Source organism: Strix uralensis, chromosome 4 (genome assembly GCF_047716275.1).
Source record: "Strix uralensis isolate ZFMK-TIS-50842 chromosome 4, bStrUra1, whole genome shotgun sequence".
Lineage (NCBI taxonomy): Eukaryota > Metazoa > Chordata > Aves > Strigiformes > Strigidae > Strix > Strix uralensis.
The window spans coordinates 96,942,592-97,230,949 of NC_133975.1; the positions used below are offsets into that span (position 1 = coordinate 96,942,592).

The 288,358-nt window shown below is 38.0% G+C and overlaps 3 protein-coding genes across 6 annotated transcripts; 2 read left to right on the top strand and 1 right to left on the bottom strand.

Moving 5' to 3' along the window:
- Positions 1-1,691: 1,691 nt before the first annotated feature.
- On the top strand, positions 1,692-46,912 carry GPR176 (G protein-coupled receptor 176). The gene is made up of 3 exons (XM_074868150.1): positions 1,692-2,787; positions 42,152-42,404; positions 43,996-46,912. The coding sequence occupies exons 1-3, from the start codon at positions 2,559-2,561 to the stop codon at positions 45,101-45,103; spliced, it is 1,590 nt and encodes a 529-aa protein (XP_074724251.1). The 5' UTR covers positions 1,692-2,558; the 3' UTR covers positions 45,104-46,912.
- THBS1 (thrombospondin 1) lies at positions 10,592-158,270 on the bottom strand. Of its 2 annotated transcripts, XM_074868147.1 has the most exons (22): positions 158,154-158,270; positions 157,872-157,964; positions 156,570-157,147; positions 155,940-156,015; positions 155,495-155,691; positions 155,191-155,316; positions 153,557-153,650; positions 153,061-153,234; positions 152,494-152,670; positions 152,016-152,189; positions 151,706-151,833; positions 151,446-151,598; positions 150,694-150,912; positions 150,024-150,131; positions 149,569-149,728; positions 149,062-149,180; positions 147,176-147,410; positions 146,584-146,811; positions 146,173-146,444; positions 145,647-145,744; positions 145,397-145,536; positions 142,483-144,855 (listed from the first exon to the last, which is right to left on the bottom strand). In XM_074868147.1, exons 2-22 carry the CDS (start codon positions 157,939-157,941, stop codon positions 144,848-144,850), a joined length of 3,534 nt encoding a protein of 1,177 aa, XP_074724248.1. In that variant the 5' UTR covers positions 157,942-157,964; positions 158,154-158,270; the 3' UTR covers positions 142,483-144,847. The 2 variants fall into 2 exon arrangements, with proteins under 2 accessions (XP_074724249.1, XP_074724248.1); XM_074868148.1 differs by lacking the exons at positions 142,483-144,855; positions 145,397-145,536; positions 145,647-145,744; positions 146,173-146,444 and adding an exon at positions 10,592-10,602 and having other exon boundaries at positions 146,533-146,811.
- On the top strand, positions 52,577-135,704 carry FSIP1 (fibrous sheath interacting protein 1). Of its 3 annotated transcripts, none has more exons than XM_074865201.1 (13): positions 52,577-53,103; positions 54,317-54,448; positions 55,777-55,912; positions 56,858-56,956; positions 58,331-58,503; positions 59,456-59,540; positions 62,905-63,003; positions 66,013-66,110; positions 66,846-66,953; positions 73,427-73,588; positions 81,180-81,317; positions 131,495-132,041; positions 135,343-135,704. In XM_074865201.1, exons 2-13 carry the CDS (start codon positions 54,323-54,325, stop codon positions 135,363-135,365), a joined length of 1,794 nt encoding a protein of 597 aa, XP_074721302.1. In that variant the 5' UTR covers positions 52,577-53,103; positions 54,317-54,322; the 3' UTR covers positions 135,366-135,704. The 3 variants fall into 3 exon arrangements, with proteins under 3 accessions (XP_074721302.1, XP_074721301.1, XP_074721303.1); XM_074865200.1 differs by having other exon boundaries at positions 52,577-53,058; XM_074865202.1 differs by having other exon boundaries at positions 52,577-53,058; positions 56,876-56,956.
- Positions 158,271-288,358: the final 130,088 nt, after the last annotated feature.

Consider the following 288,358-nt stretch of genomic DNA (forward strand, 5'->3'; position numbering starts at 1 on the left):
TGTTTCCAAGAAGCAAGCCAGAGAAAAATAACATCATAATAAAAACATTCTGAGAATTTCTTCTAAAAAGTCTTGCACCCCAGCAGAAGCATGAAAATTTAATGGGTGAATGGGAAGAGACAACGTTTTTCGGTGCTGTGGCTTTGCTAGCTAGCCTTGTGAAAACCTGCATAAAGTAAACCAAATTATATTGGGGGGGGGGGGGGGGGGAGGGAGGAGGAAGCATTCATATGCTCCGCACAGATTTACTGGAGTATGATGGACATCACTGAAGGGTCCACCTGCCCCGATCATGTGCCTGACTGCATCTGGATGGAAGTTTCCTTTCTATAAGACAAACTTTAAAACTTTCATATCCCACAACATTAGAATTTAATTCTAGTTATTAATGATGTGAAATGTGAGAGCTGCTTTCACTTCCCCCTGCGTGCATTGTGAGGGGAGGTGGGTGTCCCTAGGCGGAGTGCAGGAAGGAGGGGAAGGGTCCCGGAGGGAGGAGCTGAAGAAAGGGGCTGCTGTGTGGAAAAAAGCTGTGTGAAGCGCCTGGCAGGTGGCTGGGAGATGGAGGGGAGGAGGCCAGAGTCTGGCAACAGAGATTGACCAAAATAGCCACAGGAATGTTGGGGGACCAAAAGGAGGAAGAAGTGAAATCGGGAGTCCCAGGAAACAAAGATGAGGGGAATGCAGGGTGGAAGCCACTGACTACTGTCTGGGGAAGGTTGGGAAAAACAGACTGGCTGGACGGGGTGAATGGGTTGGGAGGAGGAGTGAGAGAAAAGGGTGGGAGGGTGAGGGAGCCTGGGGCCAGGCTGGGTGTGGGGAAGAGACATGAATTACTAGAAAAGAGCCTGGAGCAGTGAGCTGGGAGACTCACCGTCCCGGGGGGGGGGGGGGGGGCGCTGTGAAGGGCAAGGCTCAAACACCTGGAGGTACAAGCCGAGGTTTGGCCGCCAGCCTGCAGCGCCTGTGGCGGGGTGGGTGGTGGCAGTCCCCATTTTCCCGGGGTCAGCAAATGCCTTTGCAGCCACGGCAGAGCACCCAGCTCTTTCCTGTGTCATCGGAGTTCACAGGAGACGGGACGTGGACCACAGAAACACGTTTTGTCGGTTTGGGGTCCCTGAAAAAGCCTTGCTGGGCAGGGGGGTACTCGCGGGTACTGGTCTGTGGGGGGCGCTTCCAGATTCGCTAGCCAATGGCTGAAAGCCCTTTTTCTGACTTAACTAGCCATCCTCCTAAAATCTTTATAGTAAAGGCAAATGCACCTGCTATATGGACGCACAATTAAAACCCAAACTTGTGATGTCTATAGAGCTCTCCTGGCAAATTATGTATTAAAAAGTATTTATTTTAAGAAATAACATGTATACCTAGAAGTTAGCGTTGTCTTTTGAAATTCTGTCCTCAGAGTGACGGACCTATTTTAAAATACCGGTTTAGAAATTCCAGCTTCCAGCCAGCAACCTGGGGGCACGGCGCTCCCGGGCAAAATGGCGGCACTGCAGCCCCCGCTGGGTGCCGCGGCCACGTGACGGCGGCGCCCCCCGCCCCTCGGGAGCGCGGCGGAGGCGGGAGCGCGGCGGCCCGGCCCTCCCCGCCCCTCCCCTCCCCTCCCCGGCGGGCCACCGCCTCCCGCGGGCGGCGGGGCTGGGCCGCCGTCCGCAGTGTGGAGTGGCGGGGCCGCGGGCGGCGGTATCGCAGCGCGGCTCGGCGCCCGGGCCGGGATGTCGGCGCACGTACGAGTCAGGGTGTCGCCGCCGGCCGCGCTTGGTGCGGGGCGCCCTCAGGGCGGGTCACGCAGAATCCTGCGGAGGCTTTTTGGTTCATTGGAGGCTCGAGTGCCCCCCGCCTTGGGATTCAAAACCAAATTAATTTTCCCTGAGAATTAGCTGGAGAGCAGTGGAAGCCGTTGAGCAGTCGTTGCCTTCTCTGGACGCGGTGTGAGGGTCGTCTTGGCGCCCAGTGTCGCGCAGAGCAAGGAGGGACGCGGGACGGAGCCACGTCTCCCCACGGGAGGAGTGGGCAGGAGGGGGATGTGCCACGGGGAAGGAGATGTCTTTCCTCTCTCGGGGTTGTGACACAAGCGGACGCCCAGGCTGAGAGTGGAGTGGGAGGACAGAGCTTGTGGTCCATCAACTTTTCCAAAGCGGTTTTAATGTATAGTGGGTCCGTGCGGTGCGAGGTGACCTTCTGGCAGGGTTGGGAAGATGAGCCGCGGCGGGGACTCATTTCCTCCTTCACGGTTATTGCAGTAAAACATGCTGAGGAAACGCTGTGGTACTGTGAAGCCAGAAATATGGGACAGCTAATCGCAAGGAGGAGCCTGCTTTATTTTCTGCTTTTCTTTACTGGCCATCATGATTTACAGGGTAGAAACGTGAAAAGCCAGCCCCACTCTCCGGGACACGGAGCCGTGGTGAAGATGCGTCCAAGTGTCAGAGACGGGGCTTTATCCTCAGAAGCGCCTCTTTGCCAGTGGGCTCCTTTCAGTCTTTAAAGGCAAGGAAGGGCTCGATAACCTGTGGTTATCAGGTGGCAGCAGGGAAGGCACGAACTTCGCCATGGGGTATGACAAAAGCTGGATCTCGAGGAATGAAAGCGAGCACACCTCGTACCAGGCTGTGGCCGGAGCTCTGGGCATGAGGAACGCCTCGGCCGGGCAGGCGGTGTGGCAGGGCGGGAACGGCAGCGAGGCTGGCACTGCCGAGGGCGAGGAGCACGGCGAGGAGCAGACCTACAGGCATTTCACTACCACGGTGCAGGTTGTCATCTTCGTAGGCTCTTTGCTGGGTGAGTGTTGCTGGAGTTTTTTGTTGATGTGGCTTGTTTATCCTCATGGTCAGGGACTGCAGACCAAACAGTAACTAGCATCGTTTGCTGCCTTAGTGACTCTTCCTTTTGCATTTTAGGTCCTCGGGAGTATGATTTCAAGTTCCTCGTGGGTTTTTGATGTGTCAAAGCTATTACTATAAAATGGTATTCATCACAGATGAGGACTGGTACATTATATGTATGTGTTACTTAGAAAACTTTTCTATCAGAATTTAAATGGGTGAAAATTAAATGGGTTGATCACACCCTTAATTTCAACTGTAATGGGATCTGTCCTTTTTGCCATAGAAAAGGCTGTGGAGTGTTTTAAATAATTTTTACTGAATTTCTGTTTCATACTGCAGTGATTTTGTATTTGTGTTCTGCAGATTTCGAATTCATACGTATAACCATGTGCAATCTTGCCTACTTAAAGTAAGAATCATACACTTTAGATATGTGGTAGTAAACTAGTAATATATTGGCCATATAACTTTACAAATGTGTGTAAGTTTGCTTTCTAGGTGCTTACAGTATGTTGTTTTGTTAGGAATACACGTGTACTTCTCACCCCCCCAAAAAAAAAAGGCAAAATAAGCTTTATGGTGAGTCAAGTTATCACTGTTTGGGAGATCGATAAGCTGGATTTCAGTAAAATGCCACTGCTATCTAAGTCATTCAAAGCTGCTTACTGGAAATGAGGCTTTTCACACAAGACTTGACTGAGGAAGTCTCCAGCTCTCTTAGGAGAGATCCGTAGGACCTTTTTGATGGTCATTGGCTCTTGTTATCAAGGATTTGGGTTTGGTTTTCCTGATCTTGAGTAATGCTAAAATCCATTTCTGTGGTCATGGTAATTAATTCTAATATTGATTTCTTCTTGGTAATATTTAATATCACTTAAATAATTTCTGAGATGATTGTAAAGCATAGTCTTGGAACAGTGTTGAGCTCTGCGCTCAGTCAGCAATACACTTACTGTTTATTACTGTAAATCACTGAGTCATTTGGCCTCAATTATGCCTATGTCCAGTGGGGGTAATCCTCATGGTTCTTGCTTTTTTTCTATTTAGTGCATAGGTAGTGTGGGGAAAGGACTCTCTTTTTCCATATGTTGGGTAGTGCCTGGCACAAAATGACAGCCAGTAAATAGTGTCCTAAAAATAACAAGATTGGATATGAAAAGTCAGAATTTTAGTTCTTTATCTTTTGGGTTTTGAGCTTTAAGAGCGTACATTTGGGTCATATGTCCAGACTTACTTTCATGAGCATGGATCCTCCAATTTTATTTGAAGAAGAAAACGAACACTCTCATATAATCATGCCTTCAGCAGATAGGAGTTTTTAAAAATCAACCAACCAAAAAATACCACAGGTATAAATTTTGCAAGATTACTGTAAGTCATGGTTTGACACTCCTGCAGTTTGCTTTCGAGAGGGGAGTCTGTGAAAAGATTTGGACCTGTTATAAGGGGTTTATTTGCAGATTGGATGACTGGGAGGCTGATGAAGCTTCCAGATCAGTAATTTCTCTAGGCCTATCAAAGAGCAAAACAGGAAAGCAAATCATGTTTTTTTTTTTAAATATGAAAATGCAGTAGTCCAATGACAAGTGTTAGCAGCGGGCCTCATGAATTTACAGTGATGGAAGCCAATTTTAACTATTTTTTTTTGTAACTGCCTTCTTTTCCAATCTCCCTGCTGCCCCGAAACACTATTTTAAGAACATTTATGACACACCCTATCGTAACAGCTGAAAACTTGAGTCTTTAAGAACATCTTCTCAAATCATCCCTATGGATGTACTGTTATTCCCTCTTTACTGAATGGAAGCAAAGCCACAAAGAAGCTGAAGCCCCAATCTCCAGAACATCCCAGGGTTTCGGTGTCTGCATGCTCAACCCTCATACGTGCCAGAAGTTTTGCTTGTGCACATGCTGCACACTATCTCTGCATCAGCAGGCGAGAACAGCTTTGATATTTACCTCACACTTGGGCTTGCACAAACATAGTTAATTGAGCTTTCTTCTTCATTTGTTCTCTGCCATGGTCCTTAGAGTGTGGGCGGCATCCAGCTCTTTCCTCCATCAGGTGAGCCCCTCAGTTGAGCTGCAGAATAGCAGTTCTTTAGTCCAGTGAGTCTCAGGTTCCTCTCTGCAGAGGGGAAACCCTTCAAGGGGAATTAGGTCTATCCTTCTCCTAAAGCATGAGATGGGGGACACCCTCCTCGGAGGTAGGATATGTGGGCTTGAACCCTATCTGGGGTGGGTGGATGTGCAACTTGTACATCCGACAATGTCTGTGCGTGCCCAAGTCACGTTGCTGTTGGATAAAATACCACTACCCTTTTAAAAGGAGGAAATTTTTTCTACTTCCAGCTTGAAAGGGAACAAATGTATATGCCTTAGTCTTGATAATGAATACTGGGATCTGACATAAGCAGCAGTCTACAGCACAGAGAGGTCCAGGTCCTACAAGAGGGAAGAATCACAGTCGGGGTTGTGAATTTAATTTGAGTTCCTGCTGTGCAGAAGAATGTGATAGAGTCAGTTGTGAGAGAGATGTACACTGCGTTTTTTCCTTCTGTTTATCACACTTATTTGAGACCTCTGGGGAGACTTGTAACAGTAGGAGAAATTCTTGTGTTAGTTTTTGCTGTATACTGAAAGGACAGTGCTATGGTACATGTTTCATGATACTTGCTGGGGGCAAGAAAGTCAAACTGTTCTTTATGGTTACTTTCCAATACATTGAAAGCACATCCTCAATTTACTTATTTATTTTAGGTAGCAATAACAGTACTAGATTCTAGAATTTTTGTTTGTCTTTAAAAGGGGTTATGTAGTTGTCACAAGCTTGCCAAAGCTTGAACCTGGATGTGACCTTAATGTGACCTTAACCAGTTAGAGGATCTAACTGGTAGGACCGACCGGAAGAAGAGGCTTGCTAATGGGCAGATTTTTTCCCTATTGTTTTTTGTTCTAATTTATAGAAAGCTTTCATTGTTAAAAATTTCTTTTGTCAAGAATCAGATTATTCCATGTGTGGAATGGACAAAACATAATTGTTAGTCTAAAAATCACTTAAAGCAGTTAGAGATGGGAGTTCTTCAGGTAACTGATAGTTCTTCAGATAACAGGTCATGAGTTACTGAGTTAAGGAAGCTATAAAGTGCTTAAATGCTACTGTTTTAAATAGCTGTTAATGTGGCTGAGTCTGTTTGCACAAACTTCCTGCTGTTGCTCTTCCACTGCTTGTGTGGAAGTTCTTGCTTAGCAGGCCTATGATTTTAATATTCAAGGACTGAGGAATAAGATGGGGTAAATCTGCACCTCTGTGCTTTGAACCCAACTGGTACTACCTGGTATGCACTCCTTTGGCACATGACGGGGCACTGGGGGGAAGAATTTGGTCAATTTAGTTATGCTGATCATCAGCTTGGTTTGCCTCTATGAAGGAAGGATTTGCAGTATGTTCAAGACTTGCAAGCCATTTCTGTCTGTGATACTTAGCTGGGTGCACGAACTGGGGAATTCATCTGGGAAGCTTTAAATGTTGATGAACTTACCTACCAAACGCACAAGACGATATACTAGGTATGTATGAGATCAGAAGGCCTTGTTAATGCTGTCTTCCTGGGCAGCTCCATGGCTAGTAATGGCAGTTCTCATAGTAATGGCATTTCCTAGCCTGTAAGCTATCAACTCGGGGCAGGGCTAAAATAAAACAGTGAAAATGCTTGCCACTGGTGTTTCTTGTTCCACTGTTTGAACTGTGCTTGGATCAGGGAATGTGGAACATGTTACAGAAAAAATACAAGCGTGCTGAGCATCAGCAGAAGAACTAGGAAAAGACCCATGCCTCTTATTAGCACTTTCTGATCCACACCTGTACTTGGTACTCCCTGAAACGAAGAGAGTGGTTGGTGCCTCAGGAACTCTGGAGTGACAAGTGCATGTGTAGAGATGTGTTTCTGGTGTGAGGTCAGGTGAGTTGCACTCAGCAGTGTGCTTAGGCCATAGCTGTGCAGGTACAGAATGATTAAATCTGTTGCTTCTAAGAAAAGTTTCTCTAGCAGAATAGAAGCCAAAACAATTATGCTGCTTCTGTCAATGCTCTGATATGAATGACTGTTTTTTGGACCCCTCAATTGCCTCCAATTGTCTTAGCAAAAGGAAAACTAATGTGTTGAATTTCTGTGTGTAATGCAGCAACTTTCATTACCTGAAATATGAGGGAAAGCGAAAGGCACAAATGGGAAGAACTAGCTGATTTTACTGGACACTGGAATGATGCAGACGTGAGCGATGTGACATGAGAAGCAACACATGCTGTCAGTACTGATTCCTTTTGGTTGACTTAATCCTGTGTGGTAAAAGGTGTCAAGAGGTTCAAGCTTTGCATGTCCTAACTTGTTTTGAAAGGATGTAGTAGTCGTCAATGAAAGAACAAGAACGGTAGAGATTTGCTTTGAAATTGATTGCTTCATTTCCACTAATCCTGCACAGATCTATTTGCTCTGTGGTTCCCTGTGTATTCTGCCTGACTCAGGTTAGATAATTTTTTACTGCCTTGTAAGAACTGCAGGAACTGTTTTGTTTTGTCTGACCTGTGTTTCAGTGCAGTTCCTTCCACCTGCTGCCAAATGGATGTGGCTAAGATGATGAAGTCAGGATTACTTGTGGAAGTGAATGATGATTTGCAGTCATGGTAATACTGGCTAGGGTCTTTAGCTGGCAAATCCAAATGGTTATTATCAAAGGGATAGTGTTGTGAAGTTGATAAAAGGAAGGATAAAATAAAATTCATGTTTAGAACTACTGCCTTACCAAATTACTGAAGTTTTGAAGATGGAGACCATATTCTCTGTCCTCATGGTTTTTTTCTGGCATGTCACCCTGTTTGTCTGTCTCTGGGTTCTTGTTTCAGTCTTTCTTCTGAGTCTGTCCGCAATATTCTTCTGCCACCTACTGCCATAGTAGCAGTGTGCCACAGTGATACAGATTCATAATAAAAGCACAGGTTTTCATCCAGTTTCTTAAGCTGCTCCTCATTGACCAGGAGTAAAGTTCTTGTTGGGAATTTTTTCTTCTTTAAATAAAAAAAAGAGATTTGATGAGTTTTTCTGATTGGGTAGGGTTTTATTTGGAAGAGGACTTACAAGTACTATTGGAATGGTAGAGAAGAAAAATCTGTAGCATTCCCATGTCCATGGGAAGTTGGTTCCTCTTGCTGGAGAATAGTTAGACTTCAGCTTTTGTATGATTTGTTGTGATCATAATGGTCAGCACGTCCCAGAGCAATGCAGGCTGCTGGTGGTTGTGCCCGTGACTCTCTTGTGCTAGGTTGTCTGTATCTTTGCCATGTATGAATAGGGCTTGTTCTCACAGGACAAGTGCAGAAACCAGGAAGTTCAGAGCCTTTCAAAGGGAAACCAGTTTTTGTTGCCTGCAACTGCGGTGAAGAGAAGACTCTGATTTGACTGACTGAGATCAGTGGGCCAAGAAAGTGAGACTGCTGGCTTCTCCATTGTGACTAACAGGCTGGGAGCTACATCTGGCTGTGCAGATGTATCTGCGTTGGCTTTACAGATGAGAGCTTGATAAAGCTATGGTAAAGACATTTCTGCCGTTTGAGAAGCATTCTGCACAGGAATTCTGTTAATTGACCTAGGAAAGTGTTTATTGGTTTTTGTTTTCCATTCTTCCCCTTCTGAGATCTGTGTAAACTGGGTACATTCTGGATTTTCTCTTGTTTGTTTTCTCATCATGAAGACCATACAGTGAGATGAAGCCTGTGCAGTGATCTCACTCTTCCATTTTTGGGGGCATATCTCAGGCTCTTTGGGCTTCTAATATACAGAGCATGCTGTGAAGATTAACTACAGCATGGTAGGACTGCAGCTAGCCCTGCAATATGTTTCAGTAATGCACAGCAGAGCAGCCAGGCTGCAAAGGGGGATCACCAGTGCTGTTGGTGTTACTCATCCATTGTACACTCACAGGTAGAAGAAATAGAGGCTTCAGATCTTTCAGTTGGAGGTCAGAGGGGTAGAGCAAAGTTTATAGGTAATTTTTCATTGGATTTAAGAATTTAAATTTGTAACCTGAAATTTATAGTATTTTTTAATTCAGATAATTTCTTCCCTCCATCCCCTCCTCCAGCACGAAAACAGCAAAAAGTTCTAATGTATTCTTGGCTGCTACTCAAAACTGAATAAACAGTTTACGAAAATAGAGTATTTGAACATGGTAACTGTGAAAAAGTATTAGCTGTTTGATTCAGAAGAATATGGAGTTACTGCTTTTACTCTTGTGGCTGTCACTAGTTTGAAAAAGGATACATGTGAACAATGACTTTTAAATAGGTGACAACTGATGAATGGCAAATCAAAGATGCTTTTGTTGTTTTTTTTAAAGCTTGGGATGACATAGGGCTCCTTTTCAAAGTGAGTAAAGTTTTAATAGCTTCCTTTTTATCAAAGATTCTTCAGATCAGATTTACAGTGAATGTAGGAATAGAGCATTATTGCTCTACGAGGGATATTTTTCTCTTGCTATTAGAGATAATCAATTTGCAGAGACTAATTATTACTTGAGTACAGCAACCAAACCTTTGACAGAAGGGAAAGGGGGTGTTACTTCTGAGCTTTGGCGGAGAGAGGTCGCTGGAGGTGGCTGCATCTGCTTTCAGTTGAGTGCAAGCAGTGGCGGGGGGGGGAGGGGGGGGGGTGGGGTGTGTCCTGGAAATCAAGAGGATCTCCAAAGGGCACGTGTAGCCAGTATGCACAGTGAGCTTAGCATGAAAGGGAGATAAAATTGATGGGTGAAATGCAATGGACAATAGCACCTTCAATTATTCTCAGGAGAAGGGAAAGGAAGACCAGGAATAACAGTTTTGAGGGAGATCAGGATATGGGCTCTGTCATTCAACATGGATTTTCCACAGTTCACTTATTTACATACAAATTGACATACCATTAACTGCAGTTAAATGGGGGTGCTTATATGAGTTGTGCTTTTACTGACTGTAGCATGGGTGTAGCTGAATGTTCGTGTCATGTTAGGCTTAGGTGAGATGATATCCCATTATCATGGTTTGTAGTTTCTATTCTTGTCATATTCATAAGAGTCTGCATGTGCTCCTGAGGTTATTTGAGTCTGTTCACAGTTTCCGTGTTAGCCATGTAGATAAAACTGTGTGAATTTCTTCTTTTAAAAAAGCATTATTTTCAGACATTTAGGGGAAAAAACCCCATACTAGACGATTGATGAAAATGATGAGAAGGAGATGTCCTCAGTGCCAATGCCTGCTCCCCAGACTGAATATGCATCTTAGAGTTAGTAAAAAATGCACAGAAAGTATCCCAAATAATCCCAAATCCAGGAAGCTTTCCCAGACCCTGGAGATCAGTGCCTTAATTGGGGTTTGGGGAATGAGGCTCTTTGTTACTTGCTCTTTTGTCTTCCCAAATCTGTCTTGTACAGAAAGAAATTTCACTGGAAAGGCTGAGGATGCTCTGATACAGTTTGAACTCTGTTCTAGTGGTTATAGCACTTTTTGGGAAGCTGTGGGTTAGAACAGTTATCTCCTGGTTTCTAACCATGCTGTGATGATATCAAAGGGAGGTGTCCTTCGAAAGAAAACAGTGGGCTTGAAAACAGATACCAGATTTCCAAGTGAAAAGTGAACCCCTGCTGCCTTCCCAGTGTCCTGCAGGACAAAAAGAGGCAAGGCTTGTCCCTTTTCCTCAGGATTTTCCATGAGCTGTTTGGCTCCAGCCTCTCCCTGCCCCTGAAACTGATTTTCATCTCCCTGTTTTGACATCTGTGCACAGAGATATAAAATGGAATTGTTAAAACACCTGATTTATAAAGGGATAGATCCTCTCTGGGATACCTAGACCGCCAGTTACTTTAGGATTGTAATGTGTTTGTAAAGGCAAATGTATACTAGCATAAGGAATAAATATTTGTATCTTGGAATAGCTACCAGTGAAGTTTGCCACAGGCATCTTCTATAAAGAATGAAGCAGGGAATCTTGCAGTAAAATACACTGCAGGTACATGATTAAAGGGTAGACTGAGAGAATTTTTAAAGAATGAGGGGCATGTCTGCAATAGCTCCAGAAAAAATTGGTAGGCCTGCCCCCAAAAAGGGTAGAACCATCGGGGGTGGGGGGGGGGGGGGGGGAAGTGTGGGGATGGGAAAAATGTTTTGTGTCACTCTTAAAAAAAATTGGAATTGTTTTAGATGAAATTTTCTAAACCAGACACTTTGCATAGATTAACTTTGTTGCTGATTAGCTGGAATAAAGTTTGACAAAGCAAAAAGTGACTGAAAATCAAGTCTAATAAGGAGCATCAGGTGAATGTAATGATATGACTGGTAATATTTTGATGTAATAATGGCATAGTAATAACATGTTACAGTATCATAACATACAGTAATAATTTTCCCCGGCATTTTTGTATAGGTGGTTCTAAGCCTCAGCAATAATAGACCCTGAAGCAGTAAGCCCAGTTCAGGTTGTGCCCTTGATAAAGTCTGTCTGGAATCGGTATTATGCTTTTGCTTTTTATGTGTCTTCAGGTGAACTACTAAGCAGTTCGCTTTGGAAGAAAAATTGAGTTTGGGGAGTGGGTGAAGAAGAGTGGTTGTGAGAGCCTCTGCGGTCCCCGTTGCTATGGAGACCTCTCTTCTTCCTGCTCTTCAGCAGAGGTGCCTTGTCTGGCTCTGGCTGAGGGGCTACTCGGGGAGCACCGCCGCGCTTTCAAAGAGACACGTTGGGAAAACAGTGATTTACCCAGTCTGGAAATGTGTGAGAGGCAATCATTTATACCTGAAATGCAAGTGCCTGGTACTCTGGGGACACTGTATGCTAGAGTGTTCCTCAGACACGTGCTGGGGGGTTAGCCATGTCTTGAAACATTGTGTGTGTCGAGGATGCTAAACTGATCCCTTTTTAGGGTGAAACTGACTGATACCAGTCATTTTACTGTCTGTAGTCCCCGTGTGAACACTTTAATGACAGCTCTGAACCAGAGCTGTTTAACTAAGTGACTGGATGTCATGTTTTGCTTTTCATTGTGAGTTAGGTTTGCTCAAATGCCAGCTGGTGTATATATCACTGACTGTTTTGAACTTCAGTGAAAGTTTAGATACATCAAGATTTTGTATGGGATATTATGGACAGTAAGTTAGTATTTCAGGCATGAATGAACCCAAGCACTTAGGAAGAATTTTAAATGGTGTTAGTTCTGTCGCAGATCTCATTTATTCACTTGCTATCGAGCAGGCACCATGAGCACTTAAATGAGGTTTTTATTCTTTTCTGTTCATCTTTAATAATTAATTTCTTATTTGTGTGGTATTGGAAAAAGTTTGCCACTTATTTGGAACATTTTTCAAGGTATATTTTTTTCCCGCTCACCCCCAGAAAAGATGCTGGTAAGTGTTTAGGTGCTGCTGAATCCCGTAGGCAGATAGAGGTGAGCCTGCTGCAGCTCTGTGTCCTCAGGTCCAGCCATAGCAAGGCTGAGCATTCCAAAGAGGCACATGTGCACACAATACATATGTACGTATATGCACAAGCAGCCACACAGACTGACACAGAAAAAAAATGCAATACTCATGCAAACACAAAGAGCACCAATGGTCTTGTCCTCTTCCCCTCTCTGGCTGCTCAGGATGAAAGCCCATTAGTATAAAATACATAAGTATATACATATATGCACATCTGTATGGATCCCTCTGTAGTAGCTGGTCTTAGACACCCGGTATACCCAGTATCTAGCACAGGATCCTCTGGTCTCGCAGTTGCCTCACACACAGGCACATAGTTGTAGATGGGTCTCTCCAGTTGCTGGCCTGGAACTATGGACCTCACCAGTAGCTGACCTCCAAATCCCAAGGTCTCTCCAGTAGCTGGCTTGGACCTGCTTGTCCTCCACTAGCCAACTTTCAGAGCCCTCTTGTCCCCCCTTGTTATCTGGCCCAGACTTACTGCCACACCAATACTTGCCTCCTGAGCATCTTATCCTACTTTCTGGCTAGTCTGGCTTGGTGTTCAGTCGTGATTACAACTGATGTACACACCCACACAAATGCACACTCTCTGGTCTCTCCAGTCATTGTCACCCTTCGTTCTTAGGCCCTGATGCCCCATGGTCTGACTCCAGTTACTGCACTTGCACCTCCGTATGCACACAGACCCCTCACCCATGAGAAGAGTTGGAAATGGAGTTTAATGAGAAGATGGGATAGACTGTGCTGATCAGGTGCAGGACATGGTCAGACAAGTGTACTGACCAAATGCCAGTTTATAGATGGCTTTTATCGCCTTTTCCCTCTAGTCTCCCACACTTGTTCCTCCCCAAACCAACCTGAACTTTCCCTTTAGCCACCTTTTTCCCCCCACCATAAACATCCTATAAGTTTTGTACAATCCCAAAATGCTCATTCCCTGCATCCCACAATGACTCCCATACGCCTGGGCTAACCCCCCCTCAGTCTGAAAGGAGACCTGGAGAGCCTCTCCCACAGACTCACAGATGGGGACATACCTGGTCCTTGGGGCTGAGGCTCCCCTGTGACAGCCTGGGGACAGGTTGGGGCAGGAGTTCCTTTCTCTGAGCAGGTTAATAAGATTCCCCTGCCCTCCCTTCCTCCCCTGTTATGTCTCTCTGCTCCTTTGTCCTCATGGAGGCAAGCCTGTAAGAACATTTCCTAATATAAGCTACAAACTGCACTTCTTTTTGATAATTTGGGTATGATGAGACTCTGAGATCATACAGTAGATTGTATGTGTACTAGTGGGAATATCAATGTGAAGTGTTTTGCACAGAAAAACAGAAGTGTATTTTATATACACCCTGTATATATTTAAGGAAAAGTTCCCAAACGATCAAGGTAATGTTTTGCTCTTCTGCTGATTTCTTTTGATCCCTGCCCCAGACCCTCCCAGCCCGTCAGAGAATTTGTAAATAGCTGCATTCTTGGGTGTTCAGTATAGGTGGTCACTGGGGCAGCAGCTGAACTGAAAGTCCAATGACTTAGGACTTCTCTGTGTTGTTTCCTATAATTTGCTGTCTCAATATCTAACAAGTAAGGAGTTGTTTGTCTCAAAATGTTCTGAAAGTGGGTTAGGTACTGCTAGAAAGTTTGCAAATGGCAGAAATACCAGTGAAACAATTATTGTATTGTACCTCTCTTCATTTCACTGCTGATTAAATGCTATCCCTGGAGGAAGTACAGCCTCTTGCTTTCTGAACAGTACTGTTACATGTAAGCCTTTTTTATTTTTAGCATCTTTAAATTAGATTTAGCAGCTGGAAGCAGGGACAAGAAGTGGTGCCTTGTAGTCAGCCAGCTTCCACAGAAACATTGCAATGAGAAGAATATCCTGGATTGGAAGGCTGGCTGGGTAAGAAATCACATAACCTCTCATGGTAAGGCATTAGATCAGCTGGACAGTGCAAATGGCAATTATGGTAGTAACAAAAGCAATAGTGAACCTGAAATGGTGGTGGCGGGGAGAGCTCTAATTGTCTTATTCTCCGCTCATGGTCTTTAGCTGTCATTGGGGATTGATGGGAGATTGCTGTGGACTGCTGCCTTTTTAAAAGCTTTGTTAGTTATGATATTCGACACTGTAATTTACATTCTTCTCTATCAAGAATAGTCTGGCTTACTTCCTGACAAATGTGGTCCTTTCTTCTGATCTGCCAATTCTCTTGGGGGGAAAAAAAGCCTGTAATTATTCTGGGGACAGAGACTGATTTTAGTCTGCTTTTTATTTCCACCTTTGACTTACTCTCTTGTGTGTCAAAGCAATTCCATGTAAGAACTCAACAATTTCTTCCATCAGACTGATAAAATACAAAGTGATCTGCTTCTCATGTAACCGCTTGTATCTTTCTCTCCATACCTTGTGTCACTTGGCTTGTGTTCAGGCTTCAGCAGGCCTTACTTTTGTTGTGTGTCTGTATTTCTTATGTCATAACTGAATCATTTCTCTAATACTGTAGAACAAACAACGAAGTCAGTCATACAAGGGACTATAATAGATTTTCTACTGCTATTGCCTGAATTAATTGGAAGAAGTGGAAAATATTGAGGTAGGGTGGTTTTTGTTCTTGTTTCGATTTAGTATCTGTGTTTTTAAGGAGTATCTAGAACAGACAGGGTAGTCTAATTCACCTTTTCTATTTGTTGTATTAGGCTGTTTATTTCTGTTAGCCTTTTCAGAGGAGCATTAGCTACAACCCCTTTGGGACTGTGTCAGTATGAATCAGGTGCTCCTTTGTGCCTTTTGGCTTTCCCTAGCTTTTAGTTTAAATGTTTTCCTGCAATTTTCAGCCTGATTCCAGTTAAGGTACAGACAGCATGTCCTTCTTTTACAGGTCTGTCTTGTCCCGAAAGGTACCCCATTCCTTAACGTATATAAAACCCCCTTCTCAGCATCACCATCTCATTCATGCATTGAGACTCCAGACCTCTGCCTGCCCTTCGCATATAGAGCTCTTAATAAGTCTCTTAGTGAATGTGATTATGAAGGTCCTGGGCTTCAGTATCCTGGTTGATCAACTGAACTGAGCCTCCAGAACATCCTTCCGACACTTCTCTGTGTTACCGGTACTGATACAGACTGACTATTGGCCTTGCTCTTCCTTGTGAGCTATTGGGAGATCCCAGGAGGGCCAGTCCCTTTGCACCTGACAGGCAAGTTACCATGCAGTCCTTACTTCCTCTCCGACATCTCAAAGCCAGCCAGCTCTGTGCCCAGGAAAGCAACTTCCCGCCTTGGAGTCCCTTCTGCTGCAGGCGCGTCCGGTGTGCAAGAGGACACTCTTGCCCAGATGGGTACTGTCCTTCCCCGAGACTCGCATGCCCAGCACAAGAGCTGCAGCAGTGGAGATGAGGTTATGCAGCAGTGTCCCTGTAGGCCTCATCTAGGACCTTTTTATTTCTCTTAGCTGTTCCAGTTTAGCCATTCCCACCCGAAGAGGACGAGGGCCAGGAACTCCTTGTACTGTACGTGTGTACACACACAGACACAGACACACACACAGAAAACCTGCCCCTGCATAGGTAATCACATGTGCTGTGCTCTAGCCAGTAGCACTATCTGTTCCTGGACTTTGACTGAAATGTTGAGCTTAACGGGTTACTTTTTTAAAAGTTTTATTACTTTAGCTTTGTCTTTTGCTTCAGTGATTAAGAATGCAGTCCTCCTACTGTACTGTACCCTTTGTAAGATGCTTAGCAGTGAAGTAAGATGTGGCCTATATGAGATAAACTGAGTGCGTGCATGCCCATGTGGGTGAGCATGTGTGAAGCACCAAGCTCACCTGTACCTTTACCAGTGCAGTCTCCCAGTGCACTCTTCCATCTTGGCTGCCCCTGTTCACTACACTCCTCTGGTTATTTAGCTTCTACCTTTTGTCCTGTTGTTGCCTCTATGATGGGTATGCATCCTTGTCAGGATCAAGGGACCACCTTGCAGACCTCTTCACATCCCACCCTCTCACATCCTCCACAGCAGTCACTTGGCAAATGCTCATGGCAGCCTCAGCAAATTCCCACTTACCCAAGGCACATGACTACGAAAGGAAGCAGGCCAGCCCCAAACCCACCAGTCTTGCTTGCCTTCCCACTGTTCTTGTCTTTTCTGGTCAAAACAGTGGTGCCACCTGCCCTATTGGATTGCCCTTTGTTTGCTATATGTACTCCCACCACAGAGAGATGAGCATTCATCCTATTTTGTCTGGAGTGCACACATGCTCTGTGCTGGCTGGATATAGCATCCATCTGTTTTTGCAGATACATCGTGTCTCCATCTTGTGTAGGTTAAGTCTGGGAGACTACACAGGTGTACAGTGACACTGTGTATATAACTACTAATCATCAGGAAATTATAGTGGGATGCCACCACCTATACTGCTCTTTAACATGTCCGTATTTTTTTGGAGCACATGTTTTAAAAGATACAGTTCTTATTTTGCTCGCTTCACCCAAACATTGATGCATTAATAGAAAAAGGGAACATTGCAAGGAACATCATGTACAGGTCAGCAGAATTACTATAATACTTACAGAAAAAGCTGCAGAACTCAATAGTGTATTACAGAATGTTCTTTTACTTCACTTACAAAAATTTTTATCTATTATCCTTATTTTCATCCAGTACAGTTCTCTAGTGTTCATGCTAGATTTGGCTAAGTTCAGTATTCTATGTCTGCAATTTAATTTGAAAAAAGAAATAAATTGCCACCACACTAAAAATTTTCTGACTGTAACAAGCCTCTGAAATAGGACAGCAAAGACATCCTTTTGTTTTATTCAGTTTTTAAAACACAATCAGCAGAAGAAAAGAATCTGGTTAAAGGAGATACTGAAACACCCATGCAGTTGGCAAAGGCTGATATGGCATGATGTGGTACGAGCCTCTGGAGACTTATTTTGATTATTTTAAGTATTTAAGAAAGTGAATTTGCACTTCCGGTTCCAAAGGAGCTGAAAAATACTGAACTGCTCTTTGGATTCTGTTTCTCCAGTAATTTCTTAGAGCATAACGTGGACTGATTCGAATAAGTAGCTGTCTTGGAATACCTTATATTTGCTGGGGCTAATCCAATGGTCAGAGGTGATTGCTTTGTGACTGAAAACGCATGTTACACACTCAAAGACATTTCTGTGTGATAGGGTTTAAAACAAAGAAGTTGTATGTGGAAATGTCTAGGAAGGGCAAATAAAGCCCTAGAGACTCTGGTGTCTATATACACTGCTAGTAAGTGGTCTTGATTTAATATCATGTGGGGAGCTAACAAAGATGGTAGCTGTTTGCATAGTAGTCTGTTAATAATGTTGCAGTTACAGATATCTTAGCCTCTTTGATGAAGTGTTGTTAACAATCTCTGTCCATACAGTCTACTCTTTTCAGAGAGGAGGTTAACTTCACAGTCCTGAGAATCTGGTATCTGAAAGAGAATGTCTTTGATTTTTTGTATGGAGGGGTGGAGAGAGACCTGGTTCAGGTCTGTCCCTAGGTGAATTAGGGTGAGTTAGGCTGCTTGCAGGCTGTCTGCAAGGCTTCCCTGTGGACTGGGAAACAGGCAGGCCCTGAGTCTGCTTCAGTCTTCGGTCAAGGCCATGTTTATATATTGTATGGACATATCTATCCAATAATACTAGTCTGGAAGAATGAGACCACTCCTTTTTTAAATTGTGAAAACTGACTTTATAGGCTTTCTGTGCTGTATATGCAGCTCTAGTGTGAAAGTAGATTATCCCCAAGACTGGTGTGGCAGCTTGGGGTGAGATGGCTATGTGATGTTGCTGCTGGCTAGAAAGAACATGTAAACCCAAGGAGTAAGAATAGCCTGAACGCGAACTGCTTCTACACATATCATACTGCAAGTAAAAGGCTGTATGCAGTCTGTGTTGGAGCCTCGGGTGGCAAAAACGCTATTGCATTTCCACATATTCTCAGTTGCTAGCATAAAGTACAGCATGATCAATATAAGGTAGCAGCAGCTCTTTAAATAAAAGTATTCTTTGTTTAATTGTTTGCTTTTAAGGAATAGAGTTTCTCAAATATCTTTTATTTTAGACATGGACTTGATGTGTTTGGCTTTACCACAGACTTATTCAACCATGCTGAAGAAGAACCTGCTTTTGCTGTGCAACAAATGAAATCTGTTTATCTAGTGATCTTTTAAACATGTTTTTTCTGGGAGAGATAGCAAATTATCCCCCCCAAAACGCAGTATCCATCCTTGTACACATTTTTGCTTTGCTAAGTAATAGTTAAGATTATTTACCTAAAACATTATCTCTCATATCTAAGAGCAAAGCTTCTATCTAGTGTCTCTTCTTATTCAGACAATATATTAGCTAATTTATATGTTATCATTTGTAAGCTGTGTTTACACACAAGCTTGCATTCATTTACATAAACCTGCTTTAAATGATCACTCTTATTCAGTGTCAGCACCTCTGTTCAGATTAAAATGAAATTAATGTTCAAATGGTCTTTTGCACCTGGTAATGGAGTACCAGCCATTGTGTGCCGGGGTGACGCTTGAACTCTACCACACCCTGGGGACACACATATTGGCATAGTGTGCTGAGGTTTTTTGGTGCCTGGCCTTATTAAGTGACAGGTGCTTTAACCACTTAGTTTAATCTGATAGCACAATCATTTATTTTAAGCTTTGATACTTTTATGATTAAACTTATGTGACATCTTTAATTTCACACACACAAGTGATTGCCACCAACAGAAAAAATCTCCCCTTCTTTCCCCTGCCTTCTCCAACCTCTTGTTTTGTAACCTTTAGTTTAACACTGGGGGAAGAACAAGACCTAGTGAATATCAAAGTAGGTAATAGCTATTTAAATATATGATAAGCATCTCCCAATCATATATGTACACAAAGCTTAGCAATGAGTGATGTGCACCTCTTATACCTGCTGAGGTGTGCTCCAGGCAGTGCTGAGTATCTTAAGAGTGTGTGGGAAACAGGGCATTTGAGTGAGTCCTGATGAAAAGTACTATTCTTACTAGGGAAAAGCATAGCGAAAGTCATCAACAGCCTTGTCATCTTCACCATCACCATCTGCTGCACTGGCAAGGTCACCAAGGGGAGGACATTTGTCTTGAGATCCTATTGCTTCCACTCTCTGTCACCATGGGGCAGAGTTTTTCCTATTTCCCTTCTCTCTCGCTTTCTCTCCTTTGTTTTTTAATGTCTAAATGAACTTTGAAGTCCATGTATGCCATCAGCTATGGACCCCAGGAATAAATTTTGGTGCATTTAAGCCAGAGTCATCATCCTTTGGGCAATGAATGGAAAGTGCTCAGACACCACAAAGTTTCTGAACCTATTTCTGGTCTCTCATTCTAGACAATGGCCAGGCTCAGACTAGTCAAAACTGTGTAACTTTGCTTTTTGCCATAACAATTTACTTCAAGTCTGTAATGCTTCTAATTTCTAGAGTGGTTTCGTTAGCTGTGTCTTGAACTAATTTACTCTTCTTCTTCCCTGACTTAATAATTTTGGTTAAGTTCTAAACTCGAGCTTGTATTGTGCATTATGGATCAATATTTGGAATTGTGCTTCCCCAGCATTTGGAAGCCTTCAACATGCCTGTATAAGTCACTCTTCATTTTGCCTGAAGTTGTCTGAAGAGCTTACAATTTAGATTTCTGGATCCAAAGAGCAAAGGAAACAGTAAAAGAAGATAGGGTATGTCAAGGTAATAGCAGAAGGAACAGTGGTTGTGATGTGCATATGTCCATGCAGCTGAAATTGTCAGAAATTATGAGTGAGTTTTGGCTGTCTGTCAAAACAGTTTTGTTTGTCTGTCAGGTGATGGATGTTCACCATCTCCTGAATATCAGGCTTGAGGTGTCACCCAGCAGAATCATTATCTGCTCCTGCAAAATGGGGTCATAAGTGACTTCCAAAGCTAACATGGCTATCTAAGGAACCCTGTGATCTTATCTCAATACTCCTGTTTCTGGTCTCTCATTCTAGACAGTGGCCAGGCTGTACCTTTGGAAGCTCTAGAAATCAAATTTTCATATGCTTTTGATTTAAAAAAAACAACACATAAAAAACCCCACTTCTATTTTGCTTCAGCTAAGTTATTTTTAAAGTAAATTTTGGTTTTCAAAATGATTCACTACATTGGAAAAGTGTTAATTAGAAAATCCCTGCTGGCTGTTGAGTGCTTTCAGTTATTCTGATTAATCGGATACTACCACTGTGTGGAATAATTCTGCCACGACTTGGGGAGTCTTTTGAACAATTTGCTGCTGCTTAGGGGTTCCCAAAAGATTGATTATAAACTGAGACCATCACAGGAGCATATAATAAAAAAAAAATAAAATTTGTGCTTTTTTTAACTCTGACAGTTGCAAATCCTGTAAAGAACTGGAATAAAGACTGAGATCTGACTGTAGATATGGAGGTGAGTTACAGAAAATTACTTTGGTCTATGGAGAAGACAGCAGTCAGACTGAAGAGTTTCCTCACATCTCCTTTTTCCTGTAACCTTTTGACTCTGTTTTGTCACTAAACCTCCTGAGTGCAATCAGAGGGTTTTTTTTTGAGAATTGTCTTTTTGGCATGGCAACTACTGCAACAGCAGCATGTAGTAGCAGTCACAGATACTAGTAGTGTGTTAGTAGTCAGCAGGGAGTATTAAATTACAGGCCTGTACTGCAGCAATACTTACCCAAGAAACACATGCTAGAAAGTGCCATTTTTTTCAGTGAAGCAGTGGGGAATCTTGGTTTGATCTTAAGTATAAATGAGAGCTTTTGATTTGTTGTATTTAACATTCTTTCATGTTAGGAAACCAGCCACAGAGATAGCTACCCCAGCTGGAATAGGGGGGGAACTTCTCTGGTCAACATAAAAAAAGAAGCTACATACAGTTTAAGAGTAGATCCTGTGTGAGATATCTGCCATCTTTTTAATGTTCTCTTAAGGAGGAGGAAAGTGGCAGTACACAACGTTTAATCTCTTTAATGGGAAAATAAAGTGGCATAGGTCAGAGATCTACCCAAGAGACAGGGCAAGAGACAGGAAACAGGCACACCTGTAGTGTAGCTGATGCCAGGACTCTGTGCCCAGGTCAGAGCTTGCACACAGCTGCCAGAGCCATGGGCTGGGGGTCCCAGGTGAGGCCAGTTGGGGCCACTAAGGCCCTCAATAGTCAGCCTCTGTGAAATTTGCTTTTGTGCATAATTGTAAAAAGCATGCATACAAGATTAACGTTAATACATGACATTGTGCCTGTGTGAAGGTATGTCTGTAACCCTACTTTGAGAGTTAGTGTTCTCTGAACACCTTTCTGGCAGATAGAGCATGGCCTGCTTTCTGTCTTTCTTGCCCGGTCTTGCCCAATCTACGTCCCCACTTTGAAAGCTAAGAGAAGTGATGCGTGTGGTAGCTTGCTGAAAACCCACCAGGTACAACCAGACCTGTAATACGTTTCCCTCTCCCTGCTCTGGTCACTCAGGCACAATAAGGGAAAAAAAGTATACTCTGCTCTCTGCAGCATCTCACCCCCTCTGGTAGGTGGTAAGAGAAAGCGACTGAAATCTCAGTGCGGCTGTTGGCACAAGCTGTGCTGCCGAGCCTGGGGCCGGCACGGCTGGAGAGGCGATGTGGGCGCTGAAGCCCTTGTGCATGGGTGAGGAAACCTGCGCCTGCCACCTGGCATCCTTCCTCACTGTTTGTCACGGTGAGGGCCGAGAGAGATTTCTGTGCTCTGTTACCTAAGAAGCAAAGTCTTACACCAGGTAACAAGTGACACAGAAAGAGCAGTGTTACAGTGAGGTTCAGAGAGAAAGGCTGTTGGAGTGGAAGAGAGGCTCCTTCTGCATAGAAGTATGTGTAGAAGAAAAGCAGATGAGGTTGTTCCTCAGAGCCCCAATGTATTGGTGAAGTTTCACCAGGAAAGAAGGAGATTCCTGTATTCTGTCTGGAAAAGAAACATTTTGCTGATTTACTATCAGCTATTACTGTGAATCACTGGTCTCTACATAAATAAAGTTGCTCCCTCCCTATTTTATGGGATTTAATACCAGGTCATATGCTCTTGCATATGTTTATCTAGTTAATGCTAAAGGTCATTTTCATGAAGGTTTTCATAGGAAGATTTATTAGGGAAGTCAGTCACCAGAGCTAAATGTTTTCAAAACAGAATAGAAAAGGTGCTCAAAAAATAGAAATGTGACTTTATGACTAGCTAAACTTTTATTTGTTTACTGCTTCTAACAAGGACAGCGGCCTGTATTTTTTGTAACATCTGAGTTCAGGAGCTGTTGGCACATCTGAGTTTTCCGTTATGGGTCCAACTTGGACCTCAGAACTGTAACAAAGTATGGGAGTTTGCTTTGGTTTTTCTTGCACAAATGAGTAGGTGTCAGGAAACTCAGTGTCATGCCTGGAGCAATGGGACTGCTCTGTCCCATCTGTGTGGACTGAAGGTAGAGTGGAAGTATGCTGAAGTGTTTATCATCCTTTGCATACAAAAGTGTGAAGTCATGATGTGATTTGTGCCTGAGAAACAAGCATTCAGGCTCTTCATGGCTGTTTCTTGCTAAACAAAATCTTCGTGGCATGTTGCAGTATGGAGAGGGCTCATTTTGTAAGGTTCTTTTGTTCCAGAAGATTAATGAAGTTTGGGATGGCCTAAAGCTTCTAAAAAAAAAAATGAAATGTTGGCCTGCCTTTCTAGTGTTAAAACATTTTTCTGCATTTATATAGGTTTTTCATGAGAAAGGAAATTTTGTTCTTTAGAAAATATTGTTGAAGATGTAAATCTGTAAATTTTCAACTTCTCCAGGGTAAAAAAGAGGTTGTCTTTAATCAAGTTAGTTTATTTTCAGTGTTTTACGCATAATTCAGTTGAGTTAGCATGATTAGAACTGGGCCTCTCTTGGCCCAGTAAATATGGCAAGATTTTATTTTGAAAGGTGCAGAGTAAAGAATACAAGATATTTCCCTAAAATGTTTGATTGTTATATGTTCCCCTGTGTTTTTTAAATGTACTTTTTGCTAAAGTGTAAATCAGTTTTGTCCACAGAAAGCAAAGTAGAGGACTCTGGATGATCCTGCCACTGGTACCAAACAACAACAAAAAAGCAATTACGCGTGAGTTTTACCTCCACCTGCTCTGATTGCGGGCTGTGTGATATGTTGTGGAGCAAGTGTAGTGATATCCAAATAGATAAAATTAAGTTTAAAGGCACATGAGTAAAGTTTTTTAGGTAAATATGCAGGAAAGTGCCTATGAAAATAGCTATTATTCCATCCAAATGAACAGGTGAGCTGTGTACACACTACAGCGTTAATGCAGTCTAAATGACAGCATCATTAGAGTCACAAAACTTAGCTTTGAAGATTACTTAGTATTCGCATTTGTCATAAACTCTGCTTTGTTTTGCATTTTGTTTACTTGCATTTCAGTAAATGTAAGAAATATCCTACCTGGTTTGTGCTAAACCAGATAAAAAAGAGCTCTTGTAAATAATAATACAGATCAAAGACTACTGAACAACTCTCATGTCCAGGAGAGGTCTGTCTGAAGCTGAAAGCTTCTCTTTCTCTTCCCCCCCCAACTGTTGCCGTTGGTTTAATAAAAGGCACTGCCTCCTATACTATCTTTGCCTCTCATTACTTTGCAGAGCTCTGATTCTTGTGGGTGTTGTACTGAAATGGTAGCTTGAGATTGGATTTTTTTTTCTGGCTTCATCCCCTGAAAAGACATAAAGTTCTCACCTATAGAGCAATTCCATGAAATGTACACGACTACTCCAATATAGCTTTAATAACAGGTATTGAAAATGTATTTAAAAAAACCCCATCAACCATGAACAATTCAAATAGGGTAAAAATGGAAAATTAATAAGTAAATTGAATTAATAATGTTCACAGATGTAATACTTGGCATAAAGAGGATACATTCAGAGAAGAAAAATCACCCACTAATATCCATTGTAGTCAACAAACACAGCATGACTTTAATCTTTGTAGATCTTCATGTTTTTAAGTATGATAAAGAATTCTTAGAAACAAAAAATTACCCTAAGAGTATATATGGACAAAGAGGAGGAGGAGGCATGCATTTCTTCTTCAACATTTGTTCTGTTTCCCAGCAACATGAAATTGGTAAAACAAATAATAAGTTAATAAAACAAAAGTTAGAATAGAGGAAAGGGAATAATTTTACTGCCAGTTGCATTGAATTACAGTTTTTATGTATTTTCAGAGCAGTGTGAATCCGGTAATTGTATTATCAGTGTTCATCTAAATGTGACGTTTGAAGGAAATAAGAATTTAACCAGATAATGTCTTCTGGCTCCTCTGGTACGCTGCGGAGAGGAACACTGGGGTACGTTAATGCTGATCACACCAAGGTGACGTTAGGTGATGTGAGGAAGGAACTGTCGTCACAGGAAGGGTCTGCTGGCAGCTTGGTCTAGGTCCGTTGTTGCAAAAAGAATTAAAAATGGTGATCAGATCGATACTGATCAGTCTCTGAGTTTGTGTCTCTGGGAGGCTAAAGCTATTCTTTTATACTCCCTGTGGAATTTGCAATTGGCATGTGTGATATGCATACAGGGGGTAGGCTCTTCCTCTCTTCCTTTTTTCCCCCTTTGTATTTTAGAGAAAAAAACCTGCCTCCCTCTTTTATGGGTGGCATTACTCTTACTTATTAACCCAATGAAAGGGTTTGAAAATGTAGAGGAAAACTGTCCTCCTTCTTCTCTTCATTCAGTTGTCCGTAACAGGGAGAATTTGAGACGACCTGTAAGTCCTGCTTTCCTGTCACTGCTTGTGTCATGATCTTAGCAGGCATGAGAAGGCAGTAAGGCAGCTTTTTGATTGTGTTCATCTAAATAAGTATTGGGACAGCCAAATTCTTTGACAGCGGCCTGCTTGAAGGATGAAAAGTGGCTTCAGGTCTCAGTTTTGCGTTTTGTTTTGGTTTTAGCTTTTCTGCGTAGGTTTATTTATAATGTAAGTCTCCTTGCGTGTCCCACAGAGACTCCATCATCTCAGTAAAGGAAAGCTAGTTATGAAATATTTTACAACTAATTAATAAATCAGGCAGCCTGGGATCAGTGGAATGACCAGAAAAAGGATATCTAAAAATGTTTCCCAATTAAGTCTGCTCATTTCCAAGGAATGGAAATAGTCCTTTGGGTTATTCCACAAATTCTCTTAGTGTATGGCATTATAAAATTTATTTTTAATTTCCATTTTCTTTGCAGAGTATCATTATCAGGTCACATTGAAAACATACAGCCTTGAAAGAGTAGGGCCTTCCACTGCTGTTTGTAAGGGAGCTCTGTGTACACTAGCAGGTACATCTGTGGTGTGTGGCTTCAGAACGTTGCAGAAGATAAATTACATGACTGCCATTAATATTGTAACGAGCCATGTGGCAGAAATCACTGGCCAAGTATTTGGCTTGGAAGAGAGATGCTTTTATTTTTTTAAAAAAAACAAACACAGGCATGGTGCAAAATAATCGATGCATTGTTTATTTTAAGCATTTAAACCCAGAAAATGCTATTGACCTGCTGGTAATATTTGCTGCTCTGTACTGCCAGAATAAGGCTCATAAGTAGGCTATTAAACAGCAGTTCAATAACAGTAATTATTAATGTGTACACAACTCAAACATTAATATTGCATTAATGTTTTTTGCATTTATATATACACTAGATGCTTTATGAAATATTTAACCATCATAGTTGTCAGTTACATCTCTTTATTAGCATACTTTACCAATAAAGCTTGAAATGGTAAATTAACTTTTCCATCCTTGAAATACCAGGAGTTTTTGATTTATTTGCTGTTGGAACATGGGGCATGAATAAAAAATGAATAATCTCCACTAAAAATAATTTTATTTATATAATTTAAAAATTTATATAATATAAAAATAATTTTATAGGAATCAGGGAAGTGCCATGTCATGTAAATTCTGCTTTGGGATACAGGTGGGACACCCTTGCTCTCCTCAGGGTGCAGGTTCTCCTGCAGTCTGTTGAGCTACTCATGCAAGTCATGGTAGAATGAGTCAGGGTTTAACAACATGTCTTTGAGTTCCTATGTAAAGATTTTTTTTGCATCATTATAGTGCTAATTTTTGAAGTTAATTTTTTGTTGAGTAGGCTCCAGAGGCAATTGTAGACTCTTAGTAAAATGCTGTGGTCTTTCTGTTTTTTCTTTCTTTACTTTCAATCTAGAACATCTACTGTTTTAATTCCAAGTCTGTTACTTTACTGATGAAGTCTTCCTCTACTACGCCCTTAGACAAGAGACTTCTCCTGAAGGCGCCTCTCATAAATTAAAGCTTTTAAAGCAGCATCATAGTTTGTGACACTCCTACAGCGTTAGCACAAAGATCCAAATGGATCATGGATATGGAGCATCCACAGGTTTCTCCGTACATAGGAGTGGCTTGGCAGGACAGGGCAGAGCGGTGTCATGCTCCCTGTGCTGAATATTTTTTTTTTTTCTAGGAGTGCACTGGAGTGTTGCGGTCTGTCAGTAATAATTATCTTTTTTATAAAAAAAAAAAAGAGAAAATGGGATCGCCTTGACAGAATCTGAAAGAAGGCCATATGCTAGTTTGCTAAAATGAAGACATCTTAATGAAGGCATTTTGAAACACGAGTGGCTATTTTTCCTGCTTTATTTATATAATTTTCAAAATATAAAAGACAGATTATTACAATTATGCAATTAAAATGACCATCACTGTGAAGTCCTCTGTTCGCTTATATTAAACTTGTCTTTAAAGCTTACAGAGTGATTCTAATGTGGTTTTCCCCAGTGCACATCTGGTAGCAAACTGATTAAAACGATTACTGCTGATGAGCCATCTCCCACTGGAAAATCAGGCAGAGTTGAGGTAACCTTTGACAGTAGATTGTGCTGTTATTTGAGTGCCTCCTCATTAAGCATTGCTTATGCTTGCCTTGGCACTTTAACACCTGAATGGCTTATTACAATGTCTCTTAGAAAAAGAGTTTCTGTAATGCCTTTTTCTTAATTTATTTTTTAATAAAACGCCCTACTCAGATTGAATTGACAGGAGAAAAACAATTCACATACATATTCATTAGTTTGTATTTGAGATTCTTTTATAGTTTATTTTTAGTGTAAGCACACTGATGGTTTGGTTTTGGAACTTTAATGACAGTTTGGTTACATATTTGTGAGTAGTTTTTCTGTTACATGACGTGCACCATGTACAATGCTGTTGTTTGGGTTTTTTTTTACCCAATCCTGTTTGGTTTTTTTCTTCCACAATTCATTTATCATATATTTTTGATGAGATTTGCTTGTTTCCAACACTAGTTTTATGTCTAGTTACTTATTTTAGTAGAACAACCCAAATATGTTCCAAATCCAAACAGTACAACTATGGGGTTTTTAGTTGTGGAATGATTTTGCATTGTATTTGTGAATGTATTTATTAAGTTGTTTTTACAGTCATTGCTGATGCAAATGAGTATAACCAGTGAAATAAAAGCTATCTAAAAATTCAAATAATCTTCCTCATAAATGAATCAAAAATATATGTTTTGAAGCAATTAAAATTTTGTCCATATCAAAGATAATAATGTGTGGTTAAAAAAAGCTAAATCTTCTGATAGCTTCTTAAAGGTTTCTTATGAAAGTTAGCAAAAACACTTAAGTAAGGAAGAATTTAGTTTTTCATGTGCAACAGCTCAACTTGACTAAGACCAGGAATAGATGCAGACCTGGTTTGGACTGCCTCTATCTGATGCAGTATTGTTACTATGGGCTAAGGATACAAACAAGGTAAGGTTTCTGAGGAGAAATAATATATTTTATCCTGCTGAGTGGTGTAGCTGGAAAAGAGCAGCTACATGAGGTGAGAAGCAGACAAAAGAACTGTAAAATTGGGTATTGTGAAATTAAAAAAACCTAGTAACATAATAATGTGGTGCCCTTGGAGCAAAGACCAGTTTTTCTTTTAGGATGCTTTAATTGTAGCCTGGATTCTGCTCTCTGGTTAATTCCTGCTGGCTGCACTGGGCTCAGGGCATGTGTAGCTGCAAACAGTTGCTGAGACTATGTAACTGAGACCTTCTGAGCAGTTCAATATCATTTAAGCCTTTTTTCTTTATTTAAACTCCATCAGTGGGAATTATGTCCAAATTGCAAGGCACTGACATGTTTTAGGGTTGGTATTGGATAATACCAGTATTACTTAGAAGGAGGTTCCTGTTTAACAAAAAAGCAAAACTAAATTTAAACTGGTATTTTAAATTCTACAAGAATTTAGTGTCACAAAAATTGATGTGAAACCTTATGAAAGGGAAATATTTTTTTTATTTTTTAAACAACTCTGATTTCAGCCCTTATTCTCTTGCACATGCTCACAAGCACAAACCCACATGTGTGTGTTCAAGTGATCTAGATTACTTGTGTGGAATGGGGAGGATGGCAACGAAATGGTTTTTGAACAGGTCTTTTAAACTTGTTACGAGTCAACAGTTACTATGGGAGAATCTTCTGCCTCAGAATCCTGCTTACTGTGAGTCTTAATTACCCTCTGTAATTCCTTGGAAAGGTTGCTGCCCCTTGTCTTTGTTCCATCATTCTGGGAATCACAGTTGCATCCTGTCTTCCTGCTGGAACAGGCAGGAGAGCAGTGACTGTACTGCTGTACTACAACCTCCTTGCCACCCTCCTGTACTACAGCACGAGTCCTCTGACAACAGGTCATCTCTGCTGTGGCCGTTTCAGAGCACAGGCCTTCTGGTCTTGATGCAAACAGCATGTTCCCCCCCCGTTTACTGGTTTTACTGCTGTCAGTGGTGTCCTTATTTTATCAATACATGAGATTCTTTTAACCCTTGATTTATTGTTTTTTATGATGCTTTCACACACATCCACTTTCATTCATGTTTTATTCAGACTGATCTTAGTGTTTCTGTTGCAAATGTCTACATGCCTTAGGAAAGGATCCACACATTTTTCATGTATTTATGTCACTAGTTGAAGTATGCTAAACACTTGGAGATAAAGTAACAAGAGCTTTTTTTTTGGCTCTGCTATCTTGGAAGACCTTTTGGATTTGCAATAGCAATTTTCCAGGGACTAGTAAAATATGCAAACTTAATCTTGCTCTTCATACTCACCCTGAAGAGTGAAAAATGTGTCTACATTTGTTTTTAAGGTAATAAGGCTAATTATATAGCTGTTACTTAAAATTGAAAATTCTGCATCCAGGTAATGGAGTTACAAAGCTGAAAGGGTTTCATCTGTAAATGGATGCCTTGTAGTTCCTTTGTGGAAGAGCTGAAATTACTGTAGATTTTTGGCATACATTTTTGTGGCTACTTTGTCTGTGGAAGTCAAGAGAAATTGCTGGATTGTTTTTATTTTCTGTTTGTTTGTTTCCATATGGTGTAGAGAGATCTGAAACATTTTCACCTGCTGACAGTGGATGGATGATTCAGTACAAGAGAGGAGCGATCACAGAAATGTATCATGCAAGCATTCCCAACCATTGTGACATGGTAATTTTTGTAGGAAAGCAAAAGGGAAGAAGTGGATGAGAAATGTAGAAATATGAAAGACAGCTGCTGAAATATAAATAATACATGCCTTGGTTTGTTGTTAATAAGCAGAGGTCAATAATACAGTAACTAACATCTTGGTTCTTTGTGGATTTTGTGCCTGCGTCACAACAAGAAATGTTGTTTTGCAGATGACGACAGAGAACACATGCAAGAATCCTGGAAAGCTTTGCTAATGAGCATGTGTTTGTATATGTCTGTAGGAAAACACAGCAAGCTGTAAGTGATTTGATTACACCCACTTGCTGATTCGCCCCAATCAAACAAATACTGCCTGTGTGCAGTCCTCTTTGGTGGAAGAGGTAGGACATGCATATATGGTTCTTCTCTCTTGTTTCTGATGGCAGCTGCTGTCTTGTAGAGTTAGTTGTTTGCTACCTGTATCTTAAGTTCATTTAATTTTTACATGTGTGTGGCTATTACATGGTAGACCTTATCAGGTTATATATATGTAGCAAGACAATGGAATAATTTTTTAGTTTCAGAAAATAAACTAGAAACTAATTTTAGATTATGTTGTTCCAGCTTTGTATCAAGTTTTTTCATATTGAAAAATCATATTGATATCAGTTCAATTTTAATACACTAATAGACCTAAAAATTCCATATATTAGCAAAAAAGATTCTCTTCAGCTGCATCTATCAGCAAAACACAAGTTTAAAATTTTATACTGCATGTGGATGATTGATGAAGGAGTTTGTGTCATCAACCCATGCTAGGTCATAAGCCCACACTAGGTCATAAGCCCATGCTAGTGCAAGGAAATATATGGCAAAGTTTTGTTAGTGTTAAGGCAGGTTTCAGTGTAGGGTATCTTCTGCTGTGCCCAGCAACTTATGAAGTTCAAATATGGATGGCTAATTGTATTTCTAATGCTAGGGAAGAAAAGGAAACTTACAGTAAAAATGACCATGTTATCTTCCTTTTCCAGTAGAGCAGTCATCTGGATTCTTGGAAGGTTAAAAGAAAACTTAAAAATTCTTTCCACACATCAAGGGTGTATTTGGGGTGAATGTTATGCAGTTTTACGGCTTGTCTTACTGTCAGAACTATTTTGTTGCTAGAGGGTGTCCAGACCTAGAATTTTTAAAACTTTTCTTGCTCTTAATGTCAAGAAACATTTCAGTATTTCTTCATTTTTTGTAACTGAATCTGGTTCCCCTCACTCAATTCTGGGCACTTGCATGTCTCTGGATTTTGCATCATCAATCCTGATTAGACAAGCTACTACCCACGGGCCTTGCTGAGGAGGTATAAAATGTGGATCAAGCTGAATTTCTGGCTATTTTAAATAAAAGGGAAGTGGTAAGCCATAATACTAATTTTTCATAGTGTTTTTTGTGAAGGCATTTGAAGGATGAATGTCTGTGGCCCGTTTCACTAAGCCCAATGCTATTCTGTGTTTAACAGTGCTGTCTTGCAGAGAATGGACCTGGGAACAGCAGTGTCTCTTGCTGTGAGGATTTTGAGCAAAGAAAAGGGAACTCAGTTATTAAAAGAGTGAAAGAAAGCAGACTGGAGAGTGGACACTACAGAAATCTTACAGTGGAGTTCTGTTATAGATGGGGGACTGTAGAAAAATGAGAGAGGGGAAATTTGGAGAGTCTCAAGAATAGTTTTTGTAAATGAAATGTTTGATCAACAAAAATTTTACTTCAGGGGTCTATATGTTTTAAGGAAAAACCCCCAACAAACCAAACACCACCCCACCCCCCCCCCACCCCACCCCGCACTCAGTCAGGCCAGAAATGTCACCGTGATCTTGACAGTGAAGCACCTTGCCTGTCCTGAGGTATCCCATGGGAACACATCTCTTCCCTTTGGCAAGTTGGAATAAATCTGATTTGGCTCTGTAAATTCGTATTCAGTGAAATGCCTCACTCTGATAACTAGACAAAATATTTTTCCATGTGATTTTTTTTTTAATAGTATTTGGTTTAGCGTCATACTGATTTTTTCAGTTTATTACTCATGGTGTTTCAGACATGTGTGTCAGTCCCCAGCTTGACTTTATTCTTCCCAGCGAGTATTGTTTGAGTCCATTCATGGGGCTAGGAGGAGTGGAGAGAACCATTTATTATGGAGTCAGCTGTGGAGGGAGGAAAAAAAGCTTGTTTCTAAATATAACGTAAATTAATCCCACTGTGCAGGACGTATTAAGCATATGTAATTTCTGTTTGAAGACATCTGTGTATAAAGAATCAAGAGCAAATATGCCCAGCTGGTGACCTGGTGAATGGCTGCATGGCAAAACTATATAAAGAGTAAAATTTTGTTTCTGATAACCTGGCACTTTGGAGAAATGGAAGCACAGTCAAACTAATGCAGAAATGACATCAGATCTTTCTTAGTTGTATAAAGCAAAAAGAAGAGTCACAAGACTGTGGGGCAGGCCAGAAAATAATTTATGCTCTATGAAATAGCTGTTACTATGGTGTCTTTCAGCTACAAACTCTGTAATTTCAGCTGCAATGGAGGATGAAAATTGATCCTAATGGGTAGGAATTATTTTTTTTTAATCAAGAGTGCAAGATAGCCTCAATTACCAAGGAAAATACAAAGTCAGTCTTCCAACTACTAGTAATTACCACAGGCTTTTTAAATTGCGCTCCTCTGTTAAATATCATTCGTTTTAAATTGTGTGTATTTCTGCTTTTTTCCTCAATAAATAAGGCAGGGAAAATCAGCTAACCAGTAATTCAGTCAAGTTGTCCAGTTGGTTGTATACTATTAGGCAGTATACATCTCACATATCCACTAAACTACAGTATGGTGCAGCAACTAATGTTTTTGGTAAGTTTTGTCTTAGTATCTTGAGTGAATTAATACTGGAAAAGTATTAGATACAGGAAAAATAATTTTGCATAAGCACAATGTTGTTGGACCACGTCTGTGTTGTGTTCTGGCCTGGTAGCATTTTGTACAGACGTGAGGGTAAAGGCAGGAGAGAGTAAGACTCTGAACAGCACAGGAGGTCGTCAGCTCCAGAGTGGAAGGTGGAAAGTTGTTCCTGTCTGCTGTGGATTCTGGAGCAGCTTACAGCCCAGGCCAGATGCTGGAGTTGCTCTAAACGACGTGAGTTTTGCCACAGCCTCACAAGTGCAAAACTGTCAGTCTCCCCTGGATCTGACCTTGGCATGTCTTACAGAGAGAACAGGGGCCCTACAGGTTTCTCCTGGAGGAGCCTCGTAGGGACTGAGGCTGGCCCTGTAAATGAAGCAAAGTTGAGCTGAATCTGTGATGTGAAAAGTCGCATCTTAGTGATCACATCTCTGTAATGGCACCAGCATGCCTGCACATGAATTGCAGGTGCACATGGGCGAAGTCAGACAAAAAAAGAGCATCTGAAGAGATGTGTCTGGACCTACAGAGGTGGCTACAGGCTTTCTACAAACAAAGAGGTACCGGCAGATAGCATTGTTATTTAAAAACAAATCTTAAACATACTTGGTCCCTGTGTTAACACTGCTATTTACAATTAGATTCAGCACAGTGGTCAGGGGAGTTCAAGTAAATCTCTGCGTTCTTGACATCCCGTTGCACAAGAAGTGCTACTATTGCATCCCCTCAGTCATTTCATGACATACAGGTTCAAAATTGCCCTTTTCTGAGTTTTTTATAAAACAAAGGGACAAAAGGTATTCCTCTTGTGCCAAGGATGATGAAGAACAGACAGATTGGCCGTTCAGAAAAATTACCTGCTTCACTTGCAGCCCAGGCCTTGTAGTGTTTTAGTAATATCAGACTTGCTCTCTGAGGATGACTGGCACAAAGCCTGGTGTAAGAAAGGCCAGATGGTTCACTAGATGTGAGATGTGATACTTGGTTGGCAAACAAGATGTAGGATCTTCAGCTAATGGTTTCATGTACATTGATGATGTGGACATCCAATATTTTTACCTCTTCTATATCTCTTTCCTTTATTTCTATTTCCTTCCTCCATGGAAGAGGTAAAAACATTGGTTCCCATGTCATGAGGAACTCTCATGGGGGTCATGTAAAGTCCTTGGCTTTAAAAATTTTTGGTTATATTTTTGCTGTAAGTAAAACAAGCTGGTCCCTTAAGCACTGTGATTCAAAAAGTTAATAACTTTGAAAAGATTTATGTTCCTGTTATGGTTACAGCAGTAAATCTGGACATTCTTTTTTCAGATTTTAAATTTCCTAGCTTAGGTTTCAAAGGTAATGCAATACATTTGTCATATTTTCTTGACATGGGAACAATCTAAGGTCCTGAAGTTGCAGACACAATATTCTTTAAACCTCTTTCCTTCCTTCCTTCCAAGGAGCTTGAAGAGTTTCAGGTTCTTTGAGGACGACATCAGTTTTAAAATAGAGGGAGGCAAGGAATTCAGACAAGTCAAGTGTACTTGACAAAATAAGCGGGTTTGGTTATTTCCTTGATCGGCTGAAATGATTGTGGCGGCTGTTGAAGGACTGTAGTTTATTGAAAGGGAGAAAATGATTGTTCCTGCCCAGAAATTCTGTCCATTTAATGCGACAGTGGGTATGAAGAACCGGAGAATTATCAGTGCAGAGATACTTCTTATCTCCCTTCAGATAGGTATATCTGAAAGAAATACAAGTGGGTATCCAAGACCTTTAGCATGACGCAGTTACTTTAGAATCTCCCTGCAGACAATTTTATGAAATACTAAGGACAACAGAAAAATTCACAAATGGAATTATATTAATGATCATTTCCCTTAGCCATTTTGACATTACAAATACCATCATATCACACAAGTTATACTTGCTGTAAGAACAATTTTAAATTTCTTCATGTATGTTTTCTGACTTTACTCCATCTTCACAAGTGACAGTAGCTGCTGCCAGTGGATTGTGTAGGTAGGTGTTGGCCTTGGACTAGTCCTAGGCAATGCTGTAACAAAAGTCAATGACTTACCTGTTCCTGCAAGGGAATCTTCTGGTCACTTTCTTTTCTACCTTGTAATTATACACTTTCTTGGGAATGGAAGCTATGTAGACAACTATCACACGCTAAATGAAAAGGCTTCCAAGATAATTTACATCTGTGCTGAAACACTCTGCGGGTAACTACTCTGTACTGGGGAAATTCGTGCTTGATGTAGTTCAGTTGAACTGAGTTTGGTGACCAGAGCTCCATGCTGACAAATCTCTTAAGTAGTTATACTTCTAAGTCAATATTGATAATGTAAGTAGGAATATGTGAATGAGAATTCTAAGAATATGAGTGAGAAACATTATCCTAAAAATAAGGAGATCACCTGTTTTATGAAGGAAGGAAAATATTTGGTATACAGCAAACCTTGTTCCAGGATAGTTCTTTTGTAGCAGACACTTCGTCTTGGATATAAAACATTTGGTTGCACATGTACACAAACTAAAAATGGAAGAACTATGTTAAAAAACAAATTAAGTTATTGCCCACTCTTTTTAACTGGAGTGCAACTGTTATTTTATCACTGAATTTTGAATTTGATAGCTAGAATGTTAAAAAGGTTTGGATTTGGTTTCAGGAAGTTTGCTTTTTGTTTTTGTTTCATGTTTTTTTTCATCTATAAAGGCAACTCTGTCAGTCTGATGACTATATTTTTTTAAACTAAAATATACAAGAATTATAAAGAATTACAAGAATTTGGTCCTGCTTGAGCAGGGGTTTGGTCCAGATGATCTTCAGAGGTCCCTTCCAGCCTCAACTATTCTGTGATTCTGTGATAAAATTATGCATTTCTTCAAGCTATGGAAGCCAGCATGTATCTTGATACATCCCTGTTCCCTCTGGAGGTGAATAAGTAAACAACATGTGTTTTAACATAAGAAGGGTTGCCAAAAATGTTTCCAGTGAACCGCTTTTTGAGTGAGGTTTGTCTTTTAACAGAGTAAGTTCTGCAGAAAACACCTTCCTCAAAATACCTCAGAAAATAATAAAAAAGAGTTTGAGGGTTGGGAATGTAATTGTCCTGGTGTTTCAACAAGAGAAGATTTTCACATTCATCATGTTGACAGAACCTGTGACTTTTTCAGTGAGTTGTTTTTAATGGAAGGTTTCAATGGGTAAAGCCCAGTTTCTAACCTCTTCCATTGTTTCCTGCCTTGTTTTCTTATGAAGAGGGCTGCCAGCTCCTTCCCAGTGACACTGCAGGGAGTGTGAGTGGGGTACGCAGAGGCTCTCTGCTGGGAAGGATGTCTGGATCCCCAGAACCCTGCTCTGGATGGGAGGGAAATCAGCAAGCAGAAGGCGGCAAGCTGTGAGAAGGAGGATTTTACTAGAGTGTGGACTTTGTTTTGATTCAATTACGCACTGATTAATGTTAACAAAAATGTAAGATGAACGTCATACCCAGCTAATGGATTGGGTTCCATGAGTTAATCGACAAAAAGCAATATTTCTTCTTTTTTTTGGATGACTGCATGGCAAATGCATTTGTTTTAGATAACAGTCTCTGGTTTCCATGGGGATCGTCCTTCTACTTGTTAAAGGTATTATTAAGAATCTTTCGCATTATTTGAATTATTGCTAAGAGCTAGTATTTCAAAACTATCTCAGCTCTTGATGCCTGCATCAACATTTTGTGTCTGGCAGTGAAATCCGAGGAGGGTACAACTTGGAAAAGGAGCAAAAATATTTTTTGCTGCTTTGAATCAGACTAATGCACTCTGATAACATTTCATACTCAGAAGAATGTTATTTCTTGCAGATACAATGAACTTGAAACACTGTAAAGGCTAGAAGGATGTCTGGGCAGCATGCTGTGTTGGATCCTCGTGTTTACTTTCTCAGTGCACTTCTGTGCAGCTTCATGTACTGTGTAGCTGCTTATCTGTGGTATTTCCCAATTAAAAAACTGTGGGGGATGACTGGAAACAACCATCCTTTTAATGTGAATGCAGTGGAATTTGTATGTAGTACATGGAGGTTTTATTGAATGTTGATAGTTATGATATATAAGAGGATAAAATGAACTCAGACCTTGTTTGCCAGGCTTTAAATGTGTTTTTGTTTCTAATGTGAAAAGAGCTGCTTATCATGCACTGGTTACTTTTAATATTTTCTATTCTTCTTTTTACTTGGAGAAATTTTCAAAGGCATAGACAAGCTGGATACTTACCTCCTGCTCATTTGGTCTGTGTACTGACAAGGTTGTCAACTAACGTTAGGTGTAGGAAGGGTTTTATCTAGACATAGCTCATTCTCTGAGAAGACCAAAGATACACTTTTCCTTTTTAAATTAAAAACACTTCATCTTTTTCTTTCAGTGGTGGAATTCTGTGCAACCAGTATGGGATTTGCTTTGTAATGTGATTTTTATAAGTGACACTCGTGTCCCAGACAGTATTGATTTACAGGAAATAGCAAGATGTTACATTTTCCTGCTGCTTGTTCACTCCATGTACATAACCAGTACAATCCCATTATGAAGTTTGAATCCCAAAGTTGTGTAGCCCTAGACCAGTTATCCAGCAGAAACACCTCAGAAACTAACCCATGATAGAAAATGACAGCTTTGCCCACTGTGAGGATGTGCAACAGCCCAGTACAGTTGTAAGGCAGGGAGAATACTGATGTTAGACTAGTGTCTTTCATGGGTTCAACAGTGAATGACTAATACACACAGAACAGAAGAGTGCCTCTAGACATCGTGAAAAGATTCAGAGCACGATTGCTGTAATGCTTGTTCAATTGCCTTGTTGCCTGGAACATTGTTATTCCATGGAAAGGAGTTGCTGGGGAAAGATGAAGAGCAATGAAATGGGAAATGCATGCAGTTTCATTCTGAAGCTTCTTAATATTTAATGCTGTGCAAAGTTTCTGGTGTAATTTTTTTTCCTGAGTGGGAGGCTTTGAGGTGCATGAAGGGAAATACTTGATTTGAAGGCCTCAGCAGAAAGATCTACTGGTCTATACTGAAGCTGATCTGATTCATCAGAGGAGCTTATTAATATATAAATTACTCATAGTTGCATGTGGAAAAAGAATATTTCTTTGAGGGATATTCACTCATTAATTTTCCAGCGTCCCAAGTGGACAATTCTGTCTGCTTATTCTTTCTTCCCCTTTCAGGCTCTGACTTTATTTTGTCTGTCTGAAGAGTTCTTCCTCACCTTAGAACCAGTATTTTTTTTTATGCTTTATTATTTCCACTTCCATTTAGGATCAATCAACACCAGAGCTCATTTCATTTCGTTGTGACTCTCTGATGTGTAAATGACAATATGACACAATTTGTAGAAGTAATTCAACAGTTGATAATCTGGAGTCTTGAATGAAGCTCCTTTGTAGAACCCTGAAGAATAGTTGAGGAGTTCTGTAGCAGCTTCTGAACTATTAGTGAAAAACTCTCTGATTTCTTTTATTTTTCTATTCTTCATTTATATTCATTCTAATAGAGGTGAAGCTTGCTGTGGAAGTAAGGTTATAAAATCAATGCAATTCAAACTAGATGAAAGATTTAAATAAAAAAACCTGCAAACAACAAAAAACCCCCAGCTTCCCTCCTACTCCAGGGCATTGTAATAATAAATTATTACTATGTGAGAAGTACTTCTTCAATAACTTGAGAGTTAGAGATATTTTTGAAAGTGAGTGGTTTGATTGACTGAATATCTCCTAGCAATTTAGGAAGCTTTAAGTACAACTGATTGAATACTGCCTGTGGAATATATTGTCAAACCCAAAGCACCTGACAAAACCAGATGATGATTCCATTCTTTAAAACACATCAGATGGTAAATACATAACTCAATATTTTGTCAGCTACCAAAAAGGAATTTGCATAAGACACATGACACAATATATAGTAAATTGAATTCCAAATGACATTCAAGTATTGCAGACCTAAATGGTATGCCTGTGAGGAAGATTTTAAAGTTAATACCACATGCTTCTATTGAAATGGTGCACTGTTTTATCAAGAAGTTTTCTGGTATTTCTTGTTACTTGCCACTTAGTATACACATTGGCCATGTGAATAAGAGTATGATCTTGCTTGGATTTTATGTGGGGAACCATAGGAAAACTCTACTCAGCAAATAAAAGCTTGGGGTTTTTTTATTGGTCAGAGGAAAAATCAAGCCAAAGAACGGTAGTGTCAACAGAGAGAAGTGTAGGGGGCTGCAGCTGCTTTTTCATGTCTCAATCAGCAGCTTAAGATGCTGTTTTCATGTATATTTGTAGGTACCCTACAAAAACACTAACAAATCTGACTGCCTCATAAATCAATTACGCTTCAACTCAAAAGAGCTTCTGGTAAGTGTCTACAATATATAGTATCAGCAACATGTGATGTCTGCAGTAAGAAAAATTTAACTTTTCTTGGAGGTAGGAAGCTGAACTCAACTCTGCATGCTGTCCAGCAGCAGCAGGGTAAATGGAGTTGTGTTAGCAAGCAGTATTTTTATGCTGGTAGATAGCTTTGGTTGATCTGGTGGTACTGCACAGTACATCTCCAGGAGAAATAAAATAAAGGAGAATCACATTTTATTAAGATGATACTGGCCTTTACCATGTAGTTACTGCTAGTGGAAAACAACTAGCTCACACGTGAGCTATGCACTGAGCACAGCTGCATAATTTGGCCAGTGCTGAGAATTTTACTAATTCACTAATATCTGTCATTCAGGAGATTTTTTTCTGGTGTGCAGTAAACTGGATAACAAAGAATGATTGCAGTATTTTTTCAGTATGAAAATTTGAACATAGTTTAATCAGTCTTGTGCACTGAGCTATTACATTATATTTTTGTCTTGGATTTGCTGTCTGGTAAGATGATTTAACGACTGTCTGTTGCTTAGTGTCTTACAGATAGAGAGGTATTTAATAAACTACATTAGAATTGATTAGCTAGGGGATAGTATCATCAAGCGATATGAATCTATGATATCAATCTCACTAGAGATTTTTCTCCATTAAAACCACTGCGAAGAATTACTAGGGGGAGTTGTATAAAGTATATTTGCTTCCATTTCTTTGTCAGATCATTTCATAAAAGGGTGAAAGCTTTCTGAAAATAACTCTGATGCCTTGTAAGTTTACAAAAACTACTTGTGAAACTTCCAAGAAAACTTTGCATATGTTTTTGTGCTGTTCTTATGATGTTTGTGTGACAAACTTTTAGCTGAGACATTAGGCACCTTTCAGTTTCAATTGGACAGCTTGCTTAGAAATATATGATCTGCATGTATCTTTTAAAATGTGTGCTTCTAACTTGCTCTGGTCACCTTGCACATTCACCTGCTCCCTTTCAGTTTTAACACACTCTGAAAGTTTGTATTTCCTGTTGCTGTCAGTGAGTCTTTGAATGCTCTGTCTGAAGATGGCACTAAAATGTCCAGGTGTTAGGTGCTGGAGCCTGAGCCAAAACGGTGTCTGTGCAGGCATGGGTGGAAAGCTGGGACCAGGTTACGAGATGTAGAATGTGTATGCCCCGCTCAGCTGTGCTAGCAGAGATCCTCCTGCCTCCTTAGCTCTGCACTAGTACATCTCCATCTGCTTGGGTACCACAGAAGGTGCCTGCCACGGTGTTTGATCAGTGTAAGGGTTTGCTGCCTCTTATGGGTCACCTGTCCTGAGAGGGGAATGCCAGAGTGAAAAAGACAGGGAGCAGGGAAGCCTGAACAGGACTGTCTGCTTCTCAGCACCTCTCCCTCCTTAAGATCACTGCCCTCTGCCCCTATAAACACAGGGGAAAGGGACTTCTCAGTCTGACCAGACCAAGGAAGAGCTATTGCTGAGACAACATGTGGTGTAGTTCCATGTATGTTGGGTCCGCGGAGCTGAGTGCACTCTAGGCAGTTTGCAGCAAGTAGTTAAGTACCGGTGTGTGTGATTTTCACTGCCAGCCATTGTGGGCTGACCTGTCTTTGGGAGTTTTTCTGCACGCATAAAATGCACTTTGGGCAAGTAAACATTTCTGTGGTCATATAGTGGTTGTCTGCATTTCCTTCACCTATAGTATTGTCCTTAACTTGTATTAATTGGAAGCGGCAAAAGCTTTGAGAATTGTGGGTGTTCTGTGGCATTCAAGATAAGACTTTAATATTAAATTCATCTCCATTTTTGCACAGTTCTATTAAACCTTTTTTTTCCTGGTAGCACTCTTTTCTTTCATTTTAATTAAAAAAAAAGCAAACATCTTGCTAAAGTCAGGTTTTTAAAGGAGAGATAAAATCCTGGATTCTGAGTGTGAGTTTGCTGGCATCTTGGTATGCATTAGATGGGGCCAAGAGCTGCACGCAGTAAGAACACATTGCTTCATTTACTCTTGTACTGTTGTTGTGTGAGTTAGAATCATAGGGAAATTTACGATGGAAAATTTGTTAATTTGTTTCTATGATACGATATATCTTTCTGAGATCTGGATAGAGTAAGATACCATCATAAGGGAAAAATACTGTTTTAGCTAATGCTGGTTTCTCTCTGCACTTCTGCTTCACTGCCATCTATTCACCCTATTTGAAACAAATGTGTAGGGCTTGAATATCCAAAACAGTGGGTTGCATTCTGTGTGTACTTTTGTGAAGTTATGTGCATCAAGTCTTTCTGGTTTTTTGCCTGTCCCATTTGTTTAATTACATGTTACTATGTTTATATAGAAACAAAAAAGACATTTCTTCTGGATGTAGCTTCACATAGGCCTGTCTGTGCCATTGAAGTGGCCAGTGGAAAGAAAAGCAAGCTGCTGTGATCCACTTACACACAGAGGCAAACAGATTAAAACCATACATTTATATTTATATTTTAAATATGTTTATATTTACTTACAGTGTATTTTTATATTTAAAAAAGAATTATGCACTGATTACTAAAATATAAACACTTCAGCAAATTTCTATATTTGAATATTCAGGATGGCTCATTTATTGCAGGAGTCAATATAAGCATCTAAAAAACATGGTTTGGATATCCTACTTAGGCATTTGCCTCTGAAATTCCCTAATTCATTCATTACTAGAAGCTGGGAGGAGATAGCTGGAGAGTAATTGTTTCCAGTCACCCAATTTATAAAGCCACTAGCCATTACAGACTTTTTAGTTTGAGCAGTGTGATGGTTCAAATCAGTGACTCCTGGCAAACTCCAAACAAGTATTTTTATTTGTGGTAGTAAGGAACATTCAAATCTGTTAAAATTATTGTTGTTGGGTTTTGAGGGTGGTTGGTGTTTGTTTTTTTTTTCTTTTTTAATCCTTCCTGTCTCTGCTCGCAGGTAACATCATGGTGCTGTGGTCAACTTGCAGAACATCGGTACTTAAATCTGTAACAAACCGATTCATTAAGAATTTGGCCTGCTCGGGGATCTGTGCCAGCCTAGTCTGCGTGCCTTTTGACATTGCTCTTAGTGCCAGTCCACACTGCTGCTGGTGGATCTATACGATGCTCTTCTGTAGAATTGCCAAATTTCTGCACAAAGTCTTCTGCTCAGTGACCATCCTTAGTTTTCCAGCCATTGCTCTTGACAGGTAAGAGAGCAAATTTGCCAGGATCCTTGATCTTTCATTCTTTTTTCTCCCTTTGAAACCCTTTTCTCCCTTTCATATTGGTCTTGCTCTTGTTCCAGTGCTTTGCTCACAGTGTACAGCTTCTTTCTAGAATGTATTGGGATAAATGTTCTTCTCTGTAACATTGAAAACCTTTCTTTTCCGTTTACTCTGATGTCTCTGGACATTTATAAAGGACTTTGAGTCTACAGATTTGTCTTCAGAGAAGTTTTTATCGTTTCTTTCTTTCTGTTAATGGCTGTTGTTCAGTAATGGAACTTGAAAGCAGACAACTGCAGACTATAGACAAGGTGCACATTGTTAACTGTGGAAGTTGAAAGACATTGCCTATTAGAAGAATTTACCAATGCCTGAGGTAGACTGTCCATCAATTTCAAATTTCAAATGTAGATTTGTTTAAAAAAAACCCCAAACAATATTAATACAACCAAAATTAATTCAGAGAGGTTTTGTATGTAGAAGATCAGGCTAAAAGAAAAGTGGCCCTTTGGACTGTCTAATTTTCTGGATTCCATTCATCTTGCTTATTATTATTAGCAGTCACTGATACCACCTAAATGAACAGCTCTATCATCTTGACAGTGACTGGAAGTTAGATATTTTTGGGAAGGATAGATACTGGTTTAATACAGGTTACATTACTAAAACTGTGGATTTATACATGTTAGGTAAATTTATTGTTAATCTGTTATCGTGTCTCACCACAGAATATGTTAGCTCTACAAAAACAAACTGTATACCTAATAGAGTGATATGTCTCTTACTTTAATGTTAATGTCTTGACAAATGTATTTTTGTGATCTTCCTCACAAAAAGCACAAACTGCTACCACTTATAACAATAAGAGTAAAAGGATAGGTCTCTCATGAAAATTCTGTGAGCTTAGAAGTGCACAGTAGTAAGCAAACAATGAATCAGTGCCTGAAATTTGAAGTGCATGTCAGAGATGCACTTTTTTATTTTTTTTTAATGCACAGATGTTTAGTGTTTGACTACTCTTTTGCTCAGGGCCTTGCCAACCAGAGCTTGTGCAAAACAAAACGCCGTTGTACTTCCAGTAGATGGGTACATGTAATTTGTGACCAACAGCTTTTTCCAAATATCCAGAGAAAAAAATCTGTCATAAAGCAGCTTTTCAAATTAACTGTGAGTCTGGCCTTTTACTGCAACATATCTATGCCTCCATCATGTTTTCTGAAATTTTGTGCTGTATGCGATATACTGTCCAGTTTACAAGTAAGTAAATGATGAAATCTTCAAAATAATGTTAATACACATTAGCCAAAGTGATATAGTCCCAATTATTGAAAGAATTTTTCACCACCGATAATGTGATCTTGAAGGTTTTTTTTTTTAACAGACAGACCTGCAAAGGCAGACCCTTGTGGTTTTTTTATCTTTCTCATAAGCAGGTAGTCAGTTGGCAACCCAGTTAGGGATTTGGGGCATTATGCTCAGACAGCTCCTGAGAGGCTTCTCATAAGCAGTATGCTCGTTATAGACTTCAGCCTTTGCATTGTATCAGTTGTATTTTTTTTTTTTTTTCCAACAGGTACTACTCTGTTTTATACCCTCTGGAAAGAAAAATATCTGATGCAAAATCCCGAGACCTGGTTATCTATATCTGGGCCCATGCAATAGTGGCCAGCATTCCAGTATTTGCTGTGGCCAATGTGTCTGATATTTATGCCATGTCCACCTGTTCTGAATCTTGGAGTTACTCCCTTGGCCACCTGATATACGTCATCATCTATAACATCACCACTGTGATTATACCAGTGGCGGTGGTATTTCTCTTTATGATCCTTATTCGCAGGGCACTGAGTGCCAGCCAGAAGAAAAAAGTCATCATAGCTGCCTTAAGGACCCCTCAGAATACAATTTCTATCCCTTATGCCTCCCAGCGAGAAGCTGAGCTTCATGCTATGCTACTTTCCATGGTTATGATATTTATTTTCTGCAGCGTCCCCTATGTGACTTTGGTGATTTACCGCACCATACTCAATATTTCAGATATTTCAGTTTTCTTGCTCCTCACTGCCATTTGGTTGCCCAAGGTCTCTTTGCTGGCCAATCCTTTGTTATTTTTAACTGTAAACAAATCAGTACGGAAGTGCTTAGTGGGGACATTAGTACAGCTGCACCGAAGGTATAGCAGGAGAAACATTGTCAGCTTGGGTGGTGTTGCAGATGCTAATCTGGAGCCCAGTGTCCGTTCGGGGAGCCAGCTTCTGGAGATGTTTCATATTGGGCAACAGCAAATCTTCAAGCCAACGGAAGATGAGGAGACTGAGACCAAATCCATTGGCTCTGGTGACTTTCAACAGAAAGAAATTCCTACCACCAGTTTAGAGGTAGGAGTGACTTCGGTTCACAAATTTATACCACAGACAATTGCAGACTCTGCAGCTCAGGTGGCACCAGCTGTGCCCACAGAAGCTGATATGGTAAATGACAAGTATTCCATGCAGTTTGGTTTTGGACCCTTTGAGCTGCCTCCACAGTGGCTTTCAGAAAACCGAAACAGTAAGAAGCGACTCCTGCCTCCTTTGGGGAATACCCCTGAAGAGCTAATCCAGACAAAACAGCCTAAGTGTAAAGCAGAAAGAAAAATCAGCAGAAACAATAAAGTCAGTATCTTTCCCAAGGTGGATTCTTAGTAAGAGCAGGAGCTTTAAGTGACAGAGAAAGGTCACCTTCTATTATATGTGTGATCCCATGGATCTTTGTTATGCTGAAATTTGTTACAGGCTGATTTTTTTGGTGCCAAATATAATTTAAACAAACAAACAAAAGGGAAATGTATATACAAGTGTTCCTTATTATTATGTTTTCATGAAAATAATATATCAAAAGATGATGATTCTTAGTTTTATCTGTGAAGTCCCTACAATGATACCTGCCTGATTAACTTTGAAAAAGTACATATGGCTTTGGGAACACTGTATGGCTGAAGTATGGAAATACAGCAGTCAGTTTGCTGGGAAACCTCATGTTGTATTAAAATGGACTGAGTATCAAAGTAACTTAATAGTAAAGGCTGTAGGGAGCAGAAGACAGATGCAAAATGGATAAGTAAGTCCTAACCTCCGGTAAAGAGACACAGCAAGGTTCTGCACATTTCATTAATGAAGTAAGATGGACTATTAAGTATATCTATTTTCTGTTAAGCCCATTTCTTTAGATCAGTGTTAAAAATAAAACTTGCTGGACTTTTTGCACAAATTAGTTACCCATTATCTGCCAAACATCTAAACGTTTTTAAGACCTAAACCATTATTTTTTGGCTTAAAACTTCAGCAAAGTCAAGGATACCCAAATTGTCATGTGTGTCAAACCTGAGAAAGACTTTTTTTTTAAAAAAACCCCCATATATTCTTGTAGTTTTAAGTAAAAACTGGATTGGAGACCATGCAGGACAAATCCTGACTGCAGTAAACAAGTATGTATGTGCCAAGGGCATAAATAGAACACTTTGATCCTGTGATAAAGGGCATATACAAATGTCCCAATAGTGTAATGTATGTATTGTGTAAGTAACCACGGGGTCAACCTGAAAACAGACTCATCTGCTGGTGCACACTGCCATTTTCTTACGGGAAAGCTAGCAAATGAAAGAAATGGGTCAGAAATGCTATTAGCCTTGTACTGAACTGCTGAGTGAGGAAGCTGATAACAGACCCCAAAAAGCAAGGTTTATTAGTGCCGTTGCTCACTATTGTCAGAGGTAGGGAGGTTTTCCTTCTACCTTCACAGATACAGATACCAATCATCCTACTCCACTTGTCTCACAGAGTAGACCACCCAGTGTATGAACACGAGACTTTCAAATCTGGTGCCTAATTCCTGAGTGAATCAGAGTCATGTCATCCCTAATATCAGCACACCAGCCTTTCTATGAGAGTTCAGGCATTGTGCTGCAGCTTGCCCCCCTGCATCATCACAGGCATGTTGTCTCGTTTATACTAAGTGTGAATTTTAAACTGTATCAGTCTGTTAGATGACCTGAAAGTATTGTAACCCTGGCATTTTAATCCTTGTTCAGTTGCAAGTAGTCTTTCCTTCTTCCTTATCTGCATTCACTGTTGTCTTTGTGGGTAGTTTCTTAAAAGCACAATCTAGTAACATCTGTGTATTCCTTGTGGTTTTCCTGTACTTTAGCCCTTTGGTGCATGCTGAACCTTTATCTGTAGTTACTGCCTGTTTATGAAAGTAGTTTTCTTTAAAGCATACTTTTAAAAGGACAAGGTGAAGAATCTTGCCAAGTTCACAGTAACATACTAAATCCAACCGGTTAATGTTAAAAGTGAGAAAAAATTCTGCCGAAGCAGAATTTGGAGATGTACCTGTTCTTCCTTTGACATGTTTGAAGAAAGTCAGCAGCTTATGATGGCTCCAAGGTGGTGGATTTCTACAAGGCATTAAAAGCAAATGTTTTAATAAAAATGTATTTAAAAAAAGCTTATAAATTACTGTGTAAATGATGTCTTTCTGCATTTCCTCTTTGGTTTCAGTGCACTTCACTTCTTGCTAGTTCAGGAATGTCTCAGCTTGGGAGTGAGAAGCAGTCTTCAATGGGTCCAGATGGGTGGTGGGAACCCCAGCTGCCCTGCTTCTTAGATACAGAGATGAGAAGGCAGACATAGCTTGCCTGAAATCAGACAGAAGAAATATTCCAGGAAAAGGTGTTCCTTCTGTGGCAGAGGTAGAGAAGTACCATATCAGGCATTTTAAGTGTTGATAAAAAGTAATTTAATGGAGTGTTTGTTTTTCCAGAGTTAGTGAAAGAAGAGATGCCATTCAAAAAATCCTAAAAACCTCAAAAGCAAAGAATGAGTTATAGTTTCCATATGAATTTTGGTTCATTTAATATTTATGGCCCACTTACATATAGATACTGGCAAAGTCTCTGTGATGAATGAATGTGGATAAATGATTCCTCAACTCCTTTGAGGAAAGCAAACTTAGTCTTAGTTTTGTCCTTTTCAGCTCTCATGTTGCATGAAATGCCAATGATAAATTCAAAGAGCCAAACTGCGTAGAATTTAGTTTTATCATATCTGAAAAGCAAGGGGTCTGTGGTGGTTTTTGACTGTTAAGACAAAACCATCTTTTTCTTTCAGTGAGGACACATGTAAAAACTTGCTTGTATTTTTTTAGCAGATTGTATCTGAAGACATTGAAACCCTTCACCAAGGAATTAACTAAGGTGGTTTAAAGAATTATTTGGGAATGTTTTGGTTTAGTCCTTCTTTCAACAGTTTGTCCATGTGAATGTTTAAGGGAAGTGGAAAAAAATACACAAAAGCACATCTTTGCATAGAAAAAATAATCTCTGTAAAATTCATAATACAGTCTCTGAGCTAGAATTGTCTTCAGAAAACAGTAATACAGGCAACTCTTTATGCAAGATGGAGTATTTGACTTGTAGAGTTTGATTTTTAACTTAATCTAAGACAGGGTAAAATGTTCTGCAGCATCCAATATGAAAAAAAAAAATCAAGACTTGTTTTCTTCTTTATCATCACATTAAAGATAAGCAAAAGTGGAGGGTGTTTTTTTTTTTGCTATGGTGGTTGTTTTTAACTGCCACAGGTGTTGGTAAAATAAATTTTTCTCTCCAGATTACTGATGAAAGAAAGTGAAGTGCAAGGCAAAGCTGTGGAAATTGAAGAAGTGAAAGCCTAGGGTAATTTGGCCTGTGCAGATAGATTTAAAGGCTAAATCTTGCTACTGGAGAATAAACTTGAAGGAAGGAAAGTTAAAACTCATTATTATAGCACTTAGGGGGGGAAAAATAGAAAATGGAGCTCATATTAAAGGAAGAAATCCTTTCAAAAGTATGAAAAGACTATGGGGACAATGTCAATTTACTGTTTCTAGATATTCCCAAGAAATATAGTTGAATTCAGACAAACATCATGTAAAAATTAAAAAAAGAAGAAACCCACACAGTCCTTGAGGGCCAAATAATGCTATATTGGTTGGCTACTTGGCAACAGTGTATTTTGCACAATGGGTAGACTTCCAGAGAAAAGCAGTTGTTTTCCAGAAACTCTGTATCTACTTCATTGGTAACAGATACAACCCTATATCTCTTCTATTCTGCTCCCTGATTCTGGGGATATAGCCAGTGGACTGTATCTTGAAGAACGGAGAGGTTAGCCAGGTGGTGGTTCCAGATCAGTAGGACTGGCTCTTAGCAGCTCGTTCCAGCTAAACAGGAACTGTCCCATAAGCTGCCTTGACGGTAACCAGCTCTGGGGGTGATTACATGTCCCACAGAACTCAGGTAGTTCCTCTCATTCATGTCACCTGACCTTGCACTGCATAATTTGATAAAGAAAGTAAACATCAAAAAAGCAAAATCTCTGCCTTCTAATCTTATTTAAGTTACTGTGTAATTGTGCTTTAACCTACATAGGAGCCAGTATGAGATAATCAAGGGGTCGAGGTTTCTTTTTTTTTTTTTTTTGAGTTTAAAGGACTCACCCTCCCCCAAAAGATATGGCTGAAGTTGTTGCTTGCAAACTTAAACATTCTTACCTCTTCAAAAGACTGCTTCTTATTTTGATTAAAGTGACTTTCTCTGTGCAAAGTAGGGATATTAGCAGGATTTCTAAACGAATTATAATGATGTCTTTAACTATCAAACTGGGACCACAGGGTTAGTCACTGCAATCTTCAGTAATTCGTAATTCAAGGACAGTTTAGGAATACATAACACAACAAAACAAAACACATCTTGTAGAAAATTGCAGAACTTCAGATGCAGATGCTTGCACTCATGAGCAAGTTCATTCCTCCTCTCCCCCGGAGGACACAGAGGGGAAACAGCAGGCACCAGCCCAGTATCATCTTTGTTCCCTGTCTATTTTTAAGCTGCTAAAGCAGCCAAAGGTGATGAAGAATATACAGAGGCTGATTTTTCTGATTGCTTTCTTCAGGGACAGCAATACAAGAGTGGGATGCAGAAGCATTCTCCATCTCAGTGAAAGCCTCTCTGTACATGCATAGGAGCAGTTCTTTCTGTGAGGAGAAAGTGGACTATTTTTTAAAGAAAGCATAAGAAATATCAAGTTAGATCCAATTCCTGAATACACATTTGTTAGCACAAACCAGGGTTTCTCTACACAGCTGTTCTGCATCCTGAGGTTCCCTTGGCTAAACATAATGCACTGAGATGGTGATTTACTCCAGAAAACTCCTTTGTGCACAGTACTTACCTAAGCAGTAGTCTATCTTCTTTGCCTCCATTTTCTGTAAAAATAAGCCCTCTACTTTTGCCTGGAGGAAGGTCCTCAGACACTTGTAGGATCTCATTCTTCTGCTCCCCTTGCACCTGTCCAGTAGCAAACCCCAACACACTGCACCCTGCAGCACTGAGGCATTTCAGCACAACACAATTTGTTTCGATCTCCTGCTTCCTAAACTCCGCTGTTTTCCAGCAGAAGAGGATGTGGCAGCATGGAAGACAGTCTTGTCAAGGCAGGACCTTTCCCAATGCAAGTCAAAGAATGAAAACCTGGATTTATTAAGAACAATGGAAGTTCTACCATTGACTCTGGACTTAGCATTTTAGTTTAGCCTCTCCTCCTCAGCTGACAGCTTACTGTGCTGTATCACTATTGCTGATGGAGCACACTGCGGAATTCTACTCATCCTCACTAAGGGCTTCTGGAAAAGTTGGAATAGGGCCCAAAATTCCTGCCTTTTTGCCCTTGACTTGGCCAATCAAAAGATATTAATACATCATCTACTTGTCTTTTTCAAGAAAAGGGTCTGTTTATTCCCCTAACATTTAGGGGAACTAATATAATGAAAATTACCTGTGCTTCTCCTGATCTGAGTACTAGAACTGTTACAGTGTACCTTACAAATACTGCCTGTAGTAAAGTAAAGGTAGTTCAGATGAGTACACAAAAGAATATTAAAAATATCAAAGACAAATAACTACGAAGCATTAAACAAAGTCTTGATAATTTGCTCTCCAACCTGTATGAGACAATGAAAATGTTCTGGCTACCTATTTATGTATTAAAATGCTGTTCAGCAGAGGAGTATGAAGGTAAGAGTTCCCTATATTTTCCCCCTCATTTGTGTTTCTTCTTGATTGGTTTAGGGAGAAAAAGATAAATGAATTCTGTTACTATGGTGACTGTGTTCTGAGTATCAAGACAGCTTGTCTAAATGCGTCTTCATCATGTTGTAACCTATCTTTTAGAATGAAAAGCACATCTTGGAGTGTTGTGCCCTTCCTAGACACAGAAGTTTTTTTCCAATTCAGCCCCCCCCTTTTTTTTTTTTTAAATCATCATACCCTTTGTTCTTTCTAGTTCAAACTTCATTATAAATACACCTGTAACAGTTTTGAGATTCTGTAATATTTAATGTTTACAAAGTTCAGTCCTCTTATTGAAGATGAATGGCCCGATATGTAGGATTTGAGGAGAACTCTGTGAACCTGTGCTTTTCCTCTGTGGGTCTTCTAGGACACATAACACTCACAGATCATAAGATCAACTGTGGTTTGAGATATTCCTGCTAAGCCATTATTCTCAGGTGTGACCGCCTCATTGAAAACCTTCACTGATTCTGTGTGGACAAGCAGCAGTAAGGAGCCTATTCCTGCACTACTTTCAAAGGAGTTCTATGTCTGTTTGTTACCAAATGCAGAGCTGGACACTCCTTTCATGGGCTCTTCTGAGGTTGTAGGCAGTCTGTAATATGGGAAGGTGATAGCAAGTCAAACTCTGTCAGCTGTTAAGCATATATACTCTACTGTGGAAATAAATAAATATTGGGTAGTTATACCTAGCTGATTTCATACCTCATTATGCATAGCTGATATCATTCCTAATACAGCAGAAGCCAGAGTTTAGTTTAGCTAGTTCTAAACTAGATTGTCCATTCTGCTCTTTTCTCCTTGTCATTACTGGCCTTAGATACTCAACTTGTGGATGTAAACAATCAGTCTTCTATTCTTGCTTCAAATCATGACCTGCACCATCTGGAAATCACCACACATTCCAAAGACCACTATGGTATTGCATGAGCAATTGCAGGATTTACGTTAGAATTCTAACATACCTGGAGCTCGACGTGCTTAGGAAGGAGGCTAAAATACACGTGGTTCACCACTGTTATTTTCTGTATTTGTCTTCAGCTCTTAACTGTAAACCACATTGCATCATTACTACACCAAATAATGAGAAAAATTGTTCTTCTCTTACTGGCACTTCCAGGAGTGTGACAGTAAAATGCCATACACTGTAGGCATCAGTAAAGACTCTACTGCAGACAGTGAATACATGCCCTCAAGAAAGTAAGGTTTTGGCAGAATAATTTGTCAGTCAAAACCTTACTTTGAACAAGATGCAGTTTGTTTCTTCAAACCGTTTCTTGTAAATTTTTGCCACCAGTGAAAACTTGATTTTAACATACATGGGTATCAAAGGAAGTTGTAGGGGCCAGTAACTGTGTCCAGTTTTTACAAGCTAATCAGAACACAGGAATTAATCCTCACATCCTATTTAAACGTAGAAAAGGCGTAAAAAGGGATGGGATTAGAAAGGTACTTACGCTCCCCTTATTAATTAAATTCCTTATTAACAGTGAATATTCAGGTAAAAAACTGATCACAGTTTTAATGAGTTTATTTAAAAGTCATTCAACTATCGTTTACAAGTAAACATGACACAATTTATGCAGGAGACTAGACAAACAGACTACCAAAAGAAATAATTCACAGCATTGATCTATCGTTTAAAAGGCTCAATACAGTAACTTTTTTTTTTCCTGTTGGATTAAACACTGGATCAAAAATTGTTCTTTTACTGAAGCGGGAAAGACAGCAGCTATGAGAATTATGCCACCACGAGGAGGGTTTCAGGCCAGGGCTACAACACGCTGGCCACCGGGCTGTAACGGTGACCCCACAGGGCAACCCCCGCCCCCGCCCCCGCCTGGGGCCCCGCGGGACAAGCGCCGCGCGAGGGGCGGGCGGCAGCGCCCCCTGCCGGGGACACCGGCCCCGCCGCTTCTCCCGGGGCCCTGGGAGAGGCGGGCTGAGGCTCCGTGCCCGCACGCCCTGAGGCCGACCCGTCCTTCAGGGCATTATTTCCGGGCCCAGGCTGCTGCGGGCCGCGGCGTCCGCCAGGCACCGGCGCCAGGGAAGGACGAGCCCCCCCCAACACACCGACGCCCGGCGGGAGGACGCTCGCCGCCGCCGCCGCCGCTCTACGTCCCGGCGACAGCCTGAGCCGGGCTCGGAGACCGGCTCCCCCTTTCCCACGGCCCGGCCCCGCCACACAGACAAGGCCACGCCGGCAGCGGCGCCGCGATCCCGCCGGCCCGGCACCGGGCCCGGCACAGCCTAGCTGTCTGGGCGGGGAAGGGAGGCCAAGGGCGCTCTCCATGCAGCACTTCTCTCTGCCAGGACGGAGAAGACGGGCTCCGGGGGCTAGCAGCGGCTCAGGCTCCGCGAGCAACTGACAGCTCGATTTTGTGTTCATCCCTGGGACCAGGCTAAGAACAACCCCTCCACCATCACCCCCGCCCGGCGATGGTACCGCCCTAATTGCAGGCGGAATCCTGCACTTCTCGCGAGAGTTCGGTGAGTCGGTCGTCATGGGAACGGCTGCGCTGCCGCCCTCCCGCGGTAAGGACGGGGCTGCCGGGGGTGCCGGGCTCTGCCGGGATGCGGGCACGGGAAAGGGCTTCCTGCCTGCCTGCTGAGACCTCCCGGGAGGTTATTTTTTGTTTGTTTGTTTGTTTGTATGCTTATTTTTTTGTTCTGGAATCCCTTGGGTCTCAGCTGTTGCTTATTTTCGGCTTCTTCGCTTGTGTTATTTTGGGTCTTTTGCACTTGCCTCAACACCCGCCCCGGGAAAATGAAAGAAGCGCTTAAAAAAGTCCTCAGACGTTGGGGAACAGCCGCCGGTGGCGGAGGCCTAGAGATGGCCAGAGCTCGCCCGGGGCCAGGGGGTTTCCGGGCGGGGCGGCGGGGCCTCCCCGTCCCCCCCAGTCCCGCCCCGCCCCGTGGGCGCCCGTGAGCGCCTGCCGCCGCGACCGGCATCGGTCCTGGGGCAAGTGGTCAGCGGTGTGGAGGGGCCTCTTCAGTGAAGGAGTGAGATCCATGAGTTGAAGTGAATGAATGAATATAAACTACTCCTGTTCTTCTCTGCCCGCTTCTTTATACTGTGTCATGGTATGGACCTGTATACGTGACTCTGCCTTGTTTCTTTGTACTGAAACATGAAGTTGTATTCATGCGGGTCTTCTGAAAATTACTGGTGCGTGTCACATACTCAGATAGCCAATTCCTGTGAATTCACGCAGTTTTTGCAGAGAACCATGCACTTCTGTTGTTTAAACTCAAAATTGTGTTGGGACTGGGAATGTAATTTGTTTGCGTTTGGGAACTCCCTCTCTTTAGAACTACTGAATATAAAAAGCTTTTGGCTGCTTTATTTGATAGGTTCAAGATGTCTATAAAATACCCTCATTCTTTTGTTGATGCTAACTTTGCTAGTCCCATGTTTTTTAAAAAAAAGAAAAAGAGCCATGACATTTCCTTTGTTGTGAGATTACTTTTAAGATTTAAGCCATTTGAAGTTTTTTTGACAGTAAGCACATTTGAATACTTGAGTTGGCTTGATAATATAAATATATATTTGTACATATATTTAAAAATGTATATCTGAGTGGCAAACTAGTCTGTATTAGAAAGGTCTCTCAAGATTGAATTGCTAGAAGGGATTTGAAACTTGATTAATCTACATCTGAAATATGACCGGGCTTGTGTTGCTTTGTTGCTTTATTATGAAACTGATAGTTTGGAAGGTTGTTTCTGGGTTTTTTTCCAATTTTAGGTCACAATGGATATTACAAGGGGGAGCTTGGATAAAATTTCAAGGCCTGCATCTAGCTCAAGAGCTCATCCTAACTGTAGATCTTTAAATACATCTATGGAGTTATTAACACCAGAGCCATGTTTGCCAAAGGTAATTCTTTTCACTTTCAGCAGGTTAGGGAAACTATGCCTAATTCTTCTTAGTCAATTGCCAAAGAAATAAGATTCTGCTTTTTTAGCTTCGTATGGATTTCTGGGCTCTGCAGGTGTGCTAAGGTGTTATGTGAAAGTTCATGAATGTGGGCTGCTGCTTATGCATGCATGGAATGATGCTTAATTTCATTTTTCTGAAAATCTCTTACTTTTATATTTGCCACAGAAAAGGCTATTCAGCACTACAGCCTGGAAAACTTGGTTGTCTTCCTCTGTATGTTTAATCAGATTATTAAATAAATTATATTTTAAGGAAAAACATTTGAAATTCTGGCAATGATGTGTAGATACGCAGCCATAGACCGTTGGTGCATGAGCCAGTATGTGCAGAATTTCACCTCCATTCCACTTGTGCTTTAAAGTTGGAATAAAAATTATTTTGCTTATTAAAAAAAAGCATTTGAGCAATCCTCACAAGTTAAATTTTTGAATGTTTGAATGTTTGATATGTTTGAATCAAGTTTTAAAAAATTTTTTGTAGTATTCCAAGAAACATGTCAGCTCCAGGGATTCAGCAAAGTCTGTTGGAAGTAGGTGTTCATCCATCCTCTGAGAAAATTAGTATCAGGGATTAACTTAATTTTGGTAATGGGATATGTGATATGGTTGTTGGGAGGTATGAAAAAGGACTTGGGGATTAGATATTTAGATTGATTTACTTAGATTAGTCCAATTGTATTGTATCTCTGTTCACCTGTCTGTAGAATGGGATCATACCTAGAGGCTTCACAGAAGTATTAAAATATTTTTTTACAGGTTCACAGTTGGGAGTAAAGGTTAACATCAGATCTCTCTGAATCCAGGTTTTGACCTAAACATCATAGGCTATTGCATGAAAATTGTAATCTCTTGAAAGTGATGAATTAAGCATAATCTTTTCAGCCCTTCAAAGACTATAAAAAACTCCATAGTATGAGCAAGAGATTGGGATGCTACCTGGTGCACAGGCTGTTGTACACACAGACTCTTAACTGGTTGGTGGTACCCTCTGCTGCAGCAGAAATGGCATAAACCTTTGGAATCATTTCCTAACCTGGCATTCCCAATTCTGGCAGTCTGTGGAATGATAACGTTGAGAATCAAAATGATACCTAAGAAGCAGAACTCTGTAGCAGATCTGAAAATGGTTCTTCTGTTTAAGAAGTACTCTGCAGTCTTGTACAGAATTCTTGTTAGCCTTTGTGATAGTATGTGATTATTATGATTATCTTTTGCTTCCCCCCAAAGATTTCTATTTTTATGGAGTAATTAATTTGCATTTCATAGGTTGATTCACCTGTCAGTTTGGCTGGTAGTCATCAAAGAGGCAGTCTAGAAGACTGCTGTGCAGAAGAAGACAAAGGTGATAGAGAGAAATCTGATGTCAAGGACGTAAGAACAGATCAGCAAACCACAGTGGAGAGTAAGACCTTCTTTCTTCAGAAGTGTACTGAATCCCAACGAGTTTTCAGGCGTGGGAATGACAAACACTGTCTTGTGTTGTGACTAGACCAAATACCATGCTTGTGTAGTTTGGGTAAAATTCTACTGGTGGAGGGAAAAGAGGATGCAAATAGGTAAAATTCTAGAAGAGGAGGTGTCAAAATTCATACTGTCACTTCTCTTTACTATTTTGAATCCATCTTTGAAAGAAATATGTTATTACTGTCATTACCACTACAGCATATGTCTTTTGGCATCTAATCTGTGACCTGCGCCTTGGTGATGACCTTAAAAGATCAGGAGAAACCATCTTCATGTGTTCCATGGAACCATGTTAGAAAGTGTTTTCAGTAAGGTGTTTTTTTTCACAGAGATCATGATAATTTCTTAGAAACTTTTTATCCTATTAATGGTCCACCAGTCCAAAAAATTGGAAATTGTCGTGGTAAGTTATAGTATTTAACAACTGAACAATGCTAACACTAGTAACATACTTTAAATATAAATATGCAATATCTCATTTTAATGAAAGCACTTGTAGAAATGCTTCAGATGTCATTCTTTTGGCATTCTATATATGGTAATAAATTAACTTTCTAGAGCTTCTGAATATTTAAAAATAGAGAAGCAAAGGCCAGTATGTGAAGCAGAAAGTTTGGATCCCTTCTTCAAGTTTAGAAAAGATTTTGTGACAGAATTGGTGTCAAAAGAAATCCCTTGATTCTTGCTCCTCTGTTTAACGTGAGTCCTGGTGTACTAGTAGATACCATTTTTTAAAACAATAATCCACTGCAGAGGCTCTGTGGTGATCCCTAACTGACAAAAATGTATTTTAGTCTCTTAATTGTTAACATCTCAAACAGTATCTTTAAAAGTTTATTTCACATCTGTTTTATTGTGAAAGGGTTTTTCACGTGTTTTTCAGGATGTCTCTCTAATTCAGATTCTGGAGGTGATAGCACTGAAACACATGCTTTGAAATTCTGTGAATCTTCCGAGGGAAAACTGAGTGATGCAAAAGCAGGTATTACTTTTCAGGTGTGACCAGTGCAATATAACCAGTGACTAGTGCAATAAAACTTTTTTTCCCCCTTTTCTTGTTAGTGCTTCTAGGAGAGTTTGGGACCATAGTGTATTTGTGTGTATATTATATCATTATAAAGAAATATTACAAATTGAAAATGTATATGCATTGTGATATTCAAAAGGTGTTGGATGAATTATTTATTTAAAGATTATTTTATTAAAGGATATTAATTTTCTTTAGTGATATGGTAGTATTTGAATTTTACATAGATTCGGTCAATCTAATAATGCAGAATCCAGTGGTGATTCTATCTAGTGCCACAGTGCTGGTCATCTGACATCATAATCATTTCTTCAGAACAGAAATTGAATAGAACTCAACTTCAAAGCTTCACTCAGTAGTTTTAAGTTCAAATCCATCTGTTGGGTTCAGGCCAGTTGAAATAAATGCTCTTCTTTTATCTTCTCTCCTTGGGGCTTCCCTGGAGCTCAGTTAGATTTTTATAGCTCTCCCCTTGTTGTATCACTCAGCAATTTTTATGGCATAGACTAATGCGTGACAGTAAATGCTTGGGATCAACGGGTGTGAAAAGCATTTGACCTCAAAAGATTAAAAAATGAAAAAGTATTGCAGGACTCCAAAACTTGCAAGTCTGTGGCATAGGGACAGTGCTACAAGTGTTTCCTCTACTCTTGCTATGGAAGCTAAATTTAACCAGGAAAGAGGGCAGAGCATGAAGGGGAAGAGCTAAAAGTGATCAGAAATTGTAATGTGCATGTTTAGGAAAAATAGAGACAATACAGAAATCTATTTTAATTAAATAATGGTAGTTACCGTAATGTTTCACCATTTCTATTTTTCCGAACAACATTTTTCTAGAACCAGTATCAGAATCTAGTTTGGCTGAGATAAGTCAAGACTGAAACTTCTATAACATTTAGAAGTAGAGATATTACAGAGTCTCTCTTAACCCCAGAATTACTCAGTTTAATGAATGACATTTCAATATGTATTCTAGTCAGGCTGAAGAAATTATTTTTTATTTTTAAGCTTATTTTGTCTGTGATTTTTGCTGATACTGTGGAGATTTGTCACACTTCTATTACAAATTTGAATTGAATCACTTGCCCAAAATGGGGGGGTCATCTTCCCCCATGCCCCCATATCCAACTGCTACAGCTCAGAGTTTGATTCAGCATTCTGTTACAAAGACTTTTATATTTTTCCCTGCTACAAACAGGTTTAGAAATGAACACGCTTGAGAATAATTGTACTCTTGTCTGTGGTGGTTATCAAATTGCTTGTACTGCTTTTTAGTTTTGTTTTTTTTAGGTTGAAATGCTTCAAGCTAACATTAAATATATTCTACAGCAAACTCTTCCAACTTGGAATATTCCGAAGAAACAGATGTAGATCCTCAGATTGAAGCAGCTATAAAGAAAATGAATAAACTTGACACAATACTGGCAAAACAGCATTTTAAGGAGAAAGCAATTAAAAAACAAGGTGAAGAAATGAGGGCAAAGCTCTGGGAAGAACTTCAGGTTAGAACAAAATATGTTCTGCATATTTTGTAAATAGTATATCTTGGACTACTGTCTTACAGAATTATTTCACAGATGCGTTGTTTTATTAAATAACGGTTGGCTAGTTAAAGAAATGGATCTTAAAAAGTAACTTTGAATAGATTTTAATATATATTGGCTAGACAGGCTTTGAAAGAAGGCCATCGTCCTTAGAAATTGATATGACCAATAGCCAAATACACAGCTGTCTAGGTGTGGTTTACTAGCATAGTCTTATGCTTGAGCTCGCTACTTGCAGGTACGGATAAGGCGTGACAAGAGCTAATGTCTGTGAACCCAGACCTAAAAGCCTTCATTCTGCTCTAGCGTGACCGTTCTTAGGCCCATTTATTTCATACTGTCTATTACTGAAGAAATTAGAGATGCCCCCTGAAGAAGGTATAAGAATGCTGCAGAACAAATTCCTTCACATTATTCCTGTGCTGGTCCCTAGTAGTTAAATGTCACTTTAAGCCTTGAAACATGAGAGTTAGTATTTCCTCTGAGCTTAAGTTTTCTATAATTTACAGGAATACAAATGTCAGTTGCTGAAAAGACATGATTGCAGTTGGTTTGACTGCATCTCATAATTTCAGTGGGTTTGGATTCAGAGCCATATATACCTTACAGAACTTATTTGTCTTGTGAAATGTGTCTTCATGTAAGAGACAATATATAACAGAGGCTTTAAAGTTCCACCATGCCTTTGTCATAACTTTAGGAGATGATCAGATAGCCTTAAGAAGAAAATAAAGCTCTAAGTAAATGTTGCCACTGAACAAGGAATTTCTCATAGTGTCTGAAGTTCATTAGACCTGATAAGCAGACAACATATTTTGCTTTAGAGTATTTACTTTAAAGCAAATAGTATTTCCTTTAAAGAATACATATGCCTTTATCTGTATATTTATGCTTTATTTCTTTTGACTAGTCTATCAGAACCACTGGAAGCCATGAGGAGATAGAAAACACAAAACTTTTTTTAGCTTTGATCTCATCATGGCAGGATACAGCTGGTAAGTAAGAAAGAGTAAATACTCTGATATAATTATCCTGTATTTTGATTAATATTCATATTTTTGTTGGATACTGTAAAAATAAAACTTTCAAACCTATACAATAAAATAATATTTGCATGTAAAAGTACATCAAGGGAATATTTGAAAAATTAACTGAAACAATTTTTGCATTATCACAAATGTAGAAGTTGTACTTTAACATTAATTTTGTTTATATAAACTACATTTTTTCAAAGAACTGGCTACTCTAGAAGGGTAGAAATCCAGGATAAGTAAAGTTTGCATTTTTTCAAGTTGATGGCAAACACAGATGATTTCAGAAAGGATGCACGACTGATAACACTGGTAAAGTAATGACAACAGGTACAGGGAAAACAGAGTGGAAACCTGCTGAAGAACTTGGATGTCTTTACCGTTTTGGGATATCTGGGCAATAAGCAAGGAATTCAAAATCGCTTTGGTAAACAAACAAAATATGAAGTTACTGATGTATGGTTACTGGTGATCTTGGAGAGTTCGCCAGTCTGGAGTACTTGGTGTAGAAAGGGCAGGCAGTTAAAAAATACTGGGCCTAAAAATGTTACTTAGAGCCCTAGGGATGTGAGCCCTGCCACACACATATCTTGGAGAAAGTTTTCATGTGGGAGTGGGGGAGAGAGTGAGAAGGAAGCAATGGCAGTGCCATGGTAAGGATCTCATAATATGACAGGTCCCCAGGGAGGGAAATCCTGAGCCTTTTGATGAATTGTTAACAGAAGAACCAAAAGAGTGGGGGACCAAATTGTGGTACTGAGTTATGTGTTGGAAAACAATACAGGAAGATTTATGCACAGCCCAGGTCTTGGAACTTAGTCCAAAAGGGAGTATGGGTCATTTACATGAAATTTGATACTGATTATGTTACATTTAATTCACTTCTAAAAGAATTTAAGATTCTAATGTGAGAGAGAATTTCAGTAAAAGGGATCATCAAAAGAGTGTGATTCTAAGGAAAAGGCATGAATATGAAACATGAACTTAGTTTTTTTAATCTGCTTTTTTCCTGAGAATTCTAGGGAAGAAAATACAGGCTAGATGGAAGTTTTAAAAAGTGAAACTATGTTACAGATATGCCAGCAAACTATTCTCAGGAAGAAAAAACTGAAGTCTGACAAGATAATTTCTGACTTTCATCATCATATGACAATGAAGACAAAAATGTTCAAAGTAGAAATGAACACACCGATAAGAATAAATGTTTGCATTTTAGTCTTTTAGTATATTTAAGTTAACATTTAAAACACCAAATTCTATAGCTGCATTAGAAGTAGACAAATGACTAATGAAAGACTGAGTTCTTTAAAGGTAAACAAATAGTTAATGATACAGAGAAATGCGGAATGTGATACATAACAAGATGATCAAAATTACAGTGAATACCAATAATGTAAAACTACAGTTAGAATAGGGAAAGAAAAATTAAAAAACTATTTAGAAGTGTTTTCTCTACTGAGTCAGAAGGACACAATTCTGTTGGAGTTCTAAAGCAAGTGGCTGAAGCATGTTCTGAAGTATTGGTAGTTTTCTTCAAGAACGCACAGAAGATGTGGGCGCTTGCAGGGAGCTGGAAAAAGAAAATATGGGTATTTTAAAATGTCGTTTTTCTTTCTGTAGCTAGACTCTTACTGGGAGAGATGCTGGAACAAACTGTAGGCATTCTGCTCACAATGTCTCTGTTGAGAGGGGCAGGGGGAACAAAACCAGACTGAATTTGTCAATATGCCATGTCAAAACTGCTCAAGAGTGGTTTTAAGAAATTTGCTGTCTGAATACTCAGTCTCGGTGCTGGAGTTCTCAGAGATGTATCAATCATAAGCACATTTGCACCCTGTACTTCATCTGTATACCTTGGTTGAAAGGAAGTGGTGCGTCCTGTCTTTTCTTGGGGAGAGAACGAGGATTTGAAGTCTGAATGGTTATGCTGAGCAAAAATCTCAGCTGGAATGTTGGAAGTACGTGCATAATAATGGTAGCAGTGTGTGTGGTTAAAAACTTATTATTACAAGGTAACCTGCTTTTATTTCTGTACTAAAGTTTGGGTTATTAGGGGAAGAACACAGAATTTGATACAGGTGATATTTGAAAAGTCTCCAGTAGATGTCAGGGTATAGTAAAAAACGAGTAGGCAAATAAGACTATGGTTGTTATGAATGAACTCCATGCTTCAATTCCTCTTCTATTTCAAAGGTAACTCCTTGCTGTAGAGATCATGTACATCATATGGGTTCTGGTGTATCCTATGGACAAAACCCTCCATAGTTTAGATTCTTCCTCCAGCTTGATCTTTATCTTGAGTTTTCTGTGACATGCTAGTGCCTTACTTTTCAGGTCTTATTTATTTATTTAAATGCATGTCCTGATAGCTGCCCTGGTTGATACTGGAATGGAATGCAATTCATATATTTTGCTTTTCAGAGCTTGAATGTGATAAGGAGCTTTATTAAAGAAATTATGTAGGGGAGCTGTTTAATTTTAGCATTTAATGGGGCTGTGAAATCAAACATAAGTTCCAGGTACAAAATCATTAATAACTTATGTGTCCCAGCCTCTCAAACACAAAAAAACCCTCTGACACACTCACGGCAGAAATGTAAATCAGAAATTAATTAAACGGCCTTAAATTCATTCCCCTGTGCTCTGTGTAACAAAATCATACTTTCAGTTGAGTTCATTAAACATTACAGGATGTTGGTTGGGTTTTTTTTCATTGTGGAAAACACGTTTTTCATATGTGATAGATATGGTTCTTTGCAATACGAGTCCTTTTTTGTAAGTGCTAAGTGTATAGACTGCAAGTTAGTGCTGTAACTTATACTTCCAGTTGATACGTGTCAATACCACGATGGAATTTTTTTCTTTGAGTAACTGAAACAACTCTTGCATGCTAGGATGTTTGAACCCTTTTTTTCTATACCCTTGACCTAAGCCACTTGAAAGTCTAATAATTCACGCACAGGCAGACACCAGCTGGGGAGACCTGGTTACTTTATTTTCATTGAGAGTTCTAGATGACTTGCCACGTGGTGTCTGCAGAGGCATTTGAGCTTTAGGGCCTTGGGCTGTGTCTTCTAGAATGTAATAATTTGTCCTGTATGGGCAGTAGTTAAAAACAAAACCAGCCATATAAACCAGCATAATTATTCATGAGACACACCTTACACTTTTCCCCCTTCTTTATTTATTGAGAAATATGGTGGTTATGTAATTTATCCAGCTAAATTTCTTTAACTTTCATGTGTGAGGTCTTATAGTATGATACATGTGAAACTAGATCTTCTTCAAATACATTTCAATTAAATTTTACTGAAAAAATTCCTTGCAGATCCCTCCCATGCTAAAGAAGATGAAATAGGTACTTCAGTGTTTCACACACAAATTAATCCAGAAGATTATGATTGCTGTAAAACCCAACCTAATCATGGTAAGCTTTATTAATTGTATAGTTTGTATTTCTAGATATGGCAAAACAACATGTACAATGGGTGGGTAATGAAGACTTGGCACTTGTGGCTAGACCAATGAAATCAGAAGAAGCAAGGTTGCTTACTGGAATGGCAACAGTTACTATTTTTTTACAAATAATAAAAAGGAATAATTTGTGACTTACCTAAAACATTTTACTCAACATGCTAAGAAAATTTTTACTTTCGGGTTTACAAAACTCTTTTTTTCTTTCATTGCAAAATGATGAGGTGTAACTGATTTGTTGTAAAATGTATCATTGGTTCTTCATGGAAATTATTTAAAAACTTATCTTTGCTGTTATTCTATGGTACTGTAACTTTCATTAATAGGCTTATATTCAAGAAACCATCTAAAAATGAAGAGTGGTGCTGTATACAGTTTCTGTCATTTTTTTTGTCTTCAGGAGAAATTGTATAGATGTGACAAACCTAAATCTTCAGACAACTCATTTTATATTTTGTTATGCTGATTATTGTAAAGGCTGCATTGCTTTTATGGATCAAGTACTTTCTGGCAAAACCCAAACATCTGGGCTGATTCTTTTAGACATCATTTGTTTACGTGCACTGTATAGAGGTTTCAAATGCTGGTAGTAGTGTAGTGTGTCCAACACTTCAAAATAAATGGAATTGTGCTTTTGTGCCTCTGTTCTCTCCCTATTTGAAATTCAAATTTGTGTGGTTGAGTAACTTCTCACATGTGTTGTGACATGAGAAGAATAGCTTCAGCTGCCATTGCTATCAGCTGCAATTGTTTATTTCTTTGTCATCTACCATTCTATGTAAACAGAAGGAATCTGTCTTCCTGGTGACTCCTAAGATGACAAGGACATAATAAATGAGGGTTCCTCAAGGTTAAACCACTGACAGCAGCAGAATCTGCACTTTTTAGAATGTGACTGTATGTTTTAATTTTTAAACCTAGACCTCAGGTCCCTTATCATTTTATCACTTGTCCTAGTCTACCAGTATCTGGCCGTAACTTCTTGTTATTAAATGTTTCTTCACACTGGGTTGGATCAGTGCTGTGCTTTTGATTTCTCTGTCTTCCTACTGCATGTCTTCATTCCTCCCTTAAAATGAAGCTTGACCCTCAGCTTCCACCTTCGCAATTTCTGAGTTGTGCTGGAGCATCCTTGCATGGCAATGGCAGGTTTCGTTACCAGTATTCAGGACAGCAATGGCTTCTGAAGCTCCCAGTCCAAGTGTGGTTTGGAGTTGCTGTTGCTCATGCTATTCTGAGATGTTCTACATCCTTCTAGTTTGTGAATGCATGAAATAGAGATCCCATACAACTTATGAGCAATAAATTACTTTTATTATTTCTGCTGGAGGCTTTTGATATGGTTTCTGAATAGCTAAGACTTACAGTTTTGGTTGCTTTTTGGATTTCTGTGTAACAGTTGTTGTAAAGGCATACCCTGAACAAGAGGGGCTTAACTTGTGAAGAAGAATATATGTATTAGTTTTATATTACTTTAATATTACTTTAGCAGTCTCATCAAGATTTGTTCCAAATCTTTGAAATTTGTACCAGATCTACCAAAATGCATACGCAAACTTTGTTGAGCTGCAGCCTCTCTTTTACTTACCTGTGGCAATCTTCAGTGTATTCTTTGTCCCAGTGATCCATGTCTGTCCTTTCTTTACTTGAATGTTTTGAGATGTTCTGTATGGTAGCTCCCTCTCAGACATCATTATTTTACAGTTAGAGAAAGATCTAGCTTAAAAGTAATGCTTGATATATGTTCCATGTTATGTTGGTGTTTGGTGTGTTTTGCTCATTTCAGGATACAACTTGTCATGTTTGTACTGATTGGTAGATTCTTAGATGATCCAGTTTCTTGACAGATTCAGGATGTTACCTGGTAATGTTAAATATAGTTTGGGATGCTTTCAGTAGAGTTGTGCATTTGAACTGTGACAGGGTTTTCTTGGTCAGATCCAACACCTCAGTCCATTAAGATTTACTTGCAATTTGAGAGTAAGTCTGATTGGTGAGAATGTTACACAGTTTTTGTCCATAGTGTGTGAAAGGATGCAGGGAATTTATTTCATATCTTTGGGAGTTTGCTTTCAATCTACTCACTGGGAAAAAGAGTCACTTCCATGTAAACTTCCATAGTCTACCTTCTATGATCTAATATGTTAAATTGGTTTTTTTCTTGTAGGCAAATAGCCCACCCATTTTTCAAATCTCTACTTTCCAAAAAAGCAAAAACTACCATGTCTACTTTTGAAGTAACTTTTGAGACTGAGAAATTGGTTTTATTTGCTTAGACTTGTTATTTAATGTGATAAAGATTTGGTGTTCATAAAGGAATTGCTGTTTTAAAACTGGTAAAAGTCTCTAAAAAACAGAATATGTGCCTATTTTGGTACAATGGGTAGAAACCCACTGATGAAAAAAACATACGTGTGATGTTGTCAGAATATCATGTGGCTGTTTAATAGCTTTACAGCTCTATGACGAGTTTTCTTTTTAAACAAAATTTGTTTTATAAGCTGTGTTATAATAATATCAACGATATCATCTGTTCTTCAGCTGTTTTATTTTAAAAAATGTACTTGATATGTCTCCAAATAGTTCTGTGGTTTTCAAAAAAATTATTGTCTGGTTTTGTACTGATGATAATACTGAAACAATGATAGGGTTCGAAGGAATGCCGTGGCTTTTAAAGCCGCCATGTTTAACATTTTTGAGGTCAGAAATCCAAAAGTATTTTAGCCTTCTCAACATTGATCTCGTATAATAAAAGCTTGAAAATGAGATTAGATTTTGACAATAGTTACATTTTAAATATAACAATATAGTTTATATAAATAATGAAAATGGCATATAAAAAGTTAGTCTATCCACTTTACAAGTTTGTTAAAGATTTAAATGGGATTGCTGTTATTACCGCTCTCACTGAATCAGAAAAGGAATGATCATAATTTAGCAGCTTTTCTTCCTCAAACTTCAGATTATCCAAGAGAATTAGAAACAAATGAATTTCCTAATCAAGCAGAAAAAACATATAGCAAGAGTAAAAATCAGGATTTCATTAAAAAGAACATTGAGGTAAGCATTAAAGCATAAAATCATTTACATTTTGTTAAATGTTAAATAAAAAAATAGTATCGAAGTACTGCTGGAGACAGATGGGTTTTTTAGTCAGAAACATTACATTATGCTAATTAGGCATAAATGAAATACTCTTGATGTTAAAAAGTGTTGTTTATGGCAGAGTACTGTTAGTACAGTAGAACAAGATAGTTCTCATCTTGGATGCTCATATTGGTGGGCATAGTACTGCTCTATGTATTTGCTAAAGAGCACTGGAAACGGTTGTTCGGTTTGTGCCTGGACATAGCTTGTTTTGAGGGCAAACATTTCCTAAGACTTTCTTAAATGTATTTGCTGTTAAGTTAAAGGAAGATGTTCTTATGCATAGGTAAGGAATTGCTATGCAGGTTACTCATGTGTAGCCTGCATGGGACCCTTATTTACAGAAGACTTCCTTCTGTCAGAAAACAGATTTTTCATGCTTTTTTTTTCTGTGAAGACCTAGTAGTTATAATGATTTTTTCATCCAGAGAAAAATATCTGCCCCCCCACTATGTCAAAGACTGTTACAAGATTATCAATTTATTATATGTAGGCTGCTAGGTTTTTCTGTCAGAGTGCTAATTTGTATTATGGCAATAAGCAAGATTTAGATGTTAATTTCACAGGGTTTAGAAACTTTGTTTTGGTCCTGTTTGAGTTAATGGAGTTCTAAAGTTTGTTTATTTTTACTTTTTGTAAATATTTCAGTTAGCAAAGGATTCAGGAAACCAGATTGTTATGCTTGAGGGAGAAAGGAAAAGGCTAATTGAACTATTGAAAGATACAGAAGATGGAATTGAATTGCAAGGTTTTGAGGTATGGCAACTTTAATTTGTACTGTCCTGTTGTATTTGGCTTATTTTTATGGTAAATCTAAATTTGATTTGGTTTTAGTCCTACCATGAAGTAACCTACTGAGATATGAGAGAAAAGCTGGTCAAATCCAATTGGCTTTGTCTCCAAGAAGGAATTTTCTTTGGTTTCTTTGTTCATTTTACTCACACTTGGACATGGCTGGCCTCAGAAAAACAGCAGAACTTAAAAGAAAAGTTTGACATGGAAGGAGCCTTAGAAGCACACTTGGAGAAGAAGATGACCTATTTTCTCTGCAGAATATGTGAAGTTGCAGCCTATCAGTATGAGTGGCTAGTGCTGCAGTCTCAGGTAGAAGGGTCAGCAACTACCTAAAAAAAAACTCCCAAGAGTTTTTTGAGGACATGAACTTCAGCATGCAGCGATTGGGGAAATATACATTGATGGAGCTTATGTGTCCATTTAGAAAGCTAACAGGACATCTTTGTGTGGCTTTCAACTTGCTCTGTCTTAAAGGTATACAGAGGAGCCAAAGTCTGTTTAAGTATTAGACATTTATGTTTGAACATAATATTGTTAAGGAGCATACAGTCTGCATACTGCAGTGGACAGCAAGAGCTGAAGTAGACAGAAATACCTTTCCTCATGGAGAGTAAAAAAAGCGTGTTTGATTGTCCTATCAATCACTGCTTCTAGGAGAGTCTGTGCCACAAAATGACTCCCAGTAATGTGAGGACATCGAATAGTCTTTTGATCTCCCAGTTACAAGGAGATGGCCTTTCTTTCTTACTGCTTTGAGGGGAATGTCACAGTGGAGGAGTTCTCGGGAGCTCAGTTGTTTTACAGAAGTAATCATAAGGCTTCTAGGATGGGAAGATAAAATTTGGCTTGAAAAATGAATTGTGCTAGAAACTTACAGTACTTCTAAACTATATATGGTATTAAACATGCTAAAGATACGTGTTTTCATAGAATGAACATCCTCAAACTGTGCAAACTTGAGGTAATGCTTCAAGAAACCTGGATTTTAATAAATATGAAGAAATACTGGGGAAGATGCTTGCTTTGTGTAAAGAAATTAGGTGACCTTCCTAATTTGTTTTACATTAAAATGTACATTATGTTAAGTCTATAGTAATGTTATGAACTTTTTCACAATATTTGCAAGTATACACTGAATCACAGCACCTAAGAAGAAAGATGTGAACTCTGTGTAGAATGAACAAAATATATCCAAGGTCTGCTTTCTGGTTTAATTTATACAGCTAAAAATGATCTGGAGTAAGTTATTTTTCAATAGATTAAATAACAACTTAGGTGTGAGAGAAAGAAACAAAAGAAAATGCATTTTTTTTTTTAAATTATCTCTTCCCATATTTTATTTCAAGTTATTTTCTAATAAGGTGATGAAGACATCCAAGAGGTGATGCTCTTCATTAATCTTTTCTAAAATGTGTCTAAAATCCATCTTTATAAATGGGGTAAGGAGCTGAGCTCAGGATTTTCTTCATCTGAATCCAGACTGGTTATGGAAACAGAGAACTAACCAACCCATGGTTTGTGACATTAAACAGATTTGTAATTTACCCAACTTCAGTGTGAATTCTAGATTGAAACTCATTCAGTTTGCGGTCCAAAACTTTCCTCTGTACTCTAGGGAAACTAGTAAATATACACTATGTTTTGGCATTCTCAGAGCTTTGTGGGGCAAATATAAGTGGAGTCCATATCAGTCAGGAAAACCTGATGGACAAATGACTAAGACTGTATAAATATACATTTTAACAGTATTTTAACAGTAACTGTTCTTTCATAGTTAGTAAGCTACAGTAGAAGCACAGAAAGCATAACCTTTGGTGATTGTTGGTATGCAAAGGTTTAAAACTATCAGCCACACTCAGTGCTTGTGGTCATGAGACTTGAAAACTTTGACTACTGTAAAATTGCACCAGTCTTCCTGTTGTGACCTGGCATTTGTTCCCTCACTTTACATAGAAAGCTTATTTAATTTTTTTTGGACATGAACACTGAGCTTGCAGATTGACTTATTTATCTGTGTAAAATACTTGTCAGTTCATGACGTTGCAAAGAGATGTTTGACTTAGCTGACATAGTTTAGCATTAAAAAAATGCAGTGGAAGGCTTTTTGGTCTAATGTTGATCTACTGGTTAGGACAGTTGATTTTTATTGTACTTTTAATTTTTGCATATTAGAAGAACAAAGTTAAAGCTCACTGGATCATTATTTAATTAAGCTTTTGTCTGTGCATTTAGGAAAATGTTCAAGGTATGCTATTAGATCTGCTTGCAACAGGCTTGACATTATAGTCTCACATAAGGGTGACAAAATGTTCATCTGAAAGAGTACTTCATCCAGCCTTTGAATAGGAAGAAACTGTAGGGAGAGGGTTGTGGTGGTTTGTTTGTTTTTTGTTTCTCTCTTGTTGGAAAAGTAGGTGTTTGATTAAAAATACATCTTTTCTGATCAAGGACGTGTTTCAGTTTGAGGAGATGGTCCTTCATTTGATAAATGTCAGCATTTAAAGATCTGAAGATGTTTTAAACAGCGTTCTGTTAGTAAACATTGTAGCTTTGTGACCTAGAGAATAGTGGCTTTTAAAAATACTATTTTACTGATTGCAAAAGCCTTCTCTCACAATATGTAAATGGGCTTTCTTTTTCTTCAAGCTAGTCTTCTTCATAAAATGTAGAGGCTTTTATGCAGAATAGCTAATGCAAATTCTGACTATCAAGGTGTACCTTTTTTTCACCAATTCTGAAGACATCAAGACAATGGAAAAGTATAACATTTATCCAAATTTTGTATTTGGCACATGTTGCTATCATGTGGGCATGTATCTACAGAGATTTTACTATTTATATCAGATATTAAATAGGTCGCTACATAGCACATGTGTGTTCCTATATGTTCTTGATACAATGGACAAGAATGTGAATGATAATTTGTGTGTTAGTCTAGTCTGTACTAGATAATCTCTTTAAAGAAAACAGCTCCTAAATCTACTGCCAAAGTAGAATAAAATAAAGGATAATACTTAGTTACTTAAATCTGTCTAGTCTGGAGATGGATTCTTCCTCTCCCACATTTGAATTATATTACGGGTGAGGCATTTCCTGTAGCTGCTTTATAACAAAGATCATGAAGAAATTATCAGCTAAGGGGTAATCTAGACTGCTTCAAGCTGGCCCAGGTAACTGTCCAGTTGATGGCCCCTTTCATCTTATTTCATTCTGACTTTTAAAAAGCTGGTGCAACCACATCGGCTAAAGTAATGTTTTGGAGGTTATCAACCAAGGCAGAGCTGGATATACTGTATGAATTCCTCTGTATAACGTAATGTGGATTAGATAATTTCATTTGACTCGTACTACTAAATATGTCAAATATCCAAACAGTACTTATCACTTTTTAAAAAAAGTGTTTTTTGAGTATTTAAAATATTTTAGAAGTACATATTCATGCTAATCTAATTGTCAAAGCTGCAGGGGTATAATTTGTTTCAGATGTTCCACAATAATAAGCACTGACTATGCTGTTATAAAAGTGTTGTTCTGAGTTAACACACAGGAAACATTGACAGGACAGAAGCTTATTTTCCAAGCAAGCCCATCTTGAAAATACAAAAGAGAATGTGTGAGTCAATTTAACCCGAGAGTAAAGTGACTATTGGAGTAATTTGGATACTTGGAACATGGGATATGAGAGTTATAGACACTGAGCTGTAGCTAATGAGCCCGGTTGCAGCTTAACTGACTCCTGTAGAGTCATTTCTGTGTGTTTGCACTGTGCTCTTCAGTGTCAGGTTTAGGGGGTGGTTAACATGGCACAAGTGTAGTACCACATTTGATACTTATGTTGTGAAGGTCATGGTCTCACCTGAACAGATGCTTCCACAAAGCTGGCAAGCTTCTAGAGACATTTCTGAGTGGCTCTTCTGGAGTCAGGTCATGTCCGGGCAGGCTTACTAGTTGTGTCATCGTACTTGTATGAGAAAGCATTAGAAGAACTGATTTTGTTTCACAAAAGAGATGACTCTCTCTCTTTTTTTTTTTTTTTTTTTTTTAATTTAGTATGGAGGTAATTTATGACAGGTGTTTGGGGTATGCTTTTTTCTTTTGCAGCCAGTGTGCTTTAGGGTAATGGGGATGAACCAGGGATGACCTCATAGCAGTGGTATTGTAATTGGAAGCTGGTATTTCCTCCTCTTGTGTGGATGTGGCTGCTTGAATAGCCAGAGGACTAATCTGGAAGCTGTAAAGGAGTGGTGGACATGAATCCCTTGCAAGACAGATGTTGAAATCTTAGGGCAAGGTGCTGACCCTCTTCTGTTAGGAAAAAGAAAGGAAACCAGCAATGTACTCAAGTCCTCCCACACATCCCTGTCGTGCCCTTCTAAGGTAATACCTGGTGTTTCTTTGTGGTCAGGACAGAGATGTAGTCTGCTAGTGTCATTCCCAGTGAATGGTGGTTGGGCAGACCTGCTCCCCTGAGTGGGAGGCAGGAGTGCCAGGTTGCTGTGGAGAACCTGTGTCTGTTTGTGAATATGAGCTCATTTGTCTGGGTTAAGTGGGGCAGGCTCACTCACAATATGCAACTGTCTGTACTAGGAGCACATACTCATATTGGTTAGTCAGGTGTTACTGCTATCAAGAGGAAAAATTCATGTAAATCATGATCAGAAAAATAACTCTGTGCTCTCTGTCTCTCCCAGTGTTTCTGTGATAACATGCTGGGGCTCTAGAAAGGCGGCAGCTACTCACCTCAGAGCAGTTCCCTCGCTTTCTTGTGGCTGTCTTGTTTTCTTCTCTGGAGATACACTGCAAGTGTTGTGACACATGTCTCATACCCTAATTTTGAGATTTGGTTCCAGGTGGTTTCTGTCATAGCATCAATTTCTGCAGTTTCATTCCAAGCCTGGTTTTGGCCAGGCTTTCTCTCTTTTTGACTCCTTATGAGATGGAAAGCGGTTGTCTTGTTAGACATAGCTGCTGATTGTATTCCCTTCTTTGACAGGCACAGGAGTCTTGCTTCCACTTTCTTCAGAGGAAAATAGAGAGTAGTGGGTTATAGTCCACTTTATTTGGACTTCTAATGTGCTGCTGTGCAGGTGTGATTGCATGTGTACCAGAATAGATGTGTGTCTGCATTTGCTGCCAGACTTTGAGATGCAAGTTCATTGTGGGAGTTTGACAAGATGTGTTCAGTGTAGTTGAGAATGTCTCATTTTTACGCCTGTTGACTTGCATTTGTCTTTTTTGAAAGCAAAAAATATTTTGCTGTCTCGAGTTTGCTATATGGTCAACTCTCTGTACAGTTCCTTGGGCTTAAGCTGTAATATGGTGTCTCCAGAATAAGTTTGCAAGCAAGGAGTGCTGAGATGCAAGTTGTAACAGAAGCGATTTAGGATGGTGTTGAGGACAGTTCTAGTGCAGTTTGAGGGCTGTGCTTTTCCACTTCAATATTAGCATTGAAAATGTGAGCTTATAGCAGGTTCTTTATGGTTTTTGTCTTAGGACTGGTGGATCTACGTCTGCCAGATGCTTTCCTCTTTGTCTCTATACTCTGCACTATCTTGCAAAGGAGCACAACACTCCTAAATTGATTTTCTTGTCAGTGGCATCACAAAGTGGTGCTTACTGTGCAGCACTGGACAGCAAGATGTATATGCAAGTTATGCCATGACAAGCAATTATTCCTTCAAAAGGGAGCTGAGACTGGCATGTAGAACAAATACAGAAACTGCAACAAGGGAAGAGTTTGCATCCATGGGAGGGAGCTGCGATAGGCATGGCACGGTATGGCATGAGAGTGTTTTAAAGCTTTGACTTGGCTAAGGGGCTATAAAGTGAGATGCATCGTTAAGAAAAAGGGATTAGCTATCCAAATTGCTTCTCTTGGGTGTAAGAGAACTTCATCCAAGGGAGTTGTATAACCTTCAGAAGAATGGATGGGGAACTTGGGAGCTGTCTGATTGCTCTTTGGCCAGCTGGCATGGAGGCAAAGCAACTGGCTTTAAGCAATTTTATTTCAGGACTTCTGAGTGGATAGTCAGTAAGGACACAGGCTTTGGACTTTTATAGAAGTAAAACAATAGCAGGAGTCTGTTTAGGTTAACACAACACCTTTTTTACTATTATATTTTAACAAAGCATGTAGATTCATGTATTTTCTAAAAATAAAATAAATGTATTTTTAAAGTGCATTTAAGTTGCTGCTTGGTTATATTTAAAAAGTGAAAAATTTATGCCTCTAATTGTTCTGTCATATCTGCTTTTGACTGTGCTAGGTACATGAATATTTGGCAGCTTTCAGCTATATATTGAGATGGATGAAAACTTACATTTTATTCTTAAGTATGGTGTATTTGAAAAATAAATACCCTTGATGTGTAACTGCCTTTACAGTCTGTTTCCTTTGGGAATGAGGGTTAAATATTTTCTGTATCTTTCAATAGGAGGATGTATCTGGCTGGCTAGCACCAGAAGCGTACACACCTGAACCAATGGAATATCATCACCTAAAGGAGATAGACGTTAAGCTTCAAGTACTACGATCTGATGGAGATTTTTCTGTGATTTCCAGCTCTTGCTCAAAATCTCCAAGACAGGTTTATCAGGTTGTGCAGACTTCTTGTTTGAAGGGTGTGTGTTGAGTTCTGATGTAAATGAAAATACAACATGGGTCTGTGTTTGTATTTTTTTCATTTTTCTTTAGTATCTTCTATTTGTTATCAAAGTATATGTGTTAAAGAATGAAGTGAAATCTTTGGCTATAGAAATCATATGGAAAAATAATATGTTGCTATTTTGAGTGGTATATAATTCAAGGACTGTCTTGTTTTTAATATTTGTTGATTCCACACTTTCAACAAGACATTTCATACACAGGAATTGGTAACCTCAATGTTTCTAACTGTGTGAAGGCCTCAGTGGTTTTGTCAGCGTAGTAACACATTACCCATGGTAATTCATCTTTGGGAATTAGAATTAGGTTTCTTTTTATCTCGGGATTCCAAAAGTCCCTCTTCACTTATGATCTGAAAGATAAAGCAGTTACTGATAAACAATGTTAAAGACTGTGGAAAATCAGCTGAAATTGTATGTCCCTTGTTTTTAATGGCCTTTGTCTTTTTCCCTTGCCAGCAGTATTAAGAACCTTTGGGGCCTCAGCCCTGAGAAACGATTGTTTGAATTTTGTACATAGAAGACTCCAATTTATCCCATGCCCCAGTAATGTTGCCCGTGACATTACGGGGGAAATACAACATAAAGTACCATAAATCCCATTTTGCACTAATTTGCACAAAACTTGTTTACTTCTGTAAAATTTACAGTTTATAGCCAGAACATATTGGAGAACATACATTATACTGGAGGCTCTGTAAGAGCGTATGTTGGCAAAACTGTTTTCAGTTACCAGTGTATGAGAAACATCTCTATGAATGGCTAAAATACCTGTGTGGTGTTTTTTTTCTTTTTCTAAAGGCACTTTAATGTATTTTTTTGTACTGACTTCCTTCTGAACTTCACGTTTTGTTTTACTTATAGTAGTATTTTCAGGTGCTCCGACAGAGGAGTCACTTTTTGATGTTGATCATTTACCAACTGGGATTTAATGTGTGAAACAGCAACTCCCTCTAGTGGGTAATCACTTAAGCAAATGCAGTTGGTGCCCAGTCACTTCAGGGGCATGGGCCTGAGCTTGCCACTGATTGCTGGATCTTGTGTTTGCTGTTAGGGGACATCAGCTTGAAGTTAGTGTGATTGCTTATGATAATGAACACTCTGGGAACGTTTATCCAAGAGGTTGTTGTTGCTTCCTTTTCAGGTAAAAGCTCAGAAGTATTCAGGAACTTGCATTTACGTGTATGCTTATCGAAGAGTAATGCATTATCTTTTTGAATAATATTAAACTTAGCCAAAAAGAGAGCGTTAATTCCATAAATTGTCCTTCATTAGTGAAAAGCAGTTGCCCTTCAACTTAGTTTGCAGCATAGAAAAAGTTTTCAGACATTGTAGTTCTGGGAAACACAGGATTCCATTTGTCATGTTTTGTTTTGTTCAGATAAACTTAAATATGTGAGTCACTTTAATGAAAGCTACCAAAGAATAGGACTATTTAAAGGTGGTTTATAAATTTAGAGAAAGAGCTAAACAGAATAAATATAAGTTGACGTGAGTAGGAGGCTTTAGTTATTTAAAATTGGATTTAGGACACTAATTTAAAAAAATAAACAATGAAAAGCAAACCCTCCTACTCGGCAGCTGTCTAATTTTAGAAGTGTCTTGATTTCCAAGTGCCTTCCTGGCTGACTCCCAAAATCCCATAGGTGCCTTCATTCCTGCTTCTCTGTGTGTCCAGAGCTGCTTCTCTCAGCAGCAGACAGGGTGTGTAGTGGTTGCCTTAGTTTCATTGTGATCCAGACTTTAGGCAAGTCAGTATTAAGTTCTTCATGGACCCTGATTTGGTAGGTGCAATCTACCAAATCTATCACCACTGTGACATGACTGGGCTTGTTTATATTTACATAGAATTTCAGTTGCTGATTTTTTTTAAAAATGATGAGTGGAGGAGAAAGTAGTAGTCTCAACTTTCAGGAACTTGACTGCTTAGTGTGGAAGCTTTGTACGAGGTCTAGCCTTTAGTCCTATGTTCTTGGTTATGGTTATTTTTGTTTTGGTAGGTAAAAAAATCACTCTTCAATTCATACATAGCAATAACAACAGGTCAAGTTCTGAATTGGGTTATGCAAGTTCATTCTCAACACTTTGTTTTCAAATTCCTTTAATGGTTGCTTTTTCAAAAACATAGGAAGTAATGTGCAGCGGTAGCTGAGAAATTAGTGACTATTTTGAGTTTAGAGAGGTTCCTGTCAAAAGGCAAGAAAAATTTATTTTGACAAGTAGTTTTTCTAACTTAATTGCTGCTCATGGTCTTTTTAAAAGAGCCTTGTTTATCATGATCAATATCCCCTAATATTGTTATAAACTGGAAGTTTTAATGAAATTTCTTTTTAAAAAACTTTTTATTATTCTTGAAGCGTCAGTTCTGATACCAGAAAACAGGTGGGTCACAGGGAAATATCAGAATTCTTTGTATAGAATGTCTCTTAGAGCTTGGTTGAAGGCAACTGATACCTACCCAAAAAGGGTCTGAAGAAATTAGTTGAATGATATTTTTGCTAAAAGAAGATCTTGTTTTGTGGTATGTTAGCATGAATACCACATGCAAGACAAAGTCAGTAAGACTTCTGGTTGTCTGCCCCTTGCTGGATTTAATTTCAGCTGTTTAATGACAAGATTGTCAATTGCTTCTTCAGCTGACCACACCAACTAAATGAGGAAGTAAACTAGCTATCAGCCCTGGAAGGCTGTTATTCTCTGTAAAACCAGTTAGAAGTGGGACACATTTAACTTACTAATAGGGTGAATTAAATATGAAGGAATTACTTTATTCACCCTCACACATATTCTCTAAATATTGTGAGACACAAAATATTTGTTGGTGAGACTGGGGATCTGTAGTATTCAAAACCAACAGGGATAATCTGGTATCGTTGAAGTCTCTATTGATTTCTTTTATTCAGAGTTTCAGTTTAGATTGTATCACTACTTCTTTCATAACTGAGGTAAATTCTGTGAACTTAATTGCTAGATAAAGATGTTGGCGCAGATGCTTTGAAATGCGAACTTGAATGCACTGCAATATTTGTTTCTTAGGAATTTGGTTTTTTAAAGTTTGGTTTTTTTAGATTAAGATACTAGGAGAGGGCTAAAAATATACCCTGCATGTACAGAATTTATTTTGAATGCGTCTAGTTGCTACAGGATACAGGTCTGATGGATGTCCTTTCCTTTGGAGAAGAGGCTAATTTCAGTGATATTAATCTTTCTTCTAAAAATCAGTGCTGAAATTCTTTCTGATTTCTGTGAGACAAATGTGGATTTCATCTGTTGTGGTTGAGTAGGGTACAGTGCATTAGTGATGGGAAACATTGGGAGAAATTGTTAGTGTGTAAATCATCTGCTTGGATTTTCATTTAGAATTTTAGAAGTAATTAAAGCAAAATTAGTTTAGAATTGCATATCGTAAAGCTGCACGTTCTCTTCTTCCAAGAACTGCGTTAGATATAACTTTCAAAATGCAAACTCTGGCTCAATGGGAGAGCTGCCTTCTGCCACTGGAAGATACTTGGCAGGATATAAGATCTATACTCTGACTGTGAAGTCTGTAACAACTGGCTTTAATTATCCTATGGTACCATAGCTGAGCTGTTCCAGAGGAGCATTCAGATTCATGTTTTTGTGCAATGAGTCCAGCTGGATTCAGAATGCTTTTCCATGACTAATGTTCTTTTTTACATGGAAATGTTTCTCATCAGAACTGTATTTATCTCTGAAACATTTCCTTGTTCTGGTGCCAATTTTATTAAATATTTAAAAATGCTTCTGTCTTACTTAATTTGTTCTTCCCCCAAAATATTAAGTTGAATATAATCCTGGTACAGGAAAATGGTAGGATGAAGAATAGGAAGTGTAAGACTCTGTGTGATGAGTACAGTTACCAGCTTGAAAAACTGGAAAACTACCTGAAAATAAAAGGAAATGGAGACAGTGTTTAAAGAAACAATAATATCTGTCTGTTTGATTGTCTTATAAAGAGAATTATTTTAATGTTATTACCTTGATGAGTTCTTTTTTACCTGATTGGGTTTCTGTTATGAAAAAAAAATCAATTTTTAAATTATAACAGTAGACTATAGTGAACAGTTTAAAACTAAATAAATACTCAAAATGAAAAAAATTCTGAAGAAACTAATGTTTCAGTTAATGAACTCTTTGATAGCCTATACTCTATGGTTGTACTTCACCAAATCAGATGATTTTGACACGTATCTCTATTTCAGGGCATGGTTAGAAGCAGGTTAATAAGCTGATCAGCCAGTTCTGTGGCTCAAGAAGATTGTGTGATACTAATGTCTTTCATTAGGTGGGATTTTGTTTTTATTGATTTATAGAATTTTGGAGAAAAGGGAATGCAACAAATAATTTTAGCCATTTCAAATACTGGCTATTTCCATTTTGCATTATGGTCATTACAGCTTTCGCTGTTGCGAAGTACTTATATCTTCCCTTGTGTAATATATCTATCAATTTTATTTTCTACCTCATCTTTAAGATTTTTAGATCTTTATTAATCTCAATTGACTTTTACTACCTACACATGCTGTATAATTGAAACTGAGTATGTTTTGAAGCATCTGAAACATTGACAATGAAATGTTTTCTGTGATATAATACTTCCTATGTTTATTTCATGATGTATTGAGAAACGTATTAAAAAATCAGTAAGTGGGGAAAAGTCTTAACTTTGCTGATATGGTGTGAGTTCTGATCAGTTACTATTCAGGGATGAGAGAAATGAGACTGTAAGAACTACTTCTGTGAAAGCAGCAGCTTAATGCTCCATAGTGGTCAGATATAAAATAGATTATTAGGAACAATTATGAAAGGAATACAGAATGAAACAGAAAATGTCACTGTGCTGCTGTACACATCTGTAGCGCACCATATAGCTTGAGTATTGTGCAGTTGTGGTCCCTGGATCTCATAATCAGTACCAAAAAACCGGAAAACTGGTTACCAGAATGCTCAGAAGTGTAGAATGGCTTCTATGCAAGGGGTGACTTACACAGAGACATTCCTCAGTTTGGAAAAAAGGAGTCAGAGGGAATGTGATTTGAAGTGTGCAAAATCATGCTGAACGGAGAGAGTAAATGGTAACAATTTTTTTACCATCTCATCTAAATAGAATTATATCAGCTGTGGATGTTGATGGAGAAATGTTGAAACAAGTACTTTTTACTTCTGTTTTCTGGTAAATGTTCATAGTTCGAGTTTTATCCACCGCACTCTGATAAGACTTGGTTAAGTATCTTGGCAGAAATCAATGTTCAAGAAAAATTTATGGAGAATAAAGTTGTCATGTTTATCCCAGTTAAGAATTTCTTTTGATAGAACAATATTGTCTTCCTAGAGAAGCAGCCAGGCTTAAAATCATCCTAAGTGTAATAAAAGGAAAAATAACTTATGATACGTTTTCTGAAGTTTGAAGAGGTTGCTCGTAAGTGTTTGCAGTCGCTGAACTGTCTGTAAAATGAAACATGTACACCTGAAACTATTTGAAAGATTAGGACAGAGGTCTGCATAAAGCTTTGCTTCAGAAATGTGTGTTGAGAAGAAAGTAAAAAATGTGAGGGTAGTAACTTTTTTATGACCCCTCTCACTGTCACCTTTTAAAATCTAGCTGGTATTGCAGCAATAATGTTTTGAGATGATGGTTGCAGTTTGATCTCTATTCTTCATTGAGGCAGAGTTCACATAAAACTATCAAGTAGTCCATGCATACAACCCCCAAAATAAAATACTGGGAAGTATAGTATAGTATTTAGTGATTTCTCAGTACTACTAGTTGCATATTTTTGTAGGTGTATTCATAACATTGCTTATTAAACCCTACCTGCAGCTCTGATCCATGCTGAGCACCAACTACTCACATGGCAATGCCTTTATATATGCACAGATCGAAAGATTGGATTTAGAAATGTAATTGCAGAAATAGCTATAACTTTTTTTTTTCCCCCAAAGAAAAAGAAATATGATGCCATCATGTTGCTCCCTGCTCTTCCATGAACAATTTCACTCGTATTAAAATCACTGGAAGAACGAAGCCATGTAAAAGCAATTCCTCTTATTAGAGGGAGCTTCAGTTGTTATACTTAGAGCTGCTTGGCCAACTCTATATTTATACTGCAGATACAAAGGTCATATCCTTGTTTCATGTATTAATAAACACAAGTTTAAGTAAGTCCTTTTTTTTTATGTTCTGTGTAGATGTCAGTCATGCAGATTTCTTGCCATTGGGCATCATATTTAATTAAAAACCTCTCACTGTATTTAGAAGCATAGCTTGAGACACTCAATATTAAGAATTTGGCTTTAAGTGGCCCACATTAAACTTCAGTCCTGTTTGGAGAGATTCTAGTCATTAACAGATGGTGCTGTTTATATCTCTGTTATAGGAAAATTTACTAGTATTGTGGTACTGCCAGCTATTGCTGATTGTAAATATATATTCAAAGATTTGTACTGTGTTAAAATAGGTTTATTTTCAGGCAACTAATAGTTTGGTTTAAATGTCAGAACTCATAGATTTGTTCGATGTTTAGAAAAACTTGTTTACAAATGTCCGCAGTTTTTTATATATTGTAGTTGAGAAATTTTCTGTTGAATGTTAAATTGCAAAGGTTGTTTTTCTTTCCAGTTAGACACACTACTTGAAATTCTTTTCCTTGTGTGTGTTTGTTAAGATTGCTTGAGCTGATTCTGAAAATAAGAATGAATAGAGTATGTTTTTATTAAATGGTTACTTATGTTCCTTTGGGTTGAGTTGACTAACAGAGGTTTTTTTTTTTGGTTGGTTTTTTTTTTTTTTTCCCTCTACCATTATTTGAATTCCTTGAATTCTTCTATAGGATCTTCTCGCAAGAGAAAGCCCTGTTTTTTTCCAATTGCAACATAACTTCGCTGTTTTGCCAATAGTTGTTGTTCTTAATGATCTAAATTACATGTAATATTGAACCTTGAATGTATTCAGGACTGATACAAACTTCAGGATCTGATCCAAAGCTACTGAAGAATGTGAGAAAGTGTAACCCAAAAGGTCAATAAAAGTTGTGCATCTAACTCCAACTTACAGAGAGAAGGTTATTTCTCATTTACCACGATATCTAGTAAACAAAACCTACAGTCATTTCAGTTCAGTTCTTCCTTTCCCTTTTGGCCTAATTCTGATTCTGGTGTGGTTAATAGGAGCAAGCTTTAAACCCCTCATTCAGTCTCCCCGATTCTCAGTGCATTTTTATTGTTGTAGTAAAATTTAAGCATCAAAGGGTTAGCTCTGGAGACTAAGAAATTCCTCTTAAAATGCAAAGGGGAAGAATTCTTTTACTGAAATAAGTCCAGCCTGATGTTTAGCTGTTGTATTTCAAAATGTGTGATGAAAGTTAAGCATTTGCCAAATTAGAAATGGAGACATTATTCTAAACTTTTCAATGTTTTCCTAATAGGAGTCAAAAGAACACTCGTCTGGCTTTGAAGCAATATAAAGTCATATATTTAATTTCTGCCTATCCTTCCTTTTGTCAGGAGTGTCTGGTTTATGCAAACAGAAGTCTAGAAGCAGTTCCAGGTGAAAAGGTTCTGCGAGACAATAAGGAACAACGTGATCAACAAAATCGTCTGAAAGAAATAGATCATCAGCTGAAATCCCTAGAGAGAAATCTTGTAAGTCTCCTAGTTTTGTCGTATTCTTTTTTTCCTCTCAGTTTGAAAACTTTGGAGTTTATCATTCCATGTGTCTTAAAATAACATAAAATTCTGCAACCTTGTGTAAATTCCTAAAGGAATCCCCAAAGAAATATACTCGCAAAAGTCTCAAATAATTTTTCTTAATCTGGGAAATATTTTTCAGTCGTAATGCATGTTTCCCGTTAACGTAGTGTCTTTCATAGTGAAAGAAATTATTCTCCTCTCTTCCTCCCCAGAGGGGAGATAGCATAAACAATCATATATAAATATATCCTAAAAGGATTTTTTTATGGCTCATATAATTCAGCGTTCTTTGAAGGACTGGGTCTGGTTGGGAATGTTGTATACACTAAGTTGTTGTGTGATTTAGTTTTGATGAATTAATTTAGTGTATTTTTGTAACTTAGTTTTAATTTAATACATGAATATCATAGGTGCAAGGACCTTTAAAATAGGAGCATGTGAGTAAAATGGTAGTAAAAAGTCATAACTGTTTTAGAATAAGTACATCACATCTCATCCTTACTACTACTTTGAGTAAAAGCAAGTAGGGAAAAGGCAATTTAAAATCCAAGAGAATAATTTTGTTAAGCTAGTAGGCAGAAATTATGTTTATTTCTAAGTCCTAGAGCCAGGATTGACAAACCAAAACTTATGTACCTCTCTCAAGGAATATATTACTATTCTTTTATCTTTCAGTGATTATAATTGATTACATTACTCTCCAGTTACAATAAGGAAATTTAACTAAAAACTAGTGACAGGGGTACTCAAGGACTTCAGAAATCTTTTTACACATTTTTAAAGATACATTGTAAATGTGCTGTTTGATCTGTGCTGAAAGAGCTACAAAGCAGCCTATACAGAAGAGAATTAGGGAGAAAACATATAAAACATTAAAAAGCAGATGAATTCTAAAGGAGTGCTGTCATTTGTTTGACCTTAAAGCTGATGTTGGTGTTTGTTTTTGTGTTGGATCTCTCATGAATCTTCTTAAGAGCACAGGAAGAAAATATCTTTCCTTTTTTTTTTTTTTTTTAATAATTTTGTACAAAACTTTGAAGTTTTGCCTTGCTTAGGTGAAGTCAGGAATTAAACTGCTGAAAATTCAAAGGAACATTACTGCATTACTGAGCTGGCAGTAGTGGTTAAAACCTGGATATATGTGCCTATTTTTAAGATTTTAACATCTTTGTTTAGTCTTATTTTTATGCTTTGAGATGAGAAAGCTTTTGTTTCTCCATAGAATGTGCTGTGCGGAGAAGATGAGCTAGTATAGTAGTGTATGAGACTGAGGTGAGCTGACAGCTGGCATGGGTACGAAGATGGATTTTTTTCTAGTAAACCCCCAGTATTTTGGTACATTAGCAAGAGTCATCAGTATAGGTAACTGACATAAAAGATGTGTGCAAATGAAGAAGGTGGTGGTTGGGAATAGTGAGTATGGATTTGCCGAGGGCATATCATGCTTGACCAGCCTGATTGCTGCCACTCATTGGGAGTTATGGTGGAGGACTGGGCTGACAGGTACCGTATGATACTTGTCAAGGACAAAGGCAGAGCTCAGCATTAGAGAGGAACACCTTGCACTCTTAACAGTGCAAGGTGGAGCGTGGCTGGGCAGGGAGCAGCCCTGCTGAAAAGGACCTGGCATCGTTGTGGACAACAGACTACAGGTGAGCCAGCAGCGTGCCCTGCAGCCTGCAGTGATGAAGGTTAACAGCCTACTTGGCTGTATCAACATGAGCATAGCCAGTAGATAGGAGAAGAGATTGCTCAGGCAGACCTAACAGTAGCTTTCCAATAAAAAAGAGGATGTTACAGAGAAGACAGTTGTAGTATCTTTACTGAGTTACATGGTGGGAGAAAAAGAGATGATATTCGTAAATTGAAATGGGGGGGTTCCAACTGTATTTAAAGAAAAAAACCCTCTGAGGGTAGTTAAGAATGAGAAGCTAGTTGCATGGAGAGGCTCTGAAATCTCCATCCTTGAAAATTTTGCAGACCTGGCTGGACAAAACCATAAGACATTTGATCTGATCTCATAGCTGATGCTACTTTGAACAACAGGTTGGACTAGAGACCTCCTGACACTCCCCCGCCCTCCCCAATCTGATGATTTTTTAAATCTATAAGGAAAAGCATCAAGAATTTTTATGCATTTCTCAGGTGGTAATCTTTATTATTACTACATTGAAGGAAAAATAGTAATTTTTCATGGCTGTGCAAGAAATTGGTCTTGTGTGTAGCTGATTTCAGTGTTTTTCATGTAGTCATAAAAACATTAATATATGAGTTTGTGTTGGACCAAAAATTCAAGTAGTCTACCTTTGGCTTGTGGAGGTCTTTATGCAGCAGTAGGCTTACCTTCTGCTGTTCCAGTTATCTTTTATCACCCTCAAAAAGGGATTTCCAGTGCAGATCAGATAGCAGCATAACTGCAGTGGTATAATCTCAATTACCAATAACACTGTCGCTACAGTTGCAAAAACTTCAGCCACTATCACATATCCAGGATTTATGCTGGCAGGGCTGGAACTGCACAGCCAGTATACTTCTAGCAGGTTTAAAGCTAATTTGGATACAACTACATGCAGTCCAGGCTTTGATTTGGAGGAACAAAAAAAAGCTAATTGACACATTCTTCCTGACATCAGTTAGTTTTACATACTTACAGAGTGTGGGAACAAAGACTTCAGACAAGGAGACAGTGATTGCTTTAGAAGCTATTCACTTGTGCATGTGGGTCACTACGGTAGGGCAGCATATTTAGCTCTTATCTGTTCACAGTACCAAAACAATAGTAGACCTTCATTTTAATATGCTGCTCTATTATGTTAGTCAGTTAAAAGATAGGAGGCAAATAACTGGAGGAATTCTGTGGAACTTCAGTATATTGAATAAGTTAATGGGTAAACAGATAAAATAAGTCTGCGCATTGTCATCTTTTCCTAGTCATTGACCTTTATAGTGCTTTTTGTCACTACTGACCTTGTTCATGAGGCAAACACAATCTGAGGAAGTGCGTCTGGGAACTGTATGATAGTCTACAGCAGGCCTGGGAAATGCAGTGGGCTGCTGACTCATTTAAATATTTTGTATGTAAATGGGTCAGTTCCAAGTCTTGGTTGGGTTATAGCAGTATTGTTTGGTGTCACATTACATGCAGACTCTTGCAACATACCACGCATTTTTCCTTGGCTAGATTGTGTGTATTTCGAATGCTAAATCGATAAGACTGTAATGTTAATTTGCAGTGTTTATAAATGTAGAATATGTCATCTGTACCAATGCGTAACTCATGGCCAGAGTAGCATTGCTGCGTGCTGTGCAGCACCTGGTAAGGCTTCTTCAGGGGGACATACTGTTGTTCTTATCAGCTGCTGCTCTGTAGCATGACTCTGAGATCACAGCATATGGATATGAAATATTTGTGTATTAGGTCCTCTGTGAGATACTTTGGTTGCCAGTGTAAATAAAGTCAACTCTGAATGAAAGTAGGTTTTTCCTTCTAACAGTAAAGCAAAATATATAGAGAATGTACACTTTTTTGTGTGAATAAAGAACAGCCTTCAGAAAATACTGCTTTTTTCTTAGTTTCAAGTCCTTGATACCTTCTAATCTTATTTCTGGAAGACACAGTTATTGCTAGAGAAGACTGGACAAAACAGCATGTATCACCTTCTGATGCAACATACATGATTGAATAAAATTTGTCTAGTTGGTGTGGGAATGTATAACAATCAGATAGCTCTTATGCAGTGTGGTTTGGGTGCCTTGTTTCTATACCAAAGTAATATTTTGGCCATCAATTCTGTAACAATGTTAGCAGCAAAACTGCTTTCTGCCAAGAAACTGCATGATGAAAAGCTAAACTGAATGCTTGGGTTGAGGGTGCGTGTACATAGATGGCATATTTCCAGAATAATTTAATTATTAATTAATTTCTGGAAATGCTGTTTGTTATTCAATAGGTGGCACTCTTCACTGTATGTCAGAGGAAGAATGCTCAGGCATGGTTCTAGGGGATATGATTACTGGTGAAAATGTCATTTCTGTGGTATAGAATACAGGTTGTGAGAGATTGCCTCTCACTTTTGGCAAGATTCCAGGAGTGCAGCTTTTAATGTTCAGTTATTTTTCTAGCTTAGCTAATTAAATTGTCTATTTAAAATTCCCATTGCATTTAAATTTCTCCTTTATTCTTTCCTAAACCACTGTAATTTGCTGTGTAAAATTGGAAATATATTCTCTGCTCTGAGTAGAGGAGGTGATTTGTCAGCAGTTAGGAATGTTATTTCTGAATGCGTGGTTATACTGGGCTTTATAATTTTAAAATTTAATGTCCGAGAGATGACTTTTTAAAATGCATTTTAAAAATCCCTCAGATAAAATCTCTTGTTTGTTTTGTTTTGTTTCCTAGGTGGAAATTATGGGTAGTTTGACTAAGCAGAAATTAGGTCTATGTGTAAGGGAGTAACTTACAGTAGGTATGAAGGTAACTTTATTTTTTTTGTGTGTGTATGGTAGAATGCTGTATTTCTTCCACTACTGCAAAATGAATTATTCAAATGGATTTGGATAATGGTAGCTTTACTCTGACCTTCTCTTCAAGGGGGAGGAATACATTCATCATATTTCTGGAGCAGGCTATTTAGTAGGTGCTGGCTGCTGAAATATTAACATGTATGGGTTCCTCCACTACACCTTACCTGATGTGTGCTGTGAGACTTCATGGTTTCAGCTAAGTCTGGAACTGAGCACACAAAACAAGGTTGGAAGATAAAACTTTTACCTACTTTGCAATCGATATAAAAACCAGAAAATCTGCTCAGTGCTATGCTTGAAGTAATGAAACTAAGGGCTTTGGAATCTGAGTTCCTCCTTTATTTTGAAAAAATTGTCCCCAGTGAATTAATATACCAAAGAATGTATTGTATGCATTGTTGAAATGCATTGTGAAATTTCAATCCAACTGAAATGTATCTGTACCCTGGTTTCTGGGCCCTTGCTGAATTTCTTTCGGGTTTTAGTTTGACCTTAGTTCACTTGTTCTTCATTTGAAACCATGGCTGACTCTCTCCACATTCTTTCATCTTTCAGTTTCCTGGAAACCATTGAGCTTATCTTTGTTTTGTGAATTGCATTGTTAACTGCTGCTTCAAAAAAAATGTTCAGCTGTTAAATGCGTGTTGCTGAGCATTAATGAAAAGAATTTTATATAGGAAGAATAATAAATGTAGTTATTTTTCAATTGTGGCTTCTACTAGTTGGCCATTTGTGACAATCCAGTAGCATATTTGATGATGTGTTGAATTTCTTCATGGCAGTAGGTTTAAATGCACATCCAAGCAAGCTGTTAAGTAGGAGTTTCACCTTTCCTGGCTATATGTGTGTTTAATTCAAATGTCTTACACTGGAAGCCGATTCTTTCCTTGCAAAATCTGATCACAGATGCCTGTTTTGGGCTTTTGGTTAGATATATAAATAAAAAATATTTCAAATGCATATTGAATATATATGCATACACACATATATGTATTAATAGTGTTACCTCTTAGCATGAGTGAGGAACTGATACCTACTTTTTAAAAAAAAAAAAAAGTTTCCTTACTTGCAGTAAGTACTTTTAAAACCCAAGGTAAATCTACTTTACCTAGTCTTAAATTTATCATCAGATAGCTGTACATTTCTAGGAAGTATTTTTTGACAAGTTTTTAATTATTTATAATAAATAATTTAAAAGCTATAAATCACTATAAATTTTTTGTACAAATGTTAAAATTTTAATACTAAATTATATTAAAATACTAATCAGTTAAAATTGTAGTGATGCTTCTATTTTATATGGAAAATTATTAAGATAATATTTATGTAGATGCTGGAGCCAGTTAAATTGGACTACATCCATATGATAGTAAGTAACATTGCCAACTTGCATCATAGGTGTTAGTTGTGCATTGATACTGTGTGGAGAAATCATTGCTGGAATTTGAGACCCGCAATGATACCTGTTTTAAACATAATGGGTTTCTAGATGAGAATGATCAAATTCTCTGTCAATGCAATGTACTGATTCTCCTTCTCCCAAAACATAGTTTCCAGTTAAGATGACAACTCTGCAACTCTGCTAATCGTTTGCCCCAGAATGCATAGGAGAAAACTGAGAAGCGTCTCCCTTCTTGTACTTCTCTCAGCTAATTTTGAAGAAAAGAAGCCTTTTGTCTGTCGTCCCCTACCCCATATTTGTTCGCATTCTATTTCCCAATATCTTGTGTGGGATCTCATTTTCTTCTGTAGAGTTGAGCTTTCTTGTCTTTTTTCTCCTATTTATTATGATGTTTGCCATCTTAAAAGAACAAACAAACCGTCTTTGACTACCCACCCATCTCTAAATTCATGTAGCGCTATTTATAGTAATTGTTTGATCTCCTTTAGTTTTGTGTCTCTTAACATGATTTAAATTTAACTGTAACTGCACTGCTTTCTTAATTGTCTTTATTTATAAATGTCATTCGACACCATAAAACAGATTCTTATTGGAAATGTGTTTTGTCGTAGATGATGACAAAATTCATGAAAACTGATTAGCTTCTATGCTCTTATTATTCTTTCAGTATATCCTTTGTCACACCCTCTGTTCTCTCTGACTTCAACAGATATAAGTGTTCTTGTATTTGCTTATTACTGTTTTTACTGTGCCATCCATTTATCTGCCCCCTGACCTCTCCCACCATCATGTTTAAACCAAGATGCATGTATCCACTTGCAAGGCCCTTTTTCATTCCTTAACCCCCCTTTCTCTCAACCTGTCATCTTTAGTTCATGGTTGAGATAAATACATGGCTTCAAAGTGCCTTTCATCAGCCAGTTATATTTTCAAACAATTGTATATTGCTCTGCTTCCCTCATGCCTAAAGCCTTTTCAAAACACTTTTCAGTGAATTGGTGAGGATTGTATTTCTGGTTTAAGACAAGCATATTGATCAGTGGAGTTTCAGTGTTTTCCAGGTACTTGACTACCTGTGTATATGCAGCTTTTGCATGGATATACTTACAAGTTTGTTTGGCATTTTCTTTTCTCCTTTCTTTTCCTGTGTTCCTATAACATCTAGCATCACAGTTCAATGCAATTACTATGTTTTCTAGCTGTGGTGGTATTAAAGTAATGACTAACAATTTCTCTGGTTAGTACAGGTGTCCACAGCATAAAATTTTCATCATTGAAGTGTACATGTCCTTTTGAGGCAAGGAGAAGGTGTTTACTTGTTGTTACATATCTCTATTGGCAAATTTAGGAATTCCTCATTCCTTGCTGCCAGTTAGCACTGTTCTTTAATCTCTGTAGGAAAAAGCCTTGTTTTTCTTGGCCTGCTTGCACCCTGTGCACTAAAGAGAAATAGTCAGGAAAAAGCCTCTGTTTCTCTTGAAGTGTTATAGGGTAAGGCTGTTGTTTATACTTTGCCCTAAGATGTCACGTTCAAAATGAGAGAAGAAAAACAATAGGGCTGCTGTAGAGGAAACCTTCTGCAACATGTACTTACGTGTAGTTTATCCTTTTATGGGTGAGTATTAACATCTTGATCTTTTGATAAGTAGCTTATAAGTGCATCTGTCCATCTTAGGGTTGACAATTATGTAATTTAGAGTCTGTGATAAATGTCAACATAGAAATTTTTTGGCTGTAAATTTTACTTATACATGTGTGTCTATGTCTGCATATACAAACTATGTAGTAGAGCTTTAATCTTTTCTTGAGACACTTTAACTTGTTAGGCCCGGATGGATGTGTAATCAAACAGCATCTCTGAAAGTGGAGGATGTAAAGCACAGGGTGCTGGTAAAACTATTTGACAGCCACATGGGGCTCCTAAGCCAGAAATGTCTTAAATGTCCTAGCAGGATGTGACTTTTATTATAAATATTTGTAATATTGGTGTTGACATGTATTTCAATTTAAGCTATATAATTGTGTATGTATGTTCACCTATAAAAGGCGACAGTATTAAAGAAAAAAGTTATTTTCAGTACCATTCCTAAGAGTATACAAATTCCATTAAATCTATAGATAAGGTGGATATTACAATTAGTATTGTAACACAAACTGATGGCATACTGTGGTAAATCTGATAATCAGAGGTTTATGACAAAGCTTAGTTGAAAGCTAGAAGTATTTCTGATGGATTTTTGGCTTCTAGAAACAGTTTCCTGAGGTGACAACAGCAGTGTTTCTAGCATGAATGCAATAATTTTCTTTTCAGAAACACTGTAATCCTGTTTACAGAGTCAAAGTTGGTTTGAGAAAAGCTTTGAAAGTTTTGTCTCATGGATCTAAATAGTCTAATTAAGCAGCATATTTTTTAGTTATGCTGCACAGTGTAGGCCAGTATCAAAAAACATTTAGGAAGTTGGGATGTCCCTTTTCCAGAAAATCTTCCCTTAAAACATTCCCTCTCATTAGAATCGGAAGAGCTGAGGTCATAGAAACTTTTGACGGAAAAGTTCTGTAGATACCTAGCATTCTGCTACTGAGTATTCATACCGGTTGCCAGTTTGGCAGAGTTGGACATCTCGTGGCCTATCTCATGCCTAAGTCTATTTTTTAATTCCCAGACTGAGCATTCCTTTGTCTATGGGCTCTGTTTGCTAGACATGCTCAGAGTGTGCCAATACACCCAAGAGCCATAAGTACAAAGCATGTTACCAATCATGATCAAGATTATGCCCATTTTCTTTTAGAAACACAACCTAGGAAGTTAGCATCTGTCTTGGAGTACTCCTCCACTTTCTTCAACCTCAACAATTTAATCTCATTAGCTTTGTCTCCATTTTTCTTCACACAAGAGTGACTCAACCCCTACCTATTTTTTTTTTTTTGTAAATTTGAAAGGAGGAAGGACTTCATCTCTCCAGTGGTGAAATTAAGATATTCATCCAGGAACACAAAATTCAGGGCAAAACCAGCATAAATTAGAAGGGAAATATTTCTGTAGCACAGTGATGGGCTGGAAGAAAGTGGTTGTCTTCATTTTCTGACATGCAGGGGGTCCCCATCCCTTTCTGGTGAGATCTAATTGTTGTTCATATCTTGGTCATATAGTCTTTTCAGCCTGGACTATTTGATAGTCTTTGCTTAGAGGGTATACGTTTTTTCTTCTGAGTGAATTTATCTTCTCTAATGCTTTATTGCAAAGCAGTGTCATTCCACTGTGGTGTGTATATATATAGGTATGTATTGAACACTAAACAATATTTGTTGCTAAGAAGAGTATTTAAATGTTCTGAATGCTTTCACTTTCTGGGAAGTTCATGGAAAAAAAGATTAAAACTGGATAACTGCTTATGCAAGCATGAACATGTGGTTGTAGCAGACCTTTTTTCTTCCCGTAAATGAAAGCTTTCCTTCAATGAAATCTCGAGGAAAAGTGGTGTCTCTCAGCAGGGAGTCTTCATTCTACGGGAAACAAACATTTTGTGCCTGTCCTCTGCTATTGGCTTAAGTGTAATAGAAGCTTATTAAGAGAATGCTGGAAGCTCCTGGTTTGTGAGGAGCCGTCTACAGGACTTTGCCCTTTTTGTTGAAGTCATGTGTATTACTTTCTCAATTTCATAGAATCTTCTTATTGAAGAAACTCTTGCCAGTACAGGCTTTTGCAGTTAGTGCTCTTTCTATTAAAAAAAAAAAATCCAAAGATTCGTATATGAGGATAAGAAGATTTGCATATAAATATAGCACATTTTAAAAGTTTTTGGATCTATCATATATTTAACAGATATACCTGTGTAATTGGGAAAGTAATTAGAGTTGTTTATTGCTAGAATATGCAATATTTTTTACTAATTTTTCATTTAAGACATTTGATTGGGGAAATAAAATCAAATGTAAATACTGACAAGTGTTTTAATTACTGACAAATCTAGAAAGCAGTGACGAGGAAAGTGACTTCAAAGTGATAGTAACAAGGAGCTAAGAGTTTTTAGTGTAATAAGGCAGCAAAAGAACAGTGACCGTTTTGGCATTGTATAGAAAGGAAGGCATTGTGGCCTATGTTTGTAAGAGTAATTTCAAGTACAATGTGGTAATGGCTTCAGGGTACTTTCTCAGAAAGGCATGTCTTTAACTTGAACTTATATAATAATAATAATAACTTGAATTATGTGAATTCAAGAAATGGCAAAAGTAAGTTTTGTATAGAATGGAGAGAGTATGGACTGATTTGTGGAGAAAGAGTAGAAATAATAATTATGCATATATTAGTTAAACTCTCTATGAATGATACACAGAGTATAACCTGTAAATAGATCAGGAGTATAGATATGAAGTGTGGAGAGAAACAAGTGATGCATAATGAATTCATGCAAACAAATGTCCTTCCAGTTGTAAATAGTAAGAAAACTGAATTCTCAGTGTTTGAAATTATTGTATGAATAACTTTGATAGCTGGTTTATTCTCTGTCTCATTACCACATGACTTTCAATGACTATCTAGTTTCTGAAGGTGAAACAGTGTTGCTTGTTTTTGAATGGATACACCTATCAAATAATTTTTGATAGGAGGAGGGAGGATTTGTGCTGTGTGAATTAAACTTTTAGTGTAAGATCCAATACAGAAATGGCCTTTTAACTTTTCTTTGTATTCTTTATTTTTCAATTACCCATACTTCCTTATCTGACAATTTGCTTTTTAAACCTTTATAATAGAATGTTTCTAGTTTGTTTATGAAGTTTTGGTACTGAAGCTAAGAGTTTCACATGCAATATATTAAAGCTAAAAAAATAAAGCATAATATTGGAAACTGAGTTGATAATATCAACAGAAAAATCGGCTGCAAATTTAGATTCCTGATGTTAATGATATGTTTTTATTCTCATAAAAATTAACAGAAGATAAATTACATTGAACTTGCTGTATTGTTAGATGCCATAGGAATTGCATTTTATTTTTTTTAATTCAAGCGTTGCTTAATAAGAGGATGTTCTTAGTAAGAAAAGTAATATCTGTATCTTGCTTGTTTTAATACCAGGGGTTCACAACAGCATTTAGCTACAGAGAAAAGTGAGTGAGCGAATCTTTTAATTAACCTCCGTGATTATGCATTATGCCCTCTTCATTAAATAGATCTAACAGGGAGAAAAGCCAGTTGTTTCTAATAATTTTCTAGTGCTTTTGTGGTTTGTATACTTCAGTGTTCTGAAGGTCGGATAGAACTACCAGACCATAAAATCCAGCCAGCGAGAGATCTGGAGCTAAGAGAGCTCAAGGATTTATTAAGTGATGTGAAACTCTATTGTTTTGTGCATGTGTTACATAATTGCTGTCAATGCAAGGCTGTTAAAATTCCCTGCTAGTAATAACACGAATACCATTTTATAGCTTCAAGAGGAGATAAAAGAAGTTTCTTAGTCAGCACTTCAACAATATCACAGCACATGTCAGTTTTATTATTCTGGGGCCTTCAGTTTTGGCAGATGCTCTCCATTCTGGCTGTGGTGTGGTAATTACCATATAAATTAAGCAGTGAAATAAGCTGAGTGCAGCCTTATCCTTACTGCCTGTAACCAGGTTGCAAGTACCGCAGTGTGAAACAGGCATAATTCAGGCTGATTATATTTAGAAGGCCACATTTTGAAATGCTGGGCCTTTATCTCTATTCAAGTCAATTTTAAAAGTAAATTGAAGCTGTTTAGTTGCTGTGCAAACAGAAGGATCATTCTTTCTCCACAAGGTACTCTCCATAATAGCATTCCAGGAATTAGTTTAATCCACCCAGGTTTGATTCATAGCCACTAATTATATTTCAGCATACGTTCTAATGCTTCAAATTATATGTGTCCTTACTTTAATGAGTTGTAACTAGTCCTTAAATTGGGAGCTTTGCACTTTTCTTTTATATCTAACAGGCTTTACTTTGGATTTTATGGGATTAAACTACTAAAGAAAGTCTAGGAAAGTGATCTGAAATGAGTGGATTTTTCTTTTGCTTTGTGTTTTTTTTCCTAATTCATTTAATTCTGCTCACTTGGGAAGCCTTGAAAATTCTAAAATCAAGATTCCAGATGCAAATTCCTCAGATAATAGTGATAAACCAGACATTTTCCCCCATGTTATTAGTAATTGCATGTGTCAAAAGTGGGCAAAGAAAATAAAGATGATGTGAGCTTTTTAAAATCAGAAAAATTGTGTTGGAAAATAAAAGCCTCAAAGGAAAAATAGTGTATTACATAATATTTTTTTTTTCTGGTATTGCATTACAGAAGTCAAATTATTTTACAGAACTGGATATGATATGAATGGTGTAATGGACATAAAGAAACATGACCAGGGTCTTGGTGAGCTGGTGACAAAGCTGATGATGTAACCGCAATCTTTTGATTTAAATTCTTCTTTTAAATTTGGTGTTATGGAAAGAACTAGAGCAGAAACTCGTGCCATCAGTGTTAGGCTACAGTTAATTATATTTTGCTCTACTGGACTGTTCTCTACAGGTACAATGTGAATCTGCAAAACTGTTTGCTGCTTCAGAGGTAACTTCTGATCTTTTAATAACATGGAAAGCAAAATTAGGGATTTTGATTCTTGTGCTTACTTTTCACCTCTGAGGGATAAGTTACAGGATATTATTTGAAGTTATTACATTTATAAGAAATATCTTTATTCAAAACAGAATCAAATTAGAGTTCCTGTCTTCTCAATTGTCAAGGTACTTTTGGAATAAAACCTGTTTTCCCTGTTTTGGTGATTCTTTTCAAGTAGAGCATTTGGATTTCCTTTAACATTCTTGACGTGGAACTGGCAGTGTAAACAGTGAAACAGAACTGAAATAATAGGATTTTTAATCTTTAAATATCAGAATTGTATTTAACTATAGTAGAAATAAGCACCAATGCCAGAACCAATTCCAGCTCGGCTAATTTTATTTCTACTTAAACTCCTCTTTGTTGTCAGGTATTTTTTTTTCTGACTGTTGTATGTTGTTTGGTTGGTGGTTTTTAATTTTCTTTCTTTCTAATGATATGCATTGCTCAACAGTTGACTTATTTTTCTAACTGACTTCAGGTGATTTCATGCAGCATGTCAATGGCCTTTAGAAACAAAGGTGCTACATAAAAATAAGCTGTTATTTGAATACCTTGATTTTGAATTGTTAAATATTTAAATTGTTAAATATTAGGGTAATCTTTATGTGAGTTTATTGAATACATTTTGATACAGTTAAACAAGGAGAATAGGTACCTCCAATCTACCAGACAGATGGCACATGACATTTAAATGACTTTTTCTGTTTTGGAGAATACTGCCTTTTCCTCATTTTGGTAAGTCTTTTCTGAGGAAAAGATAAAATTAAATAAACCATTTAAATAAGTATTTTCTGTATGTGTATCTGCTGCTCTATGCATTGTTATTAATTCTTACTATATAATTAACTTCATTGGGGCTCTTTTGTATTTGCATTTTCTTAGAGATTAAATCAATTAAGACATGCTGTAATCTCACAGAATCTTTAGAGAATTCACAGAGGACTATGAGTGGTCATAGAGATCTACCTGGGCAGAGTAATTTTAAAATTTAATGCTGAAGTTACTTCTTTGTTTTGATACTCAGACCTTTCAGTAAATGCTTAGTTTAGCAGCCATGCTTGGAATGTCTGATTTGGTAAGACCTTAATGAAATTATTTTCTGTGCTTGACAGAAATCATCTGAGAACATAGCTAACAGTGGATAAAAACAGTGACTTCTGAGAATATGGGAAGGAAAGACCTTGGTTAACCATTAGAGATGTGTTATGGTTAAAGTTTGATATGCTGCTGAGCTTGCTTCACAAGCAAATACATACAGCAAAACAACCCCAAGCTACTAATTATATTATACTACTTGACTTACTATCTGGATTTTTGCCAGGTGGAAAATGATTAGGCTAAATCTTACCTGTATTTTCACAGTTGGCCTCCCTATAATCCCATGGAGGAGGAAAAAAAAAAGGTGCTTTTAACAGCTTTAGCTGTTGCTTTTCCTTCTCTACTGTCTCTTGCGCTTTCTTCTTGTATTTTATTTATTACTATTTGTCGTGCTTCTCTTTGCATTTCATAGTGTGAAAGTGGACTAACCATACTAAGCAAGGCAATGGTAAATCTCAGCCCCTACTTGTAGAGTTAGGGTGCTACCACCTATGGTTCTGTGCTGTTTCTTTTATGTTTAGTCAGTCTTATATATGGAGTAATATTGCTTACTTTTATAAATTCCATTGAGCACACACATAACTGAAAACAAATATCGCTGTGAGGACAACAGATTTTAGTGTGCAATTTTAATCCTGATTTATTTTTCCCTCATTTTGTTTCTAGAACACAGCATGCAGCAAACACTTTATAATTCAATTTGTTCTTAATCTTCTCCATTTTAAATAATTTCTGTGTTTTACATAGTAATAACTTATTTGAAACTATAAGCTGCCAGGTGATGTGCAAATTCACTAACTATATATATATATATTTAAGATTAGGTAAATTAAGTAGAGTTGATACACACTTTTGGTACAAGATACCAGAATCTCATGTGGAAATACAGTGAACTTATTTATGTTTTGATGAAAGCTAGAGAGAACAGTCAAGTTATGTGTTAATTCATCTTCATACATCTTTAGGCCTTACTACATCATTTTTCACTAAAAAAGAAAAATTGTTGCCTTAAAAAAGCCTACACTCCTCTTCTAAACATGGCCAAATGTGATGTAGACAAAAGGAAACAAACTGTATGAAGTAAAGATGGGAATGACTTTGAGCTCTTTAATACAATGAAACTGCTAATGTCTTTAATAAAAGTTGCAAAAGAGGGTAGAAGCAAGTAAACCAATATAGTATAAGAACAATATAAAATGTGAGATTAAAAAATGCCCATTCTTGTGAGTTTTATGGTATGGTGAGCTGAATTTTTAGAGATTTTAACAGTTGATCTGGCTGAACTAGCTAAACAGTCTACAGGACAGCATTTCAAGTGCAGTCTAATTAATCATTATCACAACTTTGTGAAATAAATACCCCCTGCAATGAGTTTGCTTCATCTACACAATGGCCTGTTGTCAGCCACAACTAAAGATTGTAGGTAGTTTCTGCTTTGAAGCAAAACTTTCAATTCTCGGTTACTCGTTATTGCAAGAAAAAATGTTATTTGAATCATTCTTGCATAGCCATCTAGTGTAAAATGCTTTAAACATGCTTATTTTAACTTGGTGAACTAGTATTACATTGGCACAAAAAAATGCAGTCTGCAAATAATTAAACAATAATTAAAACAAGAATAAACTAGTTTTCTTCTAGTACTGAGATCATACTGTTGAAAGCTGATGTTCTCTCAGCCTTTTGAGTTTCTTTTTATCAAGGAAGGGGAAGTCTGCCCAAAGTTCTCTGTACTGCCAGATCCTTCACATAATGCCTATGTACAGAAAGCAAAGTGGCTTACGCATATTGCTTTACTCTGAAAGTTTTATCTGTAGATGCAGAGAGTTAGGCAGGTGTCAGATAAGTTCAGAGAAGGCGATTCCTTGCATAAGATCATTTATAAGTCCATATATTCATTTTTTTACATAGGTAATTAAGATTTTTTTTTTCCCTGAATAATCTGGTAATTCATATTCTATTGAAACACTACATCTGTTTCAGATAAGATACATACAAGTGCTTAAATCATCACGAGAATGATCACTTTAGAAAATCTTGATGTTATATAAATGAGTGCACAGTGCAAGAAAGTGGAATTCATTTAGTTTAATGTAGCTGTAGTCCTGCATGTGCATTCATGTGCTGTCTGTGAATGCTGTTTGTACTTGGGCATCAGGCTGCCTAAAAGGTATAAAAACCTCTCATGCACTTTCATAGTTTGTACTTGAAATGTTTAAGGGACCTCTTGAAGTCTAAATCACTTTAAGGTTTTAAGCTAAAGCTAGTCATAATCTATGCTCATGACTGCCATTAGTAACATTAAAAAGCGTGTTAGACTGATTTTTACTAATTTACCTTCTGAAGAACTAGAAAGTAGAGAGCTGTCCTTTCAGTTTAAACAGAATACTGTTATTCTATATTTTGAGTTCAGCATGAGTATTATTGCTTGGATAAAATAACAACTCTTTCATTCTCAGGCCCATCTAGTTTCAAGGAATGCCATTTATGTGGTAATTTCCTTCAGCATTTATTGCCTGTCTAAATCTTGAATGAATCAAATGGAATATATTACCTATGGCATAGATTTTAAAATATGTCTTGGGAGGGGAGGAGGGGGGAAGGACAGACAGATACTCTGCTGCTTCTTATGCTTTCTTAAAATTTTGTAAATTAGTCATTCAGAATTACTGCTTCTTTTGAAAACCAAGAATTTTATTTAGCTATAAACATGCATGCAAATAATCTTTACAGGTAAACTAGCTAATTGTTTAATGAGTTATAATCTTCATGGGTTTTGGAACACAGTTTATCATAAATGAATGTTCAAGCTGGAAAATCAAGAGCCTTATTCTTTATGTTTTTGTTGTGACAGAAAGAGCAGAATATCTATTTGAAAAAGATGATTTCAAAGCAAATTAATTTTCTTGAAAACATTTATGTTTCTTTTTGTAGATATTTTGTATTTGAGCACAGTAGTCTTCACAATGAATTCTGGAATAGAAAACTAGTGATAATAGAAACAGTGGCCTTGTGCTTTGGACTTCTCTAGTGAGCTGTTAATGTGCAAGTTGTTCAAAACATTCATCTAAACATCACGTTTTAGTTCAGCATTGAAAGTATCAGATACATAGTTTTGAAATAAATGGAAATAAATTAAAAAAAAATTATTCTTCCATGTGGTATAGTTTTGACTAAGAAGGTTTTAATAGAATCGTTTAGGTTGGACAAGACCCTTGAGATCATCGAGTCCAACCATAAACCTACCACTGCCAAGTCCACCAGTAAACCGTGTTCCTAAGTGCCACATCTACACGTCTTTTAAATACATCCAGGGGTGGTGACTCAATCACTTCCCTGGGCAGCTTGTTCCAATGCTTGACAACCCTTTCAGCGAAGAAATTTTTCCTTATATCCAATCTAAACCTTCCCTGGCACAACTTGAGGCTATTTTCTCTTGTCCTATCACTTGTTACTTGGGAGAAGAAACTGACACCCACCTTGCTACAACCTCCTTTCAGGTAGTTGTAGACAGCTATAAGATCTCCCCTCAGCCTCCTTTTCTCCAGGCTAAACAACCCCAGTTCCTTCAGCCAGTCCTCATAAGACTTGCGCTCTACACCCTTCACCAGCTTTGTTGCTCTTATTTGATTCTGAATGACTCTCTCTTACATAGTAAAGTTATCAATAAAATAAAATACTGTGATAAGTCAAACAGCATATGTTGTGTTTGAACATTAGTAATAACCTCAGTTGTGCAAAGCAGTAAGGAAAAAGAACTAGCCATTCAAAATATAATACTTAGGCTGAAACAGCAATACAATGCAGAACACAATGAATGACCATCTGTTTAGCTCAGTACACTGTCTATATTGTTTCTTTTCATTTTTTCACAGTTAATACTTAGGTTACTGGTTTTGTTGGAAAAAAAGAATATTGCTCACAAAACCATTAAAGCTATTATTATATAGAAGATGTTAGAAACAGTTTTCCTCTCGAGTTACCATAATTCTCTTTTCATTCTGACAGACTTATCAGGACCATTCATATAAAAACTAAAGTAGTAGGAAATGTCCTAGACTTATTTTCTGTGGAAGAGAGAACAATGTATACACGTCACAAGCGTGTTGCTCTTATGTGATTGTTTATAAAAGCAGGATGGTAGTTTGGCTCAGTGTGTCTGTAATGTCAATAGTTCATCTGTAGCTTTTGGCATCCTTTAATTATGACTATGGTTTATTGACATATACCTGCACAACAGTCTTTAATAAAATAGGAAACCTTGCTATAAGTGAGGTTTTGTTAGTGTGACAAGTAGACTAAACAGTGAAAGTGACTGAGTGTTAAGAATTCATATTAGATTTCAAAGTGTTCTGCTTTAGAGAAATGTTATTGAGTTCTCTTTCATATCATATATGAAAGACATATAATAATATATAATGGTATTTCTCGACGTAACTTTTTTTCTCACTTTTGTTTTCAATTGTTTTCCTTCTCCAGAACAAACATAATAGATCTGTTTAAAATATGTGGTCAGTATTTGTGTATTTGGATGCTTCTGTGGTATAGATTAAGTTTCATAGATGTTTCCATGATGTACTTGCATTTACTGTGAAGCAGTAAAACAAGTGGTTTTGTTTGTCATAATTATGTGCACATGCTTAAGATTGTTCAAGTACACAAAGAAAGCTTTACTTATTTCATGTTTTAAGGGTTTGTCATTCTGTCTTCACTGCTTAAATTGATGATATAAAGCCTGATCCTGTAGGTCCATGCTTGTAATATAAACTCAAAGAAATATCTCCTGTATGTATTTAGGATTAGGCCTGTAATTTGCATTACTGGAAATCAGAAAAGTGACAGAAAAGTAACATAATTTGTTATTGTGGCCTGTGCATAGGAGAAAATTTTAAAAAATAATTCAACAAAAGGTTTAGACCATTTCAGAGATTTCTTAACATAGCAAAAATGGATACTTCTAGGAGAAAAGTGCAATTTTCTGGTTCATATAGTAAGTGGAATATTTTGATTTTTTCATTTTCTTTATGAAAGTAACTTATGATCTCGCTCCTGTTACACTAAAAACTGGACAGAAATATTATGGTGATCATATGTGTGAAGTTTGAGTTTTGTGTGATTTTCAAATTATCATTAGATGAGCTTTGTACACATAGGTGTGTATTTAAATGTGTATGCTTGCTTAGAATGCTGTCTTGCCTAGTCAGGCAAGAGAAACCAGGGCTAAATTATCAAAACACCATCATGTCACTAAACTGTGCATAGCGCACATATGCTGTGTGCAGTCATTTTCTCATGCAAATTAAGGTTTATATATGTAGTTACTGCTTTTAACATAGTAATGTGGAGACTTGCGATCATGATAAGAAAGTGCCCATTCTGTATACATAATAAATTAGAGACATAGCTCTAATCATGTGAGAAGAGTTTTTGCATGACCAGATGAGATGTTGCAAGGTAGCTATAGCCCCTTGAGATGGCTGGCTGTGAAAACAGTGAAGAAGACCGTGAAAACAGAATAGATGTTTCTTTGTTTCCATTTTGATAGTTGTCTGTTACATTCAGGCCTTCCATAAATCTGACTCTAAAAAGTTTGTTATCTCTTTATCTGTCAAGCAATATCACTCTTCTGATATCTCGGTCATATCACTGCTTAAACAATGGTTCATGTGCATGAATTTTGCATAAAGGAATAAAAAATTTTTTTGCTATAGGTGTATTGTTTGGCTGGATGTGGTTTCTACCTACACTATGTAGATGTACTGTTACTGATCTACTTTAAGACCAACTATTTTCTACTTTTATGGGAAACAGACGGAATGTCTGGAATTCCACTTACAAAAAGGAATCTGTATCCTGCTGAGTAATAGCAAGACGGTTGTCTTTTTTTTTTTTTCCCCCTAACTGCAGATGTAAAATTCAATACCAAAGGCATGCAAAATATTGAAGGTGATTTACTGCTAAGATTTAATATTGTTTCTTAAATTACATAGCTATAAGGAGTATATCTGGCTGCAGGATTAATTTCAAGAGATGTAGCTTAATCTTTTGATGGAGAAATTCATTTCTAAAAGGAAGAAATAAAAGTAATAAATTTAAATTTTCAATTGCTCATATTATTAGCATTTTTGATTTTGTGTGTTTGTTGCTGTTCATAAACATTTGTTGCATGCACGTGTACTTCCCATGGCTTTTCCAAGTTTAGTTACATAGTACAAATAAAACTGCAACACATTGCTTATTATGTTTTGCTTATGTTGATGACAGTGGAAACTGGAGATGCTCAGAAGCTTGTTGAAAGATGCAGGCTTATCATATCCTTAAGAAATCTAAATACATTGTTCTTAAGTCTTAAATATCAGGCACTTATGAAAACAGCAAAGAGCCAAAAATGTAGGTCCACTTGCATCAGTAACTGTAATATAGGTAAGCAGTGCACATATGACCTCTTCTTATGAACTAGACATGTATCATTATTTTAAGGAGATGATAGTTTATATTTACCCAGCAAAATCCCTGACATCCTTTTAATTGATAGCATTTTGTTGGTATTATTTCTGGTTTTCAGCCTTCTTTCAGAGGAAAAATATGGTAGTAAGATGAAGATGTTGGAAATAATACATTAAAAGAACTTCAAGCCATTATTCAGTGTGAAGCAGATATGCTGTGGTGAAACAGCAATTACCCTGTAGATAACACTTGCTCATATTTTCAAAGTCATGTGGATTTTGAATAAAATTAATATGAACTCTGACTACATCCCCTGGATTTGAGAATCTTAGCAAAACATTGTTAATTTTATAATGAACTTAACTCTTAATTTTCTTCTTTAATAAGGCAGGTGGAGAGATGACCAGTTTTTATGTTACTAACATTAAAAATACCTAATTGAACACCATTTTTATATTAGCAGATACCGACTTTAAATTTGAAGTCCTATATAAAAACTTTGGAGCACTTCTTTATTTTTTTTAAATATTAATGACAAATAGAAGAAAAAAAAATAAGATGGATGTTAGGTTGTTGACTACCGTTCAAAAGTACACCATATAAATACACAGTACATAAAGATATTTTTGAAATTCAGAAGTATCTTCAGAATACTTCAAAAGTAGTTTAAGTTTTGGATAAGCACAGGAATACTCCCTTTCATTTTTTCTACAACCCTCTGGTTGTAGAAATCGTGGTGATAATCTGTTAAGGATATCTAGCAGTTCGAAAAATCCCAGGTCTCTATAAAATAGAGTTAGCAAATACATTTTTTTCATGTTGGGAGAACTTTCAAATTTACAGTATTATTACTTGTAAACTCTGGGTACAAAGTACTAGTACAGGATCATGATACACTGCAATGCATATTGTGTCAGATTTCTAATAACATTTGAGTACATAAAACTTCTGTCTTCTATTGTTTATATTTTTAGGAATTCTTTTAATAACATCTGGAATTTTTACAAACATCAGGCGTAAAAGTGTGGGGAACAAAACTTATGCCAATTATCTGTCTAAAGTCAAACACTTCATGACTCTGAAGAAGTAACAATGAGATGTATGCACTGTTTCAAAGCAGGAAGTACGATTACTGGGGCTGGAGATTTTTTTTGAGTAATTAAAAGACACATCTTATGTTGAAATCATTGGAATTTGGTTGCCTAATTAGTTTTTATAAATCTCATTGAATAGGGTTAAAATACTTGGTTTCTAGACCTGTTTGGTAACCATGATTCTATTAGGACTGACTTACTGAGTTATTTAAGACCCCGATACTCAGGTCAGATTATGGGTACTTAACTGGTTACCAGTTTGACTCCTTTTTGTAGTTTGATTTATCCTTCTTTGATTGTTTCCATAGATTATGGGTTTGGGCTTTTTAGACTACTTCAGGGAAATGAGTTTAATTTACTACTTCATTTCTGTCTTTAAACCATGAGTATGTTACCGTTTTAGTAGATGATGCTCTATAAATTCATGTGGTTAAGTCCAGAAGGAGGAGTACTGTGTAGGTGCCCTTAAAGAATGAGACTTTTAGGAGAGAATGCTATCATTCTGAGAGAGAAAAACAAAACAAAACAACAAACAACCCACCACATTTTCTCTTGACTAGTTCTCTGTGGTTGAGGACACACTCTTACTGAACATTTTAGAAGTCATTCTAGGTGTGAAATGTCTGAGAAGTTTGTGATTGGAAGTCATCCAAGAAACACTGTGCCATAAAGGAAGCCATAATAAATATAGTTATATTACTGACTCTGATTACTAAATATAACATTATCATGTTAAAACCATTGTAATACTAGCCAGAGTGAAAGGGGATGCAAATACGTCTCTATCCATTTGTCATATTGTTTCTTATCCTATGGAGACCACATGAATAACAAGAGGCTCAAAGCATTTGTTTGGTGTAGATGACACTGTTATAGGGAACATTCAGCATTCATACTGTTTTCTGAAAGTTTGTTTCTTGCTGCTTGTTATTAGCATGACTTGCCTTTTTTTTTTAGTGCAGGGTTACCTCTTGCGCTTTGTCTTTTTTCCCACAGGTGGTTTCAGGTGGTAAAGTAGCAGGGCAGTTGGTAAGGTCAGCAGAGCTGTGGCTTCTGATTCATGTCTTTTGATAGAATTTTGAGGCAAATCAACTGTTTTGATGAAGTGGAAGATAGTTTTTGGGGGTTTTTTCCCCCTCTCTTGTTTCTCAAATTTGAGTTGTGTTTTATTTCCCACATGAACTTCTGTTTACCAGTTCTGGTATCATATTCTTTTCCTCTTCCCCTCTTTCTCTGTTTTCCCCACAATACTGGTGGTCTCTTTTGAGTTGTTATCAAACTGTTATGATGGTTGCAACCCACTCATCCCTTAATTTCTTACTATATCTTTCCATCATTAGCACTGTTTCATGCTTTGTGTTGTCTCCTTTAGTTTATGAAGCTTTTCTCCTTGATCCTTGCATGCTCCTTCTCTTCCATGTCTCCTGCAAGGAATTTCTGATTTTTAGTCACAGTGGAAACTAGTCTTTGTAGAGAAGATGATAGAGAGGGAAGTGTAAGAATTAGATGAGCAAAGTATAGAATCTCCTTCAAGCTCTCTTTCTCCCCTTGTTTCAGAGAAGGAGGTAGAATCAGGATGGGAAACTCTTTCCCTGCTCTCAGTACCTTCTCAGAAGCACTTTTTCCCTAGTGGGGAAACACTTGACAATCTGTACCCAGACCAAATGAGCAGGCCTGATTATCTTTTCCAAGCCATTAAAAAAAGTTAGAATTCTGTTTCAAAGATTTGGATCTTCAAATCAGCATCCAGATTACTTACAAATCAGGAATAAAAGATCATAATCTATTTTATGAAAAAAAATTGCTTTGTGCAATGATTTTTATAAATATTGCTCTCAAAATTTCTTACTGCCCTTCAACTGGATGATTTTCTTAATTGTCATTGACATCAGATATCTTTATATTTACTTGAAATTATAAATGACAACATATTTGTGGGTGTGGTAAAAAGGGGAAGAGTTAACTGAAGACTTGAAATAAAAAAGCATGTTTAAAAATAGAAGTTATGATTACTGAATCCTTCAACAAGCTATTAAAGTGTTCATATCTAATAAATCAGAGCCATTATCACAACTGTATTTTACATAATTGATTTGCTACTGAGTTTCTGAGAATAGTAGAATAGTCTTTTTGCAATCCTTGAAATTTAAAATCCTCACTTCAGGTCAATCCAAGCATGCCGCTTTCCATGCTTCTTTAAAACACAGCACAAATCCCTGTTTGGCTAAAGCTCCACTGAGTCTGTATACATTTATTCCATTTGTAGTCTGTAAAGCTTTTAAATTCAAGAAGCTTTTAGTTGCCATTAGTGAGACTGGATTCAAAACCAGGTGGCAGAGATGAATAGACAATGTCTGTGAACAATGCTTTATTGAATTCCACATCACAATACCTACCCTGATGAGATTCTTTTCTTCATACTGAAATAAGAATTAAATAGCACACAGTGGACCACTGAATAATGCTTTAAGAAATATTAAAAAAAATATGTGAAGTTATTCTTTTCGTATCTTTGTCAGTCTTCTTTGTTGTCTAAACTCAAACTGTTTTTAATCCTTCAACCCCTGTTGTTACTTGCATTATTGGTCTCAATGCACCACACATTGTTATTTCTGCCCAAGTTCCCTTCAATGAGAAAGGCTTGGTCCATTGTCACTTCTGACTTCGTATTGTGGGGAAGTATTGTGAGTATGAACTACAGAGATTTTTTTTTTTAATCTGGAGTACTACTGTGATTATTAATATAGCTGTGGGTTTTTTCTTGCTTTTCTTCAGTCTTTATTGGCATGAACCTGCATTTGGGTACTGAATTTGGTATTTGTCCTGAATGCTCATCACTCTAGAATATGTGACTCCGGGGGAGGAAAATTCCTCTACTGTGACATCAATTAATGGTATTGTGTTGTATAGTAAGCATGAATGGCAGAAATCCAGCCAGGCAGAGGAGGCATGTAACTTCAGGTTCTTTTGTTGTAACAGTGAGAGTTGGTTTAAGCTGAATATAAAGCTTTGGTTGGTGTATAAAATTCCATCACTTTAGAAAATTAAATATGATTTAGCTACTAATTGGAGATGGGAGGGGATATGGATACTTACTTGAGTCTAGATTTTAGTTAGTCGTGGACTTCTTAGCTTGGATAATGTATTTCCAGACAATAGGATGAAACTGTGAAGCATTATTTACATAGGTGACCGACTTTTGTTCATAGTGATTATAAAGTACAGTATAAAAAGTGTTTTCGTCAAGTTTTAAAGTGATACCAAATTGGGGAGGGGGTGAGAAGCGACACCAGTCACTCCAAACACTTGAGGGCAGGGCTGCCATTCAGAGAAACTTCAGCAAGCTAGAGGAATGGGCCAACAGAATCATTATGAAATTCAGCAAGGGTAAAAGCAAAGTCCTCCATCTGGGAAAGAAGAACTGCTGACAACAGTACAGGCTGGGGACCTACAGGCTGAGAAGCAGCTCCACTGAAAAGGACCTGGGGGTCCTGGTGGGCAGGGGGGTCAAGCTGCATGGGAGCCAGCAGTGTGCCTTGGCAGCAAAGGCGGCCAGTAGCATCCTGCACTGTATTCACAGAAGCAGAGCCAGGAGAGTGAGGGAAGTGATTAACACCTCAGCTCAACACTTGTTGGACCGCATCTAGATTTTCTATACAGTTCTGGACACCTCAGGAAAGAGAGGCTGAGGTAACTGGTCTTGTTAAGCCTGGAGAAGAGGTGGCTACTGATAGCAACATTCCAACACCTATGAGAATCCAGGCTCTTCATGGCGGTAGCACAAGAGACCATGGGTGTAATGTGAAACAAGAGATTCAGACTGGATGAAGGAAAGAGCTTTTTCATAATAAGATCAGTCAGGTGGTGGAACAGGCTGCCCAGAGAGGTTGTTCCATCTCCATCCCTGGAGGTTTTCAAGACCCGGCTGGATAAAATCCTGACTAATCTAGTCATAGTTTTAATTTAAGCAAGAGTAAAGAATAAAGATGGTTCTGGTTATCCTGAGGAGTAACTGAGGGCTAACAGATCATCTCAGCTAGCTAGATGAAGATCAAATTAAATTGAGACCTTCTCTAATATGACAAGCTAAAATCAGAAGCAAGAGGTTAGGACTCCGAGTATATATTAAATGCCAACTGAGGAACTGAATAGCCGCTTCTGTAATTATATTGGATTTGCCTTTTGAAGTATTCATTCATTAAGAACATTGGATGTTCTTAAACTTGTTTCTGAAATGAAAGTTCATTTCTTTATCTGCTTATTCGAAGGTTTAATTTGTTAATGAAAGTAATTTTAACAGCAGGTTTGTTTACAATAATTGTTAAATTTTCTGCATATCATTACTTAATATTTTCTTGTTTAAAATGATTTATCTTAATTTTTCTATCTTGTTTTTGTGTTTGTAAACGCTGAGAGCTTTTTCTACTACCATTTATGTAACTGTCCACTTTACAGATTTTTACTTCTTCAATTTTGGGCAAATTTTCTTCTTTTTTGAGGACAAACTTGTATATGTATGAAATGTATTGCTGCATTTCAGCATGTTCACTGGAAGTTGGGAATACTTCACATGCAATTATTGCTTTTCTTCCAGAAATAATTCCTATTATTCTAAATTTCTACATCTTAAGGGAAGATGTATTTACAATGTGTCAGTCCACTATGGTACTTAATTTTGTGATTTGCAAAGAAAAAACTTCATGTTTGAATGCTTACCCATTTATCTCTCAATAAGTAGTTGCTGAAGAATGCTGCAAGGCTCTACAGGTGCTTTTTAAAAAAGTAAAAGATTGTACAGGTATTCGAAACCTGTATTGGGTTCAATTCAATTAACCTGCAATTATAATAAACTCTTACCTTATTTAAATTCAAATCAAACTTGCTAGTTGATTTAAACTCAAATCAAATTTGCTAGTTACCCTGCCAGTGACTGTCAGCCTAGGGCGTTATGAAGGTGAAAACATATCTAGCAAGTGAGAGACATTGGATAGGAATGGCTTTCCTCACATTACTGCATTCATATGTTTATCTGTGTTTTTTATATATAAAGATTTACCCCCTCCCTCCAATTTATAATACTTCCAAGACCTACTGGCCTCTATTTTGCTTACGCTTAATGCCTGGCACTTTTAAATCACTTTTACTGTCTCTTACCACGTTTAACAAAAAACCAAACTAACGACTAAATGTAACCCTCCACAGATGTTACCAGGGTTATAGCACAGTTGTTTTAATAGAGCACAGCAACAGCTTTGTTGCAGGAAATGAGAGCAAATATCTCTTCCAGTGGAAACTATGGGAAGAATTTAAATAGAAAGAATATTACCCAAACTAGAATTTGGTTTTTTAGGTGGTAAACCTAAAACCTGTATGCTGAAAGGGCCAAGGGGTCCCTCTAGCACAGTTGTTAAAAACCCCAATTTTAGATCTCATTCCAAGTAAGGCTGGTTGTATTATAGAACCTCCATATGTTTCTGTAAGACAAAGATGCATTATTTAATAAAAAAGTCGGCTGAGTCATGAACTAGGAGTTAATCATATCCCTCTTGTACAAATTCTGAGCTGAAGCTGATTCCGCTTATAGCATGCAAGATTACACAGGTGGTAGATTTATTTTCTGATGTATTTATGTCAATTGATATTAAATCTTTGAATTTGAATATTCCCTCTGATGGTATCCTCAGGTTTGTGATATCCATCTTTAACTTCCTTCAAGAAAAAAATTCCAGTAAAATTTACTATTACTTCAATCATTTAGTATTTCTAACCATTTTGGCATCTTTCTCATTAGTAACAGGTGATGTGACTGTTAGGCAGAAAAAGCTAAGGTATGGCTGATGTTTTAAAAAAAAGTTTAAAATAAACTACCAAATTTTAAGCCATCTTGAACATGACAAAGTGGTACGTTTGTTAAATATTAATTCTGATTTATTATTCTGTATTGCTACTAATTAATGAGTTACAAGGGGAATTAGTCAGGTTACAATATATACATGAGTATCTCCAATGGCACAGTATATTCAAAGAACAAAGATTCCTACTGGTTAGAAATGTTTGTAATATCAGCATTAACAGGAGAAACTAGCCACTGCAATTTCTGGTATCATCAAAAGGCAGATTGTATTCCATCTCAAACCACCTTTAAGATTGGTTGAGATTAAGAATAGGTATGCTGTTCAGGCAGGAAGTGAAGATGAAAACCCACCATTTGAGAAAGAGGAGTTATACCTCGGCAAACACTGTGAGGATCTTGGATCTGCATTGCAGAGGCACCAAAAGTTGATGGTTCCATCCTGAGAGGAGTTAGGAGACTCACCAACCTACAGTACTTGTCTGGCAGATGAACTGCTTCTTTCTGGGATTCTTTATGTGAGGTATTGCTGAAAGGCTGTTGAGAGCCGTCAGATGGCCCCTACTCTGTGCTTATCCATATAGGTTGCTGTTGCCAAAAGTGCTTGTAATTTTTGACCTTAGGATGATGTTTCACAAGCTATACATAAAGTAGTGAGGAGCAGAATGAGCAATGGAAGTCCGCAGGTAAGCAGAAATGGCAACTTGGGGACTGGTCTAGAAACTAGAGTGGATATGTATCTTGAGAACTGTTGGGGTGGAGGAGTGCAGGAGCAATACATAGATAGTTAGGTGGATGTTAGAGAAGTGTACTGTTGCAAGAATTATGCTGAATATATCATATAATTGGAAGTCTTAATATATGATTAAGGTATGTGACACAACTGACGTGATTTAGTGAGAACTCATATGAGTGGAATATTACTATAATGGGGTATAGTCTTTTCAAAGACAGGCCAAAGAATCAGGAGGAAAAAACATATGTATTGAAAATTTAGAGGAACCTAGAGTTATTGAATGATCTGGTAAACACTGAAGGGAAAATAAGGTAAAGTCAAAGTGAGTAAATGACCATAGAAGATGGAGGCAACATTTTGTGAACAGTTAGCAAAACCATCTAGAATTTGGTGGCATGAAGAAATATTTAATTACCCAGATATCCTTTGAGAAATGTATGATAGAGTAAATTTAACAAACATTCACTGGTGGCTTTTTGTTTTATTTTAGTAATGTCATAGTTCTTTTTTTTTTTTTTTTGATACGGGGAAAGAAAGCAACTTGCTGGGAAGTTCCTATAGATGTAATTTTAAATAGTGAGTAACCAGCTAGGAATGGGTAAGTGAAAGTCAACTTGATTGATGTGACAGTGAAATGATGGTACTCACAATGTTTAGCAAAGAAAACAAAATAGAAACAGTGGATGTCAAGAAGACGACTATGAGAACTAATGGAACTAAAGATCTCAGGGAAACAAGGATTGAAAGGAAAGCTTTTTAAAAACAGCAACCCTCCCCCCTGCCCCCAACTTTCAAACTCATTTGAAAATGGAAAGGTCACTAAGTGAAGGTAATCCAATTGCAAAGGAAGGAATGAGACTCGTTGATTTCAAACACACTAAGATAGCATATAAAAAGGGCTAATAATGTTGCATTAATAAAGTAATAAGGGTGAATATAAAAGAAAAACATCAATTTAGAGAGATAATTTCAAAAAGGCTAAGGCTCATTTGAGCTAAAATGAGCAAGATATGTCAAGGGAGGCAACATTTATGTTAGAAATTCCTTGTACTAAAAGGAGGACCAAAACCCACCATTCAGTAAAGATCTCTTAAGTCATGCTAAGGACAAAGTTTGTAATACTTTTTTCTTACATCAGTCTTTGCTAAAAAATTTGTTTACAAGTGCTAACCTTGCTTTTTCTAGTATCAGTAGACTAGCATCTCTATCCATAACTAAAAAAAACAGGGTAGGTTCTGTACTTAGACTGGGTGTTTTCAGATTATCTGTTTGATGGACCTCATCAAACTTAAATTACTGTGTGAAGAAATCTCAGAAATATTAATAGTCAAAATTAAAGATGGCCACAAGAGTGGTGCTATGATTAGAAACAACAGCACAAAGGAGAATAACTGTTTAGGTGGAAGGTTTCTTAGATCGTGAACTGCATGAGTTGCAAAAAAGGTGAAACATCATACTGTGGTGTATAGAAATTAAGATATATTTCTGCTCTGTGCGGGTTTGTTAGGTCTCAGTTAGAATCCCACATTCTGTTATGTGAACCTTAATAAAAGAGCTGTGAATCATTTGGCGAGAGTGCAGAAGAGATCGTCAAACAATGTCTAGATGCCTAAATCACAGACCTAGAAAATACCTAAATCAATATAGAAAGAATTGGGGTGAGTTGAAATGAATGAGAGAACTCTTGGGAGTATTAGATACTAAGAAAACAATAAATAGCTAGGGATTTTTTGTAACCTCCATCCACTAGGGGCCTGAAAAGAGATTAGACAGAAGTTGTATTGGAAATGGCATGAGGATAGTTAAATGGAATAGGTGATCTCTTGCAGTGTCTTCTAGGTGATTTTTCATTTGTTTTCAAAAAGTCTAAATTTCTATATGAGCAAAAGGAGATGTCAGAATTTCTTGCAAGTTAGAGCTAGATGCACTTACAACATGACAGACAGTAGTAATAGGGAAACTGCAACCCTCAAAAGAATTAGTTATTACAAGACCTGGACTGGATTTTCTGCATAAGACATTATGGGGAGGCTACAGTTAGATTGTCAGTACATATGTACCTGTAAAATACCGAATATGAACTATTGTACATCTGAAGGCAATCCAATAACAGTCATCTGTGAAGTGCATGTGAAACATCCTCAGGTAGTAAAGAAGAGAATTCTTTCACTAAAAGAAGATAGATCAGCATGTACTGTGTAATGTAATTTATTTTTCATGGTATGTTAACAGTCTGTGTAACATTGCCAAGTAAATGTTTTCTTTGATGTATTTTATGTTTTATTCCATTTCTAATTCTGTTGCATTTGAAATCATTAAGCATGGATTTGTTTCTTTGAGCAGTCATGAAGCCTCAATAAAAGTTAAAAATGTTTTGCATATCAGGATATGCAGTATTAACCTGAGACCTGGAACTGGTTTTATAATGTGAATACCTTATTGTTACATAATGAATCACTTAGGAAAAAATGTAACCCTGGTACAGAACAGTGTTTCCCCACCCTGGTACAGAACAGTATTTCCCCATTCATTAACTAGAATTGTTGGTCTAGTAAGGCACATCTAGTAAACTTCTCACTGTCAAAGAAAATTCACATAATTAGTAATCATTGAGACAAACTTGTCATTTTTGTACGAATATTTTAAAAAGGAGATAGGGAGAAAAGCAATAGGGACAATGACTTTGAAGAAGTTGATTGAGTGTTAGTATTATTTTATAGTTTTGTGAATAAAATAAGAGCTTTCAGCCAAGGCTGAGAGGCTTAAAATAATCTTGGAGCTCGATGATTCACTTGGATTTTATGATGGGCTATAGCAAGCATCAATTTAGTTTTATTGTGCAGATGTCATATGTCTAGACATATACTAGAAATCTCTGGAGGTTTTCCTAACTTGCAATCTGGGCCTTGTTCTTTGTGGTTGCAAAAAGAAACACTGTGAACTGGAGGAGGTTGTGGCTCTTAAGTCACTTGCCTGTCCACTGTGGGAACAGACATAATATTTAGCACAAATCCCCTAAGTGCTTGGTAAATCAGCAACCCTTAAAACCATCTGGAGGGGGAAAAAAAAAAAAGTATATTTGAGGGTAGCGATTAGCAAGACTGTCAGAGAGCACTCATTGTCCTGAGAGGGTTGGGAGATAAAGCAGAAGTATGTAATTTCTGTATGGTTTAATGCAGCATTAAGAATATGAGTGTTGTATCACTCTGTGCCATCTCTCACTCTAGAGTCCAGAAGTATGACTGCAGCAGTGGTCCTAGTACTGATAATGGAGCTGTCGTTAGAATGGATTCACCATGGACTGCAAATGCTGTCCGGGAGATCCTGAGTAGATTCCATAATAGCTGGCCCAGGTTGAGTTCTCTGTTGCCAAGGTTTTTCTGCTAACAGCTGTTTTCAAGATCGTTTATGTATGGCTTGACAGACAGCAGCCATCCTGTCGGATAGCAATCCAGACACAACTTCAGACTTGCGTATGCATTTGATACGTTTGACACAGCAGTTTTGCACCAGGAAGTTTTTAGTAAATGTTTAACTTGACAACAAATTGCAGTGTAAAATTCAGATGAATTTCATCTATTCTTTCATATACTTAGAATTTAAGATGTCTGGAGTTTTTGAAGCTTTGTTTTGCTAGCCATCTTATGTAACCCAACAATTGGCTAATGATTTTGGGTTTTTAGAGTAGTCAAGTAAATAGTAACTTTAGCAAGCCCAGAAAAGGATGTAAATGTTTGTGAACAATGTGTTGTTAAACTGTTATGATGATTTACCAAGGCTGTTAAAGGAAAATTAATTAACTTGGTGTTAAAAGATGAAATGTGAGATAGAGAGTCTTCCTTGTGCTTATTGGTGGTGGCACATATTGTTTTAGTCTTTTAAGAAAGAGCTTTAAAATCTTGTGTTGGTTAGGAGTATTAAATTCCTGGCATTGTGTGAATTTTTTTCAGACACGCCTTTGTATTTCAAGTTTATTGTAGTTTAAGTAGAATCAGAATGCAATTGGTGGAAACTAGCTCACAAATCATGCTTCACAAGCATTATTTTCATATCTTTTCCTGCAGAAAAAAAGAGATGGGTGCAAATTGAAATACAAGACATTCCTTTTAAACATAAGCGGAAAAAAAAGTCCCTGTACAAGTGATTGAAACACTGGAACAGGTGGCTAAGAGGTTGTGGAGTCTCTGTCCTCCAAGAGAGTCAGAACCTGACTAGACATAGTCCTGAGCAACCTACTCTGGTTGACTCTGCTTTGAGCAGGGTGTTTGGACTAGGCAATCTCCAGAGGTCCCTTCTAACCTCAACTAGGCTATAATTCTGTGATTCTGTATCTGATAAAATGTGTTCATGTCTTTGAAGAAATCTGACTAAATATTTGTTATCTCTTACATTAGCTTCTTTGAAAGAAATGATTTTTGTATTTTTTAAAGCTTTTTAATTAATTTATTGTACATACTATATGAGTTGACTGTTTCATGCTGAATAAAAACAGATGAGCCCAGTATTATTAATGTTTATCAGGAAAGGAGGAAATGCTTTAAAAGCATGAATATGAGGCTTTTGCTTACCATGCGTATGAACAGCATGCCTCACATCTTATGTCTACAAATTACATCATGGTAGTGTCTAATGATAGTAATCCTTGACGTTTGGCAAGGTTGGGATAAGGTGCATGTGTGAAAATTTTAAGAGTGGAATTTTGTCTAGATACGTTTATCTTTTTTTGGGAAAATACCCTAGGTAAAAGTGCTAGAGGATATATAGGAACCCTAGAGATCTTGTGTTTTACAGGAGAAAAAAAAAAAAAAAATCCTCTCAAGCAGGGAATAAAAGTAAGCATCTAATACTGCTTTACAGGAATTTCTCTTATACCTAGATGTCAAGGGAAGTGATGAGCAGCCCCTTAAACAAGCCAAAATTAGAAAGGAATATGAGTTTTTTAAAACTTTTTGCCCTTTACCTTCCATAGGCTGTGATGGACCTCTTAAAAGGTCCATCACAGAATCTCACATCTGGATATTGTCTGTGGCTCTGCTCAAGCTCCTTGTAGTTATATGACAAGAATACTGAAATACACAGGTGCAAAGAGCATATCAATATGCATTACCTCGTGGTATTTTATATCATCTGAAATGTTCACATGGTCAAAATGTAATGTTCTCTTCAGATAGTACTGAAAAATGTGCAAGCTAATTGCATTCAGAAAGCTACCTTTGGCACTTATCTTTAGAAATAATTTTAGTATGTTTATTAATGCTGTATTTTTGATTACAGTTCTGTACTTTTATGGTGTCAGACATACTGTGCAATAGGGGCTGTGTAGATAGTTGGCAATTGTAGGATATATAGCAGTCAGGATTAAATAGCAATAAAGGATTCACTGAACTGCACTAACGAATCAGACGTGATTACAGTCTGTGTCAGTGCATATGCAGAGATTAGAAGATGTGTGCTGATGAATAGACTGTAGTCCATTTGCTTACGTTATTTTTCTTTGTGTGAGGTAAGTGAAGAGAAAATGATAGTATAAGTATATGGTCCTAAATGATATGTAATATTTTATGAAGGCAGTAATAATTGAGGAAGTTGGATTAAACATTCTTTCATCTTTATGATGTATGTCACCTCTCATTTTTAGCTCTGTTCATCAATATGTTTTCTTCTTTGCGTTATTTTTTAGTAATCTTACCATTATATAGTTCTCAATAAAATATTCTGCTTTAATGTTCAAATAATGTAACATTTGATCACTTGCGGTGTCCTGCTGTTTCTGATTTCTGTTTTCAGAAGAAATATGGAAGGCAGTTTTCATTTGACTTTTTTTGTGCTGACCTTTCTCAAACTATTTTTTTTTTTTTTGCTGTAATCTCAGTTTTGCAATCGCTTGTAGGAATAAAAACACAGCATTGTGCAAAGTGATTTGTAGGTCTGAGTTCTCATTCTGAGATATACAATATTGCATAGCTTGCCCATATTAGTAGTATTTCTTGCCATGATATAATATTATTTATTCAAGGAACTCAGAGCTCTCCAGTTAAGCTTTTTGACTGTTCCATAAATGACAATTTTTTTCAGATAGATAAACTGAGATACAGTACATGACAGTACAGAAAAACTTCAGCAGAAAAGCCAGGAATAGAAATTGAATGATAAATGTAATTTAGCCTTTTATGAGTCCAGTGTCTTTGGTCTTTATTTCATGCATGGTAGAAACTCTGTATAGAACTTTTTGTAGCAATTGAAGTTCAGCAGACTAAACTCCTCTTGTTTAATTTGCAGCAGCTTCAGAATAGCCATAGATGCTTTTTAAATTTAGGATCAGGTTCACTTTTGTGTTAGGACAAGAGATTGAATAAGATGGATCGTTAGTTCTCTGACTCTTAGACTGTTCTTGTCCCCAGATATGTTGGCACCTTTTATGTAGTGCTCTAATAGGCATGGTTTTATACTGTAGCTATAACCAGATGTAGGTGCTCAGAGCAGGGCAAGGCTTTTCTCTCCCCACTTTGTTACAGTATGCCCCTTTTTGCATAGGCCGTAGAGTACTTGGTCCTTGGGGCTGTCCAAAATCCAGAAAATTCCTTCCTGGTAGAACTCTCAACCAAGTACTGCTCATTGGAAATAAAGAGGCTTCATTTGGAGAAGGGAAGCTGTCCTTTTAGTTCTTACCTCATTATATTTGTTGTATTAACAAACATCCACCACTCTTTTTTTTTTTTTTTTTTTCTCCCCAGAGTAACCTTGTAAAGTTTTCAGCATGAACTTCTTTCCTGTGTGATGTGAAAAATAAATCTTAAGTTCCTCATTATAGAAATTATTAGAATTCTTTGATGAGTCTTGTTATTATTCTTGGATATTTTTAAAAGATGGATTTTTTCCCATATGGTTCATTTCATGAGCATATGGGTCTGTTTTGTGGTTTTGGGAGATAACAATGATCCAGATTTTCTCTGCATGTCCTGGTGTTAAAAAAAAAATTATATAATAGACTACCTAGTACTGCAGAATAGAATAGGAATTTGCATTATATGCATCCACTTCACTTACCAACTTAATACTTTATTATTTTGTACTGTTTTAATCTGCAGCCTCTTCTGGTGCCCATTCTAATATTTCTTGTTTTGTGAATAAGCCAGTAAATTATTAAATTAATTGATTAGTGTGTGTGGTGGGTATATGCATACACACTTGCATACCCTCAGCCCCACTCCACATACATAGATATAAATCAAGTGAATGAGAGAGACTTAAATCACTGATTCCTTTTCATTAGTGAGACTTTTTTTGTTTGTTTTTTAAAACAAGATGTGAATTTCTACCAAGTAGGTCCTAGGAACATCATGGGAGAAAGGTGGGTACAGTAGCACAGCTAACTCTCTGCCCTCCCACCTTGGCCAAGTAATTTAAAGCTGTATTGAGTGAATGTATGTTAATTCCTGGGCTTTCTCTGCAGTTCAGGGTGAGGATTATGTGGGTTTAGAATAATATTCAGAGCAGTCAGTTTACTGAGATGGAAGCAGCCTAAGGCTAACTTACAAGAGAAAAAACACCCCCAAAAGCCAAACCTGACAGGACTCTCACCCTTTCTGGAGCTGAGGTATTTTAGGTGGGCTCCAGTCAGGTGCCTTTGTCTTTTTAAGATCTAAAACCTAGAGGAACTTCGTAAAGCTAGGCACATTAAAAACATTTTTGTTTCAAACAAGGAAGAGCTCTTCTAATTACTTCATATATCTGATGCTTCAAATATTTGCCTAGCAATGGTAGAACTAAATTTAGTTCTTTGGAAACCTGCTGTTTCGAACTACATCTATGATCATCTAAGAGAAAACTATCCATCCTCAATAAGCTATAGAATAGATTCAGTGCAGTACTATTCATGGCTGTCGTTGAAACTGGACTCTGTTATGTGAGGAAAGCCAAGTCCAAAGGGAGCATGCCTGAAAAGATGCAAGATGTTATGGCCTAGTGCTTAGCACATCCAGCTCTGAGCAGGGAGGGTGCCTTAGTCCCTGTTCCCAAGACTGACTTGAGGATAAAATAGAAATATACCTATTTCATGTCCCTCCCCTTGTTATTCTCTCTGTACTCCATTTTATGGCTTTTTATTATGGGGACCTACAGCTTACTACTGCCACTAGCCAATATTAAATTGGCTCACATAACACTACAATGAATGACCCATGTAAAGGATAACTTCTGATAATGCTTAAAGTAAAACATAGACTGCATCAGGTTCATTGAAAGAATTCCTGTATCACGTGGTGCTCAGCACCATAAGGGGATACATGCGTGAACAGATTCCACAAGGCAAGAACAAGTTTTTTATGCCTCCTGCCAGGCAGACCAGTGAGATCCACAACAATTCATTCTTAAAATTCCAGAAGGAATGGATTTCTCATGTCTCTGAGAAGGATAGAATATCATTGTGTGGCTCAGAACCATGACGTGTCTTTCTTAATTAAAACTCATTAATTTTAGCAATTAGATGTAGCTCTCAAATTGTGCCAGCGAGGCTGGTATACACACACATAATGACACTGTAGAGGCTATACAGCATAATCCTTCGATTGCAGCTGTATCCAATCTTGGTGTTTATATAGATTTTTATGTCTCTAGCAACATGTTAGATATTTATGTATGTTTTTATTATTGTCATTCTCATAAAAAAATTCAGATACTTAGAACTTCCATCTCTTCTAGTATGGTCTTATTGCATCTTATGCAGTATAATAATGCTAGAAAACTGCTGCTAAACTATGTGTTTTCAGAGGTGTATATCTTTCTATAAACATCTGTTATGCTTGTCTTAGCTTGATATATGAACTCTGTTTCAATCAGGTCCTTGGTACATTTAACTTGGATGATTTGCCCATCTATCCTGAAACTCCTTTAAAAGTTTGAGATATTAATAAGCTTAATGGAAAAACATGTTAACCTAAGCAGTAAGTGTCCTTGATTAAAGAAGTTATGACTTTAAATATTTATCATCCACCCTAAGCTTCTACTTTTTGTTTCAAAAAATATGACCTGTTCTGTTCTCAATGTATTTCAACAGGAACGAACTCTCTGAAGTAGCCTAATGAATAAGTAGCTTTCTGCTAACTGCCCAGAAGAAACACACAAAACACTTGACTGTGTCATTGCCTACTGATTCAGTAGCTGTGATTCCACATAACTGAGAGTAGTGTAGTGTCCTCTAAAACCAACAATGTCATCATTAATTCATCAGAAACACAGCTGTGAACTTTGGTTGTTTTTTTTACCAAAGCAACTGGGCAAAAACATTCCAACGTGTGGTAAAGAAAGTTCCAAGCAACTGGGGTGCACAGTGCTTTGTGTTTAAGCCATTGACCTTGTAATGTGATCACACAGACTTTTTGTAAATTAATCTTTCAGATCTTATGAGTGACATGTGAACTTTGACTTCATGAGCAAAAGGCAGACTCCGACTCCAGTGGAGTCACCTGTATCCCAAATGCATGATAAATTTACATAACTTTCTTTTGAAAAACATGAGTCTTTTGGTGCTTTCATGATTTTACTAGGGGAAATATTCGACTTTTTTTCCTTTTTGTGCAGTGGCATACATCATTGAGTACAAATGGGATTGCCCCAAGCTTCATTAAAAAAAATATATTTTAGCTATTCCTATAGCAATTATACGTTTCAAAACTGCAGAACATCAACTGTCCTGTGAGCTACATGCAGCTGTACCATTTTACATTTTGGTAATTTGTTTGTTGTTTCTAGAATTGTATTAATTTCCCTAAAAGCAAAATTTCTTAGAATCAGTGTTTACACAGCTGATTTGAATTAAATTTTATATATGAGCATGTTCTGCAGAAGATGGGTGAAAAATTCAAACACTGAAATAATCCTATATCATCAAGACATTATTTTTTAAACTGTGAGTCTTTTTACTATAAAGTCTTTAGATTTCTACATGAGCATAATTATTTTTTTGACCCTGGTGCAGGAAAGCTGGTATGCTTATGCTTAGTATATGCTATTTGGGCCATCTCGTTTCCTGTACATCTGTCACTTGGCTTGTGGCATTCTCTTTGGTGATGAGGAGGAGGAAGTACAGGAGCCTGCCCAGCGTGGTTATGTGACCTGTCAAATGCCATCGTTGCTTCTAGTTATAAACATGTAGCCATCTCTTATTTAGCAGGCGTGGGTTTACCAGGAAATGAGTAAGTGGAGAGAAGAAAATGTGTGCTACGACATAATGTTATGTACCTATTGGCCTATAGCTTCCATAGTCACTGCAACCTGCCGTCTCTGTAAAGTGAGTAAAGGGTTTCTTGCTTTTTATCTGTATGCAGATACCTGTACTTCTGATTATATGAACCAGGATAATAACAATAAGGAACTGCAACACTTTGAATGCAAGTACTTTTCTAGGTGTCTTTTGTTCTGGGACATGAGAAAGGATCTGTGACTAAGAAAAACAACAACAGAAGATGGTGAAAGGGGTTTTTATTTCTAACGCCTAGAGAATTAAAAACTGTTATAAACTTAGTGGCATAAAGTAACTGTGAGGCTTTTCCTTGTCGGCTCTCCTACCTGGTTTTATAATGTTTATGCTGTTTCTAGTTGGGCAAGGACATAAAATACATGAATTGTGGTTATAATAATATAGGAAATTTATCATGCCAGCAGGAATATGGTCATTGGTATTGTTGCACATTTACTATATGTGTTAGACAAGCCTGAGAAAAAAATGTAAGGGTTTTAATAAATTATCAAAACTATGGTTTACTTTAACAACTAGACTTTCTGAAGAGTGACGTTTGTAGTTAGACAAAAAATGAATAATATTAACATTTTGCATTTCTAATTTTTTTAAAAAACAGCTGTCAAACATCAAGTAATACTAAGAGATTAGCACTTGTTTTATCTCAGTCTTAGCTTCTTTATTGTTATGGGGTAAATGTAAATTTTCTAGTAATGTATATTTGAATGCTTCAAGATTCAACTCCTATTCTTGTACTTACTGAAAGGTCCTGCCCCACCCCTTCCTCAAGATCAAGAACGGGTGCAGGCAGGCTTGAAACTGCAAATAAAATGTTTTCCCTGGGGCAATACTGTTCATCACATTCTTCCTAAAGGCCTTTGGGTTTTCGTTTTGAATGGAAATAGAAGAGCCAGATGCAGGTATCTAATTTCAAAATACCCTTCCATTCTTTAGAAAAGAAAAAGATTCTTCATTATTCTCTTTCTCTTTTAAAAACTTTTTTTCAGCACTCCATAAAATATATGCCCACATTGACAAGAACAGCTGCAACCTGATGTTCCCTATAGAACCTTTGCACTTGCCCTGTGGCAGCAAGCCCCACCAAACACACACAAAAAAATCAAATTCTTTATTAGTTATTTCTCTGACCTCTCATAAGCAGAGACTGAGATGTGGCAAAACTATCCCTACCCTTACTCATTTATCTATACTCAGGTACAGTGATTTTTCTCTTAAATGCAATGATCACTTCATAGATTTTAGATAGGATGTTCCTTAGTGAGTGTAATTATTCATGCCGGGAATTGAAAAGGTCAGAAACATTTCATGAACAGTAAATGGGAACTTGATTTTTTTCTTTTTTGAGAGACTTAATAGTCCTGCCAATGTGACGTAGGATTCTGTATTTGCAATTCACAGAACGACAAATATTTCCAACTTCTTTTTCCCACAAGTTGTGTAACTTTTACTATTAAAGCTCTAGATTTTTGTAGTGCATAATTGCACTAAAATCTATTAAAGAAGAGACAAAACCAAGTCTTCCTTTAAAATGGTAACAATTAAAAAATCAAAAACTGAAAAAATTATAGTTTCAGGTGTACTAGACTGATACTTTTGGAGAGTTGTCCTGGCTCTCGGTGTTTGAGTGTTTGCATTTGCCAATACGTTGGCAATACTGTACACGCTTTTTTATTGAGTTTGTGGGATGAACTACAACAAGACAATGAGAGCTAAGCCAGTGTTATACATTATGGATCTTGTTATTTAAAAATAGGTGTCTTTACAATTCTGTATTTTAACATATTTCTCAGAAATAAGTTTCTGAAAAGTGTCTTATATACCTTTTTCTAATCCTCTGTGATTTACCAAATTTCTGTTGTAATATTGATCTCTCCTTCTTCCCATTTATTCTCTTTTTGCTCAGTATCCTTTGAATTGTATTGTCAGAAAAGCTTCAGTTTTAAACCAGTAATTTGTAAGCAAAATTCTAAGTGTTCTTTCTTTAGATTTTTGTCTGAGTTGAATTACAATCTGAGGTGTTGGTGTCTCTCTGCCGACTGGGAAATACCTTGGGGAACTACAGTTGACATGAGCACTCATCTCAGGCTCTTGATTTAGGTGCCGTGGATGTGAAACAAAGAAATACTATCATCTGTATTTAATGCAGAGTCAAAAACTCTGTAAGAAAACCAGATTTATAAAAGAAACTGCATGCTTTTTTCCTTAACTTCGATAATTGAGATTGTATACTACCTATATTACTTCATTGGAGAACACTGCAGGTTTCTGTATCTTGTTATTCCACATATAGCAGAACTTCCTTCATATCATCCTTCTGCTATTGGGACAGAATATTTCCATCTCCAAAATACATATCACAGGTTAGGTTTACTGTATACATGTATATGTTATATAGAAAAAGTCAGTATTCAGAACTCCCTGTTGCAATTGATACCCAGGGCCAATTAAGAAGAGTGACTTTAAAAGATATCCCTAAAGAATATTAGGAAATACGATCTGAACTCCTAGAATACATATACTATTATTTTGTTATTTTTTTAAGCTTCTGTCTATAGTTGCTTTTGATGAGCCTTTATGGCTTTACTGTTCCTTGGGTAAGTCCTCCTTGTTCTTAGTGAGAATAAACTACACCTAACTACATGGGTCATCTAGATCATGTGGTTGTGGCTTCCCTGTTTTCCCTCTTACTGGATGGAGGCATTTTGTTAGTTTTATTGGTGTTTAGCACTTGCAGTGAGGTTCCTTATGTTATGAAGAAACAAATTCCATGCCCTTAGTTTTACTGCTATCTATATTTTCTGTTCCCCCAATGGATTATAGACCTGTAAGTGTTTTTATAAACTCAAGATACTTCAGATTTTGCTACAATAAGATACTGTGGTGCCATTATGCTACACTGTATCTATTTATTGGAAAAAATAAAAGTCAACATGACCAAAAAAAGAAAAATAAGTGGGTTTTTGTAACAGAAAACAGCTGCAACCACATCAAGGCATTTTTGTCTACTCTACTGGCTTTGCTGAAAATTAAAGCCACAACTTAATAATATTCAAGGAAGATATTTCTATGGAATGAAATCTGTTAAATGCTTAATAATAAACAGTTAAAAACACAAAACGGGATGTTTAAAAAACTGTTTTTGAATGCTAAATAGCCTAGATTGCAGAAGTTCTGCTTCTTCAATAGAGGCTAGAAAATGAAAGTCTTATTCAGAATGATGGATTGTAAATACCAGTTCAGGAATTTGTGTCTTACATTTTTTGCACACGTTCAGTGTGTTCAATTAAAACCAGCTTGCTTTCTAACTTAAGAGTACTTGAAAGTATATGAAATCAAGTGCTCTAAAACCAGGGAGCTATCCATTTGTTGAGAAAAATTTTAGAAGTGAGAGAAAAAATTATACAGTGACTCATATGTAGTACAATGCTTAGTTTTTTCTGTCTACAAATGCAGTAGATTAGATGAGCTAATATTGAACTAATCTGAAGTTAGAAGAAATGAATTCTTGCAAAACATCTGTTGACAACCTTGGATTAGATGGATTTTAAACTCAAAGAGATTTAAATCAGAGACTTATCATAGTTTAGTATTTAAATCAAGGGAGGGTTGCATCATGATTTATGCAGCTTTTGAAATTCTTAAACTTTTAAATTATTTTTCTAAAGAATGCTTGACTCATATTGTTTAGTGAATATTAGGATATGTTGATGTTCAATTAAATACGCCCATTACATTAAGTCAGTACCTCTTTGCCCTAGCCGGGAAAATATAGTCTATGCAGATGTAATTACACAGTTTAATGTATATCTACTTAGAATTGTAGTTCTTACCTTTTGTTCTATTAAAGATACTGAATAAAATTCCTTTCTTTGTCGATTCCCACTTATTAGAAATTTGTGTCCTGCTGCTTATGATGGAAGATGGAGTATAATTAAGTAGCAAGGCAACAGTGTTTAAAAACTATTGAAACTTAACTAATGAAATTTTTTATTATACAATATATACAAAAGTCAAATATGCTGTACAATTACAGCCAGGATTTGGATCTCAGGGCAAGAGGTATGAGGACACTACAGACACTGGTTGCAGTTAGGGAGGAGAATAATATAATATTATAACATTTTAGGGTATCTCTTGGACAGAACCAAATTTCATTATGATGTTGGAAATGTTTAAAAAGCCCCAAACCAACCTCTGTTTAAAGCTACTTGCTTTCTTCTTAAAAGGAAGTATTACCTGCAGTTAGTGGATTGACCCTATTGCTTGAAAAGTCTCTGTGATTTTAGAATACTAGATCTCTTCTTGCATTTCTTTTTATTCATCATCAGAGGATCAAAACTAGTTCCTTGCTTTTCCAGCTCCTGTTTGGTTTCTCAAATTCACATGAAACAGAATTGAACTAAAGAAAACAGAGTAAATTCAAATGCATAAAATGTCTCTTAGTACCTCTGAAAGAGACTATAATTATCAAAATTTGTCTTATCAATTCGTTTAACTCAGCAGACTCAGCTGCTTAGGTAGTAATAATTCCCAGCCACTAATAAACCACTGTTTATAACTTGCTTTTGCATATAATTTTTTCTTTGATGTACAATAGTTTATGTTTTAGGAAAGTCAGACTTTACCAGATTTAGCCATAGTTTCACACTCACCAATATTTTAGGAAAGATTAGTATAATAGGAAAAATATTTCTAATTTAATATGAAATAATTTCTATTACCCTTTATTTGCTTTTGTATTTAGGTATTATATAAAATATATTCAGAATTTCCTTTGATATTCCTTTGCCAACCATTTGCTTTGTGGTATGAAACCTACTATTCAGAAGTTAATTGGGTAATAAAATATAGGAGTTTTTGTAATAGTTTTACTGTTTTGTAACAGTAAATAAAAATTCACTTAGCTTTCCTTTATAACATAATGCATAAGTCTTATGTTATATTAGATCTTAAAATGACAGGAAAAGCCAGCATGCTAATGGAAATACAGATTTTAATGAGTTATATTTGATATTTTAACTGTTTAGGTATGAATCCAGTACTGTTTAGGGTCTAAAGGTTACAAATACCATATTTGGTTCAGTTAATGAAAATGGAGCTTCAAAGTCATAGTCTTCCCGTAATGCATATATAGGCAGTTGGAAAAAAAAAAAAAAAGTAGAGTAACTTTCAGTTACTTAAAAATACTAATTTTTTATTAATAAATACATGCCTGATAGGAATGTTAGAAACTTTAAACCTGTGTGACATTTTCAAATTTTGTTTCCTAAAGTTAACTTCTTAAAGCTTTGGTAAGGACATACAAATTTAGATTTCGGTCTCCATGGGTGAAAATTTCATTGCTAATATTCAGGCACCTAGAAAATGTTATACAACCTGTAGATAAAAAGCTACTATGAAATGAAGCTAAAATTGAAAGTAAGCTTCAGAAAGTACAACTTGTAGCAGTTCAGAAAGAAATCTTTTTGGGTCTTTAAAAGTTATAAAATTATTTCCATATGCTTCCAAGAAGAAATTCACACTTAACAACCACTGAATTTCTTTCATTATATGCTAGTATAGTACCACACAAACTGCAGCTGTGAGTAATGTAGCTTAGTGCCTGTGGTATCAAATGAGAAGAAAATGATTGTAAAAGATATTTTAGCTTCCTTTTTTTTCTACTTCTGTCACCTCTGGCAACCCGTTGCTTTCTCTTTCTAAAGTCTACAGGGTGTGGCATAGCTGATGAAGCACAGTTTTTCATTATTTGCACTTTCAAACCACAAGCAATTGACTGGATATTTTTTTAGAAAGTTAAAATAAAAAGAAGTATTATACGTCTTTGTAATGACTAAAATATGCATGTTTAAATTAGTTTTGCCTGCAAGAACTTGTCATAATTATTTTTACTTGTATAACCTGTAGGCTATCTTAAAAATCAAAAAGAAATTAACTGCTGCAAATACCGTGTCTCTTCTTCACAATTTTCACCTACTTTGCTACTCTAAATAAGAGCAAAATTATATAAACTCATGTCCCCTTTTGATTTCTGTTAAGATTTGTCTTTGTCAGAGAAAGGGGAAAAAGTCCTTTAGGGTTTTTATTTCCAATTTATTAATGAAGTTAATTTTATCTTCTGAAATTTTATACTGTTTTTAATTTTTTGTTTTAAATGGAGATTTTATAGGTTTCCATGAGGCTGATTTGATAATGACTTTGATGTTGGGGTTCTGATGGCTCATGATGTTACATGCTGAATTGTCTTTTCAAACAGTGATGTTACCAGTTGCCCACTAATCTCCTCCTCTTTTTTTCTGGTGTTCCTGTTTTCTTGCCTAGATACTTCCATCCTTTCTGCTTTCTGGCTCTTAGCAGCAGCAGCTACAGAACATTGACTACCAGACCTTTTCATTCCGCCATTACACAAACAGAAACAGTGAAAAAAATAAGAGAAAGGAAAATGTAACTAACAGAAGGAAAGATAGCAGAAGGAGGAAAAGAGCAAAATCAGGATTTTCTCCTGTGGCTCAGGAATCTTGTTCATTCTTAAAGATTTATGTCTTTCCTGAAACAGTACAGAAGTCCCCAAACTACACGTAAGCACAGGACTACCAGATGGTGAATTATGTTTGTAGCGCAAGGAGCTCTTAATTTCTGAATCCGTTATTCAGCTTCCAGTCTTAATTTTTAACACCATCAAATCGATACACATTACTGTCCTCTCCAGAAACATGCTCACTGGGATGTGTGGTTTTGATGTACTCTAGTTAGATTTTCTCTCATTACATTCTGAAATAACCCTTCTGAAATAACCTTATAGAGGAAAGGTTAACTTTTTTCTTTTATGTTTGTTAAGGTCTTTCTCATAATGTAGTGTTTTTAAAACAAACAAGAAAGCACTAAAAGCCATAACATGACATGCTGGATGGACACTTAAGAATTTCTTTGTAAAAGTGGATGTACGGGTCTCTGTACTGGATCTGCCTGGGATGGAGTTAATTTTCTTCATAGTAGCTGGTATGGTGCTGTGTTTTAGATTTGTGACAAAAACAATGTTGATAACACACCCATGTTTGCACAGCATCAAGGCCTTCTCTTTCTCACTCTGCCCTTCCGAGATGCGCAATGGTCTGGGAAGGGACACAATGTGGCAGATGACTTGAACTAACTGAAGAGATGTTCCATGCCATATAACATCATGCACATCAATAAAGAGGGAAAAGAGGGGGCTCTAGAATGTTACCCATCTTTTGCTCAGGAACTGTCTGAGCATTGGTCTACCCATGGGAGATGGTGAGTGATTGCCTTCGCATCACTTGTTTTCTCTCTCTCTTCTTTCCCTTCTCCTTTGCTTTATTAAACAATTTTTATCTTGATCCACAAGTTATGTTGCTTTTCCTTTCCTCTTCCCCTGTCCTACTGGGGCAAGGGAGTGGGGAGTGAGCAAGCAGCTGTGTGGTGCTTAGCTGACTATTGGGGTTAACCCACAACAGTCTCATAAGGACATATTCCCATAATTAAATGGGTTTACAAGTTATGGACACCAATCCTGACTTCTGTGGTGCAAAAGAACTTTGGGCTTTTAGCATTCCTGGAAATTATAAGAAGCTCTTCCACAATGACATGATGTTTTGTATGCAGCATATTAATAATATTCCACAGTAACACTGACCAGTACTCTTCATAGACAAGTGCATGGTTCTTCAGTGTGATGCATAAAGGTGAGACCTTGGAGTTGATGGTGGATGTTGAGTTGAGTAGCGTGGAGAATATAAGGCAGGGATTGACTTTTCAGAGGAGAATAGAGCTGTTTGAGAAACTATTAATAAGTCATAAAATAACTAAAATTTACAAAACCTTCCTGTGCTGATATGTCAAAAATCTGAATGTTGTCTCAGTAGATCAGTATACTCTTAAAATAGAGTTTATCGGGAAGAGAGCAGTCACTTTAGAATTTGCTGTTGCAGTCCTACACAGCAGTAAAAATGTAAGTAAATTAGAGCATCAAAGTAAGTTGTTTCAAGCAAATAAATTATCAAGAGAACTGTTTGCAATACTTTCAGATTAAGCAACAAAATATACATGTTTATAGACATGCCAGCTACATGAGTCCTTAAACAGGCCTGGCTTTCCAGTGCTTATTCATTTACTGTGCATCATTTTATGTTTATTTACTATAATTAGAAATAATCCTGCCATATTAGCTTTCTCCCGTGCTAAAATCTGATAACACCTTTCAGACTGTTTCTGTTACTGTGTAGATGTGGAAAACACGCCTAAATCTTTGAACTTGCAAGCCCGTAGTCACAGCAGGTCTGTCCACAGCAATCTACAAGTTTGCATTCCTACCACATGCAGTAAGGTTTTCTCTATAGACCCATGTCACCGAGGAATTCAGCAAGGAACAAGAAATCTTCAGTCAGAGGAGGGCCACAAGTGTGTGAAAAACTAGCCACACATAAACAGTCAAGGTCATTAGCAGGCTCCTAAACTCCTGCCTAGGAATTAGTTTTTTGGATCATTAACGGTAAAAAGCCTAGGAAATGAATAGGACTCAGTGTCTCCTATTAAAAATTAGCCAGAACAATTAAAAGGTTTTCCAATTTCTAATGAGAACCAGACCTAATAGCTTCTTTTCCCTTGTCTAGTGGTCTGTTTCCACATTTTGAATTACATTAATTTTATGCCCTTGTATTTTTAAAGAAATATCTTGAAGTATTTTTACTGTATAGGAGTTGTAAATTATTTACAGTGAGGGCAGTGAGAGCTTGGGAGAGGTAGAATCTAGTGTCTCCCTAAGACTGTGTTACTGATTCCAAGTCTTGTGACTCTAAACTAGTACAGTTAGCTGTCACAGGATTTATTCTGGTGTGTGTGAATTTGTTTTGCAGACTCCTAATACAGTTGCTGTATTATGTGATCCAATGAGTTAAAATGCTCATTTGGTTGCAAATACACAGCGTTTTTTGGTGTGAGGTGTCTCTTCTTAGGGATTTCCCTAAACTTATTTTTCTGATTTCAACAGCAACCTTTCTGCTTTCTTTTCAATGTAAGTTTCTGGCTACTGAGTGGATGACTGATGGCTGTTTAACAGCTATCTTCTCCCCTACTGTATATTTTTCCTTAACCCTCAAATGACTTCGGCACAACAAAATTGCAGTGAGCTTTTAGTATTTTAAAATGTAATTTTTGGAGAGGTGTGTTAAATACTTTCTCTTTCCTTATCTTTGCATCCTTGCAAGCATGTCTTACAAAACAATCCAAAGGGAGGAAGAGATAAAAAGAGAACAGAAATAAGTAATGTTTTACACTGTCTGCTTTGCCTACAGGGCTGCCACTCTGGAGGAAAACAAGCCCACAAGTTACCAAACTTTTTCACTCTATAGCTGTTATACTCATTTCCCTCCCCATTTGCCTTAGGCTCTGAATCTCCCCACCCAGCCCTCTGGTAATAATCAAGGTAATCTATGAACTAGTTGTCAATACAAGCCATATGATTTTCCTGAAAGGAAAAATAGAAAAAATTAAATTTGGACAAAGAAAATTAGACTGTAGGTAAATGGGGTGGGGATGGGGGGAATAAAAAGACAAAAGAAATGCAGGATAAGATGATCTTCCTCTCTATGTTCAATTTGTACTCAGTCATTCATTTACTCCAGATGCAGAATTCCTTTCTGCAGGGAGTGAATTGCCCTGTCATTAACATAAAATTAGCTCCAAATGATCTTGGCCAAGAGCTTTGAAATATGTTAGTATAGAACCACACACTCAAAAACATGTGGGAATCCATGTGGGTTTCCAGATGTGAGAATCTGCTGTGATACAAATATAGTTATGTTTATGCAGCATAATAATCTGCTCTGTGGATATACTCTCGATGCAGCTGTGCTTCAAGTAGTGGTATAACTCTGTTACTGTGGTGCTCTGCCTGAGTGAATGCATCTGGTTTCTTATAGTGACTCCATTCTGATAATGACTACTTGTAAACATTGTCCTGCAAGTTAAAATACTCCTTCAAGAAATGTAAGGAATTTGGCGTGGGTTAGTAGATTAGATCGAGAGTGAAAATTTGAAAAATTCCATGTTTCATTTTTGATTTGTCATGTGTTTTGCTACTAACTGTTTTTCCCTGTCTGACTTATTTTTCATCAGTGAGTATTTCTGCACTAGGATTAAAATTTAAAAGCCCAAGAAAAGTTTGAAGAGGTCATAATTTTTTCTTTGTTATCTAAGTAAGTGCTTGAGGTTGATTTCAGTTATATTATCAAAAGTACATTGATTGATACCAAGATTATCTGAATTTCAATATAATTACCTGATTTTATATTCATCTAAATAAAGCTTTCTACATATGAAGATAGTCTGTAGAAGCTTTTTTTTTTAAAAAAAAAAAACCCTTAGCTTCTCAATTTCTTTAATGCAGTTGTCTTCTTTTGTATGTGCAGGAAGTGAACTCAAAGTGTCTTTGAGAAGGAAGTTGGTCTGTGCAGGAAAAGACTAGTGGGTTGAATAAATCTATAAAAGTGAGTTTAAGTTCATCAGCTAGTGTCTGAACTGTAATCAGTCTATAGCAGCAGTTATTAGCTATTATTAATGTTTGAACATGTAAATACAGAATGATGACTGAAAGTAACCTAAAACATCTGTCTTGTTCACTTTCTAGTGTCACCTTGTAATTTTTAATAGCCACAACAAGTTTTACAAAGAAATAAGATTTCCTTCCTGACTGAAAACTGTCCCCATCCATGAACATGAATAATCAGTTTTTAGGCATAATCCTCCTATAATCCTCCCATAATATCACTCCTGTAGTTGGATAAGAGACCTTCAGGGAAAAAAAACAAGAAGTCAGCTAGACATCTGATACTGATCTTTCCTCTGAAATGACCTCTGAGATGACAGTAGCCCCATGCTCTAGCACAATGTAAATTCTGTATAATAATCATTACAGAGTGAATAAAATCACTGTTTGACATAAATCACTGCAGCCTTAGGGAGTTCATCAGATTCTCAACTAATCCTTTGTCTCTTGGACAAACAGAGGTTTTGACTGTAGAAAGCATCCTTTTCCATTAAATGTTGCATAGTATCTATAACATGTATATATTATTATAATATCTTCTATATCTTATTTTTCATGGGCAGATATATTATACATATCTAAAATATGTCTTGTACTTTTCCTTATAATCTTTAAATTGTCAGGGAGTATTGTGCTTCTCTATTACCAAGGAGCATTCAGGATTGTAAAGGCTAAAAGTAACTCCTCATTGCAAACCTCTCTAAGCAAAACATCCTTTGCTATTCTTTACCATTAACAGCTAATATCAGTCATTATCTTTAATATCAAATTTTAATAAATGTCCAGTAAAGGAAACCTGTATGATAAAAATGATTGGAGTGTGCCACTGGCTGAGTAAGAAATTGACTGAAAAGATACATCTGTGAGCTATCCAAGCAGTGACAGCTTGCAGAAAGCAGTAAAACTGATGTACAGAAGATGGGGCTTTCTCCTGTCATATGCCGTGGGACATACTTGATGTGGTAGGTCCTGAAGATGGGTAACTGATGTGCTTTTTGTCATATGGTTGAAAGAGGCTGTGTTGCATTTCTACAGTCAGAGGCTGGGAATACTTCAGTCAATATGTGACAATCTTTGTGGGCTGGTGCTGTCCCCAAGCCATTTTTGACCCCAGTTGCATCACCCCAATAGCTGAAAGTCTTTTAGCAATGTGCTCTTTTGTTTTCAGTAACTAAAATCTTAGTGTGTGTGTCTGTATGTACACACAGCAAACCAAGATATGTGAAAAAGTATGTGCTTTGCTAATTAAAAACCAGTGATACCTAGTAGTAGACAAAGGCCTCTCAGTGCCTTGTGGACATCAGACTTCTTTCCTAACTTTCAGCATCTAATCTATCTAGAACCTAGTGAAGATGTTACATAAATAATGTAATTATGCAAATATGTACTTAAATTCAGTTTGAATTGAAAAAGCATTGATATCGTTTTAAGAGTTCTGCCAGTGCTTTTGTATCTCTCAAATTGTTTTTGGCGTTGCTTTTCATTAATTATATTTTGACAGAATAAATTCTTGCCTCTTTTTTTTCAGACTGAAAAACAAACGGGCCTCTCTGAAGAGCAGCTTAAGACCCTTCTGGAAGAATGTATGCAGCCTCAGAGAACAATAAGCAACGTTACCATGCCAAAGTCTCAGGAATCTCTTTCTTTTGGATTAAGTCCCCCTTGTTACACAAGTCAAGACTCTACTCCTCACTCCACATCTACTCTTTCCAAAATGTTAGTTGAAGACCATATTGTAGGGATGTTAACAGCTCACGAAAAGGCTGGACTTGAAGACAAAAGCTTATGTGTTAATGCAGAGAGTGAAATCCCTGGCTACTATATCACCAAAGCATTGGCTGATAGTCACTTATCAAAGGATTCACTGGCCCAAACAGAGGAACCTGATGACCTAGAAGGTTTACAGAAGATGGGAGATAAGAGTATTACTGAAGGTTACTTTATGTCAAGAGCACTCAACACAAAAAGGTTGAAGAAACCTTCTTTCTTGGGTGAACCATTATATTGCATCAGTGCGAACAATGAGCCATCCACGGAGGCTGACATTCTCGGCATACCACTGCAAACCAAAGGAGGTGAGACTCTTAACAACCCTTTAGAATAGGCTTTTGATTATGATGAAAAAAACTAAGCAGGTTCTCACCAAAGGTATGCACACACTGATTATTATGGCAGAGCAAGGATATACTTTTATAAAACATAAAACTGTGCCAAAAGTAATACACACAAAATAACAGAATGTTTATTAAAATTCTGCCCTGACATAACTGGCTATAAGACTCGGACTCTTATGAAATGTATTATTGATGTTGATTAATTCTGTCAACTGGAAAACAGTGTTGACAACACATACGGATTAAGGTTTTGGTAGTAGAAAGTCATTTCACCATTCTGTGGAGAGCAAATATTCTCCCAGTAGTTGGTAGAACAATTCAGTCAAAAATCCAAGTATTTCTTGAATGTTTTTAATAAATTAAACTTGGTAGTATAGAAACAAACATGACCTAGCTATACTAAAAATAACAAATTGCTTTCAGGGAGTTCAAATTTACACATAGAAGAAACCAGAATGAATAAATACTGCATAATTTCTATAAATCACTTTTAGTTCAGTAAAAGAAAGAATAGACTTTAACTAGCACAATATTAAATTCAATCTATCTGGTATTATAAAAAGATTTTGGAAATGTCTCTATTTTTTATAGTCCTTTTTAAAGTCCTTTACTTAAATGCAATTATATAGTGATATTGTAATCCAAATCTACATTTAGATTTTTAACCTAAGATCACTTCTCTTCCTGAAAAGCAAGCTGTTCTAGTAAGCCACATTTTAGCCAGATACATCTACATCTCATTTTTTTGCATAAAATAAATGTTGTGACAGTGTGAAGTTATTTGTGATTAAATTGCTCTAGTTTAATTGTTTTAAAAATCAATAAGTTTTCCTAGGTTTGCAAGATAGATCTTTCCTTATACTGGTAATCTATTCTGAATTTGGAGAAACATTTTTTCACATTCATTCACATCCTAATACCTCTTTACTATGTTATAATTTCTTAATTATGATCACAACTGTTTCTTTGATTGTTTGTACTTAACCTTTCTACAGTGAAAGGAATGTTAATATTTTTTCGGAGTGCTTCCACCTATCAGAAAGCCAGAAGGCTCGTTATTGCTGTTTTTACACTGCCAGACAAACTTGGTATCCAGACTCACCTGCTATATTTGCCCAGTATGAGATTTAGGCCATAAACGTGATAGGAAGAAAATAGAAATACAGTAGCTCTAGAAAAGGTTGGAGTTTGGTGTGGGGTTTTTTTCCGCTAGGTTAGTTTTCAGCTAACTTCACATGCCAGCTTTGATCTTCATGTAGGTGCAAGGCATCAGAAGAGTGGAGCAAGGGTGTGCCCCAGAGGAGAGCTGGGTGACACTGGTGGTGATGGGGAACACCACAGAGAACGATCTCTGCCAGGGGCAACCTGATCACACGCAGGAGTAACATGACTATATACTACACCACCAGTCGTCTTTAGCAACCAACAGGGAGAAAAACTCAAGTTTAAATTACTGCCTTCACATGAATTCAAGTTCTTTAGTCTGAATAGATGTAATACAGTCAGAGTCAAGTGTGACTCAGCCCCAACTACCATCTCCCATTATTAGTGTGTTTTAAGTTGGGATGTGTTAAGTCAAGCAAAACACCAAGCACTGTAGCCACTATGTAGTGAAGTGAGCAGGTAACTGTTTATACCTGTTGCGGTAGGCATAGTCACTATGAGGTAATTTTATTGCACAAGAGAGAAAGGAGATTTCAGCTATTAAGTAAATTTCCATGTCGGATATCTCATGGTAAAAGTCTTTAAAGTGAACGTGTTAACATTTATCACATAATAATTTAAAAATCTTTGAGTCATAATCATGCATTGTGTCAGAGCAGTGCAATGGGCTGTTTTGATTATCTGTTTTCAGTAGTGGCTGAGTAATGTTCAACCATATAGACCTCAAGTCTGTATGGTTAATAAACATCTTGGTTTTACGGTCATTTTGCTTAAAAAATTTTTTTTTGATAAAAAAAACCTGTTATGAATTTTCAAAGCCTCTAAATCTTTTCATTTTTATTAAAAACGTAAAAACAAAACCAAGGATATAATTAGAGGTATCGTAACCTCATCAGGCTTTGATTCTTTATGTCAGTGTCTGCTTTTTAAAAATGGTGCAAATAGGTAATCTTTAGGCACAATAAAAGTAAGTGCAAAATAAAACCCATTTCAGAGGTTTGTAATTGTTTTTACATCAGTGCTAAATATTTTGCAGTTAGCCATAAGTTTAAGTTCAAATGAATTATATTCCAGTTTATTGCATTCCATTAATATTACTCTAATGCTAAACCATACATCTAAAATTAGCATTTAAATAGCAGTCCATTCTTACTATTTTTGTCAATGTACTGCTTGCGAGAAAGTGTACAGCATAAAGCAGAAAACCCTGATACCTTTCCATGGATTTAATTTGTTTCCCGCAAAGGTGACTCAGTTCTGTCTTAAGCAATTATTCCTGGCCATAAGCAAAAGGTTGTGATGTTTATCAAATTTGTAAAGTTGCCTAGTGTATTCTATAGGTAAGCTTGTTGTTAGTTCAGACATGATTAGATGTGCTTATTTTATTGAGGAATGGAGATCCCCGTGGAGTCCAGTTTAAGGCAAATACATCTGCAGATGAAGGTGTGAGAAGTGTCAGGTGTTATTTTTATTTTTAAGAGACATTTACATAGTTGAGCTTTGTTATGGTCTTAATTCTAAAGGACATTTAAACATGTATGCATAATCTTCTGTAAATAGTTTGATTTTCTGGCCTGCTACATGTGGTTTAAACTCTGTGTAGTGCTGTGTAAGCAAACAAAACTGTGTTTGTGTGAAACTGGTTTAGCAGAATTTTGTTTTTGCAGTCAGTATAATACTGTAGTCTGTGATATAGATTTACTGTAATACATTAAATTATATATATTTTAAGGAAAGCATAATTATTAACATAATCATATACATATATCCGAAGGAAACTCTCATGTGCCTTCAGAGATAAGTAATTCCTGTTTCTTGAAAGAAGCAGTAATCTACATCAGGGTCATATGCATGTAAATATAGGTGATGTTTATTGAGATAAACAGAAGCCAGACTTACCCACATACGGATATGAAAAGGCTGTTATTTCTCAGTTATATGAGCCAATTAGTAATTATTTCCAGCTCTTTTTTTGGGGGCCATGTTGCGTTTTAAGTAGACATCACAAACTGTATCACAAACTGTTGTTGATTTTTTCCTCTTGAAAATAATATTGTGCAAGCAGCAGTTCAGCGTATGATTCTTTTCTTTTTTACAGATGATATGAAGATTGAAAGTTGAGGGGAGAGTGATTATATGCTGCTTTACACAACTGTTTTTCTGAAAGTGTGGTTAAACCTCCATCAGTTATTATACTGACACGGTATCATTTCAGACAACCTCAAGGGAATGAATTATCATAACTGAAAACTGTTCCATGAACGGATATATTCTTAAGAGATAATTATTATTGTCATTATCATATATTGTTGCAGGTTGACTTGAAAATAAACTCTGCATTTCATTAAATTTCCTGGGAGTGTTCTATTTAATAAATAAACGTACGTTTATGTAGCTATGTGTCTGATAGACATGGATGTCTTTGTTCATGAAAAATATAAATAAAACTTGCAAAGTTCGCTTTCTGCTGATGAGATGTTATTAAAGCGGATATGAAATGTATATAATAATTTTATTTTTCTTCCTTTACACACAATCTACTTTTTTAATGAAGTTAGCTAAAGCCTGACCTCCGTTACCCCAGGGCAGTTTACTGGAGCTTGCAGCCTGTCCGACTGCTGCGCCCCGACTCAGTGAAGGACCTAAATACATCCTCGAGTTTCTTCCCCGTGGCTGTCTGCTGGACTGCTGGTTTGATTGAAGGTAAAGGCTTGCAGAAGTCCTCTGCTGGATCAGAACATCAGCACCAGTCTGCTCAGCTGTGTCCAATTCGTGATCCTGTGAAGAGTGTAACGGTATAGCAAAGAGTCATATCCTCTAGTTCAGAAATGTAACTAAGTGATGAAAGATCGCAGTCCCTTATGAAGGCTTGGTGTGGATAAAAGTGAAGGAGTTCAGAAGTTTGCCCTAGCAGTTACTAGATTGTGAAACCTTATAGTAATGGCTAGCTGGGGGGACGGTAATACAGCTGTTTTGTGTTTGAGATAGTAAGAAAAATTCATTACAAGTTTTTGCTTGTCTACTCTTTAACTACTATTTTCCCTGAATTTTCTACTTATTTACAGAGCTGATGATTAGTTTTTCATCTCACTGTAGTGTCAGAATAGGACGACATTATTAAAAAAACATGGTTCTCTTTTAAAAGGGGTTTTTTTTTGAGAGGGGAGAGATATTCTTAGCAAAGAAAACTCAATATATTTTCCCCTTGACAAGCTCTCATTTGACACAAACTAAAAGGACAAATTCTCTCTCAGATACTATGCTAGCTGTTTAACATTCAACAAGAAAAGATGTATGGCTAGAATGTTAATTATACAATGGCTGTGTCATGGCATAGGGTTTACTTGAACTAGTCTGAATGTTTAAATCAATGCACATATTGGCCCAGATTTTAATCTCATTTACAGAGTTGCCAGTCTGAGTGGATGTACACTCCTGAGGAAGTGGTAAGTGTGTGGATATAACAGAGACCAGAATCTAATCTACTTTCTTTTAATTAAAAATGTAAATGGGACATTATATTTGTGACAAGCAAGTGCTATTTATTGTTTTATTTTCTGATATTTTCACTTGTTCTGCAACAGCAGTAACAAACCCATGGATACTGGGTGTTCTGCACAGTCCCACTGCTCTGCATAGGATTGCTGTAAGCACATTTCATGGAGCTTTGCAAATCTCGCCTAGAAGTATTTCTTATCTTCCTTAAAAATTTTAAGCCTGTGTCATAATTTCTTTACCATAAATATAATCAAAGCAATGCCAACAACTTTTTTGAAGAGTATTTTCTGTGCCTGTATGATATTCATGCAGGTCTGTCCACTGGCTGTAATCTCTCCACAATCCAGTTAATTTCACACGGAATTTGAGTCCTTCTCAAAAACTGTTAAAGTGCTCCGATAGTTTTTGGGGAGAACTAGGTTCTGTTTCAAGTTTATATGCAGAATATAATGTATATTAAGAGAAATACTAATTAATTGTTTTCTGGTGTATTTTGGTATCTTCAATCTCTTACTGTTATGAAAAAGCTTTTCTTAGCACCCTCAAGGAAGAGCCTGTTGCTGACTAAGCCGTACAACATTCCTGAAGCCATGAATACAGCTTTTTATTAAAATCTGGCATTTCAGGGATGAGGAGGTAAGTTTGAATGACTAGTGACTTGAGGTGTATATTCCAACAGGAACTCTGTTACTTCTCTTCAGGCCTCGGGAAGTGCCGAGCACCCTGCACCAGTTGTAGTCACTGCACACCACAGGGACCTAGCGCTCACGAAATGCTATTCCAAAGGCACATAGGGTCAGTACCCAAACTCAGAGACTCAAAAATTAGTGACCTAATATTTATCCGTGCTTGGTTTTTACTGCATTATATTAAATAACAGGTTCTTTGGGAAGATTTTATTTCTTGCTTGATGTTACAGGTGAAATATCAATTCAGGCCCTCTATTTTCAGCTTTAAGTAAAACTGTAGGAAATAAAATTACTTGGTAAAACATGGTTAGTGGTTTGAGGTACAGAATAATGGCGATATGTAAAATTTAGCGACAAGGTAATTTTCTGAAACATCACCAATATCAGAGTAAAAGAAAAGTTGAGCCCAGGAGGATTCATGGGTTTTTCTTTGTTTTTCCAGTGTCTCTCCATTGTGACCTGCAATAACCCCTCTGTTGGGGCTGCACTGGAATGTGGTGGCTTCTCCTCAGGGAGTGATGCAGCACTGATGATTAAGATATTTAAATGATTTTTTTTCATTTGCAGCCTAACTCAGGATTTGGAAACAGGTTTTCCAAAATACATACCTTCATTCAGGGTAAGTTGGTTTTGGTAAAAAGATTCTGATAATTAACTTCTTTACAGTCTTTCCTAGCTCCATGCATCCCAACCACAGCAGAGCACAGGAGACTGATTTTTAATGTTATCCTTCTGGCTTTTGGGCTTTGAGATCTTTTATATTGAGGAATAAGAAATTTCATGTGTGCACATAGGTTTGTGCTGTTTTGTGCTCTTTCCTTATTGCCCACTGTGATGTTACAGCACAAGATAGATAATTTTGTTCCAAAAATTTAATATTGGTGAAAGCAACATACCCATGGAGAGAAGATTTTGATGTGCTTGCATCTATGTGTGAGCAATATATGACAAAACCATTCTGCCATTGCCACTGAGACTCCTCAGTAACATACATACAGTGCTGGTGTTCATGGTGGCCAGCACTCAGCTGTTGATACTGTTTCACTCTAGTGGGTATGTTTCCATGGTGCATGGTTTGCTCTTTTAAATTACAAACTCCATGGTGTTTATCTTTGAATGAGGAAAATAAGGGTGATTCAATAATTTTCATGAACCATATGTGTATATATAAAAGTGTATATATATGTATTAATTTAATATATACTATATATAATATAAATACATATATTTGAATAGGATGATTTAAAGAACTATAGTGTTGATTTCAGTATTCTGTAATGGTATGAGAAGTTCAGTCCAGCTTTACAGTTATTATGCAGATTTAGAGCGGTTGAGGGTCTTTTCTGTTTCAAAGAGAAGTGAGAGACTAAATATCCTGCTTAAAAAAAAAAAGTTTGTTGGCTATAGGCAACAATGATAAAAGGAGTGAAGTTATCCTTATATATCCAGAATTCAAGTTTAAATTGAAGTAATTCTACCAAGGAGTGAAAAAACTTCCAGCTTCATCATAAAAAAAAAAAAGGAGGAAAATACCCCACAAAGATTCTCAGCTAAATGTTTTTTTTTTTCCAGGCCAGACGATGGCTGGTATCTACTTTGTGGATCTGTAGTGCATGCTTTCCCTCTCACTTCCCCAGCAGAACTCCTGCAGAGTCAGTGGACATGCTGAGCACAGAGTGAAAACAGGCTGTGCAAAAATTATCTGCTGCATAGATCAGAGAGGAAAGGGCTGCTTAAACATGTCGTCAGAGTAGCAAGGACTAGTCTAGAAGTGCGAAAAAGTATGCCAGTAATTCATGTGCTAGAAAGGCTGCAATTTTACCTCAAAATCAGGGAAGGATAGGTGAGAGGCTGTTGTTTGCAGCTCAATTTCTCTAATTTCAATAATAATTTTTATATTTTATGAAAACCCCCTATTTTCTAGATAAAACTTCAGTAATTAATATGAGAATGTATCTCTTCTCTTTGTTATGCTTCTGAGAAAGGCTTTCTAACCACAGCTTTAAATGAGATATCTCTCTCTTGCTTTTTATGCGCAAAATCTGCTACACTGTTTACCCTTCCAAAGAGCATTTCCTCCCCCGTTACAGAAAAAGAGCCTCACCTCTGGGAATCTCACAGTTTGAAGGGCAGACACAGATGACAAGGTTGTTTGGCAGATGGTTAGGAAGTTGTTAAATTAGGAAGGTTTTTGAAATCTAGGAAAAATAGTAACTGGGTTTTTTTTCTTAAATTTTCAACACATGTATTTATTGAGAAATAATTGCTCTTTTATTTGTAGCAAGATTTAAAGGTCAGGAAAACTGTTTCCTTTTTAAATAGAATAGAGGTGCTTGAATACTACTAATGCTATAACCTGCAGTTATCCAATTATACATTTCATTGAGGGATTGGCTGGAATCCAGGTGCAGTAGTTAGAATAAAAGGCTCCCTGTCATTTAAGTCTATGTGAAATAGTTCACCACTTGCAATTGAATCTGCTGTACCTTATCTATTATGCATTAAAAAAACCCCAACAAACTGGAATACTCACAAGGGTGTATTAATTTAGAGTGTTAAAGTTCATGAATAATTTTGATTTATAAGCAGGTATTCTGTATTTAGAACTTTTTTCCCCCACTTAAAAATTTGTTCTCTCCTTGTGGAAATACTGTTCCATGTCATTATTTTCCTATTGTTTTTTTGTGTATTTGGTATGCATAGTTTTGGTGGGAAGGGTATTGCCAGAGGCATTCTACCCTGATTTTTACAATAACACTAAAATGGTCTCTCCATATGCATTTTGTTAGTGGAGTCATTAAGGGAGACTGACACAGTATCTAAGCAGCACTCCGTTTAGCTCTTGTATGTGTTGCCTAGGCTAGCGGTTCTTGAATTTGAAAACAGTTGAAAAATTAAAGATAAATGATGGCTGAGCTTCCTAGGATTTGCCTAAATCTGAAACCCCAAGTTACCCTGTGATACATGCCTAATTTTATGGATTTCCTATGTAAGATTTTATCTTTGAGACTTTTGCTTGCCAAACACTTTCTCTAATGAGTTCTTTTCCTCTTGTCGTAACTCTGCTTAAATATTCATACAACTCCGAGCACCTGTTTTTTCTCACTTAGAAATGATGAGAAATAAGAGCTAGAACTCACCTTGTGGATAAATTAAGATGCTCTGTTCTATAATCTTAGCAATCCTTTCCAAAATGAATTTATGTTGAAAATCAGCCAATTACCATACTATGGACTTCAGTACGAAATCATTGCAATATTGGCAAAAAGTGCACTGTTTTCATTAAGATGCAGATCTTACCACAGTTATCTCAGTTTTTATCTCCATAGGTTATCAATATCTGCAGGTGAAACTACTATGCCTCTTGAACATAAGCTTGATGCAGATGACCACTCCAAAACTTAAGCTATTGTACTTGCATGGGCTGTGAGAAGAGCGTGGTATGGTAAGAAAACACTGCACTCTGCAACAGCATGAAATCCAAAGATTCTTTATGCAAAAAGTGTTGGCCAAATACCCAGTATCACTAGAAGTGGCATGCGTTAGTTGGTACACTTAGTTGGTCGCACTGGTGCTGTTCCCAGCTCCCTGGAGACTCATGCTTCCCACAGGCTTCACCTACGGAGATTTTGCCCTGTGAAGCACGGCCGTTTTCCATGCTCTTCCTGTCTAGTTGTTCTTCGACAGTCGTTTCTTTGGGCAAATACAAGCCTAACTTACCTCAATTTACCTCTTTCTTGTGTCCGACTGTATTCACACTTCCCAAGCAACAAGTGGGTGGACTTAATCTATGAGTTAACACAAGACATATGACTTGCCTTTATTATTCTAAGGCATGTATCATCAGATACTACACCAATATAAGCTACATAAATGCATGCAATAAATTAGCGTGAAAGGTTGGCTTGGGCTTAAACAAGGTCATTGGAATGGGCTGCCAAGTCTATCTTCCCCCCACATCCACAGCAGTTCTCTTTTTTAAACTTCTGATTGGACCTACATATACCCATATATAGATACATCTGTTCATACAACTGATTGTCCTTCTAATTCCAGAGCATATCATTCTTCCTGCAAGTATGGTAAAGAGATTTCTCCAGGTGGGATTTTTTGGGGTTTTTTTTGTAGTTCATGCTCTTCCTGGTGCCCCTGGGAGGCAAGAAGAGATTTTTGAGACCAGAACTGCGGGACCTTTGGTACAGCAGGCCCAGGTGAGATCAGATGGGTTATACTGATGGTGCATTCCCACAAGAGCCTACCACATCTCACTCCAGAGAAATGAACCAGACAATCCTGTAACTGGTGAGGGCAGAAATTCAGCAGCCACCCATATTTTGGAAGCAACAGGTCAGGAGTTCTTTGTCTTTTTTCTCCTTCTTCTCAGTGGAATAAAATAAAATATACAGGATTGTCCTCAAAAGTTTAGTGACAGAAAAATGGGAAAAAACATAGAATAGGACTCTTCATCCTCAGGAAAAGGAGATGTAAAGATTAATTTTGTATACCTGCAGGACCCCCAAAATACACTTTTCATGTGGATATCTAGCACTCATAATATAGCACCTGACTTTGCTAAAGGGCTCATGAGACAAACTGCAGCCGTAAGGACTGAGCAACTAGTCTTAACTGCTTTTATTTTTAGCAGCATGTTCCAGCAGTTGCACTAGCCATCTCATCTGCCCCTGGAGATGTCCATCATGCTGCCTCTTGTCATGTGAAAGAGAGAAATAGAAGGTAGGCCTGGCTGGGGATGATTGAAATCCCTGAGTGTTATGCTGTGTGGCTGCATCAAGGGCAGCATGGCTGTGTCTACACTTACAGAAGTCTTTGCTGAACCCTTCAGAATCGACTTTGCCTGCTGTCCATGCTACCTAACTGTTTAGTGCCTTCAGGTGGACAAAATGTTATGCTGGGCTGGATGCTGCAGCCCCTGTCATAGTTTTAATGTAGAATATAGAGATGTCCTGCTTTGAAGCCCATTTGACATGAATAACATATCAGTAATCTACAGAAGTATTATAAAGCATGAATAAAACTAGAGCACAAAGGTATAAATGTGTGTCCTTGTTGGTTTATTGTTCTTTGTATGTAAGAAGCTTTATTGTACAACTTACACAACTTTAAAATGGAAAATGGTTAAAAATGTTTACAAAAAAGCATGTTCTTAGAAAATTATGCTAGCAAAAACATCGGGAGGAGGGAAGCAAAAAATCTTCAGTTCAGTGTGCAAACATTTTATAAAAATAGAAATACTAACTCTACAGGTAGCATTTCATGATAAATTATTTAAATAGCGTATCTACACAATTATGTGATTAACTATTACAATGGCAATGAGAAAAATAATTTATAAAAATACAAGCACTGGTATACAAGATGACAGGAAAAAATATAACACAACATTAGAAATTGTATTTGACATTTTTTTTTCCAATGCCATTTCCTTACTGGGAATACATTTTCTGCAAAGAAATTTTGACTATGTACAGCATTAACTTTTTAGTACTACAGTAGCTTTAAAGTTTGTTAGACATTTGAACTCTGCTTAATCCAAAGGTTTTTCTCAGTCACACAACAATGAGGTAATATTTGTACGTAAAACTTTCACTGTGTTCATTTCTCTTCCTTTTTTGAAAAGACAAGGAAATACTATAGGTAAAAGGATGCTGCCCCTTCTGTTGGGGAAAACAATCATCTTTTAATGTACATCAAGCCCTCTCCCTCTTTTGCAAGGAGCTCCTGAAATTCTATGTATTCCGTGAAGAATTCCTTCTTTTATAGCTGCACATCATTAGTTACAATAATTAGTGTGCAGCAGCACACATAGCTGGCTTGAATGGTTACTGACTGCTGTCATTGTGCCCCCTCTGCAATCTCCTTAGGGCAGGTATTCTGGTTTTGTGTCAGGCCCACTGACCAGTGGTAAAACACTGTAGACCTTTCCCAGTACTAAGTAACTGCTGAAGATGGTAAATAGCATTCCCTCATCTCTAGCACTATGGCTGGGACAGGAACTGCTACCATCTAAAGGGACTTGTGTTTTAGCACTGCAGAACAGTTGCCTGCCAGGCTACCAACTGCCCTGCACAAAGAAAGGAAAAGCCAACATTGAGCTCAGACTGAGAAAAACAAACATCCCATTCCCCACCCTGCCACTTTTCCCTGCGCCTCAAAGCCTTTATGGGAAAATTGCTCTTTGTAACAAATACATCACCACTATCTGCTCCAGACAAGATTTTTTTCTCAACTAAAACCCCTCTAGTTTCAATATAGAACAGAGTTAATAAATAATCTGTATTTACAATCTTACAGTCATGAAGACTTGTAACAATGATTAGGTGGATAGTCTTGACGCATTTCTTGTTGTTTTAATCAATAATCCCTCAGTCATTAACATCAAGGATAGGAAAAAATAAATATTTTACAATTTCAGTATTTTATCTACAGGCCCCTTCCCCTCCTCTCCAAAGAAGCAAGGGTTTTAAAGCATCTATGGCATGTAGAAAAGGAATGTTTTCATTACTATTATTTTTGTGCCTTTTTAACCATAAAAAGTGAAGCACATGCTGGTTTCCTGAAGGGCAGCGCAGTGCTAGCTGAGATGGCGGTGCTTTCTGGCACCATATCTGAAAGAAGACTTTTAAAGGTAAGAAAGATCTGCATCTAATCAGGAAAAAACAGAATCTAATTGTAAGTCCCAGTTTTCCCAAAGCTGGTGTGATCCAGTGTGCCAGTTTTTATCTTCTTTACCCCTCCCACTATGGAAATCAGTTTTAGGATATCTGTTTTGTCCTGTGTAATAGAGCAGCTGATCTAGCTCACCACATATAGAGTAAAAGGCTGTGATTTCATCTGAAAGATATGACATATAAAATGATAATCATGTCTCCAAGTTAAATGGATGTAAACCAAGGTAGCGCAGCCCTCATTTAAAAAATTCCTCTCCCCCATAAAGAAAAAAGACTTAAGAGTTCACCCTCCCACCCAAAACCCCTTTTCCCCACACAATGAAAGGTCTTCAGTTTAAGTAGTCCACAGCACATCCAAAGATGTTCTTTTTACAAAATGCTACTCCATGGGACCTCCAGTTAGAGAGGCAGTGACACTGCACTGTGATAAACAGCAAACAAATGTCTTTCCTACTGAAAGAAGTGTGCTTGTTCAGTGAAGACAATTCTCAGTTGCAAGACACATTTGTTTCCTTCCACTTCAGCAGAGGTCAGATACCAAGTATGTTCTCACTTTCATTCTCTCAAAAGCATTCTCTTGAGGCAGATCATGTGTTTTGAGTCCACATTTACGCAGAAAGAAGAAAGGAAGGAATAATATAATGGTCCCAGGATTTGTAAGGCTAAACGTTTCAGAAGGTGCAATACCAGCATTTTAAAATAGTCTCTTGATCCAATAACCTTGTGATTATGGATCTGTGAAAGAAAAAAAATGAGCTATTTAATATTTCTGTGTATTATGCATGATTATGTGTCAGACATTAGTCCCTAGAGACATTTGTAAAGAATATATTGGTAAAGAAAACAGGGAGTTCTTAGGTACATTCTTGAGTTAGACTTCAGAATCTGTTTTACATAACCATTACATAATAAGGTCACAATTTCAGAAGACTGGGATGCCTGGAACTAGTCAGATCCACTTACCTTCACTGAACTGCAAGAGTGCAATATATGGACAGCCTTCTACTTTGCTTGCTTAACTTAACATAGATTTCTGATACTATGAAATAACAGAATATAAATATACTTAGATTTTATAAACTTCTAACTGTGAAGAGTTTAGCAAGCAGGTGTCCTGTTTCTGCCTGCAGAACTTGCTTGAGATCAAGCCATGAAAGATCATGGGTGAGCTTTGCCTCTTAGCTCTTATTTCTTGATCCATTCTATTTTTCTTGAGAAGAGCTTTCTTGAACCAATTCATTTATATAGGATCTCTTAAAGACAATGTCTTCCTTACCTCTGCATTCATATTTAAGATCTGAGAAGAACACCATTTCTTGAGAGAAGACAAATAATCCTAGCCGACCACCAGCATAGGTTTTATCATAAATTGGTCCTGAGTCTGCCATGATTTTCTTCCCTTCATACATTACAACCCTACAAAGAGAGAATAGGTCAGCCATCTTTGACAAGCTTCTGTTAGGTTCTTCTTTACAGATATCCACTTTCCTTGTGATAATTACTTAAGATAAAAGGACGAGGCTCACCTGATGTAACCAGTCTTTGGTCTATGGCTAAGACGCCATCTGTATGCAGTGAAGTCTTTCCAGCCTATGTGACGAGGGTCATGCCACAAAGTTCTCACCTACGAATGAAGATTTTTTGTATTAACCAGAGGCCTGAGATAACATAGCCATTATTTTGACGTGAATGTGCCTTGATGATCATCATTATGAGTAGTAAAGGCTTAAAATAAGTCATTAGGCTTGTTAATGGGGTCTTTTGAAGTCAGCTGCATTTCAATTTACTTTTAAATATGTAAATAGGAAACTACTACACAATTCCAGAAACAACCGATTCACTGCTGCTGGAAAGCCTGTCTGCAGCATGCAATCCTGTTGATTTTGTACAATATTATGCATGATTAGGGATGATTACCAAGTTCCTGTTCTTTTCCAAGACAACTATGCAATTATGATCAGCATGTGCAGACCCCCTGTAAGCATCTAACTTGTTGGAAGAACAGCCTGCCTTACAGTGCAGAGGAATAGGTTATCAAAGTGCCACTCTTACCTGGCCAGGAGTGTTTCCTGTGTGCCACAGAGCATTACGAAGGTGTTCTCCTGGACCAGTGGTCGAATTCACAACTTTGATGGAGAGACCCGAGTAGCCTTGAGCTTTGGTTGGTGTGGAGTCCCAGTAAGACTGGGTGATCTGCTTCCACATGACAACATAGAAACGACTGCTAGATTGGTAGCCAAATACAAAGCCAGCATAATCATCATCCCTTTCTGTATTGATGAAGAAGGTGCCACTGAAGTCCACAGCATTGAATTCATCAAAACCTATGGGGGCATTAAAGGAGAAAGTTCTAGGCACTGCTCTTTTGTGATTCTTAAACAACTGTTCAATAGTTTCTCATGTTCTCCCCACCCCCCCATCAAACACTGTAATGCCTGTTAGGAGTTAAAATTTTCCCCTTACCAACTGCAAGGCCAGGGTCACAGTTGACTGTCTGAACCAGTTCTTTACCCTGGTGGCGAACAACCCAGTTTGGATCATTTTGGGATGTTCCTTTGGGATCCAGGGGAATCATCTGAAATCTTCGGAAATCAGTCTCACTAATGTCCACATTTTCAGGGCAGATATCATCAATGTCTGGCACGCTGTCTTGGTCAAAGTCGTCTTTGCAAGCATCTCCACGTCCATCACCTGCAGGGCAAGCAATTTTACTGTTATATCACCATTGTTTGCTTCTGAGTCTTACAACTTGGAGTTAAAATCTTAATTCAGATCTCTGACTGCCCAGGTACTGCTGGCAGAGACACTACAGAAGCCGTAACAGCTACTGTATGAATCCCATTTCATTCCAGCCTGATAAGTGACTTAGGAATACGATGTATATGTGATCATTTTTTACATTGCTCCTTATTCCTAAGGGGCATTATAAAAACAGTACAGACATTCTATCTTTGTTACTTGGAAATTTTGTCCAACCCTAAATAGTGTTAAAAAAAAAAGCTTCAAACTATTGGAAGATACTCTTAAAATGTTACAATGATACTGGCCATCTTACCATCAGAATCAGCTTGATCTGGATTGGCAACCAATCTGCAGTTATCTTTGTCGTCAGGGATACCATCATTGTCATCGTCATGGTCACAGGCATCACCTTTTCCATCCTTATCATGGTCAGCTTGATTGGCATTGGGCACATAGGGGCAGTTATCAAGATTATTTTGATGGCCATCTTCATCTATGTCCTGGTTATTGTCGCACTGATCACCTATACGGTCAGAATCAGTGTCTTCCTAAGAAAGGGAAGAAAATAAAGAACATTTTAAAAAGCCACTTTAAAAAAGTCTGAAATAGGAGTCTTAATAGCTAGAATTAATTGGGATTTCTGCTTGCTTTAGCAAGAGCTAAAGTGAATGTTGTAAGGTATTAGGATTAATACACGCTTGCTTAAAGCTGCTTGTGCTAACTGCTTTTGGGCTGCTTTAGTGTTGCCCTGGTTTTAATTTGAATCCACATCAGCAGAAAGCAGTGTGGTCATCAGCTTCTCTTCTCCCTTCTGCCATGGGACTCTTCTGTCACTAGTTTACCATACTGCACACAGGGTACTTTACCTCTCACCTTCTCTGACAGCTCCCTGATTCCAAGGGACAGATAAGGGTAGGACTACTCTGTACCTAGCCAGTAGAGACTGTAACATTAAAACATAGTCTACCAAGTCTTGGTTTTACAGCTTCCACACCATATCATAATTTTCTTTATCATAAAAGCCTATAATGCTCTTCATGCCCCTGATTCAGTCAAGCCAATTCCCATAGTGGTCAAAGACTGCATGAACTGCCTTGCTGATCACATATTTTAGCCAGTCATTTGCTTGGTCAGCTTCTGAAGTAAGAAGAACAATCCAGTCATCCCTGAGGCTGCCTCAAGGTTTAGTCTAGTGGTCTTGTCAACACTAGTGGATGACCCTGGTGTTGGTGTAGACAGAAAGCATACCACACTGTTTGAATAGCTACTAATTCTGCCATTTGAAATTTAGTATCACTGCTTCTAGAACTTGATTAGAAAAGTGGTTGCAAAACAATTAGAGTCTTATATTAACATTTCAAAGTATTAAGAGAATACTTTGATTTACAAAGAATTAAGAGAAAGTGCCTGAAAGGATCTTCTGGCACTTTCCACCCTTAGGCGGCGAAGTAGTAAAGTGACAAAGACTCAGAAGTTTTATATTATCTGTTTAAATCCTTCAAGTAATGCTGCTTTTAGGCTACATGACCATACTCTAGATTCCACTGATTTGCAACAGCTTTTCTAACCCTTCAAACATTCCAGTTATATCCCTGAAGCTATTAAAATTACAGCCTAGTACTTGACAGGGTGGCACAGGCTTTATCTACTTCTGCCTTCAAACATTTTTGAACCAGTGCAACAGGCTGGATCCGCCTAGATTTTTATGAAGGGGAATTTTAGCAGTGTCAGAATAGACTTAGAGAAAAGCAACCTGTGGTGCCTTCAACTTACTGGTAGAAAAGTTATCTTTTGAAATGCAGCTGTTTTGAACTTAGGGACAAAGACTGAAGGCAACTTTGGCCCTAAGGAAACACAGAACTACAGGGTGGTTCCTATCTACCTAGATTGCATACGGTGCTCCCAGAAATTTCATATCTTCACTATGAGAATCACCACAACTGACAAACCTAAGAAGTGTTTAGGAGACAAGTACACACAGTAGTCTCAGATCTTCACTAGACTTACTTTTCAGAAAATACCTAGCAGCTTTTTGAACTGTGAGAGCAACTGTTATTTGATGAAAGCACCATTTGTCAAATTAATAAGAATGATTTGTGACAAGTCAAATTTAAGCTGTAACTTGTTCAAATTTACTACAATACACAACACGCTATATTTTTTATAATACCAGTCTTCTAAGTAATGCAAATTTCCTACCTGGTCAGGATTGTGTTCCAGTGGACAGTTATCACACTGATCTCCAACACCATCCAAGTCTGTATCCCTCTGGTCTACATTGTAGACATATTGGCAGTTGTCCCTTTCATTAAGGACCCCTGCAAAATTAAGGAGAGTTTATGAATGAAAGTCAGACTTCTAAATGCAGCAAAGAACTGTATAAAGCCACCACACACTTCCTGATACATTTTTGAAAGCATTGAAACTAGACGTCTCACTAGCTCTGCCACACACTTCTATTCCTACCATGAGAGTAGAGCTAGAATTTAACTGTGCCAAAGTGTGTATATTTCAAAACAAATTTCCATTAGCTATAGCTACTAGCTATAACTGTTAGTTCAGTAGTCTTTGTGCCCCGAAGCCACCAGAGGAGAACTTTTGTGTGTTCAGGGATGAAATTCTGATAGGAAGTCAGTGGTACATTGGGTACATTTGGTCAACCTGCAATTAGAAAACCATCTAAAGGAGTGATTAGAGGCCACCTACCATCTCCATCAATATCCACAGCACATGCATCTCCTTCTCCATTGTTGTCAGTGTCAGTCTGATCAGGATTGTGATTGTAGGGGCAGTTATCACAGCGGTCACCAACATCATCCCTGTCATAGTCATACTGCTGTGGGTTGTAGATGAATGGACAGTTGTCCTACAAGAGCGAGAAAGAAGTCAGGCTTTAAAAAGAGTCAAATTAAAGCTTTAACCAGATTTTGCTTATGCTTGTAGTGCTATACAAAAGAAGAAATGAAAGGCAGAAGCATTCCAGTTTTAACTCTTTCCCCTATCTGCATAGTTAATGCATATTTAAAGGTTTCTAGGACAGCTGTCAATGTCAGTAGTTTCCTATGGTCCTCTCAAGATGAAGGTCAGAAGCTAGACCCAGGCCTTAGGAAGGGGAATGAGAAAGCTACATTCTCAAAGGTTGTTCTTTTCTGTTGTCTTACCCGGTCATCAGGAATACCATCATCGTCATCATCATTGTCACAGGCATCACCAATCCCATCCTTATCATAGTCTTCCTGCCCAGAGTTGGGCAGATTAGGGCAGTTATCCTAGAAAGGAGAAAGTACGCCGATGTGTTTACTGCTGGCATGATTACAATAGGGATTTTAGCAGGTAAGATCTAGTCATTAGGCAAAATCATAATACCTCAATCAGGTACGTGTTATCTTACTGTAATTCTCTCAATTTTAGGTAGTCATTTCTGGGAGGATAAGTCTTAAAAAGCCATAGTTCAAATAATTTTTAAAACAAAGGTTTGGCTGCTTTTGAGAATCTTACTCTCTTTTTCTTTCCCTGGGGATAGATGTCTGTCAGAGCAAAGCTGGTATAGATATAGCCTAAACTAGAGTATTCCTAGAATATTTATAACATAATTGTGTCAGGCTTAATTTTTTTTTCCATATTGCAGGAATATCTAAAGCAACAGGAAAAGGCTCTTAATACCTTGACAGTGGTGTCCCTACACAGAGGGGTATTTTACCAGTTTTATTTGCAGAGAGGATAGTTTAAGAGCTCTAACTAAAGACTTGCTTATACCTCAAACCTAAGATATTTTGTATATTTCTCAGATAGACTGTTATAATGGTAGATGGGAAAACAGGGTAAACTTACTTTTTTACAGTGGTAAGTGGCATTGGCAACACAAACAAGGTTCTCATTTGGCCATCCATCCAAGTCAGTATCTTCTCCACAGATGATGCCATTGCCAGCATAGCCTGGTTTACATTCACAGCGATACATGGGATCACTGAAGTGGCCAAGGTAATTGCATTTAGCATTCTTGTTGCAGTCATGTGTTCCATCTGTGCATGGATTACGTGGCTTGCAGACCTAGGAGACCACACAGAAGTTAAATCCACTGGAAACATTTTTTTATTCCTCATTTTTCCCCAAAGATTCAAATAAAACATGGAGAATACATGCTTATTTTGACCAGAGATCCTTCAATCAGGAAGGCAAAAAAAAAAAAAAAAAAAGCCTCATATATTACTTTCTTCCACCCCCCAACTCCAGTAGCAGTCTTAACACTAATTATTTTTCTTGTTCAAAACTTATTTATTTTCAAATGGAACAAAGCCCTAAAATATCTCCAAGGCACATCTTGTTGGATCATAAGTGAATACTGATTAAATTACTCTCCTAAAATTACGTATGACGTCTGAACCCTCCATGACTGAGGAAGACAATGATTTTTAAAACTCATTTTAAGCTCCAGTAGAAACTGCTTAATGGTCCTCCTGAATCACAGAGGATGGTGTTTTATTAAGCGTACCAAGTCCTTCTTCCCTGAAATGCGTACATCCTTTCTGTTTAGAAACTTTGTGAGATTTCATAACCCAGAACAGTTCTCACGTTGACAATACCTGTTTGTTAGCCATGGCATCCTCAACACTGCGACCAAATGGCTGTGTCCCAGTGAAACGTGGTGGACAAGGCAGACAGTTGTACCCAGGTTCAGTATTCTCACACCTGTGCACTCCATTGAAGACAAAGCAGGCATCAGGAACCTCTTTGCACTGAAATATAAGTTTGAGACAACAACAGTTAGCATTATAAAACACTGGGATTTTATTCTCCCATTTTCTTTCACTCCCTTTCAAGGAGCAAACTCTAGTCTTCTTACCTCATCAATATCTTGGCAGTGGACACCATCACCATGGTAACCAGCAGGACAGGCACCACACTTCCAGGAACCATCAGGGGAGCTGGTACATGTCGTCCCCGCAAAGCAGGGATTAGACAGACACCCATCTGAGAAACAAATGAGAAAGTGTCATGATGAGGAACACTTACCATATTGCTACAATATTTGGCCAATATGCTGGTCTAAAATTCTAGTACTTGTGTTTTACAATCTTATGTCAAATTTTTTTAATCAGTATTTTCAAGATTGTCCACAACCTTCAGATGTTTATGGGAAAATGGATACTCACCAACTGGACAGTCCTGTTTGTTGCAGACCTGAGTCCCTCTAGCTTCACCTACGCAAGTCTTCCCACCATACTGAGGCTCGGGATTATTGCAGAGACGGCTACGTTTTTGAAGTCCTCCTCCACATGTCACTGTACAAGCATCCCATGGAGACCATGGTCCCCAGTTGCCATTAACTAAAGGGAGACAGAAGACAGGTCTAGCTTCAAATTCAGTGGTACAACAAGTTTCTACTTGACTAAGGACTATTACTTCTGTAGTGAGAGCACTTTAGACATTGTTCAGTCATAAGTGACAGAAGTAATGGACTCTGTGGAAGAGCCACAGAAAACAGTTTAGTTTCATCTGAAACTAACCTGTGAGGTTTTACCTAGCCCACCTCTAAGGAGAGAAGATGACTAGACCTAGATTATATAGCAACTACTCAGGAAGTTCACCATTTAAGCTACTGAATAGTAGTTACCACCTGGACACACTTACTTGGGCAAGGATCTTTCTGGCAGGATTTGTTTTCTCTTGCGTCACCCTCACAAGGTTTGCCATTCAGCTGTGGTACTGGAGAGTTGCAGAGACGAATTCTAGTAATGATGCCCGTACCACAAGTGACAGAACATGATGACCATGGTGACCAGTGACTCCAGCCACCATCCTGTTTAACTACAAGAGAGAGAGATATCTGTTATTAACACAGTTTCTGAAGAACAGACTTCAGCTGCACAGCACCTAGGACACAGCCAGTACCAGAACTGTATCAAAGACTCCATGTATATTGGATAGCCTCAGCGCCATCACGGATCAAGTTGTTCTGTCACTAGAGAAATTGCATACGTAAACTGGCCTCAAATTTGGTCCTGGGAGCAGTGCCCAAACATGCCTATTTACTGCATTAACTATCTGCGCCATTTTACCTGATTAATAGAAGTCCTTAAAGTTAGAAGCCAATGCTCCATCCCAGTGACAGAGCTACATGGTAATCTTTGCTGTTAGCATTAAGCTAATGAAAGCAGCCTGTGTTTTATTACTGGTGTGAGGAGAATATGTACTTACATCTCTTATCGCACTCCTGAAGGTGGCAAGTTCGAGTCTGTACAGAAGACCCTTCACAGCGGTTATTGAGACTGTCACAGGATCGCCCTCTCTGCTGAATCCCATTCCCACAGGTCACAGAACATGAAGTCCATTCAGACCAAGGAGACCATCCATCATCTGCATAGTCGCTAGCTGCAAGGGGACACAGCTCTGAATAAGACTCCAGGTACATGTTTTTCCATAGTCTTTTCTCCCACCCCTCTCTCCACAAAAAAAGAACACAACTGTCCTCAAAAGCCACGTGCGTGTTCCTCTCTTGTACAAGATAAAGGCCATGAACTCAGACGTTTTAGTGCTCACATGCGTCACTTAAGCAATTAACCTCAAAGAAGCATCAGGCTAACCTTACTCCAGTGGTGCAAGGTTATATCCAGCTGTGATATACTTTAGAGCAGCCTGTGTCTAGCTAGATAGAGCCAACTGCTATAGAAGCGTGAAGGTATTGAATACTTACGCCAGCATCGGGGGCAGCACTCCCCATCAGGCACAGTGGCATTGGAACAAGGCATGAGCGGACAGGACACTTTCCGGCATATAGTGGCAGAGTTCTATAAAGAATTGTGAGAACTGCCATAAGCAAGTGGAACATAAACAATGTCTGGAGTCTGGTTAAATGATAAAGAGATCTTTTCTGCAACGCTTAAAGACTCAATAGCGCATCTAAAGCGGAGACCCTTGTATTTAGGGCTAATGCAACCTACGGGTATTCCCAGGTATTTTTAGTCAAACGTTCTCATTTCCATTCTCGCCCATTATTTTTCAGTCAAGAGTGGAAGTATTTTGGTTTTGCAGAAGTTGATCAAGAGTAGCCACCAGATGCTGGCTAGAGTAAAAGACTATCACGTGATACCCAAAGTATAAGGTCAGACTTCAAGGGAATGAAACAAGAATGAGAAGCCAACTTTCTTTTCAGTTAATATGGATTTAAGCTGATTATATGGTAAAGATAAAATGAGTTTAGTGGACTCTGCTCAAGACCCATGAAATCTATAACTTATACTTAGAGGTCTTTGATCTTTAAGCCAAGCAGGCAGGGTAAAAACACCCACCTCCAATCTCAATGAGAGCTAAAGGGCAGCCTGTAGTTTTGCTTCTTGAAGGTAGCAGCATGGTCAGAAGAATGCTCTCATGATTACTATTTTAATCTCCCCAAGCAAATGACTACATTAAGGCAATTACAGCTAACACTGAGTAAGAGGATTGGTAGGAAAGAGACAAATGCAGAAGGCACAGTATCATTTGCTGACTACAAGACAAAAGAGGTAGAGACCTATAGAAGCAGATGCAGAACTTGGTGAGGCACCTTGGATTGCACATGTACAAATACCCCGACTTTAGTTTCTAAACAGCAGCAGGCTAGTTAACCCACTCTTTGGTAGACTGGTATTCCAAGATGCTTTTACTAAGATATACTTACGGTTAAAGGGAACAAGCAAAGAGTTTAAAGAAACTCTGAAACTGTATGTTTTGGTGTATTTTTACAACATTCCGCAGAAAGCGGAACACAAAGCATGAGTATCTTGCCAGGTGATCCTGGGATTTAAACAGCTAAACTGAAATCTGGAAGGGATTGCTGTTCCGTATAATCTGTAACAGCTAATGGGACACAGCTAGAAACATTTGTTAGATAACAAACTTACAGGGTTTTTCTGTAAGAGCCTTTACTGAGTACTAGAATGTCTTTTCCTACTAAGCCAGCAGGAGGTTCAGTGAAGACAGAAAGTGGAGCAAAGCTGATACAGTACTATAAATTTGTTTGACTTGATGCTGACTTTTAGTTTACTCATGGATTTATGTAAAGAATACAAGCATTCCCCAAATTAAGGAACTAAAAGTGTGTTAACAGCTGTATCAGAGTGAGGTTTTGTATAATTTTCTAAAATACTGCTGTTGTAACACTGGATGAAAGCTGCCTTTATACCAGAGATCTAGTAGGGTGAAATAAACTGAGTAATTCTCTGGCTGCTGTAGCATGCCCAGTTCTGTGTAGGATTCACTCTTTCTAACAAAGAATGTAATTTAGAAATACCTGTTATTTTCAACTCATGAATTTATATACAGAGGACTTATGAATGTGAGGAATCTTACCTGGCAGGTACATTCAGTGCAGCTGTCAATAGTCCACTCTTCTTTATTTTTGTGCAAGATTCCATTATGAATGCATACTCCAGGAGTGATCTGGACCACTTTGGCAATGAGTTCATTTTCTTCGGTCTTGGCAGAGGAGCAAAGCAGAGAGAAGATATTTAGAAGTTAACACAGAAAACACCCTTTTCCACAAAAGTCACAGAGTGAGGTTATTACTGTTTATCCAGGCTCTCAAAGGGCATGTTATAATTCATTCACTAAGTGCCAGTTAATGAAAGGTACCATGAATTTAACCAACACTCACCACTTTGCGAACTCTGTCTTGAAGTGTTGTAACCATGGACCGGAGCCCTTGCAGTTCCACAAACATGTTTGTTAGTTCATCACAGGAAAAACCACAGACTGCTTGGATGTCCTTTGTTTTATGGCCAATGTAATTAGTGCGGATAGCTGGGCTGGAACCATTTATGGGGTTGTCCAAAGTAATGATGGCACTAGTGGCTAGGAGACAAAACACACACGTAAAGTAAATTTGTTTTTCACCACGTGCATTTATCATTCCAGGGTAACACCTGCTAAACAGCTGCCACCAGATTCATTGGGGTGCCTGCAGAAATATAAACTTATTTCTTATGCAACGTGGATTTGCACATCAGCATACTTCTGAGTTCTGTTTCAACTTGTCTTTCCAATGTAATGAGGAATCTTATTTTTAATAGGTCATTGGATTCAGAATATTGCAAACTTACAGCTGGAGCAGCCTTTGTTCCTCAGGATAGTTTCCAGAGTTGTTCCAAACACAAACCGCACATTCTGCAGCAGTCCCTGTGGACAGAGGAAGAATTACAGCTACTTGCGACTGTAAGGGAAAGAAGTACAACTGGCATGGAGAGAGCTTGTAGGCACTTAAGTTCACATAAGATCATTAAGAGTAATTTCATGACAGACAGATGGCAAAGTGAAACAGGTTGCTTAATTCTCTTTAATGACAAAAAGCCGTGCTTCCTAACATTCTCATCCTTGACCACAAGGACCTGGTAACTCTCTAGGCAGGAAGGAATAAACCTGTGAATTTCTGAATCTTGTACAAGAAGCTGAGAAATGAAGCTACAACTACCTGTTTGGAAGCTTCAGTGCATTCTTATTGCTGCCAAAAGTTCTATCCCTGCAAACCTAATACTTCACCCTTCAAACTCCATTATTAAAGTTTAGCAGATTTAGAGGTGGTCATTATCAGATATACACAAACTAGTCAGTGGTGGAACCCTTTCTCCCTGTTACCCATGTCTTTGTAGTTATTTTAGGCTGGCTGAGTAGCTAATTGCACCTTCAAGGCAGATGACTGAAAATACTGGCAAAAACTTAAGTGAAAGTCTTACCTGGAAGTTGTCATTGACTCCCCCTTTGGCAATACGGAGCCTGGCACTGCTGGCCAGGTCCCTAGTGAAGATGTTCTGGATGGGGATGTCCAGTTCAGCATTCTCCATTTTCTCACACCCCACGTAGAGCTGAGCCCGGTCCTCCTGCACAAACAGGGTGATATTCTTCCAATGTCCTGTGGCTAGCAAGGCATCCTCTACTGACACTACTTGCTGCTTGCCATCACCAGAAAGGCTCAGGTCCAGGGTGCCTGCCTTGCCGTTTGATACTAGACTGAAGACATGACCAGAGCCATCTTTCTGTTCCACGGACAGCAGTGTGCCTCTACTCTTCTTGGCTTGCCGGAGGGTGGCCAGGAGGATGAAGCCCTTCTCAGCATGGATGGCATCTAATAAGTCTTGGAACTTGGAGTCAGGGACAGCAGGGATGCGACTGGCATCTTCAATGCGGTAAGCAGGGCTGGAGGATTCGGGTCCCTTCACCAGGTGTACCCCGGGTGCCCGGCGCCCAGCTCCCTTCCGAATAAAGCCGATGAGTTCAAAGAGATCAAAGACACTGTTATCATCACTCCCGGACTCTGCAGAGAGATCAGAACAAGCATTATGAGCAAGGGACAAGAAGAGGCTGAGTAGGTGTCTATCTCCCAGGATTGCCCAACACACTGGCTCGTGGTGCCTATTGTGCAAGGTACAGCATCTCCCGTTAGAGCACCGGCATAGCTCTGATGGCACAGCAGTCCCTCCGGGAGCACTACATGTGCCGTCTTGTACAGCAGTGCCACGTACCTGCTGACTGACATACAAAGGTAGCAGCCGTTCTGGCACCTCATTAGACTCTAGCAGAGGAGAAATGGACAGCAGAAGCCCAGGTGGCAATATTCCTATGCTAGGATACAGCAAAGGGAGCTTGCTTAGTCCAGCTGGGCGACCGCAAGCACAGTAGCAGCTTCTCTGTAGCACCATGACAGCAGCCTACTGCCCAGTTCCCTCTTCAGCCAGTTGCTACATCATGTTCCCCCTTTCCTCTACCCAATGCAGGGGTGGACAAGCTACATGCTCAAGTCCTGGAGACTTTGCGTTTCCACTTCTGAAGGTTACACAAATTCCACACCAGAGAAAGTTTCCTGTTCCCAGCTAGCTGATGCTCAGGTTAAAAAGTTTTTGTTCATTGAAAGCTTTGGGAGCTCTTCACCATCGAGCACAATTTCGGCTGTCTACACAGACACCAAGAAGTGTTTTCTTTCCCCTCCCCCCCCGCCCCTTCCCGGACTGCTCCCAGTACCGGCACAGAGCTGCTCTTACCTGCAGTGCGCTTGGCCTCGGGGACGCCGAGCGTGAGGAGGAGGAGGAGGAGAACAGCCGTTGGCCCCATGGCAAAGGTCTCTCTGAACCAACCTGGGGACAGGCACAAGGAAGGAGGTCACCGCGCTGCCGTCGCGCCCAGGACCCGTCGCCCAGCGCGGCGGCACCGGCGGCTCCCGGGAGGCAGGCAGGGCAGGCAGGCAGCGCGGCGGGGATGGGCAGGTGCCCCCCGCCGCCCTCGGCGGGGACAGCGAGCGCGGCGGGAGCCGCTTCAGCACTTACCTCCGGGGAGAGCGATCCGGGAAGGCAGCGCCGGCCTCCCGCTCCTCCGCGTCCCGGCGCTAATATCCTGGGGCTGTCCCGAAGGGCGGCGGGTGCCGGGGGCGGTGGGAGCGGCGCTGCCGGGACACTGCGGGCGCCGGGCGCCGCGCGCGCCTTTAAAGGGTGGCTCGCATTCCTCGGCGCGCGGCGGGCCAATCAGCGGCGGCGGGCCAGGAAGCGGGAGGCGGGAGCCGGGCGGCTCCGCGCCTAGAGACAACTTTCCACAGGGGCCGGGGGCGGGGACGGTCCCGCCGCCGCCGTCGCCGCCGCCGTGCCCCGCCGGCCGGGGGAGCGGGAGGCCGCCGCGCCGCGCCCGGCCGCGCCACTTGGGGGCGCCCCGCGAGCTCCTACGGCACCGCTCCCCCGCCGCCGCCGCGGGCGGCTGCCTGTCGCCTCCCCCGCCGGCAGCGTCGGGGGCCCTCGTCCCCCCCGAACCCGCGGGGAGCCGCGCCCGGCACCCGCGAACGGCCGCTCCGCGCCTGTCCCCGGCGTCCCAGCCCTGCCCGCCGGCCCCGCGGCTCCCGGCCGCTCGCGCTGGCCTCGGCCGCGCGCTGAGGGGAAGGCGGCCCCGGCCTCGCCGTTGTCCGCCCGCCCGCCGGGCCCCCGCGGCCGGCGGGCCCCCCGCGAGGAGCGGCCGAGCGGGCGCACCCCGCCGCAGGTGCCGGCCGGGAGGCGGAGGAGAGGTGTGCCCAAACGGCCTGACCGGCGGCTGTCTTCGGCCAGTTAACGAAAGCAGCCTTCACTTAATTAACTTAATTCGCTCAATGAGAAGCTGCTCTTCCTGCCCACCGGTCGCAATACACAGCACATGGGACGTGGGGTCCGCAAAAAGGGGAATAATGTGAATTCTCGATAGCACTTTCTGTCCACCCTCGGAAAGGGCGCGGGCCGGGTTGTGTGGGGAAGAGAGGGGAAGGCAGGCTGGAGGAGCCGGGGAGCCTGGCGCCTTCTCCTTCCCACTCCGCTTCTCCTTGCCACTGAAGGGGGGATGTACATTATGTATCCCACTGTGCGTGGGGATGACCCTCGGTTAACAACTTTGTGTAGGGAATGAAATAACTAACGCTGTGCTGCAGCTGAGAATCTCCGGTAGTGGCTTTGTTTAAAGAACAAAATGACTAACGCCACTTCAGCCAGGAATTTCCCATGTAACCCCGATTTCAGGTAAGAGGAAAGCTTTTAAAGGTTAAAAAGGTAGGTTCTATACGTCACGTCATACTCTGTATGACCAAGAGTGACTTAGGTGTGTGAAAGGGCTTTGAAGTAATCAAATTCCAAAAATGGTTAATTCCTCTGCATTCCCCAGCCTTTGTATGCTTGGCATGTGCTCCTGTGGAAAGCTGAGTGTCAGTGGACAAGAAGGATCTCATCAGGCTATTGCGTGTGTGGTGAGGGAAAATTGGAGTGAGCTTGGCAGCCCTGAGCGGTGACTGAGTTGGACCCTAAACTGAACTGTGTAAAACGCATCAGGCAATCGGACTGGCTAACATCTGAGGAGGCATTACTGCTCTACAGATTATCCCAGGAAATGCCTTGGGAAATTCTTGACCCAAAGATTGAGATAGCTGCAGAACTGTGTATATTAGGGTAAAGCCAAAATGATTGTCTGCCCTTTTAACTTAAGAGATAGAGTATACCATCTGAAGTAGGCCCCTTTATTGTATAAAGATTCATAGAAGGAAAACCTCAAGTGTCTCAAGATAAAAAACTGAGAGAGAAGAGAGATGATGGTGACCATGAAAGCCCTGCCAGGGGAAAAAAAAACAAACAGCAAGAGAGAGAGCAAGAAAGAGACACTGACTGCTCTGACCTGCACAGGTTTAGTTGACAGGTAGTTGTAATTCTTAGTGGTCAACCCACTACACCCTTTATATACCAGTGAGTTTCTCTGACAGATAGTCTCATGGAAGCCAAAGGGGCTGCTGCTCATGTTAGCTTGTGTCTTAGAGCCTGGGGTGTTATGATCAAGCTTTTTTTCATGTGGTAGTAAGTCAAGCCAAGGTCAGATTTGGAAGTGAGTGAGAGAACCTCAAAAGTGTTTTTATATTGAGGAGACTGGGGCCCACAACCAGGAACCGTCCACTTCAAAATGAAAAATAATGTCCAAAATTTATCTCTTATTTCGTCCAAAGGTATGTGGATGAATCAGCAATCTTTTGAATACTCCTGCTTGATGGGTATTGTGAGATTTTGTAATTTGGACCCATCTTTAAATTTTAAAGAATGCCTTTGAAACATGAATTCAACTTTGAACTACCAGATTACACCAGAAATACACCACAATGACTGAGGTCAAAATCTGACCCATAATTTCAGCACGGCCTACACTTCTAGGTTCAAATTCGTACCACAGTGTGTAAACCTAGCTTTGTTGCCTTCTGGGAAGCTGGTACCAATTTACACCCTTATACCAACTGACACTTAGCTCTGTTCTAGTAGGCAAGAGATGACTGACTTGTTGAAACATTTTTAGTGGAATTTACCTGTTGTCATTTGGATGTGTTCAATAATATGAGCTCTGTTAAAACTGGTAGCCAGGTCTTGGGAGCGCCTGAATGTTTTATGTGATTAATCCATCATATACTCTCTTGCCACGAATCCTGGAGTTACATCCTTTCCCTTACTTTCTCTTGAGTTCAGGGTCCTTTTATATTTTCATTGAATATTCATTGCAGAATATATTTACAAGTCCAAAGCTTCTTAGTATTGCTTCATTTGAGACTGTAAAAAAAGTAGTTGGAAAAAAGTACTGGATATACAGTAAGTATTTGGGAGAATATTGATAACAGTTTCACTTCTGTGAGTGTAAATGTAGTCTCACTCCATTGTAGTCATTGGCTCAGACTTAGTCAGTATGTTCATGATACCCTCAGAATTTGAATAATTAATTTCCATTGCAGTACCATTGATTTAATTGGTGATATGCATGGAATTAATCTGGACTTTTGCAGTTATTGTACACAGAATAATTTTGCTTACTGCATAAAGCCTTCAGTGAAAAATGTCAGAGCTTTTTATAAGCCCTTTATTGACTTGAACAAACAATAATTTTCAGTGGGAGGGGTTGGACTGAGGTATTGATAAGAGCGTGGTTTTGAAGTGCCGATGTTGGAAACAAAAACCGAGGAAATGCAGAGCTGGATCTTCAGCTTATCTGAGCTCTGTAATAGCTCACATTTTATACTAGTTGAGATTATTTTGCTCCCTTTTTGCAGTCAGTATCCTCCTTCTCAGCAGAAAGCTGAAGAGCAAAGTGAATGCAATACCACACCACACCACACCACACCACACCATACCACAGTGTTTCACGTCCATAAACATGATGGTAAAGTACAAGAAAGAATACCAGATCTGCTATGATAACAATATGCAAATTTTTTAAAAAAGAATCAATCAGTGTGGTTTCAAGTATGGTTTGATTCTAGGGCAAACCACAAAGAAATATAAAGTTGTTATAAGAGAAGAGGTGAACTTTTCTCTAGGTAAGACCCTCTGTCTAGAATCTCATTATAATATCCCCTAGCACGCAGAAAGAGGATTTTTTTTCTTTGACGTTACATAAATAGAAAAAGGAATCTTAATAACCTATGCTGAAACTGTAATTTAGGGGTAACAAGACAGACAGTGAACGTTGACATGATGCTACTGAAATGCATGGTATTAAAACAGTTCACACCAGTTTATCTGACATGTTTTTATAAAGGTGTAAAGTATATGAATATAAATGTATAAATATATAAAATATCAACTTCATGGCACAGCATTGAAGATACAGAGAGCTGGGTTATTTATTGTTGTTATCATTTTATAATTTAGCAAAGATCTAGAAAGTTTTTATGATGCACAAAACTCTTTTGTCTTGTTTTTGGTGGAATTTGTTTTGCCTACCATCTGAAAGGTAGACTTTTAGTCCAGGTGTGCTGCTTAGGTCCTTCCTCTGTTAAATAGAGTCTTCAGAAGATCTCATTTATTTTAGGATGATGTGAATCCTGTCCTAGAGGTGGTCTGTGTTTCCTAAAGAAACAGCTAACTAATTTAGTTTTAGTGGCTAAGGTCAGTTGAGACTTTCTGTGGCGTATCCTCTGTTGGCATTTATTGTACTATCAGTAAGGAAGCTAATGGTTAGATCCCAGAGGAGATAGATGCCTGTTGGAGGAGGGCATATTTGAGTGCAGGGCATAATCCTTCCCCTCAGGTGTGTAATTGTTGTTTGGCAAATCTCTGTCATGTCTATGAAAGAGTCACTCTACATAAACTACAGTTAAAAAATGTCGGTGCATATGTGCTTGACAAGGACACCCTGCTTATCAGTGTTCTGGTTTTGCAGGCATAGTCCTTACGCAAACCACAGCTGTAAGCTGCCTGCATACTCACATCAGGTTGGGTACTTTTTGTCTTTGAAGTTCTTGCATCAAATGCAGACGTGTTCCCATATCAAAAAATGTGTGGGAAATTGCAATGTCTGATTAATGGATAGCTAGTTTATTGGGCTGAGCCTTAACCCCTTAATAAGCAGAGATATTTGTAGCTCCATTTCTTCTGAATTATAATGGGAGTGCAGCTCATTTGTTTCCTATTAGTCAGATTTTGGGGTTGGCAAAAGGTACTCCAGTTTGATGAGAAGAATATGTTTTAAAGGAATTAACTGCAGTGATAGGGTTTTCTTACAGGAGCCGCATACAGTTTCGTACTACTGTAATACTAGAGAAAAAGTGAAGCCATTCAATAATTTTTAAGCCTTGTTTCTCTAGAAGGAAAAAATATTTGTTTTTAAGAAATAGCTAGAATTTGCAGTATGAAGGAAAAGACACCCCGCCCCACCCCTCTATTTCTGAAACTAAAATTGTTTACTGTACTTCAAAGTTCAAGTAGGTTTCCTTTGTCTATGGAGGAATAAAGAGGAAAAACCCTAGTATTCCCTATCAAAAGGCTTTTTCATGTACTTCCTTTGTCAGCAGTGGATCAAAGGTAACCTTAGATATAGGCACCTAGTTTCTGCCTCAGTAAGGTATTTCTAGTCAGCGAATCATTAGAGCATGTATTCAAATTCAAGCTCATGGCAGAGTTTCCTTGGTTTTCATTAGAATTCAGAGCATACTTGTGGACATGCGTTTTCAAATGTTTTACTCAGCAGAGGTAAGCATAAGTACATATGTTTGTACATTTATATACTGGGACCTTTGATCCCATGAAGTGAATGAAAGCTGCTCATTTGCATCCGTTAGCAGTCTGTGTCCCAGTGTGTTTTTGAGTGTTGTAAACAAGCAGCTGCAGAGCTTATATTCCTCTCAAGATAATCACAGATGAAGTAAAAAAGAGCCTTAAATTTATGTTCACCTATCAAACAGAGCATCTCTCGTCTCCAGCATTAACTTCATATTACACAATTAGGCAAGACTTGATTATACGCAAGACAGAACATATACATTTTACCACAACATGAAACCACATTTGAACAAAATGCCATGTCATATACAAACCTTTACTCTGTTATTTTCTTCTTTTAATTAGGCAGAAGCAATCTATTATTCATGGGCCCAATAGAGCACTCCTAATACTGCCATTACTTAATATTGCATAATATCTTTTAAGCATCAGGGAAAAAGGCATTGAAAGATCTGTGCAATACATGGCTGGGTGTTGCTGGCAGTCACGTGGTAGAGAAAGTGAATAACATGTATATTAAAAAAGGACTGTGCTGTCATTACACAACTTGAAAGATATGCGTTTAAAATAACTAAGAGTAGTAATGAATAAACAGTAATGTGCTCCTGAGAAGGAAGATTAACTTTGTGCTAGGAAGTGATGTGCCTGGGAGCTTCTTAAAGGCCAGTTGCTTAAAATGTAGTGTCTAGAATGGACTGAAATATAAAAAATAGAAAGCCTGTTTTGTAATTTCCAAAGTCCTCTCCATGTTATCACAACATATGTAGCTGCCCACTTTTTTCTCCTTCCATGAAAACTGATAGAGCATCCTATATTGCAGTTTATCTGTGTTATGAGCTCGGATAAGGCAAATGCTGAACTTCACTGTTGAGCTGTAAAATAAAAAGTACTGGCATTTAGTCATTCCATTATTCTGCACAAGTATCTGCAGCAGTTTGATGCAGCAACTGTTGCACAATGTGCACATACAGAGCAACAGTAGACACTTTAGGAAGAACACAGACTGGAAGAGATTCTGTTTCATGTTGAGGAAGGAGACTGAATAACAAAATTGCCTGGTATAGTTATTTGCAGGCTTTTATTACAAACAATGCCTTGGGGGCAGGGAAGTTAGATGTCTTGCCAAGAGATTATTTTGAGCAAATAAAATGATCTATGAAGTTTATGACTAAGAATCCTTGACACACCCCAGCTGAAACTCCCATGCAGTCTGCTACGTAATGGAACTGCAAGCTGCATAATGTACATACATGAGATGAAAATTACATAGAAAATATGGGCACATTTCTTGCAATTTCAGACTGTGTCTAGGCTTTTCTTTATCCCAGAGCTCGTAACAGCAGTATTGAATCCTGCAAGGCCTTTCTCATTCCTGTTATTTTTAGATACATCATTAGCCCCATTGCCTTGCTTACATGAATAAGGACTACTGGCGAGAATAAAAATTCTTCAGGATCAGGTTCTCACACTGCTTTATTAGAAATGCAGCCTGCTGTCACTGATGCCTTCTAAATTCAGATCACATATAGCATAATACCTGTAGCAATTACAGTCATCTCCCAAACTGTGTCATATCAATTACTATTGGGAATGGGAGGAAATTCTGAGAAAGCTGTCTTTGCAGTTTCTTTGAAACCATAGTGCTGCCTAGTGGCCCAGCATGTGGAGTAGAGTAAGCTCTTCTGGAGAGAGTCATCCAGGAGATAAACAGGTGTGATGTGTAGCACATACCTCCCTTTCTCCCCTGAAAAAATAAAACTAATCTTTCCCACTATCCAGCTATCTCTATATTCACTGAAGCAAAACTTCTTAGAATATCTGAAATAGGACAATCTGGCAATTCCCAGTAACTTTAGGGAAATCAAATCATTTGATCTTTACTGAGGAAAACTTTGTATGGCCCTTTTGAGGCTAATGGCTTGGTCTACAAAAAAGAACTAAAGCACAAGCACTGCTCTACAACAGTTCTGCCTAGGGACGATTTCACTCAGTATTAGGGAACTCCTCTAGGAAATGACTATGGGACACGTGGTCCTTTCAGTTCACAGCCTAGCATATTCTTTTGTAGCCTCCCTTTGTTAGCAAGCACCTCAGTCTAACAAACACTGCAGTGGAAATAGTTGCTAGGACCTGAGAACATAGACATCCAAACCACTTTGATTTCAATGAAGTGGAGTTAGTAGGGGCAGATTTTTTTTGCCTAATTTTGTAAGGAAATGGGGCATATGTGATCATGCTCTATGTCTCGCTATATCTGTGTAACAGACCGTGCTGTCCCTCCCCACCTGATAACTTTAAATCTGTTTTCAAATACATTCAAAAAAATTTGAAAGAGGAGCAGAAATCTTAAGGAAGTTCTAACAAGTCACATAAACATTGACAGCTGGGTAAAGAAAGACAACCAAAATTAGACAGGTAAAGGTGTCAGTCAGCTGCATCTATGAACCAGTCAGCCGCTGTGTGGCCAGTCAGCTGCTCCATCCATGCTTTTCATTTGCAAGCACTCTTAACCAGCCTCTATGTTTGCTTCTTCATTCCCAGACAATGTGCAGATGAAGTAAGCAGGGAACTGAGGACATAAAGTAGACAGATGAGGCTGTCAATATGAGAAAGAACTAGGGCTGTCAACTGACATCTCAGAGCAGAGAGTGCTAGGTGAGATGAGAAGATAGACAACATGGCATACAGGTACAAAGGAACCCAAACTACTACTTGTTTTTGTAAAAATTCTGTGCTGTAGACAGTATTCTAGAATGATAGCAACACTATGAGGGAAAAGAATAGAAAAATGGCATTGAGATCTCAGATGATTGTCTGTCTAATCCAGTCTTCTACAATAAACCAGGATCAAGTAGAGCAGACCATCCCAAAGGAAGAATTGCCCAACCTCATTTTGTAAACATTTTGTTCAATAAAATTCCAGTTTCCCCATGCAGTTTGCTTACACCTCTCTACTTGGAGAGGTGCTTTCATAATACAGTTTCTTTTATTGTAAATTGCTCTGATTTCTTCTTGTCCTTCCTTCAGTGGACATAGAGAGAGAGATTGGTTACTGTCCCTTTACAAGCCATCTTTCATGCGTGAAAGCCTGCTATCATGACTCCCCTCTGCTTTCTAGACTAAACAAACCAAATTTCTTCAATCTTTCTTCATAGGTCATATTTTCTGAACCTCTTCTTCTCCACTTTGGACTTTATCCAGTTTTTCTTTAGCTTTTTGAAAAGCATGGTAACCAAAACTTATGCAATGTAATGTCACAGCTGAAGCCTCAGTAAGACTTAGTGATGAAAAATAATTACTGTCTTTTATATAGAATATTCCTGGTAGCATATGCTGGCATGTCAGTGGTCTACTTTTTCTTTAATTTTAGTTTTGCAAGTGTCATATCATTAATCTGTATTCTGCCTGTGGTTTAATACAGGCCTCAAGTTCTGTCAGTGTTTTTTGTTGTCTTGCCAGTTATTTTCGCATTGTATTTGATTTCTGCTTCCTAAGTACAGGACTTGGTCTTCACTGTGATGAATTTCACCCTAGCTATTTTGCATACAAGACTGTTTACAGGGTAGAGCTCTTTGTATGTGAACATGGTTTTACCCAACTTTGCCAAGGTGAGTGAAGACCAAGAATCTGATATACCTGCACTGAGCAAGCCAGAAAAGCTTATCTTCTGTTTGGATATTATTATCAGTATTACAGCATTAATTACAGAAGTATTCAAGAATATTCTTTAAATATTTGTAGAGAGTTATATTATTCAGTTCCAGGGGTGGAAATTAGAGGCATGAGGGTTTTGACAGTAACATTTTCAAAAACAGCCAGTGCAAGTTCTGTGTTCCCGCAAAACAGCCTTAGATGTATCAGCCAAATGTAAGCAGTTTGCTTCCTAAGAATAAGCCCGATTTCCCGCAGTGGTGAAGGCATCCAAACTTAAAGGCTGTTTGGAAAATTTTGACCAAAGGAACCTATCTAAAAACATCAAGCCAAGGCAGAAATTGGAATGTAATTTGAGTGTCTGTATCTACAAGTACATGCTATCTTATGTCTTATGTCTTGGCAAAGGTCTGAAGTAAAATATACAGCCTTGCAGCTATGCTTATTAACTCAGGCACGGCACTAACCGGCAGTGTCTCTATACCACAGCTGGTGCATGTCTAGCTGGCTCAGTCTATGAGCGGAGTTAACACAAGACTATCTCCATTGTCCATTTACGCAAACACTGCATCTTTGTTTTCAGTCTTACTCTCAGTGGGTAGATGAAGCACTGTACTGCCTCACACTGGCAGCCTAGCATTTTTCACAAGCAATAAATGTCAAGATTTGAGAATACCAACTGCAATTTTCTCCTAGGAGCTTTTACTTACCTGAAGTCTCCCTGTGCAGAGTGGTGCTAAATTTACTTATTAAAAGAGCTGATTCATCAATGCAGAGATCCTCCTATAGATTGCTAACCGATGCATGCATGTGTGCACATCCAGTATACTTGCTCACATTCTCAGGAATGTACAGATATAAAAGACATCGCTCTTGATCCAAAGTGCCTATCCTTTTTGGACATGTTTAATTCTATCTTTCTGCTTTTCTCTCTTGTCACTAAATTTACATATTGAGAAACAACTGTAGGCACTGTGTAAATTCCAGTATATGTATTTTCCTCTTATGGCCCTTCTGACAAATGTACTCTATATACTAAGAGTCCGAACAAAATCAAATGCTGGTTTTGTGGCTGTGAACAACTTTTTTTGCCATGCTAAACAGAATATTATTTAACATACAGATGCAAGAAAACCAGAACTTCTAAAACATATATCAGAACATGAACAACAATCACAAGCCAGGGATAAAATACGGCCTCCAATTTCAGTGCAGAAACATAAGTAGATAAAGTATGTATACATTGCATTTAATAAAGTATATATCCTCAGGGTGAGATAAACACAGTATTTCTTCTTTTAAATAAAAACAGACAAAAAAAGATTAAAATCAGGAAGACATTTAGTTTCTGGGGTTAATACATCTGTGTGTAGCTTTTCAGTTCATCATATACTAGAAACTGCCCCTGTATTGCTGAATAAATCAGTCTGTGTTGCTTTGTCTTTGACAAGATGTTTATTTCTGAGCCAGTGATACTCCATACAAAATAACTACTCTATGAACAAGTAGGAAGTCATGTTTAATCAGAGCGTTCAGGAGACAGAAACTAAAAAGGCAGTGGAATGTGTGATTGGCATGAAAAAGTAGGCATTTTCCTTCACGCCTTCTTTATTTCTCTGCTGGAAGATGTTATCTGAGGTCAGGTAGCCATGTAGACTGAAGGAAAAAGAAAAACATAAATCCAAACCCTGTTGCCTATGGTACGTTAAGGAAAGACATGTTTGTGGAGAAATTCTCTGAGCAGCTCAGGTCTCTGGATTTTGGAAACAAGCAACTAAATATACGAAATTAAACTGGAAACAGGGAATTCTGCACACCTTTTTGCACCCCAACATGCATGAACATAAGGTTGTGAGAGAGGATTAGCTTTAACATATTAGAATGTGATAGTATTCAGATGTTGCTGTACCAATTATGGCCATGATTTTGGGACCTGACCCTGAATGAGCAGAATGCTGTTGACTACATCATGATCTGTGTGTTTCTCATGCATACTAGATTGTGAGTCAAAACACTCTTTTTCTTCTTTAATGACATCCTTATTAAGGGGAACAGATTGCTAGCCACATTCTGATGGAAAGGAAACATGAGAAATTTTCTTCATTCAAAAAAGACATTCTGTATCTTGAACTTCTTCATATATAAACAAGATACTGAGTATTTTAATAGGTTAAAGAAGACTGTATAACTGAATGCATACAACTGAAATGCAGAAAGTATGTATATAAAGGTTATGGGGTTTTTAATTGGCATACCACTTGTAACCACAAAAGGGAAATTTTGACAGTATTTATAATGCATGCATTGAGACATTTATGGGGGAATGCTAACTCGTGTATGGTAATTCATCTGCTTTTAGAGCCTGTTGGTTTATTACTTTCTCCCTGTAAATGATGCTTTAAGAACACTAGTTTGTAGTTGTTTCATCATGCAAGGATGTTAGTGACACCAAGAGTATTTTAATTTATTTCCTTTTCATAGTTAAAGCATTTTTATAATTGCAAAATTCCTCTTTAATTACCATTGTTATTTCTACAGTTGGAAGCTCACCCTGTTTTGGAATGTCGGTTTTGTACTTAATTCTTTCCTTTCCCAGCTTGTGTAATTCTGCATAGGCAATTATTAAAACTTAAATTTGTCTAGCAGCAAAACAACCACAGAGTTTCCACGTAAAGATGAGTAACTGTAGAGTCAGGTAGGAAGTGAAAAATCTGAACTTGAGTGGGAAAAAGAAAGACAAGAGAACATTTATGGAAACATTTGGTGAGAGTACAAAGGATGAACAGCCTACACATTTGGACCTTGCCATACACTTGCCTTGCCTGCTGTGTGGCAAGCCAAATCACTTCTCCATACCTCCAATCACTCATCTCTTCAGTAAGGATGATAGCACAAACAGTAGGATAATCATGAAATGCATATAACATATCAAAGATATGATGCTGTTATGAATTCAGAGATTTTGAAAAAATTATATCTGTCAAATAATACACACTTTTACAGATTCCACAAGACTTCTATTTACCCATTTCAGCCAAAAGCCAGCAGGAAAAAGAGGGTAACAAGTTGTACTAGGTCTTTACAAAGCTGCTTTAAAAACCAATTTAAAAAGCAATGCTGTTGGTGTTGGAAGGGGTGAGTAGGCTTCAGCTGAACTGCATTAGCAAAGTTTAAACCTTATGCAGGTGTCTGGAGTGAGCTAACAAGACATGGCCAAGAACTGAAGGCTCAGGGAGGTTTGTGGAGGGTGGGATAGTTGAAGATGACTCTCAGAGAGCAGGACTAGGTAGAAGAGGGCTGGGCCTTTTTTTTTCATTTTTAAATTATTTGTATGTAAGCTCTTTTGTGCTTTGAAGTGCTTTATATCTCTTGCACAAAAACCTTGCAAAGGGAAATACTTTTGTTTAAGGATTTGATGATGATAAGGGGCCTGCTGCTTTTAACAAACTTTATAGTTTTAAGGCAGAAATTAGTTGCTATCCTCGATCCAGAATTTAACTGGGTCTTTTGCAGGCTTCTGATTCTGTATTTTCTGCTCAGCATCTTGCCGGGGTCCATTTAAACAGTATTACCTAGCTCTAACTGCCAGGCTACTAACTGTGCCCTTCCAGAGGTATATCTTCAGGGGTATAGGGAGTTATCAGTGAGGACAGGAATAACAAGCTGTTACCAGCAGCCTGGGCTCTGATTCTGAATGACAATCTGAATCACACTTACAGGGCCTCTTTGTTATCATCTCCTCCTTTCTGGGTGTTCATCTAGGATGTGATGCTAAGAAAATCACAGGGAATTATACTGGAGTGTTAATCTAGTAAAATCACAAAGTTGATATGTGTGGGTATAGTGAACTTCTTTGGCCTGATAATCAAGTGATAAAATTCACTTTTTTTTCCTGTCACTTGTATTTTGCTTTGCGTTATGTTCTCTTTCCAAGTTTTAAGTGAGAAAAGCATTTGTTCCTCAGAGCTAAGTTTTTGTCTGGAGATGGAACTCATTATTGAAGTTCTAGCAAAGGGTATGGCTAGATGTATGATGTGGAACTATAATCATTGGCGTGACCAATTTATCTGAAAAACCTACCACAGAACAGTAAGTGATGTACAGTGGGGTCTGGAGTGAGACACTGTACACCCTAAACTCATAAAATGCTGTAATATTCTCATAAACATACTGGTCATCAGGTAAACAAGAGTATCTACAGCCATATGGTATAGGATTATATAAGTTTATTATGTAAAGAAATGCACAAGGAAAATGTGGTAATCTTTTTCTGAAGGATAAGTTTTGCAGCTACTGTTAGAGCTATATTGTTGCTCTCTTTTGGTCCATTCATGCCTACAGTCATAGGCTCCATTTAATTTATTGAAGCTATGAGCAAATACACAGGTTTTCTCAGGATTTGCAACCAAGCTGAATGCATTCCCAAGAGTTCCCAAGAGGTTTCATGTCTAAAATGTTCAGATAAATCTCCAGTCATAAGAACGCTTAACCAAAATACTGTAAAGGCCATTTTACTAAGGAAAAAAACCAAAGTAAACTCCTTTTGTGTACTGCAGATTCCTTGCAGTGATGAGAGTTTGCACATGCAATGGTGGTAGGAAAGGAAAACAAGCATGCACAATATAAAGCATTTAGAATGACTAGGCTTTTCATTTTGTTTATCATTTCAAGATTAGCTAATCTCCATATAGAGAGAAAAAAAAAAAAAAAAGAAAAGCCATAGTTTTGTTATAAAATTATTTTGGGAAAAACAACAACATTAAAGTTTCTTCCTTTCTGTGCCCGAGTACAAATAAATGCCTGGCTGTATAGGTAGTCTGTACTCTACCATTGTACGAGTACAGCATGTGCTCATAGGGTGTGCATGGTAGAAATGCACTTTAAGAACTGTCTATAGACACAGTATTAATTTAATGAATACTGTCAGCTAGAGCGTTAAGTGCAGTCTGCTTACTGAAACATTTAGAATCTGCGCTGCTGAGAATGTGACCCAAAAAAGTTGCCTTTAGACTTTTATATAACCTCATCTTGACCTGGCTGCATTTCAGCTAAAGTTTTCAACAGTCAGTAACTTACACTCTTTCATGTGAGCAGCAGGGAAGACTTCAGACTGAGGGACAGCAAGTAGAAAAATTAATTGTCTAAAAAAGGGATGAGGATAAGGATGGAATGAGGAAAACATGAGAACAGAATCGCTGTGAAACTTGGTGACGATGACAGTAAGATTATTCTTATTGTTTGGTTTTACTCTGGGCCCCATAAAACTTTAATCCAGTCATGTGGGGAAAGGAAAGTAGATTACTGTAGAAATTATTCATACAAAAGAACATACACTAGAACATGCTTTCCTAGCAAAAGTGTTTGGGGTCAGCACTCAGGATGTGCAGAATGGGAACAAATATTTGTTTTTGAAAAGACCTCAGAAAGAAATACAAAATAATCCTCTTGAGATGGGAGGAGTATCACTGACAGTATGAGTGTGTCATATCATATGAAGAGTAGAGCGGTTACTTGTGTGTTGCAATGGCCAGAATAACGAACAGTTGCTATGTTGCTGGAGAACAATATGGGTTATTTTTCCTCTGGTGGTGGTGGTCTTTTTTATTTTCCTTTTTTTTATTTTCTGTCAGGTTTAGAATCTGATACTATCTCTGATAATTTGTTTGAGGGGTAAATGTGGTTGCAAAGAGCAAGATTCTTTGCAGTTGTATGAAATCCTTAACAGGTTTTCCTACAAAAAACCTCAACCAACTCAGCTTTTCATTTTGGCACAGATTCAATCATTAATTGGGTTTTGTTGCTGTTAGTAAATTGAGCAAGATAGTATTATGCTTTTTGAGGCAAGGTTATTGTTCCAAATAAAAGTCTGTTCTGAAGTTCCGTTTGGGTCAGAAGTTGGTATCCATTCAAAGGAGACGGGAACACATAAAATGAAGAAAGATAGTAAGAGTAAAATTCTTTAAAATGCTTGAAGCATCTTAGGCTCACAAAGGGTTTGTGTAAGTAAAACCTCATCTAATTTTTTCACCTGTACATTTTGGTATAAGAAAACTTCAAACATTGCTTGACCTTGCTTTTTGGTGGCATTTTGCTGGAGCATTGATGGTCTAATGTGACTTACAGCTTTAATCCAGTGACTTGAAAAAGCATGCAGAAACTGAAGGTCAAAATATTTTTTGGAGATGGAAATTTTGGCTCTGAAGTCCTTCTAGGTAGTTTTGGCAAATGTTCCCTGTGGTATAGAGTGCCATACTTACTTATGTGTTATTTGTGTGTCCTGGATATAAATGATCAGACTTGTACATTGTCCCCCAGGGGAGGCCTTTGCCATGTCTTTTACATTGTCATTGACCTTGCTTAGCTAGAAATGACAAATACACACTGACACTCATATTTATTTCAAATGATATGACTTATCATTCAATGTGGCAAAGAGAAATAGTCTTTTAATTTTTTCTCCAGCCATGTACTTTTCGATAACTTTGTGATGGGATAGTCAGTAGTCAAAATGCCATCCTTCAGTTCAGTCGTATTATTGCCACTGGAAGATATCCTTGCGGTAAAGGACTCTTCCTAACTGCTGCTCACTAAGAAATTTCTGAATGTGTTAACAGCAGCAAGTGCTCCTTGTAAGTTTCTTCTGTAGGTGAGTTGACAAGACGTTTTAATCTCCTTCCTAGACCAGGTTTTAGAGAAGTGGCCCCTATGACACTCTGAACCATCTGAACATTTATGCTTTAAGTGCCTGAAAATTACATGCAGCTTCTGTCATTGGCCAGCAAAGAAACTTGGCTTTTATCCCTGTTAAAGGAAGTGATATATTCTGATGATAGACTCAAAAGAAATATGACCTCAGCTAGATGTTTGCTATTTACATAGACAGGGAAGACTGATGCAGGATCTTACACTGGTTAAAATTAGGTTTAAAGAATTATGATCAGAAAATACTATGCATGAAGTGAGGTGCCAAAGATGTCATAGCTGAGATTTCCAGGAAAAGGTGAAATTCAGTCCTGTGGCATTTTGTTCTGTTTTCAGTGTATACAGATTTTATGGTGAAATTTCTGGGGACATAAAGTTTCTGCATTCCAGAATTCTTCAGGGTGTGTGAATTCTCTCACACACACATACACACACATGCATGCCCTTACCCTCCAGAAGAATCAACACAGCATGTCACATCAATCTGGCAGGATTGCATTCATTAGATGTTCATTTTTGGTCCTGACCTCTACTCACCCCCTCTACTTTAATTTTCACTGTGAAGAAACAACTCTAATAGCAAGGCTATTCCCAAATTAGTTGAGCTCTTTAGCTTATTGTCTATGGCCTTGCTTACCTTGAAAGAATCATTGAGCCTGAGGTGAGTTCTATAGCAGTGTCACAGAGCACAATGGCCTGGCATGAGCAGTAGGCACAAAAACTCAGGACTATTAGCCTGGCATAGGGAATGGCAATGGTGAAATGCTGCTGGCAGGTTATTTGAGCTGTCAAGAGATTGAGAGCTGCTGCTAAAAAACCAGCAGAGACCAATTTCTGCAAAAGATCAGAATGGCCTGCCTGAGGAAACTACTGTGTCCATCTACGCTGTGATAGATACTGGGAGTGGTCTCAAAGTCTAGTCCAATTGGTTTTGAAGAGCAGAAGAAAATAGCTCTTCAAGTTGCACTGTCCAGCTATGAACCTGGATAATGGGGGAAATGCACAACAGAGATCAATGTCAAGCTCTTTACTTAGGTGAACCGCCTCATGTTCTGCCAGTTCCCAGCTCCTGGGCCTGGAGGACATCACTGAGAATTTAGATCATGGGTAGTTTTCATGTGGAGACCTCAGTATGGAGTGAGGTTTATGTTTTAAGTTCCGATAGCCACTGCAGAAATACAAATGTCTATTTGGCACATTTATCCCATTTCTCTTCTGGGCTGCAGTATAAATTTATCCTTGGGCTGAATCATTGCCTGTACTTGTAGTGTGGTTCTTGATCCTTTTTTTTTTTTTTTAACTTTTTTTACTTTTTTTCTTTACTGGGAACTGTACAAAAAGCCTACAGTTCAGAGTCAGGAACTTGCATTTTCCCTCCCTAATGTCCTTGAATGCTTACTCTGAGAGTTGTGATTTGTAGGCTAATTTAAAGTTACATTTTAGTGTTTAAATTCACAGCCAACCTCCCCCTCAAAATAGCTACTTGCAGTCATGAGTAAGAGCCTTATATCAACCTATTGTTTTTTATCTTGGGAAGTGAAAATACCAATTCCTAGCATGGCAGATGGCAATAGCTAGTTATGCAGTGAATAGTGAGAACTATTATGCACTGAGAACAGTCAGTATTAGGTTAATGGTTGGACTAGATGATCTTCAAGGTCTTTTCCAACCTAGATGATTCTGTGATTCTGTGAATTTTCTTTCGCTATTCTCCCTCCAAATGTCATAGAAACCAAACTTATTTCATTTTGTCCCAATGCGGATTTTTTTCTGAGAGGCTATTTGGATTTGACTGTGACCACAGTACTCTTGGCAGGCTTATAATAGACCTATAAACTCCCCAGTTGTGAGTGGCTGTTGGATGAAAGTGTTAGTTTAAAGAATAGATTCAGGGTATTCGTAGAAAATTCAGAAAGTCATCTTACCCAGCAGATTTTCATGCAGTGGGATTTGAATCACTGTCACAGTTTCCCCCGTGATTTCCCCATTTAATCCATTTGAGTATGAATCACATTAATGTATCTTTATTTATAATTGTCTTCAAGGCAAAAATGTGGAAGAATTGCAGTTCCAGTATGTTTTAAATCCAAATAACATGACCAAAGAAAAGTCTGGAAAACAAAGGGGAGAATCAACACCGAGGGAAAAAAAAGGCAGCTGCTAGCAAGGTGAGGAAGGGGACTGGAGTCTTTAGTGCTTTCGCTGAGCCCTACCAGTCCCAGCCTGCTCCTCTGGGCTTCTCCAGCATGTCTCTTTGCTGATATGCAAGTCTGGAGGGAGGGTGAGGAATAACTGAAGCATGGAGAGGAATTTATCTGGATTCAAAACCATTCACAACTACTGGAAATCTCCCACTGGCTTCGATGAGCTTTTAATCAGGACCTTGCCCTACTGCAGGCTCCTGAGTGAACCTCCACTTCCAAACAGAATAGATGGCTTTGTTTTAGGCCAGCATGTTGTAGTGAATCACTCATCCATTTGTTACAGTGTGCACAGCAGAACTGTTTGTTCCAGAAATGAGCCTAAACCCTAAATGCCAGATCCAGATTCAGTCTTTCCTGAAGTTCAGGGGTGTTCCTGTCTGACGGCTGCACGAAATCCCTTCCCTTTTGCCGTAACCAGTATCTGTCCCGCTCTTTCTCTGGAGGAGAAATGCTATTGACTAGCACTGCCATTGTGCATATCACAGGAAAAGCTAACAAAGTCAGAAGCCAATTTTTAAAAAGTCTTCCTTTTGCCCAGGAAAATGAAACCGAAAACCACACTTTACCCCTTCCTTCTCTGGCCAAAAAGTGGACTGCTGACTCAAATTGATTTCAGTCCTGTGAGTGACTTTACCAGGCAGGACTTTGGGGCGTTTTCAGTTTGCAGGCTAGTTGTTTACTAAATCTTGCCTTTTCTTTGGGAACAAGCTAAAGCTGGGAGTGTGAGTGAGCTGGGAGATTTAGTGCATCTGGCAGCTGCAAAATAATGCTTCTCAGCCAATGTGTTTATGAAAGAACAAGGCAAAGTTACTAAGTATATAGTAATAACAGTGTGGTTCCAGTGTTGTCCTTTTCCAAGCAACTGCTACAGTATGTGGCATCTGTGAACAAACCTTAGATTGGTATTAAACATTCACAAAAGATTTGATAGAGCTCTGTCTCTTCTTGCACTCTTCTGACCTTACGTGTAACTGGCTTGATTCATGTCTTGCTCATTTGCGATTTCTCTCTGTGAGAGCAACATTTTTTATCATCAGCAACTAGCTCACATATTTTATTTCAGTGAACTCTGCTAATTTTGCTTCTTGGCAAAGTAACAGAAAACTGGCCTCAGAATTTGTGAAGAGCTGGAAGAGATACAGTTTTTGTGTGACACAATTAAGGGCACATTGTACCTTTGCGCTAAGTCGTTCAGTGGCGGAAGTATAGGCTGGCCCATCTGCACCAACACGTCTCCTGTGCCAATTTTGTATGCAGGTACCAAAGTTAAAGCAAAAGCTTGGTTTCCAAACACCATCAAAGAAAACTTTCTACAGACAGCATCTTGTAAACTTCCAGTGAGCTATCAGCATCTTTCAGGCACTTCAGTCGGTCTCTGAAGGGAACCAGGTCCTCCTGGCTTCAGGCATTTCGCTCTTCCCCACAGCTTCCCTTTCCTTGCTCATCAGCTGGACAGACTTCCCTGAGTCAAATTCACACACCCCTAGGAGGAGGGGCTGGGAGAATGCATTTGCACATGATGGTCCATTGGTAATTTAGTCACTGAGGTGGTATAGGGACAAGAAGTGGTGCTATTGACAATAGCAGGTGATAGAATTTATTTTTTCATTTGCTTTTCATTTATGCAAGGTAGCCAGATGTAGCTACAACAGGTCCTTTGCAGATCATCAGTAAGCTAGTGTCTACACCAAGCACTGGCTGAAGGTTTAAATAATCTAGAGCACACTGCTCTGAAATGTTGCTTATCATGGTTTTCTTTCACAGCTTTTGTGGTCCCCTTCAAGTTAGATTACTCAGGATATTTTTTGTGTTTCCCAGTCTATGGTATGTGTCTGCTTACTTTTAAATAAGTGCTAAAGCTGTTAATGATCAGTCAGACATCAGTGCAAAAGCTTAAGTCCTGAAATGTCCATTCCTTTCTCTCTGACTATTGTCACTTTAAGTGGAATGAGGAAGTCTGTAGTTTGTTACTGCTGTTTCTCAGTGAGACTTTAAAAGCCTAAATGCATTCAGATGTGTTGAGTGAGGCTCAGAAGAAATGTTGTCCCGACAGTATTTTAGATGGAAGCTATTTTAAACTTAATTTCCTTTCACTATCAGGCTCTTTGGCTTGTTAAGGTTAAATGTGGATATATTGACATATATAAATGGGACTGTTGTATTCCTGTGGTCTCCTCCAGAACTGAAATAACCATATGTTTCAGCTGTAACATTATGCCCGAATGTTAGCTAGGTACTTTGGTACAGAGAGGATTCTTGGGAAATGATGAACTCATTGCAAAATCTCTGCAGGTATAAGAAGTAAAAGAAATCTATGAAAGATTAATTAATATTATTCCATTCTGATATATATAATTTAACTAACATTGTTTTATATCCTGGAGGCAAAAATGTTTTCCTTTTCGTGTCATATAAAAGACCTTCCAGAATGGATTAATGCAAGTCTTCAGTACATATTCATGAATCCTTGCTTCCCAAAGAGCTAATAAACTTATTTCTGGATTACATTCTCTCTGTATGACATCAACATTTGAACTACATCACATTGAATATGCAAGAGTCATAGAAATGACAGATGGAAATGACTTAACTAGATCTCTGAGTTCTTCCATTAGCATGGCACAAGATCATCCTTCAACATGTCACCGTAATGCTGAGATCATTCATTTTCTCCCCATTAGGACACTACATTATATATAAAAAAATCAGACAATGAATTCCCTAGAGCTCAACAGGTGTCACTGAAGTCAGGTACTCCCTTGAGGAGGAACAAGCCTTTGGAAAACCAAAAGAACACAACAAAACTAAGCCTTCCTAAAACAGGAGGTTTTCAACAAGTCTGACTAAAAGAAGCTTCCTTAAATCCCCAAAGATCCTTCTGCCTGCCAAAAATCCTCCCACCTCAGCTGCCCACAAAGTTAAAATAGCAAATAATTTAAGAATTGTTTTCCATAAGAAACTTTTCTGATTTACATAAATGTTGCAGAACCAAATACTCTTCCAGTTGAAGTATCTTTTGAAGGGACATGTGAAAATGTTTTCTGTTAAAGGTCCATGCTAAATGGATTGTTATGCCTACTTCCCAGCATGATGCAAAGTCTTACCTGCTTCTCTTGTTACTTTTAAAATTCCTTATTCTATAAAATGTGAAAATTTAAGACCATTTTTTATCATATGCCTGGGACTGAAAATACATAGGCATCACTTCATCTTTGAATACAGTATGGTTTAAAGCAAATGTTCTAAAAACAATTTAACTTTGCCCTCTGAAAATCGTTAATGACCTTCAATTCCAGATGAGTGATTCAGTTAGCAATGTTGGAGACCACAGGTATGAAACCAAAATGGAGTAGGAATCCAGTGGGTGCTGCCCTACCCATTGACAATGCCTTATAACTGTGCCTCTTGTAGGGCTAACACATGTTTCTCCCTCAGTGCTAAAACAAATTTTCTTCTGATTTTAAACAAAAGCATGATCTCAATTATTTGGCAAGGCCTTAAGGATATTATACTGTACTTAATAAGGAGAGGGTAATAATTCTGGTGTTTTTTTTTTTTTTCCACAGTTTACCATGGCTAACTTCTGAGCATAATCCCTGCATGAAATGTTAAGGCTCAGTAGAATGCATTATTTTTCAATACTACTGTGTCATGGAAAATGCTGTTGCTGTGCACTGTTCGGCAGTGCTGTTATCTTCCATACTGTCTTGTCTGCCTCTCGTGGCTTAATGAATCAATTCCTGAATGATTTAAAGATACTTTATAGAACAGCCTGTGCCATCTTAGAAGAAATGTAAATTGACAGTATCAAGAGAGTTATTTTGTCATAATTGGTTGATAGGCTCAAAATTACTTTTAGAAAATTGAAAAAACTATCTGTAGATCTTCCTCACTACTCAGCTCAGATATAATTTCAGAAACATTTTCTAAAAGTGATCCAGAATAATTTTGAACAAGTGAAGAATCACTGAAATAGGCATGATAAATGCTATTGGAAAACTAAGATGTTTTTAGCTAAACTAGATTCACCTCCCCCCCCACCCGCCGAAGGACAGAAAAACACAATGCAAGAAAACGAGGCTGTTTGCCTGCTTAGCATTCCATCGTCTGTAGAGCGCGACAGTAATCTGATATACAGCTGACCTAGTCCCATGCTACTGTATAGGGCTTGGTGGAACTGCAGTTCAAGGCTCTGCTCTTTGCTCCCAGGCTGGCTTTGTGCTTGGTCTCTTGGTGCTCTGCGTTACATCCTTAGCCAATTCAGCAGCAGTATTACACATGCTCACGAGGGAATCTCTGTGCAGCCTTTCTTGCTAGGAAGGATAGGCTGCCTCATATGAGACCTTGCATGTGGGAGGAGTACACAAAAGAATAGGATGATTCAGAGTCCTTAGAGAAGCAAAATGTAGCAGCAGACTGATTGTTGGCACTCTGTCTGGGCAAACTGGGTTTGATTCCCAATATGGCAGTGCAAAACCAAAGCCAGCTTGTTGATGGTCTTCCCATCAGACCTGCATTTGACTTTCAGCCTTTACAGTGCTAAGAGGCTGTAGGGCTGTCTTTGTTGGAGGGCAGAAGATGAAAACAAAGAAGCCAATTCCAAGTTTTGGTTCAATCCAATTGCCATAGTAGCTGCTTGTTTTTATGTTAAAAGGTTTGGCTTGGTAGTGTCTTTTTTTTCTTTCTTTTTTTTTTTTTTTTTTTTTTTTTAAATAAGTATTAATAGGGCATATAAATATTTCCATGTACTGCTTTGGCATTTGCAGTTCAACCTCAGCCCTTGTGTCAGCTTACACTTCCAAGACATGAATATCTGCACTATCATAAAAAAAGGAGGTGAGTTGCAGATTTCCTTGAGGACATTCAACATCAGGAGGCTCATGAAAATTTCCCACAGGAATTTCAAGAAATCTCAACCCTTTTCTGGCTCAGTAAATTCCTACTTGTGCTTGAGTCAACCCAATATTTTGTAAGGCCTCATATTTCTGGAAAAGCTATCAGTGAACAACATCTGCTTGCACCATCGCCCATTTTCTGTAAAGAACTTCTGATTGTTGTTTTATGGCTTCCCCATATGTATCCAATGTCTAAAGCAGAAGGATGACTGGAGATATCCCACTGTCTGTCATGCCGTATAACACCAGCAAGCTACATGATTTCAACAGAGGAGATATAGGAACTTCAGATCAACTTGTATGACTGGAGTAACCATTTTAGATGATGTAATTGTTTTCATAGGTGTATAGAAGAATTAAGCGCAGATATATTTTTCTATATTTCTCACCGTTTGCTCCATTTAATCAGGCTATAGCATCAGGTGAGTCAATATTTTCATCATTATTTTAATCAGAAAATGTTCATATAAATAAGCCAAGATACTTTTTCCCTTATATATAGGGATATAGGTTCCTGCAATTTCCACTGACACTCCAGTTGAGTCAGGTGAGAGTAAAACATATACCACCAGTCCTACAGTTTTGCATATGGATTTCATTTTGAGGCTTAATTTAGAGAGTGAGTGATGTAACTATTCAGTCTTTTTTGAGTTGGTAACTTATTTAAGGCAGGAGATGCTTTTTGTGTTCCTTGCAGTAGTAATTGTGGGGCCAACCAGTGCACTGTGATTCTCCAATTTTTAAAAGATTAAGGTAATTCAAAATCTTATGCTAGATAATATTGGAGCCTCTTAGTTTTATCTTCATTTTCTTTGAATATTCCTTATAGTGATGCTAGATGTTTTAGGGGGTCCAATCAGATCCAGTGGTCTGGATCTACATTAATTAAATACTCCCACCCACAAACTAAAAACTGTGAAAAAGCTGTACAAGGAATTTAAAAAATAAGAGAGTGACAACCTAGACAATGGTAGAAGCAACATTGGTTTTAGCACGTGAGTACATATTTGCTGAAGAAAAATTCCCCTGCATTTGTTTTGAGCCAAAGACTTAGAGTCCAGTAGCTCTGATGTTTGCTGTATTACAGGCCTTGGTGTTACTAATTCCTTGATGCCATGGGAAAGTACCTGCCTGTCAGAGGTGGAATTTTACCTTCTGGTGTGAGAGTCTCCAGGGTACGTTCTGGGCTCCCTCAGGTATCCTGTCTTAGCTCTTTTCCTTGTCCTAAGGTAAACAGTTGATGCCAGAAGAGAAAACATCAGGAGAAACACAAAACTTTTAACTCAGAAGTCTTCTAGTATATCAGCTTTCTTCCAAGACAGTCTTTGGGGATCTCACATATGGAACCTCTGAATAAGCGCAAGTAAATTTTAATAAAGGAAGACATTTAATGACTGTATGGTATGAATAATGTTTTTTCACTTGGGGTAGATCTATTATCACCAAATGGCAGAAATGAGACTAGTCACCAATCTCTAAAGATGGCTGCACAAGCTCTCATTTGAACGGACAATGTGCTGGGAGGTGATGTAATTCTGAACTGTGCGAAGTTGTTGCAGATGCATTGAATAGGAGGCTGAACAGGCCAATACAAATCCTTTTCCCCTCCCAAGGTTCAAAGAGTAACTGAAGAAAAATACAACTGTAGCCAATGACTGGCTGGCTGGAGGAGGAGCCCTCAGAGTCTGTAACATCAGCACCATCACACCATCAGCAGCCAGAACTCCAGTTTGAGAATCAGGTGTAGCACAAGGTCAAGAAGGCAAAGTTTAGGGCAGAAGCAGTGCATAGAGTGGTGCCCATGAGTTGATCTGTCAACTCAATGGATAGCTATAGAGTTCTACAGGAAGGTCTGCCTGTTTTTGCCTTCTACCCCAGAGATTTACTTGCAAGGAGTACAGTCAGCTTTGTATTTTCTTAGAGACATTATGGACTTGGAGAGACATGACGATAGTGAATTCGAACTCAGTGGCATTGTTGTGTTTTTCTGGCAAGTCTTTTCTTAATCAGTATAAATGATTTCCATCTACAGCAGAATTGAATCCAGACCAGAACAGAGGATCTCAGTCTGCTCATTCTGTGGGAGGGCTCAGATTGGGATGTGGCTCCAGCCTTTTTGGCATAAAACCATTTCTTGTCTGTGTTGTGGTTTTATGAGTTGATATAGCAAATATGTGACATTTGCTCTCCTTTTTCTTCTCTTGGAGTTTTTACAGAGATGAGAGTTCCTGCTGTAGTATAAGGCAGAAAACAACAGAAGAAGAAGTCTGAATAATAACAGGCATTCTGTGCAGAAATCTCCATGCCTGGAGAACAACAATAATTTGCAGCCTCCTAAAGGTTAAGGATGTGGTAGATGTTAATGCATAGACATTTGTGGTTGTTCATGAAACAGTCCCTTTTGGGGAAGAGCAGAGGCACAAACATCATTTTCTCCAGTGGGTGTTACCAACCTAAGAAGTCCCTTTATATATCCCAGGAGTTTCTAAAGGGACAGCATTACTAGCACAAAGCACTCTTACTAAAGAATCTCAGTACAGTAATATGAAAGATCAGATTGAGTTCAGACAAGTTCTTTCTGGTAGTTATTTGGAAACACGAAAACGTCATCTTAAAAGGAAGTTTAAAGATCATTTATTGGACGTACAATCCTGGTGTTTTTAGTCAGATGGAGATCTGACTTTGATATTATGAGTTTAGTGCTTAGAGACCACTGATATGATCCCTCCATCTGGGACAGCACGGTCTCTTTAAAAATACATTTGCTAGCCAATGTATCCATCTGCTCACAACCGCAGAGAGGAAATAGTTTGGATTCTGGTGAAAAGCTTCAAATACAAAAAAAAATAACAGGTAGTCTACTGGTGTGTTAAGAAATGGTCAGAATTGCATTGTAAGTGGGATTCATCACATCTAGTTTTAGGCAACTGAAAGTTAGGCATCTAATCTAGTTGCCTGAGCATCTCTTCTATACAGTAGAGAGAGATGGACACTCCCAGCAAGTGACTCATCTCTTTGAAAGAATAGTGCATAAGATAGCTGGACAGATTCACTTTCTGGGTGGTCCTGTCTCTTTCCAGTGGTTATAGAGGTAACATGGAAAACTAATATGGACTAGACACCTAGATTTCAGATGAACTGAATCCCTCCCTATATTTCTTCCCCTTGTGGTGTGGAGAGGCAGTGCCTCAGTTGATACAGATGCTGTAGAAGGTATGAAGTTGAACCAAGCTAGTCAGAAGGAGTGGTCTAAATGTGTGCATCAAAGTCTGCAACACCGTATTTTTCACTTGAAAAAGTCAGAACAGGTAAGCAAACAGTGCCATACTAAAGTATGAAACACATTCCTGTCTGAGCAACAGGAACATTATCTGACGATTTAAAATTCCTCAGAGCCGTGCAGCTGTTACAAGTGTAATAGTTAAAAGCAGCCCAATGTCATTTAAGACTAACAGTTTTAGATACCGTGATTTCAAAAACTATCTACAATACTTTTGTGTTATGCTTTTGATGGGTTTTTTGTTTGTTGAGCTTGTAATATTGTAATATTGTCCCTTGGTGGACACTGTCATAAGTCACCAACTTCAGGGTCTGTCCACAACTTTGTGTCAATAAACAGGGCATTTATGCAGAGCTCAGGCCTTGTGCTGGGGCCTTGTGCAGCTTTGGAGTGTAAGGAACAAGAAAAGATGGATACTGAAGAGACTGATTTTCTTGTAATAAGCTGTATTTCTTAGTAATAAGCAATAGGTGAAAATTCATCCCTCCCTTTCTCCCCAGAGTATTTGAAATATAAACAAAATATTTTTTTTTTTTTTCCAGAATGCTTTTCTCTGTTTTATTTCCTTCATGAGATGTCAGAAGCAATTAAAAAGAAGAGACGTTGGAACAGTTCCCTTTTGGCCAGAGCCAACTTCACTCATGCTACAGTGACCTCGCTCTAATTGATACTTTCTTTGCTGCCAAATATTCCAGATAGCCATCTAAATTCAGCAAAAAAGTTCTACAGTGTGTGTACAGGCCTCTTACATGCTTCTGGTGCATCTGGTCTGTTATACCTGCCTAAAAATGACAGCAGCATTGAACTGCTGCAGTTGAAAGGCTTATCAACACTGTAGCACTCAGAACCTGTCTTATGAAGATATTATGCAAAATGCTAAGAGATAATGCTCAGCTACGTATTGCAACCTTCAAACCGCTACCAGTCTACATACATGTGCATATATCTCCTTGGTCCACAGTCATGTTCAGAGAGTGGAGCTGAGCTGTGTTGCATATTTTATGTTCTGTTTAAGCTAAGGAAACCATTTCTCCCTCATTTTGATTGCTTGTATTCTTAGAACAGTGTTTGAAAGGCAGTGGATAAATATGGACTGATAATTTTGCACTTAGATTTCTGTGTGTACAGAATCCTGTCTACACATCCTGCTGCCACTGGCATACATGATTTAAACACTATCTGCTATGCTTAGGCAAGTATAGTTTCCTGCTGTTAAAGTCAGGAGTTTGAGATAGAAAGTAAAATTTCTCAGGTAAAACTAAGGGTAATTTTGGTGAGTGCTTTGAAGTCCCTTTGCAAGCACTGCAGGAGGTATCACACAAACATGCAGAGTTTGTAACATCTGGATCATTAAAACTGAGAAATAAATATACTGCAATTTAAAAGGAATAGGTGATTTTAAATGCAATTAGATAGCTCACCACTGTCAAGGGAAAACTTTCCAATACAAAATATCCAGCTGGGAAAGATAGAAAATAACAGTGATGCATTGTCATGTTACCAGATTTTTCCCCTGAAAAATACTTTGCATTTCCTTCGATGAAGTTGATAATATAGCTTGGCTTTCACCAAGGAGATTGCTTTTAGACACCACTTTTGTCTGTATGGAGAAAATACTGATGTGACAGATCTATCAGACTGAATCTAAGCAAAGTTTCCTCTATGAATATCAGCATGCTTTAGCTGACCTCAGCAGAACAGTATGGATTCATACCAACAGCAGGCATGGCCCATTCTTGAGAATATCCTTTAGTTCAACTTGTGTTTATCCAGAAGCCTAAATGCTGGATCATTTTGCTGGAAGCCATCTAAAGAGATCGTACATCTTCAGGTACTATACAGAGCTCTCTGTTTATTATGCAGCACACTTAATATAGACTAGCCAAAAGAAAGGCAAGCTTGTACTAGTTTTGTGTACTTCCTCCTCAACTCATTTCTTAATGTTTTTTTCTGTGAAGATCAGGCCTTGGTAAATACCTAGTGTGGCATGTTCTGCATCTGGATCTGAACTGGCACCTCTGCGGTACAGCTCCATGGTGCATGCCTCAACTGTTATATCTTAGCTAGGTGGTAGCTAGGCAGAATTTCAAGGCAGAAGGAATTACATGCAGATGTCTGAGGAAAGATGGTAATGCACTGCTTGCTGGCACTGGAGAGTTCTCAGTCTTACATATTTCAGAGGTAGGTACTTCCCTTTAGAGAATTTCCAGCAGGGAAGAAACAACAAGCCTACAATTATTTCTGTTTTGATTTATTATTTAAACAAGTGTTTCTGATGCAGATATAATTTCTCAGTTTGCGATTTATTATTTCACCTGTCTTTAAATAATAATGCTAGCACATTGCCACTGTGAGCAGTGAGGTTTCTTGTTTCATTTAAGCATGCTAGCTTTGGTAGTCTCCACTGAAAGTCTTTTGGCTTTTCACAGTAGTGTTTTGCTGTAACTACCAGGCACACCTATGTCTCCTATAGGAGCTGGAATTTAGGAATAGCAGTACTTTTCCCCTTCTGTAATGGCACAGATGGTACAGGCAGCTATTTTGTCCTATACTGAATTTTTACATTTGGTGCTGAAACTGAGCACCTCTTCATGCCCACTTGCCCCTTAAAATAAGGCTTATGGTAAAGATTTACATGATGGATAAGTGAGGACATTCTGAAAGTGGTTTATTTTCATGCTTGAGAGAACATGACACATCCACAGGTTAGCTACTGATCTACCGATTTTTATGCATAACTCCCTCTTGTCCATATGTCAACACTGCTGGAGTTACAAAGTTGGATACCTATTAGGAAACACAAGAGCTTAGGTTGCCTCTTCAGTCTTAAGGCTTTTTTTTTGCATATGGATTTCCAAAGTTTTTCATAATTGCTAATTATCCTTCAATTTTACTGCTAACAGAGTAATAAATAAAAAGTACTTGAATAACACTGCAGGGAATAAAATATCCAATGCTGTTTCTGAAACAAATGTGAATAGATATTATCTTAGCTCAGGGTATACTTTTCCAGTAGCTGATAAAGAAAGGAATTTTCCTCCTTTACATAATGGAAAACATCGTTGTTAGTTCTGAATTTGGTCAGAGCTGGTTTTTATTATTAAAATGCTCATTAAATATAATTTTATAAAACTATAAATTCTGATTTTGATTCTTTTTCAATTTCAATTAGTACTTTTTAGCTTTCACACAGAAAATATTTCCTTAGTTTCTCACATAATTTTGAGGAAAATTATCTTTTCCAGACAGATGTTTTGAGGGCTCTGAAGAGATCAAAAAATGACCAAAACGACCATTAAAGTGTTTGGATTCCAGAATGGTGCTACACAATTACTACGCTTTATAAAAGTGCTCCTATGTAGCATTTTAAGCCACCAGATCTGAGGATTTATTATAAAATAAAGGATGTACCTACATATTTTTTTTATACAGGGGATTAACCGAGTAACACAAGTATATGAAAAAGTAAGAATAGCATGTGAAGTAGCTTAAAAAAAAGAGATAAGTGACTTGTCCAACCTTTCACTTTAAAGTATGACAGCCAGAGGATAGCAACACAGTAAAATAATATTTATATGTCAAAACTACTTTTGGCATCTGTTCTTTATTGATGAGAATAATATTTATTGCCATCTGGATTTCCTAATTCATTCTTCTGATATTGCTTATCTGGGGTTGCCATAGGACACAAACAGCTGGATTAAATTCCATCATGTTGTGTCACTGTGACTCATTTATTTTTTCTTATCTATGAAAATTTCTTGTTGTAAATAACATCTCACTTTTTCCCTTTCTGAAGTACTTTGCTCTCTTGCAGAAGTAGTGTGGTCTGTCTTTCTGTCTTTCTCTCTTTCTCCTTTCTCTGTTCCTCCTTTTCATTATTTTCCTCTCTCTTTCAGATTCCCTGTCCCTTTTCCTCTTTTTCTTTCCTGTTTCTTACTCAACAAATGCTAAGTAGCTTTATAGATATGTTTTAGCCTCATCTATGGGATCTAAATATATGTTTAATATTGCCCAAATACAATAATAATAATAATAATAATTATTATAATAATAATAAAAAGAAATATTTTTTATAATGTGAGAGGTTAGTTAAACTACATTTAAGCTTCACAACTGAGATTTAAGTCCACTTAATTCAGAAATTTTGACCTGATGACACTGAGACAGGGCTTTATGGCTGATTCCCTGGAACTGTATAGCTACATGAACACATAAGGCATGGAACATTTTATGGTTATTAGGATGCCTAAGGTATTGGCAGTCTTCAAGCTTTTGTAGAGTGTCTGAAGCCCAATAGTCCTGTATAAGATTGTAGTACCTACATGCAAAAGAAATAATTGCAGAAATATGATTTATTAGTCAAATATGAAAAGTCATAATGAGTGCTATCTTGACTATATTTCTTTTCTACTAGGCCAACATCAATAACTGCTGTTTAAAAAACTGTTTTATTCTAGAACTATATCATACACACAGCACTTCCTTTGAAACTGTGGTAGTTTTTTTCCCAAACTGGATATTTTAAGAGTATCAATTCAGATGTAGCTGGAATTCTTTCAAAAATGTAGATTCAAATCTGCCTTGGATTTTGGGTCAGACCACAGTGTGGCCATTTTGTGCATATTTATTTGAAAAATGCTATTTTTCAGTGCCAATGGCAAAAGCTAAAAGGAGATTCCTTGTTTGTTTCATGAGAGGGGACTTCTGACAATGAAAATGGTTATTGTTCCACTACAGAATCTTAGTGTTGTGCAGATATTTTGCTTTCAAAGGTTTTACTCAAATTTTGTAGATTTTTAATCTTTCAAAGTGTCATGCAACATATTGCTGCAAACACAATAGATACTATTCTAACCACTCAGGACTAATTTTTCAATGTAAGATTGAGTAAAGAGACATTCCTTTAGGTCAGCTGCTACAAAACAGGGGGGAAGACTGAATTTGGGGCAGAAATCATTGACCACAGTTTGACTCTCATCCACACCTGAAGAGGTCCAGGTCTTCTGTGGTGCTCTAAAATCCATCTAAATCTCATCTAACCTTCCCTGTACCTGTCCCAAAGGTATATCTCTGGAAATGACCCATATAGGCATAAGTGAACCTATTGCAAAGGAACAGATCCAGTAGCTCTGCAAGGTGCTCCTCTATGGGCTGTGATGGGAGCTGGGTGTTACCACAGCATCATAAGGGCATCAAGTTAAATATGTAAACACAGAGGGGGAGCAGAATGCAGGACCAGCTGTGTTACTGTTCATGGAGGTCAAAGCTGAGGCACAGAGGATATGAACATATTCTGGGCAAAGCCAGCATGACTGTCTAAGTGTCTGGGGAGGAGATGGAGGAACTGACTAGGGAGACAAACAGATCTAGGGAGATACACCTTGTTAGTATGCCAACAGGAACAAACTGGCATTACCTAGGTCATTGTAAAGGGATCAACAACCTTATATTGGGTGAGAGAACAGTTGCTGCATTCTAGGTGCAAGCCAGGAAGGATTTCTTTGGGAATAAATACATGTAAGCATGGATGCAGGAGCTGGTATTAGTGTAGTCTACTGCATGTATGGAAAATGGGTATTAAAGATGCAAACTAAATTCTGTCATCAACTGTGGAACAGGAAAGGCAAACAAGAGGACTTATGAAAATCCATGCACACAGCATGCTGCTTCTTAAGCTAGCACTAGCACTACAGTGTTTTCAGAAGCAGCCAACAACGCTAAAAAATATCACTGGCCTAGAAAATATTTTCTGCATGGGTTGTGACAGTATTTATTCCAGAGAACTTGCAAAGCCTGTTGAAAATATGGGTCCAGCATATGTGTAACATGGATGGAAAAGGGGAAGGAGTATTGCAAAGGCACATCAATGGTGGTTCTATGCAGCTTCATCCTAGTTCAGCATCCTGTTTACACTGACCTGAATGTTACTCCACTCCTCAGTAATGATGCTAGAGAACATCTCATGAAGCAGGAACTTGGATCACTCTGTCAGGTTTCTCAGCAGTGTATACTTCCCCTTTGTCATGCTCTCACTGGTTACTTACTATCCTGTTCAGTCGTTAATTCCTTCATAATTCATGAGATGATGAAGTAGCTCCTTGCAGAATGATTCTTCCATATTGGCCATTTTGTTATGCTTGGCTCTCTGACAGGTGATGTCACATGAGGAGAATCTGCAACTGGAAAATCTAAATAAAATTCATAATAGTGCTTCATTAGAAAAACATAACTGTATTGAGGTCAGGTTGCTAAATGTTATAAACTGAGCTACAATCTACAGTATACAGTCTTCTTCTGTGTACACAGTCTACAGTATACAAGACCTTTTTTGTTTTGCTGCTCCACTCAGATGTTAAGGATACTTCTGCCATTGACCATAGACATGCACGCATTTGAGAACCTGGGAACCATGCTGATTTGATGTTTTTCTAAGTTGGGGTTTTTTTGTCTGTTGACGTTTGGGGTTTTTTAGAGTGGTGTTGTGCTAATTGAAAGAGCAGATATTTCTTCTAACTGAAATCTATTAACTTCTGAGACTAGAAGAAAACATCTACTGACAGTCAGTCAGACATGGGGCTGCTCAGGTTCTTTCAAAAAAGAATCCTCTTTTCCCAAAAGATATATGCATATAAACAGTAAAAGGAGCAGTGACTGGCCAACCCAGGTGCACGTACAGATTTTATCTTTATGGTATATTCTAAGAGGTACTGAAATATGTGTTTATCACTGTGGTTACGAAGATGAGGAGAGGTTGTTTATTGGTTAGGGTTACTTTTGGCTATTTCTGAGAGTCAGCAAAGTAAACGGAATGATTAATATGCTCCCATAACAAGTTTACTGCTAAGGCCATGGCAAGGATTCACAGTCACTTCTCAGGACAGATGTACATTGTAAGCATTGTAAGCCAAGCAATGGCTACTCAATATTTTATTCAGTGATATATGTTCTTTGTATTTCTCTGACATCCCTCCCTGCCAACTTATTTTTTAACCCTGCCACTGATTGTTCTTACTTGTATTGATTTTTTTTTGAGATCCAAGGGGTTTTTAATGTGTTTGTACTGATCCTAATATTTTTGGTGCTGCTTAGTGAACTCCTCTATGACGAATGAAAAATATTGCAAAGAAAGAAAGGAAGGACTTTTTTTACTGGGGAATTATTACAGGAGCAGTCATAGAGGCCAGTCTCCCTGCAGCCTCTTCTGAAGCCTGGGACAAGGCTGTTGAGAGGATCCCAGAGTAGAGGCAGAGCTGGGATGCTGAGGGGAACACTCTGCTGTCATTGCAGTGTGTCATGCTTGACATTAGAACAAACATAGCAAGGGGTAATAATTTTACTCAGGAGCTGCAGAGATTTGTAGTTAACATGAGCGTTTGTATGTACTGAGGAGTACCTATCTGCATAAGGGATAGAAACAGGCACCTCAGCATTTATTCAGTTTGGCAGCCAACAGAAGTAAACATAATGTCTTATATCTTTGATTTCAAAAAGAGAGAAATATATTCTGGAGGTTTTAAGCTCTACATTCTGCTACATTTAAGGTCTGCATTCAGTTTTAAATGATACTTATCTTTATAATCTGAGCACAACCCTTAAACTATGCTTGAAGACATCCTTCTCTGAGCACCAGGTGCACTGGTCCCTACCTGTGCAATGACTGGAAGAGCAGGCAGCACAAACAGGGGGAAATGCCACTGAGCAGACTGGTATAATATTTCTTTTAAGCCTTACTTAATGAGAAAACTTGTCTCACAAATTTAGCTTTGAGGAAAAGCAAGAATTAAGCCTTTCTATTAGCTGTATGACATATCAGTAAAACAAGCACAAAAGCAAGTGTTCAGTTGTTTTCAGAATTTCTTTTACTACTTGTAAAGGTATAATTTTCCATCCTGTATCATGTCACAAAACAAAGCCAGATTCAGATGATGAGTTATTAAACACTGAATTTTCCTCTTATTAATATCTGAGCAGAATGAATTACAAGGGGCTTTCCATAATGACAGGCTAAGGACATGCTCTCAACTCATTGCGTGGGATCTTGGCAGAGACTTCCCAGGAGTACTTCTGTGAACAAATTCTGTCCTTCCATTAGAGTATGTAGGATCAGGAAAGGAAATGTATAGGAGTCAGTTGTGTGCAAAAATAGCAGCAGAGGCTGTTGCAAATAAGATTTCTTCCCTACCCCCTTCCGGTATTACACCCGATGTGCCAGATTTATTCCTGCTGGAACTTAATTGGAGTATTTTGGCAGATCGTTTTAGTGTCAAGTCACACATGGATTTTAATTTCAAATCCTAAAGAGCTTGAAGACTTTAGGAAGAAAGGTACTGTATTTTCTAAATACCGAACAGTTGTACTATTTTGAGTTTATTTCAGAAGTTCTTGTTAAAGCCTTAGTTAGTAAAACCTCACCTTGATACCAGGTTCTACTTCCATGATAACACCAGGGCAACAACACCAGCAGTACCTTCTGATGGATGAGCAGGATCAGATAAAATAGCATCCAACATAAGAACTGACACCCCTCCCACCCCCGCAAAAAAACCCCAAACCAAAATCCTTGCTGCTTTTTTCCTAGGCTTTCAAAAGCGTGATCAACTGTTCTTTGTTGTTTTCTTTTCAAATGGAACTATGAGATGTGCTGAGCTAGCATGAAAACATTGCTTCTAACATTATTTCTAGGTTGGCTTTGCAAGGTTCCTATTTCAAGAAAGGGCATTATTATCACATTGGTTTTGTTAGGGTCTGCTTGGAACTCCTGGTCATGAACCAAACACAAAGATCTTGCAACGTAGTTCAGACATCAACAAATAGAAGAAGACAAAAATGACCCTAGCTTTGGGTAGCAAAAATTACTTCTGGAGTTCAAAGCTTCACTATGATTTTCTGTTTGCTTATTGCAGTTCAGACATTCCCCTTCTGCCAGTGTATCTGCAATGTGTGCTTGTGACCATACTGTTGCTCCCGCTTGCCCTGTGTCTGCTTGTTTTGGCAGTTTTGACGGCAGAGATCGCCGGGCCTCTTTCATGTGGTTTGTGTCACATGTGCTGCTGTGCGAGACACGCGCGGATCTTCGGGAGCGTTCGCTGCTTGCTGCTTCGCATGCTCTCTTGTACACTTCCTCTGCAGATGGCTTTCCTGGCTCTCAAAGACCATATGTTTTTTCAGTTTCTTTGAATGTGTATACACCCACCCCATGCAGTTCCAATGAAATATGTGTTGTTTATTTCTTCTGCTGTCCAGCTCTGAAGGTTTAGATCTAGGGAGGCAGTCACTGACACTAAATTCAAGGACAATCCTTAACACAACCTTCTCTTTTCCTGGGATGCTTATTCTTCTCCCTCTTGGAAGTGTGGTAGTCTCCACTTGTTCTGTTTTTAACCCTGTAGTGAGTAATTTTAGCTATCTTACCACCAGGCATCCATTGTCTGTGGAGGGAGTTGGATGAGATATCCTCTTAAGGCTGACGTCTAAGATAGATGGACAGATTTGCCTCTCTCAGATGACTTTGGTTTCTCTCCCCATTGACACAGAGGAAGCCTAGATGACAAAGCTAGGCTAATTGGCCCACTTTGAGATAGATAGCAATATCTAGGTGAGATATATCCCTCTCCAGGGACCCAGCCTTCATGGTGGTATGCACAAATGCTATATGCTTGCAAACTGCTGGCTGGGATTTTTTTTCATCAGTTAATCCTCTTATCAGCACTTTCCATACTGCCTTACCCATGAGGACTGAGCGGAGAGCTGAGTGTCAGCAGAGGGGCATGCGAATATAAAAGATAAGGACTAAGAGCTTCCTTACAAGTGGGTCAGTTGCAGACTCAGGCGAGGTACTTCTTCACTATATGAAACAGAATAACAGACTGGCCTAGGTAAAAAAGGTAGGGTATTGGCGAGAAATTAGGGCAAAAAACCCCAAACCTGATAAAGAGAAAAACCCTGGAACAGGAGGAGGACAAACCTCTGATGCAGAATATTTCAAAGGCAGGCAGGGAGATTTAACAAATCCCTATAGTCAGGACTAGAAGTGGAAGCTGAGAAAGGTCAGGCTTTTCATAACGTTAGTGGTCCCCTTGACTTACTTCCTGAAAAAGCTGAATGTGTGCCATATGCTTTATTTATACCAAGAGCTATTCATTCCCCATCAAGACTGATGTTTTTATTAACAACTCTGATGTTTTCGTTCAAGAGCAAAACTATCAGAACCCGGATACCAATGGTAAATTTAAAGCATTTCTGCTGATTCATGAGATTTCTCCACAATTTGTTTTCAGAATTTGTACCACTTCTATAATTAGAGGTGTGCATTAGGTAAACTAACCAGCCACATCTGTGAGAAAGAAGGCTTCCTCACATCAGAAGCAAAAACTTACTTTTGGTAGAGCTGTTAAAATATTCCAGATTTTTATATCCTGAAATAGTATTGAATAGATCAAATAAAACAGTAGCAGTAGCAAGATTTTTATTTTGGCTGTTGTCCAGCAGTAGAAATCATGTAGAGACAGACTACTTCTCATTTTCATCAGGATTAGCAAGTTGATCCTGTGTATAAACTGTGTGTGATAGTCCCTGTGATGCAATGGGAGCTCTGCACATGGACCAACTGCACAATCTGTTCCCACATGTAGGATGCAAGGGCTATAGTGAAGGAGATTTTAAAGCAGCAAGGTTATTACGGGGAAAAAAACTGGCATTGCCCTAACTCAGCAAATCCGTGACTGTTGCAACAAAAGACAAAGAGCACGAGGCAATAAAAGTGGATCTGTGAGATGTGGGAGAAATTACAGGCTCGGAAAGGTGTTTTCTATCGTTGCTCTGGTAAGAGAGCAACAAAAGTAAGAGAAGTATGATATGTAAGGGCAGACATACTGCTTCATTGTCAGTTTGGTCTGTATCCATCTCTGAGGAGTTTTCTGTATGAAATTGTTGAAAAAAGAATCCTGCATAGTGTGAATTGCATGTAAGGATCCAGTCCTATCCTCATGCAGCATCCTGTTGCAGTCACTGGAAGTCAAGCCTGTAAAAAAGGCAAGACTGGGCACGTAATCTCCCTTTAAAAAGTGCTCTTTCTTTCCCTGAAACTTGATTAAAAATAAAATAAAATCTAGTGTTCTTTGCCACTGGCACCAGCTCTACAGGGCATCAAAGCAACTGACTGCTCGTAATCTCTAGACATTTCCTGACTGACTGCAAAGGTCATCTTGGAGTGAGCTGGGGAAACTGAAAAAGAGTTATCTGAAGGCCAAATAAGGTGAAAGTTGCTGTGGCTAAAGTTCAAGTTTATTTACACAGAATATAAAAGAGAAGTGAAAAGTTTGCTGACTTATTTACTTTTATTTTAGAAAGCTGTGGAGAAGTTTGTGTAAAACAGAATGAAAGGTGAAAAAAAAAAGAAAGTAGAATGTGCAGTGATATAGTAGAAATAACAATTAATGATTGTCACTGGCAATCTTTACTTTTTTGTTTATCTCATTCTAACCCAGACAGTGATATCTGTGATGTTGCTGTTATCTTCTAGTTTAGGAAATCTTTGAGGTTGGGACCTTCTCTTTTTTACTCTTGGAGAAATTGCTTAACAGTCTTGCCACTATGGAAGGAATATAAAAGTTCTATACAAACAGTGAAATTAAGGAAGTACAATTTCACCTAGGTTTATGTTCTAGTTTACATTTATAACCTAATCCTTGTCACCAAAATAATCTTATATTCTCCTGCATTCCTTACAGCATCCCACAGACTAGTGACAGGACGTGTGCTGAATATTTCAGTCTCAAACCCTCTGCTGAATGGCTCATTATCTGCTGCCAACCAGAATACAAAACAGCTGAATTCTGCTTGCCAGTCTCTCCCAGGGCTCTAATTTGAGTCTCCCTCTTCTACCCCATTTAATGAGTTTTGCAAAAATGAATCTGTCTTTAAGATATCTGCTCCATGTTCAAACTTGGCTGAAGATGGCCAGAAGGACCAAAAGTTCCTGGGGCAAGTGCAAACAGACAGTGAAATATCTTGATCGCTTAGTTGTCCCTTCTCTAGAAAACCAGACCAAAGATAATGTCATGTTATTTTTCACTCTGGAGATTATTAGTTAGCTGTGGCTATTGATAGAAAACAATTCATAAGCATTCATCAACCTGTCATAAGCACTAAGCAAGATTAAACAAATAGATTGGTTTAAATCTCAGAATTATAAATTTTATTCTTGATAAATAGCATTAAACCATATGCTTGCTTCCACGGATGCCCAACAATTCCCTTGCTAATAGCTTGTTAATCACGTCTCGGTCCATGTTTGTTGGAAGCAACATGTTCTAGTGAACAAGATGCTGGAAGGGACCCAAGAGCTCTGGATTAGATTTCCAACTCTGTCTTCTATGATCACTCTTGGTGTGTTTTCCTTCTCCTGACTGCTAAAATCACCATGCTTGTGTCATACGTAGGGACCCCCAGTCTCACCTCGAACCTACCTGTATCACACTTACATTGCAAGTTCGCAGGTGATCTTGACTATGGGTTACAGGGAATTTCAATAGATACTGCTAACGAGCTTGAATATTCTGGCAATCATTCCTGGTCCACAAATCAATCCAGTCTTTCTGTGCAGAGACTCTTGTTCTCTGCAGTGTTATAATTGGCAATATATGAAAAAAAAGGATGAAGTTTTGATTTTTAAAAGTTAATGTCCCAGGATGATACTAAAATGAATAAACACAAATATAACCAAAACATTCCGGTTTGTACACTTTCACTGGAATATAGCCTTGTCATTCTGTTTTAATGGATGATAAATAATGAAAGGGTCCTTACATTGAAACATGTATGAGAATGATAAAATTTCTGTATTTTATCGACTATTTATTTTTTAACATGGATCAGCCATAAAGGAAAACAGGACTCCAGTGTTCCTGCATATTTGTTTTGACTACTGTGATAACTACAATTGAAACCGCCACCTTAGGAGAAAACCTGTTTTGAGTCTTCAGGGAGGCAAAGTTCAGCAGTTTGTTTTCACACAGGAAATTACTGTTTTAAGGGATATTTTTAGGTATCAAGAACCCTAATTGCTGGATAATTTCTTATTTCATTATGATTTACTTTGTATATTTTGGGATTCTGTCTGGAAATAATCCTCAGATTTGATGGGGATTTTGAGCCAGAACTGATAAAAAGGGACACCAAAGATAGTTCAGATAAGGTATGCTGGTGAAAACAGTTTCCTCTGTAGTGCAGCAAAGCTTCCATTGGCATAATCATGAATACTAAAAAACCACCTGTTTGTAGTGTAGGTTTGACACCTTATTATCTTAAGACTGAACATATAGCACCAGATATTTGAAACTCTTGTTCACTTTATTTTAATTGATTGATGCTGCACTCTTATAACAGCGTTCAAGAAAAAACGGTAATAGAGGTGCATGAAACTGATTGCAACAAATAATCTAACACACTATATGCTACAGGCTTCACAAAACTGCTAAAATCTGACACAACGTGGGCCCCTGCTTTATTAAATGTTTTACAAATGCCGAGAAATTAAATAGTCCATGTCTTAAGAACCTTCTAATCTAAGCAGTTATGCTGGCATGGATGACATTCTTCCTGGAGTGTGACATGGCTTGATTGCACAAGTGTGTAACATAGCCCTTTCTTACATGTATGCTCGTGCTCCATTGACACACCTGTGTTGGCAGAAAAAAAAGTGTCAGGGACACAAGAGACAAATTTTCTTGCCAGACATTCTTACTTTGTCTCCTACTGTTTCCAACCATGTGTCTGTTAACTGAGATAAAACAGTGGTAAATGATATCTTTGCACAAATGTAATAGGTGACTGGATATTGTTAAGAACTAAAACTCTACTAGTCAAAAGCAACCAGTACTACAGAGGAGCGTAGAAGGGACCTTGCTCTGCTGACTGTGATTTCGTCCTGTGAACAGCGAGCCTTACATAGGTTCTTCATGTAGTGATTTTAGTCCTGTTTCCTGCTTGCCAGCTTGCTATGAACAGTCTGATTTTTCTGAACTTGTGAACTGCTGGCAGCTGTTGAACAAAGACTGCATCCAGTATTAGAGACTCCAGCTGAGTATTCACCTACTTAGGTGACACCCATAGCTGGTGGGTTGTTTAGAAGTTGTTTACAGCAGCTATTCATTCACTATTTACCACACAAGGTGCAGGTTTGGCTGACAAAGCTGTGAAGTGTGGTAATGGAACTACAGCATTTACAGCATATGTCTTGCCCTTACCCTGTTGACCAAAGAAGTGAAGAGAAATATGAAGGAGGAGTGACAGCGCTTTCATTTAAGTTTATTCATGTCAGATCATGCCAGTCACAGCTGCCAGACTGTTCTGAAAACATTAAGGAAGAGAGAGACTCAAAATGAGTTATCTATGTTGTTGCATCATTGCATGTCTAGGAATGGCAAGCTTTTGAATTCCAGGAAACCATGTTATGTTACATCAAAATAGCAGTGTCTACAGAGTTGAACAAAAGGGTTGGGGTTTTTTTATTTATTTTGGTTTGGTTTTTTTACTCTTTATAAAAAGAATGCAAAATATCTGGGCTAAGGTGAAGGAAGGTGTTGAGAATATGCTTCAGGAGGAAATACAAATGGAGGGAAATCTGTGATCTTATTTCTGTTGATAGAAAGCGGGACTGAATTTGAACCTGAATTATCTGAATTGTATAAATGTGAAGAAAAAACTGGTAGTAAGCACAAAGAATGAATGAGTTGGTCTACTGAGATTGTTAAGATCTAGTGTTTCTTCAAAGTTAGACAATTTGTAGCAAGAACAGCAGTGGGGATTTTTCTTTCTGTGTAGTTCAATGAATTAACAAGACCAGGATCAAAGATGCCTCTGTCATCCAGGATTCCCATCTTGTGTCACTTTTCACTGGCAAACAGCTGTAGAAAAGGGAAGGCTATGAGAAACCAGTGAACAAGAGAATGGAGAAAGAAGTAAGTAGAAAGGCTAGAAAAAGAGAGGAGGTGATTAAAAGATAGATGGAAAAGGGGAAAAAGATGGATCAAATGGAAAAAGACTAACAGATAGAACAGATAGAACTCCAGCAACACTGGTACTTTCTAAGCTATTTTCATCAGTGTGCTGAGCTTGCATCTTGTCTTGTGTGGTCCTAACAGCTTTTTGAATTGTTTTTTGGGGACTCAGAAGATTTCTATAGAGCTCTGTGGAGCCACGGAGATGCACACTAGCTGAAGACCCCTCCCATGAATTCTTAAACATCTGATCATGAGGATTTCATTCTGAGAGGTCATTACAACACGAAAGTGTGTTTCAGAGTCCTCTGGTTCCTTACAGGAACCTTACTATAATATTATGATCATGGACAGAACTCAAGACAGAAACAGGTCATATCTGTAGGAGATATTTATTTCTATATGTCCTTGCTTAAGCTTGTAGTATGCTGTTGCAAAACTGCATATAGCCTGATAAGAATATCTCATTTCACTGTAGTGCGCATAGTAACAGCAGGCCAACAAATGGTATAAGTAATCCAGGTGGCAAAGCCCTACCCTAGTTAGTATTAAAGATACACAGAGCCCCAAGAGCAGAATTGCTGTACCAAATGTCAGTATCTATGACATATTAAGTCATTTTGGGGAAACAAAAGAATATGTCTCTAACAGCTACAAATGCAAACACATGCAAAAATCCCTCTTAGATCTAACAATCCTCTGAGCCCTCCCCTCACTCTACTTCAGGGCCCCTATGTCCTCCAGACTGGTGAAAATGTTTTTTTCCCTTGGTTTAATAGAATGAATGCAGAATAGATGGCAATCATTAGCCCAGTCATGGGCCTTGATTGCTACTGATCTCTACTTTTTATCCTTTGTCTATTTTACATTCATGAGGGGCTTGCACAGATTTTGGCCAAGTATTCTTTTTATTCTATAAAAAGATAAGTAAGGACAAACCACAGCAGGGAGAAAATTTTGCCTGATTTAAGGCTAATTTTCTATACCAAAGACAGAAATAGCAGAATTTAATAAATACTGGTGATTTCACATGTAGTCATATGACTACATTTTTGTGACTGGCTGTTGCACAGGTGTTGTGTATGCAGTGAGTGGTAGGGAAGGGGCTAAGTGGTGAGCCCTGAGGGTCCCCAGCTGGCTACTGTGATTTCTGGGGGTGGGAGGGCACTGAGCCTGGTGCTGTGCTTAGAGGGATGAGTTACTGTTTTCTCCAGTAGTGAGGCAGTCAGTGCTTAGGAGAGCCTCTTGCTGGGTGAGCTGAAGTGACACTGTGTTTCTGGGGGAAAGAGGAAGCTTAGCTACACCTGGAAGTCTCTAAGAGTACCTGTGTCTTCTGAAGCCCTACCCCACAGCACAGGGTGAGTGGAAAAATTGCAGCAATACTTTCACTGAGGTGTATGTGGACTGGAGTAGCTTTGTTTATCCCTCACATTCCCTGGTTGTGGAAAGATGAAATTTGTTATGTGGCTTTCATGGTAGGAGAGAGGTGGACTTGTGTGCAGAAGTGGAGGAATCCAAGCAGTTGCTGTCAGCCTAAGTCACTGAACAGAGCCCAGCTTTTATGGAAACTTGTGGGACTTATGTGAGGTAGTGCTGGAGCTGGGCTGCAGTAACTGGAGGCTACGTGTCACACAACTATAGTAATCAGGGAGTGGCTGTCTGACCTGTTACTGCTTGCAGGTACAACTAATTCAGGCTCTGACACACCCTGTTAAGAGCTCAGCAGGGCTGAAAACAACTGGTGTCTGTTTTCAGGTAGGCATATGGGGCAAGAAGTCCCAGTTCTGGTTTGAAGTTGGACTCTGGGAGCGGGAAGGGACCGCAAACTATTTCAGAAGAAAAAGGTAAAATTCTGGTAATAAACTTTGGGGCCTGTTGTTGTTTGAGGGTGGACCTGTGCACATTTGGCTGTGAATCCACAGGTGTATAGCAGGGTGTTAGGAGTAGGTACTTGGAATACAAAGAATGTTTGTGGCCCTCTGTAGGACCGATGTTAATCTTATTTTTAATTGCTGATGGCTTTTTGCTTTGGAGTTTTTATCACGAGTCTTTATCAGCTTGATTTCACAGTGACCAAGTTGAGCTATATTTTCAAGACACTCTTGTATGATTTGCTGTCTTGGATACCCCACCCCAGTCATATATCAGAGTGCAGAATGGCTGCTGTATAGCAGAGAAGCATGGAGAGGTCATGGTTCTCACATATACTCTAAGCGTTTACGTACAAATATGTTGGTAGCTAATAGCACTTCTTACTCCATCTTTCTCCCCCTGGCAGTCTGCTGTTTGGTGCTCCCAAAGCCTTTTTTTTTTTTTTTTGTTTCAGGCTGAACAAGGCTGGCTACCTCAGCCTCTCCTCAGAGAGCAAGTGCTCCAGTCCCCAACCATCTTGGTGGCTCTCAGCTGAACTCACTGCAGTTTGTTGATGTCTTTCATATAATGGGGGGCCCAGAACTGGATGCAGGATCAAGATATAGTTTAACAGGTGCTCTGAGTAGAGGGGGTGATCATTTCCTTTGCTCTTCTGGCTCTGCCCCTGTGAATACAGCCTAGGGGGCTGTTGGCCACCTCTGCCGGCAGGGCAATAGTTGCAGTGGCAGGAAGCCTGAAAATTCAAGGTAGAATTTTTTAGTGCAAATTGCCTTTATTTTTCTTGTTAACACCTCTTTAAGTCAAAATACAGGATTAGGTAGAACTCCACAATAGAACCTGCCAGTCATCAGTGGCTGAGTGTTATCTACAGATAGGTATAAACTTTTGACAAATAAAATGATTTTAAACCAAAATGAAAGTCCACTCCCTCTTTCTTTAAAAAATGAACTCTGAAAACTTTTCATGATTTGATTGATATTTTCATTATTTTAAAAATGTTTTAATTGCCAAAAAATGGAAAAGCTTTGATCTTGGATTATGTTATGAAAAACAACAAGGAAAAAAATTGTTGTGAATGATTGACTTTTTATTATTGGCTTTCCTAAAAATCACCAAACCTGTCTCTATAAAATCAGCCAAAGAGGTACATTGTAGATTTGAAGACAAAGAAGGTCCTGGCTTTGGTTCCCTACTACTTATATCTGAAGGTACTAGTGAGAGCCCAAACAGTGTGGATGCATTGCTGTTGGAATGCTTCACTCATTAGGACTGGGTGAGACTCTATCTTGAATATAGACTAGATGTAAATAATGAGTCATAATGTTGTTCAGACAGGCTTAAGATGAGTAAAAAAATTGCAATCAAGAATTAATTTTAGATATTTACCTGCTTTTCTACTCCACAGCTTGTTACCTCTTGTTTTCGAGTTCATTTGTAGTCAGGTTTTTTTTCCACATTATGGCATTCAGATCTAAGATTTGTTTAATTTTAAGAGTGAAATTTTATATGATTTAATTACAGAAGCTTCAGTAAACAAAATTTATACCTTATTACTTTTTTCTCCTTGATCTCCTACTCTTGTAATAGTATTAGTTTATTTGTTTTTAAAATCTATCCTTATAAGTAATAAGGCCAGAGCTCTGTGAAATGGTGGTGGCAGTATTATTAGGTTAAATTTGTAACAGCTGTTTTGTTTCTATGTGAAGTTATGGGGTAAGCTGAACTAGCCTTCACCCTGAGATTCTTTCACCTCTGAAATGCAACTAGCAACAGAGGCACTGAGGACAGAAAGAACAGTGACAATAAGTAATAACTATTTATTATTACTTGATAATTATTACTTAACAAGCAATAGTTACATTTGCAGTAAAACAGTATATATTTTGATACTTTGAGTTGCTTTTCTTTCATTGCATCTGAAAAATGACTGAGGATCAAATAGAGAGATAGATTGGTTTGTTGCATTGATTAGTGTGTCTCTCACTCTCAGGAAAAAAGCCAAAGCTGTATTTTCTTCCGTCTTTCACCTGTTTGTAATTGTGGAGACTGTCCTCCTCTGATCTGCTTAATGAAGCTGCAGTAGACTTGCAGAAGTAATTATTGGGCGGTATGTTTTCGCAGTTCATTCTCAGCACTTGAGAGGCTGTAGTAGTTAACTCTTTTTAGAATGACAATATGAAACTTTATGTGCTGTTTTGTCTTGCTAATGTAGAATAAAGTAACAAGTAGAAGTCATAGGAGAAAAAAAAAAACAGGTTACAGAACACTGATTTAACAAAATATGTAAACCAAAAAGCTGAATTGTGAAAGATTGTTTGTTTGACCTATTAGTTTGAGAACTGCCAGTACCCTGCACTATGATTTAAATAAAACCTGTAGTCTGGACAGGGTAGTCTGGAAAGGAAAACAGATAATTAGGAGACATAAGGAGAATTGGTAAGAATCCTGTCTGGAGAGGAAACAAACTGGGGAGGAAGGGGATATCCTTGGGTATTGATCTCAGAGGCTTATGGTTTGAACAACTGGTGATGATTTTTTGTGTGTGTGTGTTCTATTGTCTAATTCAGTAATGGAATTTGTCATAGCTTGTTTCTCATATGTGACTTTTTCACAGGTTCAGACTTCCAGTATGATTTTAACTAGTGTAGTAAAATTCCAGTGAGGTTGCACAGTTTTGGAATCCAGCACTTCTCAGTATTGTTCACCTCTGCTGTGTTGAATAGCTTAGGTATCATACTGTAATAGTGTTATGGGGTTTACTTATTTAATTTCTTTGTCTTTTGAAGTAAATAACATTTCCACAGTAGATGAATATTCAGCATGTGGTGACTGTTCCTGCATATTGTATTAAAACAGCAACCCATTGAAATATATTATTAGAATGTCCTTAATGTTTATCAAAGCAGAATATGATGAAATACTGCATTTTTATGATAATGAGCGAGGAGTGAGAATTATATGCTGTATTATAGACTCTTTGTTACAAATTGCAAGCTCTTGATTTTATTTTCGAAGGTTTCTGTCATTTATTCCCTTCTGGAATATTTTTATCATCATAATAGACACATCCTGATCTTCCTTGCTTTGTTGTTTAAGTGTAACGTAGTCAAGAAGAAGCCTTCAGAGACACATACTCTGGGACAGCATATTTAAAGATGTCATTAAGACATCAGCTCTTTAAAAAAAAAAATATATAATTTTTTTCTTCTGGCCTAAATCCATGACAATCTTTACCCTGCAGTACACATTGAAGTGTTAGCCTTTGTAGGTGTGAAATTTGGTGAGGTATCAGCACTGGAATGAATTAGTGTAGTATGCATAGGGACATTCCTTACATCAGAGAGTGGGTAGCAGCCTGGAGAACTCGATGAGTTAAAGGGAAAGCATGTATGGTAGCACATTGCACGTCATAGGAAGTTACAGCCCATGTTTCTACATATAAGGCCACAGTTCTGGTGGAAGCAGAGTAGCTGCAGAAAAACATCACAAAAAAATAACCCATCGTTGAATCTTTGAGCATTCCCAGATTACATCTGTACATTTTCCAACAAACAACTGGCCTACACATTTCCCTGAAATATGGAGATTCTTTGGTTGTGCAGTCATGCCTTGGCTGATAGGCGGCTTCCTGTGAAATCTGTAAATCATCAGTACTGAGATAACAAAAAGAAAACTTAAAAAGATTATTTAAATTAACTATGTAAAAATACGTGTTCTCCCAAACAGGACATCACTCTAGAGCATTAATGCTTTTATATACAATATTACAGCTGTTGTACTGGATCGGAAATGGTTAGTGACTGAGGAACTGGCAAGAATAAACAGCGAACAGTAATGGTTTGATGACTGCTTGTCATTTATAAGTAGCAGCTGCATTTCCTTTTTCTTCATTTATATGTGTTGTTTTCCAAATGAACTAGTTAAATCCCACCTTACGGCTGTCTGATTGTCTTAGTTTCTTTTCTTAGAGCTGAGATAATGATGATCTCTGTCCAGCTCTCAGTCTGTTCTCAGCTGGAAGTAATTGCTGTTCTTCATGTCAGGCTCAGAAGAAGGGGATGACCAAACAGTTGTTGAACTCTGATTTTACCCCAGAGGCGAAACCTCTCTGCTTAGAGATGATAAATGTAAGGAGATGCCACAGGGAAAACTGTTGTGGCTTGCTATGCTGCCTCTGGAGAGGACTTCAGTCTGCAGCGCTGGTATTCTAGAACCTTTAATTAACAATCAATTAAGTAAGAGATTACTCATTTAAAACAGAACAAAATATTAGTTGTGGAGTCCCTTGACTAAGTGTTTTAGCTGAAGCCAAGTGAATGGACTAGCAGTGGAAATAGACTGTGGTAAATTCTTGGTCACCACATCTGTCACCCCAAATGTCACAGGAATAAGTGTGTTGACAGATGAGCTGCAGAAAATCTTGCTTGGTGGTTTGAAAAATTAAAACCCTGGTGCTCCAATTGCCTGCTGGAAGTTGCTGTTTCCATAATAGGGTCAGTGGGAGAGAGTGATCTCGTTCTGCAGCTTGGAGGAAACAGCCAGACTTTGTACTGGAAAGGCTGAAGTGTGTGCTCATGTTCTGTCCCACTCTGCTGTGGAAAGAGTACTGCCATGAGGCTGGAGCTCTGTTTGACAGAGCTCACCTGTTTGTGTATTAAGACTAAGAAACCCTTACTGTGGTTACTTGGATGTTTGTCATTCTGTGTTAAGGTCTGATTCAGAAAAGCATTCCTAATTAAAATGATGCTCCAGCTAGTACCCAATTCTCTTTGAATCCATTTGCGTGGTATTGTATATTTAATCGAAGTCAGGCTTAATTGCTTTTCTGACACAGAGCCTAAAATTGACCATTGTATGTCAGTAATACTAAATGAAGTCAAATTCTTCTCTGGGTAGCACAGCTGCATTGTTTAATGGTTTCATGGATGTTTTACAATGCAACTTTGATGGGAAATTACCCTCTTGAAATAGAAGTCTTACCAAACATCCTAAAATAGAATTCAGCTGGTAAATTGAACGTGACTTCAAAGAACTAAAGTGTACAAGTGTATAGCAGCTCAAGATGTAGCGTGACCTTAAGTGTTAAAACTTTTGACTGCTTGAAGTTTTAAAATATCTCTCTATAACAACCTTGATTTGAGCAAAACGTGCTGCTGTGATATAGTTGAGATGAAGAGCTATTTTTCTACTGAAAATTAGAATCTTCAGACTACATTTATCTTTTGTTCTCTAATATCTGATTACTACGATTTCTGTATTTCATGGCGATCAGAATCTATTAATTTGTTCACCAGGTATCTTTGCATGATGCTAATGTGGAGCTGCTTGATGAAAAGATTCATAGCAGTACATTAAAATATGGCTTAATTGTAGTAAAATGCTGTGATAAATCAGGTGTTTTTGCTTGCAGCTTTCTTCAGTAGGATATTCTTTTTATTTAAGTGATAGGTATGATAATGTGACTTAGTGAATTGCAGAGTCTGGATTATTACGGCTGTGATTTTAAAGAAACAGAAAGCAAAACCTTAAGAAGTCCTGTTGTGCAGACAGCACGAACTCAAGAAACCTTTATTTAATAAATAAATAAATAGACAAGGCAGTGAATTGTCACAAACATTTTTTTCCTTTGGTGCTGCTTATTAGGGCTGACTAATATTTGTCATTAATAAACAGGAAGAACTTTTCCCATACATCGTTTAAGCTGAATATGTTGACTCATCTGTGTTGAATGCATCATGCCATGACTTATCCATGTTATATATAGATGAATATTTGGGATTCCTGATGCATGAATAATCATTGATGAACTTGTAACTGAAGGTTGTAGCTGTGGAAAGGAAAGCTTCCAATTACTGTCTGTAGGACCTGGACTTCACCTGTGGATGACCACATCATAAAAATTTGGGTATAAATAACAAGCGGAATATTATTTTGGGAAAGTTTACTTCTTTTTATTCATCAAAAGAATCCATTTCACACAAACGTTCTCAGAGCCATTTATTTTCTTCCACTGTTTCCTTGCTCCAGGATGGCTTAGTGCTATTGTATAATGAGTAAAGGCAGCAGCTACCTTTTATTATGCTAGTGAGGTTAGCTGCTAGCAGTGTACATGAGACTCCAAGATCACCATCTTCCTGCATAAGAAAAGCATTTGTGAGACTTTTTGAAGTTACTAGTTTGGTTTTTGCACTTCAGAATGCCTTGTGTGGTAATATGAGTATTAAAAATGGCTGAGTTGGTCTGCAGCCAGCTATGTCTATATGTCTTCTACTTTATGATGTAACAGATGCTGTGTTCAGTTCCCTTCTCTGAAGTAACTCACATGCTGACTTACAGCACACAGCTTGGTTACTGCTAACTTCTCCCTCCTCTAACTATCCCAGTCTTGTTTGGCTTGACATCATGACAGAGGCTTGTGACAACATCTGAGGTTACTTTAGCCTTTGAATGGCTATTCTTGCCTTTGCCCAAACATGTTTGATCTTAATCTGTTGATTAATTTTCTGTCAGTAAGATTTACTGAAAGAACTTCTGAAGGTATAGACAAATGCCAAAATTCTTACAAGAATTTTGGCATACTGGAAATTCTTTTTTATCACATGGGAAATTAGGCTTTCTAACCAGGTGGGGGATGGTTAAAACCACTCATTGTTCTGTCTATGACCTGTAGTAAACTGAGGCTATGATAAATAGGTCAAGCTCTTTCTGGTATCCAACTCCTTCTTTCTTGCCCAACCAAAGAGTAAAATAGCTATTTCCCAGAAGTGAAATATTCTTTAATCCAGTTGTGTGAATGACGTTATGATTCCATTGCTTTGTTTAAAAAATATAAATTCCAGGAGCAACTCATTAAAGAAGGTCATCAGAGGAACAGTGCCTTAGCATACTCACTGGAGAACTTGTAGTCCTTCCCTGTTTGTGGTTCGGCATGGTTGGAGGAGTCTGGCATGCAGATGGCGTGGCACAGAGCTTTGTCAGAGATATCGAGGAGGCCAAGAGAGTCTAGGAAGAATGACAAAGCAGGATGAGCGGATCAAACATCTTAAAGATGTGTTACATATGCTCTTACCATATGAGATTGTCAGATGTTCTCTCGTGTGCCTTTACAAATAATTTGGTGAAATGAATTATTCAGAGAGGCTTTAGGGGAAAGGTTTTACTCTATAAAAGGATTCTGGAACTTTGATCTTCACTCCTTTCTTTTTCTGTGAGTTTAGTTCTTGTGTGTTAAGAGCTTTGACTAAAGGTGATGTAAATACTATTCTTGTGAAAGAGTCCAGTTTTTTGAAAAGAGTAATGAAAGTCATATTTGCTTTGGTGGCAACAGGCCCGAGTTGTGTTTAGTTGAAGTGCTTCTCATTTTGTAGTGTGAGAGAGAAGTCTTCATTTTGTCAGGACTGTTACTAAAACTACATTGATATTCAGGATATATGTTGCCTACTATCTAAGGGGCCTTGAAAAATTGATAAAAATGTTGGGCTGGTCGAAAACCACTGTAGTCTGTTTTTGTATAAGCCTATGAATTTTATGAAACTGGTGTTTGAAAAGCATAAAACTGGAAGAAGGAGGATTCAGATATCTGAGGAAAGCAGAAAAGTATCTTTTGTGTTGTACTGCATTTTGTATTTAGAAGAAATGACAATATATATCTTTAAATTCTCTAGTCAGCTAGCAGGACTTATTTAGTGCTTGTTTGCATTCTTGACAGTTGTGTAAAAAAAAAAAGACAGGATAGTTGGTACAAAATTTTATTTTTGCATTCATTCCTTGAAAGGAATTAAACATCTCACAATAGGTGTCTTTCAAATTTGACCATCTTACTACCCAATAAAAACAAACAATTTGCCAAAATTGTTAATATAAGTGAATATAAACTTTGAATAGTATTTGTGCAGAAGGCGCTGGGACTCCTGTAGGTAGACAGGGTACTAGTGCTGTCAGATGAAGATGAAAAAATACTGTCTAATTTAAATATCTTAAGAACTGTGCTGTGACTTAAGATGGCCAGATAGCCAGAGTTGTCAGCATTTCATTGCCTTCAGTGATTGTATGCCAGTTTATACCATGGGACAATCTCTTCCAACTATCTCTGTCTATGCTGTAACTCACTAAAACAGTAAGTATGTTACTTGTAAATCTTAATACAGAAGAAAAGGTGAAAGGAAACAGCTTAACACAGATGCAATTTATATTGTATTTAATCAGATGTCAAAGCATTTTCATCAAATAAATGATCTATGGCTTCTGTTTACTCAGTACTTTGTAGTATGCAGTGAGCTTTTGGAGTGGCTGAGTGCTACAAAGAACATTCCTCAAATAAACAACCTAAGAGGAACTCCAGCATTTTTAAGTAACAGCAGTAGCCAGCTCCAATGGATATAAAGTCAAGCATCTCACTAGTCTTTTTAGCTTTCCTTGGTGTTACAAATCTGAGATCACTTTACAACAGTCCATATCAGGTAGATTGCTGGTTTTGTTTCTATCCTACAAATTGTACATGGCACAGATACTAACTTGCACCAGGTCATATATTAAAAGCCCAATTGTGCTAATTTCTAGTGTGAGTGGTCCCATTATGATAGTGTTCTTCAAGTTCTGTAAGGTGAATATGATTTTTGGCAAACCCTACAGCAATTTCAGAACTGGATACTATTGGCCTAATTTTCTAGAAATGTAAATCAGTACAGCCTGACTGAGGCCTTAGCTGGTGTTTCTCCTTTAGTCTGATAACTTCACTTATATGTTCAAGGTCACATTATGCCCTGACATTAAAAGGAAATGAATGGAGTTGATAAGCCCTCTCCCTTGTTTGTTCCTTGCAAAATTAACAGACATACTTTATGCATAGCATCTAGCTGCTTAATCTGTTTTGTAGGGTCTGGCTACTTGCTCTGTTTTGAGGAATTTCAGAGGAAAGAAGCCCTGACAGGGGATCCGAAATAAAGAAAGAAGAAAAATCTAGAGCTTTTTTAATATTTTCCTTCTGGAACCTGGCCAATTAACATTCCTATCAAATTATTATTTTTAAACCTGTGGTTTCTTGTATGCATCCCCTCTGCAAAAGGAATTTAACCTGTCTACATCCTGCATAATTTTAGAGACATGAATCTCAACCACCTACTACTTTTTTTTTTTCTTCCCTCCTTTTTTTTTTGGCAGTGAGATTGCAAATAGATTGTCTTTCTCATATCAAGCCCTCTACAGAGGGTCAAACCAAAACTGCTCAAGTGTGTGGGTGGATGGGAGGAAATGTTCTGAAGGAAGTTGCAGTGCAGTACGGGAGTCAGGCAAGTGGGCTAGATGATCATTTACCCTTTATCTTCTCATCTTGAGGGAATTTTGAATCCCCTATCTAGAGCTGAAGCTTTGGCCATTCTCTTGTTTTGCTACCATTTACTGGTTATTTGTTGCTGAGGGTAAATATCTTACTAATTAATGCATTTATTCAGAAGAAGTCTGGGAAGGGAAGTTCTGATGTGAAGGGTAGCTGATGGGAGAGAAAAAAAGTCTCCTGTTCTGCTTGCCTAATTTGTTTCACTTTTCCTACATTAGTATCCGAAATCAGTTGCTGTCATAGGTCAAACGGGAAATTTGACTCAATTTCACATTTTTGCTGCTTGAGTTCCATCCACGTGATCAAGAGTATTTTGTCAGGCAAAGTGTGGGGTGGTGAGAAGCCTGGGGACATAACTTGGGAGAAGCAGCAAATGCTGGGGTAAAAAAAACCCTAAACAAGCAAACAACCCCCCTGAACAGGATGAAGACTGTTTTGTCTTTTTTCATGAAAAGAAGTTTCAGTCTTTTGGAGGACTAGTAGTTAGAGGGAACATTTGAATCTAGGTTGAGTAGCAATGTAAGAGGTAGCTACTATGTAGATTTGGAAAGATGTCAGAAAAAATAGTCCTCATAAAATAATTATTTTGGGGGGATTAGATATAAAACTGTAACAGTAATATAGAATATTTGAATAATGTAAGAATACTTATTATTTTTAGATATTTGTATAAGCATAATCTTCTTAGAATTTCCTTCTACAGTATGGATAGCTATGTTGTATAGTATAGATGTTCAATGTTTAATCATACACAGTAAATTTAAAATGTGTAGTAGTGCAGTCTTGTGTTGTAAGGACATGAGGGAAAATTCAGGTTGCAAAGGAAGTCAGGAAGTCTCTAGTCCAATTTTTTGCTCAAAGCAAAGTCAGTTATTAGGTCAGTAACCAGGTAGCTCAGGGCTTTATCCATTCTCACCTTGAAAACATCTGGGACTAGAGATGACACAGCCTCTCTGGGCAACCTGCTCCACTGCCCAACTGTCTTCATGAAGATGATCTTCCTTGTATCCAGTCTGGACCTTGTTTCAAATGATGTTTTTTCTCTTGTCCTCCCTCCACGTACCACTATGAAGAGACAGGCTCTGTCTTCTCTATACCTGGCTTCCCCCTGTAGGTACTGTCAGACTGCTGTTGGGTCCCCCCCCAAAGCCATCTCTTATGTGGGCTGAACAAGCCTCATTTCCTCAGCCTCTCCTCACAGGACAAGTGCTCCAACCCTCAGCCAACTTGGTGGCTCTCTGCTGAACTCGCTGTGGTTTATCGGTGTCTTTCCTGTATTGGGAAGCGTGAAAGGTATTACCATAAGGAGAACAGAAAATGAGACTGTACTTTACCAGTTTCTTCTTTATGTTGAATTTCTTCTTCCTTCTTATTCTCTACTGATGCAGGGCATCAATTGTTCCTCTTTTTTTTTTTTTTTTTAAAGCTTTCTTTGGTTTAATGCTTATTTAGGTCCTTGCTTCTTCGTTGTTTGGTTTTCGCCAACAAATTGGCTGATGATAAAGCTTTTAAAATTTGAGGTGATGTGCTCTCTTTTCCCCTCTACAGTGGATGTACGAAGAGGAGGGCTGGCCATGAGATCTATTATTACCCGATATTTGGTTTACAGATACCAATGTTCCGTAAGAATGTACGTGACGATAAGTAGACAACTCTACTCATTTCAGCATTCTCCCATGTCAGAAATAGTTTTAGGGCATTCCAGAAAGATTTCATTTCTGTCTTTCAGTCTGAAGGATCCATATGAGTGATCTGTCCTTTGCTTATAACTTTTTAACAGTAAGGGAATCTTACTGATACTGTGCATGTCTTGCGTTCTTAACTGACCAGCAGTAATGGGAAAACCTTTGTGCAAACTGAATAATCTCTCACCTTTGTCGGCCTGTGAATCCTTAGTTTCTTCATGTGGATCATGCATGTGATGGCATATAATAAAGCCTAACTGTGGAACTTGGACCAGCTTTTTGATCCTGCTTGAAGTAGAAAGCAGCCAATTGACCCTGGTTCATCAAGTGTGTTTGCACTCTAGAGAAGGTTCCTCTAAAGTCTAGAGTGAGCTTCCTTGGGAACCCAAATGCTTGATTCCAAAGATATCACGGCGACACATCTCCCCACGCTCACTTTTTTTCACCTTTCTTCATGTCACATCTACATCCAGGTCCAGCTCATTTCTGTTTTGATACATTTGCTCAGCTCTATCTCATTTTGCCAAAGTCAGCACTTCTACACTAGAAAGGTACTCCAATGACAGAAATACTGTGAAAATCTGGGCTAGGGGGAAAACCCCACCATATGCCAGCTGTGGTATCCCAGTTTTTTGGGGTCTCTGTGAATGTTCTTTTCTCAGAACGACTGTGTGTTCATAGCTGGAGTTGACAAGTTAGCAGTGCTGCTTCACTCTTAAAGTTTTCATGATTTTGGCAGTGTTACATGATGTCATGTGGAGCTCACCAGAACTCTGGAGAACACAGAGGATAAACTCCAGAGTCATAAGGTAAGGAGTTCCATTGCTACTCCTGTGGCTGCCCTATGTAATGCTGGGTGAATCCTTGTTCCTACAAATTGTCCTTCACGCAACAAGAGCTTTGTTTAATGAGTAAGTGAGTTTGCTTAACTGCTATTAGAAGACTTAAATTTACTGTAACAGTAAACTTTTTACCTTTGCTGAAAAAAATTGAAGTGTCTAGAAACTGAAAAAGATTTAAGAGCCAAAAAAGTATAGTATATTCATATAAAAGTATACATACAAAATCATGCAGGCTCAGGTTTCATAAGACACTTGGACTGGAATGAGTTGGTTTTTCATACTAAATGTAAGCTAATAATGGAGTATTTTGCTGCTGCTGTGACCTTGTTTGACTTGATCTAATATACTATATTTTAGCTGGGGTTTTTTTGTGATGTAAAAATGGGTATGCATATTTCAGTAATGCTGTCATTCAGAAACCTCATGCCTTTATAAGCTATTCCCTATTTTTGGTTAAGGGTTGTGTGGAGGGTGGGTGACACACCAGAACTTGATGATCTACCCGGTACATTCTGTACTTTGAAGAAAAACTACAAAAACCCTTTCTCTGAGATCAGCTTGAACTATTTCAAGCAGCTATCAACGTAGATTAAATAGTACTGTGGATAGTACCTTCTGAACCATCTACATGTGTTACACTTTGAACTAATGTATTTTAAACAAGCATTGCACAATGCAGAAGATATGGGAAGGCTTTTGACTTGGGATCCCCAAAAGTTCAACATATCTTTGTTCATGAATGCCACCTTTAAGATTCTGGAAGTATTCCTTAGTGTGCTCCATTTATTTTTTTGGTATGTGGCAGATGTTGACTTCAAACTGAGTGGCTGAAATGATTAAGTTGATACTCTCTGCCCAGTCTTCATGTACCATGCTCTACAAAACTAAGTTCCAACATTTTGGCTGGCATTGTTAAACTTTGTGGGCAAGAACATAGACTATAGATTGCTTTCCGTTGGAGAACATCTTTCTACGCTTTGCACCAGCACTGAAAAGGACCTAGTCCACTAGGAGGTAGGTTATGGCTTGTCATACTAGTCATGTGGTAGCTTATGGAGGCTTGCTTTTCTACTGCCTGCAAAACATAGTTTTGTGGAAAATGGGTTTTCTACACACTTCCTTTTTTTTTTTTTAACTGTGTATTAACATGTTTCTTTAGGAGGTCTAATAGCATTTGTGATTTGACTGTACTTCAACATTACAGCATGAATGTTGCCCTTTAGAGACAAATGCAAGAGAAGCAGTTCCTGGCTGCTCTCCAGCATAAAACCAAAGCTATTTCTGAGAAACTGTTGTTGCTATCAGCTAGACTGTCTGGAGCGCTTTCACTCTCAGCTACTGAGGGTAAAATACAGGAAATTTGGTCCAGGTACTGCAGAGAAAAAAAGGATTGTGTGCCCAAGAACTGAAGCAAAGTGAAGTTTTTTTGTGGGTCTTATCTTTATGTGCTGAAAAATGAGACTCACCATTTCCTCATTGAACTAATGGACATTTGGTTCTGTATCAGCAGCAGGTTCCCATGACTTGTGCAAAGGCCTCTGAGACTTCAGTTCTCCTTTCTGAGAACCTGTTATTGATCATCCAGTAAAAAGATGAAAACAACACTAACAAACTGGAAAAGGAGGATACTGATAGTAAAAAGGAGACAAAAATATAATTTACATGGAGGTCTTGTGATTCCTTGCAAAATACATACACATTATGAACTTATAAATTTAAGACTTTCCTTTTCCATTTCTGATCGAGCAATACTATAGATGACTTTTAGTCTGTATTTGACTAAATCCCTAAATCACAGCTTCTGAATACACAGTATCACACTGTAAAATGTAAAAAAAATTAAGACATGTTCAAAGAGATGTAAACAAAAGGCTAAAAAGAGCTGGTTAAAGACATCTGGCTCCTTCTTGAGATAGAGAGCTAACCCTAAGCATGCAATAAGAGAATAATTTGTGATTACCTACCTATACCAGTTGTGAAATGGGGTAAAGAAAAAGATACTCCACCAAGATAGTATAAATTACTACAAAGTACAAAGACATATGAACAAATTGGTTTGGGAAAGTTAAGGAGCTGCTCAAATTTTCCTTTTCAACTTAATCTCTTGAGCTAAGGAGAACTAAATGATTTTTTTTTGTCTTACTCCAGGTTCCTCCTTTCCAGGAATGCCCTATACTACAGAATCTAACAGGAAAGAGATCAACTTTTTTTCAGAGAATTTGGGCAAGTCTGTATGGAAACTATTTTAAATATTTGAAAAATAGTGGACATTAATATTATTCTTTATGTAAATGATAAATCTCTGAATAATGCAATTTCACTTAAACCTTCTGAAGAAATGTCTCATTTAAAAAATAAGGACTTCTAGGCCTTTCCTTTAAGAGCTGATTTTTCATAAAAATTCAAATAAATATGACGAATGGCTGAAACACTGAGAAAGGCTTTGCTTGAATCACTGATGAAGACAAAAAACTAATCCAAAACCTTTTACAGAGATCTCTATAGAAAGTTGAATTTTCTAACAGTTTTTCTAGGCCTGGGTAATTCTAATAACTACTTGCTTGCAAAGAGTGGAAACTTTTTGAAACACTTTACTCATGGGGATTTTTGTACAGTCCAAGGTGATTGAACTGAATGAGGAGAGCATGAATAATGCAGTTTTATACAGATCTCTTAAATCCATGTTCAACGGCTTCAGAATACATTAATGCATTTCTAATAACCACTCTATAAACTTCTGAAAACATCTGTTCATTTCAATCCTTCTTGCAAATGATGATCAGTACATTTGTCACTGCCCACCTTCTCTTTCATGTAATGTTTTAAATTATTCAGATTCCATCTTTAGACTATTCTCGCTTCCTTTGCTTTAAAACTGTCCTGTGCTTGTAAGTGCTCGTGGAAATAGGTACTATTTTTTTGTCATTTTGGCTTTTGTATTTGACAGATGACCTCCATTGTTTTCGAATACAGCTCATGTGGCTGTCTAACACTGTATTGAACTTACTATGATGTGTGATCACGAAAAACATTGTTATTAATTTTACAGCATCATCAGATACAGCTACACTTTTCCATAACTGTTCATGAATTAATTTTGTAGGTCTTGCTTATTGAACCCAAGGCACTGTTTTACACTGTGTGTCTTATGTAGTGTAAAATAAAACCTCTGAGCAAAATGATGGGCTTAAGAACAAAAGGTTTTCAGGTTTCAACATAATCGTCTGTGTGGGACTAAATGTACCCTCACGTCAAGGTGAAGACTGTGCAAGCACTGCATTGTGCTTTGAACCTTTGGTTCTTGCATGACTTTTGGGGGATGCTCATCTACAACTTGTATTTCTGACTTTAAGAAATGTTTTAGAAAAATCCAACAGAAATGCAGTACAAGATTTTTTTCAGGTGATTGTGGCGGACAAATATTTCTGAAATTGTATAAAATCCACTTGAACTCACTATCAACATTGTATATTTTGCCTGTTTCTTGTCAGGATTAATTCAAGATGAATTCCAGAGGTGTTGCTTGGTCTCCTAGTATATTTAAATTGTATTTACAATTTATTTGAAGTTTTGCTTATGCTAAGCCCTAGTGTTTCAGTAGAAAACCAATTACAGTGAATTTGGAGTACTTTACGAGTTCTTACTAGGCTATGAGTCAAATGAGCAGAAAACTTTTAAACTGCTGAGCCATGGTCTAGGCCTTATAGAAATTTTAGCAAGCAAAAAATGGAAACTAAGTGAGAAAATGGGGAATAACACTTGGTTATTTTAAAAAATTGCATTGATAGAAAAGGGCAAAGCATTAGACATACAGACATTTCTTTGGAGCCAATACATCTCTTCAGGTCTCATGCTTAAAAGCTTTGCAGGAACGGAAATGTAATGCTGGGAGAAGTCCTGGCTGAGAATCTGTGTGTGGACCCAGCAAAAACTTGATTCAATTATCATACTATTTAAGCCTTAGAAACCCCCATCTCAGAACTACTTTATACTTTATGTATCATGGAAATGGATATAATGACTTTGCTGCTTCACTCAGAAAAGGCAAGAATACTATTGCATAAAAAAAAAGTGAAAGGTTAGGATAAAAGTTCCAGAACTGTTAAAAAATGCATAACCTTTTTGAAATGTTACACTGCATGTAAAATGATACTGCTTACCAGTGTAAGTCCTTCTGCACTTAGAGTGACATTAAATCTTTAATGAGTAGGATACTGGAAAAATGGAAGGCAACTATAAACTAAATATAGATCACTGATCTTCAGTGGTGGAAACAGCATCAGACATGTTTTTCCTGGAATCATATTAAATATGATTCTGTTTTTTCCCCAATAAGTAAATGTATCTGTGACCCAACTGGACATATCCAAGTCAGGATTAAATGTCTAGTGATACTGTACAAGGATTTTTCAGGAATTACTTTTGTAAAGGATACATTGGGCTTATTTTTCTTCCCACAGATGGAAAACATGGCTTTCCTCTTTAAGAGGACATAACTTTTATTTCCCTTGTGAATTATGGTTTTGGAACTATCTGAGTTACCTCGGTCTTCAACATTGCTTTGTAAAGGATTTCTCTCTGCATTTGAGAAAATGAGAGCTAAATATCTCCCTAAAGATTGCTATTTGAATGGAGGGAACGCCTGATGGATAGGACGCTAGTTATCTGGGCTTGTTAGTTTATTATTAACATTTAAGAATGTTTCATTCAGTCTGGCATGGGTTCTGTTGATGAAAGGCAGACATCACAAAGCGTGCTAGAATTAAGAATATCCTATGAACTTTCCACTTCAGATCTCAAATTTGTGTGTAAATCATGGTTCAAGAATGATAAATTGTTTCTGGAGAGCACAAATTTAGGCATTTTCCTATTTTTTTTTTCATTGTTTGCTGAAATTTTAGTTGTACCAGGATTACCTGTTAATGGTTAAGGTGTACATGGGACTTGTTCTTTTTTTTTGCTGAGAATCTTTAAAGCAATGAAGAAATTTGTTGTTGAGTGTATGTCTAATGTCATTCCCACCTGCTTCCCCAAACTCTCTGACACAAGTTGTAGCTATTCAGCGTCACAGTTTAACCTAAGCTGTTCCCAGCCTGTGTTACCTCTTCACTATGCTTGCTTAGCAATTTGTACGTATGTGTGGAGTGCCAGATCATCAAACTGATGCAGGTTGAAATAACCTTGGGTAATAGGTTAGTACAGGAGAGGTTGGTTCTCACCCAGAAAACCAATAGGTGAAGTAATCTAGATGTCCATACTCATGCCAAGGAAGTGATTCATATGTGGAACAGAGTGGCAAGAACTGCTAGAATCAGCTGCAGCTAGTTGTAGAATGGCTTGAAGCTTGTGGAAACCTGATGTCCAATGTTTCTATGCATTCTTCCACTTGACATTGGACACAGGAGTATTTTCCTCAATCTCTTAAAAGAAGTTTAGTTCAACTAGAATTATTCTCCAAGCGGTCCTTAGCTTTGGGGTGTAATGGGGCCCCTGGTGTAACTGCCAGATTAGGAGTAGAGAGTATTTTGATAAAGTTAAAAGCTACAGTAAAAGAAAGTCCAGCCCATAGGCTGAAACTCAGGCCATGGACACCATGAACTACCAGGACATCCAGCACAGAAACTATTCAGACTCTGAAGCGATGAGACAGAGGAATATGTAAATATAGTTGAACACTGACAATAGTGGAAAAAAAATAAATTGCAAAACAAAAGAATGTGTGTGAAGCTGAATGTATGTCAAGAAATTATGTTAAATTACAACTGACAGCAGGGAACAAATGAAAAAATTCTCCACAGATAATGAAATTTGGAGTTATTAGTGTAAACTGGTACAGTTCCACTGACTTTGCTAAACTTACTCCATGTTATGCTAGCTGGCTTTCCAAACAACTGGGTTAAAATATTAATAGCATAATTAAAATTGAAGCACACTGCCAAGGGAAAATCTTAACAACTTTTTTGTTGTCCCCTCTCTCTCTTCTTCAAAAATACTAGAATCTAAAGTAATCTTGTTCTGATGAAACATTGAGTACCATGTTTAATTTTAGCTCTGTCTGTGGACAAGGTTTGATTAAAAACCATGAACTGAATGTGTACAGCCCTGCAGAGCCCCTGAGATCAATAGCAGTCAGGGACTGCAGCTTCAGAGATGGAGCTGCTGAGGAGCTCTTCAGCCCTCTGTCTTCAGAGATGGCAGTTTCTATATGCATCAGCAGTTTGTTGTAAATACTGGCATACACCTCACTGCTCTGAGCAGTCTTCAGTTCTCAGAGTTGAAGCAGTCACAAAAACATTGCTTCAAGTATAAAGAGATCACATAGTGTATTAAGTGTTCTTGGATGTGTCTGTATTCTCAACCTTTCAGTGACTTGCAAGTATGTTATACCCAAATGAGGCATGGCGCCTGTATAGTCCTTGAAAAAGGACACTGGAGAAGCTCCTGATAATGATTTTTGGAGGGATTTTATTGAAATGTTTTCATAACTTCTTTGTAAAATTATTATAAGTAAAATCAAATTTAAAGCAGTCTTTCCTTACCACTTAAAAACCCCCCCTGTTTCCCTGTTTCTGGAAATGGTACAATAGGATTAGGGCAGTTCAGGTAGTAGTACTTTCTCCAAGCAATAATTTTTTTTATAAGCAAGGGTGCTTTCCCAGTGTTTACAGACATGGAGAACTAAAAGTAAAGAGCCCTTGTTTCATTACCCTTAAATGCAACAGACTGTAACCTGACTCTTTCTTATTTCACAGATAAATTTAATCTAAATGAAGCAAATAAAAAAAAAAGCATATAGAATATTTAATAAACCAACCAGTGAAATTAACATAGAAAAATTCCAGATAGCCAAACAGCAGTTAGCAGGTAATAATACTATTGCTAAAATGGTATTGAGACCCCCTGCCTTTTTTGAAAGTTCATGCCTGATTGAATAATAGAGTATACTATGAGAAGCATAGCGTGTGCACATTAAACCGCTGTGATCAGATGTAAAGATTTGCAGGACAAAATGGTGTTGATTGACGTTTTATGAATAGGATAGCCCTAAGCCCTGATTCAAACACACGTGCCTGCAAAAATGGTAGTCTTTCCTTGGTTTTGAGGGCTGTCAAGTGTGATTTATACAGTTGCAAGATAAGCAACCATATACACGAGAGCTCAGTCATTCCCTAATGCACCCAGTACATGACTGGACCTGTATTCCTGGATGCACTTCAGGGTAAAAGGATCACTGACAAATCAAGACAAGCAACATTTCCTTGTTATCTTTTCCAGGTGACAAACTGAGTGGGCTGTGCATATCACAGATTTGCTGAATGCTCAGAAGACACCTCTAAAACTGAAAGTAGCCCAGAGTCACAACAATTCTTTCTCCCCACTCCAAAAATATTTTTGTTACCTGTTAGTATAATGGAGATCTGCTCTACTATTCTTGACTAGCTGCTATTGATACTGAATTTTTTTTTTTAAACAGATTTTTCTAATTCCTGTGTTGAGCAGGGTGGCTAACAGTAATAAAATAATAAGTATCTGAGGAACTCAACATGTATTTTTATATACAATTCAGAGTGATCCAAAGGTTCTCTCCAAGGGAGCCTGAGAAGCCTTATCCTTTGGGAGTTGCTTTGTTCATTAGAATTTAACAAGAATCAACATAACAGCATCCATGCTACTGGTAAATATAATTTAACTTTTGGAAGGAGTAATTTAAAACATTTTAGGGAAGTAGAAACTGGAAATCCCAATGCAGAGTGTTCTATTTTTTGTGGTCAAGAAGTCATTTATGCCAGTAGTCTTTGAATTAAGTATCACCATCTTCTTATTCAAGACTTCTGGAGGATCATTTTCTTTTGAAAACATGGACCGAAAAAATCTAGACACCACCTATGGTGGGTAGTAGCAAGCAAAAAAATTAGTTGGGAGCCACTGAACCAGTAAATGGAGTATTTTATTTTGGATATTGGGCTCACCAGCTGTAAAAATGATTGAACTCAGCTATAATACTCTTCATGGTTTATTTTCCTCTTTCTATGAAAGCACTGAAAGCAAAGTATACATCCAAATGATCGTTCAGACCCTGCAAAAGGAGTTAGATGTTTTCCTGGAAATAGAAATCTCCTAATGTGGCTGTTACAGGTGACTTTTCCCCCCACAACCCAAAAGGTTGTCTCAAAGACCCCTTTATAGAGGAGACCACAAGTAATACTGTGAAACATTCCTGCTCTCCTGCTTTACAGTCTCTGTAAACAAACATTAGCTTAGATCAGAGAGTGTGGACACAAGATAACCCCTTCTGCAAACAGTGTATGACTTCTAAAGCTAACACAGCAAGTATGTTGTCTCTCTCCCTGGACCCCTTGCTCAGGAGAAGGGAGTCTCCTTATAACTCGGCAGTCAAAGGATTCTTTGATGTGTTTGAGTCTCTGTGCTGAGATCCTTGTTCAGTGACATGGGAACATTTAGAAGCTCCAACTTTGTGAGGCTGAAGTGTTGGGTCAGGCTGAGACATGACTTGCAAAGTTTGCCAAGACTGTGTCTGATTGCAGAGTGCCTGTGGAACAACCGAAGTAGTGCATCTGATGTACTGACGTGCATATAACACTGGAAGAGTGAGTGTCTTTGATTGCATAAAGGGGTACTTCGCAGACTCCTGTGTCTGTGACTCAGAGCAGACACTTTCCAAATGTCTGGGGCCTATTCTTTTAGAACAGAAAAATGCAAAGCATTTTCCTTTTATAAGTCCAAAGGAACATTTCACAATAAAAAATATTTTTTTAAAACCAACTCACACTGGTATTTTTGATGTGGATCTGAGCTCCTGATTAAGAGCCTTAATCCAACTCTAACTGAAGTAAAGGGAATCTTTGACTGTATTGAACAGAAATAGGTATAGTTCAGAAAATGCAAAATTCTTGAATGGGTTATATTGTTAAAAGGACCCTTGTGCTTTATTTATGTATATCCCTCTTGCATTTTGCTTCATGGTAGTTCTTTTTGCTTGTCTCTTTTACGAGAATCCTTTGGGTGTTGGTTCTTTTCTCTTTACTACTTTCATTGCTAACTAGGGTTTTAAATTGAGTGGATTATGCAAAACTGAGTCTTAAGGTAGGAATCTAAAGTTTGGTACCTTTATCCATGTATAAGCTACTTAAATAAGACAGGTATGTCCTGATTTTTCCCTCTAGTGCTAGCACTGCAGAAAACAACTGAAATTTTGTGGTAAAATGGAGATTTAACCCAATTTAAAAAATAATCTATTTGTTTAAGTAGACAGCTAGGCAACAGTTATTCTTGGGTGAAGCTTTCTAAAACCACTGTAAAGAATGGATAATGTGGCGTAACAGAAGAAGATATTTAAGTTGCTAGTGGTATCATCAGAGTCCTCTATCTCTGAGTTAGTACAGTCAGTAGAGCCAAGGCTCCATCACCATTTTTTGCTTCCTCATACTTTAAGTTTGTCAGAGTTTGGGAACTCCAGAGTTCAGAGCCTCCATCATCTAATGTTGATGACTTTGAAGGGGAAAATGAATGAGTTATTTCGTCTTTTAAATTGAGTGCAAGTGGTTTGATGTCTGTGAAACTGTTATGTCGAAGTTTATTTTGCCCTTACATAACCACATAGTCTTTCCATGAGATAGTTCTCTGATATTCCATCCCAAGTATTCCAAGTTTATTTTCATTAAATAATGAGTTTTTGATAAAAACAGAAAGATATAGTCTATCCTAAATCTCTTCATAAGAAGGGTCCATGAATTTGCAGGGTTAAAATTTGAGCATGCCATACATAAAAACCCTATGTGGCTGGAGGCGAGCCTTCATGGACTTAGAATTCCTAAACCTGTGTTAATGCAATTCTTGCAGTACATTGCTTTGGAGTATATTTCCATGTGATCTTCATTAGCTTGTCCCTGGCCTGTAATTTTCATTAGCCTGTCCCTTTTGATGTAGCTACAAGCTACAACTCAGAGCAGCATTGAAAAAGTCAAGGCTTCATGCTGCAAAAGCAGGCAGTCCTGTGAATGTGTAATTGTATTTAGTAGGAGGTATTGTCTTTCTCAGAGCCAACAATAATCTTAACCTTCAAATCATATCAAATCTGAGATTAAATCTATGCAATCTACCCACAAAAGTTCTTTCAAATACACCAGGCCACAGCATCCTAGTTGTTCTGCAAATTACTGAAACTAGTTATGCGGCTGTGATTTTATTTTATTTTATTTTTTTAATTTAGAAAACTGCGTGTAGCTTTTTTTCACTTGGCAACTCTTCCTGGTGAGCTGGGCTCATTTGCTTCAGCTCTGTGCAGTAGGTAAGAGAATGCCCTGCATAATCATCTTGGGAATTGATATATACATTTTTTTATCTTTGTTTCCTTTATCTCACTTCAGTAAAAAGACAAATGTAAGAAGCTATGCGCAAGGCCAATTTCAGGATATATCCCCAAAAGCTACTGTTATTTCAGCAGAATCGTTTAGTTAAGGACAATATTGATTAGACAAAAAAAAAGTCAGTTTGCTCTTTCTTTAAACAAAAATAAACTCTAAAAATTTAAAAAACATTATGGGGTCTGGCTGAAACTAACAAAAGCTAAGTAATTCTGAGATAAGGACGATTGAATTGGAGCAACTTTACTCAATTCATGCTGCTCAGAAGTACACAAGTGTATCATTAGGCAGCCAGAATTAACTTTGACTTGAAAGGTAGAGCTTTGCTTTTCACTTAAGGTCTCCTTTTTATTTTTCTTTTAATACCCTTGCTATCTTGAGCTCCAGAACTTTTGATATTTTGGGGTAATGGGGTTATGACTACTGGGAGGTAGTTCACATACAATTAGCTGCAGCAATAAGAGTTAGCTTCAGTGGTTCTAAAGGCTGGTGAGGTCTGTATTTGTACATATCCATCATTAAGTATTTCATATGTCTTCAGTAGCTATTTATAAGTACTCTATAATGATATGACTCAAATTTGATAAGATGCCACCAAATATTTACAAAACTCTGTTATTTTCTGTTCAGTTCTATTGAATTTTTCCATTGGACCCATGCACTGCAGGGAGTTAAAAAAAGGGGGACCGTATTTTAATTATGGAAAAAAAAAAAAAAGAAAAGAAAGTAGAAATGCATAATTAAACCCTAGGGCACTAGGCAACAATTTCAGTGTCACAAAAACATTAATGTTAAAGAGCATAATACCTGTTTATATCTGAAAAGTTTTTAGTGTGTACCAGTAGTGACTTTGTTAGCTTCTGACCAAAACTAGCATGTTGAATGTAGAGGATTTGGCTCCAGTATTAGCTTAACATAGTTTTTGGCCAGTTTTCTTTAGCTGGGTATGCTCTCTGAACAGTTTATAAGGCTGACCCACAAAAAAGTTACATCAATTTTTGCAGGTTGTGGTGTGGGAATCCTCTTAAGACTGAAATGTTCTTCAGACAGAAACACTACATCCAGCTCTCATATAATGAAAGTACAGCCTCAGCATCAGTATAAGCTTTTTTTACCCAGGGGTGCTCTCACTGTGGAGTTGACTGTGATTATGACCCAAAGATTTCCTCTAGTATTAGCTTTGTCCTTATGCAACCACTCATCAGTGCAACCACTGCATCTGACAGGAATAGGCTGGTCATTTGAGAACAAGGGTATTAGCTGGTCAGGCTCTAAGATCGCATTAGAACAGTTTGTCAGCAGTAATACCATCATGCAGTGTACCTCTAGTGAAATTTTGCAGTATGGCTTCTCTTACCTAGTTTATGTCAGTAGTTAAATTGAGTCATATTTGCAAGGAAGAAATACATGCATCTTTCCAGATTAACATTTATCTAGGTTTCCCCTTCACCCAGTTCTCATTCACAGGGGAACAGCCCTCTTCCACAAACACAGTGGTGCTTTAAACTTGGACTAACTAACCTGGTTTGGGATGTAAATTAGAGATTAAATACTAATTTCATGTAGGATGATAATTTTCAGGGAAGAAACTGGCCAAGGCACTTATATATTCATAGTGATCAGGCTGCCTCCCTGCCACTGTTTTCCATCAATAATCATAAAACAGCTGAGTTTGGAAAGGACCTTTTAGAGTCATCTAGTCCAACTCCTCCTGCTCAATTCAACGTCAGCTAGGGCAGGTTGCTCAGGGTTGTGTCCATTTAGTTCTTAAAATCTTCAAGGATGGAGATTTCAGTTTGTGGCCATTGCTTCAAGTCTTTTCACTGTAGCTCTGTCATCTTTACTCCCACTGTCAGGTATTTGTACAGATTGATAAAATTCCCCCCTAAGTCTGCTCTTTTTCCAGGATGAACAGCCCCAGCACTCTCAACCACTGCTGTATGAGGGATGCTCCTATTTCTTAATTATCTTTGTAGCCCTTTGGACTTGCTCTGTGTCCCTCTTCAACATTCCCAAAGTGGTCTCACAAGTGCTGATTAGAGGGGAAGGATCACCTCCTTCAGCCTGCTGGAGATGCTGTTCCTAATGCTGCCCAGGAGGCTGTTGGCTGCCTTTGCTGCAAGGGTGCGTTGCTGGCTCATGTCCAAAAAGTGTTGAACATGAGAAAATGTTGAAAACCTTACTAAACAAATTCAGTGGAAATATTAAAGCCACTTGTTTTGCTGAAGAACAAAGGGATGTTCCCAGAAGTTTTATCAGTATTAGGTGGATTTCAAGTGGATTAATGTGTGATCTTATTTGCAGCACAAGTACTCATGCCTTGGTTTGGCTACTCTACTGATTATCTATCTAACAATCCAGCACTGGAGTCATCAGGATACCTTCTCCACTGATGTGTATAAAAGGAGAGGAGAAGCACTCCAGGTGTTCCATGTTACACCTGCTTGCAAAAAAATTAAAGTCTAAGATCTTTTTATCTCTATCTGTCACTATCTCTTGCTCCTCCTTTCTTCTTGGAGATGAGGCCATGGAAGCAAGCATGGTCCTGTGCTTGCAGTGTTCCCGAACAACTGACAGAAAGTCATGTAGAGCCAGATTTTAATATTTTTTATATGCCAGTCTTCTTAAATATCTAAATAGTGTTCAACAACTGTGGGGTTTTTTTTCTCCATATGCCTCAGGTTTTTATCTGTAAAATGCAGGCAAGTATATGTCCTTACTATAGAGGAGCACATAGGAAATGATGAAAAGCAACTTTTATTAAAATAGAGAATCTTTTCTGTTTCTGCTTTTTGGACTCCATCTTGTTCTGAAACAAAAATCTTTGTCAAAATACTGCTTCACACTAGTGCCAGGATTTAATCTTATTACTTAAACTCTCTGATGGATTTTAAAGATTTTCTAATTAAATTTGTTCAAAGTTTTCCTTCAGGACAAACTGAGTAGGATCTTCAGGATCTAATCCATTATTTTGTATTGATATTCTTTAAATCTCTTAAGGGTATTTTGCTCTTAAATGCATGTTTGTTTTCATACACTAATACCACAGAAGGGCTTATCTCTTTAATAATAATTTTATTAGACTATCTGTTTTATCATTTTTAATATTTAAAACACCTAATTAATTTACAGAGTGGTAATTCTTTCACCCCTTTTAACCAGTCACTCCATGTGAAAAAGACAGGATTTTATTAAGAAGGACTTAGACCCATCCTGCCCCTGCTAATTTTAGTGGGGAGGATAAATCCTTAGCTTTGAAAATTCAGGGTCTTTGAGCCTTCTCTAAAGTCAACTGAAGTCCATACTTTATTGAGGCCTGAAACTGGAGGTCTTGGTGCTTATTCTGCAACAATTGGAGAAGTCAACCTGTCCCATGGGTTGTAATCTGTATTAAATATTTATTTTTATAATTTTGGGTTTTTTATGTTTTTGTATTTGAATTTGACTGATGTTCAGTTTGCTTTTCAGAGTGACCTTTAAGAAATGTGAATGAAAATTTTTCATTGTTTCTGTGTATTAAGCACATTCCTCCTAGCTCATTTTCCTCCTTGTCTTATTGCACTACCTCCTATGTAGTATGTCTCATGACATTTTTATAGTATTTTTAAGTCTACTTTTCCTCTTTGTGGACCGATGAATATCCTCACACTGCGCTGCCTCTACACTCTGCTGAACTAACCATTTCTGAAGGTCATTCTCCCATCAGTGCACATTTCATGGCCCTTTTGCTATGTTTACTTGGATTGGTGGTATATTTTGAAAGAAAATTATCTCTTTGTGCTATTGTTGATTTTTTTTTTTTTTTTTTTATTCTTGACACTTTGGAAGAATTAAATGTTAGCCTGGCCGTAACGTTTGATAATTCTTACTATGTTCACACTATTATTTGCCAATTTTCATTAGTTTAAGCAGACTGAAGGTCTAACATTGCTGCATTTTGTGAGTGTTTTTCAGGGTGAAGTATTTAATTAGAAGTACTTTGTTTTACCTTAGGCTATTTTGCCTAGGAAATTTATTGTTGCCAAATTCCTGACGTGGAGCTATCATTCTGTCCAGGACTCCAAACCTGAGTAAGCTTTTGTCAGTCTGGAACAAAAAGACTCTAACTGATTCCCTAATTTTTTTTTTAATGTTTCTAGCCCTGTTATTATATGAGTAGCGATCCTACAAGGTATTTGCTGCTCCCTCACTAATTGTTCTACCTGAGTTTGTGCCATACCTCCTTGGCAAACCCTATTTGTTTATTTCTCATGGTCCTTAATCTTTCTCTTTTTCTCATGATGTTGTGTCATAGAGCTCTTTCAGCATCCGGGTCTTTTAAAAATGCTTTAAAATATATTAATTTACCCTAGTTCTTCTTTCTTTTTGCCATAGTTTACAATTTTACATTTACAGGTGTAATAAAACTGGCAGATGTGAATTTCCTAATTATGACATCTCTTTTCTACACTGAATTCCCATATTTATTCCTGAATTACAGATTTCAAAGAATTGTGATGAACTATACATCAATTTTATTCTGCAGTTAGATAAATATATTTACTGTGTATGTTTCTCTGTATGTACCTGAATTAGATGACAGTAGTGTTTTCAACAAGACAGAGTTAAGTTAGAACTAGGCTTAGAAACACAGGGTATTAAGCAAGGAACCACTTAAATAGTTCAGTAGACAAAACCTCTTGAGTAGTTGCCACATCCTCTGTTAATTCAGGTTATGGAAAAGGCTTGTCATTTAAACCATTGTTAATAGGGTTTGTTTTCTAATGGGCTGCAACTCCTGGATGAAAAATAGCCCCACTGAAACCAAAGAGAATTTATTTTCATTTGAAGGCGTTGCCATCATTTTGTAATGGAACTGAACTCTATTAGAAAACTCAGTTTTATTCTCGATTGGAAAACCAGGGTCTTACTGTCTTTGTATCACTCTAGTGGTCTAAAGGACTCTGAGTATGAATAGGAAGTAAGGCTTCTGGAGGTTATAAAGAATATTAATACTATACAAAGCAAAATATAAAATTACAAAGTATATTTTTTACAAAATGAAAAGTATCAAAATAAAGAAAACACTGTGCTTTGCTGAAAGGAATAACATTTCAGAGCAATGAAAATTTGAGTCAGAATAGGCATGCCTTCACTATACCTAATTAGCGAGAACTTAAGTAAAATCAAGGGCTCTTGGAAAATTCTCCAGTTTCATCTTTGACAAGACACTAGAGCATTCATTATTTAAAAAAACCAAACCAACAAACCACCAACCAAATACTCCTTAGACTATTTGTATTCTGGAGATGGATGTCCAAGCCTAAGGACCCGTAGAAGCAAAACATAAACCTGATTGATAAATGAGTTAACTAAAATTAAAAACCACAAAAAAAAGCTTTTCTATAAGATATCAAAGAAATGATGATATTTTTAAAAACTTTTTTTTCCCCATAATCTAAACTTCCTGTTTCTGCTATCACAAAGTGGCATCATAGATCTCTAGATCTGCAAGACTAAATATTGCTCATTGTCAACATCAGGCCAGGGTTATTTTCTGAGAGAAATTTTGTATTTAGGGGAAAGTAGAAAGCATTTTTGTGGCATGCTGATGTTTGGAAAACAATGGTTGTTTAGAATTGCTCAGAGGACTGGAATGTTAGAAGTAGTCTGAGAGAAAATGGATTTGTTGGCAGAAGGCAGACAAAGTGGTCAAAGCCATGTGCTAAGTGCAGTTTGTTATATGGCTTTTTGATTTGTCCTATACCTAGTACTAGCACACCTGTGGATCTGCTAAACATACAACAATATGTAGCTGTCTTCACAGGCTGTAGAATTTCAAGACATACACTTTAAATATACATTGTCATAGCCAGCAGCCACATGTTAAATTCCTGTAACATTATCAGCATATCTAGAAAAGACTCAAAAAACTTTGGCTAACAGAAATTTTGAATTGTCAGTAAACTTGATTTGCAGAATGCTTTTTCAACATGTTTTTCCAACTTCTTGTGCACGATGAAAAGCTGTGGTTTTTGAAATGAATAATATACAAGATGGCTCTAGTTTAAACAACACTGAAAGTTCCATCCTGCAGGATTCTTGGTGGGGCTTCAGTGAATGATCTTATTGGAAATAGATTATTTCCATAAAACTAAATTTGGAAATAGGAAGAATAATACTAAGTGCAACCAGATTGCAAAAGTAAAAATCCAGCCACAATTATATCAGGACAGCACTGGACAAGTGTCATTTGTTTTTTCACTTACAAGTCCAAGCAAATCCTCAACTGTTTCAGGAAAATTCTTGGGCTTTCAAACCAGAAAGCTGTTGATAAGGGGAGGAGATCAGGGCAGTTTGTTCTCTGGTAAAATACTCAGATGACTTCTTCAATTAACTGTAATGGTGTTTTGCATAAAGAATAAGATTGCTTAAGAAGGTCTTTGGTTTGTTGTTTGATTATCAGACATGAAAAAAGCAATCACATGCAAAATTTGAAAGTAGCTGAGATTTAACCCATTTTTGATATAATTAAAAGGTCCAACCTGAGTTTTGGTAAGGATTTGTGACTTTTTTTTTTTTTTAACAGAATCATGTCTGCTTGTATTTTTTTGTGGAGAATGTGTAAAACTTGGAAACAAAAGAGAGGTTTTTATTTCTCATACTTTTAAGTTTGAGCAAGAATCTACCCATCTAGGGCTTTGGGGATGCTCCACTCTTGCTAACTTGCAAAAAATGTAGCTGTGTCAACTTCTTTGCCAGTTCCTTCTTTATACAGCTGCTGTGCTCAAAGAAACGTGATACTGCTGTGGAGAACCAGACTGTATCATTATCTTATCTCTCTAATTATCTATTTTTCTCACTAGGTGATAGAGGGAAACAGGCATGTGTGTAACATACAGTAGAAGCAAATAATATGAACGCTGCGTGAAGCAAAGTGGCGCTCAGGTTATTGCATACTCGGGGTTGCCCAGCTCTTCGATCTGTTCGGAACTAAGGAAATGCAAGTGTGGCTTCTGGAACAAATTTTTCCTGCTCTGCAGAAACCATGGCTGTGATTTTAGGCCATCCGTGCAGACTTGCTAACACTTGGCTCTTACTTCTATTTAATTTGATTTACACAGCTTTTATAGCTCTCTTCCTCCAGGAAGTCACTAGTGGTATTTTGCATGTCTTTCTAATTAAGCCACACAGTGGACCAATGCCATTCACCGTTCAAAATTCTGAGTTGGGTAGCAACTTGAGCAAGATTTAGTTCCTACACAAAAAAAGATGATGCTAATGTTTCTTGGCCCTTGATATTTCTAGGCATATTTCCTTCATTTTCACTGAAGATCAGCTTAGATCAAGACCTCCTTGTATTTTGAAGGCTTTGGAATCTTAGTAAAGTAAGTATTTTCACTTCTGGTGTAGAAACTTAAAGTTATTTAAACTGCTTCTCTCCAAAGCAGATTTGAGAATCTGTATGTAGAAGTGAAAGACTTTCTTTTATATCACTACAAAAAAAAGTATCTTTGCTCTGATGACACCTGTCAGTACCCAGGACAACAAATTTACAAACTGAGCAAATAGGCTTAAGCTGCTGCAATCCCATACAGCTGCCTTCAGAAGCAAATTCACGTTTTGTAGGTGAAACCTGTTGTCAGAGACTTAACTGCTTTATGGTTCTTTGAAAGATGACATATGACAAGTAGAATGTGAAAAAACTCTTGGAAGTTTAATCCATCTAGATTTGATCCGAAGTGGAAAGGATGTACAATTGGAACAGACTCAAGAGACAGACCTCTTTTATAAAGTTTGCTGCTGTGTTTTCATGTATTCTACAGAGCAGATTTCAAGTAGAGCTTTGAGAGCATTTTCAAGATTAAAAAGAAAAAACTTAGTAAAAGAAAGCAATAAAACCTAAAGAGATTGCTGAGAAATTAAGACCAAATATATTATGAACACACAAATAGAGATTCTTACTACTAATAGAGTAGGAATCAATTTGCTGCAGTACTATTATTAAAATGAAAGAGATAAAATATGAAACAAGTAAAAATGTGAATAAAGTTTAAACATAGCAGAAATATAAACAGACAACACAAACAATTGAAGGACAACATTGGAGTATCACAAATAATAAGTAGAATTCAAGGAATTAAAGAAAAGTACATTAAGTCAGTGGCAAGAAACTGATAAGATTTTATTCATCTCTCACTTCATCCATTAGTAAGTAACAGAGGGCCAAGATTCCTTTACTGATGGTACAAGGTATTAGGGATTGCTTATTATAGCTATCTCTAAAAATCAATCTACCTATAAATAGAATTTACTCTGGTTCTCCAGGAGGGAGATGCTCTTAAAAGCCAAGGAAATGTTTGATACTGTGTAGCTGCTGTTCATAGACAATGAAAATAAATGGAAGTAATCTCTTCACAAGAAAAAAACAGAGGCTAATAATTTAGAGGGTAACATTACTCCTGTCATCAGTGCATTCTAATAGTAGCAATTGTTTAATGGAAAGAGGCTGTATTTGTATAGAGGGAAGTAGTGTAGAATAATTAGAGACGAACCATGGTTACTGTAAAAGCTGTGATAATGCCTCTGAAACAACACGTCTTCCAAGATTGTGTACAAAGACATTGGCAAAGGTGCTGAAGATTGACCAAGTCAATTTAGCAGTACTAAAAGAAGTTGATGTATCATCCATCATCATCTGCCAAAAGTTTGCATTACCAGAACTTTGCAGGTACCTCAGTGTCTATATCTGGAAATTCTATTTTTTATTGTTTGTAACCTGAAATGCAAGTCAAACTTCTTTGAATTAGTTTCTGTATAATGTTTGGCAAGAAAAAAAAGATAAAAAGCATTCCAAGGAAAAAAGACTAATTTTCATAGGAAAGGCAAAGTATCTTTTCCTGAAAAAATGTTTTGTTTTAGATAGTCCCTCTTTCCACCAAAAAAAATTAAAATCTAACCATCCTTGCAGATGTTTCCTGAAATAAGAAAAAAGAAAAATTGTTTTGCATTAAAAAAACCTGCAGAGATCAGTTTCCTTTTTCTTGCATCTCTCCTATCAGATTCATTCAGTATTTTGAAAGGCATATGGTGATCCCTTTATATTTTTAAAAATGCATGGCCTATTTTGGTGCACTTTTGAGGGAAGGCTTGGCTGAAGAGTTGCAGTTCTTTAAGGTGACGTTGGAATTTCTAGAAATGCAAACACCATTTCACCACAGAAGCCATCAGCAATTTCAGCATTTTTCCACTCTTCCATTCACTCTTATTTTTTGACGCTGAGATACAGAAGGGAAAAAGTCCCCTAAACTGTCTCCTATGACAAAAACACAAAAATAAAACATAGGAATCTGGAAAAAGTGAGATGCAAAATGTGGGTGGGGGATTATCATTGCTTAATTATCATTTTCAATAACTGAGGTGGTATTATTGTTACAATTTTCTATTTATTATCAGTAAGTAGGTATGTTTGCTATAACAGTAAATATGACTTTAACATGTTTTTGCTCTGACCCTTTCAGCATGCAAATACAGTCACCTAACATTTGAAAAACAGCTACATTTTTGTAATAAGTCAAAGGCCCTGCTTTACGTTTCAGTTGCAAAAGTGCAAATCTTTTAGTCACTGAAGGAATCTTCTCAGGGTGAACAAAAGGCTAGTGAGTCCTCTGATTTTAGAAGAAAGCACATAGACACAATTATTACAGGTAACCAAGGTTTAAGTTCTGAAAAGCATCCAACAGGTCCTACACAAATTTCTGACTTTCAGGAACCTGGAAATTCATCTGTTCCCTGCAAACTGTCTTCTTTGTAGTCATTAGGTTACCACAAACTGCTCTGCAACTTTCATGCTTTCAAAACTCTTTTCCAATGTACCTGTTTGTTAGCTAAAACTTCTGTACGTGGCAAGGAAAAACAGCTGCAGCAGTCCTTAGGTGATCTTAGGTTGCTGTAGACAACTTCTTGCTTTCTTCAGTTGGTTATTTTCACTTGCTTTTAAAAGTTTCTGTTGTTCTGTCTCCTGGAGCTTTCACTGTCCTTGGAGATGTGGTGCATCTTCACACTAGCTAACTAGAACAGTTATTCCTGCTCTGGATTTACATACTAAGCCTGAATTATTTCAAGACTAGAAGAAAAGTGTTTTAAATTCTTTAAATACTTGAAGGAGTTGAAAAGCCATCCCAGAATTCAGATTACATGATCACCACTTGGTCATTATTCATTTAGAAATACAACATTTACATCAGATGGGACAATTCTCATTAAAGTCTAAGGATTCATCTGCCCATTTTCTCTGTTGGGCCAGAATTGCCTGTGAAACTGTATCCCTCGTGATGGACTGTAGTCATTGTTTCTCATGGTGAGTTGGTGTTCATACATGGGAAAGAGACTCTTATGTTGCTTGCATCATGGAAGCAGAGCAAACAGGGCCATAAAGGAGAAAGGGAGGCTGAGGTCTGAAATGGCAACTTCTACAAAGCATCTCTAAAAGGATATTTCTTTTTGTTTAGAACCAAAATTGACTTTCACTGAAAAAAAAAAATCTGCTTTGCTTGTCATTTTGCATTTATTTGGTATTGGGGGAGTTCACAGGGTCCCCCAGAAAAACAAAATAGAAAGGAACTAGTGGTTATATGGTAGGTCTTAGGGTGCTGCTCCTGCCATGGGCTGGGGAGGTGGGAGCCCCAGTGCATCCCTGTGGCAGCAGCAGGGCCCAGAAGCCACGGCCGTCCCACGGCCGTCCCACTGCCCCAGCCAGGAGTGGGACAGCAGGGGCAGCTCTAGCCCTGGGCATCAGGCACTCCCCTGGGCACAGGGATGGGCCAAGGCTGGAACAGGACATCAGTCTGAGGGTGCAGTGAGGTCTACATCAGTAGATGGGTGTCTTGCAGGAGTGTGCCTCAACTCCTTCATCTGTAAATGGTTATTTATAACAGTCCTCCTAGGACTATCCCTATAATGAAAGTTCATACCATGCTTTTGTTACAAGAATTATGGAATGTGTATTTAATTCTGATGTAGTCAAAAGCTTTGTGTTTGAATGTGACATTTTAGAGCTGAAGTGTTTAAACAAATGCACTATGAATAAAAATGCAGGTCAATTTAAAAACAATATTATATATTATATAAACATTATAGGATGCTATACAGATATATCTGGACCACTACATTCTTAATAAAGTACGTTGCATTGCAGGAGTGATGTTTATATTAGGAACAAGAATTTCTTTAATAGATATTACTTTTTCATCTACTGAAAATGCTGAAATACTTACTTTGTCTTTTTAAGGTTGATGACCTTAGAATACTTTGAAGTTTAATGTACAGCTAACAGTACTGGGTTTACTGGTACCTCTAAACATAGTCATTTGTTCTTCCCTTGTTATCACATCATATTACAATCCTTGATTCACATTTATGGTGCACATAAAACCCCATTCTATTTATCATTCTTGACGCACATCTGGTTGCACTTCCTTAGAATGAATTTTTTCAGCTAAAAATAACTCCTGGCTTATAGATATTTTTATTATTCAGTAATAGTTAATATTTTTCTTTGGTAAATAAATCCTTGTCTTCAGGATTACTTTTTCCTCTCCGCAGATCATTATGATGCGCAGATTGTTTGAATGTCCAGCTTAAAGCGCCTGTGGTTAAGGGTTACTTAATTTCTAGCAAATAGATGTCATTTGGTTCCTACAAATATTATAAATGCATTGTTAGTATCTGCTTGGAAGCATAACCTTTTCAGCATTGTGTATTTTCTTGATGCTTTCAAGCATTTGGTCTTTTTTTTTATAAGTTTTGTTTTGTTTTTGTTTTTTTTTTTCCTGGAAAATGTAAAAGTAATATAAGTTGCTATTCACAAGGCCTTGAAAGATTAACATTTTAGCTTTGTGGTGCTCATTATGGACTCTCACAGTCACTTATCCATCTAAGTCAAAACACATACAGATATGCAGGATATCTGATGTTAAAGGAGTCGTATGACACTTGTGGGCATATGTACCTTATTTTTAATCATGTGGAAACAGGCTGTTTTTTCCAGAGCTTTCTGTCTCATTCACAGTAAAACTGAAGTGGCCTTCATTTAAGATTATTTTTAATTTTGCTATTACTTTGCGGTTGAATGGCAGGCCCGATGTTATTTTAGTGTACGCTATTGAAATCCTGTTCTGTATACTGAGTGGTTGCTTTCAGATGCAACTTCTGATGTCCACAACTGTAGTTCTGGAATCGTAGGATCACTTAGGTTGGAAAAGACCTTTAAGATAGTGACAGGATGAGGGGTAATGGTTTTAAACTGAAAGAGATAGATTAGATATTAGGAAGAAATTCTTCACTGCGAGGGTGGTGAGGCACTGGAACAGGCTGCCCAGAGAAGCCGTGGCTGCCCCCTCCCTGGAAGGGTTCAAGGCCAGGTTGGACGGGGCTTTGAGCAACCTGGGCTAGTGGAAGGTGTCCCTGCCCATGGCAGGGGGGTTGGGACTGGATGATTTTTGAAGGTGCCTTCCAACCCAAACCATTCTATGATTCTATGATCATCAAGTCTAACCATGATTGGACTTGTGTATGAATGCTTCATTGTTTTTCACAATATCTCATTAAGAGGGGAGGAGGGTAGTATTAGAGAAAGGAAATTGAAATGTAGAAACATTAAGTTTCTGCTCATTTTGGGCACAGTGTTTGAGAACATGGCACGTGCTTTCGTTTCTCCTACAGGTGGACATAGTCCTCATCTGACAGGGATGGGTGAAAGCAGGTTAGTTCTAAAGCAGAGTAGAAATACAGAAACGCCACATGCTATCATCTTGATACCTATGCTGTTTACAGGCCTTTTGCTGATGAGTATGTTCAGAAATCAGAGAAACAGTGGTATTCAGAGGCCAGGGTTCCTGTCAACATCTTGTACAGGAGCATCCTTAGGAAGATGCTTGCTTTTCTGTCCAGTTTTTGCTAGCTCTAACTCTGCTGCTCATCTCTTTCTGTCTGATTTTGTTACATTGCTGTGTCTCTCCTCTAGTCTGACTCCTTATCCAGTCTCAGTCTCTGCTTTCCAGTTTCTTCATTTCAGTCTTGTTCTCACTGTTGTCTTGTTGTAGATCTCTCACGCAACATCAAGTCTCTGTTCTGGTCCCAGTCCTTGCCTGGCCACTACTATCTGATTTGTTCTGGTTACGTATTGCCTCCCTTTGAACCACCCAGCTCAGTTTAATCTCGCTTCCAAATTCTTACCCTGGGTTTCTCACTCAATTTTAATGTTGACTTTTTTGCCAGTTTGCATTCAGATGGCATTCAGCAGCTGTCTACCTCTGCAATGTCAGGTCCCACAAGGGGTGAAGGTGTCCAGAGCACTGAGAGGAGAGCACTGTAGCTGAGAGTGTATCTGCTGAGCTATGCGTTCCCACTCAGGAAACATGAAATATGGATTTTTATTTTGGCCAAATTTGAGTAGGTTCTTAGCAGAAATGCAGAAGTACGTCACAATAAAACGGTCTTAAAAATAACCTTGATAAATGAGAGAGCTTTCAATTTTCTCTCTGCCTTTCCATGAGCCCTTGGGCAGTATAGTTCAACTGGGCTTCTCCTGGATCTTGCAGGGAAGGAGAGTGAAAGAAACGCCTCCTGTCTCTCATGGCTGCTAGAACAGGTTGTAGTGGAGGAACTACTGCTGTGGGAGAAGCTGGAGCTGGAAGTCATGCCTCTGTGCAGGTCTCACCTCCTCAGTTCGTCTCCTCTGTAGCAGCCTCCACTGTGCCGAGAAGTGCCCTTCTAGTGCTTGTGCAGGGAATACAGGTCTGTGAGGAGCATGGTGGTGTTAATGGCCTGGCTTTTCCCATCATGGTAGAGATATTTACTGCAGCCTGCTTTGCTGTCTGTATGTTAAGCCAGCCATCCCGCCAGTACCATTTCTGCTCCTTTACCTCAGAAGTCCTGAATGGAGGAATCATGTCAGCTGTCAGGAGAGATGGGCAGTTTGGGCAGGAGGGGCTGGAGCACCTCATGCTCACCCATTCTCCAGGGCCCTTGCCCCTGCTCTTTCCCCTCCTCTGCCCTCCCCACACCAGCCTGTGCTGCCCCTCTGCTCACCAGAGCCTGGAGCTGGTGGCAGAACAGCGCTGCTGCCATCAGGTGCTGCTGCCACAGGCACCCATGCAGATGACAGCCTTTCTGCAAGCTGTCATTATCTGATGTCAGAGTTTTAAATAAAATAGAAATGCCTCATTTGCACTGCTATTTTTCAAATCATAGAAGGTTCCGAATCTGTTATTATAAAGAGAAGAAAACTTCAAAGATCTAAAAGAAATCAGAAGTCAGTTAACTGTAGGGAAAGGGAGAACAATTCCCTGATCAGGAAAGCAGACCGAATCAATAAACTGTTATTTTTATTTCCCACAGCATGTGGATAAAAGACACCAAAATGTCAGGAATTGCCAGTGTGCGAGGACTTTAAGAGGTGTCTCAAAAGAGAAGGCAGTTTCAGGTGTCCTGCTTTTATCAATCATGCATCCTGACAGCTGCCTTTGAGATGTTACTCAGTGTTTCTTTTACTGCCAGGCCTCTGTCATGTGTGCATGCTTGGCTTTGAGTGATACGGGTCAAGGGCAAAGTGCCATGCAACAGTTTTAAATTTAGTGGTTCCTAAAACACACTTCTGTTGATGAGGTATCCAGCCTAATGCTGTGCTTTGTCATTTTATAGAGTAATTTTTAAAAGATTAAAAACTCTTAAAATTTGGAAGAAACAGTAAGACATGAATGTTTGGCAAGAATTTCCTAGATCAATCAGTTAGGCAACCAGACTAATTAATTTTGTTTCCAAGGGCGTTTTGTTTTGTTTTGTGTTTTTGTTAAGTGCTGCTGAAATCTCCCAGATTAACAGCATTTTAGAAACTGAAGTTCGTTATTATCAAACATACATAGCACCATTCAAGACCCAACAATATAGATCAATTTTTCTCTATTGAGCTCTCTCCTGTTTAAGAATCTACCCTCAGTTTGACAAGCTTGAGGGTTTGACCTGTGGGGCATTCAATAAATAAACTATTGCTAAGGTTACCAAACATTATTTGAGTAAACAGATGCTTCTAACTGCCATAACTCACATACACTTTAAAAGAAGCAGTATTGCTCAAATCATGTGAATACTTGATAATCTTACATTCCTGTTTCAAGTTAAGTGCTGTGGTGGACAGCTTTCTGAATTGCATTTTTTTTGCCTATTAATGTTTTTTTATTAATAAATTAAAGTCTGGAAAACTGATCTGTTTGAGATTAAACTATTGCCCAATACTTACATAGAGAAGCAACATAAATCACAAAATACATTATTTTCTCAAAGGAGGCCTTGGCATATACAGGCATCCAGCTTCTTTTGGAATGAATCACTCACAGAAACTGAACTGCTCACTTCTATAGTGACTCATTTCAAATGTACTTCTTCGTTAGACCTCAGCTCATTAAACAAACAAATTCGACAGCACAAACTCATCCCACCTCCACAGTTTATTTCAATCACTGTTGTTTATTATTGTGTCATGTTTTGCGTGATGGAGGGACCTGAATGACTGAAAATAGGAATAAACCAGTGTGTAGTATGAATGGATGAAACCTTGTCTCCTTTTAAATTTACACACCGAAGTGCAAAACATTTCTTATTGTTTGAAAACTTCAAGGAAATGTTGACCTGGCTTGGTAAAAGGAGCATTGGTTGCCCTGCTGAAATGAGCACCAATTGTTTTGACTCTCAGTTCAAAGGCAGTTTGGTATCTGAAACAATCTACATTGTGTGTTCAGATATAACACGATTTGTTTTCCACTTCATTATCAGGAAAAAGGGGGAAGTTGACATCATTTAGGTCATGAACAAAAGCTCTAGCTGGTAATACTTTCTGATGCTGAAATTTGCAGTCTGTATGTTGTATCTATTTAGATATTAATACAATCCAAAAAATGAGAGATTAAGTTAAATATTCAGTCACCATTTAAGCCCTTTCCAAACCAGCCTGGTGTCTGAAATGCTGCCATAGTTTTCTATTCTGTGTAAACAGCTAAGTGGGGGAATCTGGATATGAATAACTCTTTACATTTACCATCTCTTTTATTCTCTGATCTTATTATTTTTGTGTCTTTATTTGATCAGATATGTAGGCAAGAGTAAAGATATCTGGAAAAGCCATCAATTTTGTAGTACTTAATTTCTAAGGTCATTTCTTTATGTTAGATAGCTGTCAGAAACCAGTGGAATTATCAGTAACTTCATGTATTTTAGGGAATCCATGAAAACGATGATGGTTTTTAAACTGAATAATACTCAGCATTGTTTTGTATTCCTCTCTTATCTTTCACTGAAATGACGCTAAGCATACCATTTCTGTATACAGAGCCTTACATGATGTTGCAAGTGGCAATGCTGTGGGATACATAAATTATATGTGGGAGTAATTTAAGATCATGGTATGCTTATTAATCTTGTGTAGAAGTGTATCTTTTATAAAACTATCACATTTACTCTTTTTTGTCCTCATTGTAAGCTACCAGTTACTTATCCTTTCAGTGTTTCCCCATGGAAAAGAACTATTTACTCTAAATTCACCTTTCCTACCCCATGAAATGAGTGACCATAGGAGAGGCTGTAGGAACAGATACTTAAAGGGTGGGAGGAGATAGGGACTGTGGGATGACTGATTTCCATGCCAAAGGATTACAGCACAATTTTCTTTTTAACTTCAAATAAAATGCCTTAAACAGCAGTGTTGGATCATGCTTGCTTCACGATTCGATTGTATCCCTTTCATTGTGCAATATGCAAATCTCCAGATAGCGACAATACCTGCCGTAAATAATGTCTAGTTACAGGGCCTTAAATTTTGGGTAACCGGGATCATGAAATGCTCAAAAGAATTTCTAGAAAGACTGGCTCATATTTTTGGGTAGTCTGATGAAAATCTGTTTAGTTTAAAAGTTATTCATTCTGCTTCCAGGCTACAAGGAGGACGCAGTAAGTTGCAAGAGTTGGGGGTCGGAACACAGACATAAGGATTAACCTCTTCAATTGAAAGATAGAACGTTTTTTGTAGGATTACAGCTGGATTCTGTATATTTTCAGGCATCTATCCATTACAACGTGCTGGCCCAATACAGCTCACCATGAAAGTGCTGCTTGTATATGCTGACATTAGCAGAGACGATAAGGATGAAGTACTGAAGAGAAAATGCTGTCAAAGCATATGTGTCCAGGTGTCCCCACAGTCTCCTTTCTCCCTAGTATGCTGACACATATTCCAAAGTTTCATTCTACCTGATGTGTCATTTACTGAATCATTGTACTCTTAGTCTGTGAAGAAATTATGACAGTGAAGATGATGTTTGTTTTTCTGATTAGGGAGAGACATATGTGATTTCTTTGAGTTTCCTTTGTTAATTTGTCCCTCCTTCCTCAAGCTGTCCAGGCTTGGCATAGCTGAAGGTGACCTGATTTTGATCTCTGCCAAATTCCGTTGACTGTGATAGAAGGAAGTGCTGCAGGAAATATGTAGTTGAGTGGCAGGACATAATTACTCTAGCCACTCAAGCTAGTTATGCACAGTGTCTCATCTTAAAGATAGCACAGTTGCAGCCTTTAGCTTGTTTAGTGATAATTTTTTTTTTCTGCAGGTTTCCAAACTCCTAGTGGAATGATTCACTATACACAGTAGAAGTTGCACAGACTATGCAGAAGGAGAAGTGAGAGTCTTTGAATATTTCTCAGTGTAATTCCATGTCCTGTCAGCCATAATCCTTAAAGTCTTAATTTGAGAGGGTTACAACTAAAACACTTTTAATCAGGTATCTAAGGGTTACTTATTTTTAAAATTATGTCTGATGTACTGATGAAGGAGACTGATTGTGACTGAGAGTTACATTCTTGTTCCTGATCCAGAATCAGCCTGCTGTGAAAAGTAATTGACAGTAATTAATTGATTAGAAAAACATTAAAAAGAACCTTTTCTAGTGCACGCTTACTGAAGACTCTTTAATTTACAGTACCTTTCCCTTACAAACATTCAGACAAGTTATCTGCAGCATTGGTTTTCTCAGTTCTCAGGGGCTTTAGGTACAGTTCTGCTTTTAAAGTGACTGTGAAAAGGGGATAATTGGACCCATCTTTTCCACTGCCCTGTTGTTTTGAGTGTGCTCAGTTTACAGTCCTTCTCCTTAAAAACAGGCCAATTCATTCAGGGTTGTGAGAATCACTGTAACTTTGCAATTTATGCATCGTGTTCTGTAGGAAAGCCAAATTTTGACACTGAAAGTGCAAACATTTAAAATAAATCTCCTGTGCTACTCTGCCGCCTCTTCAAGCTGTGGTTTGTGAGAAACTGTTAATGTACATTATAATTCCAAGAAAAAAACCTTGGAGTTCCAAGAGAAATTTTGAAAAACTGTGGATCTCATTCTCCTTTCAAAAAAAAAAAAAAAAGCCTCTATTCTGGAGAAGGAAACATTTTCTTGTTAATTTAAGAGCCTTCCAAATGATGAACTACTTTTGTGGAACTCCTTTTTAGTTGCTTAACTCTGTGACATCTTGAAACAGGAACTGAATTGCCTTGTTCACAGCTATCAATTCCCTGAGGTGGTGGAAAGGTAAGTGTTGTGACAACAATGCTAAATCCCCTTTGTGGATCTGTTCCTTAGTAAATAATTCTGTTGATGATGCAGAACATTGTACAGAGAATCCTAATCTTCCTCTAACTCTTTTCAACCTCTGGTGTATGATCTAATTCTGTAAGTAGATAAATGTTTGTTCTTGCCCCTTGAGGCAGCTTCCCTACAATTCTTCATTTTAGAAAGCTGTATACCTTGTTCTTATGCTTAGCACCTAGTTGTAATCTGAAATACCCAAAAGATTCTTTAGCTGGATCATCTTCTTCCTTTATAACCTGTGTTTCAGTTTTTTCTGTGCTCAGGAAAATTTTTATTTCAAATACTTTAGCGAAAAAAAAAAAAGGAAGTGTGGTTGAAAAATATGATGGTGTGTCCTCCTGCCAGAATTTGAGTCAAATCAGTGGTTAAGAAAGTAGTTCTTTCCAAACTCTTGATGCAGCCTGGTAGCTCATCAATGAAAGCTTTCATTTTTAACAGATTTTTAAAATGTAAGATATAGGAGGTGAGGAGGGGTCGTAAACTTAATTTGTAGCAGGAGTATATGTCCTTCATGTAATTTAAAATTCAGTCTCAATAGGGACCGGAGTTGGTATTCAGCAGAACACTGTCTTTCAGTCTGATAAGGGTATATATAAGTGCTGAAACAGAGTGGTTTAAGTCCATGCTAAAAATAAAGCGTGTCTGTACATGTTTTACTGAATCAAGAGCAGTTCGCTGTGAGATAACCCCAGTTTTATCACTGCTATGGAAGTGTTCGGTAGTATGTAGAAGAGCTCAAAATTCTTATTCCTTTCATTTCCAGCCAGATTCAAACTTATCTTCTCACCTGGAGATGATTTCAGCTGTGCTTTTTTATAGATTGACTTAGCCACCAATCTCTCCTCTGTGGCTTCCTGATGAGAAATCGTTCTTCCTTTTTATACTTAAAATCAGTGTACGTTGTCCAGCCTTTTCTTGTTATACAGGTGCTGAAGGTTACTACAATTAATAATTTGTCCTAGATTGTGACTGTTTTTTAAACCAAGTTAATATGTTTTAATTCTGCAGAATTTTAATTGTATACTGTACTTTTTTAATATTCATGCTGTGTTCCCATGAATTTCTGTGAAGAGAACTTAGCTTTACAATGCTATAGCAAAACAGATTGCTTTATGTAACTGTCATGAAATCAAAGTGGTTAAGCCTGTCAGAAGACTATCTAATATGTAACTCAGCAGCTGAGTTTACGCTAGAGTGAAATAATTTTCATATTTCACCAAATTAAATTTCCAGAAAGTGTGGAAGTCATCTTCATCATACATATAAATATCGCTAAAATTGTAAATTGTAAATTCAGTTCATTATTAATCTGAAAAGGTTACTTCAGACTTAAAGTGAGTGTACAGATTTAGTTCCTGGTTGAATTTATTCTTCCAGGTTATAGAAAATGAGCTGTTAAATTATTTTTAATTAAAGATTGGAAAGAAAAAGCAGTCCTATCTTTGTTACTTAAATGATTCAAAAATAGGTAAATAGTATCTATATTATATAGTGCCATTACACATGCTTTTCCTATATCCCAACTTTGATTTCATTTTAAGCCCCCTAGGCTGAATGGAAGATCAAAAGTAACATTAGCAACATAGAGTTTATCATAGAGCATAGATGTAAGCATGGTAGATAAGACACCAAAAGGATTAAAAAAAAAAAAAAAATAGACTACATGGACTTGGCTCCAGCTCATTATAGTGTAGTGTAAACCACTCTGTCTGCTCTAGAATCCATGTATACCATTGTGCATACAACTGGAAAACACTGGGAGATAGTGATAAGCCAGTCCTGTAATTCAGAAAATTAAGATATCTTTTTCAAAAGAGTAGTTTCTTTTAATAAAGTAACTGGCAATAGTTTAGGTATTTGTCCCTTACTGTTTAAGATACTTCTCAGAGTAAAAAACAAATAAAAATATTTACAATGTTTGTATAATTTTTTTTTTCAAAATCATAGTCAGAGAGACCAAAAGCAGAATTTATCCTTAATGTTTTTGTCCTAACATTCTTAATGACTTGTTTATCACATCACAGCTCATTCATTCGTTACCCTAAAAGTGTGTCACTGTGGTGCTAAGTAGTACCTCCATGCAACAGCAGGTAAGACCTTTTTCTTATACTTTCATTGTTCTGGTTCATTTAGCAGGTAATCTTTCAGTCACATGAAAAGAAATAAATTAAGAAAAACCTAAAACTTAAATAAGATGCTAGTCTTTCATATGCATCAAAAATAAGGGGAGGAAGTCAAATGCCTGATCCCAGTCTGGGACTGAATGGTAAGAACCTCTGGCAGACGTACCAAAGGCAGAACTCAGATTTTTGGATGAATAGCAGAACTAGTGGAGATATAGTATCTGGACCTCATCAACTTGTGGGAGACGGCAGCTACTAAATAACTGCCTTAGAGTAATTCTGGTCTCTGAAGGTGTCACAAACTCATGCACCATCAATAACTGCTTGAAGAGGCATCTCTGTGCAGTTCTCAGGAGCATACCAAGCCTTTTATTTAGGAAGAAAAATGCATGTCCAATACACTACCCTTGAAAGGGCATGAGCCCACTAAGGCCTGGAAGGGTAAGCAGCCATAGGAATTGCTCTTCCAGTGTTGGCACAAAGGAACATTTACAGAGATCTTCCATCCCTCCCTTTCCGTGCTGCAGCTCTCTGCCTGCCTGAGGGATATTCTTAGGAGCATATCCTTAGAGTGGAGTATCTGAGTTTGTGATTTTCTATCCTTACTTCATCTGAGACTTGTCCTGAAGATCACACAGTGAAGTGGAGAATGTTATGGTCTCTTACAAGAGAGGACACCTCTCTAACTTCCTTCCCCTGAGGGATAAATACACATTTTGCTGAAGTCTTTGGTAACAACGTAGACGTTTTGAGTGCAAATAATAAACACCTTTATTTGCAGATGTGGTTGAATCAAAACAGATCTATTTCTGCAGCTGGTCCCAGGATCTTACAAGGTTCAAGTTTCTTCTTTCCAAATTTTGAGGAATCCTTACATAGTTGAGGTGCTGGAGATGTCCTCAAAGCCACTAATTAATATTCCAGAATGTTAATGGCATAGCATGAGGAGGAAAGTGGGTTACTAAGGAATGACAGTAATTGCTCAGTAACTGAAGTTGTACCACAACTCTGTTATAAATTTGAATTTTGACACTATATCACCATCTCCACCCCTGCACCCACAGTATCCTGCAGAAAGAGAAATCTTGGCACTCCTGAAATTTGGCACAATCCATCTCATCCTAGAGAAGATTGTTAAAGAACAGGAAAATACATTTAAACCTAGGAGGAAGAAGGGATATGAAATCTAATTGGCTTTAGGATTGGCAGGATTTAAGTAGTGTATTATGAAAATTTTGTTGCCTTTGGTTTGCTTGTCCTCACCCCCCCCCTCCCACTGATAACTGACTGCAAGCGTGGGAAATACAGCAAATTAATTAAAACTTGAAACAGAGTATACTGGCCTGTGCAGTAATTCAGGTAAAAGGTAAATGCTCCATGGGGACTGAGCATGTCCAGTACAGACTGAATCCTCAGCAAAGGTTTTGTTATATTATTACAATCCTTTCTTCAGCATCAGAGAATCACTGTTTTTCAGAGGTTAGACTGGCCTTATTCAGATGAATTTTTGCAGACATCACAATCTCTCAGAAGGTAATAATTTAATCATCCTGAAGCAAGCATCCAAAATTTCAGCCAAAATAGTTAAAATTTGCCTAATTATGGAAGAATTAAAAAAGTATGGGGAACGTTAATTTCAGGAAATTCAAATTCAAACTTTGACCAATCCTAATAGGACATAAAGGAGTTTGTCTTAGTAATTTCATTCATTAAATGATTACCACAGTATGATGATTTAATTTTCACTTGGGCAGTTAATAGTACTTTTTCCTTGTGTGTGCTGTGTGTGTTCCATGTGTGTTTTTCACTAAGTCCTAGAGGTCTCAACTGAGACTGTAAACTCTTTGTACTTGACATAACTGTGATACAAAATCATCATAGGGGCCAAAACCTGAAGTGATATGTATGATTTATTGTTTTCCTCAGTCTGCAGATTGGAAAGATGGATGATCTGTAAAAATGTCATCCTTATAAGTCTGCTAAATTGCAACAGTGATGCTATTTCTTCTTAGACCTCTTACACTGCTTTAACCTCAGGCCTATTCTTCCTCCCATGACTGCTTTCAGTCCTTTCTTTGAGAAACTCGCACTGCAAGGCTCGTCAAATGACAAGAATTTTCAGACAACCCCCAATGTCATCAGAAAAAGCAAACTTCCAATGCCTTGTATACCTCATGTCACTTTAGTCTTAGACTTCTCTGGGAAATTTGTTCAGCAACCAGATTAAAATAAACATTTAAGCATTTTGAAAATGTCATTGCAGTTCTAATTTTTTCAAAATTCTTGTCATGTTCTTGGCTTATAATATCATTGACATGACTTGGTCATGTTTTGTTAAGTTGGCCTCGCTGAGGAGAAATGCAATTTAGAATTTTGGGAGAAGGTTAAGAGGCTACAAGATGTTGTTTTTGAATGTATAAAGGTCATTATTTGTCCTTATAAACAGTGCTAGATTTGAACTGATCTCCCTCTAAATCCAGCTGCTGGGTCATGGAAAAGCATTGGTTTCCTGGCAGAAGAACCAGGAAAAATGTAGAAGAGGGAGTGAGAATGAGTGTATTTGGTGAGTAGAATGGAGATTTCCTGAGAGGTCATATAGTGCAAGGATTACAAGTTGCACAGGATATTGGAAGGCCGTGAGAAAGTGATGTAGCTATAACTTGTCCTGATATGGTGAGATATAAGGAACAGGGCATGTATCTGCCAAGGACCTCTATAGCTATACTGATTAATGAGGAAAGGCAAACCACATAGTAGTGTCTTTCTGTTCCTTTTGACCTTCATTCTTTTGAGGCCATTTTTAGAAACCTTAGTCATTGTGTGGCGTTAGCAACAGATTTCCTGGGAGTTCTGGGACTTTCTGGGTGTTGCAACATTAAATGTTTCTTAGGGAAATGTTTTATTTATGAAGCATCTTTAAGTAGTCAAGTCAGTGTTCTGTGTTTGAGCCCGCACTACCCTCTGTCAACATGAAACTATTCCTGCAATATTATGTCATTCTCTCTTCCTCACTTTAAATATTCTTCGTGACGATGGTAACTTGCCTATTGTAGAAGAAATAGGTTATATTTCACTAGATGGAGTTTTGAAGAAGTGACAAGAAAAGTGCATAAGTCAAGATAAAAGCAAACATGGTTAAAAGTTGCCAAGTTTATTTCATTGTAACTGTATACACGTTATATGTTTTAAATCCTCATGACTTGATGTCAGAAAGCTACAAGATAAGAATGTTTGTTATATTCTTTTACAGATAAGTTCTATCCCCAAATAACTTCTAGGAAAGAGTCAGTTTCAGACATCTGAGACTATATAAAAGGTTCTTTATTTATAGGTTATATATTATATATATCTCATGTAAATATGATATTTCCAGGAATTGCCATGGAAAAAGTAAATACTTGATAGAGTATGTGATTTAATTAATGGTGAAAAGTGTTATACACAAGCAAAATCAATAGAAGAGTACTCTCCAGCGCTATCTACAACACACTTGTCATCTGCATTTACTGCAGCAATAAATGAGTGTTTAGTTTTCAAAACTTAATGTCTACTATGTTATATGATATAATGATAAATTATACACAAATGTACTGTGAACACATGCAGAATATTTTGGTGAATCTTGTCTCTGATCCAGATTTTCATCCAGGGAAGACAAAATTATTGAATCATAGAATAATTTAGTTTGGACAGGGCCACAACACGTCATCTGATCCACCTGCCTGTGGAAAGCAGGGTGAGCTGGATTAGTCATGTAAAATCAGAGAATAAAAAATTTAAGGAATAAAATTATACTGGTTTTATAACTTGATAAATTGCTTTAAGTGAGTTTGAAGAGAAGGAAAGGAAAGAGGAGTCTTGATAGGATGGCAGCTTAATCATCAGATAAATGAATGTGATTGAAAAACCTGGAATAGTGACTTCTGAAACAGAGCCTTCTGTGCAGTGTTTGCCACATAACCAGCAAAAATACTATTTTGAGTGAACTAGAATTGCCAACTAATTATTGCCATAAAGAGATAGGCTATAATTTTCAACACTGAAGATGCTAACACTGTTTTTTGAAACATACTGCCATTTATAGAAACTGTATTTTAGATAGCTAAAATTTTCTTTAATTTCCAATTAGATAAATGTTTTAAATGCTCTTTCAAATCTACTTGGCAATATATCTTTAATTGGTTGTGTGTTATTTGCAGAGGTGACTTTAGATGTACAGCACTCCCACTGACTACCAAAAGTTTTGTCTGGCATAAGAAGATAGAAATAAGGTCCATAATTCAACTTTAAATGTAAAAACATTTCTGGCATTATTACAGTTCTCAGAGCCACTCAGAGCTGTGGATTTTTAAGAAGATACATTGCTAAAATCATCCCCTAAATGAAACAGAATTTCTATACAAAAGAATATTTTCTTCTGAGGACTGTTATTCTCTCTATTTTCTCTCAGCAAAGTTAAGTTTTGACTGCCTGGCCATTTCATTCATTAAAATGACAGCTGAAATTCTAATACTGAACATGTAGCTACCAACAAAGTTTGATACGATTGTTCCTTAGAAGTCATCAAAGATATACAAAAACATGTGTATAGCTGCACATCATGAGTATTGTTGTTCAAAGGGAGCTGGTACAGTGTTTGCATTAAACTTCTGAAAGGCTGCTTGAAAATAGTCTCAGTGGGAGAGAGTTTTGTTTTCTTCCTTGTCTCAGACCTACATAAATAACTATGCATTTCAGCACAAGAAGCAGGGAAGACTGATCATGGGGCAAAGAAAGGAATCTCAAGCAAGACTTAGACGGTTGCTCATACTGATATTTTTCCATTGGAGATTGTTTGCATTAGAGTGCCAAAAATTTTTAATATGCGTTAAGATGAGCTGTGTGCCTGCCTACTGTCTGCACAGTCAGATCAGACTTGCATGGTTTTGGTATTAGAGATTTCAGCTGGTTTGTTTATTATAATACAGCTGGGCTTCTAAAGTCTGCAGTTGAAATTACTGCAAGAAGTGGAATAGTATGTTGCTTTTCACAACTTCGTGCTGTATTTCACAGGAGCTTTTAAACTGTGCTGCTTGCAGATTTTATTGAGGTATAGATGCAAGAACAGATAGATGTTTGTTTATTTGCATAAAAGGAGTTAGTCACTTTCCGGAGCCAAAACCTCAGGGGTGGGCACTGTTTGGCCTCAATAACTTTAAGGTTTCCTATCAATGTAAAAAGCTATTTGTCTGAATTAATTTTTTATTTTGATATGCTAAGGTTTTTAAAAAAGATACTGACTGCAATATAAAACAAACCAGGCCATGATTGTCAGTAGCGAACTAATAAATGTAACAGACTTCTGTTTTATAGAAAAAATAAAGGTCCCAATAAAGGTTAAAACTGGCTGAGAACATAATAATTAAAGAATCTCATCAAGAAGCTTGATCTGTTTTATAGTCCAAGAAAAGCTGAAGTCACTCAGTATTAGGGTTTTTTTCTGGAAGAGAAGGTGGGATATAGATGCATGAATCCATGAGATAAACAAGTTCAGATATTGTGGTCCTGCCTGTTTCACGGATGTTTCTGACAGCACACAACTTTTTATCCTTCTGTTGACAATGGTGTGGAAACCCTGAGTGGAACACCACGGTGAGCCTATGTGTCTTATACATCTCTGTTATGGGGATGTGTTGGGTCTTCTCAACTCACAAATATGGATAGGAATGAGTGCATCATTGCCTCTGTGTTAATGATGGTTAATTTGGTCGTCACCTTTCATGAGATGGTGCTCCACGAAGATAGGTTGGGACTGGACCTACAATTGTGGAAGAATTGGGTTTTTTTGCTCAGGTGGACACTATGGACAAAACAGACTTGGAGAATTTGTACTTAATTTATTGCCCATCAATAGAAACTTCTGGTAAGTAATATTTAATACTTTCATGTATTAAAAAGAAAAGAACATAAACAATTAAACAAGGAAACACCTCCCCCCCCCGCCTTCTCCAGGCTCAGCTTCAACCAAACACCTATCCTTCCCACTTCCTAGTCCCAACTCCTCTCATTTTCATTGAGGGTTACACTTGGTCTGTACAAACTCCTCCAGAGCTGAGGAGTGGTGCAGGAGGCTGGCATTTTGTGTGCAGATTTTGGTCTGAGCTTCTTACTGTCTTTCTGCTGCTGCTCTTTTATTTAGTACCCTGGCCTTGTGTAGGTTGCCTGTGCAGTGCAGCCCCTCAGAGGCATCCCTTGTCTTGACATGGCATGTGGTCAGTTGGGCACCTGCTGCCCAACACACACCACACCATACACACAGTGTGGGCTGTTGAAGATGTTAATTTTATTCGATACTTAATATGTTCATTGAGCGTAGGAGGGGAATGGCTTCTCAGCCCAGTTAGAGACTTGTCTGCAAGAGAAGTGACCCAAGTTCTACTCCCCATCCTGACTACAATCTAATTATTTTACTTCACAGATTATAACAGCTTTAGCAGAGGAGGCTGAAAGAGACTTGGCCTGAGTGATTCCTGAAAGGAAGCCTGACAGTTAGGAGTCCTTGATCCAGACATGAGTCTGAGACTGAATTCAGACATGAATTCAGAGTCGAGACAATGAATTCGGATGTGAGTGATTTGATCCCAAATCTTCCACATCCCATGTGAATTCTTTCTCATCCAGCTAGTTAAAAGAGTGCTGTCAGTCGCCTCCATGACTGTGTATCTGCAAGGAGCCTAATCCTGTCATTCAGCGTGCCTTTAGTTCAACTATTGGATTTAAGTGCCAGGTGGTCTACTCACTGGTTTTCTACAGACCTCAGGTGGGAGTAATGTCCCTTACCCAGGCCACAATATTTCAGGAATGCCAATGACATGACTACAGTCATGTAGCTACATTTTGAGCCAAGAAGGGATGTGCTAGTGTTTTCAGGCACTTCAGACATGAGGTGGATGTCTGCCTGAGATATTCTGAGATGCACTATTGGTCCTAAAGTCTTAAAATCCTGTTTTAAGCACCAAAGGGCATGAGTTTATACACGGGATTCATTTAATAATTTCATATTAAAATAAAACAAGAAACTACAAAAGACTATGTAAGAATAGGTTATTTTGAGAAAGCCTGATGATAGACGAACTGTTCACAGTTCCAGATATTTATTGATTAGAAGAGGCTCATTATATCCCTTTTTCCTGGTAAGATATTGTATCAAACATAATAGATGAAAGTAAGTTGCTGAAGGTTTAATTTATTTCATCGCCTGTAGAAAATCTGGCAAAGATTTTTGTGTGTGGGTGAATATATTCATAGGAGCTGCTTTGCATCTCTTAATACTTCCAGCTTATAAATGTAACTAAAAAAAAGCAATAAAATATCAATGTGTGATTGTCTAGAACATTGCAAAAGTTGCTGTTCAGTGCACTGGGACCACACACGCAGCTTCCACCTGTTAAATTGACAGGGACAGAATAAATTTGTGATTATCTCTGACATTTTTCAGTGAAGTATGCATCTATATTTTAAGTTGTTTGTGAGAACATTTGTTTCCCTTATTTTGGCTTACTGGGACAAGACTCCTTTCTTTTTCTGTAATAGAATATTCCAGTTCTGACTAAGCTGCATATAAAAAATATCTGTTACTTCAAACTACTCCCATCTCAAATAGAGAGTACGATGTTGTAGTTACTTGTTATTCTTATGGTAGATATCCACTCAAGCTCATTGTATCCCTTGCTCAGTGCTTATGAACTTCCTTCGGTGACTGAATTTGCAAAGTGCTGTACGCTGCTACTGATAGAGGTAGGCATTAATTCTACTGAAATCTATGGGACTACTTGTGTCCTTAAGGTTAAGCATGTGATTCAGTATTTTGCTGGACTGGGGTCAGAAAGCTCAGTGCTTTGCAGCCTGGCTTATTAAGCACTGATAATGCAGTTTTAAAATCTTAATTTAAAGCTTAGCTGGACAAGACAAGATTTTTATCAGGTAATGTAATCTGCTTGTGATCCTCTCTTCAGTATCCATTGTAATGTTACCTTTTATATAGACAGAAGTGCATCGGGGTCACTTGCATAGTAAATGAAAGGCTGCCCAAGTCAGGATAATGTGTTGACAATGCATTTAGCTAACAGATTTAACCTTGGTTTTTAGAATAAGTCCTAATTCTATATCATGTATAAACACAAACATGTCTGATGCCCAGCATGACTCATGTTTAGTTATTAATACAATCCTGGAGATAAGGTATTTGACAAGAACATGCCTTTATGCATGCTGAAACTAAGATGGTTATATAATACCAGGAGTAGCAAACAACTTTTTCAAAGTCTCATGGAAACCATTCAGGAGTAGGAACTGAATGCCAATTTCATTATCACCTATGAGCTGCCAAACAATGAGGCATTGTAGGCTCACAGACTGTACTCAGAACAGGAGGTTTAAGTGCATTGGCTAGTACATAAATTCAATCAGGATAAATCCTGTCAGATGGAATATGTCTGTTAACAAAGCCATTAAGTTTATTTTAAATGTTAGTTAAAACTTTTGCGAGGAATGTTCGTGGGATGAAGAAGGGAGGATGCAATGAGCCAGGCAGTAAAGTTCATAGTAATAGTGAGTCCATAGTTGTCTTTTATCCACTGGTATCAGAACATTTTACCATGTAAGCAACTGTTTTTATCTGCATTTTACAGACCTGAAAATGAAGAAGTTAGGGACTGTGCTCAAAGGGAACAACATTTTAAGCTAAGGAAGGGAGATGGTAGAGAGAAAGTGATGAAAATGCTTTTTGATTGCAGTGGTTTTTATGGGGGAAAAGAATTCTGATGAACTTAGTTTTGAATAACCACTGATGTTGCAATTTACCATGTTACTGATTCTATGTTACAGTACAAAAGTACTGTTAAGAATCTATTTCTACAATTCTCTTCAGCATTTCAAAGGAAGTTCTATTCTTTTCCTGAACAATTCATTGAGAAACTGTGAGGAAAAAAATCAATGAACAGGGCCAATGAGCAAGAATCTTCCCTTTGCCTAGTTACATCCAACATTTAAATAACAGTAGGAAGAGGCTGCATTTAAAAGAGAGAAGAGCCAAGCTGGATGTGACTATATAGAAGCCCTGCCCTGAGTGAGGAATCTTCCAGAAAAGCTCTACAATGTCTTTTAAAGAAATCAAAAGAGAAATGGTGTCCTGGTCAATGATAAAGGGCTACAATTGTAATAATTCTAATTATAGTCTAATTATAGTATTCTAATAATAGAGAATTAAGTCTTCTTGAGAATACAAAATTAGAAAGTTTTGCATGTCCTGGTACCCTCTAAATATACAGAACTTTTATCAGAGATGATACAGGAGAAAATGTGTTAAATCAACACTTCCTCCCAATCTTGCACTGTGCACCTCCAGGTAAAATAAATTAATTTCAACTTAACAAGGATACAGACAGATGTTATTCAGACTGAAACAGTGATTTGATAAAAGAGTCAGAATTTTAATGTTTGGAGTCTCTCTTATGTTGGTGAAATAACTCTGTCAGGCACTTCCTGAAGAGGACAGAGGCAGAGCACCACTGAATAATACCTGCAGTGCTCTTCAGGAAGTTCTGCCCAGAAGAAGCTCCATCTCTCTTTTTGGCAGAGGTGATAACAAAGATTTTAATCTTGAATTTATTTCCCAGGAGCAGTTAGCTTTTCCATTCCAGACAGAGCAGATTGCATTCAGCAAGAATCATGTTCAAAAATGTTGACAAGAAAGAAGGATCCAACCTGCTGAACTTTTACAGATGTGTTGATATGCACATGCATCCCTCACACATTGCAAGGCTAGCAGTTACATGTATAATCACCAGATTGTCCTCTAGTGGTGTGATCCCAATTTTCTACTCGCTTATTAAAAGGAATAGTAGGGCATTATTACTTTACGGTGCCATTGACTCTGTAATTTGAATCTAATTGTGGTGAAACTTATCACTCTTTGCAAGTAAGATATTATAGACCCCTCTTTACAGGCAAGAAATCCCAGAAGAATTTGTAATTTGTAGCAGGTTTTACAGAGCTATATGTGATAAAACCACGTGCAGAATTTGATACCCTGACTTTTAGTTCTGTGTGCTGATGCGGCTATTCTTCACCAGCACCTCCACAAAGCAGAAAAGCAGGAAAAGTTGTGGGTGGGATTGTTTACCCATTTCTAACGTTTTCCAGTGAAGATTCTACCATACCAAATATAGGACTTGTCAGTCTTTAAAATAACATTATGTAAGGGAATTTCCAATACATTTTTGTTTCTATGTGTTTTAATTTCACAAGTTCTCCAGGGAATTTTTTTTCTTCAAAATTCCCAGGATGAGAGAAGAGTCCTTGGTGACAAGTTGTCGTAAGACCCTTCTTTTCCTTAGTGTGAATTCCTATGTGACAAAGTTTGAAAATATTTTTTGTATTGCAACACTTAGACATTATGGAAGTTAGTAAGGCATAAAGGGGACAATGAAACTCAGTTAACATTTGTTTCGCAAGAATTAACAGTAGCAACTCTCATTTTGAGGAACATCTAAATTTAGATCTACATTGGGACTTATATCTAACTCTGTAAACTTTCTCAAATTGTTATCAGTTATTTCTGTGGATCCATAATTCCCCACTGCTATGCAAGTATAAAGCAAAATTATTACAAACCTCAACAGTAACAATAAAACAATAAAATTTAGACTCCAATCTGTCAAAATGAACCCCCTACAAGATGCTACTTGAGAGGTCTGAGAATTTATCCATTAAGTTAGACAACTCAGAATTCTTATGTTTCATGTACAGTCTCAATATTAACACAGCATGCAGACATTGTAGACACCAGGATTCACCAGAGTCTGTAACTTTAGACTGAATTTAATATTTGAATTGGGCTATAGTAAATTATTTTATAAGATGTCCTCATCTCAGATTGCTTCTATTATGATCTATTTGAGTCTCCTTCTTAACTCAGCCAGAATAACCCTTCAGTTTTCTTTTTTCCCCTGAAGACCTGCCATAATGTGAAATGGGACTGAGCTGTTTTCCTCAGCTGTGGTCCATATTTTTTTTTTTTGAGCATCAGATGCTAGTATTAGGACCACTTCTCATCTCCTGATTTTCCCCCATAGATTTCATAGATTCATGTTTTTTAGACTGGACTTCCAGTTTAGATGTTCTGGTCTGTGACCTAGGAAAGCCAGAAAATTTAACTGCCTTAACATGAACGTGCTCTTATTCTGTCACCACTGAGTTAAAGCTAACAAATGTTTCTAAAATTGAGCTTTTCTTCTTGAGAAAGGTTCAAAAGTAATCATGTAAAAGGAGATGAACTCATATGTTTATTTCCAAGATACTAGTTGTGTATTTCATGGAAAACTAGCAACTTGTAAGGTGAATTAATCTTTTCAAAAATAATATCCTTATATAGGATCATCCTCTGAAAATGTAGTTTATGTGCCTGACCTTTAAAGCCACCTTAGTATAGAGCTCTGGCTGAAATGCTGGTTGTGTAATCAAGCTAGGATTTGGTTTGTTTGTTTTTCTTCTGTTAATCATGAATGGGTTAGGAATGAACTAGCATGGCTCGTGATGACAGATTTAATATGTTGTTGTCCTCCAGCTTTTTCAGAGTTCTGTCTGTGTGTGTGTTTACATGCACATATACTTGCAAGAATTAATGCAGCTATGGAGTCTAGATTTTCACAGTGAGAAGTCAGTAGTGTCTCTGTTGGAGACTGCTTGTGTTTGTCTTCTGTTGTCAGTGTTTTTATTTAGCCACAAAACAGAATTAACTGAAAATGCTTGATTTCAATTAAGAGTTTTGGTGTAGGTTCTTAGACCATTTTTCAGGACATCCAGATGCAAAGAAATTTTGATAATTGCCCCTGAGTTTATTCCCTGCACTTGTTTTCAGAAGGCCAATATAAATCAGAGTTTGTCATACAAGACAGAAGGTAAAAATAAAGCAACTTTTTAAGCATTCCTGCTTGGCATGGCAAGTCAGTATATAGCTGACTATGTCCCCTAGGTTATGAACATTCTCATGCCATGTGTGTATCATCCTTTAAACCGGGGTTTTACTGGTGTGATAACATTGAATTTGTGTAAATGGTGTCATGTGTTTCAAGGTCTGGTGTTAAAACCCAGCCCTATATAGGAATGCTTTTTTATTCCTCATGCCAAATTTTCCTTGGGAGGGAAGTTCTAAGAAGTACGTTGTTGCTTTACACTTTTAGGCTTGAATGCTTTTTTTTTTTTTTTTTTTTTTTATAGCAGGTAGTAGATATATCTCCTTCTGTTTACTGTAGTATCTGTTATTTTATCACAGATCTATTTCAGAGTACACGTGAGGTAGGTTGGCAGCAGTTTGTCTACTGCTCCCATGATTTATTTTCATCATTTTGTATGTCTCTAACTGAAGTTATGTCCTAGTCCAAGCCAAAATGCATTATCATGAGACACATGGTAATGTTATGATTAGCGCTTAGTGTTACTGGAAATAGGCATCAAATGTGTGATGTTTTGTTTTGAGTTTTTTCTATCATAAATTCTGTAAGTAATATGGCAATTGAAGTAAAACAATATTATTTGCAAAGTGTGAGTCACTAGAAGATAGTAAAAATTGCTCTTTGTTTTTGTACTTTCCATATTCCAGAAACTTATTATTCGTGCTTGCTCATTTTCATCTGTTTCAGCTAGTGATGACAAACCAAGAGAAAAAATAAGAACACAGCAGAACTTACCTGGAATCTCAGTGAGCTTTTCTCTTAGCATGGACTTGTCTTGTGTATGTTGTTTTGCTTCCCATTTCTAGGTGCAAATGAAATAGATGAAAAATGTAATGAGAGGGAGTCTTTTCGACTCTTGACTTTTGAATGCAAGCCAGGAGGCAGGACAATGACAGGTTGTTGAACACTGTGGATCACTTTGATTGCAATCTTATTTTTAGTGGACAGTTTGGAAAACTTCAAAACCGAAAAGCAATCTCAGCTGAAGATAGAACAACTAAGCAGGCATTACAGATTTATTTGTGCCTTCACCAGTAATGTTCTTCTACAGGTAGAAGTATGTAGAAGATAGCATGTAGTAGGCTCGATGGGTAGTATGTAGATTGAGTTTGCTTTGTGGTTGTTCATCCTCATAAATGTGTTCTAAATAATGTGTAGATGTATAGTTATGAGAATACTTTTCAGTTCTTCGATCTAGGAGTGCCTACCTATCCCATTTTCCAGCCTTATGTCAAGGCCAGATCAATGCGTCCACCAGTCCTTCCCCCTGTGCCTACACTTGATTCCTGTGGAAATGAAATCCTGTGCATGGGCTGGGAGGGAATTGGGGCCATATTTCAGCAGATCCCTGTTCTGCATAATAGGAGATCAGTATTCCATGCATCTGGAAGGAACTGGGTCTCAAATCTTGATGTAGATTTTTCCAAAATCTTCTATGGCCAAAAGTAAACTTGGGAGCAGAATGCTTTAAGGAGAAAAGTGAATAGGAGTAAAGTGGAAGCAGGGGAGAAAAGGGCAGATGGGCTTCTGTAGGAAAGAAGAAAAGGTGGGCGTGCTGGGCAGTGGGAGTGGGATAGCGAGGTGAGGAGAGGTGAACTGTGTCATTCCCTCTTTGATGTGGATACTATTCAACAGGTGGACAGTGAACGTGGACAAAAGTGACAGAATGTGCGCCACTGAGTGGTCTGATAACACCAGCAGACCTGAGGGGATCTTAACTTCCTGCTGCCTCTCTTGTTGAAAGGAGCTCTGGAGGCTTCCTCCCAAAGTATAAGACTTTGTCTCTTCTCTGCTAAGCTCAAAGCAGTGACTTCTTTAAAGGCTTGCCTCAGGTTTTTGAGGTTTTCATTTACTACTGATAGTTATGAAAGAAACTGAACTAAGGTTTAATTATCTTCATTGCCATCACTGGATTTGTTTAGTAAATTCTAGGTTTGGAGCAGGTTCTGGTTTTCATAAGAAATTGTCACCTGAAAACCAATCATGTTTTCATCTTGATAAGGATATGATCTAGCAACTAGGAATGTGGTTCTGGCCTGCAGATTTTCTTTTAGTTTAAATTTAGTATTTTGTCCTAGAATGTACTCCACCTAATTTCTCATCTTTGTTACAGATATTAGATGCAGTGCCATATCAAAATGTGCTGCACATGGGACAATCCCAAATTTCATTCAGTGATATTCTAGTCCTGGTGGTCTTATGAGAGGGCAAAAATACTAAAAGATAAATAAAATCTATCAAATTAACTTTTTTTTCCCCCCAAATTTTAGTCTGAGTCATGCAATTGGAGTTAACAATAATATATACTACTTCTATATTTTCTGTGGCTGATACTTTTTGACATTGCATGTGATGACACCAAGTATTGAGATAAGATTTCTTGTGATAACAATTGTATCTAATAGGATCTAACTGTTGATTAAATACTTTCATATCGTAAAAGTAATACATACATTACTGTGGTTGCCCAATTAAGGAAAATTGTTACATCATCCTATTTATCTCATTGACTTAGAACAATGATTAGTGAAAACTCAGTGTAATATACTTATCTGTTATGAAATTCTTGTCTGTGATTGTACCCATCCAAAAAAGACTACTTAAAGGTCATCTTCTTGATGGGGAAGTTTATGATTCATAAAAACCCCAAAATATAAGAATGATCAAATATTATTTCTGAATATTGGAAATATATTTTAATTATTCTCAGTGATATTTTATTAATCATTTCCCGTCTTTGCATAAATTTTTCCCAGCTTGCACAAAGTTCTGAATTCTTTGGCAGATAACAAAACCTTTTGTAGTAATGAATGATAGCGCTTTTTACTACACAAATATTTAAGAAGTTCTGACACTTAAGAGAAGTTCCAGGAAATATTAATCTACTTGGATGCTTAAAACCAAATGTACAAAAATGTGGCAGCTGTAGCTGCTGAAATTTTTCCCAAAAATGAGACTGTGAGGTTAGAGCTAAAGGGAGACTAAATTAATGTATTAGGTCTGATGTAAAAATCAGCCTATAAGGGATGATGGGGGAGGTGTCGGAAGTGGGAAAGCTACTGCACCTTTGTCATCAACAAAGAATTTCCTCTGTGATATTTACTAACCTGGTTCAAGAGATGAGAAAGTGTGCAGATGGAGCGTGAGAGGTATTTAAGAAAGCTGTATTCAGTTAGGTCTTTTCAGCTTTTCCAAAAGTACTTGCCTCAAAATAATATAAGCTGAATACAATTCTGAGAGATTATTTGAGCCATCTGACTGGCAAACATACAGGGCTTATGGCTGTAAGAATGCCCTCCATGGGCCAAGCGAAATGTCATCACCTTAAAAAAGTAGATACCTTTATTTGTAAATTAAAGAAACCTTGAGTTTATTGTGAGTAAAATTCAGCAGCCCATGGAGGCAAATTTGCTGTTGACACCTGTCCAAATCAGAATTGCAGAATTTGGCCCAGTCACACAATTGGCACAGGGTATACACGTATTGGGTTTGTGTGGCAAGGTTTTGGTGGTGGTGGAGCTACGGGGGTGGCTTCTGTGAGAAGCTGCTAGAAGCTTCCCCTATGTCTGATAGAGCCAATGTCAGCCGACTCCAAGATGTACCCACATCTGACCAAGGCCAAGCCCATCAGCAACAGTGGTAGTGCCTCTGTGATAACATATCTAAGAAGGGGAAAGAAAACCTGTGCAACAGCAATTTCAGCCAGAGAGAGGAGTGAGAATATGTGAGAGAAACAACTCTGCAGACACCAAGGTCAGTGAAGAAGGAGGGGGAGGAGGTGCTGCAGGCGCTAGAGCAAAGGTTCCCCTGCAGGCTGTGGTGAAGACCATGGTGAAGACCCTGGTGAGGCAGGCTGTGTCCCTGCTGCAGCCCATGGAGGTTAACGGTGGAGCAGATCTCCACCTGCAGCCTGTGGAGGACCCCATGTCGGAGCAGGTGGATGCCTGAAGGAGGCTGTGACCCTGTGGGAAGCCCACGCTGGAGCAGGCTTCTTGGCAGGACCTGTGGAGAGAGGAGTCCACGCTGGAGCAGGTTTGCTGGCAGGACTTGTGACTCCGTGGGGGACCCACGCTGGGGCAGTTTGTGAATAACTACAGCCTGTGGGAAGGTTTCACATTGGAGAAGTTTGTGGAGGACTGTCTCCTGTGGGAGGGACCCCATGCTGGAGTAGGGGAAGAGAGGAAGAAGAAGTGGCATGTGATGAAGTGACCGCAACCCTCACTCCCCTTCCCCCTGCACTGCTCAGGGGGAGAAGGTAGAAAAATTGTGGGTGAAATTGAATCTGAGGAGGGAGGGGTGAGGGGATGCTTTTTTCAGATTTGATTTTATTTATTACCCTACTTTGATTTGACTGGTAATAAATTAAATTAATTTCCCAGTTGAGTCTGTTTTGACCATGATGGTAATTGGTGGGTGATTCTCCCTGTCCGTATCTTGACCCACAAGCCTTTTGTTGTATTTTTAATTCCCCTGTCTAGCTGAGGAGGGGAAGTGATAGAGTTGCTTTGGTGGGCACCTGACATCCAGCCAAGGTCAAACCAACCACAGTATCTTACCTTTTAATTTGTAACTTCAATATCTTCAGCTGTCCTGGACAGACATGTAAATTGTGCAGAGAGAACCTGAAAAGGAGAAAAACCTACTTGTCTAAGTGCTTTGCTGTGGTGGAACCAGTGAATGAATGAGAGAGACTAGAGTAGCATGGTTAAGAAGGTGGAACTATCAAGTAGAGTGCAATAAATTCTGAGGAGGGGCTATCGTGCAAATAGACTTACTGGGAGATGCAAAGGAAACTTTTGCCTGCTTATTAACACAAGTCAATGCAACACATGTTCATGCAGTGATGAGACATATCTGTCCCTGCAGCATTCTACACACCAATCTAGAGGCCCTTATGTAGAAGCAGAAATCAGTTAGGTGGAACTCATTTACCATCATAAATTAGGTGTACTCACATCCACTCATTTCAAAGCCAGTAAGTTGTGTTGGTGGGGTAAGCTCAAATTAAATATGACAGCAAGTATTAATGAATGACAAGACCCATTTCAATCCAAAATTAAGGTGAACATATCATGATTTCCTGAGGGAATTTCCAAGTTCTGAAATCTATTCTCTTACTAATAATGCAGTATTAAAACATTGTGATGTACTGTTCTCCAAAAAGTGAATTCTTTGTGTTTTTCCCTCCTGGGAATGTTTGAATGACCTATTAGTGCTGGTAGGCTGAAAGTGGGGAGTCAAATGACTGCTGGAAGCACAGATGTTCTTGGAACATGTGGGCTTACTTTTAGAATAAAATCTGCAAAAATATTTAGACACTGACGTTCCATCAGTTTCATGTTGGTGCCTGAATATCTTTGAGGATCTAGCCCTTAATTACTATAGTGAAGGTAAACAGAAACATCTAAGATAAGACAATCTGAGTTTTAAAGAGCCTGAACATCTGCCGTTATCAGCTTTGATAGGAACTGCACGTTTGGTGTCAGGAAGGTGGAGACTAATTAGTACATGCAAGAAAAATCATAGTCCTCTGTAATAAATTTGTCCATATGAATAATTTCTGCAGCTTCACTGTTTGATAGTGATCCTCTACACATCACACAGTTCTGTCGATTTTCTTGTGAAGTGGAGGTTAAGGAAGAAAATTACTTACAAGATTTTGTTGTCTAAATGTTGATCCCAGGTTGTGATGCAGAAGATATTTGGAATGCAGGAGAATAATAAACTTTAAATGTGGAAGCAGCTTTCAGTTATTTAATTTTCGGTGTTTCTTGTTTATTTTTCAGGTGAAGTGTGTGCTTTATAATTCAATTAATAAGATTGGAGTTTCCTGCTGAAAGTAATTTAAAGGGCCAGATTTATCCACTTTCCAGTGCTTTCCTGATTTTTCCACAAACTTTGTAAATTTGAGACCCCCTTCAGTGATGATTCTAAATCAGTACTTATGTTCATCTTTCAAGAAAATGCACCCCTTCTCTATTTCCTTAATTTTTGACCAATCTGTCCATGCTGCTATTCGATATGTAGCCAGTTTTCTTTTATGGAAAACAACATATAAACAGTTGCTCCTTTTACACATCTGATGCAATAACAACATTGGTATCAGCCTCAGTGAGCTGGAATTTCCTGCATAGTGGACATACCACACCAGAAGCGTCAGTTAGTTAAGCCACCAGATAAACCAGAGACTTTCTCAAAGCTGCTGCTTCCATTACAGAATATACACCACTTATACTTTCTACAGTTTGTCCTAGGCAAACTTTAGCATACTCTTTCAGAGCCAAATTGCCTGAAGGGCTGTCACTTCAACCTCATGAATGTCTCTGCTTCAAAAAATAGGTCCATGGTCTCTAGCAGTAGCATGAGGTTACATATACACATAATTATATTTTGGAAATGCATCTGTGAGATGACATTCTTTTCAGGTCAATACTACTGGGTTACTGTGAATGTCATCTCCTTGGCTTTCTTAAGATTATTAATGAGGATTGTTCTGCAGTATTATGTCCTTGATGTAAAGTAAAGCCAGAAAAAAGGCTCCAGACTTGTCCTTTATGCACAATCTAGTCCACATATATTTATCCTGTCTTATTTTCTAAACACATTTCTGATTTTGCCTAGTGTAAAAATTACCCTGACTTCCCTAGGGAAAAGCACTGTCCAACACATCTGCGCAGAAACAGTCTCTATTATAATGGAACAGCAAAATGAAATACCCTCTTCGCATCGCTCATTAATGTAACTAGACTTGGTATAGCCCAGTAGCAAAATGTTTGGGTTTGGTACATGGAAAATATGTTAATAGAGTAATTCAACTTGTTATGATGTAACTACTTTCTGAAAAATCTAGAAAAAATAATAGGATACAAAAATTTGCATTCTTACCCAAGCAAACAATGATGACGTATTAATTTAGCAGAAATTAGTTCATCAGTTCTCATTCCCTTAACTGAGAAACTGAATGATCAGATATGGTTAATGACCTGTTTTGGTCTGAATGACAAAGGAAAAACAACTTTAAAATAACAATTCCAGAAGAAATCTGTGAAGTTTTGCAAGATTCATACAGTTACAGAATCACAGAAATGTTGTTTAGCAAGAACCACTGGAGGTCTCTACTCCAGCATGCTACTGGAGCAGGACTATTGCCAAAGCAATCAGATCAGCTATGGCTTTATCTACTTGTCTTCAAAACCTCTAAGACAGAGGATTTCATCACTTCTGGTTAATTGTTCTGGTGATGTATTAACTTCCTGGTGAAAACGTTCTTTCTACTATCCACTCTGAACCTCCTAAATCACAGTTTGTACCTGTTTTCCTGAGATTTACCAGCTGCGACTAGCAAAAAGATCATCTCCTTCAGCTTTGTAACTCCCTTCAAGCAGCCATAAGTTGCATTTAGATTCCTCTCAGTCTCCATTTTGCCTTTGTCACTGCGTTTGCCAACAGTTCTTTGCTGTTTTGAGCAACAGGACAACTAGAGTATCACTTGCTTGTTCCCTCTAGTATTTATGTTGTGAAATTGCCGTGAATGTCATCAGGAAAATGCTGTTGCTCTCCCAGTAGATGACTGTATGGGTGGAACCACCTATGACGATGATATCTGTTGGAGGGACAACACAGCAGGGCGTAAACAATACATGAGGTTCCTGGAATGCACTGATGGTAGCTTCCTTCTGCAAGTGATAGAGGAGCCAACGAGGAGAGGTGCTGTGCTCAATGACAGCCTTGACTGCAGTGACCATGAAATGGTGGAGTTCAAAATCCTTAGGGCAGTCAGGAGGGTGCACAGCACTACCCTGGACTTCAGAAGAGCAGACTTTGGCATCTTCAGGGATCTGCTTGGGCAGAGTAGCATGGGATAAAGCCCTGGAGGGAAGAAGGGCCCAAGAAAGCTGGTTGGTGTTCAAGGATCACCTCCTCCAAGCTCAGGAATGATGCATCTCAACAAAGAGGAAGTCAGGTAAGAACACCAGGAGGCCTGCATGGATGAACAAGGAGCTCATGGACAAGATCAAACACAAAAAGGAAGCCTACAGAGGGTGGAAGCAAGGACAGGTAGCCTGGGAGGAATACAGAGAAACTGTCCGAACAGCCAGGGATCAGGTTAGGAAGGCCAAAGCCCTGACAGAATTAAATCTGGCCAGGAATGTCAAGGTCAACAAAAAAACCACTTCTATAGGTACATCAATGATAAAAGGAAGACTAGGGAAAATGTCTGCCCTCTCTGGAAGGAAACAGGAGACCTGGTTACTCAGGATATGGAGAAGGCTGAGATACTCAACAACTTTTTTACTTCAGTCTTCATCGGCAAGTGCTCCAACCACACCACCCAAGGAGTAGAAGGCAAAGGCAGGGACTGGGAGAATGAAGAACTACCCACTGTAGAAGATCATGTTCAAGACCATCTAAGGAACCTGAAGGTGTACAAGTTTGTGGGACCTGATGAGATGCATCTGTGGGTCCTGAGGGGAACTATCCTGAAGGAGCCACTATTCATCATATTTGAGAATTCATGGCAGTCTAGTGAAGTTCCTGCTGACTGGAAAAGGGGAAACATAGCCACATAGCCCCATTTTTAAAAAGGGAAAAAAAGAAGACCCAGGGAACTACAGGCCAGTCAGTCTCACCTCTGTGTCTCTCATGGAGAGGATCCTCCTGGAAACTGTGCTAGGACACATGGAAAATCAGGACATGATTTGTGACAGCCAACATGGCTTTGTGGAGAGCAAATCAGACCTGACGAATTTAGAGGTTTTCTACAGTGGGGTTACAGCATTGGTGGATAAGGGAAGAGCAACTGATATCATCTACCTGGACTTGTGCAAAGCATTTGACACTGTCCCACATGACATCCTTGTCTCTAATTTGGAGAGACATGGGTTTGATGGATGGACTGCTTGGTGGATAAGGAATTGGCTGGATGGTTGCACTCAAAGAGTTGTGGTCAATGGCTCGATGTCCGAGTGGAGAGCAGTGACGAGTGGTGTTCCTCAGGGGTTGGTGTTGGGACCGGCGCTGTTTAATGTCTTTGTGGGTGACATGGACAGTGGGACTGAGTACACCCTCAGCAAGTTTGCTGATGACACCAAGCTGTGTGTTGCAGCCAACACATTAGAAGGAAGGGAATTGCCATCCAGAGGGACCTTGAAAAGCTTGAGAGGTGGGCCTGTGCAAACCTCATGAAGTTCAACCAGGCCAAGTGCAAGGTCCTGCACATGGGTCAAGGCAATCCCAAGCACAGATACAGGCTGGGCAAAGAGTGGATTGAGAGCAGCCCTGCGGAGAAGGACTTAGGGGTGCTAGTGGTCAGAAAACTGACTGAGAGTCAGCAATGTGCTCTCACAGCCCAGAAAACCAACCGTGCCCTGGGCTGCATCAAGAAAAGATCTGCGATAAAAGAAGACATATCTTTGCTGGTGACATAAACTGTGTAGCTGTGCATTCATTGGCAGCTGAATGCATCTGCTCCTTCCTGTGCTTTTACCCTTGACCGGAAAGACTAAAGATAACACTATGTGAGCCTTTGTCCCCCTCAGCTTTGTCTCCAAAGCTCAATAGTTATCTTTAGCCTGCTCAGGGTTTCCTCTGGCAGTCATTGGTACCTGAAAGGGTGCTTGTCAAGGATACTAGTCAGAAGGTTTGAAACTAGAAGTCTATTTAAGTCTAAAAGAGTCCTAATGAAGCTGTGTAATGACATGCATGTCTGGAAGAAGAAAAGTATGTTCTGAACTGGGTGAATTCCATCTATTTTCCATCCCAAAGGAGGAAAGTTGGAAGTGTAGGTGATTACATCTTACATTTCTGAGCTGCGAGACAAATCAAAAAATCATGAGAGTTATGAATATTGAATATTGAATTCAAACAAAGAAGCTAGGAAACATGTCTACACTCCAGGGAAACTTCTACAGTCACAGAGACTGCGATTTCAGGGAGGTACAGAGAAACTGATTTAACAGTAGCTTGTCAGCAACAATTCAGTCCATAACAAATAGTGTCAATTTAGCAACATTTAAAGAGTGGTGGTGTTTTGTTTGCTTCCATTACATTCTCTAATTCTTGTCTGAACTGTCAAATTTTGATATGTTTCATGCTGAAGTAGTAGAATAGAGTAGCAGATACAACATTATGATGTTAAAGTGCCAGAGTGACAACACTTTTACAGAGCTTTGCAAAAGGAACAGCCTCACAAAGCAGAATGAAAAACTCATCCCTGCATAACTGTACAAACGGCAGAGGACAGTAAAACAAAGCTTCTTCTAAACAATTATCATCAGTGAATACTGTGTGGTATAGCTGATTTCAGAATGCAGAATACTTTGCCATTCAAGGGGGAGTTATGCAATACAAAAGGTGCATAAGTCTCCTTTCTTTATGTATACACATATTGAGACAGGTAGGTATCTATTTACATGCCCACATCAATGCATATACTCCATCTAATTAGCCCACAAAGGGTTAATCAAGGGCATAGTTACCTCTGCAGTTGGAATTAGCTTGCCAGTCAGAAAAGAGATATGAAGAAACCTGTAGCCTAGGGCAAAATGGAGGCAGTGAGTGGGATGTTGTGTTATTTTCACAGCTTTGCTCAGACTGTCTCAGAAGTGCTGCTAAAGGTAATGTGAGGTACGCAGAGGGAGAGCGGCTAAGAGAGAGGAAAGAGTAGGAGAATCTTGCTGGTGAAGTTATGATCCTTGAACTGTCAGTCAGAAGGTGGCTTTTCCCTGCTAAAAGAGGAAATGGTAGCTCTTGATATGACAGAACTAGTAAGCCATGTGTGTGGAAATATGGCCATTTGGACTTGGCTATAACTTCCGATTTTCTCTGATGGCTAGTATATGCCATTCCCTACAGATAGCAAGGTGATAAAATAGTCAGCCTTGCTGTGGAACTGAAGCAGAGACTGAGTTCCTAGTCATACTTTTCTGTAAAAATTAGTGCTTTGGTGGCTGTAGAGTTCTTATTTTTTAAATTCCCTTTTCATCCATACTGTTCATAAACAGTAGGAAGGATGAGAAGAGAAGGAAAACTTCTCATGAAATTGCATTGAGGTATAAGTCAAGGGATATCAGAGGGGAGATTGAGCATCTTGTTCATTGTGTTTAACACAGTGAATTTCTGAGGAATACCAAGTTTCACAGTTTGGTAAGAAGAATGTGATATACGAACTGCTCATAGAAATATATTGCACTTTAAGTTGATACTGTTTCTGCACCTTCAGGATGATACAAGGTACTTTATTCTTCCCTATTGAATAGTCTTATAGAGTTTAATGATGCACCTCATGGGCTCCATAGGACTGCAGGTGATGTTAATGCCAATAGGGGGATTGCTCCTTTAGTAATGGACTGATGAATGTCTGAGTGGAAGTGATTATACAGTAAAATAGTTTATTATTGCAAAATAAGGAAGTCATAAGAAAACCCCTATCTGAAAAAAAATACTTGAGAAATCATGCTTCAGAAAACATGACAAGCTGATACATAAAGGTCTTTGGGAAGGTAAACTGACAGGGAGTGAAGAAAGTCTGTCATCTAACGAAAGCAGCTGTCATAACAGTACAATAGTAAACTATTTCAACAGAAAGTAAAGATAAGGAACAGCAATAGATGTAACAAAGTTCTAGAAATTCATTATAAGAGAAAGAAAAAGGAATGCTCATTTACGGGGCAGGAACGCAAACTGTAGTTGATACTGAAAAGCTGGTGAATGATTTCTCTGTTTCCATTTTCAGGCATTGTGTGTTGTTTAAAAATTTATGATATAGGTATTTTTAAAAGGAGACAAAACAATAATCCTGAATACAGAAGTAACAGCTTGAAGGATGTCTAGACAAAATCAATGTGGTCACATTGCATGGACCTAATGAAAATTAGTGCAGCATACTTAAGTCTAGTCTCTGAAGCATGAATAATTAATTATCTTTGAAAATCTGGATGATTTAAAAAAAGAAACACCAGGCATTTGTAAGCATAGATTCCAATATTCCCTTTTAAGAGGGAAATATTCCCTTTAAAAGGGAAATTGTCTAATGGAGCTGCAGATATGATATATCTTGAGCTTGGAACAACTTCTTTATTGTCATATCAATTCTCAGAATTAAGCTAGAGAAATCAGGTCTGTATAATGTTTTCCCCACAAGTTATATTGCACAACTGCCTCGGTGAGAAATATTAAGGATTCACTGTCAAACTGGGAGAGTATTTCAGAGAGTTAGTCTCCATTTTTAAGCAATATTTTAACGTAATGATTCAGATTTTGGAGTAGTAACTAAACTCAAGCTAGGCTCTTTTGATAGTGGCTAGGGAATGAATGCCACCAATGAATTGAATATTTGTGCTGGTTTACAAAGAAAGTGTTGATACAGAATGCATCCTCTGGGATAACTCCAAATACCAAAGAGTACTTTATTACTAAAACAGTCCTTGATGTCCAGAACCTTCACAAGGTACTGAAGGAACTGAGGGAAGGCAGAAGCCTGTGATGGTGCCTGGCTTTCTCATCCCTGAAGAAAACAGAACAGTTTGATTCTCAGCCAGGTTGATTCAGGGCTCTTCTGAATGATCTGCATTAAGGCCTTACGTAGCAGTCCTTTAAAAATGTCAGCAGACTGTTTGCAGCTAAGAAGCTGTGCAGAATAATAAACTGGATTTGCGATTCTGCAACTCATTGTCTATCTTGTATTTTTTAACTAGTGAATGAGAAGGGCAAATTATAGGAGGAAACACCATTTCATACATAGAGGAAGGAGAGGAGGGCAGGGAGATGTGGTCTGATGAGATTTTTTTTCAGTTCTGAAGGTAATGGAACAGGTCTGGTCTCACTCTATTATAATACCCATTCCTCCAGATGGAAGAATAATATAAACAAGTCTGTAAAACAGTGCTGCTAACCATCCCAGCTGTATGATAGAACTGAGCCTTTCATCTGTTGGGAATGAAAAGGCTAAAATAGTGCAGATCCTGAGTATGATTGCTGGCAAGATCACCACCGTAAAAACAGAACTCCTTTCTCATGTCTCCTGGCATGCATGTGGCCCAGGTGTTTCAATAAACCATTAGTTCTGACAAACCTCGGGACAGACATATACATAGGTGTATATATAGGAATAGTTACATGTCATAGCAGTGGCACTGAAAATTCCCCTTAATCAGGAGAAAATGTAAGCAGCTCACTTTTACAGCTCTACAGCCTTAATAACAAAGAAACTTAAATTGTTGTTTTCTGGTCCCACAGTGCACGGGTATATAAAATATACTTAGGTCAATGTTTACATGGATGGATGGTCTTCATGGATTAACTTGACATAAAAGGTGGCTGAATATGAAATAGATGCACAAGATATTATTTAGAAAAGTGGGGTTTAGACATATAATGTCTTTGGTCTTGTGTCTACGCCATGCTCTCAAAGATTCATGCTACATGGGTTTCTGAAATTCAAAGTGGGATGGAAAGAGCTTGGGTCTACACAATACTGGTGAATTTTTCATAAAGAATTTTTCTGCTAATTATTTCAAGACTAGGCAAATCTAGAGTAATACAACATGATAGCAATGCAATACAGAAATTGTTGATTAACAGATAGAAAGAATTCCAGCTTTACAACAATGTCCTCTGCCTTGTACTAGTTCACTTCCAAAGTTCCCCAGAGCATGTAATGGTTTCTGTATTATTCTCAGCTAGAAATTCCATACTTCTGACAGTGCCAAATCCACTATAAATTGAATTAAATATGTCCTTTATCATAATTTATTGCTCACATTCTGTGAATTGCTGCAACAGTTTCAAACATCTGGACTTGTCATATCATATTATCTCAGAACAATAACCATAAACTGAGAAACTGGTCTGTTTAATAGAATGTTATCTGTGCAGGGCCACGAAATCACAACAGAGAACGTTCATACTTCCCTATTTAGCACCTTATGCTAGAACAATTTAGACTGAACCATTTTGTGCCTTCATCTTAGATCTTGAGTGGAGATTGACTTAACAGAAAGGAGTGATTTGTTTATGGCTGAATGTTTTTTAAACATAGGGCTGGCAATTCTTAAGCAGGACAGGAAAAGTTAGAAGTCCTCTACTAAGGTTTCATTTACTGCTGTGTGGTGTATAAGCCTTTTAGTAGCCATTCAGAGATGGATGTTGCTCTCTAATGCAATTGATGTTTCATGGTCCTATATCTGTCTCTTGACAAATGTTGTGTGAGAAAAACATCCCTTTACTGAATTATCCATATGGTGGCATTTTTTTTTCATTTTTATGAATTATGATAAATGCCTAAATTACCAACATTCTTTTTGCAAATTATTATTGTTGTTGTTACAATAACAACCTACTGAAGATTCTTTTGGATACATGGAAACCTTGTGTAACCCCAAACTTGGAACAGTCTGGGTGACTCTAATGCTGGATTGTCCACAGTCTACCCTATAGCTGCCACCAACCTCCTTCCCTACTGATGGCAGGTCTGGGGAGAGCTCAGAGTAAGTTCATCCCTACAGAATAACTTCATTGCTGGACAAAGGGCATACAGGAGCCTGGCAAGGCACTTAAGCACCACATGAGAATGCATTTTGAAAGATAAGTGGGAGCTGTGTAAGCCTTAGCTGTTTTCAGAAGTGCCGATTGTATGTGTTGACACAGATGTATGCAGATAGTTTCTTTCTCTGCCTATGCTGTGGCTGAACAGACATGCATCATGTTGGGCTGTTGTGGGCCAAGGCTCTTTGCCTGTGCTGACAGGATATATTAGGTCAAATGCAGTGTAATGCTAATGTACCTACCTGGCTTCTGGGCTGAATCTGACTTCTGTTTGTCTGGGCCAACTTGCATGGTCATAAACATGCTTGCTTACAGCCATGCATGTACAGGTTATGTCATATGAATTTTATTGACTGTAAATCTTCAAATGGCTTACACATATTTGAAAATCTCACTCCCTGTAGGCTATGAAGAATTTGATTTTGCATTTTAAGTCTGGAAGGCCAGAATACAGTAAAGAGCACACAGCATCCCACAGGTGTGATATAGCCTCTGATAAGGTTTTCAGTTTAAAGGCATTATGATTTGCTTTTACTTTGCACTAAAGTAACTAGAAACATTTCTGTAACTAACTGAAATGTTGCATACAAGTTTGCTTTTTAGCAGTTAAAAATGAAGAAAAAGTATATTTGTACAAAAATGTAGAGGTATAATTAGTATTGCTTACCCTTCTTTTTTGAATAATTAATAGAGAGCCTCTTCTCAGGAGTAAACTTCTCAAGTTTACATTTCTTCTACCATAGAATATACAGTGCAATTTGTTTGTTTAAAATCTTTTCATGTTATGTGCCATTTTTATTTTCAAGTTCCATTAGTGCATCTTTTTAAAAGTCAATAGAGAAATGCTTCTTAAATGAACAATTGAAATTAACTTCAGTTTGAAGCTCAAACTTGAAAGCATCAGTGTGGTGTAGGTTTCTGTAGTATGTATGGCAACATTATTTTGCCCTGCTGTACCTGACATAGATCAAAATAAGCCCTACCTAGTTTTCAAGTCTCTTTGAGGGAGAGAGAACACTATACTGTTTCTCCTTACATGATTACTGAAGCATGTGTATTTGCAGTGTAAGGAATCTGTCTTTTTATATAGCAAGCTTTACTCTGTTTTGATAGAGCTAGTGATTTCCTTAAATTTCAGCATTACTCAAATAAAGCAGACAAATTAATTTACATAATTTTATTTTCTAAAATTAGTGAAGAAAAACTTTTTGGGGAATGAGAATTAATGGGATAGTGAAGTTATTCTTAGTTGTTTTCCATGTTCAGATCAGATAAAATCTCAACCAAAAATGGTTGAAATTATGAGAAATCTTCACCTCAGTTCTTTCCTGAAACTTATCCAGCCCTGATTCTAAGCTCACAGGCAAGTCATCTAAGAACTCATCTTTCCTTCCTTCTAGAGATCAGCTCTGCAGCTCAGAATATACCAGTAGCCCAATATAACAAGTTCCCTATGGCTGATGTCCTCTTCTGTTTTTATGGGTTGTGGAACTGGGATGAACATTTCCTGAGAACCTCTCAAAGACTTAAAAAATTCTGCACCCTGGCAGAGGGAATGAGTGTGGTCTGTGTTTCCAAAACCTGCAAACCGTATTCACTTCATACTACAGCCTACTAGTGCTGGTATAGAAAAAATTTCTTCATATCTAGATAACAATGAACCTTATAGAAGTTTTTCCCTTAAAGGCCACTTCCTTACCTGAGTTTCCAGTGCAAAATCAGAGACACGAAATAATATTATGGGTTGCCAGGCAAAGTCTCAAATAAAAAGCCACATTTATGAGTTTTGCTTCATGTGTTCAATTCAGCGCAGTCTTACAATGACATAAGATTGAGATTGTTTTAAGCTCTGTGTCTGGGTTTTGTTGAAAGACTGAATATCTTCAGCCTGAATTCTGCATTGAGAACAAAGCATAATCTGCCATTGTGTTTCTGTGTTGCAGTGTTGCACGGTTGAGTTATTCAGCCTTCCCCTGTTCGTGTGATGAATGACCAGATTAAGACATTTCCTGCAATGTGGACCAGGGCTGGTCACCATAAGGTCCAAATGAAAGAAATACAAGGGTGCCTTTAAGATAAGATCACTCATGTTGGAAATGCCTCTTCTGTTGTAAAGAGAACACTGCACTTTTTGCTTGAAGCGTCCACCCATCTTGTGTTTACCCCAAGTGGACGCTTGTCTCGAATTACAAGAGTGCAATAGTTTGTTTTATTTTTTTTAATTAGGACATATAAGGCTCTCAAGTGAGACCCCCAAACTGTATTTTGTGGTGGAATTTAAACTGATATATTATTGACTCTCTGGTGTGTCTAGATGAAGAGCACTGAGATGTGTTAGAAACTGTGGCTTGTTACTGACCACAGCAATGGTTCTTAGATTAGAAAGGATTCCACTGTGGTTTTGCCATTTTATTTTATTCTGTATATCAACAGCTCTTGTCTGTTGAATACTACAGAGCAAGCTCACCAGTGAGGCTAGATTATTAAATTTCTGAGAATAGCAATGAGATAATTTGAATATTCTTTGTGTCTCTACAAGGGAGCACAGAAGAAGAACAAGCAAGAACTTTATATTACCAAATGAGTATCTCTGCTCTAACAAAAGTCTCTGTTCTTCTGTGGCCAAAAGAAGTTTAATCCAAAAGATCTTCCTATAATAAATTAATCCAGCTCTGGGCTGGATTCACTCAAATACTACACTAGTACAGGATGAAGAGCTGCTGATAGACTACTGGCAAAACTACACATAAACAAAATTTTTTCTTATCCATATGTAGTTGCAAGGCTGCTTACTGTAATTTCTGTGAATTCTGGGGAGGAAGGGAAATTTTGGCAAGTGTTTGTTCATGCCTTCACAGTGGTCAATCTTCTAGTAGAAAAATTCATAATTATCGTTTTAAAGGTTAGCTGCTAGACACTGTACTGTGGTCCAGCTGACCCCTAAATTTTTTTCTATTTTGTCAGGAAATAGTTTTACACAGATCACATTTAGAAACCTGTGTCACCTTCAAAGGATGTCTTCTAAACTTGTGTCAAGAGCTTGGTGTTTTCTCACTAACAAAAATCAGATTTACTTATTTGTTTCGCTACTTGTATATCAGATACTATTTTGACAGCTCCTGCTGAGAAACACCAAAATAGCTTAAAAATAATATAGCAGTAACATCAATAGCCATCATGGAGCTCTGCTGCAGATGCTTTGGGATGAAATACAAAACCTCCCAAATAGCTAAAAATGAAAACAAAACAATATGTGCTGATTTATGTTGCATTCTGAAGGTCAATAAAGCTGGGATTTGGCAAAGAGCACACAAGAGCAAATTCCATAGGAGACATCTGCTGTTGCTAAGTGGTGTTGCCAGTGCTGCAGAACTCAACAACAGAATTTGACAGTAAAAAGCGTCTTTACCGGTGTTTAACTGTTTAATTAGCTACTGATAGGCAACGTGAGAACACCAGAGTGTATTTAGGCTTATATTGGTGAAAAATACCTGGTCAAATGGTCAATCCAGAAGGAAATATTTATAGCTTTCAAAGTTATGGCACACCCACAGCATGTGAGTGTACTGTGGAAGACTGATCTCTCTGGGAACTCCAGCTGCAAAAAAACCCAGACCTCAGCCTGGATGTGTGTCATGGAGTCACCTAGGGATAGTCCATTAGGTCCAATTTGTGTCATTCAAGCTTAATACTTGGATGTGTGCAACAAAAAAAAATTATTCCATTTCAGTTAGGAATGAAGACAAGGGGTGGTTCACCTCTTATCCTTGGTCCCTGTCTTCATCTGATAAAACACATTCTTTAATGGCTACAGTTCTTGGTGGCCTCAGCAGAAAGGCTGAAGATAGGTTAAGTTCTGAAGTCTGAATTACTTTTTCAAGTTCCTTTTGGAAGTGAGACCTGTGTAACCCAATGGAAACATGTTGGAAGGAGAAGCTGGAGAAAGCTAATGTTGTCCCTGTATGTGGTACTTGGTCAGTGACTGGATGACAAATCTAATTCTTGTGCATCGTTGGTGTCAGGTTGGCTATAGGTGTGATGTGTTTGGGTACGCTTCATATGCCACACTGGAAGAAACTAATATGTGGGGAGGCCAGAGGAATCTTATTTCTTCCACCAGTTGTAAATCCTATGTCATTGTCATATGGTGGCAAGGAGTGGGGGGAAGCAACTAAAATATCAATTTTTTGTAGTTCTCCAATCCACCGCAGCATCTCTGCCTGCACCCTTACATTTTGCTAGAAAAATGATTAAAAAAACAGCAGAAAGTAATTCAGTTCATTGTCTCCTAGTTTGCAATATTTTTAACTGCAAAAAGGGTAATGAGAATTGAAGACCTGCAGATACAGGAACAGGCTCTTTCCATCACTGAAACTGAACTGTGGGTGTTCCCTTGGCAAGCTGGTTTGTCTTGTGTTTAAGTTAAATTTGGAATAATCTGTACTTTTGGTGTCTAATTTTATAAATATTTAAGCACAGAAGTAAATGTACAAGTGTAGCATCAGAAATGTTAAATATATATGAAGAAAGGGATTTTAAAGTGGTAAATATTTGTTAGCAATACTTTGAATAAGGTTCTAATTAAAGCTTCAAAGGAAATGTGGCAATTGGTGGTACATATTTTAAAAGAACTATCTATATTAAGAAGTGGGAGAGTGTAGATTACTCCAAGAATCAGTAACTGGAAAATAGAAAGTGAGGCTAATGTTGCTTGACAATGTTTCTCTAATTTCAACAATGATGGGACTGTGGACAGTTTATTTTAACCTTATTTAAGAACTTGTCTGTCTATCTGTCTGTCTATCTAACAAGAGAGCAAGGTAAAGAAGAGTTATGCTATAATAGCAGTATACAGATAATATTCCCAGCTCACTTGTTTTTTCTTACTGTAATTGTTAATTGCTCTTTTAAAGTAATGGCTGCAATTGATTTTTTTCCTCAGATTTGAAGGACTTAAAAATATTGAAATAAAGAATGAGATTAATAAAAGGTAATCCTTTGGAAGAAAAATTCAGAGTGCATGTGAGGAAGTGTGTAACACAAACATTCTGTGGGAGGAAGCCTTTTAACTGCAGATATTGTTATAGATAACACTTTAACACAGAGCTTGCAATCTGCTAAAACATCCCTCACCACAACAAATCCAGAATGCACGTGCACAGACAGAGATGTAACCTGACCCCATGCGAGGAATGAGGGGCCAGCAAGTGGGCTTATACTCTCTGAGTCCATTGCATTGCACTTTTCAAACATCTGTATTGTTGGCTATTTGCTTGTGATCAACTAAGCTTTGGAAGAGCTGAGTTCACTATATTTGCTGGTAAACCAGGCTGTAATAGCCTTTGGTATACCCAGGAATCTTTGCCTGACCCACAAGAGTGATGCAAGTGAGAACCTGGGCACATGAGACCCCTCTAACAAGTTCAGGCTGCATCCGGATGTGAGAACACGCTTACCCGTTGGGCAAGTTGGTATCTGAGAACTGGCTCAGACTCCCACTCCATTAGGAATTTAGACCAGGAGTTTTCAGCCTGTGGCTCATGAACTATTCTTGACTTACAGCCTATAGAAGTCAATTAAAAAAAAAAGAAGCCTATTGCTGCTAGGTTTATATTTGCTCCACGGAAGTCTTATCAGCCCTGGAAGATTTGCAGGGGTCTAAAAATTAAAGAAAAGAAAAAAGCACCTTATTTGCAAGCCCTGCTTATAAATGGAGATTGCAATTTAAATGGTGCAGGAAGACAATTGAACTAAATTCAGGGAGTTGTGAAAATGACAATTTAGGTAACTGGGAGGAAGAATTCTTTAGGTAAATCATATTAAATTCAATGGGAACAAGTTCAGGCTGAAAACTAGAGAAGATTAAAGAAACTATGTGTATTCTAATACATGTTCTGTGGAGTAATATACAGTTATCTATTAATCAGAGAAAGAAGATTTTTAGAAAGGGTAATTTTAAATTAACAAAACCCTCAAATACCCCCAAACTGATCAACTGGAGGTAAAGACCTAGTTGCTTTTCTTGTGAATGACCAATAATAAATATGCAATGCAGCCTGCTTTTGCGTAGACCACAGCAGTTTTTCTTTCAGATGAAAACAGATTGTTGCTTCATTATGGTACATATTTTTGGTAGTAATATTGGGAGGTTTATGAGGAATCATTATGAACATAATTAAAATAATCCTATTATCCTTGATGTGCACTTTTGCCAGTTGTGATGTGTATTTTATTCTCTGATGCATTTGCCTTTGAATATGAGAGGTTAAATCAGACCCCACAAGATTTAATTATAGGTGTGATTGCCAAAGCGGAAAATAAAGCTTTCTAAACTGTTTTGAAGTGCGTTATGTCATTTAAACCTTTATACAGTGCATAATAAATGGTGCATATTCCAGGTGAGTCAATCAGCATGTTTTTCCAGAGATAATAAGAGTGGTAAGGGGGAAATTAGGGCACAGACTTTTAAATAGTCTTTATGAAGGATGTATTTTAAAGATATAAACCTCCTCAAAATCTGAAGAACTTTTGTATTATTCATAAGTGGTTTTAAATTTTAGAGTTGGCTTCTTTTTTTTCAGGAGTGGCAAATATGCTTACAGATAAAATCAAATCAATCACAATTCTCTGTAGTCTGCATTCAAAACTTCCATAAGAAACTTGTGAAGACTTCCTTTGTGTACCACTGAATGACTAACTTTGAATCTTTTGTACAAGCTTTACAGTCTTAATCACTTTGCAGATGGGATTTATAGGTGAATAACATTTCTCTATATTGAAGGTGAAAAAACTAAAATCTGTGGCTCAAATCCTACTATTGAAAAGGCAGTGGTGGATTGTTATATTTGTAGCTTTGAAGGATTTTTCTTCTTTCACTTGTAGGATTAAATCCTGTTATATAATTTCTCATTAGTCAAGAGCTCAACAAGTTGTCGATATAAAATTCAATCTAAAAAGTTTCTAGAGAAGAAAAAAGAATACAGAGAAGTTGCTGACTAATTACAGGAGGAAATGAAAATTATTTGTCTAGTTCAAAATCCTATAACTGTCCAATTTTCATGGACACAGAGTATTATGAAATGTAGATAAATATAAAACAATTTTAGATCAAGTGCTCCAGGAGATTAGTACTTCAGGTGTGGCCTCAGCACTGGTGAGGCCACACCTGGAGTGCTGTGTCCAGTTCTAGGCCCTCCAATTCAAGGGAAATACGGATATACTAGAGGGAGTCCAACAAAGGGCCATGAAGATGATTACAGGACTGGAGTATCTCTTCTATGAGGTAAGGCTGAGAGAGCTGGGACTGTTCAGCCTGGAGAAGAGAAGGCTCAGGGGAGATCTTATCAATGCAAAGAGGACAGAGCCAGGCTCTTCTCAGTGGTGCCCAGTGACAAGACAGAAGGCAATGAGCGCACACTGAAACACAGGAGGTGTCAGGAAACACCTTTTCACCGTGAAGGTGACCGAACACTGGCACAGGTTGCCTAGGGAGGTTGTCAACTTTCCCTCCTTGGAGTTAGTCAGAAGCAGTCCTGGACAACTGGCTCTAGGTGGCTTTGCTTGAGGAGGAAGGTTGGACCAGATGACACCCAAAGGTCCCTTCTAACCTCAACCATTCTGCGATTCTGTAAAACAATCAAACATATACAGTTTCTCAGTTTTTCTTATGTAGCTTCAGTGGGTTGGGTTGTTTGGTGGGTTTTTTTGCTAGATGAATAGCTACAGTTCTCGCCTTTCTACATCCTATTATGCAATCTGCCCATGGACATTTTGAGCTTAAATTGGGGCATATGGGGAAGGGAAGGAAAGGAATATGATAAAAGTGAATTGATGCTGTCTCTTCATGAACTCTCCCTAGGAATTTTAGTTATTAGTGGACAGAGAATTCAATACCGTCACATCATGACAAAACAGAAGCAGGACATAATTTTTCTTCACACAAAAATTAATTTCTTTAAAGCACAGTCGTTTGGTATTTATGGATGTCATTTTCAGTTAATCTGAATGTAAAAGTCTAGGCAACAGTCATTGCATGGGTGTATCTTCTGGATACCACTTTTATAACAGGATTTCATGTAGGTGATAAGATAAACAGAAACAAACAGAGCTTACTGCATATTATTAATTGTTAATTATTAATTATTAATATTATTTATCTCAATCATATTACTGCAAAATAATTAACTTCCCAAAATGTTTCTATCTTAATTAGAAGTAACCTATCACAGTTGTGAGACACCTCTAACTAGCATTATGTGCATATCATGACATGAAAGTGGCAAGGTGTACACCTCTTCTGCATTTTCTGGGCACCTGGGATAATGAGTAGGGAGGATGGATCCAAGCTTGAGTTTGCAAGACTTGTAATTTTCCAAGACTTCTAGCATAATTCCTGGCAATTCTATTAAAGAGCAGATCCAAAAAACCAGGCCCTTAGAAGCTATTGTAAATTTGTGTGACCAGCCGTTTGCTAGATTGTGGGGAGCAAACCTACAAGCCCTACTTCCCAGGGCTGGTTTGCTAGACTACAATGCACACAGTTAAAACAGTGGAGAAAGCTTTTTTTCATGCACAGATTCTACAGCCAAGTTAAATAAAAGCATTTGTAGTTGACAGCAGGCCATAGGTCACTTGGCTGGTGTTTTTTTAAAATTTGAATAAACTGGAAATGACTGTTGGAAAATCACTGTAAGGGTGAAATAAAAGCTACTTATGATAGCAATGATACCTCAGTAATACTATAAATAAATAAGAAAGTTCCGTTAAAAGACAAAGTAGATTGCTTTTCATCAGAAACAAGTATCAGCCATCAATTAGAGCACTAATTAGTTCTACTTTAGTAGAATGGAAATAAAATGTAACTATTTAAACCTGCTACCTGTTATTTAAACCTTGTAAGGTTCCAGAACAGCGTTCTGTTTATTTGTAAAACTGCTCAGAGTATAAAATAGAAAAGGTTTTGGATGGTTCATAGTTTGAAAATGTGTAGGCTTGGTCTCCTCTTCCAAAAATCAATAGTCCCGTTTGTTTTAGGTATGATCAGATAGCGCCCTATCAGTTAAAATCTTTAATAGTAGAAAACTTGCACAGATAAAATGTGCTGACATAAACCACTGACTATGATCATGTAAATGCTTGCTTAGCATGTCACTTGAGAGGAATTATTTTTCATTTTTACACTTACCTGTTTTTGTCTTATTTGCCCAGTCACCTTCTTAAGCTGTCACCAAGGAAAGGGTACAGTAAGAGATGCTTTTTCCTTTAGATCTAGCAGTATGAACTTATGCTGTCTACTCTCCAAAAGCCATGATTTCTCCATCTGGGAAGATGTAAAGGGATGTGCACACCGTGTTTTCTTCTATTTTGTTTCCTTAAAGTTATCTCAAGCCTCATCTTGGGGAAAAAAAAAAAGTTTCCAGATCAGATCACAACAAGAATTATACACAAGAAATACAGGGACAAAAAAAGGACGGAAGTCTGTAGAACTGCAAACAAAAATTATAGCTTATTTCCCTGTTCCACAGCTGTAGTTAAAATCACTGTTGAGCAAAAGAAAATATGTGGTATTGAACAAAATTTAGGCTATTTAGGTCTAATTCCTGACTCCCCTGTAAGCACCTAACAGAAGCGGGCTCAAATCCAGGTGAAATGCTCTTGGAAATGCCTTTGCGTAGTGGAGTAATGCCGGACTAAAGGAGAGGCATGTCTGACACGTAAGCATGTGCAGATCTGTCATTCTCTTCTATGTTGATTTTGTCAGATTCAATTTATAGCTCTTTTGTCTCCATGTCTGTATGCAATTGAACACCACTGGTCTCTTTTTTTTTAATTTCCTTTTTTTTTTTTTTTTTGTTTTATCCTTCATTTAATTTTTGTGTAGACTGTAAGGTCAGACATTAACACAATGACTAGAAACAGCATAGATCTCTGTGTATGTCAGGAGATCTATCAGTTCCTGTAAAATATATTGTATGACACTACTGTTACCCTTAGGATAACAGTATCTATAAAAATTAGGAATGGAAAGCTATGGCTTTAAATGATTTTTTACTTGCAAAGTATGAAAAATTAGCATTTTGTATAGGGTTTAATGAATTACATTATTAAACTTTACATATTTTCCACCATATCACAGCACAGTGCAGAGTGCCACAGGGTTATAAACCAGTTTTATTAGCAGACTGCAGTACTTGTTTGAAGAGCTTTATCATGTTAATAAATATTTAGAAAATATGACTATTACATGAGTGGATTCCCATAGGTTATGTCAGCACAATGCTGTTACTACACTGAGGAATTTCCAAATGCTTCTTTTCTCCTCATTCTCATTGTTTGTGTGCACTGGTTTTTCTTCTCTGAGGGGGAAAAATACAATTTCTAAATTCTTTCTATTGTTCCCATGTTTGTATTAGTGTTGCACCTAGTGTAAATGGAAAGAAAGTCTGCACTGAAGAGGTTGCTTTTTTTTTTCCTCTGAGCCAAATTTTGATTCAACTTCTAATTGTACTAAACACTGAAACAGACACAGAACAACACTTATTTTTCTCTTCAAGCTTATACATAGGAATATTTTTTGTTCCTGCACACATAGAACACAATGGCATTTTTCTGACCTATTCTTGCTAAAAGGAACTGAAATTAAATAAGTCAATAATTCGTCATATTTTTCATTTCAGTGTAATCCTGCAGTTTCATCACTAGGGGTGCTGTAGCCATGAAGCTTCTCTCACATTCTGATAATTGTCTCTTAAAGTCAGGAGGGCATGAAATAACACCTAACAAAACTTGTACAGCCAGAGCATTTTACAAGATGCACAACGGTATAAATAGATAAACCTGTGTATGTAGTAGTATAAATACAAACAGTACCATGGTATAAATACTGCTGGTATATTAATGACAGTACTAGTCAGTAACAATGTACAGGGTCCCACAGGATTTCATGTCATACAGGACATTTAGAAGTGTATACAGAGAGCGTGCAGTTTTCCAAGAGACAATGAACAAGGAAACCTCCCAGTGGCTTGTGGATACCAGCCATATTTTGGCAGTTTTAATAAGAATTATGATTATGATTGATGATTGATAGTTCTCTAAATTCTGTATTAGTTAGGATAGTGCATGTTATTCTCATTCACCCCAAAATATAATATTCAGCAGTGTTCTCAGCTTGCTTTATAAACTGGTAGTTGGCGACAACCGTGTTTTAGAGTTGATCAAGTATTCTACAGAGAAGGATACAGAGTTTTTTCTCTGGGTAGATTCAGGAACTTTTGTCTCCACAAGATGCATTCAATATCTGTTTTCAAAACCCAAAGCTAGTTCTTCAAATCTGGATGAAACTTCTTTGACATTTGGCAGGGGAAGGGACTAATAACACCTTGAGATCCATTCTGACCTACTTTTTCATTATTCTTTTGTTGGTCTATTACTCTTTTGATTGAATCAGAAGCTCAGCTTTTGAAGCTCCTTTGGATCCACTCCACTTATGGAATCATAGGATACTATATCAAGGCCAGGTTGGAAAATCCTGTTGAGACAAGAGGTTGATGTTTTAGTGGCCTTGCCTTGTGTATATTTCACATACTTTCCATATAATCCCATATTTTGGTAAATTCTGTCTCAGATGAAATATTTACTGTATGACTCAGAAAAAATGTTTGAGAAGAGTTTCATCCTGTAAGAGTAGCTCACACTGGGACAAGCCTCTTAAATATCTTTCATTCTGGGGCCTTGAGTTTCTTTCTGGTTATTACTTTCCTCCTGTAATTATTAATACATAATTTATCTATCAGAAATTTCAGGGAACTGGATTCTTTGTGTTTCTTTGAAAGGAGTAAGGAAGGTTATTTAAGTTCTTTTAGTTCATCTTTATTATTGCCCTTTTACTCTCTGGTGATGGCTTGCAAGCATCCGAATACCAATTATCCCTTGAGCTCAGGCTGTCTATCACTAATTGGTTTTGGTTTTAACTAGAAATGTCTCTTCTGAGAGGAACACATTACAGTTAATTGATGATCTCCATTACAGATGAAGTGATTGAACACTGGCTTATGATAACTACCTCAGGTGAGAGTAGAATCTGCTCTGCCTAAAATTCACTTTCTTCTTGTGTGTGGTTCAGTACTGCAATATCCATGCTGTTAATATTAATTTAAATCCTCTGAACATAGAATTTCATTGTTTACCATGTGTATGCATCAGAAGGATCTCTGCAGCACCCTAACATGATAGTTATGACCAGCTAGCCCCTGAAGCTGTATGTTCCCTGCCGTTCTATGGTACGTTGTAAGTACAGATTGTGATGTTCTACAGAAACAACACTGCATTCCTGAAAGTGCATGATTTCATAGAAGGTAACACATCACTCCTGTTCATTATTGTTTATTTTGATTAATTCCTCTTTCTCAATAGATAAAGATGATACATATTTCTACAAGGGGATTTATTTAAAGGGTAGCTGTTTCCCAAGCTTTATTGATTGATTCAGAAATTATGTAATATATTAAGATATTATGAATGCCAGTCAACATCCTCATTCAACATCAGACACTTGTCACACCACACACATAAAATACTACACTGAATTTCTAAACTTAATATATAAGAGAACTTAATTAACATTTGTATATTTAAACAATGAGATATTTAATGTTCCTGTGTCACTTTGCTGAAGTCTGATGATGAAACATCAGAAAGTTGTTACATGAGCAGCAGAACTATTTGTGACATCTGAATTCCTTGACATAAATGGAAAGTTCTTCAATAATGCATTAATAAGATCTGTTTTCTCCATCTACTGGCCTACCTTTGTGAAGCTTGTAGAAATGCAGTTTCTTTACAGTGTCTTTACCTCCTGTCCATTTTGGTTGAAATCATCTTAGAGAAGTTATTAGGGCAGTGGGATGAAGTAAGTCTGGTTTCTTCAGGAAATTAGGCTAAAATACTAGGTTTTTTTAGACCATTGTAATATAGTGCATAAGCAGTATTCTATAAACAGTGTGTTTGCTTCTCCTTTAGCTAATATCGGTATTGGTATATTGTAGTATTAAAAATACAAAGTTAAGACACATGAAATCAGATGATTGAAGTGTTTTTCCACTCTGGAAGTGATTTTTTTCTGAAGTGCATTAGAAATGCATGTTATCTCTTGTCTTTGTTGTCCAACTGCCAGTTTGCCACTAATTTACGTGAGCAGCAACATCTCTATTGTTTTGCTCTGTGAACAGAGATGCAGAAATCATGGCAGTCTGCCTTCCAAAATTTCAAGAAAGATAATAGGTTGGCTAAACTTCTTCCTTGCAGTTTTTCTCTTAGGAGTTCTGAGGGTTTCATTGAATAAGCAGCAGCAAGGCAGATTGCATTACAATGTTGAACATGCATTTTTTCTTTAAGAGAGGAAAGGTTGACAAAGGAGCAAGACTAAGAAAGGCTGAAGAGCTCGCATGTCCTGACATTTCCACTAAATGCATCAGTTTTTATGGAAAACTACTAGCATCTTATACTATGTGGAAAGAAGAAGAATAAGAAGTCAGATTAGGAAACAACTTTTTATTAGCATATTTCAGTAAACAATATTAGTAAAATATGAATTAGAGTTAGTACAGGATAACCACTACATTGTGAGTTTTTCACAAATCTCTAATTTAAAGTAAGTCTGAATATGACATAAAATAAATTAGAAATTTTCTTCAAGAAAGTATTCATAAATCCAAATAAAAGATTTGAATTTGAGAGAGTGTGATTTGCAGAACTGACTAAAAGATTGATTAATGATTTTAGAAAATTTCATAATAATGTCCTTTCCTCATGGTATCTTCAATAAAAGTTAGACATCACTGAGGTAGAAAAGATGCTTGAAGACTTTTAAAGTTTAACACTCAACAAAAAGTCAGCTTGGACATTATTTTATCTAAACCAGTTACCCATTCACCTCAACTTTAGACAAAACTGTGCCTACTAGTTAGTCACAGCTGATGTAGTGTGATATAATCCTAACCTGTTTTCCTTCAGCTGAGACTCCAGTTGTGAAATTGCAGAGTTCAAGGCAATTTCTATTACCACCCCAATTTTATTCATTGCCTGGAGGTTTAATGCTTTGTTTGCAGACATTTAATAGAGGTTGAATCTGAATGTAATTTTATTAATGGAGAGTCATTGTTTTAAATGAGTCATACATTGAAACTATCTACCAGGAGTCTAAGTATTTATAAAAAAGAATATGCCAAAGTCAGTGGCAGAAAAATACCATAATGATGAACAATTATTAAAGGATAAGATCCTTTTCTGACAGAAGATACATTCCTTGGATTTTCATGTCAATGCTTAAAGCAGCAAGAGCTGCCACAGTTAGCTGTTGACAATTTAATCTCAAATTGCAGGAGGCTTGCCAGACAGAATTTTAAAATGTCAGGATTCAGAGACTTTATATTGCATGTGCATGTAAATTAAACCTATTGGAACCTTTTACCAAATCTTAATTGTGGAAAATTCAGGAAAAGGCAAGATCATTTATTTACCCTACAAGTTAGGATGGTAAAACTATTGTTTTGAAATGAAAATCCTTTAATGAATATTTATCACCATTTCCCCCCCACCCCCCACCCCCCGACCCCAAAATTGCTTTAGCATTCCTTGGCACCAAACTTCTTCCTTATTTTGGGAGATGATCATATTTTCATGTCAAAACAACTTGAGGAAGAAAGAACAGTACGTCCTATGAAGTGTGCAAAACCCAGTTCCAGTCAACAATTCAAATAGTGACAAACATATATTATGCTTCTTAAAATAGGTGCTTCTTTGTACAAGTTATTTCCCATTAGACTATGGAGAGGGACTTCTCAATCATTTTCTACATAGTTGTGAGTACCATCATTGAATTAATCTGCCATATCTGACTTAAAGCTTCTTACGAATGCCTAGATCCTAGTTCTGGAGCTGTATAAATAAGTCATAAAATATTTGGGTTACTATAGATACGCCTTGTTTCTGAAGGATCAAATTCTCTTTCCATTTAATGGCAAATCTTGCCTTCATGGCATAAAAGACATAGTGTCTCTATCAACAGTAGTAAAGGCCATTACAGACTATTAGGTGGAAATAGAAGACGAAGGATGCAGTTCAAGACCCAACATTTTCTTTGAATAATTTATTTTATTTTGCAGTTAAATATTGTTCAATACGCATCTGAGTGTATCATATTATTATTGTTTTACAATTTAAAGAGCATCCATTTTGCAAAAGATTGTAAGTAGTGGGGTCAGTCATCCAGATAATGACATAACTTCTCACTTTACCTCCTGTACACTAGCATTCCCACCTTTCCTTCTGAGGCTTTCGAAAATACTGTTTTGCTCTGAAAAAATTCCTGTTCTGAAGAGGACACAAAGGTACATTGTTTCATCCTTTGAGATTAACTCAGTTAAACAGTGACCTCAGCCTGCTAAACTCTAGGACACTGTGGGAGTTAAACTAGCTCAGATGAACTATTCAAAAAAGTTAGCTTTTACACCTTTACTATATCATCACTGGTGATAAAGACTCTGTCAGAAAATTTTAGATGACAGCATCTTTGATGATGGACTACCATTTAGATAACATATCTGTTAGTATTTTGACTCTGGAAGCTCAATAAAAGTGAAAGGTTCATTCATATGATAGAGTGAAGGACAGATCTATTGCAGACAGGCAATCTGACTATAAGGAAAAGAGGCTCACTTTTCTGTAAGGACCTCAGGGTCTTACCAGTGCACTCGAGACAACAGCGTGCCCTGACAGCAGAAATGGCCAACAGCATCAGCAGCTGTATTCACAGGAGGGGAGATGGGAGAGTAAGGCAAGTGGGTAACCCCTCTATTCAGAGCACATGTTAGACCATATCTAGATCCTGAATCCAGTTCTGGACAGCCCCCACCGCCCACCCCAGTGCAGGAAAGGTGGATAAACTACAGCAAGTTCAGCAGAGAGTCACCAAGAGCTGAGGGAACTAGGCCTATTCAGCCTGGAGAAGGTACAGCTTTTGGGAGACCTAACAGCAGCCTGCGAGTACCTACAAGGAAGTTATTAAGAAAAGAGCTCTTGAGTTGTCTTCAGCCTTGGAGGTTTCTGAAACCTGAGTGAACAAAGGCCTGAGTAACCTGGTTGTATTGGGTTTGCATGTCAAGATTTTGGTAGTGGGTAGACTACAGAGGTGGCTTCTGTGAGAAGCTGCTAGAAGCTTCCCCTGTGTCCGATAGAGCTGCTGGCCAAGGCTGAGCCAACCAGCGACCTGTGGCTGACTCTGCTTAGTGCAGGAGGTTGGACCAGAAACTTCCTGAGATCCTTTCCAATCTCAATTATCTCTGAAATGAGAAATTACATCAATGCTCTAATTAACCATTCTGTGTCCAGAAAATTTGTGATACCTGGTTTTGTTCCTAGGACAAATTTGGGGAAAGCGAGAGGAAAGATACTTAGTTTACAAAATACACTAATTGTAACTTTATTTTTCATGAAAAACAATTTCAAGGTCAGACTTGGAAACTTCACCCTTCCTCCACCTAACTCTGATCTCCCTCCTTACAGTGAGTTAACCCCTCTGAGGAGTACCACCAGACAAAGAATTAGTCCTAATAATGGTTGATCATTGCGTTAGCATGGAAATGTCCCGCTTGCTGGTGCCTCATAGGAACTGCTGTGTCTTCATGACAAACAAATGTACATGGAGAACTATCCTTGTCCATCAAAGTACATAGCAGGATTAGACAGAGTGTATCCCATTTATAATCCATCTCACATATGCCTTCTGTCTTTAGGAAGGAAACTGACAGACACTATGTGAGATTTTCTGAAGGGGTTTTTTGATTGTTGTTTCTTTTTTTTTAATAAGCTGTTTAAGGAATTTTATGGCTCAGTTGACCAGTAATATGATAAAAAGATTTCATTCTAGAGGTGACAAATCAAATCCAGAAGAATTTGCTGGTTAAGCTATTTTTTTAAGTGAGAATATTTCAAGCACACTGAATACTTTGCACATTTATTTTGGGTGTTGTTGTTGTTGTTCTAGTTCTGTTATCTTGCAATTTCTACATTATCTGTATGTTTTAACATTTTCTTCATGGGTAAAACAAGAAAGCGTAAAGCATATATGATAAAATGTACTTTTCTGCCAAAGCTTTTAAAAGTTTTTCTCAAAAGCAACAGTTTTTGCAGAACCTGTTGTGTATCTCTTGTAAAAAGCCTTCAAATATTCAATGAGATCCTTAAAAGGAGATATGATTATTAGAGTATTTTTTCTTATCTTTTTTTGGTTTTGTTTTTGTCCTTAAAACAATTATCTAGTCTCTTGCCAACTAGCTATTTCATGCTTTATGTTATTATCCTCTTGAGTGGAAGTTTCATACTCCTCTCTAAAGGAACATGCTCATGTAAGAAGATAGCCTTCTCTTGTTTGATTGCTGGCATACTGTATGCAGAAGATGATAAAATTCAGTTAACACTGGTGACTGAATTGTCACCCTGTCAGTGGTCTCTTTAGGTCAGGATTAGGACATACTTGCCAGTTGGAAAGTGTGATGGAAATTCATAGTTCCATTATCCTGTTTTGTTCCTGATTGCTCCGTAGATAACGAAGACTGGAAGAGAAGTTCAGGTGAGCAAACTGTTGTGATCTTTTCTTTATGAAAAGTTTATGTGGTAGATGGGAAAACAAGAGGTTTTACAGAAAAGTCCTGGGCAAGAAGCCATGGCAGACTCAATTTTTTTCTTCTGGAGTTATGTTACTATGTATTTTGATGTATTTTCATAGTAAAATTGTGCTATTGACTTTTTGAGATTGCTTAGAGC

Coding starts and splice junctions, on each gene's coding strand:
- GPR176 (XM_074868150.1), top strand. CDS start 2,559: ATGGGGTATGACAAAAGCTGGATCTCGAGGAATGAAAGCGAGCACACC. Junction 2,788..42,151: donor CTTCGTAGGCTCTTTGCTGG/GTGAGTGTTGCT, acceptor CTCTGCTCGCAG/GTAACATCATGGTGCTGTGG. Junction 42,405..43,995: donor CCAGCCATTGCTCTTGACAG/GTAAGAGAGCAA, acceptor TTTTTCCAACAG/GTACTACTCTGTTTTATACC.
- THBS1 (XM_074868147.1), bottom strand. CDS start 157,941: ATGGGGCCAACGGCTGTTCTCCTCCTCCTCCTCCTCACGCTCGGCGTC. Junction 153,235..153,556: donor GTGCTGCCCCCGATGCTGGC/GTAAGTATTCAA, acceptor GTCCCCTTGCAG/CTAGCGACTATGCAGATGAT. Junction 147,411..149,061: donor TGGAACACAATCCTGACCAG/GTAGGAAATTTG, acceptor TCCCTTTCTTAG/GAAGACACTGATTCTGACCG.
- FSIP1 (XM_074865201.1), top strand. CDS start 54,323: ATGGATATTACAAGGGGGAGCTTGGATAAAATTTCAAGGCCTGCATCT. Junction 59,541..62,904: donor ATCATGGCAGGATACAGCTG/GTAAGTAAGAAA, acceptor AATTCCTTGCAG/ATCCCTCCCATGCTAAAGAA. Junction 73,589..81,179: donor CTCCAAGACAGGTTTATCAG/GTTGTGCAGACT, acceptor TCCTTTTGTCAG/GAGTGTCTGGTTTATGCAAA.